The 263,068-nt window shown below is 40.2% G+C and overlaps 9 protein-coding genes and 1 long non-coding RNA gene across 20 annotated transcripts; 8 read left to right on the top strand and 2 right to left on the bottom strand.

Moving 5' to 3' along the window:
• Positions 1-7,361: 7,361 nt before the first annotated feature.
• LOC121910939 (junctional adhesion molecule 3B-like) lies at positions 7,362-39,725 on the top strand. The gene is made up of 9 exons (XM_042432338.1): positions 7,362-7,494; positions 32,384-32,452; positions 32,565-32,678; positions 32,773-32,925; positions 33,545-33,747; positions 35,063-35,162; positions 35,238-35,367; positions 35,457-35,511; positions 36,581-39,725. The coding sequence occupies exons 1-9, from the start codon at positions 7,446-7,448 to the stop codon at positions 36,614-36,616; spliced, it is 909 nt and encodes a 302-aa protein (XP_042288272.1). The 5' UTR covers positions 7,362-7,445; the 3' UTR covers positions 36,617-39,725.
• A 4,554-nt stretch (positions 39,726-44,279) lies between these two features.
• Positions 44,280-50,934, top strand: vps26bl (vacuolar protein sorting 26 homolog B, like). The gene is made up of 6 exons (XM_042432336.1): positions 44,280-44,645; positions 47,031-47,187; positions 47,348-47,512; positions 47,658-47,833; positions 47,918-48,060; positions 49,261-50,934. The coding sequence occupies exons 1-6, from the start codon at positions 44,423-44,425 to the stop codon at positions 49,387-49,389; spliced, it is 993 nt and encodes a 330-aa protein (XP_042288270.1). The 5' UTR covers positions 44,280-44,422; the 3' UTR covers positions 49,390-50,934.
• Positions 50,935-60,212: 9,278 nt separating this feature from the next.
• Positions 60,213-168,002, top strand: arhgap32b (Rho GTPase activating protein 32b). 6 transcript variants are annotated; one of them, XM_042430984.1, is made up of 25 exons: positions 60,213-60,666; positions 91,178-91,298; positions 104,427-104,532; positions 107,812-107,906; positions 108,198-108,282; positions 128,250-128,336; positions 132,125-132,262; positions 133,378-133,470; positions 134,349-134,471; positions 134,876-134,953; positions 137,556-137,637; positions 139,356-139,406; positions 139,803-139,877; positions 151,768-151,917; positions 155,546-155,648; positions 157,529-157,673; positions 158,261-158,343; positions 158,705-158,812; positions 161,219-161,364; positions 161,468-161,669; positions 162,100-162,245; positions 162,370-162,444; positions 162,546-163,379; positions 163,719-164,392; positions 164,994-168,002. In XM_042430984.1, the coding sequence occupies exons 2-25, from the start codon at positions 91,204-91,206 to the stop codon at positions 167,265-167,267; spliced, it is 6,048 nt and encodes a 2,015-aa protein (XP_042286918.1). In that variant the 5' UTR covers positions 60,213-60,666; positions 91,178-91,203; the 3' UTR covers positions 167,268-168,002. The 6 variants fall into 6 exon arrangements, with proteins under 6 accessions (XP_042286918.1, XP_042286917.1, XP_042286919.1 ...); XM_042430983.1 differs by having other exon boundaries at positions 60,213-60,886; XM_042430985.1 differs by lacking the exon at positions 139,356-139,406 and having other exon boundaries at positions 60,213-60,886.
• LOC121910045 lies at positions 158,979-169,408 on the bottom strand. 3 transcript variants are annotated; one of them, XR_006099577.1, is made up of 3 exons: positions 160,363-161,269; positions 160,035-160,162; positions 158,979-159,367 (listed from the first exon to the last, which is right to left on the bottom strand). It is a non-coding gene; the product is annotated as an uncharacterized LOC121910045 (long non-coding RNA). The 3 variants fall into 3 exon arrangements; XR_006099579.1 differs by lacking the exon at positions 158,979-159,367 and adding an exon at positions 168,560-169,408 and having other exon boundaries at positions 159,460-160,162; positions 160,363-160,535; XR_006099578.1 differs by lacking the exon at positions 158,979-159,367 and adding an exon at positions 159,460-159,775.
• Positions 169,409-172,688: 3,280 nt separating this feature from the next.
• On the top strand, positions 172,689-176,398 carry h3f3c (H3 histone, family 3C). Its single transcript, XM_042430990.1, has 4 exons — positions 172,689-172,824; positions 174,241-174,384; positions 174,674-174,827; positions 174,945-176,398. The coding sequence occupies exons 2-4, from the start codon at positions 174,257-174,259 to the stop codon at positions 175,071-175,073; spliced, it is 411 nt and encodes a 136-aa protein (XP_042286924.1). The 5' UTR covers positions 172,689-172,824; positions 174,241-174,256; the 3' UTR covers positions 175,074-176,398.
• A 6,419-nt stretch (positions 176,399-182,817) lies between these two features.
• On the bottom strand, positions 182,818-186,068 carry crx (cone-rod homeobox). The gene is made up of 3 exons (XM_042431407.1): positions 185,595-186,068; positions 184,323-184,474; positions 182,818-184,037 (listed from the first exon to the last, which is right to left on the bottom strand). Exons 1-3 carry the CDS (start codon positions 185,689-185,691, stop codon positions 183,402-183,404), a joined length of 885 nt encoding a protein of 294 aa, XP_042287341.1. The 5' UTR covers positions 185,692-186,068; the 3' UTR covers positions 182,818-183,401.
• A 9,393-nt stretch (positions 186,069-195,461) lies between these two features.
• kptn (kaptin (actin binding protein)) lies at positions 195,462-203,778 on the top strand. The gene is made up of 12 exons (XM_042430143.1): positions 195,462-196,004; positions 197,695-197,777; positions 197,869-197,953; positions 198,040-198,094; positions 198,418-198,496; positions 199,217-199,290; positions 199,727-199,833; positions 201,278-201,382; positions 201,498-201,561; positions 201,671-201,806; positions 202,396-202,569; positions 203,220-203,778. Exons 1-12 carry the CDS (start codon positions 195,803-195,805, stop codon positions 203,382-203,384), a joined length of 1,329 nt encoding a protein of 442 aa, XP_042286077.1. The 5' UTR covers positions 195,462-195,802; the 3' UTR covers positions 203,385-203,778.
• A 588-nt stretch (positions 203,779-204,366) lies between these two features.
• On the top strand, positions 204,367-230,777 carry nova1 (NOVA alternative splicing regulator 1). 2 transcript variants are annotated; one of them, XM_042430952.1, is made up of 4 exons: positions 204,367-205,044; positions 212,862-213,005; positions 222,206-222,372; positions 222,745-230,777. In XM_042430952.1, the coding sequence occupies exons 1-4, from the start codon at positions 204,870-204,872 to the stop codon at positions 223,762-223,764; spliced, it is 1,506 nt and encodes a 501-aa protein (XP_042286886.1). In that variant the 5' UTR covers positions 204,367-204,869; the 3' UTR covers positions 223,765-230,777. The 2 variants fall into 2 exon arrangements, with proteins under 2 accessions (XP_042286886.1, XP_042286887.1); XM_042430953.1 differs by lacking the exon at positions 204,367-205,044 and adding an exon at positions 210,143-210,193.
• A 10,490-nt stretch (positions 230,778-241,267) lies between these two features.
• Positions 241,268-249,551, top strand: capns1a (calpain, small subunit 1 a). The gene is made up of 11 exons (XM_042430954.1): positions 241,268-241,465; positions 242,626-242,682; positions 242,769-242,805; positions 242,910-243,002; positions 243,946-244,003; positions 244,178-244,242; positions 244,873-244,941; positions 245,479-245,557; positions 247,167-247,283; positions 247,420-247,478; positions 247,608-249,551. The coding sequence occupies exons 2-11, from the start codon at positions 242,636-242,638 to the stop codon at positions 247,632-247,634; spliced, it is 651 nt and encodes a 216-aa protein (XP_042286888.1). The 5' UTR covers positions 241,268-241,465; positions 242,626-242,635; the 3' UTR covers positions 247,635-249,551.
• A 744-nt stretch (positions 249,552-250,295) lies between these two features.
• zgc:153990 (uncharacterized protein LOC768125 homolog) lies at positions 250,296-255,253 on the top strand. 3 transcript variants are annotated; one of them, XM_042431116.1, is made up of 6 exons: positions 250,296-250,535; positions 251,062-251,104; positions 251,276-251,492; positions 251,742-252,179; positions 252,515-252,568; positions 252,676-255,253. In XM_042431116.1, exons 2-6 carry the CDS (start codon positions 251,099-251,101, stop codon positions 253,095-253,097), a joined length of 1,137 nt encoding a protein of 378 aa, XP_042287050.1. In that variant the 5' UTR covers positions 250,296-250,535; positions 251,062-251,098; the 3' UTR covers positions 253,098-255,253. The 3 variants fall into 3 exon arrangements, with proteins under 3 accessions (XP_042287050.1, XP_042287049.1, XP_042287051.1); XM_042431115.1 differs by having other exon boundaries at positions 250,301-250,535; positions 252,655-255,251; XM_042431117.1 differs by lacking the exon at positions 251,062-251,104 and having other exon boundaries at positions 250,306-250,535; positions 252,655-255,251.
• Positions 255,254-263,068: the final 7,815 nt, after the last annotated feature.

The following is a 263,068-nucleotide window of genomic DNA, read 5'->3' as shown; positions in this document are numbered from 1 at the left end:
GTGATCACCAAAGTTATTACAATTCACCCTGAACATGAATGTCAATATCATGTACACTCAATTCCATGACAATCCGTCCAGCATTGTTAACTCAAAACCAGCCAAAAAGTTGGGGGATTATGAAGCTTACTTCCTGGTGTTAAGTGGCTAATGGTTTCAGTAGTGATTAGTTTAAAAAAGTAAAGAAAATCAGTTTTCGTAAGCGCAAATGTTAAATATTTTAGAAAAAAATAAGTAAAAAAGTTATTACACTTGACGTAGGATATCTTCGTATCATAATTTGCTCACAGAGTGCATTAACAGAACATATTTGTGTATTTTTGTTGAGAAAATGCAAGAGATGACCGTCAAATACCCTCACTCCTATTTTATTCAATGCGGGGTTAATGTGTTGCTCGTCATCTCTTGCTCCCCCTGTCTGTGTGCGGTAAAAGAGTAAGAAGGAAAAGAAAGATTTGCGAAAACAATGTAGGCTTAGTGCCAGCAGCTTGAGCTTTGAGTGAAGTGGAAAAAGGGGTGGTGTTGTTCTAAGTGCTGGAAGTAAATCTGAGAATTCAATAAGTCTCTAGCCACTTCTATTATTCAAAAGACACAAGGAACACAATGAAAACAAAAGAGGAAATATATTGTGTACGTGCGTGCATGTGGAGATGTGTGTGTGTGTGTGTTGCAGGATTCCACGTCTTCCCATCCACATCAACACCAAAAAGCTTGATGCATTTGGTGCATAATTTAGCTGTGTTGTATCTGTCTACACTCTGTGGGACATTACATCATTGTTCTATGGAAATAACTGAGCTGTAAGAAGTACATGTGCAGTTATGTTACTTGCAGGGTAGATGTCTCATGGTCTCTGTTCCCACGACTCCAGTTCTCCCTCAACTTCTGGCATACTTTGTTTTGTCATAAAACTAGCTCAAAATATGCATGCTTCGAATTCATTTTGTAGATTCTCTAATTTTCTGTGCAGAAAGGAAAATGTTCAAGATTATTTAAGTGATGACTTTGTTTAGTAGCCTACTGCTTTGACCTTTAGAGGTTACAGTATAGTTCAGTTCATATAGTTTTTACTTTTGTTTTTTAGCTACGCTAGCAGCAGTCAGACAGTCAGCCGGCGGCTTTGGTCCAGACTGAAATATCTCAATAACTTTTTGATGGATTGCTATGAAATTTTGTTCAGACATTAATGGTCCCCAGTGAATGACTTTGGTCATCCCTTGACTTTTCCCACATTTAGACAGATTTCCAAATATTTTGTGCAAGCATTCATGGACTATATTCTTAGACTATGTTTAATGACTTTCGTGATCCTCTGACTTTTCCTCTAGCGTGACCATGAGGTTGACATTTGTGGTTTTGAGTGAAATGTCTCAACAACTGTTGGATGTATTGCTATGAAATGAGTTACATACTTCTGTCTCCCTCAGCATGAATTGCAATAGCTTCAGTGATCCCTAAGCCTTCCATATAGCACCATCATCAGCTCATAATTTCAGTTTGTTCAGGGATTTTTTTTTATTATACATTTTTATGTGCATTAAAATTCCACCAGGGTGATTCCATACAATGAAAAACTTGTGCTCTGGCTGCTCTCTGGACAGCATATACAGTATGTGTACAGTACACAATCATTCACACAGAGTGTGTGTCAACAGCATAGTGTCCACAATAAATAGTAAAAAATAAGTAAATGAATAAATAAATAAACAAGAAATAGCAAAAAAGATCATGTTGAAACATGCCCAATACTTTACCAAATCCCTGCAAAATTAATTATATTCCCAATAGCATCAGCTGTGCTTTGCGTTTAGTGCTAATTAGCCAGTGTTAGCATGCTAACAGGAGAAAAATACATTGGCAAACATTGTAAACATTATACCTGCAAAATATTAGCATGTTAGCATGATAACTTTAGCATTTAATTCAAAGCACTGCTGTACCTTAAGTACAGCCTCACAGAGCTAGCATGGCTGTAGACCCTTAGGGTCAAATTATAGTTCTTACAACGTGTTGTCTAACCCCATTGGAAATCAAAAGTGACGGCTGAAGCTTCATATTAGCTTCAGATAAACTTTTAAATACATTTTTGCACAGAAGGAGGACTGTGAATTTTGTCCTCCATCACTTACAGTGTAAGTGCATTATGAAGGGATCTTCTAATGGTCAGTATGAACAGGAGGGATGATTATGGCAAGAACAAACAATTTCAATATTCATTTGGGCTCCTGACTGTTGTTTAAGGACAGACTTTAAAATTTGTGAACCCATCCCTTAAATATACATTTTCAGACTCTCCAGAGAGGGTCATCTTCTTTCTCACCTCCGTACAGGTGACCGATCACAACGTGAAGTGGATGTGTACTGTATGTCAGATAGTCATATTCAGAAAGTTTACAGAAGTGGTCAAACATAGTTCCCCCTAAATGTGATATCAGAAAGGTTTGTGTCCTGAGGCTGTCTGACCATCCAACAAGCAGTTCTGATGGAATATACTGACAGCACTATCTGATGGAGTAATTGTCACACTTGGAATAAAAAATTGTAAAAGTGGGTTTTAAAAACATTGCAAAGATAAAAGTGGCCTGTCAAACTGTAATTATAAAGTTGCTTGAATCCACAAGACTCTTGTGATTCAGCAAGTTGTTATTGAGGAAAAATGTTTTTTCCACACAAAATTCTATACTCAGTGGCAAAATATTAACACAGACTGAGGACAAAACAAGGACATACAATCAGGGTTAAAAAAAAATTGATAATGATCATTTCAGCAGCTGGCACAAAGTGGTCCATTCTATGTTTTCCAGCAGCAGCAATTTGTTTGGTATAAATACAACTTGATAGTCAGCCTGAGCAGTGATAGCCACCATGTCTAGACAAAGATAAGAAGAAAAGAGCACCACCCATATGACATCATGCCTCAGCAGAACATTCAAGAAGACATCACAGTAGCACCCACAAGTTTAGTGTGAGAGTTGCAAAAGTACAAAAACAACATTAGATTAATAGATTTTTTAAGTTTACAAACTATATAATTTACTACTACTAATAAAATACTGTTATTGTCTAGAAGGTTTATACCAGGTCATCTTATTAGAATCTAATTCACTCTCACTTTTTTAGTCTGAAGAGTTCCAAGTCTGTGGAGAAAGAATACTGTAAAGAACACTTCTGTACTTGAAGATATTCATTTCCAGGTCTTGGAATGGCAGGCATATAACATGTATTTTCTGCACTGCTGTTTCTGCACAATCCAATTAATATGTACTGAAGGAGGTGTGGGAAGGAGGTGTGTGAGGGAGAACAGTTTTAAAAGGACAATGCATGGAAAATACATCCAATTATTTAAAAGAAACACTGATACATTGAGTACTTTAGTTTTATACTGTATCAGGTGCTGAATAGTGAAGTCAGCTTTTCTCCTTAAATATTTAAGCTGGCAAATTGTTCATGAGCATAACCTGCAGTACACGTTATCTTCACCTTACTGTCACCTCATTTTGTGAAGCTTACATTTTAATTATTTTTGCTGCATGGTTATCTAATTCCTAGTGCGTGTATAAAACAAGGTCTCCCTACTGAAACAGTTTTAACTATTCCTCATTGAAAGGAAAACATTCTTAGAGGGCTTACTCAGCCCTATAATTACCTGACCTGATGGCAGTGATGCCTGCATCTGGCAGCCGTGATAGCAGCCAGTCTAAATAGCTGCACAAAGTCTCTTGACTTTTAGCGATTGTTCATTTGCACAACAATAACCCGGGGGAGTTCATGATTTGAGCAGTTGGAAAATAGATCTTTTTTATATGCAAGAAAAAAAACATTTACATCTGATTGACCCGCACAATGCAACGTGAATGTATTTTTCCAGCAGCATCTTAAAGACAATGTGCATTTATTATTGCACACTGAGTTGTAATTTGGTCATACTGAAGCTACAGCCATGTTTTGTTCATAGTGCAGGATTAACTTGGCATGACAGCAATAAAAGATAAGGCTAGAATTTCAGGTCCACTGGGATGCCATTAGATATTACCATCTGGCTGCTGGATCCATGGAGGACTGTCATTGTACAAAGAGATACACCAACCATGCAGGGACCACGACCACCAAAGGTCCATCTTCATGCTGAATGGCTGAAATAAGAATTGCAAAATGAGCCTCCATATACAGTATATATTCACATAAATTCAATTTAGATGTTGGTTTTTGTTTCCATGTGTCATTGAAAAACAAATGCACTCTTCTGTGTTTTATTTAATCAGGTAGTTTCATTAGGATTAAAAACTTTGCGTGGTCTTTTAACGGTTGATGAAGGACTCTGCCAAGAAATAAGCATCATGACAAACACCGCAGCTGTGCACACTCAGTGTAATGACGTAAATATTCATGAGCAGAAGCACAATTAAAGTTACATACAGGTAAATGCTCAGTCAAAAGTTATTATGCAAGCAGTCAAAGAGCAGTAGTTTAACAGCACGTCAGCAGGAACAAGAGACAGGCTGAAATAGATTTAAGCTAAAGAAAGAATAATCAGTTTCTCATTGAATATCTGCCTTGAAATCCTGCATAATCACTTTCAACTGACACAAAGAGACTAGCTCTTTCAGTTTTACATCATTCCCCCACAGGCTGTGGGAGCATAGTACATGAAAGCCTTTTGGTCTAATTCAGTTTGCCTCTACAAGACAAAAAGGGAAAAAAAAACACTTCCATGATCACATACACAATTATATTCCACCAGGTTTTCTTGACATACAACAGCACAGATAGTAAAGAGGCAGACCCAGAGGAAAAATGTTCCAGTCTGCAAGTTTACAAGGTGCGATGGGGGTGTCAGTGTCAGTAATAAACCTCAGTTCTGCACGATACACAGTGCCAGTGTCACAGACACTGGGAGGAAGTATTGTATGATTATATAAAACACAGTTTTAATGAAGAACAGATAAACAGCACAAAATTATCTTTTAAATCAACAAGAAAAAACATTGAAATGTTTGTGAAGTTGCCTGATTTCATCTTCAGTGTTTTTAATGTGTTGTTTTTAATAGTTTTAATCACTTCTGACATGTCATAGCAGAAAAAGCACAGGTGTAATTAATAGCATGAGTCATCTGATAGTGTGCATACTGGCTGTACTACATCACAGAGTCATCATTTACATTATTAGTGACACCGGTGCTCCTCCTGCTGTGACAAACAAGTGTGTGCCATAATAAAGGATTATTGTGCGTTAGGATCATAATGATGGCTTATAGGGAATGTACCTATAAATTCATAATAATACTAACCTACAATTAAATTACAGTTCCATATTGTAGGTGGATATGAAGCATGAAGTGTGTGGGATCTTGTATGTAACTGCATAGACGTGTAATCTGAGATGTCTGTGTGATTATACCATATGGTAGACTGTTTATATAATGTATAATAACTAAAAAGTTATTTTGAAGTAACAACACATATTAATTATTGATTAGGGTGGGTTTTTTTTCTTTTGTTCAATTTAAATGCTGTTCCAAGTGACGGGATTAAGCGCTCACATAAATTAATATTAAAAAGTAAAAATAAACTGCATGCTGTGGAACTGGAACAGCCAAGGCTAAACCCTGCTTTATCCTGCCAACTGCTACAATAGCAGAATCATTTTCTGATTGATAGTGTTGCTTTGTACGGCAAAGTTACTTTTCTCCGACCTTTGAAAGTCATTTTATCAAAGTAGGTATATTTCAAGAACTGTGTGACACTATATTCTTTAGCTGTTGTGGTATTTTAGCTTTGCATTCATCAGAAACATAAAGACAAATGCGGCGTCTGATGCATGGTGACATTTCTATGATTTTATGCAACCTTGTAATTGTGAGATGTTTTTAGTGAAAGAAAAGTACACCTTGAGTCCACTCACTGGATTCATCAAGTAATATATTCAGATTAAAATTCAAATGTATTCTTTGTAATCATGCTGTTGTAAATGTTTATACATACTGTTTGCATATATTTGCCTCAGTAAGTTTAGTCTGCTTATGAAACATAAAGATGGACAGATTTCAATTATTTAAAAACCTGGTATAATATAATATTCCAGTGATTTATTTTCAGGATCAATAAGACACTTTCAATATTTTAACACAACAGACTGCAGCATACTGACTTGTAATACAAACCTAGAGAGCAGAGCCTCAAGGCAACAGTGTGGTTAAAATAACTACACCTGACTCATATTAAAATCTTGCTTGAATTACAGAGTTAGATGTCTTATATAATACAGTTCATACGCATGCTAGCATAATTAGGCATAGATCTATATTTAGACATAATTACAGCAATAATGAAGTATGCAGTGAGTATTGCAATCATCTTTTAGAAACACAGTATTGATGCGCACTGACTGATCCTGTCAGACATTCATGGATATTGTGTATTTCTGCACCACACCGGTGCAGGTATATAATCTAATTCTGCTTGTTGTGGACCTGTTTGAAGGGACTTGAATAGTATGTCACAGACATGGTTTGAGCCACATGTATATTTCACGCAGCATCAGCTGTCATCACAGAGTTATAACAAGGCTCAGTGGGAGAAAACTGCTTGATGTAAGCAATGCATGTCACTAGAACTGGAGGCCTAAAAGAGATGACCATATCCGCTATGATGGAAACAGGACTTTACAAGATTGGGGTTGTTCTATCAGTGGCGGTCATGTCAATAAGGTAAGAGAGCACTGGGCTGACATAGCTGTAGTGCCTGTCAAAGGATTCAGAGATATGAGCCCACAGTCCTCAATGGGGCTATGATTTACAGCCGGGGCAAAAATGGTAAATGAATATTTTATTGAAAGCCTGCCATATGCTATTGGTCACAGTAGTAGCAGGCTGCCACGCTCAACTTTTAACATGGAAGTTCAAATCTAACGTGCATCACAAGAGTAGTAATTATAAGCTTGTGTTTTTATTTTATGTGTTAATACCTATAAGCGTTGTCACAATGTGTCTGTCTCACAAGAATGACATTAAACCCAATAGCTATGGTTTTTCACTACAGCCTAAATCTTTTAATAACTGTGATATTGCCTCTTGACGCTTTTCCTTCCTGCCAGTTTAATACGGAAAACTGGAAATGTGGTTAAATATACTTTGTTGTTCATCTCACTTCCATCCCACTGCACATAAAAAGACTGGGGGTTTCCTATCTGAGCTCCCAGCTGCTGCCTACCTACAGTATAAGGCCACAGTAGTAAAAGCCCCCCACATCGTGTCAACTATAAATTCTTGTCTGTGTGAGTGATGCTTTCGGTAGCTATGGAAACCTAATATAATAGACACCCCCTCCCTCTCTCTCTCTCCCAGTCTCTGCCTACGTCTCTCTCCCTCTCTCCATCCACGCCAAAGCTCTTTAGGCTACTTTGCGCATGTACAGCCAGTCAAACCGAACATTGCATCGACTCCAAGATGGCGAAAACACGTCTGGCTTGCCTCCTGACTCTCCTCTCAACTCACTGTAAGTACTAAAATCATTCAAACGGGCAGCTATTTTCACCTTTTTCTGCCCGAGGAACACGACCGTTAAACGTTGTTTACTTCTGCATCTGTTTGGTCGAGATTTTACACCGCCGTGCTGCCTCAGAAGTATGTGAACGCAACTAACGGTAAACTCAAGCCACACTGACAGCGAGCCCAGGCTCTTCGACGTGAAGTAAATATAGTTATCAATTCTGTTAACAAAATGATAAATATAGTCGCCATTTTTGGTATAACTTACTGTCAACATGACTAGCAAATGTGCGGGTCGAGCAGCGGTTTTAAGCAGCTATTGTTTCTCAAATCCATCGCTTAACGTTACTCCCCCTCACTGTTTTAATGGGAATAATGCTGCCGTAAGTAAAATAAACTGTCTCTATGTAGCCTCATATTAGCATAGCGGGGATTTATTTCGGCTCTAGCATCATTAGCGGCACATTTCAGAGTCTGAGGTGAGCCACCACGTTTTTTTTGTGTGTGTGTGTGTCCCTCACTTCTGAAAAAGTTTCAGCCTCTTAAGTTTAGACAGCGACTTTGTGTTTGTGAGTTAAATATGAATAAATGTTTCGTACAAGTTTCCAGCAGTTAACTATTTAGCTTTGGTTAGGAGCCGCGAGAGATGTTGAAACTGGTGATGCGAGATAACGGGTTTTTCCTGCGGCGGAGTGGAGCAGGCTGTCCGCGGGAGGAGCCAGGCCAGCGAGCGTCCTCCTCCTCCTCCTCCTCCTCCTCCTCCTCCCGCCGCCGCCGCCGACGCTGCTGGACCTTTTCAAACAGCACCAGAGCTTACTGGTGAACAGAAACAGCCGTCGAAAAATCAGTTAGTTTCAGCATCAAAGACCCCTTATTCTCAATTTATCAATCCTACAGTTGGAAGCGATAAACACACACCTGTAAGAGCGGAGCAGCTGGTTTCTTCATGCGTTTTGACGCTAGTTTGAGGAAAAATAAAGTTAAATTATTACTTATATGTAATAATAAGAATTAAATATTTACTCTGCCGGTTTTAATGACACAGTATGTGTTATAGAAAAGCAATAAGCCACTTGTTGCAGAGATTTTTGTGGAGAAATTAAGATTGTTTACGCCTCTTTGCTTTTTTCTTCGAGCCAGACAGACTCAGTTTTTCTCAAACCGTTATGTATTATTTCTGAAATCAGGACCGTTCATTTTACATACTGTGAATTTACATTCATTTACATAGATTCGTTTATTTTGAGAAACTATTCATCCAATTAAATGATTGGTGGTTAGCAGGGATTTGCCTTTCATGAAGTCTTATTAAAATAATTTAAAAACTTCTAGATCATAATTAGAGCATGGCAGGTAGTTGCTTTGGCCTAGTTTTTGAATTCAATGAGGTGTTTTATTTCATGCGTAACAAGGGTTTTTTGAGACTTTAAAAAATGTTAGGAATGCATTTACAAACTTTGTATGTTTTTTTTTTCTGTCCGTGCATGAATAACTGTACTCTTCATCATTTCACCATAACAGCTTGGCATGAAATGTGGTACTTGTTTTTCCTCTCATTTCCCCTTGGATGTAGATAAAGCAAGGTGTGAGTGGATAGACGTACAGATCAAAGGGAAGTACAGACAGAAGAACCTCCTGTGATCTTTCACGTGTGTGAATTGGCTCATTCTCTTTGCTTTAATTAGGAATAGCAGTGGAGCTTGTTTGAAATCTGTTGCTGTACTCTCTACACTGTCTCTCTTGACATACCTCGAGGCTGTGAGCTTTTTTTTTTTTTTTTTTTTTTTAAAGCGATACATTTCAAAGTCAGTACTCTTAATGATGTTCCCCTCAGTAAATCTGTGACAGGGCATGGTAGCAGCACAATTGACATTTTCAGAGGGGGGCAGTGAGCTGGCAAAGATTTAAGAATTTCTTTTGTCTTGCCTGGACGGGGCTTAGCCATGTGGCCCGCTGGCTCCCAGCCAGCATCGCCACTGTCTTTCCAAACTGGACAAATCTGGCTAGACTGAAGCTGGCCACAAGCCGTGTTATGAATTACTAATTGCCGCAGATAGGCTCTGGTTACTAATAGGTACCGACTGTAATTAGAATGCTTCTTATATTTTTGGAATAGCTCTGCTCCTAATTTGGTTTTCACAAAGCGAATAAGACATTCAGAGAGTGTATCGTTTGCTTTTGCTTTTCGTCCTGTAGGTCACACTCTGTTGTTATTTTGGTATCTGTGAGATGTGCTTGTTATTTTCAATTCATGACATTCTTTGGGTAGCTATCATCTTAATGGCCACGCAACCCCGGCCATTCCAAGTGAAGGCTAAACCCAGCACGACCGAACATAGCTGCAAATATCAGCCCAGTCATCTGTCAACCAAGCAGAAGACGAGGGCCATTGTTATTTTAAGTGCACATACTCACAGCAGACTTTCCAATCTGATCTAATGGAACGCATTGACATTTTCCACTGTTGGCTTCACCTGAGCCATTTTACTTAAAATATTCCAAAGAAAGTGGTACGCATTATAAGAGGACATCTGCCAGAAACCTCCTGCCAAGAACGCGGCCAAGATATTTGGGAGCTTGGAAGATGCTCAAAGTGGATTAAGACCTAGCAAATATAAACTTTGAGATCACTGCTCTGACTCTTATAGGAAACACCTGTGGACATCTGCTCCTTTCAGACCTCGCGGCTGCATTCTTGAAATTATGTGGATCGACAATGGCAAATTTTTTCACCAGTAACAAAAAGATACAACTGTGAAAACACTCTTCAAATGTTGTTGCAGACTTTTAATCAGCTTTCACACTTGCTCAAGTGTTGAAACTGATTTCTCCTCTTGGACAATTGACATTTTTATGGTTTGTTTTCACTGATGGCTGTCAGCCTAATCAAATTGGAGCCGTGTCTTTATCTGAATGGATAAGATAAGGGAGAAAGCTGTCCACTAGATGGTTATTGAGCCTCCTCTGTGCTCTCCACTGATAAGATAATCAGAGAGCTTTGAACATCCGCTAACTCACACATAACTGGGTGCTCATCGGGTGACGTTACCCAGCGCACTCTTCAAACATTTGTCTGAATTACTTTTCTCATTGTTTGGCATGTGTGGCTTAGCCGTTTGGCATTGGCAGGAGTCGGTACGCCCCCAAGATAAGTGCTGATAGTGGCTCCCCTAGGAGGTGCATGTTGTCAGATGTTTCCCTACCCACCCAAAGCTTGTGAGCAAATGTTTGGAGCACTCTCTGAATGGCATGTACGGTCCCTGTGGGCAAGTCACAAACAGTCTGACATTTTACTGCAGAGACAGTAAATGGCAGAGTAAAAGAGGGAGAGCAGACAAACAGAAAGGAGTCCCGTGATGCCCAGCGTTTGTTTATTACGAGTCAGTAGTTATTCTCTCTAGAAAGCCCTGAGTGAGAGGTGTCGGTGGCATAGCACATTCATCATAGCTGCCATTTTGGTCTCAGCTCAGATGTATCAGCAGAAAGGAATTCACAGGCATGTTTGTGCTTATTGCTTAACACGGTTGTGTAATTAGTTTGACAAAATCACAAAATCATTCCTTGGAAATCACTGCAGTCAGCAGTCATTTGGATATCTGTGCGACAACAGTCCCTCCTCGGGATAAAGTTAAAGCGGCACATGGCCCTTACTGTGGAATGACCCCGAAACAGCTGAGCAGGAGTGGGTGGAGGTGTTTCGAGCAGCATCGCAGGCGTAACCAGAAATATCTGCTGCGTCCCTCCCGAACCTGAGCGTGCGTGTTAGCAAATGCAGCATTCCAAATAGAAAACACATGGAGGCAGAGAGCTCCTCCATCATATGTGCACTGACTAACAATCATAACCACCTGTTTTCCTAAGAGATAAAAGGGTCCCCTGTTGATGAGCTGGCTGAAGTCAGAGCAGAAAGGGGGGAGCTGTGAAGAAAGCTCAGCAGTGTTGCTAGTCAGAGGCATTCAGGAAACAAGTTGGGTGTGACGATACATCTCCTGAGACACAAATCCATTTTAACTTGACACAGACAAGGATTCAGCACCTTGTCCTGCTTTTATCATATTTTTCACTGGCAGTGAGCTACAGCAGATGCTGAGGTTGAAAGGCAAACACTAACGTGCTCACGTTCCAGAAATGGCATCGGCATGTGCATGCTTCAAATGTCAATAAGATTACCATGTGAAAGAACCATCGGTCATAAACTAGACCCAGCCTGCGGGCAGTACATACTGGCCAATAACTCCATGTGAAAATATTATAAAGGCCTCGGTGTGGAAAAGGAATGTCTCTAGTTTTTTTTTGATCAACTAAACAGATTTACAAGCAGAGGTTTGGACAAGAGCAAGATGGAAATGATGGCTTTTAGCAGGCTAAAGTGGTTGTTTGTTTTGACAAGACATTATTATTGGATGTTTAGGCCACTCTAGATCAACAGGATAATCTCCAAGATGCCTCTGTACTGGCTGCCTGAGCTTAGGGCAGCACAAGAGTGGCTTCCTGTATGATGATCTTTATCTGTTGTCACATGGTCCCCGGAGGGAGGAAGCACCACAGCAGTTCTCCTGCTCATGCGTTCACTGGATACTGACGGAGTACATCAATAGGTCAAAAGAGACCAGCATCGATCAAACATCGGGATGCTGTCAGCTTAGTGAAATAATTAGGGTTTCATTAATGACATGGCTGAGGCAATGAACTACATGTGGCTGAGCCGCTGTCGCTCTGAAAGGAAAAAGCTCCAGGCTGTGCTCCTGCTGAGAGTCATAACCAGATAATCGCTCTGGATTCATCTTTTGTTTACCACGCTGTAACAAAAGGGCAATTACTGTCTAAAAATAGCCACAAGGCAGAGTCATCTGACAACCTCAGGTGTTTGATCACAGTTCATTCTAAGCCATTGGGTTCACCAGTAGCTTAGCAATATTTCAATTTATTTTCTGTACTTCACTCCCAGAAAACTTTTTTGAATGATAATAACAACCAGGGCTGCAACCAACGATTATATTCATCATCCATGTATCTGTCCATTACTCTCTCATTTGTCATTTAGTCTATAAAATGTTAGAAAATTGTGAAAGCCCAAGATGACGTTGGTGATTAATTTTCCGTCAATCAACGAATCGATTAATCGACTAATCGTTGCAGCTCTGATAACAACAACAATAGAAACAAAATAACATTCCAGCTCAGCCTGCAGGGATTTGAAAGGACTACTAATGGCAGCAGCCAGACCCAGGTGAGCCCTTATATCAAACTAAAATATTAAAATCAGCTCTAAAGGTAGTCAGGGTCTGGCTAAAAGCCTCGCTGCTGCATTCTGAATGGGTTGGGAACACAAGACAGGCTTTTATGTTTCCTTGACAGAGTTTGTGTAATGAAAAGAAACAAAGCAGGGAGGCTTCAGGATGTCATGGGGTGAAAAAGGACGTTAAAGACACTTCTTGGAAAGAGGAAATACGACTGCACGATCTTTTTGACCTGTTCATCAGAAATGAAATATGGATTAAAATAAAAAAAATCAGGATTCTGGCCTCTCAGGATTATAATAAATGAGATTCAACTCGTCTGATGACACATGGCCAAGATAATAAGAAGATATCAGAGGGAGCTGATAAACACAATGGTGTGTGTGTGTGTGTGTGTGTGTGTTACCTTGGAGACAAGACCTCAGCTCTCCACCTAAAACTCCCAGAGATGTTGAACATAATGTCCTGCCTCTAGTGCATGTTGAGGAAGCTTGTGTTGTGAGTGTGGATATTTTGGAGTTTCCTGGCTTGTATCATTCCTTGGAACATGATGTTTGGGTGGTTTTGGGCATTTTTCACTTTATGTGTTTTTTAAGGCATTAACAGACCAGCTTCAGCGTATTGAGATCTCATCCAAGGAGCCGTATTTGTGATTGATACCAATTCTGCAAATAAAATTGGTGTACCACTAGTTATTATTACCACAAGAGCTCCTACTGTTAATCAGGAGCAGTTGTGCTTGAAGCTCATTTCCTTTTCTTACATCTGCTAGCCTGTAATTACCACACCTCTATCCACAACCTCCAGGCTCATGTCAAGCCCGCAGCATGCTACTGTGGAGGCGGTGTAGGTATAGGGTGTGGATGCACCTCTCAGACATGTAGCTGTTAAAATAAAAAGCAGGTAAACATCTAGTTGTTAATTACATGCTGTGATGTCCATGATGAAAACAAGGATGTTTGACAGCAGGCCATGTTAATGTTTTGGGGTAAATGCAGCCAGTTTAGCAGAGGCACTAAGTGTCAGATAGAGGACTTCATGTGAATTACTGGCATCCTCTGGGAGGCAGTGCAAAATGGGTTCAAAACAGCACAGCATAGAAATGATAGATGAGGCTCGGTCAGTGCAGCAGACTTGGACCTTGATGTCCTCAACTTAAAAATAAATAAAATGAGGAAATTATTTATTACATGCTGGCAAGCCCTGCTGTTTTCAGAGTCTAGCATTGAAAAACAAGTCCTGAAATGCATCTAAAGAACACAGTTTTAATTGAAAAAAGACAAACCTATCATTTTCTTAGTGGTTTGAAATCCATGTTAAAGCATAATCTTAAGACCTCATCTCATAAACGGGTGACTCAGTAGCTCCACACTTGGCAGGACGGTGTGCAGAGATGGGGATTTCAGACAGCTCAGAACAAGATGTGACACAGAAATCTTTGTGCTCATCCAGATGAGTTATTATGATGATTAATAGGCCTGTCACCATAACTGCTTTTGTTGGATGATATACTGTCCCAGAAATAATTGCAATACAATATTGTTGTCATTTTTTGCCACTGATATAATGATAATATAATAGCATAGTAATACACCCTTTCAAAGAGCAATGAACTTTTCATTCTTAAGAATATTCAGACATTGGAATTAGAATGTGAAAAATATATTTCCCCTGAGCTGCAAGGTTAGTGGGGATGTAAAGGAGGAAGTGGCTGGGCTTTCAGTGGGTTCAGGAGGGGGTAGCAGCTCAACCTTGAGCCACTTACTCACAGGGGCGACATGGAGGGAATGGGAATGGGTGCTAGGCTCGTGCTGATTGGCGATCGGATCAGGAGAGGAGGGGGTATCTCAAATAGATCATACACAATAAGTTATGCTGTTTATTCTGGCATCATGTTGGCTAAAATGTTGATGACATTCTTATGTAAACAAACACTCAGGTAAACACACTGGGCAGTATCAAGGTCAACAAAAATAATTAAGGTCATGTCCATCAGTGTTGTGTCGTTCATGAACGATTCGTTCAAAAGAACTGAACTGAATCACTTCCTGAAATGATCCGTTCATTTCTCAGTCAGTTCAGTTAAGCTCTGAGTCAGTAGTGAGGAAACGTGATTCATTCTCACTGAGTGAGTGATCCAAGTGGTTCGTAGGAGGAATGGGGTGTGTTCAAGACAGCAAATGCACAGCTGATTGTGCGTAATACGGTAGGACTTTGTGAAAGCAGCTTTCAGTTTGCAAACAGTATCTTTATCCAACTAAACTCTCAGCTCACTGGCTTATCCCTCACAAACGACTGTTCTTAGTTAACTAGTTAGTGAGCTGAACTGAACCTTCGGCCGTGCTTCAGTTCAGTGAGTGAGACTGCACACTTGGAGCTCTGGTCAAGCACTGAACAATTCAGTGAATGAATATTTTGAAGAAATCTTAATGAACTGTTTCTAATGATTCAGTACACTGACAAGGACTGCTTTGCACTTCACTAATGTCCATATATCGTACGATAAGTTGATAACGTAATCATCGTGACAAGCCTAGTGATTAACTTGTGTGTGTGTGTTAAGAGGTGATGCAGTGGATTTCTTGTTAAAATGTTTCTTGCTGGTCCTGCTGTATTTTATAGTCCAGTGAGACATTCAGTGTTGAGATATAATGAGGGAAAAGCTCAGCATCAGATTATCTCCAGTCATCTCAAAACCAGCTGAGTAAATACAGTGTACCGCTGACTAGAGGCAAAAATAAATCATAAATTAGATTTTGGTTCAAATTAGTTTGCTGCAACTGACTTAGCCTGCTCCAGAGTTTGATACTTGAGTACACTTAACAACACAGGAAGCTTTTCCTATTTGACCTAAAAGATACATTCTAACTAATGAATGACAGTAGACAGATATACACAAAACGTTTTTCATACAAATGACAAAAGCTGTATTGTAGCTATGATCATTAGTGATGGGTATCTAGAAGTGTTACTAAATCGGAACTGGTTCCTGACTGGTCAGCCCCGAAATATCCATAAGCTCCTGGACAAATGGCGCTGCTATCTTTATTTATGTAACGTGAGTTCATTCTAGCCGGCGTAGGTGGTAGTAATGCACCGTAACACTTGTTGCTACCCGCCATAAAATGGAAAAATGAAGGAGACAGCACTGCGCAGGCCGAGGAGACGGCCGCCGACCAGTCTGAGACAGAGGCAGGAGCAAGAGAGCCGCCTGGAGCACACTCTGAGATAACGTTATCTTCTGTCTTCTGCCTTCTGCCGACATTAGACATCACCATATCAACTGCTAAGTAGCAGCACGCATTAGCTCAGAGGGCTAACTCGGCTTATTTACTACATTACGTGAATGTTGTTTTTTTCCATTGACCAATCCATTTGTTGAAGAGTATTTCATTGGTTGACTGAATTTCAGTCAACCAATGTCATATCTTTATTTTTTGCACCAAATTATGAAGAGTAGCATCAATAAGAGTATCAATAAGTATCGGTATCGATAAAATCCCAACGATATTCATCCCTAATGATCATTAGCTAAACTGCTGCAGACAGCCCACCAGTGCCATCAGACGTACAGTGTGCATTCAGCTGACTGGACAGATTGTAACCAGACCATCTGTCCATATGGCGAGAGGGCTATCCCGTCTGGACTACTCAGTGGTAAATATGTTGAGATTGAACTAGAATTGATATCACTGTTAGGCTGTTTTACAGTTTGCCAAAATATAGTTTAGTAGAATATAATCCAAATGGCATTGATCAGAGCGGTATTGATCTCATACACCAGTGGCTGTTTGGTCAAATGGTGAAAAAGTCAGAATGATCATGAAGACCCACTGCTGAATGCTCTTCCTGTGTGTCCACTAAAACTTCATCAACTCTCTGGGAAAAAAAAAACTGTCCTGGGTGAAAGTGTTGCCGGATGGAACAGGAATAAATACTTAAAGAGAGATGAAACAGTTGATATCTAAGAGCATTAATGGAATTTCCTGATTCTGTCAGAAAAGATCACCGGTACCCTGACGGTTCATGCTTTTTAGGCTTTGCTGTGAATCATGCTAGAGCAGAAGATCGGACACAGCATACACAAGGCTGTTGCCACATGTGTGTGAGGGCATACTTTGGGTAAGTAAGTGCCTCAGATATTTGTCAGGATTCCAGACATAGGCGACGAGTTTGTAACATGGTGGCTGGCCCCTGTCTGAGCTCCAATAGAACGGGGCTTTGCGTGTGGGTCTGCTCGGTTTCTGCGCCATAGAAAGCAACAGAGTGAAAGAAGAGGAGAGCAATTTGGGTGGATTTCATTATGACTCAGTAGTTTGTCAGGCGTTTGTCATCATTGTAACAGGTCATTTAAAATGGACTGCTGCCTCAAAGCTGATCACAGACTTAAATATTAAATGAAGACTGTTTTAGTCACAGAATCCTAAAGTAAACTGTTGACACCAGCCAACAGCAGCTCTTAGAGAAGGAATAGTATGTAGAATATCAGCTTTATTGACATGGTCTAAATGATGGAAAACAAGAAAGGGGGATGAAATGAAGTGGAACCGGAGGATGCGTCAGTGGATATTCCACAGCCCATCTGTGTTAAGGGATTTCCTGAATTTTATGCAGTTAAGGTTATAATTAAGCTTAATTGTCAGTTTCTCAACATTAAACCTCATATCCTGTAAGAGAGCGGAGTCATTCCCCCAAAATGAGCATGTTATCTACTGCTATTTCCTTTCACAAGACTACTCCACTTCCCAACATATTTATACAACGCTCATTATCAAAGCTTAAAAGGTAACCTTACAAGAAGCCATGTAGAACTTTGAGATTATTCACAGAGCCATAATAATCACAGGGCATTATTATCAGGGATTTTCCTAGACTTAAAACATTTCCTCGCCGTGTGGAGAGATACCACAACAGATGAAAAGAAGAAAAAAAAACTCAAGCAACAAGATATTTCAACAGAGGATAACAGCTGTATTTTTTCAGCCTTAACAAGAACAAGCACTTACTGGAGCTTCATAGTAATATGAGCACATTCTTTGGTATTTATTTATGAATCTTGCTATTAAAACTATGTATAAAAATGAAAGTAAAAATCAAATCTGGAGAATCAAACAGTCCCTTTTCAACTTGCTCTTACGTACCTTAAAAAGCTGCATGATCTGTGTCTGATTTTTAGTTAAGTATAGAAAATTGTTTTTACATTTAGGAAACAAAGACTGCACCTTGTTCTTCAGGTGCTCGACTTCTTCATTAGTTGCAGTCTGCTGCTTGTCTAGCTCATACCCAAGGCCCCATCTCATAGTTATTCTCTTGAACCCAAGAATACAGAAAGCACAGATGTGTGCTTCCTAAAATATTCAGCATACAAAAGCGAAGAGCCAACAAATAATTTATTGAGAAAATAAAAAAACAACAGCAGAAAACACGAGAACAAAAGCCATTTAGTCAGCAGGGGTAAAGTTTACGGTGTGCGCACAAGGCCTGTGTGCTTTTTGTGGGAGGCGAACAAGAGGGAAAACATACAACAGGCCACCAACCCCTACACCCACCGCACTCCACCCCAAAGTTGAACCCGGAGCTCCCTCGCAGCCGTTCATTCTGGTCCGATCTGGTTTGAGCCAGAACAATGATCTTATGGTTTCATGAGCTTTCCACCACACTTTCAGAAGGAATCTGTATCTCCGCGCTGATGAGTGTCTCTAAAAGGCCTCCGTCCAGCCAGTTCTCAGTGTAATGTATTCCCCTCTTACCACCCAGCCCCCTCCTCCATCCTTCCCTTCCCTTCCCTTCCCTCGCACAGGATCACTCATGCAGAACTGAGCAACTGTACGGTTTTATCTCAGATCATCAACACTCTAGATCATCAGTGTTCACATCTGTGGGCGGCTTCCTTTGGGGCAATTGTTAGCGTGGTAACGCCGTTCAGTGAGAAGCTCAGCTCTGCAGAGAGGGAAGGGCTGCTGTGATGCGCCAAGCTAAAGGTCCAAGTCAGATCTGACTCTAACCGTCATTATGAATGGGACTCGACCACTTATGGCTGCTCCATTTCCTTTCAGTGTTGAGATGGATGCATTTAAGAAGATTGAGCCTGGCGTTTTGCCAATCAGTGGTAGTCTTTGCTTATCAGGGCTGGGCCTGCTGAGCACACTTTCAGAGAATTCAGTGCAGTCTGGAGACTCCTAACTGGGGGGCAACAGACAGACTGTGACAGTGACTGTAGTCTGTAATTGACAGCATATCCTGCTCACTGTGACTAATGCTCACTTGAATTAGTTAACAGGTTATTTTTTTCCTGCACGCATTTCACATCCACACTGCATGTAAAGTAGCAAAATGTGTATCATTTGGGCAGTCATAAATAAGACAGTACACTTCATGAGGTTTGGATTCTTTTACTGAATCAAGTGACAGATGTGTGCAGATTTTTGTATTTGCGTGTGACCACCATTATAATCTGCTCCATAAAACATTTTTGTATTCTATAGGGGAAGATTCAACTGAAACATTTTGTCATTATTGCTGTGTGTGTGTGTGTGTGTGTGGCATTCAACTTTCCCTTGATTGTTTTGTGTAATAAAGCAAATATTGAACAGAGGAGCACATGTTTTCCAAATTCAGCCGTAGAACGCACAACACAACGGAGCAGTTATGTTTGACACAAGCACAGACAGCGCGTGACTGAGGCGGCCAGCTGTCCTCTATTCTTACCACGAAAGCACTTTGGAACTTTGGTCATTGTTTCCCCGGCCCCGAAAAGTTGCACCGTAGCTGCGCGCAGCACACCTTTACTTCCTTTGTGACTGTACGCACGGCAGCATAGTTCACGTCGCAGCCTGGAAACAGAATGGGTGGCATGAAACGGTCAGTCATTTGGCTGCCTGATGCCTTTGTCTGGTATTTCCCACGGAAACCCATCAAGGATTCCTCTCCGAGCAGGTGATAGAAGTGCGGCTCCAGCAGGGGGGTCAGCAGCAGGAGCCTCATATGGTTTCCCCTCCCCAGCTGTTGTTCAAGCAACATTCCCTGTCCCACAGCTCAGCCAGCCTGTGCAAACTATTTGAGTCTAGAGTATGCTTTTATGCACATTTGTTGTCTGAGGGGGGGGGGCTGTCTGTTTTCAAATTCTTGCTTGGAAATTACGTACTTTGATGTCTCAATATTTAGACATGGTAGGCACATACTGTTCATAAACAACTGCCTCTTGAAATAAGTAGCAGTCATGATTTATTCCCAGTTATGTGTGTTGCAAAATAGAAGTTGGAATTCTCCTCTCAGTATGTGGCTCATGACAGCAGCCGTCTCCACCCTCTTAATTAGGAGTTATTTCAGTGATTAGAATAAACACATTTCAACAGACAAGGTTTTTGTTTATGTTGTTTTAATTATATTCATTTTGTGAAGCCATGTAGCTTTAGTAAATATTTGTTTTCTTCATAGTAACTTAAGTGAAGTAAATAAATCATTGCTTGTTGTGTAATGTACATATTCTACAACAAGCAGAACGACAGAGGAGAAAGTTGTGTGTCTGTATAAATGATCCTGCCCTCATACCATTACTTTCTCCATTTAAAGTCTTCTGCAAGTCTTCGGGGGCATTAAGTGACCCCCCGGTCCCCTCAACCACGCCTGCCTGTCAAAGCTTATTTCACCTGTGGCCAGTCATCCCCACACAGTCACACACTTTTGGCGACCTCACATTCTGAACTCCTCTTCATGTACTCCACATTAGTGCTTACTAAGGAACAATGAAACAGTCAGAATTGCTTCCCACAGCATAATACAACACAGGGGCCAGTTGCCACAGTCTGAGAGTGGCTGCTTTAAAGGAAATCTTTGTCAAAGAGTAAATCTTCGCAGCAGTAACGTGTTTGACCCTTGACTCCTCGCTGGACCGTCGCTGACAGACGGTCCTTTCTGTCTGCTGTAGTTGATGTAAAGCAACAATCAAATGCTTCTGTAAAACTTTATATTTGCTTAAACAGTAGGCTTCATCAGCTGGAGACTGTTACTGACCTCCTACGGTTTGTGGAAAACAGTTAACTGAAAGGGCATGTGGACGGTTCTCAGAACAAGTCATGAGTCATCTGTTGAAAAAGCAAAATTCATGCAAAAAAAAAAATCGTTGGAGACATAAGAAAATATTTGAATGCCGGTAAAGCTGGGAAAGAAAGGCTTTCTGAAACATTTGTCTCCATCGGTAACCAGACGTACAGACGTCAATCATGTTTCTCCAGTGTTCAGACTTCCTCTACACAACATGGCTTTTGTTCAAGAGAAAACAAAGACCACTTAATAGGCTGGACTGTGGGAAGCCAGTGTAAGAGTAGACTTTAGAAATACTGGGATTTTTGTCGTGGGCCTGCTGTTGGAGAGCTGATAGCATCTTGATGACTGAGCTGAATGCTGCTGGGAGGCCTTATTATGAAGCCTTTATAAGCTTCCTGCTGCCATCCCTCACACATTACGCTCCCGAGTGCCACAAACACGCAGCTACACAGTTTCAAGATACGAACGCATTCGGCTACACTCTTGTTGTGTGTGTGTGTGTGTGTGTGTGTGTGTGTGTGTTTAATGCGCTATTACATTTGTCTGTCGGTGAGTGTCATTTAATTTCAATGAGACTAGAATACTGATATCTAGAACACTGAACTCCTGTGTATGCTGTAGACATGTGCAGCTTGGAGAAAATGCACAACTCATGAAAACAGAAATAAAAGTCAGCAGAGTTGTATCAAAAAAAAAAGTTGGTGCGTGTGTGTCCCTAAAGGCCGCATCGCAAAAAGCACCCTTTCAGTTCAGCTCTTTTCAGCCCACAGCGGGGCATCCTTGGAGCACGCAGGAAGTGAGGCAGATTAAACCTTTTGGACCTGCTATGTCAACATGTCTCTGCTGTGTGGTGTTGTGTTATTGTTCAGTTGTCAGTTGAGCCTTAGCTCATCGTAGCCAGTTACGCTCACCGTCCACGCACTCAACAATAAGCGCTTATCTCTGCAGGCTGTGGCACAGTGGCTCAGCTGCCCCCCCCCCCCCCACCCCCTCCACCTCCCACCCCCCCCACCACCACCTCTCTGTCAGTGTGCCGGCCAAATAGGGCATTATTAGGTAAAGGAACTGCTGGCTGGTCAAAAAAAAAAAAAAAAAACATGTTAATATCCTAGCATCCAGATTAGCCAGATATCTACAGATGTGAGTGTTTCCAGATCTTTATATGTTATAGAGGAATTATCGGTTAATCCTTTGTGGCGTGCTGATGGAAAGCTTTAGAAAAGGGTGAATATTTCTATGGAGGGTCAGATGTGTGTGTGTGTGTGTGTGTGTGTGTGAGTGTAAGTATACTGAGTGTGGGGGAGGTTTTGGTGTGTGTGTGTGGTTGAAGGGACCGGCAGTAGAATGTTATCCAGGGATTTACCACCATGTATTATTATCTGACCAGTTCATTGTTGACTCACAGGGAGGATATAGGTTAACGCACAGTAGCAATAGTCATTTATAAAAGCCCGCTCTAGTGATCGGTTTAAAATGGCGTCACAGTCAGCGGTCTATTGGAATCATGAAATAATATTACCCATAATCCAATGCCGTAGCCATACAAATGTTTATTTTCATCATGCTTGGAAAAGGCCTGCGTGGAAATTGCATTCCTAATTAGGATTAAGGAAGGGGTCAGGCAGCCTGGACTAGAATGTGAAGCATTCGCAATGAGCGCCGCTGATGCCATCTGTGCGGAGTGCGGTGAGGAGCTAATTCTGGCACCGAGTGTGGCGCGATTTAACACAGATTTTCATGGTAGCAGCTCCAATTCAAGTATGGGATTTGACTTTGACTGCAGCCCAAAAAAACTGTTGCAGTGAGTTGAATTAGCCCCCCCGCCCCAACCCCCTCCTCCCCCCATAACCCACCCCCTCCTCCTCCTCCTGCTAGATCTCCTTTAAGCTGACGCCATGGAGCTCCCCAATTCATGTGGACATCCAACATGTGTGGCATGTCAGATTGTTCGCATAACAGAGATGCTGCGCCAGGGGAGGCCCGCTCACCCTCTTGGCCTTATGCTTCGATCTGTTTTGACAAGGCGTTCTCACTGTCTCCCTCAAGAGGCTGACCTGGGCTCAAAAAAATGAGCAGCCAATTATTTCATCACCAAGCACGGTCAGTGTTTCTCTGGCTGCCTGTGAAAGACAGGGAGAGGTACGGTTGCTTACACTTCTTACCTGGGAGGGATCCCAATTAGCAGTCTGCAAAGGGGGGGGGGCTCGGGCTGGTGCTGACAGCCACTATAAATAGTGTCTGCACATTTGAATGCTAACCTGTTCTCACTCCAGTGAGGAACAGCTCATGATTGTAAGATATTACCTGTGATTGTCCACATCAGCAATACACTGACACAGAGTCACCACATGTAGGTTTGTTATCCCACCTTCAGCACTCGTTTAAGATTTTGAATGCACACCGTCAGTAATTAAGTTCTTATTGAAAGCATCATAAAGTGAGTGTGGGTGTTATAATTTCCAGAGATGTGCACATTCTTACATTTTTATTTGTATGAAGCATAAGGAATATCATGTTTCTAATAATTCATGTGCACACAGCAGGAGGAGGTGGCACAGTGTTTCAGCAGCGAGTGCAATACTGAAATTACACATCTCAAATATAACTCCGGCGTATCATGTTTTCCTCGAGATCTCATTACAGGATTTTCGGTCTATAGATGTAGGTCTACTTATTCACAAAGTACGTGGTCGATGGTTATTATGTCCTCAGTCACAATAGCCGGATGTGACCATTGTTCTGTTTAATTAAGCATTCATTCAGTCCTACAGCCTGAAACTGTGTCACAAAACAAAGGTCTCCATTGGTCCTCATGGCTGCTGAGACCATGTGAAGAGGCAGTGTGATTTCCAAACAACAGTACTATTTTTATACAGCAGCCAGGATCTGATTATCTGAGTGCCAAGATGTTTCACATGACTTCATGAATGAGTAATATTATCATTGACAATCATTCAGTGAACAGCAGTTCTTTCTGAAGGCCTTACTGTCAAGAACAACATTGGCAACATGAGAGGATACAGGACTAAAGAGCAGGAGCCTGGTGTTTAGAAGGTGCACACTCCTTATCTACAGTATTGTATTTGCCACGTTTTTTAGGAAAATGAGATCATTCATTTAAAACGTGCATCAGCAGTAAGACTGTGTGCTCTTTTTGTCAATAATTTTGCAGCATGGGATATAATAAAAAACGGAATCAAAGAATTATGATTATATAACAGCATATAATATAAAATGATTATATAATCTGCAATCATTTCAGTGTCTATTATATAACTTTGATCCATGTGTTTTATGACTGGTATCAATGCTTGTGGCTGTTTGTATAGACAGTAAACAAAACGCACATCAGTGCTGTCAGTACATTTATGTTTCACTATATTTGCTGGCAACTGTTAAAAATCATGCAGTGATGTGTGACTGTGATGAAGGTATTGGTCAGGCTCTCAGGAAATGCCAGGGAAACAATATATATTTTTTGGATTTTATTTTCATATACAAGTCCACTTTGAAGATAGCTGTATTTTCCTGTTGTAATGTCATGATGAATAAAAAGGCCTAAATAGGAAGTAGATCAACTTAACTTACTGAAAAAGGTAAGATCTAAGTCTGTGTGCAGTTGAGTCAGATTCATGAAGCGTGATATGTGAGTATTTTTAGACATGCATATACTCTAAACAGCCATTTAGTGAGTGTTGGATCTGTGAGTGTCCTGATGTGAAGTGATGGCTCTGAGTGACTTGCATCGTGGCGAGTGAAAGGCACTGCGTGTAAGGTGGAAGAGTTAAAAGTTGCTTTTCCTACTCTGTGGTCCAGTCCTGTGAGCTAGTTGTACTTTGCTTGAGGTCAAAGTGAGAGCAGGCCAGATGTAGACGCTAACACTGACACAAAGTGACAGGTTCCCAGGCATTCAGTGACACCATCGGCTCCTCCCCTACTCTCTTACCCCACTCCCCCCCCCCACTCCCCCTCCTCCTCCATCCTCTCATTGGTTCAGGCCTAGTCTTTGACCCTGCTGAGATCAGAGGGCTCACCAGCAGTAAGGCACATGGGTTGCCCTGGCCTCACTGGGCTCACAGATAACGGCCCGCAGCACCTTCATATGTAAATGCAGAATAAATGAATACACAAGGAGCCCTTCTGGGGGAAGCTGAACCGTGTTTGAGTACACCTGGAAAAGATAGGATGCATTTGAATTAAGTCTTGATACCAGGATACAACTTCTAGTCAGACAGAATTAGTTTATGCACCAGAGGTAGAGTGATGCAAAAAAAAAAAATGTCTGGGACATCAAGCTCAGTTCAGGATAAACACACAAACAGGATGTGTGCTGGTTTAATTGTGAGTCTTCTTAGCTTGGTTTAATTTAAATGCAACCTTTGAAATAATAAAAATGAGCTTTTGGTATTATTGGACTTACTACATCCATACTTCCTCCTTGCTCTTCATCTTCATCTCTCTGTGCTTATTAAAGCTGCTTGTATGCTGACCACTTAGCATTCTGAACACAGTGTTAGCTTGACCACTCTCATCTCTGAACATTACACTTCTGTAGGCTTTATGCTACTTGGCCACAGGAAGAGACACAGTGACTCAGTCGATGCATCCAACATGCTGGATGCTACGCTTACAGTGAAGATCATATAAACAGCTAGTCCCAATTCCACTAGCTGTCAGCTCTCTTTCCTGACTTTACTGGAAACTGATCAAACTATGACCCAAATACCGACATGCCGTACTTAGCAAACCAGGAATTCGGTGGACCACTCCACCCCTGTTCAGCATGTGATACATTTATATGTAGGTTTAATATAGCTGCATATCTTACATACACTTGGAAGTTTGCTGCTCCTACAGTGACACGCTGCTCTGGGATCATCCATATGTGAGCTCAAACGTGGTGACATTTGCTTAGCAGCTGAAGCAGCATCTGCATTTTCCAAGACTTTATGTTTTTTGGCGCAATTTTAGTTTTTTTTATCTTGTTTGCCAAACAGAATTGAGAGTTGACCCAGAAGCTCTCTTAGTCATGTAATAAGGTGTGTTTCCATCCACCTCTTTTTTTTTTCATATTTTTAGTGGAACATAACCTTAGTGGAAAATTTGAAAAGATCTCAAAATATCACAAAAAAAAGCTTCTTCACTTGTATGAGTGGGAAAAGTCTATCAATCAAAGATGAGTCACAGATAATAAAACAAGTTTAGGGAATAAATCATCACACACATGACGTAAACTCCACCGAAGAGACAAAAAATAGCAGCAGATGAGAACATCAGATCTGTTTAGAGCGTCATCTTTTTCTACCTTCTTCTTCTGTGGTGGTTTAAGCTTTAATTAGAACCTGTGTGGTCATCTGAAATGTCCACCAGTTTCTACAGAGGTGTGAGCATGGAGAAAGTTGAACACACACTCGGGGATGGGAAGAGCCCGACACTGTTGGATGACCACAGCTGTGACAATACAACCTGGGGTCATTCTCCCTGCCAGCTCAGCCCTAAAACCTCTCTCCCTCGCTGTCATCATGTCAGGAGGTTACTATTTTCATGGAAGAAGACTTCTGAGGTCTGTTTAGTGACTTTCTCCCACAGCTACCAAAAACAGGTGGGGCCTCTGTTTTAGTGCTGGTCACCAGTTGGGGAAGGGAAGGGGAAACAGCAAAGTAAGACAGAAAGAGAATCCGGTTACTATGGAAATATCACCAATATTGCTATGGGAACTAGAGCAGCAGAGCACGCTTTGTCTAGGATCTAGCTGTAATCGTCTCTCAGAAAGAAGCTTATGGTAATATGCGATGCTCTTATGAATTAATTTGTCAGGCTTTGTGTCCCAGCTGACATCATAGACTTTTATCAAATGGAAATTAGCATCTCCTCAAGGGGAAAGCGTGCGAGACATGAGAGCGTTTCAGCAACGCGCCGTTCAACTTCTCGCTTGCTTCCTGTCAGCGTCACAGTCACAGAGCATCATTTAAATATCTATAATTATAGGGCCAGTTCACTAATGATTCACAGTCATATCACTTTGTTTAGAACTTGGCCTTAACGTGATACTCCCCTTGAAGATTGTAGATAGGGACTACTAGATGCTCAGTGAAAACTATACTTATACTGAATTACTGTGTCAAACAACAATTAGCAGTAGTTTTTTGGGGCTTTTCAGTTGTACTCAAGATGACATCATCATGACATAATTCCTTAAATCTCTTATTAATTGTTTAAGAGGTGACAGCACAGCTCAGTGACAGGTTTATTTTTTGCCCCTCTCAACACTTTGGAAATTACTTTTCATCACTGGCTCGGGCGGCCTTTCTCCTCCCTCAGGGCTCATATTGAACTTTTGTACACTGTGACCAGAAACTCAGCAGTCATGTGCGCAGAGCCAAAAAAACCGCAACCCAGTGTGTATGAGAACATAAACATTTACACCTCTCGAAAGATGTTGTGTTTGCTTTTAGCAGAGAAATTCCAACAGAGACTTCTTAAAGGGATGCACCAGTGAAAACCCCACAGGAGACCTGGCAACCTCTTAACACACACAAACACACACACACACACACTCTATCTGCAGTTCTGAAAGGATCCAGTCATAGACCCAGAGCTTTAACTGTGCAAATGATCCAATAATCTACACTCATTAAATAAGCTTGTTAAATAAGCTAGTGAAAGTTTGCAGAATTCAACTATTCAGCTCTTTTTTTTTTTCTAGCTGACTGCCTCTTTAATGCATTTGGAGATATATGAAACTGAACATCTTATGACCTAGAAGTCTTGAGAATATACTTGTAAATAAAACTGTCTTGATATTATGATTCAATCTCAGTAAATAGATATCTTATAAATGAAAGATGAAACATGTTTTATAAATTGAAAACATTTGGAAACATTGGCCTCGTCACTGTCTTGTGAACACTCTTCATTTGATTATTATAAGTCTCATAACTCACTAGAACACAGATTTACATTGCTAATGACCTGTGTGTGTGTGTGTGTGTGTGTGTGTGTGTGTGTGTTTGCTTGGTGTTGACTTCTGTTAGTTTATTTATTCAGAGGTTGCAGAGAGAACAAGCAACACAGAGTGACCATGTGTTTCATTCTTCATCTCGCCGTCGCAGCGTTACTCCGGCTGCGTCGTCGTTCGTGTCCCTTGTTTGCCCGTTTGCTTGTGTTTAAATTGAAACCATGGTGCTGAATAAGTATCAGGAGTATCTAGGCCGTGTCATTCATGTAACATAAGCTATATGCAGTGAATATGTAACATGTATGCTCTCATATCCCAGCACGTGCGTTTGGATGCACATGGTCACTCGTGGAAAGGTGTTGGTGTTCGGTGTGATATCACCGAAGTAGTGCAGACAATTTGAGACACACGCAGTACAATCTGTCATGTTGTCATTTTTATAAAGTATTAAAAAATATATCAGTCGGAGGACACGGCCTTGGAGATGTGAGTGGTTGATATGACAGGGTGTTTTATCGAGATGACCGGTCATTTCTGTTGGACTAGGGGAGAAAATTAATTGTTCAATCTGCACTTATTGAACAGACCGAACTCCTCCGTGTGGAATCAGCTGAATGAAGCAGTTCAGAACAGATAGAATAGTGAATTAAAAGACAATAAAAGAATATGAACAGCTTGGCTCTGTGCGGCTCACACTGCTACTACTCAAATACGTGCTGACTTTAAAAACAGCAACTGGTTGATAGTAGTGAAAGTGGGTGTGTGCGTACTTTGATGTTTGAGCTTTTCAAGGGGGGCGTGGGAATAATCTCCACAGGCATGAGGCATAGGTGCACCGCAGGGAATATCACTGGGTTGCTTAATTGAACCTTTCTATTTATGATACGGGCCTCACCTCTCTGGATTCACCGAGCGGCGGCACGGGAAACAAATGTGGTTTCCCGTGGGGGAACAACAGAAAAAAAAAAAAGGAGGGATTCATTACACAGCGCAGGCATCAAGAAATACCCAGCTCCTCTGTGCCTATTGTATTATTCAGTGATGTAAAAACCTGGGGGGGTTTATGAGGGCATTACACAAAGATTACAGAGAATACCCTGCGCCCATCATGGGGGCAGCAAGGAAGATTAAAAAAAAAAAAAAACAACTTTGATGCAGATTTGCAGATCGCCAGATCTCACACAGCTGTGTCCGACCGAGAAGGAAAAAAAAAACAGAGAGGAAACAGAGAAAAGAAAATCACAGCATATGTAGGTCACTGAGCACCTGCATGGTTAAAAAGCTAATCATCTACATCACACCACTTCCTCCTCACACACACTCGGTCATGTAGCGTTTGGCTGTAGCGTAGTAAGAGTAAGAATTGTCATTTTCACACTGGCAACACATGAAACAACAACAAAAAGATGTAGATGTTTAACTAGTGGAAAACAGTTATTATTGACTGTGTTGATGGTTAAGGGCAAGACCTTAGAGGCTATTCAAGGAGAGACAAGAACGCAGACAGGATGAGTACGGGGAAGGATGTGTCAGACAGACTGGAGGAGAGATGGGAAACACCGCTCTTATAACACACAGTCAGCACTTCCTGAGCTTCCATCAAGCTCTGATACTTTACTGGCCAGTCCAGCTGTTTCTTCTTATTGCCCAGTTGGATAAAGATGTAGCCAGAAGCTGAAAGGCTACCCAGGAGGGGGCCACTTGTTAAATGGATCGCTCAAATATTTAGGATGATGAGGAAGGGGGGGGGGGGGGGTCATCTAAACCCAGCCCAAAGTCACACCTTTTTATATGTATATTTGAAGCAGAAGTTAACATTTGAAAATAAGTTTAATTAGAGTAAATGATAATTATACTCATGTGTTTTTTGGACAGAAAGTGTGTGAACCTGTCATTTATCCTCTGGGTGGTTTGGGTGCATTTCTGCTAAAATATTCACTGTCCAAGTTTGTTTTTTTTCCTGTAATACACAACAATAATGGACATGAATCTTGATTTCAGTCACTGGTCTATTCTTCCTGGATGTATTATGTAGGCAAACTTCAGTCCTCTTGAGTGGTGGTTTCATGTGTTTTCCTGGACAGCTGTTTCCATGGCAGACCTCTCAAGCTTTTTATCTCTACGTCAAGCTCACTTAGGCACCTAATCTGCTCTAATACCCTCCGAATTAAGGAGGAGGACAGGGATGGGGGGTAAACTCCATTAGCTCTTTCAGACCAGACCAAAGACAAAAACCGAATGCTGCATTTAATGGAAAGTTTCGGTACTAAATTAATCACTCGGAATAATTTATCGTCAACTTTGGATTCTATTTCAACGTGGCATATTCTGATATATTTTGGACTCTAGGCATGCTTGGCCTACTTAGATTTGGTATAAAGTTACACAGTGCACGCAGTACATTTGAAACTTAAACCCAGAAGTAAGCGGTGACATGCCTCACATACACAAGCTTTTGTCAGAAACCATGAAAATGGCATATTTCTACAAGTAGCCTAGATAGATGAATTCAGGTTCACTTACAGGATGTTATATTGTTGAAGAGCAGGTATCTTCACCTTCATGTAAACATGGATTCTGTCATATTGCTACCTTTCAGTGGAGAAAAAAAAAATTACCCTTCAGTCAATTTGCATCATAAGACGGCTTAGATTTGTACAAGCTGCAGCACAGAGCGCTCAGAAACACTTGCAAGTTGAAAACCTTTTCTTCTCTGCCGTAGCTTTTAATTCTGCCAGAATTGTATGTGTGTGTGTGAGTGTGTGTGTGTTTTCTGCATATTGCACTGTGGAGAGGTAGCTAAATAGGTGGCAGGCTTTGACTGGATCGGTGATGTTTTGACTGTCACATTTCTGAAAAGAAGTGCAGCTTGTCATCCTTGCTCCTTTGAAATTCCTTGTTAAAAAAAATCAGGAAGAAGATATAGAAAGATGTAAAGCTGAATCAAATATTTATTGAAATGAATGTCAGCAATCAGAACAATTATGAGACACTGTTGTCCTCAGCTGATGTACTGTGGAACTATATTCCCCCACAAGTACCTTCACATATCATACAATACTTGTATTATTCTCCTTGTAGGGAGAAAATCTTTTGCCCCCGTCCGCTCGGAGGTCAGGGGTCAGCTACAGACCCCGGAGCAGGTCAGGGTTCACAGTTCTCTTACAGACTTTACTGCAGGGTAGATGTTTGTGTAGACGGCCCGGTTTATGAGCGAGGCCTGTTTTCTAGCTGACACAGGAATATCCATATAAAGTACAAACATGAGCTTCAAAGTTTGTTTGTTTTTTTTTTTTCCAAGGAGCTTCTTGAGCATAGATCTCTCATTGTTTAATGAAGGTGTGACCTACTTTTGACGTCCGTGCGCCGTTACTACTGCGAGCACCGGCTCAAAACAAGCTGCCGTCTTGTCATGATCTCCAGAAAGACCGTGGGCTAATCAGCTTAGCCTGTCTGCTTTAGCAGGTGACCCTAGACACTGCTGTGTATCCACATGACAGTTGGTGGAGGTCAGGTTATCCCCGTTTGAACAGTTTTCTTTAAATGAGAGGCCCAGTAACACTTCCACCTCTAATTAGTAGCAGGCTACACCTACGTACTGTACTGTGAACCATGATGCTCAGTCCACAAGAATATGCTCCACAATTAGACAACTGAAAATATGTGAAAATATAATAATCCAGGTCATCTTGATGCTATAGGATGCTAATGGCTCACTGAGATGTATCATGACTTGCCTGTATGTGTACGCCAGATAGATGCAGAAGCAGCTTCTTGCTGATGTTCACACATAAATCATGTAATAATTTACCACAACTCAATTTTTAAGATTCAGTCCAGAGATTGCAGAAACGGAGGTTAGGCCTTCCATAGATTTTCAGTGCCAGTACAATCTGCACAAGTGACCCTGCATCCATGAGCCAGACCATCATTTCATGTCTGTGGAAGTGTTCATGAGCGTGTTCTTACTTAACATTCATGTGGAAGTGACTTTGTGTAGATTTGGTTGCGGACTAATGGCTGTCAGGATGATTCAGCAGTGCCTCCTCCTCCCAAGGCCCTATCCCTCCACCACATAACAACACGGATCTTTCCGGGGTGCTTTTGCACCATTAGTCCCACATGGGCAACAGCATCAGGCCCAGAGAGAGAGAGAGAGAGAGAGAGAGAGAGAGAGAAAAAGAGACAGGAGAGAGAGAGAGAGAGAGATAGAGAGAGAAGGGCTCGGCAGGCGGTTGAACTACTGGCATGGTGAGCTTGCCCTGAAAAGGGCACATGCCTCCCTGCGCAATTATCCAGTGTGCATGGAAACAGCTCCCCCACCCTCAACACATATACACACACACAATGGTTTGACCAACACAACTAAAAATGGAAGATGGACGGTAACAGAACAAGGCCAAAGAGCGCCAACATGTTAACATCATCACACTGATGTGGGATTGACATTTAGGTTGACTTGAATCGAGTTTGTGAAATTTTAGATCAGTGAACGGGTTACAAACATCCTCAAGGAGAGTGTTAAAACAAGCACAGCACATCAGTGGACGTCAGCTGGTATTGTGCATATAGCGTGAGATCATCACTGTATCATGAAAATTCATGCTCTGAAGAGTCTCATGTTGCTTTGCCTCTTCTCTCCTGTTTTGCAGGCTACTTCAACGTGTTAGCGGTGGTGCTGAGATCAAACGACCACTCGCCGTGGACTAATGAGTTTGACAGTAAGATCTAATCAACAAATCACCATCACGAAAAAAATGCAGGAACAGTTTTCACATCCATCTTGAATTTTCCTCCTGTCATGTCATCATTTCCTCTTTCTCCATCCTGCAGAAATTGAATTGTCATGTTTGATTGAGTCCATTTCCACAAAAGAGCCCAGAATCGAATGGAAGAAGATAAAAAACGAGGGACCAAGTTATGTGTACTTTGACAAGAGGGTCTCAGGTAAAGTATAAAACGCACAATGTTCCAATTCAGAGTGTGTCACAGTCCTGCACATGAATAAAAGACATTGTTGAACATGTTTTCCTTCCAACAGGTGACTTGGAGAACAGAGCGGTGATCAGGGAACCTGCCACGTTACTGATAACCAACGCCACAAGATCAGATACAGCAAAATATCGCTGTGAGGTCACGGCCGCTAACGACCAGAAGTCCTTTGATGAGATTTTGATTGACCTTGTTGTAAGAGGTAATCTGAATTACCTGTGTTGTTGATTAATCTGTGCGAGTGTGTTTTAGGCCTAGAAAACATGTGGAGTCAAAGATATGAGATAGATTTATGACAATATGATAAAGATTCATCTAAACGCAGGATTAAAAAAAAAAACAAGCTATTATTGTGCCCTTAAAAGAGAGACCTTGCTCAGTGATTCACACTTTGGATGCAGTAAGATGACACCGTGTTGTAGGTCGCACCAACCCTTTGGCATACATTCGAGGATGTGTTGTGACCAGACCTGCCCAGCTGCAAAGGCGTGTTCTAGGCTATAAGAGGAAACCTCTGAAACTGCATCTGCTCTGAATTGCAGTGCTAAAGAAAGAAAGCGCCGCGTGTTTTGGTGGCGTTTTTTGGCACGGCCCAAAAATCATGTACCCGTCCGGTCCTGTCAATGCTGTCAGTCCAGTGAACCATAAGCGGTCAGGGTGACATTGTTTTTTAAAGCATCATAGTCAATCATAGGCTCAGCAGCATCATGAAAGAACGCTGTCAGTTTTTTTATCACTGTGATGCTTACAGATGAAGTGTAAAGCTCCCCCCATTAAGATCCAGCATCATGAATATCATCATATGTTTTGTGTCACTACAGTAAAGCCGGTGGTGCCAAAATGCAGTGTCCCCAAATCAGTGCCTTTTGGGAAGTCAGCCGAGCTGAGCTGTGTGGAGGAAGAGGGCTTCCCCAAGTCTCAGTACCAGTGGTTCAAGGACAAGGAGGAGATTCCCGATGACCCAAAGACCAGCCTCAAGTTCTTCAACTCAACGTACACGCTCAACTCAGAAACAGGAACTCTGGTTAGTATGTGCGGGCGTGTATTTGGACAAGGACACGCATGAGTGGCAAGGGCGGGGCAGCGGGGGGACGGTGGCCTGACGCCCAGGGGTGGGGGCAGATATTTTGGGGAGACAGTTGATGGTGCGAGAGGGCTTGAGCCACGAGGGGAATCTGGTGTCCTCGTTTGCACATTCCTCAATTCTCGCTCGCTTTCCAGCACAGCTCGATCAGCTCGGTGGCTCGCCTCGAACGCTCTCCTGTCAACCTTCATGCCAGCCTCTAAGACGTGACACACAGCAGCGTACTGCAGTGTTTGTCTTCATGTGAAATTCTAGTGCAAGCGTCGCAAGCTCACCAGAACAAACTGTTTAAGTTTACAGTCAGAGCTGTAAACTAATGAGGTTTGGAGAATGTTTTTCTCCAGGAGTTTATCTCGTTTTGACTTATTTTTAGACTGTTCACTCCCCTCTGCTTCTCTCATGTGGGAAAATAATGTCCACCAACTGATGGAGAGAGTGGAATTTGGTGAATTGTATTAATATTTTAGATTACGTTATTTGGGCAGGAGAAGTTCCAGCTTCGTCATTTTTGGGAAACTTGTCAGAAACCCAGACAATGTCTTGTTTATCTTGTTTTTTCTGTAATTTCTGGAACGACAGAGATATACAACACAAAGGCTGTTACCAGGAGGAAAATAACAGGGATTCATTAATCAAACATTACATCTAATGTTGTAATAATCTATCATTCCTATTATTTTATGAATGTTTCTGGTAAAACATAACGTGAGTGCAGAGCAGCAGAATGCACACTGTCTTTATGCCGTTTTTAAAAGCTAATGTAATATAGCACCACAGGCTTCTCTGGTATGTCGCTTAAAGACTGACAGCTCCATAAATAGAGTTAATTTTCATTTACTGTGTAAAGTAAATGTATATATATACTGTATGTACCTCCCTTCTTCACTGTGTGCCAGAGAACTTAATCAGATATCAGCGAGGGTTACGTCCGGCCACTGAGTCGGCTCGTTTGTTCACATTTTTATCAAAAAACAGATAGCAGTAAGTCCAGGTGTGCTCAGTGTTAATATTTAACCTGACGTGGTGGTGATGACATTTAGTCTGTAATCAAGAAGAATGCAAATTTGATATCAATGTCACTCCTTCTCTACTCATAATAACTGTCAGTACAGTTATTTCCCTCAACGTTTACTGCACCTACATCCCACTTTATTACTGTATACCAGCATTTACCATTATCCAGTAAAATACTACTCAAAAAACAACTGTTGACTAAAAAGCCCTGACAGGATCTTTTGTGTTTTCTCCAATGCAGAAGTTCTCCGCAGTCAGAAAAGAAGATGCAGGCGATTACTTCTGCCGAGCAAAGAACGATGCAGGATACTCTGAGTGTTCACCCCAGAAGATGGAAGTCTGTAAGTGTCTCACTGATACATTATTATCCATCATTCTGTCTTTCAAGATCAACTAAATATCATCGTTCTCCACAGATGATATTGATGTTGCGGGGATCATACTGGGAGTGCTGGTGGTGGTGGTAGTGCTTTTATGTATAACAGTGGGGATCTGCTGTGCGTACAAGCGAGGCTACTTCTCCAGCCAAAAACAGACAGGGAACAGGTAAGACATGGACACGTCCTCCCATGCAGATGATCAACAAACACACACCGCATCATCTATAAAACCTTCATGTGCTTTGTGTGTTTCAGTTACAAAGTTCCAGCTAAAGGAGATGGAGTGGACTACGTCAGGACGGAGGACGAGGTTTGTAGTGGAGAGCAGTTATAGATGTGGATGCCAGTAGAATTTGTAAATGATACTATGGAAAAAAAGGAATAAAGTTCATTTAAACTGGTGAAGGACAGTCTGATGTGAGTGATGAGTGTTACACATCAAGGTGGGAAATCAGTCTAAAAACATATAACATACAGTCAGCAGTAATGCAAAATATGTCAATGATGGTTAATGGGCTAAAACGTGTAAAAGCACGTGTTTGCTCCTTTAATGAGCCACACCTGGTCTGCATCTAGCAGACAGCAGATGTGTATAAACGATATGCACAGATAAAAACCATACGTACACCATCTTCCAAGCTGGTATTCATAAAAGAAGAATGTGTGGTGAGAATGTGCACACGTAGACTTCAGACTTTTCTAAAGTGATCTGCAGGTGATGAGATAGAATCTAAATAACGCTGTGTGCTCAAGTTTCTGATTTATCTATTTATATACATTTATAAACTTAATTCTCATGATCAATCACATCATTCCTTTATTTCCGTACGGTAATGTTCTTTTAATTTGATCTTTTATCGTGAGGCACTCAATAACAGCGCTATGAATGAAATCACAGATGATGTCTCTGACGTTTAATGATATGATATCAGTTTAATGATCGCACGCAACGACAACTGTTCTGGCAGTGAACCTCTGGCAGGTTCACTGCCAGAGAACCTCACTGATCTGTTTCAAGTGCTGTACTCCTTTGCCGTTCTTTTCATTGACAGGTCTAAAGACAGAGATATTGATATTCAAACAGCTGGTTAAGGGCGAGTCTGCATCTATTTATATATAACTGTATTTATGGCACATGCACCCAGAGATTTATAAAACAGAAGAGCGAGTTTTACACAGTTTTATGCATCTGGCTCCTGGTGTGGCTCATCACATACTTCAGCAAAATTGTGGATATGATATGAAATGTTAAACTATTACTTATTCCCATTTTGTAGAGCTGAAAATTCTCAAGTAAAAGAGATTTGAAGAGTATTACTATTGAACCACTTCTTCAGTCGGATGAATTCTTAAACGCTGCTCCCGTCTGCTCTCTGCAGGGTGATTTCCGACACAAGTCCTCCTTCGTGATCTGAAAAGGGAGAGGATGACGATGGGCAACGCGCCGAGTAAAAGACATGAGATGTGGGACGGCGCTCCACGCTGTCTGACCACGGAGCCGCCACAGTTCATGCTCTGAACTCTCGGCATGACCGACATCCAACTATTCAAGTTTGCCAAAGGTGACAAGATTTCACAGGACAACAGTATGTAAAACTATTTCACACGTAGGGACTGAAATACATTTGTCAACTTTTATCACCACCAATGAATTATTTTGCTAAATTATGGAGTTCTTACTTTACAGTTATCGCATGGTTTTAAAAAAAAAAAAAAACAAGGAGTCAAGGTGGAGAAAATAAAACCTTTCTTTGTTCTGCCAGGTAGAAAAGGAGGAGTCTCTTCCCTCCAGTCAGTCTATCATGACATGTTTCTACTGCAAACATTTTGCTTCAAACCTTTTGTCATTTGTATAACATTTCTTTTCTACTGTTGAAATTTGTCAGACTATTTTTGATGGAATATATTTTAAAATGCCTATAGATAAAGGTTTACTTTTTTAAATATTTGTAAAATACTAACATGTGTTTTTTTTTTTGTTTTGTTTTTTTTTTTTTTTTATTTGGTTGTGGATAAAAATATGTAACACTTTAACCACTTTGCATCAAGCTGTAAGCATTTACACCTTTGCAATCAGAAGAAAGACAAACATGACTTGTATTAGCATATCAAGATGTGGTTCTTGATCAGCGGTCTTACATATTTAATTTTTCCGCTGGGATCGCCCAGTTTCTGTTGTGAAAGACTTCCATGTTAATGTTTGTAGATAGTCTTAGTAAGAGGCTTTGAAGAGTGCCAGTCAAATGCTGTGAAACACTGTACACAATCAGTGCTGCGTTTTCTTGATTTTAAGTGTCCTTCTATGCTTGCTGTTAATCTTGTATATATTGAATTTACTGTCCAGGATAGAGTTTTGCTGTCATACATACGTTCAGTATTACATTATTATAATAATAATATTACAGGGTTTGTAAGTTAACCTTCCAGACCCAAACAAAACTAGAGGAAAACGTGGTCAGTTGTAAAAGCTAGACATGGTACTATCAAATTCCACTTCTATTCTAATTCTACATAGAAACACATTGGATCAGGTTGTTTTAACTACTGAGTCACCTATATTTAAACAACAATTACTAAAGGTACCAACAACGCCAGTGAAAATTCTCAGACAGTTAGAATGAGGTGGAACTACATTAACTACAACACACAGTCTCTGACATGAGTCCTGCTAGATCTTTGCTGATGTCCAGTCGGTTAACAAATAGTTTTTGCTAACGTCTGCACTAATTAGAGAGTAGACCTCATCTAACATTTCTAATATTTAGTTTTGACTAAATGTTTTTAAAAAAAAAATTTTTTTAAAGGTTTGACTGAAGCTCCTATTGTACTCATTGCTCTCAGCAAAGCCCAAACAGACAGAAAATGACATTCAGTGGGTTACACACAGCTGGGGTCTGGAGGGTTAACAGTTGTACTGATTGTATATAGAGATTTGTTATAGTTTTTTTTTTTTTTTTTTTTTCTTCTGAAGATTATGTAAAGTGGTGAAAAATGTAAAGAATTCCTATATGAGGCGATATGAAACTCTTTCCATTTGTAAGACTGAGAAAAGGTAACTATCACATCATTCATAACACTTCAACAGGAGCTTCTTGACAGCTGCTCGGCTAATTCACGCTGATTCTCCCCTCGTGTCAGTCCTGTTGAGTTATTGAGAAGAGTTGGGTCTAGACCTGCTCTATGTGAAAAGTGCCCTGAGATAACTTCTGGTATGATTTGGAGCTATATAAATAAAATTGAACAGAACAAACAGCTCACTGGTTCACTATTCTCTTATTTTTGTCTCTTTCTCATCATATTTTTGAGCTCCAACAAGTGAACCAGATAAACACAAACATCTAATATGTATTAGTATTCATATAAGTTGCAAGCAGCTGGAGTGAATCTCTTGTTCAGGTGTTATGAATGGTTTATAATCGGCAGGTCTGGTGAAATGTTAACCGAACATCAGTCATTGGTAGAGACGATCTGCCCGGCATTTGCACATAGGAATTTGTCAACACCGCTCAGTCTTTTTCTAGGTTAACATGTTGCATTAAGGAACCGAGAAGAGTATTAAAAACATTTCTAAGCGTTCTATTATCTCAATTTAGTTCACAAATGAATCAAGTTATAAGTACATTGTTATAAATACATTATATGGAAGTCATGCAGCACACAGATGCATACATTTCCCCTTTTCATTTGTACAAATTTCATTCCTCTTAAGTGCCTTCTGCCCTTAAAGTAGACGAGTTTCTCTCTCCCACCTGTACATTTCTACGATATTGTCTGAGGGTTCATGTTTTGCATTCGTTTAACCCACGAGCACGGCGTTTGAGAGGAATGATGTCACCGCAAATTTCCACCTCCCTTTCTTTACATATCTGCAAATTTGTAAATAGCTTCTTCTTTTTTTTTCATAGATTTGAAGGTGTAGACATGTTGAAGTAGTCATAGAAATATATTAGTGCCTAAATATAGTGGGAATTATTTTTGGTAAAGACACATAGCACTATTAGGCAAAAGAAAAGATGTGTACCAAAAGCAGGGGGGTCGCTTATATGAGCTCTGGTTTCAAATGAGTTGACTCTGTGTTCATGGAAGTGTCGTTGCAGCTGAGATGAAGCTGGAATTATTCAGCGTTGTATAAAACATCATGCACAGGTGTCAGCCACACGAGAACAACAAAAAAAAAGGAATTCATGTACGGTAGCTACATGTAGACCTACATTTACCCCACAGGAAGCCCCTGTGTCGAGTAATCTGGTGATGAAGATGACATTTACATCACTGAGAGATGGTTTCCAGAGTGTTTTGTATTAGTGGGGCGAGTTAAACCAAGCTAACTCACTATTGTCTTTCACCTCAAGGATCCAGCACTGTCAATCATTCATTCTCTGAGGACTGGTGCATCATGTAAGAACCTGATTTTCTCAATTAAACTCACATACAGTAGAATGTCCATTTATGGCCTGCTGGGGTTGTTTTTGTTAATTCTAGAACCACTCTATTTGTGATTAATAAAACTCACTTCTAATATTACTGGAGACATTTGTGCTTTTTTTCTCTCCCTTTTTTGCTGATGTATGTGTGAAGTGAGGATTTTGTGCATCTGTGCTGCCAGTTCACAATTTCTCTGCTACTTAAAATCCTCCTCAACTGCTCCGGAGTCTCCCGCTGCTCTCAGAAATCCTATTCGGTATGGAAGTCCGTCAAGTATCCCACCGACAGCATCTTTGTTGATCTAAAGCTGTAATCTATTATTGGGATTTAAGCCATTTCTACTTTCTACACTGAAAACAGCTTTCTTGTTCCTTTCTGGTAGCCGTGCCAACTGGCAGCGAGTTCCTGGATAAAGAGCATTATAATCAATGAGCTCAGCAGGGATAATATATTGTAGTTTACAACAGAGCCAATGGACACTTACTTAATTCACAGAAAAATCAATGGGAGCGTGGGTCACCTATTTTGTTCAACGTGGGATGAAAAGACCCTTTTCTGACTGAGCCTGATGAGTCATCTCAGATTATCATTAAATGAAGGACGTTTTCAAACTTTTAAGACAGTTTTTTAACGGCTGAACATACCACAAAGTTTAGGAGGCTGACTCATTGAAGCTGCACAGTCTTCCTCTGAAAGTTACACAATATTTCTGTCCAAAGTTACAAGGTTTTACTGGTTCATCAGATAAAACAAGAAGTTTCTCTCAGTCCTGATGGACAGTTAGGACAGTTTGTGGTTAGTTGTGTGGTCTTGTACTTCCAGTAAAATACTATCACTCCTGTATCCTCCTACTACCAGACAACAGCTTTATCTGTTCAGTAAATTCCAGAGAACTTTCTTTTTCATATAGTGTAGTGTGTATTGTATTCAGTGTAGGTGTACTCTCAGCATTTAAGAGTTTTTGTGTTATTCTGCACAAGTAAAATAAATGTTTTACTACATAAGAGTGCTGAGGATGCATGATGTATAAAAGTAAATGGAAGTAAATAGGAGCTGTAATAATTAGAATCTAGTCAGCAACAAAAAGGTCATTTAAAAAGGTGCAATTTCAATGTTTTAGGGTTCATAAATTTAGAGAATTTAAGTGTTCAGTATTTTAAAAAACTATAAATAAATTTAGTCGCTAATTTCCAGATCTAAAAATTCAAGACACGTCAAGAAGTCAAACTGGATCAGTGAAATTCAAATGCCAAAATGAAGTGTATGACAGTGTATCATATGATCATTCAGGCTCAGTTGATGAAGCTCAGTAGTCTGATTGACTGACTTTTAGTTTTTATCTTGAATTTTGGTAAATTTAACCAATTAAATTAGAGCCTAAATTACAACCTGATTTTTATGACTTGTTCAGAATTTTTTACATCACAGGTTTACAAAATTAATTTCAGCAACTTTAATGTTTTTGGGTTTTTTTATTGATGGACATTCAAATTTTCTGTTTTAAAGTTTATGGTCACACCTTAATGAAAATATAACAACATACTTTTTTTTTGTGAACAGTGAAAAACATTTTTAAAATCAAGTTTTTGAAATTGCAGCAATTATGATCTACTGGAAATGTCAAAGATGGAAATTCAAAGAGACGGTTTTGTAAGTAAAACATTTCAGTGCTGTACATTCAGAGGACTATTCAACTGTTTCATTATAGTTATGACTGGAAGCAAATACAAATCACTGACCATCACTATGTTCTATCAAGCTTTGATCAACTCTGACTCTGTCACCAAAACTGCTGTTTATTACTCTGAAGATGCTGATTTTTTATATTTCCTGCCAATATTCAGGAGACAGTAACAAAATATCCCTCACATGTTATTGTTGACACCAGTCAGACGACATTACATATAAAACTGTTCATTGAGACACAGTTGGAACTTTTTTAGGGTCTAGCAGGGTTTTGTTTTGAGTGGTGGGAAAACTCTTTTGTTTGATTTAACATAAAAAAAAATAATTTACACCTAACAATATTGTTTGCAGATGGCTCTCCTGTAATACCAACAGTATCTAATTTAATAGACATTACAGATACTTTCCAGTTTTTCTACAGTTCATGATGTAGAGCAGAGAAACTCAAACACAAGCCCAAGTTTAGCCGTCACCAAAGTGAGGAGAAAAACAGATGGGAGAAAATCGTACTTGACAGAAGGATGAAGCCTATTTAGAAAATATCACAGCGTGATGTGATGAACTGACACATTGACAAGATATTTGTCTGTAACCGAGCAGAGCTGCAGCTGCACCTACCGCTCTCAACCATACATAAATAATTGGTTTCAGACATTTCTGGACAGCTAGAAGGGTTCTGCTTGTTAAAACTTTTAAGTCATTTGTCCTAACATGAGAAGGAGTTGTGGCGTCACCACATGACACTCTCAGATTTCTCAGCATGCCGCTGTGGGACAATTTTAGGCTGAAAGTGAGTCAGTGTTCTGAAAGAACAAAATAAAAGCCCCTGGGGAGTCGTTTAATTGTTGTCATGTTTGATCATAAAATTACTCATAAAAGGAGGATCATTATATCTACTTTCATAAGTCACCACAACTAATTACACAGTTAAGATTATCTGTTCCCAGAGGAGCCTTGTAATGATGTAGTCACACCCACCCACCCACCCACACACACACACACACACACACACACACTTATAATAAACTATTACTTCCTTTATACACATAATAGTTCACATGCATACTTGCAGATGATGTCAGTGATATAACTGATATGTGGCTGAAAACTTATTCAACTCACATTTACATATTAGCTTTTTCATTAAAGGTCTGATATTAGTCAGTGCAGTGTTGTACTGTGTGAAATAAACTGTACTTTTTGTCAGTTGAAGCCCTTTTCAAGTTTCAGAAGCTTTTCCGTCCTCTCAAGAATGACAATGCGGGGTTTAAAAAACACAAAAACTTGCAGTGCTTGTAATATGAGTGAGGATTAATTTTAAAATGCTGAATAATGGCACAAAAATATCAGGAGCTTAAATGTAAAAGCCCTCTCATCTGAAGTTGAAGTGAGGAAGGCACTCAGGTTGATCATCTCTTGTTGTGATTAAACTCTGCCCTCTAGAGGCGCAGCGCTGCCATCACACAACTGTGTGTTTCTCTCTCTCACTAGAAAGACTGTGAGCTAAAGTAAATGCAGGGTAAATAATTAATGACTTAAATGTTAGTGTTGGTAAACAGATGCATTTATTTCCATTGTGACCTTTCCACAATAGTTAAATCACCACAATGAACTTAATAGAGCTTAAATGAAGAAAACTGTGCACTCCTGACCTCTTGTGTTTATAACTAGTACAACATGCTGCCAAGTGTTGTCATCATCACTAGTGTATTGAGATTAAAATAAAATATTGGATCTTGAAAATATGATAAAGTCATAATGTTTCTCCACATGTACTGAAGTCATTATACACAGTAACAATGGTTTTCAATTCAAGTGCAGTGTAATGCAGCAGTGGATGTATGAAGTCTTCATCTATCCTAAACTGAACATACACACTCAGAAACAGAAGACCTCCAGGTACATTAATACACTGAAGTCACAAAGTCAGACAATTTAACTTAATTTCTTGAGTTTTCTCTTAAAGTTGATCTAACTTTGAATTTTCACTTTCACTTGTTAGAAATTAGAAATTTCAATTAAAAAATAAATAAATAAATACTGAACTTGATAAAGTGATCTACTTAAACTTGAGTTCATGATTAAAGACAGGTTGGTTTAATATTACAGAATATTAGGATTTTACACCATAGAGAAGTCTGATTCACTAAACATGTAACAAACTCCACAACTACAGAACACAAGTGAAGTGAAGTTATCAGAGAAAAGTTTGGTTCATCTTAATGATTTAATAGATCATAACAACCTATAATCTTTACTTATGTCAAAGAATATTATTTTTACAGTGTATGACATCCTGTCTGGCTCATTGCAGAAGCACACAGAGTCTGTCTTCTGTAAGTCACTTCTGAGTACTTAATGAGCTTGTGCTGTAAGCTGTAGATGATATTTTTGAGGATAAGAATCATCTACTAATCAGACTCTGCCTTCATCTCATTAAAAAAAAAATTTAAATCAATTTTTGCTTTTCATGGGATACTTTCACCTCTTTGGGTTTCTAAAAATCATGTTAATGAAACAATCTGAGAAAGAAAAATGACTCAGTTGAACTGCTCATAACTCCACATTAAGGCCACAGCTTGTAGTGTGGGGGTCACAGGTAGACATTGCCTCATTTGAGTTAAGGGGATACCGGTGCGAAGGTTGTGAACCCCTGCTGAAGTATAAATGTGGATCACATGCAGCCTACAGCACCTGACAGACTTCACTCCGGGCAGCAAAGCCCCAGACACAACCACGGTTGTTCCGCCTGTTGATACTGCGCCGTAAAATCGCAGACATGTAGTAAAAATGTCAGGACATGAAAGTTATAATAAACCACATCGTTGTTTTAGTTTAGCACTGTGAGTATGATGTATATCAAAAGAAAAAAAAAGATAATGAAAAGAAAAAACTCGTTTGATAAATACAGTTTTGCTTCACATGACTGTGCACGCATGCGCAGTCAACCGGTTGTAACTCGAAATATTCAATAATCTGGGAAGCAGTTTGCACGGTTTGCACTGGACATCTCACAGTGAAACCAGGAGAAACTACAGCGTGCTGCTTTAGAGAAGCGGAGGCGCATTTTCCCGCAGGTTCCGGTGACGGAGGTTTACTGACGAGCAGCCATGAGCTTCTTCGGTTTTGGTCAAAGTGCGGACATCGATATAGTTCTGAATGACGCCGAAACGAGAAAGAAAGCTGAGCATAAAAGCGAAGATGGCAGGAAGGACAAATATTTCCTCTTTTACGACGGTGAAACGGTGTCGGGAAAGGTCAACGTTACGCTCAAGTACCCGGGAAAGAGGCTGGAGCACAACGGCATCAAGATCGAGTTTATCGGCCAGATAGGTGAGCAGCTGGCGGGCCTGCGGTTCACTCTCAGCCCGCCGAGAGAAGCAGCCAAAGTCTGGCAGGAGGTGTTGGGAAGCTAGCTACACGGTGGAGTTTATTCAGTTTATATTAATACGTAGCATGTTCAACCACTTAAAGTTCACAGCAGTCCACAACACACCACTGTAATGTCGTAACAAGTGTCAGTTTGAAGTGTCAGGTCTCGTGACAGATATGAGTGCGGAGCTAACACATCAGCTGACACATCAGCCATTGGCTGGATATCTGGTTGACCTTTCACCCTTAATTTTTTTTAAAAAATGTTGCTCTGAAGTAGCAGTTACTGTCATATAACAAGTAGTTAACAGATGGAAGTCCAGGGCTGCAGTTACACATGATTGTAATTAGTTGGAGGTTGAAGATAAAAGTTGCTTTTGTGCTCTCAGCAAACTGAACATTACAAATGATTATGCAGAACATAATCAGCATTTAGAAACATGGAGCCTCAGTGTCCCCCTTGTCCTCACAATACATCCATCATGTCTGCAGATAGAAACTGAATCAACAAGTAAACACATGCATGTACAGTAGTTATTATGGTTATCAGTAATGAAGTGTGTGTAGCAACATATGTCAGCCATCTTTTCTTATCACTCTGTAATTACTGTGTGAAACAATCACTGTGAGGTTTAAGAACACTCCATCATGTTGTAGTTCTTCAGAGGTGGAGAGCCATGTTACTGTACTGCCTACACTGTGAAAGCATTCTGTTAGATTATGGTCCACCACAACTGGTGCCATAAACTGACCTTTGCTGTATCACTATCATAAAGACAAGACTCCACTGGAGAACTGATACACCCTCATTCTGAATCAGTCTGTCAGAATGAGGGTGAATCAGTCTGTTGCAACATCAAGTAGCATAAATACAGCTTGAGGAACCGAAAGACACAAACTAAATATATACCAAAAAAGGTAGGTCCAGTATTAAAACTGTAAAGACGGTATCAGAACCTGCTGTCACTCTCAGTCTGACTGATGGTCTTCACACACAGACTAATGTTAAATAAGAACTCATTCGAAGTTATTAAACTTCCCTGATGCTGCTTATTCGTGTGGCTGAGAGGCTCCAATATTGTTGTAGAGACAATAAACAGTCTGTCTATTTCTATTTATTTTTAACACTAATAGTGTATTTTTATACTACTCTGATTGTACTTTAAGTGCAGTTTGCTGATAATCCTTCTCTACTTTTACTTGAGTAAGATTTTGAATGCAGGACTTTTACAGATTTTTTTGTTGTATACCTACTTGAACTTCAGTAAAGGATCTGAATACTTCTTCTACCACAATAATTCAGGTTGCATCATGTACAATCAGTTAAAAATAAATGTAATAATACATGCTCTGATTTTGTTACAGTGTCATAAGTCTTACAAAGTCACATTGTGTGTTCTTAGAGGACAAGGTCCCCTTTACATGGTGAACTTTCACTTTCAGCAAAAGTTCCATTTGAAATCTGCAACTAATTGCACAAAGGTCACAGTGTGTAAAGCCTAACAGCTGATTAATACAAGATAACTACAGCCACACTGCTTTTGCATCCTTTCAAGGATACATGCTTCTCTATTTCTTTTTTTTCAGGAATGCAGTCTGTCTAGTGAAGGTTAAAGGTGCAGTGTGTAGAATTTAGTGTAACAGACTTGGCAGAAATGGAATATAATATTCATAAGTGTGTTTTTTAATTAAAATAAGAGCTGTGTTTTTGTTACCTTAGAATGAGCAGGTCCTCTTCTGTGGAGGCCGCCATGTTGCACTGCCATGTTTCTACGGTAGCCCAGAACAGACAAATCAAACACTGGCTCTAGAGAGGACATTTTGCATTTTTCACAAGTTTCACAGCCAGCGTAGGCTCTCCTCACTGCTGGATGCCACTAAATATTACACACTGGTCCTTTAAAGACACATTTAGCAGCAACAGAAAGGAATTTCTCTTACTGTGTCCTTGCCAAGCACTAACAGCATAAATGCATTTAAAAAATTGAATTATCATTGCAACCTTCCTTTCCCTATTATTGAGTTAACCTTTCTCTGTCTCTGAATTAGAAGAGGTACTTTGAATTAGGAGGGGCGTAGATGGGTGAAAGGGCAGCCTGAGAGGTGGCTATGTTAAAAAAAAGTAACTGAAATAAATAACATGTTATAATGTTTAGAGCTGTAGTGGATGAATTATGATGTCACTCCATCATAAAACACTGTAAAGACTTGATATAGTCTATGGGTTAGAGTTCTCCTCTGTCTTCAGATCAAATCCTGGCTGGTTGCAGCTGTCAGCATTGAAGGATAGAATGAATAAAAGTGCTCCTCTGCGGCTGTCTGATGCTATTAATGTGTCTTTTCCAGAGCTTTACTATGACAGAGGAAACCACCACGAGTTTGTGTCTCTTGTGAAAGACTTGGCTCGACCAGGGGAGCTCACACAGTCACAGACGTTTGACTTCGAGTTCACGCATGTGGAGAAACCCTACGAGTCTTACACTGGCCAGAATGTCAAGTTACGGTGAGCTGCTACTGTGTGCTCGGTGTGAATTATTACACGATACACTTTTTATTTGATAGTAGTACAGAATTGTTTTGAGCAGTACAGCCTATCAGGGACACTCCCTGGCTGTTTCACAGCTATATGATCTGATGAGCACATTTTCTGCGTTTGCTTCCAGCTACTTCCTGAGGGCCACAGTAAGCCGGAGACTGAATGACATCAACAAAGAGCTGGACATAGTGGTTCACACACTCAGCACCTACCCTGACATCAACTCCTCCATCAAGATGGAAGTGGGGATCGAGGACTGTCTACACATAGAGTTTGAGTACAACAAGTCCAAGTATGATTTTGTTTGTACAATAATCCATTAAAATAACTTCTTCTCTTTAATCTGAACTGTACTTGTTTAAAAATGAACTGCAGGACAAATTTTACTGCCCAAAAGCAGGAGAGAGTGTTTGACAGATGATGCTATTTGCTTGCAGGTATCACCTAAAAGATGTGATAGTAGGAAAGATTTACTTTCTGCTGGTGAGGATTAAAATCAAACACATGGAGATTGACATCATCAAGCGGGAGACGACCGGCACGGGGCCCAACGTCTACCACGAGAATGACACCATGGCGAAGTATGAAATCATGGACGGTGCACCGGTCAGAGGTAATAATAAAGGTCTTACTGTCTGCAGTTGGTAATCAGCTGTGTTTCTGTTGCGACTACATCTGCTTGTGACTTGTTCTACAGGAGAGTCCATCCCCATCAGGCTGTTTCTAGCAGGCTACGAGATGACGCCCACCATGAGGGACATTAACAAGAAGTTCTCGGTGCGGTACTACCTCAACCTGGTCCTCATAGACGAGGAGGAAAGACGCTACTTCAAACAGCAGGTACACACATGCTGCTGTATGGCCTCACATCGGCTCGGAAGCGATCTGTTCGCTAAAACAAGGAGTGTGACTGCTCCAGCTGTTGGTGCTTCATTTCTTAACAGAAAACAGTTGTATAATGTCCTCTGTGAGTCTGAAGGGAGTTTTCAAAAGTTGATTGATATGAAAGCTTATAACAGAAGGCCTGCAACACAAACTGGAGATGTGGGGTTTGAAAGAAGTGGGAGGTCTAAAGAAAGACTATGGATTTGCATTATGGGAAATGAAGGATCCAGCAAGACTAAAAATCAGGATATGTCGGCCTCTGCTTCAGTTATGACTCTTCTTTTCTTCTGGAAGTGCAATACTAATATGCTGAAGTGCCACTTTATTCTGTTGAATAAACTGTTTTCAGTACATTCAACAAGACTATTACAAGAACAAGACCATTTACAAGAATCAGTTTTGTTATGATTTATCAATTCATCAGCCCGAGATGCACATTCATTCTAACTAGAGCTGCAAAGATTAGATGATAAACAAAAAATTAATCATCAACTATTTTGATAATGGATTATTCACTTCAGTCATTTCTCTTACAATGAGATATTAAATGAAATATCTTTGGGTTTTACTGGTGGCTGGTTGAACAAAACAAGACATTTGAAGATGTCACATTGAGTCTTGAGATATTGTGAAGATGATAGTTTTTTACTTTCACTGAATTTTTTGACATTTAGTAGACAAAATTGATTAAAAGATAATGTTATTAAAAACTACATCTCCTCCTTCTGCCTTTATTATAATGAAATAATATAGAATCCATGAATATGCAATATGAATTATTGTTCATTTTAAAAGTTTCACTGCTGGACACAAGATAGAGCTGGACAATATGTACAAAATCAAATATCACAATATTTTTGACCAAATACCTCTATATTGATTTTGCAACAATATTATAGGGAGGACTTTCATGAAATATTTACACAATGAGATTTTTGATAAATAATCATCAGTAATGTGGATATAATGACTAAGTGGATAAAGACAAATCAAAGAACAGCTAGAACAGTCCGGTAAGTTCAGAAAATTACATCACTTCATACTGGACCATGATTGGCTTCAAACAAGTCACAGTCACAGCTCCTAGCAGGGTAGATGCGAGGCACAGTCCTTTAATACCATCATGTATATAATAAGTCTTGTATGATGTTGCAGGAGATCACCCTGTGGAGGAAAGGTGACATAGTGAGGAAGAGTATGTCTCACCAAGCAGTCATCGCCTCCCAGCGCTTCGAGGGCTCCTCCAACCCAGAGAGGACCCAGACCGAGGAAGACGACAGCTAAAGCCCGACACACGCGCTCCACCCTGGTGTTAGTGAGTGTCTGAGCGAAGACAGTGCAGAAATTGTCAGCAAATTCTGAATGTGAATATTATCTGTTTGCATCAAGATAGAATGCGCTGCAGTGTTTTTCAGGATGTGTGTGTGTTTGTGTGTGAGAGACAATGAGAGAGGCTTTGAAATATGACAGTATGTGTGTGTGTGTGTGTGTGTGTGTGTCAAGGGAACAAACAGTCAGACCAGGCTCAGTGTACTTGCAAGTAATTCTGAGTGTTTGTTTTAACCATCTTGAAGTACCAGCCGGGTGGAGTTTACCACATTAAGACTGGTTAGACAGTGTCGGCTAGTTTCTTTGTCACAAAAAAAAAAAAAAATGCACAAAATTGACTTTTAAGTGCTTAACTTCCTTTTTTTTTTGGCATTTGTTATACAGTTTAGTGGGGCAAACTTCACCCATTAGATGCACTTAAATATCATTTGCAAATACTGTTTGACCAATATCTTGAATTCACTTGTGTGTATGAATGTACAGTATGTATTTCTAACATGAACATGATCTTTCCTCCAAACTACTTATTCAGCTGGAAGATTTGCGCTGTGCAGAAACTGTAGTCGTACAGTAGGTTTCTAGAGTGGGTAAACAATAGCTCCTTACAGTACATTTCTCTATGTCTCCTCACAGGAAGGTGACATTTAAAATAACTTTGCCGCCATGCCCTCAGCTCAGAAATGGCTCTTAACATTTGGATTTAATTAAAAAAAAAAAGTTGCCTCTTGATTAAAAAAAAAAAAACAACAACAAGCAGTGTCTCTTACATATTAAACAGAAGAACACCATTTCTTCAGTGAAATGCTCTACATGAAAGGCTGCGTATTTGTATAAGACAATGCTTCGAATATTTTCATACATTCCAAGGCTTTCATCAGAAATAGGCACGCTTATAGAGTATTTATTTTTGAACAGACTGCATTGAACATGTTAGATGCATCAGCTGGTTGTGGTTGGGTGTCAGCCACTGCTGCTAAAACAGACGTGGCACTTATGAGTAGAGCTGAAACCATTCATCTGTTAGTCAGTCGCCAGAAAAATAATCTATTGTCATAATTGATTCATCATTTTATTTTTTTATTTTTTTTTATTTTTTTTTTTTTCCAAGAAAAAATGCTAAATTTTCATCTGGTTTCATCTTTTCAATTCTGAGGATTTGCTTTGTGTTGTGTGAATATGTTGTGTTTGGACTGATGGAAAGACAAAACAAGCTGTTTGACCTTCAGGAAATTGAAGTCATTATTTTTCACTATTGTCTAATATTTTACAGACCAAATGATTAATCGATTAACAGTGAAAATTATCAGCATAATTAATGGATAATGAAAGTAAGTTGTAGTTTCAGCTCTACTTGTGAGCACTGTGAGATGTTTTTGTTCCAGTTGCCAGTCTTTGACAGATGGACGCCCTGCTTTCTTATTTGCACTATTATCTGCTTATTCTGTTCTCAGTGCTGTTCATGAAGTGGACTCATGGCAGGGTTCAGGAGCAGAGTATAAATCAAACTCCACTATCCCCAGGCATCACTTCAAATCCAATATAGACAGTATTACACCTGTGTTTAGTGACTAAGCCGACATAGATGCTTGTGAGTCCTGCTAGTTCATAGTCTGTAGGCGGCTGGGACTCGCTGCCCGGTTGGTTAGTTAGCTTTGTGCCTATGGGTTTATTGCCAAAATGTTTCAGTGCAATACAAGGGAACAATCGCCAGTGCACTGCTACGCCCTTCCTTCCTATCTAGACTGTGCTCATCAGTTAATTTGCTACAGTCGCTTTTATGAAGTAAAAAATGATTTCAATAATGTTTTGGTACTTTTAGGGTAATGTCTAACAAACACTTTTTAAGAGTCATATTGAGACCTTAGTAAAAGTTCAAAAACTGAAGGATCCAAACTCAGTATATTTTCTAATCAAGTATAATCAGGTTGAGTGGATAATTACGTTCCTGTGCCATTGCTTCTTTTTATTTTGTCTCCTGTTCTAAAATATCTTTTTTTTTTCCATGCTGAAAAAGAGCACACTACAAAGTGTGATGCACTGAAACTGAACCCCAGCACTCAGCTTGCTGTCCTCACATCGCCCTAGCCTGCAACTTTATGCTCCACAAGCTTACTCTATCACTGTGTATCATATTCAAATTTTTGACATCTTTATATTACATACAGTGCTGCTTGAAAGTTTGTGAACCCTTTAGAATTTTCTCTATTTCTGCAATAAATATGACCTAAGATGTAATCAGATATTACCACAAGTCTTAAAACTAGATAAAGTGAACCCAATTAAACAAATGAGATGAAAACATTACACTTATTCATTTATTTTTTGAGGAAAATGATCCAATCTTACATATTTGTGGGAGGCAAAAGTATGTGAAGCGTTGCTTTCAGTAACTGGTGTGACCCCCTTTTTACAGCAATAACCAAGCATTTCTGGTAACTGTTTATGAGTTCTGCACATTGGTTTGGAGGAATTTAGGCTCATTCCTCCTGATAGAACAGTCTCAACTCAGGGATGTTGGTGGGCTTCCTGCATGAACTGCCCGCTTCAGGTCCTTCCACAGCATTTCTATAGGATTAAGGACTTTGACTCGGCCATTCCAAAACATTAAATTTCTTCTGCTCTAACCATTCTTTGGTAGAACGACTTGTCGTTTAGTGTCGTTGTTTTACTGCATGACACACTTTCTGTTGAGCTTCAGTTCACAGACAGATACCTTGACATTTTCCTGTAGAATTTGCTGGTACAACTCAGAACTCATAGCTCCATCAATGATTGCAAGCTGTCCTGGTTCAGAGGCAGCAAAGCAGCCCAAACCATGATACTACCACCACCTTGTTTCACAGATAGGATAAGGATAAGGAATACAGTGTTTGCTCATCGCCAAAAATAACGCTTCTCATTCAAGCCAAAAAGTTCAATTTTGGTCTCATCCATTCACAGAATATTGTTCCAATCACCCTCTAGCTTGTCCATGTGGTCTTGAGCGAACCATAGATGGCAGCAATGTTCTGTTTGGAGAGAAGTGGCTTTTTTCCTTGCAACTCTGCCATGCACACCATTGATGTTCAATGTTCTCTTGATGATGGACTCATTAACATCGACTGTAGCCACTGCAAGAGAGACCTTTAGTTTCCTAGACATTACCCTGGGGTCCCCTGTGGCCTCCTGCACTATTACACGCCTGCTCTTGGTGTGATCTTTGTTGTTCGACCACTCCTGGGAAGGGCAACAATGGTGTTGGATGTCTTCAATTTGTACACGATCTGCCTGACAGTCGACTGGTGGAGTCAAAACTCTTCAGAAATGGTCTTGTAACCCTTTCCAGCTTGGTGAGCATCAACAACTCTTCTTCTAAGGTCCTCAGAAATCTCCTTTGTTTGAGCCATGACACACTTCCACAGACCTGTGTTGTGAAGCTCAGAGTTTGACAGTGAAGACCCAGATTTCTCTTCTTTAAATAAGGCATGGCCTCCCAGACTCACACTTGATTGTCATCCCATAGATTGAAACACCCAACTCTAATTTCCCCATCAAATAAAGTGATAATCCTAGAGGTTCACATACTTTTGCCGCGCACAAATATGTAACATTGGATCATTTTCCTCAATAAATAAACAAACAGGTGTGAGGTTTTTGTCTCATTTGTTTGATTGATGTCTCTTTATCTAGTTTTAGAACTTGCATAGAAATCTGATCATGTTTTAGGTCGTATTTATGTAGAAATAGAGAACACTCTAAAGGGTTCACAAACTTTCCAACAGCACTGTACATTTCTTTACAGTTATTTTATAGAATGCTGTTGTTGCGCTAAAGCAACATGTCTATTGTCACCAGACTGCTGTTCAGGTAACTGCTAAAATACAGGAAACACCAGACTAACATGTTGATGATTTGAGCCAACAAGACGCTTTTGTTTAGATTCATGGAGCTTGACTGAAGGAACGCCAGTGTTCCTTCTTCTTCTTCCTTGTAAAAAAAACACTGCCTTGTAAGCTCTACAGTCTCTACTGGAACTTTATTTGCATTAAAATGTATAGAATGTACTCATTCTTTACATTATTTCCCTGCATCACTCCTTTAATTTGGCAGTTACCTCCATTGATACAATAACACTTAAATCTGTCGAAGAAAAAGTACCATTCAAGAAACCCAAAGCAACTTTGGAGTATAATAACAGTAAATGTTTTTTTTTGTTGTTGTTGTTCTTTTATGTGGCTGTGATTTTAATATTTACCAGTACTGGTACAGACAAACAGTAGCTAAACTAACCCAGTGTGTAACGGAGAGTAAAATGAGATTAAAATAGGAAAGAATGATGAAATGTACAGTATAAATGCACAATGTAAATGCAACCTCCTCTTTTTTTTTGTTTATGTTAATGTCATATTTTATCTTCCTGTCTATAAATGTTGATTTTAATCATTTTATATTCATGTTTTACTTTGAATTAAAAGGGAGTAACTGAGAAACACGTCCTCTCTGTTTTCATTGTGTGATGCTGATCTGCACAAAGTGAATTTCAAGCTTTCTGAGGGTCTTTGTTTCAGTCACTGGACTTCAGATTTCACAAGTCAATGCTCTCTAACATGACATGGATGCAATCACATTGTTGTCATATTTTTCACACTGAAATGTCAAGATCATAAATATTTGACTAACATTTTTACTAAACTGAATCAGACTTGTACATGAGCTGTGGCTTCATATGCACTGTTTGATCAGTGCATAAGGTGGAAATGGGAGTTTAGATGCATCATGACTGTTTTAGGTAAAACCCTAGAATAACTCATTGTATTAAGTATATGTCGTCACTAGAGGGCAGGTTTGCATTAAGTTTCTCTACGAACCACGTCTCCTGGGCAGGAAATACTTTGTGTAAATGAAGGTTTAATCTGCATGAATTAAAGGGTAACAGATTATAAGTAAAAAATATATGCTATAGAGATCCTAAAGGAAATACATGAGTGCAAAACAGATTTTTTGGCCTCTGAAATATTACAGAAACTTGTCAGTACAGGGGGGGAAATCTTCTCTGTGGTGTGCAGACAGCTCAAACTTTCAAATAACTGAAAGCAGCTGAACAGATTCCATAGGAGTGATATTGTGGCATGGTATTATGGGATGACTGTGCCCTCTCCATATCTAGAGGGAGTGTCTGCCATGTAAAAAAAAAACAAAAAAAACATTGGTGCTAAAAATAAAAAAGTTCCTGAATGAATACAGAGTGAAGGTTGCATTATCTGGTGGTGACATTGCTTGTGTTTGACAGACAGGGCTGAAAAAAAAATCCATGAGCAATTACAGTAATATGCTGCACCATCTTTGAAATAGATTGAATCCAGCAGTGTGTGAAGCAGTTGAAAATGGCTCTTCTCCCAAATCAAAATTTCTTTGGTCTACATTTTTAGTCCTCACATGGATCATAATATCCAAATGATTATCTCTTTGTAATAATCTTTGCTGTGAAGATTAACACATTTAATGAAAACACATCTTTGAGCTGCCAGAGGAGCAATTAACTTAGATGTGGTATGTCTATTAAAATGAGTGAATAATATGCAGTGTAGCTATTTAACTTGATTATGTAGTGCATGCTTATTGAAATATGACTCATGCCATTATGACATGTGACTGACTCAACCTGTATAAATGTATAAACTGTACAAAGTACACTGTGCTGTATTTGCATTGTCTTTTATGACAATAGATGTTAATGACTGAGTCAAAGTCTGTTAGTGTATGTTTGTATGGAAAATTATGAAATAGATGAACATGCACAAGGTTGCAATGGAAGGAATGAAATTGTGTCCTGACCTTAGTTTTTCATCCTTTTCAAAACTTTATCATTCAGTGCTCAGTTTTATTTCATGCTGCAGGAGTGGAGGGGGGGTTTAAGGATGCCTCTGACTGTAATGCTGTCTAGAGTGGAGCCATGAAGGGCTTTCTTCGGGTACAAAGAGGGCTGCTGAAGGGCACATGGGATGGGAGTCATGTCCTGTGAAGCAGAGATGTGAAACAGTGGAGCTGTGGAACCAACGTCTTCAATTGCCAAAGGAAATGCTGACCAAAAAGATCTTTAACTGGGGCAGAGAAGACAATTATCCTTGGTCAGGAGAAGTGGCTGCAATATTTTTCTGTTTCTGATTTACATTTTAATATCATGAGTCATTTGCAGTGTAATATAAATACAGTCAAAGAAAAACTACTAAAGATTCATAAGGGACAATGGAAGGGGGAGATCTGGAATAAGGCTAAGGCTTAGAAACTATGCTCAAATCAAAGCAGATTACCACACAGAACCATATATAGAATTTAATTTACGGAGAGGGCAGAGGTCCCTGTGTGCTCAGTTAAAAACTGGTACTTTACTGCTGCCAGATAGAAAGGTATTCCTGAAGAGCAGAGTTAATGTATTCTTGTGATCTCGGTGTTGTTGAGGATGAATTTCATTTTGTGTTACACAGTGACACGAGGAATCATCTGCATGAAAAACGTTAGTTGAAGAAATATTTTGTTGTCTTATGGTGATATGATGAGTTGACTCTTTAATGGGGAGGATTTTGTTTTTGTCATAACAGGACATTTCTGTGATTTTGTATTTGTGGAACTGTATATTATGATCTGTCAGGTTGTTGTTGCTGTCTAGTATCTTGTGAGCCCCTGTAAGGCATAATCTGGTACAGGACACTAATAAACAGATCAATGCACATGCAGAGGTTGTTAGTGACTCCAGGTGTTTTGTTGATGAAAGACTGAACTCAGACATGAAAATGCAGAAATCCTTTACTGGTGGCTGGCAGACGTCTCTTCAGGCTGAAAGTTAAGGTTCTTCTCTTTTATCTCTGGGCTGAGTGGGTTTGTCACTGAAGCCTGTAAGCTGGACAGTGGACTAAAACATGTCTGGGAGATGAGGTTTAAATTCCCTCCTCGCTTCCTTACTTTCTCCTATAGTAGCTCCCTGGAATAATGAGAGATTTTACTGATCCTCCATCTTTCTGGGGGAAACTACCTCACCAGCCAGTTTAACTATTTTCTAGCCACATAGAATTACTTTAAGTCCTGCCTACCTAACTGTATTGCACCTGGCAAAATGAGGTTATAATCTTCGAAAGACATATATAAAAATTGACAAATAGCATGCATGTAAAGTTTACATTTCCTGTAGCTGATTATCAGACCTGCACAACAACTAAAACGTGTTTTAGATCGTTCCTCTTAGCAGCAGTGTTTGAGATCAATGATAATTGGGAACATCTTGCATGAACGGCTTGCTTCTGATCACTGGACATTCTCAAATATGGATTTTGATTATTTCATGCGCCTCTGTTGTAGATTAGTTTACGTGGAACAGCCTCTGTTCAGTGGCAAATATTTCTGCTTTTAGAGAGATACAGCTATGTTTCAAACATAAGAGCAGCTTTGGTTTAGTGTTGCCGGCTAGAAGATTACTGGGGACACTGTGGCTACACTATGATAAAGACAAAAGATGTGAGGTTTGTAGTTGAGAGCACTGACACTGTAGAAGAGAGATGTGTGAGTGACACTGTCTGGTGAACTGAAATTGAGGCCGAAAGGTACTCAGATCTGTCTTTGAATCCTCTGAGGGGAAGCACATTGCTCTCAGAACATCACCAGCTTTGTGCAGCATCTGTGTGTACAGATGACAGATAGTCTTGCTGCTGGACCTGTTGAGAGAGTTCTGCCCACATTTCTCATCATCCTCATTTTGCACTTGAGTACATTTGTTAAGCTAAAACAGCTCAAAATCCCCCGACCTCTCAAATCTGTGACTATAACATCACTCACAACATTTCATAACACACTAACATGTAACACAGCTTCTCAAGCTGACTAGGACACATCATACCTATTTCAAAGTCCATACTTTGGTTGCTTGTCAGTTTTGTATTCATTTTTCAATTCCTTTGACTAGTTTTGAAGCACTTCAAGGTCTTGCATCAGCCTACATGTCTTCTACTTGTGTGAACCAGTACGGCCCTTCAGGTCCTCTGGCACGAGTCCTTTAGTTGTTCCAAAGTGCAAGACAAAAACATTTGGTGAGGCAGCTTTTAATTTTTATGCTCTGCTGGAACAGTCTGCCTAAGGATCTGAAAGCAGCTGGAAGTGCTGATATTTTAAACCTGAACTTAAAACCTACCTCCCAGGTCTGGCTTTAGATTAGAATGTTTTATGGCCATTATTTATTTTTATTGTATTCATGTTTCAAAATTCTTTATTCCCTCTTATCTATTGTATTTGTTATCTTATCGTCTATCCATTTTACTCGTTTAACAATCTTGTTTGTCTATTATCACACTTTCATCATTTTTATTTCTTGTTGGCATTGGTCTCAAATTGTTTTATTGCTCATATTTGTTCTGTTTTATTATCAGCTTGTCAGTCACACTAACCAGTAGAAAATGCGCTATACAAATAAAGTTTGATTGATTGATTGAACAATTTGTCTGGGTTACTTGACACTTTTCCTGTGTAGTTTTTATGCCAAAATGATTTGCAAATTTTGACTGACACACAGTGAATTTGTGCTCTATATTATAAAACTATGTTAAACACTTTACTGGCTTGCCATGAGAAAAGACTCTGAGATGCCCTCACTACTGGTTTGTAAAGAAAACCAAGAGTCTCACTTGAAATTCTTGACCTCGGAAGCAGTAATTTGACCCCTGCCTATCCCAGACACTTTAATTAAGTGTTCCCCATTTTGCTGTGCTGCAGATGGAAGCCCTGTTATATTGGTGATCAGCCTTCTATAACAAAGATAGACTCTTTGCTGCACTTTGATTCATTAAAACTCACACTTTTCCTCTCTCTAAGGCTCTCCAGGCGATATAATGTGCCCTTGGGCACCCAGATTTGAAGTCCACAGCTCTTGGCCGTTAAGCCTGAGAAGAGTAGCATTCATACATATGCAACAAGGCCTTTGCATGGCTAGCTCTATGACTACTCATGCTTGATCTGTGCTGTGTGTGCCTGGTTACTGACAATCTTAACACAAATAAAAGCTTCATCTAACTCTCATGTTTTTACTTAGTTAAACACAGAAACTGCTCTGTTTGTTTTTATAGTCTGGGTGATGTATTTAATTTGCATTAAAGATGTTTGTTAGCACCCGCTAAATCAGTGGCCAGTCATTGCATATTAGCCTAGCGTGTTACTGGTAAAATTGCTGCATGTGCACACTTATTGGCCAGTTATATGACTGAGAAAGCTCTTAGTCATCCAACTCTATATTCAGATTAATTGAATTGATTCTTATTAACTGACAAATCAGAGTTTTAGAGTAGACTTCAGCTACAGACTACTGTGTCACAATAATCTATATTTAGGGACAAAAGTACATAATGTTAATTTCATTTCACTTCATTTTTATGGGGGCACAACCTGAACTGGCATCTCTCTCAGCTCTGGTTTTGCAATTTATTTGTATATTTTTCAATCATTAGTAAAAAAGCACCAGCCAGATTTGCTTAGATATTTCATAAACTACAAAACCATTTGTTTTTCTTTGTTTTAGCTGGCCATGACTAAACGGATACCCTGATTATTTTAAAAATTAACTTATTTTTAAAATTAACTTTATCTTGCAGCAGCAGCAGCAGCAGTACAAAAGGGAGAAAAATGCTCCTCAGATAGGCTATCTAAGCAATATTAAATTAAAAAGAATATTTGCATTTCCTGAAGAAAATGTGTGACTGCTGCGTCTGCTGCTGCTGCTCGCTGGCCCAGCTTCTGAAAGAGTCCCAGCAAAAAGTGTTGGTGATTCACACCTGAAGATACCACCCAAAACCAGTGGTAATTGAATGACGCGTTCAAGAGATATGGTGGTGATTTATTAATGGACACAGGGTGGGGCTATTGATGTCATGCTTCAAAATGTCCAGCACATGCACAGGGAGAACTCGTGTACCAAGATTCATTTCGTAAAACACAACGGAATTATAGCAATATCATGTTATATTGTTACTGTAACGCCACCTGTTTGTACAATTGTATCAAATGCGTCACACTTGTGCAGTGTGGTTGTATGTACGACATTTACAAAATTGGTTGCAGTCCCATTTACCATTTGAAGATTTACTACCCATTAAGTGCATCAGGCTGTGCCTTTAAATTTGTGGTAACCAATTATAGACAGGTAAGCAATGTCAAAAAAACGAACTCATAAGTTTTGTTTGGGGTCATCTAAAAATGGGATGTACCAAATTTGGTGAAGATTCAATGAAATATGTGACAAAAGAAGCAACAAATGTGTTTACCACAAAATCCAAAATGGCGGAAAAATTTTAACGGCACAAATGGGCGTGGCCTATATCGGTCGAATCAGCTTCATCCAAAGAATCCATTGTACAAAAATGTTTCCTCAATGCTTCACGGATCATGAATTATTAGCCAAAATTTAAAATGCTTAATAACTGACAACATGGTGGCTCTATTGAGTACGTGCTTTAATATGTTGAGCACATGTCCATGGGGCACCTGTGTACCAGGTATGAGTACTTTAATACATATAGTATTTGGTATATAAATGAATATGCGCTCTCCCATAGACGGCCATTCAAATGAAATATTACAGTAAAATATTCATATCTCAATAGCTGTTACAGATACCAAAAAGAAAATAGCAACCATGACACACATATGCCTCATATGTGAAAATTGGATTGATGTGTCTGTCCGCAAAAATGTGAGTAGATGCATCCAAAAACCGCAAGAACAAAAAGACTAGTAATAAAGAGCGAAGAAGAACACGATTTATCATGCGACTTTAATAGTCTCAACCATTTTAATTCACAGACAGACGCGTCCGTAAACCACCACTTCTTGGCAACTGAAATATGATAGCGAAGTGCTTATTTTCTCGCCCTCTTTTCCCCGTTGTGTGAATCACTCATGTTGAACATTTCCGACAGTCCTTGAATGCAGCACACAGATAGCGCTGCTCCTCTGCTCCGGCAGCCAGTCTCCACTCCGAGGTGTCCTCTCCATTGAGTTGCACACGGAGGAGAACCTCTAGACAAGTTTTAACCTGGAAATAGCGTCCGTGAGTCCGGTGAAAGGCGAATGTAGTCCGGCTTCTGTTTCGAAAGGCAAAGAATAGTTTGGGGGAAGATAGTAGTCTTTATTCCCCTGAACAGCAAAAGCGACTGACTGAACGCTGCCCGCCAGCCTCGCTGTCCCGGGGGAGCCTTTTTGTTTGGGGTTAACCTAACAGTGAGTGCAACCGTTGGCGCGTTTACCTTCAGTTTGGACAGTGATTGAAAAATATTCTCAAATACTTTCTGCCTGACGTGTCTGAGTCTGCTGGGTTAAGCTGTGATGAGGAGGGACTTTAACAGGGGTGAAGCGCCAGACGGAGACAGCGAAAGCTAAGCTCATCTCCCCAACCAACCAACGGTGGTCAGCGACCACAGCCTCGACCACAAAAACACAGGTACACGAGCTTTAACTTAGCACATTTATGTTGCATGCTAGTGACGTGTGCTTTGCCTTATTTTGCATCACTTTGCTAGTTAACGTTATGTAGAGTTGTAGCTGGTGTTTAGTGGCCAGACAGTGAAATCTGCTAATGTTAGACGGCGGGCATGTGTGCATTGTGTGTGTGTGTGTGTGTGTGTGTGTGTGTGTGTGTGTGTGTGAGTGTGTGAGAGAGAGAGTGTGTGTGTGTGTGAGAGAGAAAGAGAGAGAGAGAAGGGGGTATTGGTCAAAGCGACAGTAACGTTTAATCAGCTAGTCATGGCTTGCATGGAGTTGGCTAATCCCCCGGCAGACTGTGTGGTGAGATAATTGTATGCAGAACCTCATTGAAAAATGGGTCAATTTAACGCTGCTTTGCCTTAGTTCTGCGCTCCTCTTCCAGCATACACATAAAAGCAGTATTTCAGTAATGTTTTATCTTTTGTTCTTGTTCGGCTATACACCAACTCCTACCAAACACAATAACTAATACTGAAAGTTTTATATGAATATGTTATTCTGTTCGTGTTGCTTGGGGATCAGATGATGGAGACTGTGTCTAGTCGTGACAGGTTATCAATTATGTATTTTTAGTTATTGACGTTGACCGTCAAACGAGGAAAACACTAAAAGGCTAGATTTTTAAATGGAGTCTGGGTTATGGTGCCCCCCCCCCCCCCCCCCCGTCCCCCGTCCCCCCCTACACACACACATGAGAAGTGCATGTGTGAGGGTCTGAAAGCTGATATGATGAAGTCTACCTAATTCTGTCTCAGTGTGGCTGCAAACCATTCATTCGCCTATGTGTTGTCTTACCTTTTAAAAGTCCCCTAACATAAGCCACTTTCACTGATGAGCCTGTGAGGGCTGCATTGCATCTGTCAGAGGAGGAGTTGGTCTACTTTTTTGGCATTCTCTTTTAAAAGGATTTCATTTGAAATATTGAATCCTAAATTAGGCGTGATCCACGAGAGACTGAAAGCTGAAAGCTACCCACTCCCCGCGTGTGTTATTTGATCCACAGTTCCTATGGTCGTCTCTTCTGATGCCTCTCTCCCTGTATTGGATTACGATTTAATCAGATATGCATGGATGCCTTTAATCCTTATTTAACTATGCAAACCAACTACAAACAGAGAGGGATATGCACATACACATCATTCATACACAGGCTGCCCCATACAGCTACAGCGCTGCTATACCGCTGAGCATCAATCACAGGAACATTTGAGTTGTACGTGCCTTGCTCATTGGCACGTTGAGTGTAGTTTAAAGGAAGTGTTTTCCCTTCCATTTCCCGGTTAGCATAACTAATTAGTTCTCGCAACACACCTCTGAAACATATTACATAGCTGCCTCCACCATGATTTGGAAGGAACGGTTTACAAGTCATGCTTCATTATATGTTTTGCTGCCGGGGTCACGGTTCAGTGTGTTTTCAGCGCAGCGGCAGGACACATATATATGCGCCAGTTGGGGTTTTGTTTGTGTGTGTATTTGTGAAAACAAACACCAGTGTTTTATCTGCAGTTGTACGACTGTGCTAGCATTCCTAGCATGTCGGTTCCTGATGTTATTTTGATCCGAGCCTCTGCTGTAGTTTGTCATTTCTCGTATGAAGAAATAAACCTGGTTGCTGTACTACAGTGCAAAGTAGTGCTGGGATTTATTTATTCTTTCTGAATGAGTACATTTTAAAACGAGTGTTCAGAAGGAGCAGCGTACAGTGGACTTACCTGCTCCTCAGCAGGTAGAAATGAGATTCTTTGTGGTTTTTCTAATGAAATACAATATTTCAGTGCAGAGACCTTTGACCAAAAGGGACATCGATCAGTGAATATTACACCGGTCTGTGTTGACCTCATGGAGATCAGGCCATGTGTAACCGCTCATATAGCCAGTTTCCATGTCAATCATAACTTCATTTCTTTTGTGCTGCGTTTCGTAGACATCAGCAAAGGAGGTAGTTTTAGGTCTGAGACTTGCATTCAGTCAGTTCTTCTTTTGTTGCAGTTTTAGAAAGATGGCTTTTATTTGGAGGTTTAGACCATGACTCATATACAATGGTGCTGTAATTGCTATTATCATAAATATTCTGTTCTTAGCTGACAGGCATTAAAGCCAGATGATTAATTTTCATTGTTTCTTAGATTCTTCTAGCAGAGGAGAAATGTTACAGCTAAATCAATATAACACACACTAGTGACCATAGATTACTCATCTAATGACACACCATGGATGATTTTGTACGAATGTTTGTGACTAAGCGCTGCATTTTTCTATCAAATAAGGCAACATTTATAGTGAAGTCCAAAAGTCTGAGACCGCTAGTCAAGATACTTCTATTTTACTTTTGTTTTGAATGTAATATTATTTTTTTCATTACAAGTGATATCAGCTTAACAGTTTGAAAAGTTTGAAAAATGGACATGAATTTTAGAATATCTTAGTGTTTGATATGTTCCTCTTTTGCTTTAATGACAACATGCTGGCATGGACTCCACAAGTTTGTGCAAAACCTGATGAGCCTTGTTATCCCAGCAGGATTCAACAATGTTCAAAAGAGCTTCTTGTGATGTCACAGACTGATTGGCTTTCTCAGTCTTCAACTTTCCCCCATAAACGTTCAGTTGGGTTGAGGTCAGGTGACTGCGGAGGAAAGTCCATGACAGTCAGGACTCCTTGGTCTTCTTTGGTATTCGAGAAGTTGTTGCAAAGCTTTGAGGTGTGTTTGGAGTCATTATCCTGCTGCAGTATGAATCCTTCTCCACAAAGATGCAAACCAGAGGGTCCAGCATGTCTCTGGAGAATGGAGTGGTACTTCTCTGGGTCAGGGTGTAGTCAGTCCAGTGCAGGTGTCAAACATCAGAGTAGGCAAAACACCCCCAGACTTGAATATCCCCACCACCATGTTAGACTGTGGGTTTGAAACACTGCGGTATCAGTCTCCTTACATACACCCTTCTGTTACTGCCATTAATCTCAAACTTGGATTCATCAGTAAATAGGACTTTTTTTTTTCCAGTTATCCACTGTGAAATTCTGGTATTTCTTAGCCCACCACAAGCGTTTGGCCTTGTTTCCCCTCCTGAGGAGAGGCTTAGAGACTGCTACTCGTCCTCTGAGACCACTACAACACAGCCTTCTTTTGACAGTACTTTTGCTGATTGGAGTCTTGAGTTCTTTATTTAGAACATTCTGTATCTGTGAGTTGCTTTTCTATCTCTCAGGGAGCTAAGCTTTATGTATTGATCTTCTGATGATGATGTGGTCACTTTTGGTCTGGATGATCGTGCTTTGGATACAACTGATTCAGTTTCTGCAAAGCATTTTAGAGTTCCATGCACTGCCCCCTTAGAAAAACTTAAGTGTAGCTATGATTTGATGCTGAGAGAGTCCCTCTTTGCTTAGAGTAACAATTTGATTTCTGACACTTTCACTTAGTTCTGGTGCCATGTTTCCCACCATCACAATGCTGCTTAGTAAGCAATAATCTGCAGAAGAGATACAACTCAAGGAAATCTGACTTTTTGTACAAAGAAGTTAAGTTGGTCAGTGCCAGAAACTAGCTTAAATTTGATTGTTGACCCAGAAATAATGTCTTCTTCATGTAACATTCCATAACTTCTTGTGTTTTTAAATGTTTCTGAATCCTCAAACTTTATGATTATTTCCAGGTTCACATGAAAGTTGAGAAAAACATAAAAGCAGTGAGCCCATTTACCCACACACACACACACACACACGCCTGAATGCTCTCTCTCATTGCATAATAAATATCATATCTTCTCTGGTAACTTTTCTGACACTTCCTGCTTTAAACCTAATATGATATATAAAATTTGACAAGTATAAATATATGAGATTAAACAAATTCTCTCAGCAAGACTGTTCTCATTACCAAAGTAAGGAACTACATGGAAATGAATGAGCAAAAGTGATGTTGCTGTTACAAGTTTGGACAGCCAGCTGCAGCTGAAATAACAACACACTCTGTGGTGCAATAGATAACGCTCAAACGATTTCAGATTTACTGCTGTGGTAACTTCAGGATTAGTCCTATCTTAACAGACAGAGGGTACAAGAAGTTGTAGCTGCTTATGGCTGATGACAATCTTGGAGACTGCAGCACATTTGTCACACAAGTTCAGCTGTTGCATTGGAGTTGGAGCTAAGATTCTGTACCGGTGGAAAAGTAAAACTAACAAATGAGAAAGGAAGAAGCAGAGAGAACAACAATTCAGGTTCTAGTGGTGTGAAAGGCGTAGCGAGAGCAGCAGAGAAGCAGGGCAGTGGAAGTAAAAGGTGCATTAGTAACTGCAGAAAGTGGTGTGAACTTGCTGATGGTCTCTTCCTCCTTGACATTGTGTTTTTATGTTGACTTGGTCAGCTAGTTTTCACTTTTGCAAGCTGTGCCAGCTGCATGGCTGTGTGGATGGTTGATGTCAGTCTTAACTGAAATATTTCAACTGTTGAATGGATAAAGGGTGTCTGGTGCCATGAAATCTGGACATTCCTGGTCCCAAGATGATGAATCGTACTGACACTGGTGACTTTTCCTCTAACGTCATCACAAGGTAGCATAGCATTTTGTTTTTTGTAACATATTTTGACAATAAATTACATGATATTCGGTAAAGACATTCATGTTCCCCTCAGGATTGTAATAATATCTTCTGATCCTTTGACTTTTCCTGCCATCATCAGGTCATTTATAGGTTTATGACCAAATACCTGTTAAACTAATGACATTCTCATCAGCCTCAGCTGTACTTTGTGTTTAATGGGAACTAGCAAATGTTATCATACCAACATGCTAAACTAAGATGGTGAACATGGTAACCATTAACCTGCTAAACAACAGCAGGTTAGCATTGTCATGGTGTTATGGATGTTAGCTTAGCATGTAGCTCAAAGCGCCACTGTGTGTGACTGCAGCCTCACAGAGCTGCTAACATGACTGTAGACTCTTAATCTTGTTCCAAAAGCAATAATGAGCACATAGGGATGCTAACACTGTAAGTGATCATATTTGAAAACACACACATATCCTGCTTGTTGTTTGGATCTAACACCAGTGATCTTGACCTTGATTTTGTTTTGTTTTTTACCAGACAGCTGGCGGCTCTGTATTTAGCTGGTGGCTTTGCTTGTGGCAGTTTGTTTTACGCTATCACGGCACCTGAAGGTTCTGGATGCCAGATTCATGTTGACCTGCTGTTTTACAGCTGTTCCTTCAGGTGTGTCATGAGTTTCTACTTGTGAATTGTTTGTCATCATTTGTATTTTGCAACAGGGGTGCTGCCTGTGCATCATTGAATGATTAGTCATACTTAGTAGTTCAATAACTTGGACTTCCTTGGAGATAATAATTTTCCATCAATATACAATCGTATAACGTTGTTTTGCAACGTTTGAATCCCTTTTTAAAAACACCCTTCTGATAAAGCAAGATCAAAGTTTGATATGTTTTTAGATTAGACATTAATATCATGTATACAGTCATTTACATAAGAGAGGAAATTATAAAATAGCACCAGGTTGTATCCAAACAAATGGTAAAAGAATATTAATAATATTTGGACTTCGGAAGTGCTTCTTCTGACATGACAGTCTGGCTTGAGACAGTCATTTATTCAGTAGCATGTAATTAAATCAAACAAAACTCAAAGCAGCGTGCAGACTGACAGTCCTCTTTCCTCTGTTATGCAACCGACCGCTTTCTTTTGTTTTCTTGTTGTGTACATGAAACCTCCTGCACTCTCAAAGGTCTCCTTGTTTGTCTCCATCCTCGGCGGCCACGCACAAAGCCAGACATGACCTATGACCTCAGCCTTAGATACTGACGCATTGTGCGGGGGCTGAGCATCCATTGTGGTTCGTTTTTTTTTTTCAAATCTTCATTAATTATGCATAATGCATACGCTGCTATCCTCGGGCCTTGTCCCACACATACACAGAGCCACACACTCTCCATTCTCAGTGTGAAAAAGCATCTCCTTCCAAGCTCCGTGCACAGTCACAGGCCTCCGAGGATGCCGTGACATTCCCAAAGGAGATTCCATTCCCCCGTAAACAATCCTGGCATTGACACAGGCGCTGATTAGCGAGTTGCCAGGGTATTCCCACAATGGCACAGTGGAGGATAATGAGATCGGATCGACAATATGGAGCGCTCATTCAGGACTCTGTTGGCAACAAGTTGTGTGTGAAACTACTTGGAAGCTTTAATGGAAGCTGCGTAGCTGAAAGTTTAGCCTGCTGTCTTCTTTTGCTGTCCAAAAAGTGTCGACATTCAACAGATTGTTGTGACAAGGTGTAGAAAGCATCCAGTGAGCACTGGAGGCTGTCAGCTCCGTGTACCTGTGTTCACACATTTGTCTCTTCTGTTTTTTGTCAGCATTGTAAGACCTTTTTTTTTTTTTCCTGGAGTTGTAGGAGTAAGATGGAACTGTGGTGTTTTGCCTCATTTGCCAGCTTTTATGGTGAACAGGATGTGAATTTTATCAATCCTCAAGGGGAAATTGAGTCATTGCAGTAAAGTACAAAGCTGAGGGGAAAAAAAAAGTTCTATAGTATATGAATAAAAAGCAAAAGCTGAAATGCAGTGAAGGACATAAATAAAATATAACAAAGTGAAATATTTAAGATACAGTCACATGTCAGCCCTCCCCTCTGTCTCCAGTGTCTCTCTACCCAGAGCTGACTGATAAAGGCAGGAATGATAAAAAAAAAAAAGTATATAAAAGATGAAGTTTAAAATGTATTTTTCACAATTTGTCAAGATTTAAATCATGATATGATGTGTTTGAAGCTGCTAGTAGATGCATTGTTTTCAATAAATGATGAATGGCAGCAGTCTAATCCATGAAAACAAGCTGTAGCAGTAGCAGTCAGTGAGAGAAGTGGCAACCTAAAAAAAAACTATTCATCCACTCCACTGCACTTACAATACATGCACTCACACTTAATCTGGTTGTCTACTGGATAAATCTTACACAAGTACATATATACAAAGCCATCACAGAGAGCTCCGGTATATTTAGTTCTCTTCTCACAGAATACATTAATATGTGAGAGCACGGGTCAAACGTTCACGTGAGCACACCTATTCTCCAGCTTTTTCTGAGCGACTAAGATAAAGGTGAGCAAAATAGCTCCCGAGTTAAACTTTAAACCCAAAGTGTTCGGTATATTCCTTTACAGGGCAGAGTGGTCACATGTTCAGACTGAGAGGTTCGTCCCGCGTTAGTTGACCAGCCCATCTACGTCTAAGATCTACATCCTGTCCATTAAAGAGATTTTGTAGACAGTTGTCAATGTCATCTATCAGCGTCACAGCGTTTGGCTCGTGTTGTTTTGTTCATTGTGTCGCCTGATTTATTTTTCTGAACTCCTTCCTGAGCCTCAGGACGCTCTAACGCCCGGAGGCTCCAGACACCAAAGGCCCAGTCAGGCAAAACCTCCCCTAAAGCGGACTCGTCTAGTGGGTCACACTTGTGCGTTCACTGTGACCGTTCATTGGACACGCCCCCCCCCCTTCCCCATTCCACTAATTAGGTTGATGGGTGTCATGTTGTCTGGGCGCATTAAGGTCAAATTCACCTTCGTGTCATAACAAGACGCCTGTCAATACCTTATTTGTACAAGCAACTTGCAAGTGATCCTCATGTATTCTTAGTCAGTTTACTGTACTGGGGAGTGTAGTGCACATCTTTTGTCGCAGTAATATTTACTGATTAGAGCTGAGATCAAACTTTATATTTGCTGTGAGGGTTTGATTATATCGACATGTTACAATATAACTTTTAATGTTTAAATATGTATAAAAATGTGTCTTCTCCATCATCATAATCTGAGGGACAATGCTTGGCTCTGTTTTTCCTCTGCTCCGTTTTTTGTTTTGTACAACAGTTGTGAGATCTGATGAGATTCATGATGAGAAGAGTCATGTGAAAGGCATAAATTCTTAACTTTTGGTTGGATTTTTGTTTACCGTCTAGTTCTGAGGGATCATTTAAAAGTGATGTGCTCTCAGTAGGTATCAGGAATGTTTTTCCTGCATCAAAAAAATGTTACCTTCATAACTCTGACCCCCCAGGGTTTTTGATGCTAGTTATTTTCTGTGGTGGCTTATCTTGTTTTTTCAACACAGACTGTTGTGTTCAGCTGCTCTGTTCTTTTCTCCTCTCCCTCAGATTGTCACAAGATGATTGGCTGAAATGTACTTTGCTGCACGTTCATCCTGTGAATGTAAAACCTTCATCACTTGTGTGGCATTCACTGGAACAGGACAGGTTGTTTCAATAGGCTTTTAAGCTATCTAGTTGTATAACTTCAAGTCCTGATACAGTAGTCAGACATATTCTTAAGGTTGACAGAGGACTTAAATCCTCTCTCCACTAAAAATATGTTTCTCTTCTGGTTCCTGCAGTCGGATGATGTTCTCTTTTTGTCATTTCAAGGATTTCAACAAGATAATTCTTTGTGGAAAAACCATATCAGACATTTATTATTGAAAGTATAGTTTCCTTTTAAATATATCTTAAAACATATCTGGAGAGGATTTTAAATATTGTGTCCAGAACATGTTACTACAGCACTACAGCAAATGTATAGAAGTGAATCTCCATTAAGGAGCTGGCAGCAGCTGGCAGTACCGGAGACTACGGTGACAGATGGAGGGACCACGAGCTGTCGGAAGGCTACTCTCAGTATGTCTTGTTGTAAATTGTATTTAAACATCAGTCTATAATGAACATTGCACAATAGTTATTTGTCATCTTCCATTTCTGTTGCTCCACACCACGTCATGTTAACCCTCACCAAACCCTTCTGACATATAAATACAGAAATCAACTGTCAGCAGTCTGCAGAGTAGAGAGCATGCAACCAAGAGTACTTCTACTACTAGTACTACTACTACTACTACTACTAGTATGCTAGTAATCTACTAGTTCACAGTGTGACGGTATTTTGAGCAAATGCACATCCTCCCTACCACTCATTCACTCTCTAAATCTGTCACTTCCCATTCTGTTACATCTGCTGACGCCTTGTTAAGCTCACAGTTCAAACAAGTCTGGCTCCTTACCAACTTTTCAAAACACACAACCTGACAACCTCGTCGTCTTTTCACAGTGATTAGCCAGGTGCCAGCTGGTGTCAAAGTAGACAGGGCTTCAACTTCTCTCTCAAACTCCTTTTTTTTTTTTTTTCATTTTGCACTACTTCAACACCATGATTACCCTCAGGAAGAGACTGTCCTCCCTGTTATCCCCGGTTTGAACAATTTCTCATCCCTCTCCTCTTCGTATGATGGCTGGCTTTTCTCCCCGCCTCCGAGTGTGGCCGTTCTGAAGACGTATTAACACATTTGCCTTTTAAGATGTGATGGAATGTCGTAGGAAGTAGTTCATACTGAAGTGAAACATGCTGAGACCTTTAGTAGCTCTTTGCTCATAACCTCTTTTCAAGTACAGTCAGGGAGTTTTCACTCTGAACACTTTTATTTATATAACTGCGAACAGGCTGGCTAACAAAAATACACTGCGTCAGGTTCACTTCACTCACTGAGCTTGCAATTTCTTCATCCCTAGACAGCGATGGTACTGTGTTTCATGTGCTTGAAATTCCATGTGAGTGATGTTTACAGACTGCACAGCTCCGGTTGAACAGCAGCTGATTCCGTTGTAACAACAGAATGACAGTAGTTGGCAGCAGTCGGAGCGATTCACTTCCTTATCGTGTGGCAGATCGCATTAAACTGTCTGGTCAGTGAAGCACGTTGTGTCTCCCTCCCGTTCTTTTTGTACTCTGTCTTCCCTGTTGAAAGAACCATGAGTGTTATACGACAGGCATTTATTATTTCCTGCTTTATTCAAGACAACGTGTAATAAATAGTCTGATTAGCTTGTCTCTTCTCGGTGCGCCCGCTGAGACTTCCACACCCATTGATTGCGAACGCTTCTTCACCACTCAACAAATAGCTGAACTGCTGTCCCCAGTCTTTGCTTTTTTTTATTCAGAATGTGCGAATAGAAAAGTCTTCCGTGGGTGTTGAATAGCTCAGAATAGGGACATGTAAGTGAAAACCTACTGTCCTGTGCCTTAATTGCCTGCCTGTTGTGGCGCTTTAAATCTCTTGCCAAGAAACAAGTCTGTAAATCTGTAATTTTTCTGATTCAGGTACTATTCAGGACACAGATAACTGTTGTGAATTCCGAGCGCGTCTGAAATGTGCGCGTCCTTGATATTGTATGTACCGAGATACAAAAAGAAAACCTCCGCTTTCTTCTTCTCTGACACCTACAGGGTTTGATAAAAGGATGTTTTTCACTCGCTAAGGAAGTTTGAGATTCAGTCGGTGCAATTTAAGGACAAAAGGACGAGAAAGTTGATGGATATTTACAGTTCACTCGACAGCGGTGAAGAAGAGAGGGAGATGGATTTTATTCACCGTTATAGAGAGACTTTCCAATCAGTAATGACTGATGCAAATGCTTCATCCTGACAGCATTAGTAAGCAGTGCACATACACCATCACCCTGCAAATATTTAAGTTTTTGTAGGTTAACTTTTATGATCTATCTTGTGAATAATAGATTTTTCTCACAAAACTAAAGGCCTTGTTATTGGAACACATTTCTGGATGAGACCAGCCACAGGAGGAGCTTTCATACTCTTTCCTACTTAAAGCTGCATTAAGGGGTTTTAGCCACAAACAGGGCAACAGAGCAACAATATGCCATCAGATTATCAAGGTCTTGTGTGTGTTCTCAAATCAACAAATCAACATCGGCATCCCATTTGCTTCTTGGCTACCAAAGGAATGTAATTCCAACATTTTTTTTAGCCCTGGTTTGGTCTTCCAACTGATTTCAGAAACCACATCTCAGATTTTTCAGCAACTTTAAATAAAGGTCTGGTGTTGTGCTCATTGATGGCTGTTTTCAAGATCGGAGAAGCAGTTGACATAAATCGCTAGCTGCCCCAGCTACATCCAGCATTTCTTTGCTGTTCAAACTCCTCTTAGCTTTACATGTTCACTTGTGTGTCTACAAAGGACAAGTTCTGTATCCAGTGGCAAGAGAAAAATGGACGGAACACAATCCACAGTCCTGCTTCTGTGCAAAAATGTATTTAAAAGTAGCTATGGAAGACATGCACTTTATTTGACTTAACTGAGTTTGCTGAAGCCTCATATCATAACTTGCTATGATTGTGGATGTTGTCCTCCATCTCTTACTTAATGAGTGCATTTGTAGGGGATCTTCTAAAGGCCAGTATGAACAGAATGAAGGATTATAGTGAGCAAAACCTGTTTCAGTGTTCATATGGGCACCTGACAATTGTTTTAAGACAAACTTGAAAAATTGTGAACCTGCCCTTTAACTGATTCCAGCATTCACTACACACAGCTGTTGTCGTCAACTGAAAACGAGGTCGGAGGGACTGATTGGTTCGGGAAAGCAAAACAAAAATGAGTGAACATGATGTCAGGCTGAATGAATGAAGTGAAAGGAACTGGCAATCCAGTCTGATCATCGTTTGTTACCCCCTCCTTGGGAAAATATTTGGGCCCATCTGGTTTTTCAGATGTTTGACCCTCCCCACGTGTTGTTAGTTATTTACATTGGCTTCCTGCCATTTCATGCTGGGTAGTTAGCATACAATACTAATTATCCAGTGTAAGCTAGTGACCTGAATCGGCTGCTCACTATTTTACGTTTGTTGGAGATGGTGAGATCTGTTGGGACTCAGCCATATGGATCCACAAACCAAAACAATGAGCTAGAACTGGCTGTTGGTTCTCATTGGGATCGACTGTACAACCCATCCTTTCACAGTAAAGGGAGTCATTTCAAAGTTGTATCAAAGTTTTAATAAAAAAAAAAAAATGCTTTAGGGAGCTTTAATGACTGAATGTGGCACAAAAAGCCCAGCTTATGTTCCACACTGTTACCCTGAGGTGTAGAGCTGTTAAGTTGTCTACAGTGCCTGGCTCTGATACCCAACACCGTCCCTTGGCAGACAGACTTTGTATTCATCTAATGAAGGTGAATTGAATTAACAAGGTCACTTTCCTGACATCCAGTCTCCAGAGACTGAAGACAGTAGACTTTAGAGAAGGCATCAGATGACACGCATAAGGAGGCAGATGAAAACGCGGTGTCGGAAAAAGAATTGTAAAGGCTGCGTCACATTGATTTTTGTCTCGAGTTTGTCCTGGGACAGCGAAGTACAGACTGTCTGACTCCAGCGGGGCCGGGTGGACATGTGGACATCAATATGGCACCGCAGCCTAATGAACAGATCTGATTTGCTTTTTTTTTTTTTTTTACAATCAGTCAGGACTATAGTTCACTTGCCAGATGAATTAACAGCTGAGAAGTCATCAGAGAGAGTAAGTCATGAGATTACACGCCGCCATTACATTTAATGTTAAATGATATATATCACACATGCAGCACTGTTTCCTTTGCATTTGCCAGCATTTAGAAACTTTAACGCAAGATGCGGCGCACATCTTGAACCGCAGCTACAAGGGAACAACAAAAGGTGTTGTCACTGAAGGATGCTGAGCAGACTGCCTTGTCATGGCCTAATTCCTGTAAAGCTCCAAATTACCTCATGAATATGCACTACTGAAGGAATTAGGGTCAGTGCCTGTCAGTACGGTCAATATCAAGCTGGTTTGGTTAGCGTATGAACAAAACAACAGTAGGAATGTTCAATGTGGAAGGATAACAGTAACCAATAACCAAGATAATCCATGATGTGAGCTACTAAGACATTAAAAACCATTTGAAAGATCACATACGTATTTGCATTGTAACTTCAGAAAGGCACTGTGATACCTGCTGTTTCTACATAACATTAAATCTCACCCTTCTTTGATTTAATGAGGTTAATTTTATAGCCTGTCCTTCTGCCAGCATATTTCACACCGGTCTCTAATTTGAAATTGCTGCTTGTCTAGAATGGAAAGTCACAACTCCCTCAGTCTCCAGCTTTAGCATGCTGCTCTTTTCAATAAGAAGTTTGTAGGAAAATCTTTTTTTTTGTTTGTTTTTGTTGTTCAAACTCTTCTTAGTTTTTTCACATTAATTTTGTGAGTCTGTAAAGGATGAGCTCTGTATCTTTATTAGGACTATTTTTCTCTCTCAAAAGCTCTGAGCTGTAGGTGGTCACGCTCAGCACCTATAAATTATTCATCCAGAAAAAACTTTTAACGGAGCTTGTCCTTCATGCCTACGAAAGAGGGCATTTATTAAAAATAAGTTTTAATTATGCACAGAATCTGACAGATGTTCTAAAACTGTAATTATTCTGGAAAAAAAAACAACACAAAATGTTTTTATGAGTCAGAGTTAAAGTTTCAATTCATCCCTTTTAGTGATAATAATTTTCACATGTAGTAGGTTTAGAAAACATGATTATTGCCCAATGAAAGAATACTGTGAGGAGGACATGGTTTTCATCTTGGCTAGTTTCCAAATAAAAACAAGTTTTCTTATATTTTTATGGTTCAACCTCTATCAGCAGGTATTATAAATGAGATTAGAAACTCCTTAGACTGCCTTGGAAACTCAAGCTTGAACATGTTAGAGCAGCTGGTTTGAATTTATTTTATATATATGTTGTATTTTATATTTGTAATTTCTAGTATCATCCTATTCAATGTGAAAAACACTAGAGACAACATCATTTCAGTATCTCACATCTCTCTTACATGCTGCATCTTGAAGAAGATGAGTGCATACTTTAAAAATATGCACTTGAGAAAATATTAACCTCTGATTATGAATACTTATACTCTCCTCTTAACACATAGTTACATGGCAGCAAATGGCTCATCTTCTTTGTTTGATTTCCACTTTAACTTGGTAGGTGTTGTGAAATATGCCCTGGCTCGATGCTCCAAGCAAATGTATAAATAAACATGTGTGTTACTGAAATGACTGTCTGTGAAGAAGTTTTGGTTTCACATGGAACAGACTCTCTTCTCTCTCTTCTCCAGCTCGTTGAGGATGTAGCATTTCTAGGTTTTCACAAGCAAAGCATTGTGTAGTAGAAAGGCATTGTTTTCACTGGAGAAAACAGCTGCACTCCCCCTAAACAGCTGTGCAAGTGAAATTGGCACGTAACACCTGCCAGGTCTAATACCCACAATTCAACTTTGACCTCAAAGGACGTTGACCTCTGTAGGGCATGTCCAGTGGCATTCTGGCAGACAGGAGGTGACTGCACAGGATAATGGTAACCCAGAACTTTACAACTGTATGCTTCAATCATATTGGGAATTTGTATTGACACATAGACCTCATTTACACTGAACTACTTCATGGGTCTTGGGCAGATTGGATAGCTATCTGAAACCAAAAAAAACCAAGTGTAAAGACATCTGAGAAGTGTTAAAAGACAGACTGAAATCACCAGATGTTGATCAATCGATTAATCAGTTAAGTCATTCTTGCAAACAAAAACACACAATGACTCCAGCTTCTCAAATGTCAGACTTTGTTCTTGGTCTTACATTAAAGTAAACTGAATATCTTTGGGTTTAGACTTTGGATCTTCAAGATCCATACGTAAGCTTTATTCCTCCCAAGCAGAACTGTGTCAGTAAAGGTCAATTTATACTTTACACATCCTCGTGTCTGCAGTGTCTGCCTAGCGTAAGTTTTTAAAATCTGATTTAAAAAAATATGTTTCGCTTTTTCAAAATTAAACATGTAAAACAATAACACAGTAAGAATTACAGAACCACTAGTACAACCAGGGTAGACAAAGACAAAACGTATTAAAATAAAAACACATGTAGATAACGGTAAGTACAACAATTAGAGAGGTATTGGTGGGAATGTTGATGGGGAATTTGACCTATTGTAGCATAATAAAACATAATGACATGATGACATTTAGATTTACACAGAGGCACAGTAAGTCTGGTTGAGAAGTGTTTTTCATATGATTAATAAAAGTCTGCCATATGTTTCAGAACATTTTACTCGTGTTTCTCAACCAACATGCATTTTTTTCTAGTGTTACTCATGTTTTGGCAGTAATCAATATGATTTCTGTAAGGTTAACAGCATTTCCATGATGACTACCCAGCAGGCCAATTTCAGGATCCACTGGGAAATAAATCTCATGGATTTGTGATAAAACATTACATCTGCTAAAAGATTCCCTTTCACTTAAATTAGAAAGTGTGTCCATGCATTTGACTGGTAGTGTATTTTGGGGTAAGACCAGGTGGAATGAAGGGATGTACCTTCCTCTGTACACAGAGTGATGTAAAGCAAGGCAGTACCTTGAATTCAGACTACGTGTTACCCCATCTCTGCACAGGACACTCCATAACTTCTCATCCAGATTTATTCTCAAATCTCTCTCCCATCTTGTCCTAGATAATCTGACTCAGGTTGACAGGACAGAAGAGCTTTATACACTCTAGAAATAGCTTTATAGAATGGTTGATCAGAGTCACAAAGGTGTTCCACCCAGTTTTAAAGCTGACTCTGACAGAGGCTCTCAATTGTTGATAGCGGAGAAAAACCTTATCAGTCAAACTATAATTCTATTTGCTCAAAAGACATAAATGTTCCTTTCTGGTAGCAGTGTTCCAGATGATACCTTTTTATTGGGTCAAATTCTGAAGTTCCTATTCTGGAAAATCTTTGGAAGAAGTCTATTTACCTTAGCAGGTGTCTGAGGGGTCCAAACATTTCCTGGAGTACACCATGTGTGGACTCTATTCATTAATAAATGATTTGATTTTTAGAAGCCATTCTGATTAATTTGGGGTCTTGTTTGTATAAAATATCGATCGGGGTCACCATCTCAATGTCACGCCAGGAGGAGCAGGAAACCTTATTAAACATCTGTACCAGACAGCTGGACTGGGCTTCCCAGTAAAGAGATTTGATCATAGTTTAAGGTTGGTCTCGTCAGGCTGACTCTGGCTGTTGTAAAATGCCAGATAAGCATCTGAGATATTTGTACGATGTTTATTGTTCATGTCATTAGTAAATCCATACAAATGAACTGTCTGAGATTAATGGACTAAAGCATGCACCTGGTGCATACTATGCGTTTTATGGTTTCTGGTGTGAAAGCCTGGTCAGTGATGCACTTTTGCTGACAGAGAGTGGCACCGGCAAGCCATCCTGCCTCATTAATCAGAGCAGGAGGGAAGGTAATGAAGACAAGACATGCAGGGGAGCATCCAATCAGCAAGCAATGGGTTCGTACAAGCATGCCTTCCTGTTGTTGCAAACGCTGTCAAAGATAATTGACAGGGGAGATGGCACACTCGGACAGAGGATTAGTTTCAGGTGGACCCGTCTGCATTTTCCCGCACAGCTTTCCAGCAGATTTATGTCGAAGGATCCCTGATAAATCACTTATTTATTTGTGTTTGTCACAGTGAGTCAGCATGTGGCGCTGGGGGCAGGGTGAAGCCCTGTCCTCCACACAGTGGTGGTGACACGTCTCAGCAAAACACTTCTCGCTCAGGCAGAATCATTCTGTGGCAGGCCTTTGCACAGATGCACTGCAGAGGCCATAAAGAGAGAAAATATGAAGCCCCGGCTTCAATGAAGTTAGCGCTCCTCTCTCACAGTCTTATCTGCTTTGTTTCTGGAGTGCCAAGTTATTATAATGTACAGCTGCTGCCAAGTCAACATTGCAATTAAAATAATAGTTTCCAGTAAAGCCACTGAGTGGATGTAGGATGATAAGTCTGTCTGAATAATTAAAACTGCGGATACAAAAACAGCTCTGGTATTTCTACTATTCCACTCAAATGAGCTTACAACCATGAACAGGCCTCCTGAAGAACTGAGTGACTTGTTAACATGGAGTTACAATTTGTAGGCATGGCTTTGCTGGTGCTGCTCTCCATTTATTTGATGGTTTGCTCCGCAAGATTCATAGAACTGCTTTTGATAAAACTTTCTGCTTGTTCTCAGTGTTTTCACACAGTTTTACACGAATTGTCATGAGTCTAAATTATGCTATTTACTCTGTGTTGTGCTAATTGTTCTGACCCCAGTAAGGCTTCACGTGTCTTCACATGAGCCTGGATTGTTTCCTGTTGAACTTCTGTGACTGGACACCTGATGGTCAAGCTGGGACTGGGGACACATAGTAAATTGGCTCAGGGATGAAATTGCTTGATGTATTTACTATGCATGTACTTGTGTAAAAAAAAAAAACACATTTTAAATGAAAAATCCCTCAAGAGGATTGGCAGGGTGGCTCAGAAGTGGAACAGCACAGAGAAAATCCTCTCAGCTCTGCTGATGGACAAACTGTCCGTTCCAACAGCTTTCAGTCACCATGTGGCAGTATGAAAAATATTACAACGCTGTATATTCTCAGTGTTGATTTAACACTATATGGATGATAAAATCTACATCTACAAATGCTCTGTTTTGGTTTAGAGGAAGTTTTTGCTTACATGCTCATTTAGATGTTAAATTCTCACGTATCCAGAAGTTGCAAGATGACACTGCTCACTGCAGTTTACAGTCAACAGTGTCCTGCTCGTTATTGCACTTGCCTCTAGTGATCAACACAGGCTGTCAGCATATTTTACATGGAGTATTGCTCTTTGGTTTGTCATACCATTTTCATATGTCATCGTGTGCACACACGAAACAAAACCTGACTGCTGTGAATATCCAGATCGTGCAATTAGCTCAGTTCAGATATTTCCAAAGCTTGCGCTGTCCCAACATCTCCAGTAACCAGTCTTGTAGGATCTGTGATAGTTTACAGGCTAACAGGTAATGAGAACATAACAGAAATGGATGTATTTTGTTAACCTTGTTCTCTTGGATTCACAGACCACTGTAATTCAGGCCCTGTTACTATTTATTTTAATAAGAAGGAGATTTTGCTGTTGCCTCAAAAACATGTTTCATTTTTCCACAGCCACTTGCCAAGCTGATCCTTTTTCAAACACACCACTTTGTATCCGCTTCATCGTGTGACTTATGTGCATGTGAAGAATCAAAACAGTGCAAGCAGCCAGACAAAGGAGTTTACGTGGCAAGTTACTTCAGAAGACTGACCCAGCTCCACATTCTCACCTTTTTATTGGATTATCTTCTCTGATGATTCACTAAGCGTGGTCGCCCCGTGGTGTGCTGTTGTGAGTGGGTACCTTATCAGATTTTAGCCTGCTAATTACCAAGTTTTATTACCCTGCTGTACTCAAGAGCTTCTGAATCAGCTTCAAGGTCGTTCACCGCTTGTATGTGTGCCTCTGTATTTTTGCCTTTTGAGTGCATTTGATCCTGTTTACTTACATTTTCTAGAAGGCCGAGTGGCTTTTCATCTTAAAGATTTTCTCTCTCTCCAGTCTTGTATTCTTTCAGGTCAAGATACAGTTTGTAAAAAAGGATAGGATCTGTTTTGAGGCTGTTACTGCATACTTTTATGGGTGTGTTGAGAGATTGCAGATGTCTACTGCACACAAAATAACATTTTAATGAACTCAACCCAAAGCCTTGATTCACAGTAGGGTGCTCTCACGGATCTAACAGTCACTCAAATGAAGCCAGCCTCATTCTTTAAATTATTGATTAATCTGCAGATTGTTTTCTCAATTAATCGTTTGGTCTATAATATGTTAAAAAATAATTAAAAAAAAAAATTTGCTTGTTTTGTCTGACAAACAGTCCAGAACCAAAAGATATTAAATCAACTGTTTTATATGTTAAAGGAAGACAGCAAATTCTCACATTTAAAGGTGCAGTGTGTAGAATTTAGTGGCATCTGACTTGGCAGAAATGGAATATAATATTAATAAGTATGTTTTAATTAGTGTATAATCACCTGAAAATAAGAATCATTGTGGTAATTACCTTAGAATGAGCCCTTTATATCTACATAGGGAGAAGCTCCTCTTCCATGGAGGCCGCCATTTTGCACCGCCATGTTTCTACAGTAGCCCAGAATGGACAAACCAAACACTGGCTCTGGAGAGAGGACCTTTTGCGTTTTTTGCAAGTTTTACGGCCACCGTAGGTTCTCCGACATGTTTGGAAGGGGGTGGGGAGGTTATTCAGCTTGTTGCAATCTGCAACCTCACCACTAGATACAACTTAACCCTACGCACTGCACCTTTAACAAGCTGGAACCAGAGAATGCTCTGCATTTTTGCTTAAAATGTTGCCTAATTATTGAAACGATAAATTCACTACCAAGTTGCAGATTCATTTTCTGTCAGCCGACTTAATCGATTAATCAACTAATCATTGCAGCTCTAATTCAAAGGTTAATCAAATTTCTCCCAGTTTTCCCTGTTGGTGGTTTGATAATCCACAATATGCTTTACAGTGGGCAGGGTGCAAAATTAGCACCAGTCATCAGCCAAATACTGGTAAAATATGCAAGTTGTTGGTAGATTCAATCAGCAGCCAAAAAAACAAAGGTAATTTATTGAGCGGCCGGTAAAATTTGAACATTCACTAGCCATTTGGTAGACCAAAAAAATAATTTAGCACCCTGACAGTGGGCGTTGTGTACGTCATGTAGTCTAATTTAGAGCATGGTTATGTGCCTCAGTTTAATGAATATATTGGTGGATTTAACTAGTCCTCTTTCAAAGCGTTTTTTCTGCTGTCAGAGCCAAATGAATTCAGGCTCTATCTTATACACCAGTACTGAAATGTTCATGCTAGACTTGTTTTTCTCTGTGTTTTGCTGGCAGCCTCTCATGTTCTGCTGCCTGTGAGATTAGCTTTCCTGATGCTAACCCAAATGCAGTCTAGTTTGTCAAATCCTCTGCTTCATCCCCTGAGACCCAACCACATGCCAGTGTATTAAACAGGCTTCTATGACTAACCAGGCTTTCAAACCAAGCGCACAAGCATGGCATTGCACCGAGGAGGGCCATTGTTTTCAAAGCAGAAAGCGGCTATGCTTTTCTACACATCTGCACAAGTGATAGTTGAGATTTTCCACCAGGTTCTTCGCTCTAACTAAATTCAACTTAACCTTGCATGAACTATCCTCTTTGTTGTTTCTGGTGTGAACGTCCGGTAAGAACAAAATAATGAGCGGGAGAAGGACTAAGTCTAGAGGATCAACTTTCAGCTGAGTCAAATGTACCTGTAAGCTTTTTCTGGACTGTAGTTTACCAGTTAGACTTTTGTCAGAATTGAAATTCCCATTTTTTTTTTAACTTTTTAAATATGAGAATAACAGTTATTTTACGTTAACTTATTTCCAGTTGATAAGTATAGAGTTTTATTGTACCAGGAAGTCACATACACATGATATGACGATGTGTATATCATGTGACGATAGAAAAACATCTATCGTTTCATATTATGCTCTATCATTTATTTTGTTGTGTCACAAATCACACTCTTTACGGCAATATTTTTTGTCATTTGGACGAAGGTTTGCGTTCTACTGCGCGGCGTGAATGCAGGCGGGAAATCTGCACGAAGGCAACACAAACAAACACGGTGAGAGTGAACGTGACACAGAACGAGATAATTCCAAACAGGATAACAAGTCCGACCAGCCTTTTTACCTTTTTATATTTTATACATTAATATTTTATAATTTGTCACGTGCTTCATTGAAAATTTGCACAAAGGTTCTAAATAAAAGGAGAATAATAATCAAATATGATATTTATTTGTTGAGTATATCATTCAAAATGGACCTTTCCACATGGTCATTCTGTATAAACTATTTATTAATGCAATTTACTATTATTTATTTTATATTTACCCCCCAAATCAAAACTAATTATTATTTTCATATTGTCGCTGATATCTGTCAGTTAATTTCAGCTTCTTGCTTCCCTTTTTTTTCTCCTTCAAGCACAATTAATGTATATTTGCATTACAAAATATTGTTGACATGGTTGTTTTCAAACTATAATGTTAACATAATGTTTGTACTACCTTGTACAATGTGCTTTGACAATACTGTACTTCAGTATGGTCATGTCAATAATGCCTCTTTGAATTGAATTGAATTGAATTTACAGAAAATGTGCTACATCGTGATATGCATCATTATCTGGATATGAAATGACCTATATCGGGGTATGAGATTTTGGTCATATGGCACAGCCCTACCCCCACACACTGTATATCCCCACACATATTTACATACACATGTGCACACGCAGAAGAGACAAACTAATGCCCAAGCGGGCCTTCCTCCATGTTAAAGTCCTGTGTGTGCAGCCAGACAGAAGCAATATGAAGAGCGTTGGAGAGAGAATGTCATTTGCTATGATGAGTGCTATGTGTGTGATGACTCTGCTGTTGAGGTCTGAGAGGCAGGTGTAGGGAGGTTAATGATTTTGGAGTAGGTATGTCTGATCTGATACTATAGTCTGTTTTTTTTCTGGAAACAGTGAGCACGGTGAAGCAGGGGGAAGAGTAAAGCGGGATGTTTTCTGCTTTTGTAAAGCAACAACAGGAGGTGGAGGTGGAGGAACAGAGTGCTCTGAGTTTACAGGAGACATGGAGTCTTCCCTGATGTCTTTTAAGGATATCGGTGGTGTGTTAGTCCATGATACTTGAAGTTGTAATGCTACTTGTGATAGGTGTGACATCCTGATATGAAAAATGATTGGAGGGTGAATGGAACACGTGATACTTTATTCAAGCTGGTGTCAGAATGTCTTGTGTGTCTCATATGGGAGCGGCCTCTGTCCTCTATGAAGAGACATTATAAAGGTTGTTAATATACACTCTCCACATTTCAATGTCATCTCTCTCACCTCGAGGATTTTTGCTTCACCTCTAAAGGCTTACATTTGTAATGAGCTAGTCAAACATATCATTTATTTCATCCAATCTTCAATTCTCTTCTCTTTTTCTTTCCCAAGTCATTTCAGTAGTTTCTGCTCCAGGTCACACTTCCTCACTTCCTCGTGACTGATGTGTCATGAACAGTAACTGTAAAAAAAAAAAGCTGTAGGTGGAATTGCCCAGTCACACATTTTCATGCTAGATGGAGCATAGCATACTGTGTGTCCAATCACAGAGGTGGACTGACATGTTTTCCTCTAGCTTTCTTATGTTCACTAGTATTTCACTACTTAAGATGTTGTGGTTTGATTCCCAGTCGCTGTATGAGCGGAGGTTCATTTTCTTGCTCAAGGACACTTTGACAGAACAGATGGTTTTCTCAAGGATCCAACCTGTAACCTTTTGAGTTTTGTTGAACAGTCTCTAATCAGCAGGCGACCAGATACTTGCTGTACTGCTGCATCGCACAAAGACAACTGCTTGGATAGAGAGTACAATGGGTAAGACTGCAAGTACATTCATTAGCAAACATCAATCTGAATGCTGCCAACTTTCTATGAAATTCTACCTTTTAAAATGGTTGTATGATAAGTCTACTAACTGTAGCAAACAACATTTCTCCACATTCTGTAGCTTGTATATTGTCGCTCACTGTAGCAGAAGGGTTCAAGGTTGCTGCAAATGTTGAAGAGGCTACAGAGCACAGGATTTGACACAATTAGAGGGATAATGAGCGTTGCTCTAGTCTCATTAAAAAAAAAACAGCGGGTCAGTGTAAATGTCAAGGTCTGAAAGAGGCGTGGTAAAATGAACAGAGTCAGAATAACCACCAAGGATGTTTCCACGCTGCTTAAATAAAATTCAATCCAAAAATGTGTTTCTCCAAGTGATTTAAAAGAAAACATGGAGGAAGGAGCTTGACATTACTCATCCAACATGTAGCTTATAGTAGGGGTTATTTTACAACCCTTTCTCTAGTGTGCTGCCAGCTAATACGTAAGATAATGAAATGTAATCGTCAGATGAGTGTGTGGGAGCATGCTCTTTTTAATTAATACAGGAATTGAATTGAGAATTGATTTTGAAGTTCAGCAAGATTCCAAGAATTAAAATCAAATGATAAGATTTGCAGAGATGTGTGTAAGATCTATTTTATCTTGTCCAATTCTGCAATATGAACTGAATGCAGACGAGGTAAGTTTTATTCTAAAATAGAACTGTGAATAATAATACAGTAATGCAGTTTTAATGTGACTTATTTTTACTTAATTATGTGTAATTGCCTTTAAAACAAGTATTTGTTCCATCTACCACGGATTATGAATACTCAGTTATTGTAGATGAATAAGTGATGATAAATGTATGTCAGTCTACTTCTAAATAATTCTAGTTATTTTAACACAGGTCTGAATTTTCCTTGTTTTAGCCATCATCATCATCATCATCATCATAATTTTCTCACTGCAATAGTGCCAACCTACCCACAGTTTCTGATTATCTGCTTCAACTTGAATCTATAATGCTGCAATATGTTATTTAAAGTAGCGTTAGCTAGAAGGCTAAGGTACTCTGATTACTGCTGACATCGGTAGGAACTGTTGATGTGGAAAAAGTTCACATCTGCTAGTTCAATATGAGATATTATTTGTGGGCTCTGATATCTGTCATCTGACATCATCAAATTGTCATGGGATCAGAAATGTCAGCGTTCAAGGAATTAGCTGTGAGGATAATCACTAATATACTCAGTCATTCTTAGTAGTTCTTAAAGCCCTTTTTTTTTCACATTGCCAGCTATAACATGGAAGCAGCAGAGGAACTAAGGAAGCGTTATACACAGCAAAGCTTTTCACAGCTGTTTAAAACAACTGCAATGTGTTACTGTGATGAAAAGATGAGCATAATCACTGTTTTTGGAGTTGACAGTGTAATGGAGAGAGGTGGACACATGAAGAAGAAACCCTAAATATAATTTTGACACCGTCACAACCGAATGTCAGTGCCTCTCAGAGCACTGTGAGCCACAGAGGGAGTCTGCATGCTGCTCCGGTTGTCGTTCTTTCAGGTGGTAAATTAAGTTTGTAATGGAGAAGCACCGAGGTGATTTGAAGCCCTCTTGATATTTCATCAGGACACGCTTTTACAAATTGCTTCTCTGCTGTCCGTATTAGAAACCATGAAACGTCTACATACTGCTGACATTCAGCCAGGCAGCCACACACACTGGAGAGCAACTCCAAGGAAAGTTGAACGCTGTTGTTGGTGCTCCACCAACTGTCCCACAAGTGCCCAGGTGACGTCATCAGCTACTTTGCATATCAATAGCTTTTAGGTTTGAATAGTCGGTGCTTTCAAATGAGGGAGAGGGGTTACACTGGAGGGGCTGTGGTCATCAGACTTTCTTTGCACGTTTGAGCTTAACATTTAACAACAGGAGACTGATTTCAACAGGAACACTAACACATTGTGGTGTAGGATCTGACATCACCTCTGCAGTGCACCTTTGATAATAATTGAAAAAAGTGAGTTGCTTCAAACAGAGAACCCTTTATATAATGTTTGCCCACAAACCAGACCTGCTGAGCTCCTGTGTAGTGTTTTTGTTACTCCAGCTGTTTGACTCATTGAAAGTTCATTGTCATACGTACGTATAGAAATGCTCTTCTTTATGATTTATCTCCAACCAACTTCCCAACAAAAAGAAATCAAAGTATCTAAATCTGTTTTAAGATCAACTTTTTTTTTTAGTATTTGTCATGTTGAACTGTCAACACTCACTAAGGTGGTCTACCACTACTATTATTGTGAATCACTTGCAGGAGGTGTTCATTTACTATCTGTAGCTTTACGCAACATTAGCTTACTGCAGCAAAAGAATAGAAAACAATCAGGCTCTCACTGCTACAATGTCGTACAAGTAATTGGATGACTGCTGGAATATAGTGATGAATAAGGCAGTATTAAACACTGAAAATTCAGGTCACGCAGGCCGTCACAACTGACTGACTGTAGCGGATGAACTGCTTTGTCTTTGACAAACAAGTAGCACAAATTGCCTAATAGCTGCACGGTTAAGACAACAACTTATTGGTCGGTTGTTTTTCTGCTCTTGCTTCTGAGTAGTTCATCTGAACGGACATAAATGTAGCAGGAAAGTCCCCAAATGATCAAAAGTGATGGTGAAGTTCAACAGTAAAGCACAGCACATTGCAGTTAAAAGAGTCAATTAGTCTGATGAATTGTAAATCATATCTTTGATCATTTTCACTAATAGTGATCATTTGTCCAGTGCCAATAGAAGACCGAACACAGCGAATACCTACGTTTTAGACTCATGGTAATGACGGCAGGAATTAAGAAAGGTCACAAACCCTGGTCACACACCATCTGTTGTTTGGGTCTAGTGACATGCCTCCATCTCAAATTGTTTTTGCTTCAGTCATTAGGGAATTAAACCAAAGATGCCGGAATGACGACTACTCCCCTCTAATACTGAAATGAAAAACATCCCTCGCAGACATTAGGCCTTAGCATGCGTGTCAGTATCCTCTCTTTAAATCTTAGCTGCTGTGTCTTAAACTGGAAGAGGTCATGTAAGTGAACTTTTCCTTCCCAGTATTGATTTCACATAGAAGGACCTGTGTGCATTTACACGGCTCGCACCAGTACTTCACAGGAAGCACAAGATTTATGCCGCTGGGAGAGAAAGTGCAGCAAAAGCAGTGAGAACTGACATGTTTAGTCTTAATCATTTGACAAAACGTTACGTTAGTCTAGTTTTGTCAGTGAAATCTTGGTCTTGTTCTCGTTGTGCATTCTGAGGCTGCAGCTGTCGCCATCTTTGTTGTGTACAGTTAACATGGTTGTCTTTCTCATCTATTGGGAGGTTAGTGGAAAAGGCATTGATTACTGGTTCATACACACTATGTGACTTTGCTGTGCAGTAATACAATAAGCTCAGTACATCCGGTTGTTATTCCTAAACTCTAGTTGTTTGAACAGAGCTGCTCACTCACTGAAGGTGACACCAGCATACAGGATGGCTCTTGATGAAGTTAACGTTAGCTTACATTTTTTAATAAATGTCAACATGCCTGCTTGTGTTCATGGTTTGTTGACGCCTGCTTCTCGACTGTTTTCCAGTGGGATTGTTGCTTTTCTCCTTCTAAGAACTGATAACGTCAGCTTATTACTGATGTTATTGAAATTTCTGATGATGCTTATTAATGCAACAGGTCAAGCAGCAACTTGTGAAGAGTAGACTGTTTCGGGCAGCAGAGGAAGATTTCACAGATGCATGCAGGTGATTGAATTAGATTTTGTATTAGAACAGTAATTATTTTTTTATCCATTCATTAAATTTATATTTTGTTGACAAAAAATGTAATACACTTTCTCATAGTTACTTTTTTATTTGGTTTTAGTCTCGTTTTTGTCTTGAAAAAAAGGTTGTCAATGAATATTTTTCATCATAGTTCTTGTTGATGGAGTTAACACCGCTTGAGTTTGCTAACTGGAGATGCTCATAATGTGTTAGCTGGTTACTTGGCATCATTTCCACTGAAGCACACAAATATTACAGGACACATTGATGTGAAACAGCTACTAAACATGCAATAATCCAACATTCATTTGAAAGAAAACTCTTTGGTCTTCATTAACTCCATAACGGCTGTGTCATTGACCGTGAAGTTGGACAAGTTTAAATCTTCCTGGCTCACACCATGATCTTACATTCTGATTAGAACAACTTTCCTGATGAAAATGAACGATGTTTACTGCGTAGAGACTATTCAGTCTTGATTTTTAATCTCTTCGGTGCCGAGGCTCTGTCCTCTCTCAAGGTCGGCCATCTTACGGGTTTGTGCTGCATCAGGTATTTGTGGGAAGCTCAGCCTGCTTTGGCCTGCCTGCCTGCCTGCCTGGCATACACAAACTCACTTCCTCTTTTGACTAATGCTCACACTTCATTCCCCTCTCCACACAATAACAAAAGAGATGTGTATTTTCACGCCCACAGCATATGCACGCAGGCTCTCCCTCACAAAGACACACTGTTAACGTCAGAAGGCTTGAGCTCATGTCTTTCCTGTGTGACACGGGAGCTATTTACGGGTTATTTAAGAGCAGGAGTTTACAGTAGCCCGGGACATGAGATGAATTTCAACATGTAGCCTGTGTCAGTGTCCACAAGTCACACTGCCTTTATGCTCACGTCACTCTGCTCGCTTGCCCGTAGCGGTCCGTATCACCATGCGCTGCAGCTGTCTGGTCAATACTGCGCCGGTTTAAATAGATGAGATCTCGCACTGAGCACGTTTAGAGCCGCAGAAGTTCTTTCCATCTAGACTCACAAGATGCCTGGATGTTCTAATACCATGGATGATCATAGGTCAAAAACAAGGTGACGCATGAGTTTCTGATTGGTCCATAGAGAAGCTTAATCACTTGTGATTCAGACTGTTGCCTTGTTATTTTTAGAACAAAGATCCGTGAATCACTTCGCGTGAAAAACTTTAAGATGTCAAATGAATTTCAGCATTTAGAGGAATTCCTGGTACAGTAGAAGAACAATTATTTTACAATAGATTCATTGTATTTGCTGCATCTGTCATTAAACGTCTCATATCTACATCTAGTCAATTCAGTTTAATTTTATTTGTATAGCCCAATATCACAAATCACAATTTTTCCTCATGAGGCCTTACAGTCCGTACAGCAATAGAGCAATAGAGCATCCTCCTGTAGTATTCTAGATAGTATGTGTGATGCTTTCTTGGCTAAATTGCAGACCACAGAGAGCCCAGGGGATTATGTATGCCCAGCAAGTCTCCCTCAGATGTAGAAGCAGCTGCTTCACTGTGGCCTGTGAGGATCCTCTCCTCCCACGCTTCCTCCTCCTGTGCCCCCCCCCCCCCCCTTCCCACCTTCCCTCCACATCTCTCTCCTCTCGGCGTCATCCTCCCGGGATTACAGCGCATAGTCATTGACTGCCACGGAAAAACGGGATGTACGGGCTCCGCTCTCCTCCCCTTATTTTATTGGGTCATTCCTGCTGTTGTTCCTCTTCCTGTCGTCTATTTTCGTCGGCTGAAAACGTCACAATTTCATCGGGAGGTTGTCATGTGGTGGGTGGTGTTATCACAGTAATACCTGAGAGGACGTTCTGTGCTGTGATTATGATCCTGTCTGTTAGGAGAGGAGCGCTGTTGATGATTTTTGAGTAACCTTACCCCTTAATCACAGTAAATGTGATTTTTAAACAGCGGCTAGCAACACATGTTCAGTGTGGACAGCAGAGAGCTGATTAACCCCCCCCCCCCCTCCCAACAAAGCATTTTAAAAGTGTCACTTTGGGCTTGAGGAAGTTTTCACTATTTTTTGACACTTGACAGACTAAAAGATGAATCAAATAATCAAGAAAAGACTCTGCAGTTTAATGAGAATAATCATCAGCTGCAGCCCTTCTGCACTTCAGTGATACATGCTGATACAAATGCAGACCAATCTTGAGCAATGTTTTTTGTCTTCATGATAAACTAAGTACATATAATTAGATCTGTGGGAATAATGGCGTACAAGGAAAACACACAAACCTGTAATCATGGTTTTATATTGTCAGTTAGTGCAGACGCACTATTGGTGGAGGTAATGGTGTAACGTGATAATAATGGAGATGTATTTTCAGTAATGTTGTATTTCATTACCTGCTGCCATTCTTACCCAAACAGTAGCTTGAATGTTCACATGATGTGTTGATCTTTGACCTGAGCACGTTTTGCTCTTCAGAGGATGAAAAATAGTTCTGGAAAGGTTCAACAAATTCACAGCACGGAAATGATAAGTGCGACTCTTGAAAGGTTAAGATAATGAAGACATCTAGTTGTCTGAGACACAGATCACTCTTTAACTGTTAGCTTGTCTTTTTCTTCTATCAAAGTGTGTTCTCAATACGTTCTTGGAAACTGACTTTTGGGGGCATAGCGTTGTGATTTTATTGGTGCTCACATCATATCTGACCTACATGGTTTGTTTGTGGGTGGGAAAAAAAAATGAACATGCTTTTAAAGCGGGACCAGTATATCAGTCAGCTGATATTATTGGCTGACATTGGCCTATCACAGACATATATGTTGTCTGATATGTGCTGATATTCTTTTCATTTTTTAAGTTCTATAGGCAGCATTTTATGTATATTTGATCCTTTTTCTTAATTCAAGTTTAAAATATACGTAGAATTGTTTTTCTTGTTTTGTTTTTTTATTTGTAGTTATTTATAATTATTAAATTCAACTGTTTCGGTGCACTGATGTCATTTTATACAATAAAGTTTATAGTTAAACTGTAAAAAGTCATCCCTACGTTACATATCTTTGTCACAAGTGTTTGATAATCACATTTGAGGGATCATTGCAAAAACTGTGTGTTTATGTATATATTCTGTAGAAATAAGATTATCGGCCGATATATCAGTTGGAATTTTTTTACTCCCTAATATTGGTATCAGTATCGGTCGGGCCCTACTTGCTCTCCAAGCCTTTGTAGTGCTGGGACAAGGTTCACTGGCTTACTGCTATAGTATAACTAGAATTTGCTGATGAAAAGCTATTCCGGGAACATACTGTAGTGCTTCTTGGTTGTCAGAGTGTTCTCAAGGCTGTTGTTGTGTTTGCAGAAATCTTACTAAGTTTTATATTGCACAACAAACTTGTGTTCATAAGATTGCATTCCAGATACTGGTGTGGTTCTTGCCTGGGGAATAATCGTGATTGGACAGTTCATTATACTTGAAAGTGAAATTGTGTTTCTTGTTGTGTGAAAGCTGTCAGTGAATGTCTGCACACAACAGTATTATTTATATATATTTATACATGCATACATACATATTTTTAAAGTAGAAATGGATTGGCTGAAAGATTTAGATTTGACCACTGAGGTTCAGAGTTGAAGATAGACCTCAGTCACCGCAGGATACCAGAGCTGCCAATGTTGGTGTTTGACTGTTGATTCACACTGGAATGTGTGTGACAGAAAGTCCATGTGTTAACACTGAAGTGAAATCATGCTTTGCAAAGCTCCATAAGCATGACTTATTTGATCTACAGACTCCACGCACAATTAATGATTTTTTTTTCTCTCTCTCACCCCACCCCTTCCCCTTACCCTGTTCTCTCATCCTGCTCCCATGCCAATCTTCCTGCTCACTTTCCTTTTTTTTCTCCCTTTTTTGCCACATGTCTTTTTCACAGTCTTGTCTCCTCTCATTATTCTGCACATTCCTCTCTCCCTCTGCTTTTCCCCCCGTCATCCTCCCTCTTGCTTCTACATGTGATTTCTTTTATCTCATTCTTCCTTCTCCCTCCTGATCTACCTCTTCACATCCTCCCCCTCCCCTCCCTCCCTCCCACCCTCTCTCTCTCTCTCTCCCTCTCCCTCCCTCCCTCCCTCCCTCTCCGCTTCTCTGGCAGGCTGCTCATTGCAGTGAGTCAGTATCATGGAGGCAGGCAGCGGGGCTGCCGCAGCGGTGGGGAGTGCAGCACTAGGACTGCTGGGAGCCGCAGCTACGTCCAGCCATGACATCTTGGACAGGTAAGAGCACAGGAAAAGGCCAACGCAAACCCCCAGGATCAGACTCCCCCAAACATTTTACATCACAGTGAGGAGGGAAGCAAGAGTGTGTGTGTGTATGTGTGTGTGTGTGTGTAGAGAGGGACCACACCTTAGGTTGTGGTTTTTTGAGCATGCTAGTTTGTTTATAGTCAGAGTAGGGGGCATGGAGTGTGTTAGAGTGTGTGTGTGCGCGTGCGTACTCACACAAAAATCTTATGCTCTCTGTACATGTGTGTCTTCCTCTGTATCATTACACTCACTGTAATGTACTCAAATGCTCAGCCTTTGACAGTTGCAGAATATGGTTTGTGCTTGTAGCCGTGCCAGGTTGTATGAGTGTGCATGTGTGTGCGCGTGCATGTGCTGGAGTGTGTGTTGATGATAGAAGGGGGGTGTTACTTGGCTGCTTCTATGCCTCAAGGAGAAATGACAGCAGGGTATGCGCATGTAGGGGAGGAGGGGGAGGCAACGCTTGACGTGCCTGAGTGCTATAGCTGTGCTGATAGGGTGAGTTTGCACAGTCACCATCCCACCCCCTATTTAACCCCCACCCACACCCCGTCAACCCATAGCAACTAGGCGACAACCATCACTAACCATCACCGCTGGAAACCCCTCATTCAGATTTCCTTTATTGATGGTAGCCAGTCAACTCCCAGCTCCAACCACCACTGCCGAGCGTATCGGCTTTCAGCGAGTTACGTCATCGCTACAGCTGTACACCCACACCCACATGCCCGTGCACTGTCATCATACACACACCCTCAAGCATGTACATTCACAAAAACACATATGGACATCGCTGTCACTGATAAACGTACACACATTAATCTTTGTTGTTAGGGGTTTCTCTGCATGTTTCCCCCGTGCATGGCGAGCTCTCTCACCACCTAGCAGGCACTGTTGGGATATCACTTATCTCCTCTATGTTACACTCTTTGCCAATGAGGTATAACTAATCTCCTACACGTCCTGGGGATCTCCTTTTGACACATAATGTACAATCAGAGATGGAAATGAAGGCTGTTGCAGTGACTCATTGACTCACTTACTATTTCTGTTAGTCACCACGCTGATTCTCACTGGTGAAGATACATTTTCACCAGGCCTCTTCCCATGTCATCCAACCAGGTAGCCAATGGTTTCTCTCCTTACATTATTGCTTAGGAGCATGATGCAGGTTTATTCTCACTGCTGGATTAGTGTGTGTGTGTGTGTGTGTGTGTGTGTGTGTATACACTACATCTGTCCGTTTTTTGCAAATGTGTACCGCTGTCTCTATATTATCTTTTTTTTGGGAAGGGTGGCTTACAGTTAAGGCTGCTCAGCCCCTCCACTTGCCCCTTGCACAACGCCCCTCCAGTCCCGAACTGGGTCTAAATCCTGCACCGGGGTTACCATGGCAGCAGCAGCTTAGCATACATTAGACAGTGGTCCAACATTACTACTGAGAGTGAGTGAGTGAAAAGAAGAGAAACGAGAAAATAAGAAAGACAGGGTGAAGAGATAGATGAAGAGAAGAGGAACCAAGTGGAAAAAGGAAACAAGGTCTTTCTCTTTTCAATGAAAGCATCGTATGATCATTGTTACATACTGTATACATATTAGGATGCGTGTGCTCAGTCTGCTTATTGCAGCAGATTATTTGTTTTATCAGAGACAACAGGGAGGGGCGCTTGGCTGGGGTTAGCGCATTATAAAAGTTGTCCGGTGAATCCTGGTGGACGGGTGGATCAGAGGATCAGCGGCCAGGACTGAGGAGGGTGGATGGGGACACACAGTCCCCGCAGGAGGTGACATAGAGAAAGAGAGTGAAAAAGCTGTAAAATTGTATGCCGTTTGTGATTCCCTAATTCAGTTAGATAGGTGAGCAGACAGCAGAGCAGTGCCCTGTAGAAGGAGGACCATGGCAGCAACTGAGCTCTCATGAATCTGTGACTAAATAGATCATGCAGCTGCTTTAAGGTACGTGCAGGCTGCCTGGAATGTAGCGTTCCATTTACTGGTACAAGCACTTAAGGTTAGTCATTTGTTGTTCTGGTATCTTCCAATTTACTGTATGCTAAGGAACACAATCTGGGGGCATGGAGTTTAAGGGAGGGTCTATTGAAGGATGCTATTGGCTGCATTATGGGAAATGTAGGATTGACCTATACTTGGGTCTTAAAATCAGTTTATCTCTGCCTTTGCTAATTTGATTTTGACCATTCTTCTTTTTAATCTGTGTCTCATGAGTCCCTCAACTTTATGGAAGTGTATTACTAAATCACTTACCAAAGACATGTACAGTTGTGGTCAAAAGTTTACATACTCTTGTAGAGAACATGTTTGTCATGGCAGTCTTGAGTTTCCAATGATTTCTACAACTCTTATTTTTTGTGATGGGATGATTGGAACACATACATCTTTGTCACAAAAAAACATTCATGCATTTTGGTTCCTTTATAGATTTATTATAGGTCTTCTGGAAATATGACAAAATCTGCTTTGTCCAAAATATACATAAATCAACTTGAATGATCAATTTTGGTGATGTAGAAGTTTGTGTCAATAAAATTTGATTTGTGGCATGGCCTTTTAACTTCTTTTGAGTGATTATGATTGACTACAACTGGCGACTTCTCTGAGTCCATTTAAATAGGGCTTGTTTGATACACTCATTAGACTCAGCCACAAATGCTACAATGGGAAATTCTAAGGAGCTCAGCATGGATCTGAAAAAGCGGATTATTGACTTGAACAAGTCAGGAAAGTCACTCGGAGCCATTTCAAAGCAGCTACAGGTCCCAAGATCAATTGTGCAAACAATTGTAAGTATAAAGTGCATGGCACAGTTGTGTCACTGCCACAATCAGGAAGAAAACGCAAGCTATCACCTGCTGCAGAGAGAAAACTGGTCAGTATGGTTAAGAGTCAACAAAGAACCACCAAAAAGCAGATCTGCAATGAATTAGAAGCTGGTGGAACACCGGTGTCAGTGTTCACAGTCAAACGTTTTTTTACATCGCCATAGGCTGAGAGGCTGCAGTGCAAGATGGAAGGCCTTGCTCCTGAAGTGGCACCTTAATGCTTGACTGACGTTTACTGCTGATCACATGGACAAAGAAAAGGCCTTCTAGAAGAAAGTGTCGGATGTGGTCAGATGAAACAAAAATTGAGCTATTTGGCCACAATGTCTGAAGGAGAGAAGGTGGGGCCATTAACACCAAGAACACCATACCTACTGTCAAGCATGGCGGCGGTGGTATGAGGCTGTATTCAAACCAAATCAGGCGTGCGGCGAAAATGCCAGTCCTCCCATTCATTTGAATGGGGGTAGTGCGTTTTGGGTGTGGAAATTTTGGTTGCAGCAGCGCCTCACTAGCCTGTGGCCAGAAAGTTGAGCCAGAGTCAACTTCTGGAGAAATGCAACATGAGAGATCAGACTGATCAGAGTTGCAAAACCCTGCCATGAGGGAGTACAAAGATGTTACTAGGAAGAAGGGAGGACATTTCTCTTTGTTTGATAACATGAAAAGTAAAGTTAGACTTTGCTGTCGGCTTCTCTGACTCATTTCTAAAAAAGAGAAGGGAAAAAGAGAGAGAACTGAGAGCACCAGCGAGAAAGAGAGAGAGCGAGCAGATGTGGTCGAGCGAACTGGGGTGTGAATGAAGAGAGGGAGCGCTGGTAACGTGAAAGCCGGTGAAGCAGATCAATAAAACGTTATTTTCTGATTGTTTCACAGCGATTTACGTTCTAGAGCACAAATAAACACGCCCACACCCCCACACACCTCCGCTCAACTCTGTGGCGGTGTGCTGCCCTGCCTGATTCGGTCTGAATGTGGCCTTATGCTCTGAGGCTGTTTTGCTGCCAGTGGAACTGGTGCTTTACAGAAAGTAAATGGAAAAATGAAGAAGGAGGATTACCTCCAAATTCTTCAGGAAAACCTAAAATAATCAGCTAGAGGGTTGAGTCTTGGACGCAGTTGGGTGTTACAACAGGTCAGTGACCCCAAACACACATCAAAAGTGAAATGAATGGCTAAATCAGGCTAGGGTGAAGGTTTTAGAATGGCCTTCCCAAAGTCCTGACTTAAACCCCATCAAGAACATGTGGACTGTGCTGAAGAAACAAGTCTGTGTCAGAAATCCAACGAATTTAGTTGGAATTGCACCAATTTTGTCAAGAGAAGTGGTCAAAGATTCAACCAGAAGCTTGCCAGAAGCTTGTGGATGGCTGCCAACAGTGTCTAATTGAGGTGAAAATATTAGCATTGCTGTATGTATATTTTTGACCCAGCAGATTGGGTCACATTTTCAGAAGACTCATAATAAATTCATAGAAGAACCAAAAATCATGAATGTTTTTTGTGCAAAGAAGTATGTGCTCATTGCATCACAGAAAAATAAGAGTTGTAGAAATGATTGGAAACTCAAGACTGTCATGACATACATGTTCTCTACAAGTGTATGTAAACTTTTGAATTAACTGTATGTTAGGGTGAATACTGCTGTCAGTGCCCCTGACAAAGGCGCTGGCAAAAGAACTGGAGTTGGTCCCCGGGCGCTGCACTGCGGCTGCCCACTGCTCCTATTGTGTGTGTGTGTGTGTGTATAGGATGGGTCAAATGCAGAGGATCAGCTTCCCTATGAGGATCAATAAAGTACTTCTTCTTCTTCTGGAGAGCCCTTTTAAGCAGAATCTCTGGGTTGATAAGAGTTGACACTAAGGTCTACAGAGAGAGAGAAATGTAATTCAATTTGGGATAATGACATTTGCTGGTGTCTCATTCGACTGTGGAGGTGTATAATCCTTTCTGTAGTACTCCATGGATATTGTAGTTCATTGTCACTTGGTGCTCTACACCTTTTGCTAACACATTGTGGGAAAATTAAAGGTTTCAAAGTCACCGCTTTGAATGTCAAAGCTTTTAAAAGAGGTTAAATACGTAGTGTTTTTTTGTAGCATCACCACTAGTTTTTGTTTCATTTTGTCTTTATTACAGTTACATAAGAATTCATACAGTGTTTTACCCATTCTCAGCAGTCAATAATTTAAATGTGGGACTGGCCTTATCAAAAAGAATGTGTTTTTTTTTTTTTTTTTTTAGACTAAGTCAACACAACAGCCTTGATGTGCAGTCCGAGCAGCAGCTCATTAAGTTTGTGAAACTTGGCATTTCTGAAGCAAGCAACAATATTAACTCAACCTTGTAAGACAAATTGGACATAGAGACAACAAGCATGCAAAACATTTTAAAATAGAACTTATAATGAGAGTATGTCATCTGTACAGGAAATATTTACATGTATCCTGTCCGTCAGTATTCTCCAGCCACATCACATGCAGTATTCAGTACAGTAAGTTAGGTTGCAAAAATGCAGCTCCTCCACATTTTGCTTTTCTATCTGTCAGTCCTACACAATGCTCCTATTCAATGAACGGTTACTAATACAGCTCTCCAGTAACTCCATGCTTGAGCTCTGCTGAGGGGAAAATCACCATTGTACTGTGCGAACATGGAAATGTTGAGTCGTCTCTGTAAATTTGTATCAACAGCCCAGTAATATTTCTGGAGACATCAAGACATATTTCAGTTGAGCATGGCTGGCTGGCTTAAGTAAAACTGGAACATCACAATATGCCAGATCAGACCGCAAGATTTCCTCTTGTAGGACGATAACAATTCATTAAGTTACTGGTGTAAATATCTGGACGGCAGAGCTTAATAGAAACAAGGCTAGATAGACGATTGACTCTGTTTTGTCTGCGATGCCATATGCGGAACAGATAAACTGCCTCAGTGGGACAAGAGCTAAACTGCTGGCCGACTGGAGCGACTTCCAGCCGGTGGACAAGATCCAGAACATGCATAAGGTCAAAATCCCGTGCATTGCCTACTAATAGCTTCCTCGCTGTTTTTTTCTCTCTCTGTTTATTGCAGCTTGTTGCTTTCCAAGGCTTTTTTTCCATCGCTTTGCAAATGAGCCGTGTGATGTTTGATTATTTACTCAGGACAAGATACAACAATCTCATCACATGTATCCTTAGAAACACTGTAATAAGTTATATCTTATTCACAGAAACTGTCTCAAGTGTTCACTCTTTGGTAGGACTGAACGATTTGAGGAGAATATCTAATTGCCATTTTTCTAACCAGTATTATAAATTCAATTTAAATTGTGGTTACTCTCTGTGAATTAAACCACAGGCCTGTATTTGGGGTATATTTAAAGTTAAATAAAATATAATTGTACCTTACATCACATACACGTTTTTCTACATTAATAAAATCAGACAAAATAATGCACATTACTCAATAATATTCAAATATAATGATTCAAAAAGATTTAGAGGTTATATTTAGTGATAACAACCGCATAGTTGGCCAGTTACAGTAAGCTGGTAAGTAAATAAGTCAGATATGACAGTGTTTGAAATATTGCACTGACAAACCCCAAATGCAATACCAACAGCAGCGCACAGAATTAATGTTAATTAGCTACAGTAAATTTAGCAATGACAGTTGTCATTATAGCTAGTCCGTGTCTGCGTGTCCCGCCTCAGACTTTTGGACCTCACTGTAAATCAACTTCACCGCTGTTTCCCGCTGGGAAGTACAGCCTTTCCCTGGCATCGATTGTCTTTAATGACCCCAAAAAACAAGCTTAAATTTCACCCTCAAAAATTCTGCTGTCATAGCTTCAGCCAGAGGCGGTGAGTAGAAACCTGGTCACATTACAGCAGCATCCACCCTAAAATAAGTTTTACTTGTCTTTCTTATGACATTGGATAGCTTGGCCTAGATGTTCGCTAGTGTATCTCCCAAAGCAGGAAAACAAACCTATCATCAGGCAGTGTTTGTTGGAGCTGCTTTTTTAATGATCAAAATGAGAATCACAATTTTTCCATTCAGAATTGAGATCATGGTTATATTCGCAAAATATTTAGAAATAAATTTAGAAAAAAGAACTTGTATACAGCTTGCCTGTAGCTGTATGTAACATGAGCCCCAAAACACTGAGGTCTAGTCCAACTATGAAGGGAGACTTCTTTCACAATGTTTGATTCATTATTAACAAACCATCTTTTTCCAGGCCCCAAACTGCAGTTATTAACAGCCTGCTGCAGTCCGGTGTGCAGCCTCTCAGTGGCTCAGACTGTTCATCATTAAAATCAGGGTCAAGTATGATTCTATAGTTCAGCTCGCTCATGAATCTGTTGTGGCCTCAAAATGATGCATGGTTTGCATTCCTGTCTCGACCTCTCCTTTACGCCTGATATTAGTGTCAAGTTACAGCATGATAAACAGTTATGGGAGGGCATTGATTGTTTAGCAAAGCATTAAACTCTTGTTTTGCAGTGACCACAGCCATATCTTCGGCTGGCAGTAAGTCCTAGTCTTTGTAGTCTTTCCTGGTCTTTTGTGACATTTCAGGTGGTTGTGCTAATTTGTGTTACATTCACAAAGTAACAAAGGTTTTTTTTTAACGGTCGTCACAGTCTTTGAATCCAGCTCCACACAGCCGACTGAACAACTCTTTATGCTACAAGCACTGCATGTTTATCAGAACTGGGGGTAGATAAATGGTTTTGTTCTTCCTCCAGAACTGATTAATTACAAGAACTTTTTATAGGCAGGCTTGCACTTGAAAATTCTGATTCTTTTTCAGACAGCCAATTCAAAGATAGTCATTCAGTACTTTATTCCCTGTGGATAAATTATTGATTACAAAAAACAGTTTGAACTAAACCAAAACAGCAGCTAATTGTTGTAGAGCTGAACATGAGTCTCTACACTCCTCTCAGCCTCTAGTCATTGCTCATTGGATATCTCTTTCATCAGACCAGAGCCATGATATTCTCTGGTGGGTATTATTGGCAGTTCTAAAAGTGGCATGTATCCATGTGTGTTCAGCCCAGTACAGAAAACATGCTATGCTCTTAAGAGTTGCTCTTATAAACATTGATCACAGCCACCCAAACTGGCAGCACTTGTTGCTTTGGTTTGGCTGGGTTTATCTAGTTCTTGCTTCTGAAATGGATCTGGACTGTTTTTTTTATTTTACAGAAAAAAAGCTAGTAATGTGATATATTTCTGTCTTTCACATATGATCATTCTTTTCAGCTGCTATTCAGGGAGTTATATTGGGGTTGTTTCATATGTACAAAGGCCAAAATGTAAAAACAGAACAATTTCTGGTTTTGCATAGTTACCTGCAAGAACTATTTCTTATGAGATATAACATGTGAACTGGTGAGCCATGAGGTGCTGGTAGGCTACTGGCAGCAAAACAGCCCCAGAGCCTGGCTAGCTGTTTCCCCATGCTTCCAGTCTTTATGCTAAGCTAAGCTAAGCTAATCGGCTTCTGACTGTAGCTTTATATTAAGCATACAGACCATAGACTATATATAAAGATGGACATAGCCAGGTGTGATGTCAATCATCATCTCCCACAATGTTGAACTATTCCTTTAAAAATAATAATCTATGAGAAATATCACTGACATCAGTTGTTTTTGTTAATGAAAATTAGCTTGTAATCTGAAACTCAGACAACAGAATCTTGTGAAATGACAACACAATATGATCATACTGTCATGATAGAAGAAGCAGTAATATTGATATAACCTGGCCCTATACTGATTACATAATTAGTCTGACAAATTGACTTAATCCTAAACCCAAAGGTTAGTAGTTACAGTATACAGCAAGTGACAATTTTAGTAGCTTGACATAGTTGAGCTTCATTTGTGTATTTGGCTCTGTTGTGATGAACCTCCACAGCATCACCTGTATGCTTGAGTTTCTAAAAGTGACTCTGCTCCAAAGCATTTTGCAACATAGGTTGTACAATATTGTATGGAGTCTTTAGCGTATATCTAAACCTGTTGGTCCACGTAAGGGAAAAGACCTGCACTAAACTGGCTGCGGCAACGGTGTTGAAATATTAGTGTGAAACCCACATGATTTCTGTTTTAGGTTGAGCATATGTTGAGTCAGGCATTCAGTAGCCAGGCAGGCTGATAGTAGAGAAAATTGTGGCTGAGGAGACATTCATGGCTTTCATTTTCAGAGCCAAATGGAGCTGCTGCTGCCGCCTTTTATGCACAAAAATTGAGAGGGTGTTAGAAATAGTTAAAATTCAAACATTCACACTGTTTAAAATGGAAGGTTTTCTCTCTTGCATCTCTCTGGGTTAGAGAGAGAAACATTTGACTCAGCAGACTAGAAGCTTAGAAAATCTTGAGAGAGAAGTCTTCCTCCTTCCTCAAGTTACTTTCTCCTCTTATCTGGTGTTCTAGAAGGCGAGAGTGCTGCTAAACACAAGGTTAAAGCAAGGTTTTCTGGCTGCGGTGTTATTAAGAGTGTTGGGAGCAGGTGCTGGAAGGAGCAGTTACTTTCTCCTTACATGCCTCCTCACCAAGGAATGCTGGGAATGCTGGGAGTGCACCACACTTGAGAACAGAGAAGGTAAAAACTTGGCAAGTGAAACGCACTGTTGAAGCTTGGCTTTTATCTGCAGTGTCTGAAAGTGTTTCACACTGCGTCAGTAGTGCTCAAGTCGTCCCTGGTGAGTTGTGCTTACAGCAAGTCATTAGGGTCATTGTGGCTGAGAGATGTCAGTCAGTGAGGACAGTTTGGTTGAGGATCAACCGACAAGAATCTACAGTGCTGAGGACGGCCTCTTCCTTACACTACAAGATAAACAACTGATACTGTGGTGTTCTAGTTGTGCCTCACCTCTGTTGCATGCATGGTGGGACATTGTGAGCACATAAAAATGTTATTTGGAAGCACATAGATTATCTTTTGTAGAGAAATCATTATAAAGAATCAAAATCTATTTTTGCATGTGAATATATTATCTTGGTTGTTATTATCCTCATATGTACACATTATAAACCTCTCTGACTGGTTTTACTCATTTACCCTCTTTAAATGTCCTGCTCTTTGTTTTCCCAAACTCTTAGAGCAACTAGGCTGATATATCGGCCAATATTAGCTTATTGCAGACATATTGGTATCGGTCTATATGTTGGCCAATGTGTAACAAGAGCACAGAAATGCCAAACTAGGTTTGAGATCATTTAGAAACAATATCACCATAACATAGTTTGTCCACCAGAGAGCTCTGAAAAATCTCCTGCTTATTATGTATCTAGGCCATAATTCTGTATCAGTCTGTATCAAATTTTTTTTTGTTAATGTTAAAACAAATACTATGAGCTGACATATCATGATAAGATTCTTTTAAACTTCCAAATATTGATACCAGTCTGCTTGCTCTCTCAACATCTCTGCTCTGTGCAGTTTCCTGCATGCTCACTCAACCTGTCAGATCCTCACAATTAGTCATAATTGCAGCCAATTAGTTAATTAGAGTAGACTAATTCTGATTTTTCTTTTTCGTCCCGTCCGATCACTAGGATGCATTAGTTACTAGGGAAGTAAGGAAGCACTGGGAGATTCTGAGATAAACTCTGTTGTCTGTTTCTCTCTTTAGCATTGTCAGGTTAAGCTAACCCATTGTTGCTAACTTTGGAGCTAACCCCCTCCACCTTTCTAGCAGTTTGGAAAACAACAGATGTGACTTTTCTTTGTCATGAGAAGCTGCAGCATTTATTAACTGAAACACTGTAGCCTGTACTGTACATTTACTGCCAGATTGATATGTTAATGCTAACCTTTTCCTCTGCTCCGCTAACATTCACCTATTCCTTAAAAGGAGCTATGCTACCAAGAGTTGCCTAGCCAACGCCACAGAGGTTGACTCACGTTCAGGAACAGCGCTGCACAGAGACGTCTCCAAACGCTATAGATTTCCGAATGAATGGGTGTTTGGCATTATTATTGGCATTAAAAAAATATTTTTTTGGCCTGACAGGGGTTCTCGTTGGCCTGTTGACCTGCCAGGCCTGTACAATTACAGGGGAAACACTGCTGAGAGTGCACAGAGCAGAGATGTTCACAGGTCAAGAGAAACAAGCGCCCAAGAGATTTTTGTTTTCTACAATTATTCAATTATTCTTTTTCTTACTATTCCTATTCTTTGTGTAACTTTAAGCAGAAACAATATGTTTTATGTGCTCAAAATGCCCCATCATAAGCTCAACAGTGAGGATCCTTTGTAAGGTCAAGCAATTAAGAATGGGAAACCAACGCTTAAAGATATTTCTGTTGTGAGTTGCTCATTGCAGAATGGCAGAAGAAGAGAACCACCACCACCAAAGAACCACTTCATGAATCTATAAAATCACCCTGATGTTGAGTCCAAGTGCTAAATATTCATATCATTCCCTAATAAATAAATAAATATAGACAAATGAAACACCTTTTTTTTTAAACTAAATACAGTTGTCCTGCAATAACGACTAGCTTTACCTACACTGAGCACCATGAGTCCTGACTGCAGCCAGTGACATCCACCAATGAGCACAACTACAAACTACAGGGAATGAGGTTTTGATGATGAAAAGGTTTTAAGTAGAGAGACACAATTCAGACTGTCAGAAAAAAAAACCTTGACAGATGTCTCAGTTGGAATATGAATTACTGTTTAGTCCTAGTACATTCTGGTAGTACTTTCTTTGCCCTCGCCTGTTTTCCTCCTGACCTCTTGCTGAGTCATTTCTAATCAAGCTTATGTTAACGACCTTTTTCGCCCCAAAGCTGTGAAGTGTCTGCACCATTTCTAAAGCATTTCAGTGATCTTTTTCACCCTCACACCCTAACAAGGTCCACTGGGAGTCAGGCTGTATCTGTGTGTGTGTGTTCAGTACCTGTTCAGGATTTGGTGAAGTGGGTAAGAAGCAATACAAAAATAGTTCGTCATGGTTCCTGTTTTTCTATACAATTTTTCCATAACGATGTGTTTGCACAGCATGTTATTTTTTAATGGTCCTCTATGGATCAATGTGTTTATTGTTTAAGAATGATTTTTTTTCATTGAGGATTCATTTGGCATTCCTTTTGATTAAAATGTCATTGGTTCAGTATAGATGCCTTTTTGTGATCTTTAATTACATACAACAATAATGGTGTTTCATGTTATGTACATTTTTTACCTCTCCGACCAAGTAAATGTCCTCTTTTGTATAATAAACGGAACTTGAACTTGAACATCGGCATCACAATTAGGATTTTGTTTCATCTTTCTGAGAACTGCTTTTTAAATATTCTCTTCACCGTCTGCATTTTAGAATCTCTGGATATTAAGGCTTACTAAGAATTGTTCTACTGTGGAGAAAGTGTCATAATTGGCAGAATTTGACTGAATGATGATGTAAGTTCAGTGAATATTATTTTAAGGAGGTTTGCAGGGCACAGTGAATTTGTTGTTATTAAACTTTGCTTCCCTGAATCTTGACTCACAGTCCCCGGCCCTTAAGTCCAATTATCTTAATGCAGAGACGTCGTTTCAGCGTTCGCTAGACGCTGTCATCTCGCAGCTGCTACAGATTGTTCCATCCTCCCCAAGACACTCTTTCAGTCTTCTCTCTTATCTATTCCAGTTTATTAGACTCATGAAGATACAGTGTCACTGCTGCATTCAGGATAATGGCTAAAAATCGTCCTTGAGATATTGTCTGTGTGTGTGGCTGAGTGTAGGACGCGTGTACATAGTGTAATGAGAGTGTAATGTAATCCTCCATTGATTGTGTGCCATCACTGTTTCCTGAAGCCCAAGGTGACATCCTCAACTTGCTTGTTTTGTCTGATCAGCAGTCCAGAAAACAAAGATATTTAATTTACAATGATATAAAACACACAGCAGCAACAAATCATCATATTTGCCAAGTTGGAAATAAGGATTTTTTGCTTGAAAAACATGATTTATCGATCATGTCAATTTATCATTGCAGCTTCGTTTCAGAGAGTAAAAGAACATATCCATTCATGATGTGAGAATCAAAAAATTATAAGCAATAAAAATTTGAATTACAAAAAAATATATTAGTTTCCCCTTGTTTTCTGTGTTATGTTTGGTTCTGTATTGGTATTTATAACTTTGAGTTTCAGGTGTTGACTGTCACATAAACTTGAACTTGTATCACATGAAGCTAAATATTCTAATTGAAATGAATTTGTGTGTGTGTGTGTGCGTGTGTGTTGGCTGTAGGGGCCTGAGGCCTGGACGTCACCCAGAGGAGGACGACATTGTGCCCGAACTGGCTCACATTCATCCCAGAGAGAGACCTGACTGGGAGGAGACCATCAGTGCCATGGTGAGACACACACACACACACACACACACGCATTCCTTGTGATGTTTTCTTTTTTGCATAGACACACATTTGCACATGTATGTGACTCACTGCTTTGAATACATCCATCAATGTCCTGCTCTCATCATTCCTGAGCTGTCAGATCCACTGATAACACCACGCTGCACTCAGCAGCTTGTTTGCTACCTGCTGATTTTTTTTATCAGTGTCAGTTTTAAACCCAGCGGATTGATCTGATGTCTTTCTCTCTCCTATCGAAACTGTGTCTCCTCCACTCCTGAAACACTACCACACATTCATGATTAATGCAGATGACTCTTGGCGTCCTGAGGGCACCCTATTCAACTCTTTACATAGATAGTCATCTACCTGCCATCTGTGTCTCTGTCTACACCGTCGTCTGTTTATTTCAGCCCATCCCTCCATGCTAGATTCCATTCACGAGACAGCATCATTCATTATTTCCTTTCCCTCCCGTCTTTGGTTCGGTTCTCGCTTCTTGCATCAACAGCACGTTGAAAATGAGGCCGTCTCCATGGTAACATGCTGAGCCACCCGTGGTCGGCGCGTGGTTGGAGCCCTATCGCAAGCGCTCAGTTCGATCGGGCAACAGAGAGAAAGAGAAACAACAATCTCACCAGGCTAATGAATATTGATCACAGAGGCGGGGCTTTTAATACTGCATGTCTGCTATTCTTTGTTCAATATTTGATACAAGGGGGACTCTGTACTGAAGTGGCATGCATTATGCATGTCTCCGGCGGTTCGAGGAGGTGATGAGAAGTGCTAAGCAACTTAGTGTAAGCTGTCACACCAACGCCCTGTTGCTCTGTGTAGGATAGATGATATGCCACAGGACTGCAGAGCCATGCATAAAAGAACAAAACACTCTCAAATCCCTGCCACATAATAATAAGATGAACAGTCCAATCTTTCTCAATAATTATAGATTTAACATGACACACGGCGGTTACGTCATAGGTTATTGATTTTCATAGAAGCAACTGAGGCAAAAATGTGAAGGCAGTTGCTTGGCTTTCACACTAATTTACAACATTGAACAGTCAGAAAAACAAAACTTGCTTTTGGAATGTGCCTGTTAATGATCATTCACACACACACACACACACACACACACACACACACACACACACACACAAACACAGTATATATGCTCTCTTTCACTGTTAGAAAGTATAAAGAAACTCGTTCAATATTTCATCTAGTTGTGAACCCCTGGCATGTTTTTGGTGAAGTGGCCAAGCAACAATCAAAATGACGTCTGTGTCTAAACAACTGTTGTTCCTCGTCGTCCGGTTGTCGACTGTCTCGGCCGTCCTAAAAAGCAGCGCCTCATCTGCATACCACCTTTACTGTCAGCTTTACCGTCTGGCTGTGGAGTCAAAAAACTGAATGCAGGGAACTTTTTTTTTTTTTTTTTTGCTCTCAGCCAACTTGACTTCATCTCATTTGTACCTCACTTGGCCAGCGGCTCTTCGGTGCAATTTTCTCACAGAGCCTTTCTGCATTATAGATGTTTTCAGTTCCCTTCCTGTAGATGTGTTTTGTATCTCTTAATCTGTTTTCCTTATTCTTCTTTTTCAAGTTCTTTTTGTTTCCTAGGTGGCTTCCAACAACCTGCTGTCAGATTAAGGCCAACATGCAGTCACTGAAATGAAAATTCCACAATGAATACATTCACTGATAAAATCAGCGGACTCCCGAGGCTCTGTGAATGTTTAGTTGACCACAGCTGCATTTTATTTTCACTGTAATTTAAGCTAAATGAAGCAAGTAAGAGGCCTCGCTGAGAAATACTCCAACAACCAGGGCTGATTATTCATGGACCCCTGTGTGAAGTGTGGGTTTGACCACCACTGTAATAAACTGATATATAGCTCTCATCATGATGACCTAACATGAACACTTATTTATTTGAACTTGTGATAACATAAAGCAAGTTTATTTCATGTCAAAGAACTGTTTCTGCAGTGGTTTGAGTTGCTATTCATGCTACTGGAATGTCAGAAATGTCATTGACAGTGTTTTTTTTTTTTTATCAGTCTTGAAGCTTAGACGACTCCATGTGATTAGTGACAGCTTTATGATGTCATGTAGTACACAACTGGAATCTGCAAGGTCACTCCTGACACACTTCTAATGAACTAACAAGATTTGTTCCTTTTATAACACAGTGAAAAAGGCATTTGCCAGTCAATACCAGTAAACACAGAAATATGCTACAACCGAAATTTAATTTTGTTTGAAAACAGTTTCAAACAAAAAGGCCTATCTATGCATTACACACTGCAAATTGAAGTCTATATGTTTAATAACACAACATGCATAATGGGGAGCTTGGAGTAGGGATGCACAGATCACATCCGCTGGATATCAGCCAGGAGTGACGATCCACATCCACATCACCAATCCACCTCGTCAATGTCATTATAAAATTCAGGGTTTCCACTATCAGTTACAGTGATTAGTCGAGGCAGGCTGCCAACTTAGTGCCATTATAATCCCTCGCCTCATGTTACCTTACATAAGACTGATCCCAACGAGTTCCACGCAGCGAGATAGAAAGAGTTTGGAATAAGATTAGATTGGGAATAGTATATTAGGAGAGAAAACAGTAGTGTCAGTGTATCCCTGCTTTGCAAATGCTATGGCTACGCTTTTACTGATGTGCGTCGGATCACGTTTAGAACACGCATCTAGTGTTACAATTTAAAAGAATCCCAATCAAAAACTGTGCCGTGGGTATCTCCCTGTTAACAAAGAACAACAACTAAATATAAATCCAGTGTTATTAGGAGTCATTAACTCCCTGCATGTGTGGTCACTAGTGCACCACAACCTCAGCTAGTCAGGCTTTGAACCGGTTCATCTTAATGAATAGAAAAAGAGCAAAGCAGTCGTAATGGAGATGGAGAGAAGCTGCAAAAACATGAAAAATGGAATCCATTAAGTTACTATTAAGTAAATGATTTTTAATTCCACCAGCAGCTGATGGGTCAGCTCATAAATACGGCTTTCATATAATACAGCAGTAGGATTCAAATCATTTCACCTTCACAGGGTACAAGTCATCCTCCACATCACCAAACACAAAGACCAAGAAGACATTTCATTTTCTCGTCAGCAGTCAGTGATGTTTACAACCAGTGCACTTGAATCTACTTCAAGTTGAAAGGCTTTTTGGCTGTTTGAATGTTGGTGTGAAGCTAACAGTAGCAGAGATGTGTTTGTACGCTGATGTCTGTGTGTCAATTTCAGGCGAGGAGCGCAGAGATCCCCGAGTTGAGGACGGAGCCCCTCATGCGCTCATGCAGCAGCAGCACGGCCAGTATGAAGGTCAAGAATGTCAAGAAGTGAGTAGACACTTTCACAAACACACACACACACCTGCCTCCGCCAGTCCACCTCACCTCTCTCCTTCCCTCTCTTCATCTGTATTTATCATTCTTAACTCGCTGTTTATCGCCTCTGTTTCCTGCTTGAGTTCCTTTCATTCCCTGAGTCTATTTCTGTGTCTTCCTCCTCCCTTTACTCCCTCTGTTTGCACTGCACTCTCCTTCTTACGGTCATACACACACTCAAGGTGCTATCACGAGCAGAGGACGATGTACTAACCAAACTCTCTGTGCGTGTGACGTTTTTAGACTTTGCTTCACCAAGGGCCACTTCCCAAAACTGGCAGAGTGCGCTCACTTCCACTACGAAAACGTGGACTTCGGCACAATTCAGGTAAACAACTTATAGATTTCTCTCTAATTTTTTTTACCACATCATGTCTATTCACATTTATACCAAATGATGATGAATTCAACCTGGGGCTGGAATACTCATCCTCAGAGGAGTGCGTTCTCTTCAAAAGTGCGGTTTTAAAATCACAGGGACATGGATGTCAATCATGGTGTAGACGATGCTTTGAACTTGGCGTCACTTATGTTCTCGCTAGTTATTCCCCAGCGGTTTGGAGTAAGAAACGGGAAAGATGATATTCATAAAGACAGAAGTTTGACTCACATGTCTCTTACAATTGACACCAAGCAGAATTTATGCTGTTTATATCATGAAGATGTTGATGATTCAAATTCGTTTGATATCCTCCATAAAAGCCCCCGTTGGCTACAGCACGACCTGATTCACTCCAGCTTCACACACTTCAGCTCACTCAGGATATTAGTGTAGAATTTATTGTAGTAACTTGTAGGTTTTTACTACCACCGGCCTACCTGCCAATCAAACAAAGAGCTGCTCTGCCTGTCTGACATCAAAATGCATCTCTCAACCTTTTCCCTCACTGACACTCATGGACACTTAGGTGCAATTTTCTCACAGATCTGTTTTGTATCATAGCTTTTCATTTCCTTTTACATAGACATGTTTTGTATCTCTTAATCTTCTTCCTTACCATCAAAATACCTCTCTCAAAACTTTGATAAAAGCAAATTGAATGTCTTAAATATTCTAATCCTCAGTAGAATCGCCACAGCTAAAATGTGTGTCTAGCTCACAGATTTGAAAACAAACTCCGTCAAGGGTTTATTGTATTACAGTCTGTCTGGAGTCTGAGTGTAGATCTAATTAGAGTAGTTTATAGTGGAGTATTTTTGAATCAGTGTAAAATAGAGCAATTAAGGATCCACAGTACTGTTGTTCTTTATCTGCCTTTAACCCAGTGCATGCTGGGAGAGGCACCGACCTCTTTGTGATACTGAACAGGAATACGCAGGTGTAGATAATGAGAGGATGGTGATTTTTGATTGTCAGGACTGTTCATGCTTCTTTAAAACAATATGTTATATATTAATATAGTATATTAATGTTCAAAATGAGGATTTTTCTTGCTGATTTGGCTTCTTGTCATCATACAGACTGTACTTTGCCATTATGTAAAGAAACCAGTAGGGGTCAGCAGTCCACTAAATTTATCACACGTTGGCATCAGGAGGGCAGAACAAGCCGTCTTCCACTTCACCTGCAGTATATTTGTTGATATAACTCAGGTTACACTACAGAACCTGTGTTTATTCATAAAGGAGACTCAGCTAATATTAATTGTCTTTATGCAGTTAATCGATCGGTTCTGCTTTTGTTATCCCAGTCGTGTGTGTGTGTGTGTGAGCATGCGTGTGTGTTGGCTGGTCTCGCCAGCACAGAGCAGCATGACTGTCTCACCCATTGTGGTTTTCAGATAGCTTTCAAGTAGCACTGCCTTTTTGTTTGCTGCTCTATGGTTTTAACATTCATCACGGCTCCCGCTTCTTCTCTTGACTGAAGAGAACCCCGAGCAGTTTGTTTGTCATGGGATTAATTACTCTGTATTTGTTCCCCGTGTCAATCAGTATATTTTCTGTATAATCCTGCCTCAACCAAACATGTTTGCTTGTTTAATGAAGTGGTCACAAACGTATTCTGTTTATTTGGCCCGAACGATTCTGACATGATATAAATACTTAAACATTTTTTAGATGAATGAAAACATCGCTGCTTAATTTAGCATTCGGAGAGCGTTTACTCCAATTAAATGTTGACGTTCATTACTGTGGTTTTTTGACTGTGTCAGCCAAGTTTGCAGTGCTACAAGATGTCATTTTTTTGTGTTTTCTCAACATATTCAGACACTTAATGATGCATACACATATACACATATTCGCTGACGGTTATTGTCTGTATTTGTGCCAAGTGTCATCTGTTATGGCTCTACCAGTTATAGGGAGCTTAGTTTCACCTGGTGAAGTTGAGTTGTTAAAAATCCAGCAGTATTTTTCCACTGAGCTCTGCATTCTACATCAAGCCTTACAGATATTGAAGTGTAGTGTGCTGGACTGAGGCAGGGTTAGGACCTGGGCTCAGGTTGGCATTGAGCCTTCTAGTTGGAACTAAACTGACATATTCTTTCATTTCCATAATAAAAAACCTTGCCAAAGGAGAATTTGAGTCAGGCAAAGTTTTGTTGTGGAAACATTAGGATCTCTTAGTCACAGAGGGCCCGAAGAGGAGTGTGTCTGCATTCAGAGCAGCACTTGCGTGGCAGGTTTTTCTCATGATACTGGTATTTTGGATCATATTTGACTGGTAACCTTCCAGTACTTTCAGCAAAGGGGATTGTTTTTGTTCAGCAATTCAGTCATTTACAATTCAGTCAATTCAGATTCTAGATTTTTGTTACTCTCCAAATGTTGCAAAAATTTCTGAATTGCTGTTGAGTATGAAGTTTGTTCATTGGAATGTAATGTTTTGTGTGTTTTTTTTTTTCTGTTGATTAAGCATTATCTTAGATATTGTACGTACACCCAACAAAGCCAGCATCCTTTCAGATTGGTTTTGTTTGTTTCAGTCAGTTGTGCAACCAAGGTGTTGCTAATAAGTTACTGCAGGCTGTCACATCTCACCTGTACTGAGGTGAGTCTGTCTGGATATCATCCAGGTCGTGCAGTGCGTAACTTGTCAGTTATCAGTTTTATGTTGATTTAACTGGCAACAATGAAACTGGTTGTAAGCTATTTTTTGATTCTAACTGAAACTCCAGTCTGAACATATATTGTAGGCTTACCTGTCGCTGTATACTTATGACAAATAACATACTGTCATCCTGCCAGCTGAGTAGAGTATGCTGCTAAATCTGACAGGAGATCAGCTCCCAATGGGGCCACTCAACTGCAAATGCAGCCGTGCAATTTCATGGTGATTTGAGGTAAAGTGTCTGCAAATGACATGTGTTAAATGTCATACGCACACTCACTGTCAGTGAGTCAGCACAGCCAGTTGCATCACATGCACTTATGTATGTGTTTGTGTGTGTTTTGTACATGATATAAAACAAATAGAATGAATGAAAATGAAATATGATCATTTTCATCAGTGACAATGATATAATGACTATAGCTGACAGGCCTGCAGTTTCCATTCTGCACCACCACATATATACAGACAGGTGACAAATGAAAGGAAAAACCAATATAAAGTGTCTCAGTAAGGTGTTGGGCCACCATGTGCTGCCAGAACAGCTTCAATGTGCCTTGGCATTGATTCTACAGTCTCTGAACTCTACTTGAGGGATGAACACCATTCTTCCAAAAGATATTTCCTCATCTGGTGTTTTGATGATGGTGGTGGAGAGCGCTGTCTAACACATCAGTCCAAAATCTCCCATAGATGTTCAACTAGGTTGACATCTGGTGACTGTGAAGGTCATAGCATATGATTCACATTATTTTCATACTCATCAAACCATTCAGTGACCCCTCATGCCTTGTGGATTGGAGCATTGTCATCCTGGAAGAGACCACTCCCATCAGGATAGAAATGTTTCATCATAGGATAAAGCTGATCGCTCACAACAACTTTGTATTGATTTGCAGTGACTCTTCCCTCTAAGGGGATAAGTGGACCCAAACCAGGCCAGTTAAATGCCCCCCAAAGCATAACAGAGCCCTCAGGCCCCCTCACTGTAGGGGTCAAGCATTCAGACCTGGACCAGTTTTTCCTTTAATTTGTCGCCCATCTGTAGATAGAGCCTCTTGAAGGAATATAACAACTTAATGATAAAGCTGTGCCATCAGACATGATTGTACAATCAAGCCGCCAGCCGAGTGTAAGAATTAAGCTCATCTTTGTGCCTGTGGGAGATGAACTACTCTAACTACTCGTAATTCTAAAATTCTGAAATCTCACATAGCTGTTCAGAAACTGTTTCCTGTGTTGATGGGGGTGATTAGTCCAGCAGCACAGTAGACTTGGCAGAAATATCTGTACCAGGAGTCTCATTTATCAAAGCATGTACTTCTAAATATGTGTGTATGACTTGTCCATACCAACCAGAAAGTTTGTATTTATCAAACATTTATACTCACACCTTTACTTAATGAGCAATGATAAAACTCACCCGTTCTACTTCATCTGTGACATCAACTACAATAAGGCCCTCTATAATTGCACAGATTTATAAATGACTTGACAAATGTTGATTAGTATGCAGAAAACAAGCTTCTTTGAAAGAGTGATGGCTGTAACATGTGTCGGCTCTGTATTTCCTGATGCATTTCCTCTGCTGCTCTCATCGGGGTGAGCTAGCCTTTGCTGTTCTTTTAGTCAAGCTCGCTGCAGGCTGTTTTATGCATCTTGTGTGAGTGGAGTGTCTATCCAATGCTAGAGGTCATTCTACATCAGTAACATGCTGAACAGTGAATAGTCAGTTAAAAAAAAATAGAAATCACAGTATATTATGACTAAAGTGCTTTGGAAAGGCTTTTGTACTAATGAAGATGTTTAGGTAATCGTACTACAGACAGCTGTGGAAGTCTCTACTGATTTTGGCACTGTTGCATATTGAATGTCAAAACTTCTGCATGGGAGCTTTGAAAGCTTTTAAAATTTGATAAAAGTTATTGTTGATTTAGTGGTTTTGATGGGGTCTATCTAACACGTTCAGAGCAGCTTAAATCCGTACAACAAAGCTGGAAACAATCCAGAGGGATTGGATTTAGGTCTCTGCAGATCTGTCTGCCATGCAAGGCTACATATTGTCTCTACTATCTTGTCCCCGAAGATGAGTCATTAGCTTGAAATCTGGAGGAGGTAGAGGCCACTTGAGTGAACTGGATTCACTGTTGTGTCTCTGTGACCTCCATTGGAGGATGAATGCTTTGTGCATTACACATGAGTCCTCCAGAAGTATGCTTTTGAAAAAGTTGGACCGAGCATGAAGGGACACAGATGGTCATCATCAAAGCTTAGGTGCAGTGTGGTACTAAGAGGCCTAACATACACCAGGAAAACACAGTTATACCACCACCAGTCTGAACCACTGACACAACACACAATGGATCCACAGATTCATGCTGTTCATACTTAGTTCTGTCTGTTTCAAATATGTTTTATTAACAAAAAGATAATAAATGACATGACACTGAAATGACACTGATAGCTTGTAGAGTAAAAGAATGTAACATAACAATATAGTGTATAACAAAGATCAAAAACCCTGCCGTCCTGTCCCACCTCCAAACACACACCACACACACAATCACACACTCACATATGTGCACACACATGCACATGCACAAACACTTTTCACAAAACTTTAAAAATGGTAAAAAAAAATGCAGGGACTACAGAAATTAAGAGGCTGCCAGATCGTAATAAACTGCAAGACTGTCCCGTAGCTAGAACCTTGCTCTTTCAAGGTGTATGGTATTGATCAATATGTTAAGCAACTGCTGACATAGCAAAATGTGATGTCACCCATTGGTTGCCCAGAGTTCTGGTCGGCGCAATCTTTTCTGTTTGGAGTCAAGACCTTCCAAATAAGGTGTGTGGGTTGTTGCCTTCCACGCTCTAGAAACACGCCCCACTACCTTGGACCCAAGCTAACGCTAGCTTACTGGGATCACTGAGTGCTGCACACTTGGGCTAGCTATCTACTTTAGCTAAATGCTGCTTTGGCCAGTGAATTGATTTCTCCCCGGGGACTGAAGGAAGCAGAGCTCTTCCATTCGACTAATGCAGGTACCAAGTGCTTGCTTGCCTGTGAGTAAGCCCTAGCAATGTCTTCCAGCATGATGCTAGATGCTGCTCATGCTGGAAGACATTGCTAGATTGGAGCAACAGTATGCTAGATTGGAGCAACGGTATGCTATATTCGAGCAACAGTACGAGAGGAGGAGTAGACCAAAAAAGAAAAAAGACTTGTAACTCACTGTTGTTTGCTGGCTAGATGCCAGCTCGTAGAACTACTGCGGACTGCAATTTTTCTATGTGTTGGTTTACTGCATCATTCTCCATACTGTATAAAAATGCAGGAGGGGAGGCATTTCTGATATTTATGACGGAACCGTTACAGTTCTTGGCAACAACAATAACAAAAAAAAATCAAACAATAAAATAAAACAATAAACCTGTTGACCCAGTCCACATACTTTTTCTATCGAGTTGCAGCCACACAGTTTGTTGTTGAAGGGAAATGGCTGTATGCCTTAACAAACATGTGTGTCTAATAAAGTAGCCACTTTTTTTTAAAAACCTCACTTCACCTCCTTCTCCCTTTTTAACAGTATTTTTTTTTTAGTGCATACTGTATGTCCTCCTGACCTCCACGGCCTCTACCCTACTTGATGTCTCTCTTGAATGGCCTCCAGCTTCCCTCTATTCCACTCTTCTCCCCTCAGCCCTCTCCCAGCCCTGCAGGCCACTGACTGCACGATCCAGTCAGCAGTCAGACACCAGGAAAACAACTTTATTGACTTCAATACTACTATCCCACTGTGCCAGTCAGGCCTGCTCTTCCATATGGTTTATCTGCAACCTAACATTTTGTCCCGCCTTGTCGCACATAGACCACAATGAGGTTCAGGCTCTTACACATTTTACTATTAATGGAGTTCAAAACCACACAAGCCGGTTCTGTCCAGAAACTTAGGTCACAGCTCTCAACTACTGAAAACTCTATGATGATTACCAGCATTTTAAGTTATTTAGAGATTTTTAAAGATGCAATATATTGGCTACATTACCTATTTAATCATAAAGTCATGTCTCAATGCATACTTTAGCAGTGTGCAGCTTTCTTAGTGTATCATTAAACTGACATTCACCATCTATCATGTCCCTGCTGTTTGTTTCTGTTTTCAGGGCTTCCATTGTGGTGCTAAGGTCACAGCCTGATAGGTAGTCCTTCTACACAAAAGCTCTCTCTCCTCATACAGACAGTCAGAGACCAGACATTTCATGGCTGTGTACACGGGAAATATCATGTACCAATGAAAGTGATATGAATCAAAATTTGAGAATTTTACTACCCCATAAACCACATTATGCAAATTTTAAAGATATGGATGTTCACACACACACACACACACACAGACACACACAATGTGTTTGCTTGTGTGTGTGTGTGTGTGTGTGTGTGTGTGAGAGAAAGACAAAGACAAGAGAAGAGTGTGGTGTATCCAGCCTCCGACAATAATCACGGTAATCAATCTGAGTTTAACAGCTGTGAAGGAGTGCCCCCTCTCTCATCTCGACAACAGAGCATGCACTTATAAAGGGTGTGATTTCTGTTTGCGGGTGAATGAGAGCAGTAGCCTGTCTGTATGTGTGCGGTCACGCGTGTGATGAAGACTGACACCCCTCTCAGCCATTCTTTAGGCCAACTCACTGTGTGTACGGCTGATGTGTCTCAGCTGGCTCTACCTTCGGACTCTGACTTGACAGAAGCAGTCTGGAGGGGGAGAACGAAGGGTGCTGCTCATCATTTTGTCCGTGCTCTTACCCATCTATCTATCTATCTACGCATCCATCCATCCATCCATCCATCCATCCCTCCATCGCTTTCCTGTGTCTGCTCCTGCTAGCTGAGCATCATGACACAGTATGCTCCTACTGCCCACTCACCCCCTTCACTCACAAAGGACCAGGAGCGATGCATAGAGATGAATTCCCTCCCCCAGTGGGACCCAATCCATCAACTGCAGCACAACACTGAAGACAGCACTGGCCAGCCCAGCACACACCGAGCCAGGCTGTTCTTTAAAGGCGCAGGGTGGCAAACAACAAGGATCCAGAGAATACTCAAGACAACAATGTGCATTTTTACAGAAGTTAAACCAAAGATCAAACATTAGATTGGTTTTAATTGTATAATTATACATGCTCCAATGTCTGTCTGGACAAAGCGAACTCAGAGCTGTGGCCTGCAAACAGATGATGTCAAATCCTCTGTCACATGTTCACGCAGAGGTCCTCTCACCACTCCTTGTGAGCAGAGGATGATGTAACGGTTAGATTCATTCTGCCCTTGTTAGAGGAAACAAAAGAGCAGACACACACACACATAACCTCTCTGTCTCTCTTTCTCTTTGTCTCTTACGGTTGTTATCGAAGGACAACATTGTGGAAGGGTTGGGTTGAAAATATGATGCCAGTGGTAGAAATCTTGGCAAATTGTAACAAGACTTTTAATACAATTTTCTGTTTTTGTATTGAAAAGTTGTTTTCATTTTCAAAATTGTCAAGGTTGTGCTGTTTGGATTTGGATCCAAACATTGATGAATGAAATCTGGTAGGTTGTGGAGAATGTGATGTTGCATTCTCAGACTGTTTCAATAGTTTGTAGAGACCTGTAGAACTAATGAAAAAGCAAAAAACAGAATAGTTTTATAAGTCATAAATTGTGTAGCAGACATGCCCCCATCCCCTTTTTTCTCTTTTCTTTCTAACTAACAAATAATCTTGCAACCTCTTAGATTTATCTTGGAACTTGGAGTGCACTGTTTTAGCAGTTCATTTCTGCTACTCTTGAAAGACTTGAGCTTTCAAGTGGTAATATTGAAGACTTTCTCTGCTATGTTGCACTGCACTTCCTATTAGTCATTGTGATTAACAACAAGTGCATTGCCTTTGAGTCCAGGTTTATTTTTGCTTACTTTCTATTCATTCATTTTTGTCATCACATGCTTAGTATCCATTTTTTTAGCACAAACTAAGCTATACATCAACAACTTCATCAACCAAATTATAAAGCTGCCAGGAAACCAAATTACAAGAAAAATGACACAGGCGCCTAAAATCACTTACAAATCTTCAGTGTTAATAACTGAAAATATTATAGAGCAGTTCAAAGTTAAACTCTTTTCTCTGCCTTTTTCATTGAACGTATACTGTATGTATGCAGCTGTAAACCACTGCTCATCATTCACAGTTTAAAAAATGTCCAAAAAAATGTTTAGTGGACATAAATGAGATACTGTGTGAAAGCTTTTGTTGCTATGAATAGAACAATATATTCACAGATGAATAGACAGAGGGTTTAATAATGAGAATATTTATTACCTACATTGTCTGTGTTCCATGGCGGTTCTTAGACCTCCAACTAAGCTGCAAATATAAAACAAATCACTTCTTGGAGGATTTTTCCAGGGAAATCCCCATCCAGTACCCACTATTTCAGCATATGTGAAAACTGTATGTATGTTCTAAACATATGGTTGTCTTAAGGCCGTATACAGATGTACATACTCACTCAGAGTGATGTTCATGTTCCCCTTGACTGTTAGTAATTTGTCCACTAAACTGACATCCAGCCAGTCAGCAAGAAACATTACCGTCCCAGACTCCGTTCCACACACTCTCTCTTGTTATGGCATTTGCGGCTAGACTAGACTGATTTATTTTACTTTCCTACTTCACACTTGACAAACCCTCCTGTTTTCTCCTACCTGACCTGGGGGGGGGGGGGGGGCAGGGGGGAAATGCCTGGGACGTGGGAACATTTTAACTGCTGAGCTGGCTGCTGGAGTAACTGCTTCACTCCAGGAGCACTGAAAGCATGTTTGGAACGTCTTACCCCTCTCTGGCCTCATGAAAATGAAACTGGGATAGAGAAGACAAAATTGCTATATCCCCTTCACATCAACATGTTTTCTACATTCCAATCATTCTGTAAAATTAGATGAAGTGTCTTGAAAGGATACAGCTATTTAGCTCCTGCATCACCACCTGTGTTTGTGAATAGTGCTCTTTCTGTGCATTATCTAACACACTGGGGTGTGATTGTAATGGGCCACAGATAACGGCGAGGTGAGATATCAGCAGTGTGCAGAGTGGCCTGAATGAGTAGGATGCACATATTGGAGATATACTCTCCGCACAGAGGTGGAAATCCATTTTTAGCCTCAGTGGGCTCTATCATCTGACGGCTATTCGGCATCAGGTCACTCCCTCTCTTGATTGTATTTCTGTGTGTTTGTGTGTGGACGGATCTTACAGTAAGCAAACGTTTCTCATAACGAGATGTGTTTGGTGAACCTGCTCCAAGTCATGATCTCATCCCCTCACAGCGATCTCTCTCTCTCTGCGTATAGTCCTCAGTCTCATACTAGAGCCGTTTTTATAGCTTTAGTAATGATTTCAGACGTAGCTCCTTCACACTTCTCCTGAAGTACTGCAGCAAAGCCCCGCAGGCAGCCTCGCACTCAAAAAACCCCTCTAGTTCTGCAGTCTGACAAAAATAACGGTGTGAAAATAGTGTCATGAGAGACCAGCCATTATTTTTAATCGCTGCATTACTCTCCTATTTTCTGCAACTTCCACCCCCACAGTTTTGAAAATAACACATTAATGAGAGGCTTCGACTTATGTTGGTCTTAATGAGTGTAATACTGTATAGCAGAGCAGCTGTACATAACCTTGATTACAAGTTCTCATATTCTTGAACTCATGTCATGCTGTCAGAGTCTGGCTAATGAATTGAATTCTCTTTTCCCATAATAGAATATAATTCAAATTAAAAAAACAACAACTGTACATCACATTAGAAATAAAGAACAGTGAATGTGTGCCTTTAGCTTCTACAGGACAAACACACCCACTGATAATTCATTAACAGGATTAGAAGTATCATGGACTTTTGTTTTGTTGTGGCAGATAAACATTGAGTCATCTCATCCACTAACTCTGAAGAATCTGTACAAAGTCCACAAGCTTTCAAGTACTCAGTAGTTCCACTTTAGTTTATAGATAGTAAAGTTGTTAATGCCGCTGTTGTTCTTTGGTGTTGAGTCATGTTGGTCTGATAAGATTCTCATGAAAATGAAATCTAAAGTTTTTATAATTTGTTTATTTAAATGTGCTGCCTTGTGTGAAGCACTGTGTAGCTTGGGTTTTGAAATCATTTACTGACAAATCTTCCATAGTCAGCAGCCTTAAATGAGGACAGAAAGGTCATCAGCCCCTGGTAGTTCTCCTGGTACTTGTGCTGGCACAGACTACTGAGTTCATTTTTATTAGCCACACCAGCAGTGTGTCTCTATGAATGGCTATGTCATTCTGTCAGTCCACTACTTTGGTACAGACAGAAATATATGATGGATGGTTTGGCACAACATTTCATACAGACATTCATGCTTCCAAGATGATGAATCCTAATGATATGAGACATCCATGGACTTGTCCTCTAACACCATCATCAAGTCAAACTTTTACCTGCAAAGCTAAACACATCCCCATCGGCCTCAGCTCTACATTGTGTTTAGGGCTAATTAGCAAATGTTAGCATGCTAAACCAAGATGATGACAATGGTAGATATTAAACCTGCTGAATCTGAATCTGTATTTTCACTATGAGCATGTTAGCATGCTGATGAAAGCACAGCCTCATAGAGCTGCTAGCATGTCAAGTAACTAGTGGGTTAGTAGTAGCTGCCATGCACAGTGTGATCATTTCCAAAGAAAATATTGCAGTCCTCAGATATGGAAGTCAGAAGTCATCCGATTTGGGATTCAAGTTCATCATGGGTCTGATTGTAGGACTTCAGCACTGCAGCACAACCTGAGTGATCTTCAGTCACAAATGTTGGAAATGTCTAACTGATGAATCTTACACAGTAATAAGGGGAAAAAAAACTATGTCTCCTGTCTCCAAAAATAGAAAACACCTAAATTCCATGTAAAGCTAATCTGTGGTGTATAAATGTGTGCGGTGAGGGAAGACACTTTGCTTTGTGTTTTTAGTTTTAGCAGAATATAGCACATCATATTTATACATTATAATCTGCATTGTAAGTTCTGTAGAGAAAAGTAATATATGGAGGATATTTGTTGGGATTTATTTTTCTTTTTGCATCAGTTAGAGCAGAACTTCAGCTGTGGTTACATTTCCTGGACAACATCTGACCTCCCTGCATGTGGTCCAACCTTTCACCAGCAGAGCAGAGCAGAATGATGAACTGGGTCATCATTGGATTATTATTTGATAAACATAAGCAGACTTATAGTGGAGAATGATTAAATGCTCCGGCAGCAGCCAGTTAAACCAGACATCCCAGTGCACTGAGAGGGGCTCTTTGCTTTTCCTGGAAAACTGGAACAATTTTGGCCGAGCGGTGACTGTTAGCAGATTGACACTTTGTTGCTTTTCCCCTGTTAATGTTCAGTAGCAGGTGTTTTGATCACGTAGTCATTTCAGGAATGAAGGTTGCAGCAATGCAAGTAAGTAAATGATGTTTGCAATGTTTCAATCTGAATTTATTTGAAATATGTGGAAGTTTGATCTTGTGTCCTGTTATTGTAATATTTCTTTTCCTGAACACACACACACACACACACATACACACACCACTTGTTTTTCAAGCACCACAGGGAGAGATTTAGTGACTACTGCAGGTTGTATGCAGCTCCTGGCTCCCACATGTCTTCCTCAGCGAGGCGGGTTGTTTGCTTGTATTACCACTCTCCTGTCCAGCCATGGGTCTTTTTAATCCATCTCATATTTGGATGGCACATATGAAGTCATCACAGCTGATGCGACCTACGGTTTTTGTCTTCTTTTTTTTTTTTGTTTGAGCTATTTGGCTGCAACCTGAGAGCAGGCTGTTCAGCAAAGGGAAAGTTCCGGTTATATTTTTGGTGACTCTATTTCTACTTTGCAAGTGTGGTGGACTACAAACTACCACACTCCATGTCTGATTTATTGTGGGGTGGGTTTTTAAATGCAGGGGTTGGTCCCCTAGAGTTTAAGAAGCTTTCTGTTTTTGCAAAGATCAGTCACTGACATAATCAATGCTTTGAGGATGCGTTTAGATAGATCTGTCCTTTGACTCTTTATTTATATCCTACTCACAAGAGCTGCAGATTTCCTCAGTTGAGTTTTCAGTAAAATGCCACTGTGGAAGAGGACAGCAGAGAGAGGACTGCACATGTGGAAGAAAAGAAAACTGCTCTCCTGCAAGTGCACCCCCCCCCCCCCTCCCCTTTTCCTTCTGTTACCTCCTGCCCTCTCTCTCTCTCTTTCTCTCTCTCTGCTCCGCTTCTTTCTGCTGTCTCTCTCTCCCTCCATCCCCGCTCTTTGTCCTGGGAATGTACCAACCAGAGAGGAGGAAGAGGAGGAGAGAAGGGGGGGAGGGGTGAGCCAGCATGTCAGACAGGGGAGAGGAGGAAAAAGGGAGAGAATAGCATGTGGCGGAGGGACAGAGAAAGCAGACGGTGAGGTCGGCAAGAGGAACAAGACTGAAAGAAAATAGCAAAAAAAAAACAACAATTGGGTGTTCCCACCTCCCATTATTTCCTGCTGCTAATTAAATTGGGTGTTAACAAAGTTCTGTTGGGTGCTAGCCATCAGAGAAAGGAAGCCAACAAGAGAAAGAAAGCAAGAGAATCAGGATGGGGCATCACAATGGAGGGATGGGAGAGAGGGCAAAATGGAGGAGATGAAAGCTGTCCAGTTATGGAATCCAACATACCACCACCTCTCATCCTCCAACAGTGCTGCTGCTAATATTACTGCCTCCCTCCCTGTCTGTGACTCCCTCACTGGGAGAGCTTACACTGTATGTGAAGGAAAGTGGAGAGCTGACATTTACGTCCTGCTGAGGGGAAATTTTGTTCTGGACTGGCAAAACGGGACCATGCGAGACGGGATGTACATTCTCAAGAAACACGCTCACACAGATAAATAGAAACTGGGGACAGGTGTTGCAGTGTTAAGGAGGGGCAAACTCTGAGTGCGAAGCTCTACGGCATGAACGGAAGCAAAGTGTAGGAACTAAAACAAGGAACGAGTGAAAACCAAACAGCTGTGAGTATTAAGTGTCTTTCTGTCTTTTTGACTGTGGCATTTTGTTCTTTTCATCTTGTTCTTTGACTTTTCTACTGCTGCTCTGCAGTTATCAAAGCAAAGCTTCCTTGCTGTCCTTGTGTACCTGCAGGACTCACTTAAATTGCTTCTGTCCAATATATGGCTGTTGGATTGAGCTTTTTTTTCTCTGCAGAAAGCTTTTGTTTGACTGTTTAACTTAAACTCTGTCTCTTACTTGCTGTCTTTGGAAAATGAGCGCTATGGATGGGATTTCTCTTGCTTGAGGAATTTAATGACCCTCCTCTTACAATGATGTAAACAAGAAGACAGCTCAGACCACCCATTTATGTGTATTTGTTTTCAATCTGACCATATACAGCTGGAGGACAGGGAGATCAGAAGCCCGGAAAGTTCTGACTTTATAATTATAAACAGTGCTTTGTCTAGTTGTCATGGTGATCTTTCTTGGGGTCTTTATGTCTATTTTTTCATAGTTCCCACACAATGTACAGTTTTAACTTCCATAATGCTAATTCTTTCATATTTAGTGTTACATTCTGTGAAAGACAACATCTGCTCACTTCATTATTTCAATGCTTATGGTTTTTATAAAGATCCAGTTTGCTCAGGACTGGTAAGACTGCAGCCACCTTTACTGTTAGGCTTTGCTGTGGCTGCAGGGACAACGTGTGCTGGTGCAGAGCAGGTTGAAGTGAAATCAAATTAGAATGTGGCGTGTGGCATGCATCGCAAAAAGCATTTCTTCAGGCTGTGACAAGGCCTAGAATGGTTGACAACCTGTCCGTATGCCATGTCTGTTTGGATGCACAGTCGGATCTCATCATAAGTTGTAATTTGGAAAAAAACTACCGCCTAAAAGCAGAAGCACTCGCTGGCTTATACTGCTATTTCCATAAATAGAGAAACTGTTATGTCGAGCAAGCACTGATCTTTGTATTTACGGTCTTATACTCCACTGAAAATGTTTCTGCAATTACCAACTTCAGAATGTAAAAAAAAAAAAAAAAATGTTAGTTCTACAGTCCTGTTATTATGCAGCTGGGAGCCAACCTGCAGTGCGCTTCCCTCGCTCGCTCGCTCGCTTATTCTGAAATGCCATCCATAATTTCTAAGTGCTCTGTCAGCAGATGTACAGTAGACTGTTGAGGACTTGGCACTAATGGTTAGATATGTCTAAGCATTTCATTCTCACAATATGACATGTGTCTTCCTGCAAAATTCATAGAAAGAGCTGTACATGTCGGTACTGTGTTCATCTTCTGAGCGGTAGACTACTGAGATATACAGTTTATCAATTGTAATGACATGGACATTGTCTGCAGAAGGAATGATGAATGTCATGTCACCCTCTGGTGGTAATAATCCTCTATGTGGAATTGTAGCCCCTTTTACATATTGTGTACTATCTTTCCTAGCAGCATTAGTTTGTTTCCCTCTTTATGTTATGAGCTACTGACCTTTTTCAGTCATACATGGTTATCCTGAATATGCTGAAGTGAGGCCAGATGTTGTGTAAAAGTTGCCCCACGCGAGGCCTGATTTCATGTTTTAAAAACGGCATATAAGCTCCTCTGGCTGCCTGTTACCGTCTGTTTAAACCTCAACACAATTTACGAGTTTTCAAACCTTTCACCATTCTGTTCCAATCAACCATTGCCAAAGAATCAGAGAAATAAATGTTTCATCCCAGACTCCCTTGTAGCTTTTCACTTGAAAGTTAACAGGAAAGTGACACTTCTGAGCCTTTTTTTTTTTTTTAGTCCCGGACCCTGGAGTCTTACAGCTTCCATCACAAAGGAAGACTCAGTAATAGCATGGATATTGTTAAATTAGCTGTTTGAAAATATTGATGCTCCTGTCAACACATGACCACGAACATAAAACATTTCCAGACGATTTCTGGATGCAGCTGCACATGTGAAGGCGCTTTTGAGATGGTTTTTCCCACCATCATGCATTATTAAAACACATGCGCACCACTTTAGAGTAGAATAGAATAAAGCTTTAAAGTCCCTGAGGGGCAATTTGGCTTATATACAGCAGTCAGTAATAATAAATACAGAACAGTACAGCAATTAATTAAAAAAACAGCAATAAATACAAGGAAGAACACAGATTAATACCAACGTCACTGTTGTCAGTGTCACTTACCAAACCAAGGGGTGAAAATTCTAAAACTGACTTGATAAAGTATGCATCACCTGTGACAGACACTGGAATGTCTAACCTGAAGAGCAATCTTGGTTTATCAGTTTGATAATGAAATCAGTGCAGATACTCGTACCGCTGGACTCCCCTTCAATGATAGTTGGAACAAGAGAAGTAGACCTCCTGGGAACATCTCTTTGGTCTTAGAAACTTTCAGTTATAGGAAAGTCTGATCACACTAACCACTCTGTTTCACATCACTGACTATCACTGAGTCCAACAGCCAAACTCCTATCTTCAAAAAACTATCTTTATGATTACTCTGACAGTCAACCTTGCAGAAGATGAGAGTTTACTAGACAGAGTACAATTCACTCAAATGCTCTCTATTATATATTAAGATTATTGTTAGAATCTGACAGCAGCCATTGTGCAAGGACATGGATCTGAATGCTATTAAAAACTGAAGGGAAGTTGAAGAAGTGTTATTATTGCAGTAAAATTCCAGAGAATGTAATGTTTTGTAATGTTTGTCTTGGCCTGCATCTCTTACAGCAAAGTTCAACAATCACTCTTGTCTCGTCAGTCACAGTCGGTCGTTGCTTTTCTTCATTTCCTAAAGTATAAGTCCAAACTCATAAACCTGTCCTGCAAAATCGGAGAAAGCCTTTTCTAATATCTGCTTCTACGGCTTTGTTTCGAAGGTTTGTTTTTATAGCTTCTGCAGGAGAATGGCTTTTGGTTGCACAGCGAGTGTAAAACATTACTGTGTTCTCAGGGCGGATACTGAACAACTGAGAGGTAATTAGGTCATTTGCTGTCATACTAGTTTGTCTCTCCGAAAAGAAACGCAGCCACAGAAAAGGACATTGTTGTTCCGTGAAAGCTTTACTTACCGCTGCCCCTCCATTAACAACTGTCTTTAAATCAAGCCTGCTTTAATGGGAACAAAAACGCTTCCATGTGTTTTTCTCTCTTCACTGGCACCATGACATTGCTCAGACAATATCTGTTTAGTGGACTTTTGAAGCATGTAAATACCTTCCGTCTCAGCTGTTGTGCTTGCTATTGTGAAAGAACTGAAATCTGAACAAACAGTTGCAGATTTCACCTAATAAGCTGAACCCAGTAAAATAGAGCAGAAAGCATTACCAATGCAGTTGTGTAAGAGAGGCGACAGAGATGTAACAAACATGTAGAAGCGAGACTGATGCTGAGAAAGCCAACAGCAGGTCCTGCCAGGCAGAGTTTCAATAGCACGCAATATTATGACCATTGTTTCTGATGGAGACTCCCTCCAACCTGCAACTAGACCTGGCTAGCTGATGTGCTACATCACATTTTTATGTGGTCTTCTGGTGTTATAAGCTCAGTAGATGAAACTCTGCCACAGGATGGTCTGTCCATTACACTGACATATGTAATGCTCAAAACTATGCATATACATTATCTTGTCATACATATGAATATGAGAAAGGTCTGTAACTCCCTACAAACTCCTTTTCATTATGGAAACCCATAACCTGGAGCTTCCCATAACGTGAACTTTGAGGAGCCTGTAAGACTTTGGTTCTTGGTTCAGTCTTATGTTTCCACTGTGTTCTACAAACCAGAACATTTTGGATAAACGTCATTGTAATGGCTTCATCGCTTCACATACTGGAGCATAAATTGTCATTTTTATGTGCTGTTAGGTAGGATTTTGTTTCACAGTCACATATACTAGGTGAATAAGGACATATTGTTTTACAACAAACCTCCTTGCAGTTCTTATCCAAACATATTACTTTATTGATCGTGGTGTTTGCCATGTTGCAAATTAGCTGTTGCATTGTTTCCTCCCAAGAATACTTGGAACTTAGATTCACCTCCTGAACAGTGCCCAAATTTAGGTTCAACAACTTACGCCAAAGGTAGGGGGAGAAGAGGGGGAACAAAAACAATGACTACATGTTAAGTTATGGGCCATTAAAAGAGTTGCTGAGATGATACTTTATGCCTGAATCAAAGAGATCATGTCAACAAATTAAAATATGTCAAAATAGTGTCAAAAATGGATCAGTTGCTGCTTGCAAATAATGAAATTTGTACAGTAAGATGGCCTTTGAAATTACAGTCAGCTAAACATTCTAAGTATGATTGCAGTAATTTACATTAGCCTGAAATAGAGCCACATTCTAACCCCTTCAGATGCTGTCTTATAAGACAAAGGGAAAAAACCATGCAGCAGATAAAAAGCATCGATCCATAAGGCGTAACGCAGAGATGACTAGAATCTCCATCCATGACTTGTTAACAAGATATATTTGTCTGTTGAGCAGATGGAAATTCAATACCACCTGGAGCTTAGCGATATTTAGAGATAAGAAATATTTTGCACTACCTGATTTTATGCAAACTGCATTAACATTCGAAATTAGGGAAAAGGGGAGTTTGAAAAATATATACATAAAGAAACAAAAGGTATGTTATATAAGGTAGTTTACAGTTTTCTATCCACCTGTAAGAGGACAAAGAATGGGACTAACTGAGGTCAGCAGGTGTTGGAGATATAAAAGAGAACACATGATCATGCTCGGTGGGTTTGCTCTGTGATAAAACCTTTATGGGAAGATTTACAGAAAAACATGGAAGAAAGTCAGGGGATATGAATCCTGAAGTGCCCTGGGTTAAGTTTACTGTGTGATTTCTCTGATGCACCTGAGTTGAATCAAATAGAGTCGTGTATGTTATGTAAGGGTGATGACTGGTCCTTAGAGAACTGAGGAGTTAAATCATTTAAAAACAACAAAATCAATATTATTGAAAAAGAACCAAAAAGATAGACTTATTAAGGAATATGGAATGAATGTGAGTTACATCTGAAGGGAATACATTTAATCAAATTAATCTTTACAGTTAACTCAGTTATGTTGTGTTGGTATTCGGACTCAAGGATAAAATAATAGATTTGTACAACTGAATTATGTTTTTAAATAATATTAGCAATAAAAGGCAAAAATTGGAACAGTTGCAAATGATTCATCTCTGGAATGTGAGCCATCAGTCAGAATTACTAAAGAGACCACATCCAACTGAGGTCTGTTTGTTAACATGCACAAAATAGTTGGGTTGTAAATATGGAGCTGTCAGAGATGACACCTGCCAGCAGCCTCTCTTAGCACAGCTGTCCATATGACTGTTATGTGTTCTCCGCTAAGCAGATGCTAGCTGTGCCAGTGCACGCAGCTTCATGCTTGTCTCCTCATCTATATTTCATCAAGATGTGGGCGGTCCGTGCTGTCCCACTTGGAACCCATGACTATAATCATCATCATATACATTATCCATTTATTTTCAGAAGCTTCCTTGTTTTTTTCATGTAGAGTAGATCCAGTCTGTGATTAAAAGCTGCCTTTCCACCCTGCTTTGTCTGCATGGGCTTGAAAGTGATTTCAGAAGGAAAACAGAGGTTTTAGAGATGTTTCCTTTGAGTAATAATATCTTGGCCACCTGAAGTAAAGGCGATATCAGGAGTGTAACCTAATATTTCTGATATTGCCTTGAAATCTCCCTGTAAGTAGCTTCAAAGTGAATAAAAGACTTCTTCTACACCATCACACTGACAAAGGCTCATGTTTGTTTTAGATGTTATGCCAGCACTTCATTAAAGCTACAGCATGTTACACTTATGACTGAAACACTCATGGCTGCATCACTAAATTAAATGAAAAAGAAAAAAAGAAAAACAGCGTGCTTGATATGTTTGGCTTGGGATCAAGAGTCGAATTTAAATTGTGCAGTTTTTTGCGTACTGTAGTGCTCTAGTGAGAGTAACTGAGTCATATGAGCCACTGTCAGAGGAAAGCTAAGGGTTATAGTGTTATCTAAGTCACCATTATCTAATTTTATCTCTTTTTTGGAAATGACCTGATGGATAAAGAGATGTTTGTCTAATGCTCCATCCACTCTTTCTTTTTTCTTTCAGTTGACCCTCGGGGATGAACAGTGTGAAGTGACGCGGAACGGCTACGAGTCTAAAGAACTGGTGTACTTAGTTCATATTTACTGCCAGGTAAGACTGCACTTCTCATCTAACAGTACCATCACACAGAAATACAGATACATACCTAAAGTCCCACAAGCAAACATACTATTATATACAATTATATATGTACTCCCACACAGGCTCCACTCCATGTGAAAACATACACACCAGGCTGTGTGTAAAATCCATATTCATGCATTTAGCTGTTCTCTTAACGTGCCCTAAGTGATTTCCATCCCACATATAATGGTTCAGTACAACCTGTTCAGATAGCCAGTGCTCTCTTCTGCTATGAGCAAAGCACCAGCTCAAATTCAGACATTTCTGAAACACTTAACTTATTGTTTCAGAAATCCAAGTTATGTGGGAATTTGGAACTGAATTGAAAAGAGCTGTGGATGAATGCCAGGATGGGTGAGCGATTCAGAAGAATGCTGGATAAAAATGGGATATCTTAAAGCCCTGAGCTTTTACAAAGTACTGTACATGTTTCTGCATATTTTAGGTAGATGTTACCTTGGCTGTATTATTTGGATTGAATTGATTATGTTTTCTATCTATATGTTTCTTTGTCATTATTGACATATCCAATCACTCATTGCAAAGTGCCATTTTGTTATCATTGTGGGCAGAGTTGGTGCAGAGTGTTCCCTTCAGTTGGCACTATTATTTTTCACGGTCGTCTTCCTCTTACAGCTAGTTGTGCATTCCTTGTTTGGTTTCACTGCAGATGTCTTCTCAAAGTAGAAACAGTTGGCTTAGTCATCTTCAAAATTCCCTTATTAGGGAGGGATGTCATAATAAAGTAATAAGCAAATTATTTATGATTACATCACATACAAAGTTTTGCAAGAAATTTGATTAACCCAAAAAATGGGCATAGCTTTGCAGTAGAACACACATGCACACCAGCTGCTCAGAAGCTTTGCTTCAGCCTCTTCCAATGACATTTTTGATTCTGGTTTCATGCGTTTCCCTCTACAGATCATATTCCATTTGCACGACCTTGGCAATGCCACACAAGTATGCAGCTGTGTACTTGGAAATTCCAGCTTCTTACAGCCATCGGAAAACTGCTAAATCTACACCAGTTTTGTTTGAAAAAGGACAAAAAAACTGGCAAAGAGTTTGGCTTGAGTTCTGCACTCAGAGCTTTAAACAGAGAAAGTAGCACAGCACAGTGAGATTGGTTCAGTTCCACAGACCCAGAAAGGGGGGGAGTGACTAGAATCACCGTCTGAAAGTGGGGCAGGAAAGCATAAAGAGTTCCCCGAGCCCACAGAGCCCTCCCAGCGCTGTCTGTCCCAGCCAGCACTTTAAAACACCACTAGAATCTGTGGGCTGAGTAGTGCACTGCAGTCCTAGTCGCACAGGCCCTGGCCTCGGTACAGACGGATGTTTCTAGGCCAAATCAAAGCAAAAGACTTTTTCCACCACTAGATTCTCTCAGTGGGTTTGGAGGTTTGGAGCTTGTCTTACTGGATGAAATAGAAACAACAAATCCATGGAATAACTCTCTTAGATTTTCTCTTTTTTTTAAGTAAAGTTACATTTAATGTGGTGGATTGAGGGCAAAATTCTCTTGGTTGCACTTGCACTGTTGGCATTTAATCACTGCATTTTACTAGGAAGGGCTGAGTAAGCTGTTGCTGTTATTTGTTTTTGAAGACATTTCCAATATCAAAGTATACAAGTCCACTAGAGACTTGATTCCCTTTTTCATTTCTTATTTTTTTGAGACAGTGCCATTGTATTCGAGGTATGAAAAGAGTGTCTGTGGGGACAAAAACATTGTCACAGCAGTTTGGGATGATAATGGTTTTAGTGGACTTGTCTTTATGCTGACACAGAGGCTGGCAGCTCTTTTTTGGAACATTATCCACAAAATGTAACTACTGGTAACACATTTTGGTGTCAGTGTTTGACCTTGAGTTTTAGACCAGACCAGCCAACCTGAGCAGCCTCCTGTGGGTTTTGTAGAGGGGATACAGCAGCTAATGATATGACAGCAGGTAAATTCATGAAGGCAATGTTGAAAGTTGAAAGTAACATATTAATGTACAATTTTTATATCAATAATATAATTGCCGTTATTTGTACAGCACTCTTCCTAACAAAGTTACAATGTGGGGGGAAACTGAAAAAAACAAATGCTAGCGACACCTAAGAAATGGAATCATAAAACACATGGATGATATAATAATGTTAAATGTAGATTAAATCATAAAATTGGAAAAGTGGAGCAGTAAAACCAGAAGAAACATTAAATATTCACAAAGGAAGGATTACATTCATATGTTAGGTAGGTAGACGTTCAGGTGGGAAAAAATAAAAACATGGATAACTTTATGAAAATCAGCAAGAGAAAAAAATGACCTAATTTGAGAGATTTTCAGTTGAAAAACATAATTGGACAATATTCTTCACTTGGTCCTCAAAACAAGGAGCAGCATCAAAAATAACACCAAACTGTCTGCTTGATGTTTTTTTCACAGAGAGCCTGAACTACTGTCAAATTGATTGGTAGACAATTCTGGTCCAATTAGTATGATCTTAGATTTATCATTTTATGAAACCTCTTAGCATTTAATGTCATTAAGGCAGGCAAGAAGACTGGTTATACTTGTTACTGCAATCAGTGGATTGCAGTGGAACATACAGTATAACTGCATTTCCTTCTAATAGCAACTGAAGAGAACTTCATTGCTTTGTTCACATGACTGAGGGGAAGAAGATACATTGAAAACAACAGTGGGCCAAGAAGGGACCCTTGGGGAACACCACAATTAAACAGACTTAGTCTGAGTCTGATGTTACAACAGAGAAGCTTCTGTTAAAGAGATAAAATTGTAATGATTCATTTTTTTTCAGGTATTACACAGATTTAATAACTTCCTGAACCCTTCCTTAAGTAGATGACTGCTCCTTAAAATACTGTAACATTCATCTTCACACCTGAAAGCTTGGAGGAAGAAGAAAAACGTAATATTTTCTCCATTGGTCCATACTAGTATTCAGCTTATGCAGACTCAACATTGATGAGAGAGTTGAGGCAGTGGACTGGGGCTTTTGTATGTTTTATCCCTTTTACTATAAATCCCATTGGTGCAGTGATGTAAAGCTACATTTTACACTACTGCAGATCATTAGATTGATAAAGGACTTTTTCTTACCTTCCAAGCAGCCAGTAGAATTGCTGTTGTGCAGCCTGCTCGAAGGTACTCAAGTGTTAGATGCTCTCACCAGCAACTGAACACACCAACCCAGAAGAGTCCTCAAAACAGATTCAGTTAGTTTATTACCATCTTGTACTGAAGTGAAGGGAAAACAGTTACTGTCTGGGAGGTAGGAAAATGTATTCATCAAGCTGAAATGTTAATCTGTGCTTTAGAAACACTTGGCAGTAATGTTAAGTATACACAATGTAGTGTGGGTAATGGGCCTGCTCCTTAATGATGTCTGCCTCCCCCACAACTAGTACTGTCTATAAACCGTTTGATACACCTGGAGTGTCTTGAAGTGTTGTATGTGCTGTCACTACCAATTTTAAGGTTTTATCATGTGTCCTACATACATGCAGAAGGATATTTTGTATGTGGAATTATTTGGAAAGCATGAAATATTGCCAACATGACATGAGACATGAGGTAACACTTCAACAACAACCTAGCTGGAGTTGAATGTCATGAAGACAGTAATGTGTTAAAGGCTACCGCATGTAGCTCTTTAGTTGACTGAGGTGTTCTCTGCGTCTATTTATGTGTTGCGTTGTTACAGTTTTTACTCATTTTACTCTTTTTGTTGTGGTGCTAAAGGGTCGAAGCTGGATTGTGAAGCGCAGCTATGAGGATTTCCGTGTCCTGGACAAGCACCTGCACCTCTGCATCTACGACCGACGTTTCTCACAGCTGCCTGAGCTGCCTCGATTAGACAGCCTGACTGATCAGTCAGAGGTAAGCACTAGAAACACACATCTACACACATTTGAGACTGGAAATCCCATTTTCTTGTGTCCAGAGTTTAACTTTTTAATCTTGGCCTCAGGAGAAAGGAACATTATGTATGCAAAATCAGTATTTATTTTTAAGATTGGGGAACCTGGCTTTGCTTATGCTTTGTTTGTGTTCTCATTGAGCCATCCAGTGTTTAGTAAGCTCCTAAATTAAATGAATGATGATATTTGCTGCCCATACACTTAAAATACAAGGTAACAAGGTATCAAGTTATCTAGATAAAGCCTATTCCGATTACTGTGCTTTGATATCCGATATGATCTACATGGCTTTTGTCTTGGGAATGAACATTTTGATATTTTGCCAGTCATTCCCTCTTTAGCCCTCTTTTGAAATGTATTCTGAGCCAGATGAAACCTTTAAGGTCAGATTGAGGCTCTACAAGGAATGCAGAGGTATCAAACCAAACTCGCAAAACCAGTTTATCACTGAGGGTTATTGTGTGTGTGGACTCTTTCAGAATAATGAGCTGCCTGCACAACACTATTGTGCCTTCACCAGAAACATTTAAAGGATTAATGGTTCCAACGAAATTTCCCTGGATTTTATGTTCCACTACTTTTAATATATAACCCGAGGCTGACCATTGGGTTACAATAATGAACAGTGAAGAAACTTTGAGTTTAGACAAGAAGATCTCAAACACAAGAGCTGCAACTTGTACTTCCTATACATTCTACTCAATAAGGTTTTAGTGTTAGCATTAGTCCAAGTGTGTAGATGTGGGGCACCAGAAACTATAAAAGTAAATTAGCCTTGTAATATGAAGTTATAGCTGCAGTTGTCATTACAAATGGTTTACTGCCAAGTAAAATTCTTTAGTTCCATGATTAGTTGTATTTTTCACTCTGCAAACACGTAACAAAAGGAGCCCATAACTGCTAATGGTAATTAGTAACATAGATGGAAGGCAGCTTTGGCTGAAATTACAAATTATTGCTGTAATAGTTAAGTTTCATATTCAGTGTGTTGGTAGTGGATGAACATAGTGCTAAATGGTAGTATCTGAAGTAAATGTAATGACTTCAACTTGTCTGTGTTTTCTTCCATGTTAGTCAGTTTCCCAAATGTTGTTGGCTTACCTCTCCCGGCTCTCAGCCATCGCTGACAACAAGATCAACTGTGGGCCTGCCCTCACATGGATGGAGGTAAGGCTGTGCTCTCCTCTGTCTTTAAGGAGTAGTTTTCAGTTGTCTAGCAGGTTCTTAAGTAATTGGATCTTAAGGCTTGTTTGCCAAAAGGTTGAGGTATAACTTCAATTAGTGTTAAATGTGCAAAAGGAAAAACATTGTAATCTTTTTTTCTTGTTAGAAAACTGCAGGGTCCAATACAACATAATATAATAGCCCTGCATTGGTTGCTGCCTGAATTGCTGCAGCGTTGGGGTCAAGCACTGCAAACTTATGTAATATTTAAATATGCAGCAAAGTGAAATTTCTAATTTCTTTACATACCGCACAGCTACATCAACAGATAAGGAACAATAAGACAAAAGTAGGATAAAAGATTCCTTTTTCCTCATGTTTGCTTTTAGTGTGAATGTGAAACACATATTATCTGACCTGGCCTCAGGGCCCTGCTCCTGACTGGGGACTTACAGTGATTTACTTTGTTATAAAAGATTAATACAGGTTTATATGACTGCAAGATTACTATATAGTCTTCCCAGCTATTAATTCACTCTTCAGCAACATACTTGAATACGATGGTAGAGAAGGAGCTGCTGAATTAACTTTTCACAAGGTGAACAAAAAAAGAAAATAAACCCTATGGGCATTCCATTTTGCAAATATATTTGCCAGTTTTGACACACTTTTGACATATGAATGTCAAGTGTAAACATTGCAGTGACACCATTTCATGAACTGAACACAGCACAAAGAGTAATGCAAAGTTGTATAATTGAGAAGTATTTCAGTGATGTGTGTGGAGCTACAGATGGGTATTGTGTGAACAGTGATGACCAGGTATTTATCTGTGGCCAGCAGTATTGTGTGAAAGGCCTGTGTATTTGTTTGTGCACCAGGTTGACAATAAGGGGAATCATCTATTGGTCCATGAAGAGTCGTCCATCAATGTGCCAGCTATCGCTGCTGCCCACGTCATCAAGCGCTACATTGCACAGGCCTCAGACGAGCTGTCCTTTGAGGTGACAACCCTCAACATCAACACTTCGCACACGCACACCCTCTCTCTCTGTCTCTAGATATACAGAGAATTCATTAGAATTCCTTACAGATATTTCCTCATCTCTTGTTGCCTTCTGCATAAAGATTACCTAACACTGAACTTGACAGACAGTGATAAAGAAAAAGAACTGCAGGAGCAATAAAGCTATCTTTTCTGATACAAATGTTTACTGTGAGCAAACTCAGCAGCTGAAAAGGTATGTTTTTAGACAAGTACAAAATCACTCTGCTCTGAAAATTCCTTTGTGTATTATGGTCTTGCAATTGAAAGTGAAAGTCTCGCTTTGTAATGATTTCAATTTTCACTGATGTCTTCTATTGGCAAGAGGTAAAAGAACAATCTTGCCTTTGTTGCTCTCTGCAGGTTGGCGACATTGTGTCAGTGATTGACATGCCCCCTAAAGAAGACACCACATGGTGGAGGGGCAAGCATGGCTTTCAGGTAGGACAGCTCACAAAATACACATACCTGTGTATATACACACACACACACGTTTTCTCTTTCTCTGTCTTTTCCTCTGGCTGTAAACTTTTGATTAGTTTTGCACTTGAGGAATTTCAAGGACAAGGACAGAATGTTGCTGTGTAAAGCAGAGTTAGTTCAAAGACAAAGCAAGATACAAATCCTCTTTTATGTGAAGCTTTTGAGCAGATTACAGGGTGTGTGCCTCCCCCTGTAATGCTGGACTGATTCATATTCCTACATGGTCTTCAGGACAATCCTATAACACACTAAAACTTGTGCTTTTCCGGACTTTTGTCACAATCCCCCTTAATTCTCACAGTTTCAACTCCCGGCATCCAGTAGTCTAAGCATTGTATTTGCTTATTGTTCACCTCTGACTGAAATAAAGTGTAAAAATATGAATTCCAATCATTAATACTACATAATTTGATTTAGTATAAATATTTTCAGAGGGTTTAACAGCCTGTTGTACAGTATATTATAAGAAATAATAATTTGAAATGGAGGAAATGAAGTGTGTCTAGATTATGTTTGTGTGTATAGGCTCCACCCAAACAAATACATACAGAACACTGTGGGCCAGATTTTCTAAGGCTTTTCTGGCGCAGATGTGACACATTCTGCCCCAAACACATGCACTGTATCAAACAAACACAGCAGGCATGAGTCGCAGTTTGCATATCAGATTTGTGCACGAGAGCACCAGACAGTGCTCCTTATTGCATATGCATTTGAAGGAAGATTGTGCAAATAAGAGGAGGAGTATATTGCAATAATAACATGTTAGATTACAAAGATTGATCATGTATTTACTAATGTCACATAATGTGCGGCTGCAGGAAAATTCTCTCACTCTGAAAAGCAGGTGTAAATGTAGCGCAGATGAGATTTACATGAGCCGGAAGGTGAATTTAATATAGGCCTCTATACTTATCATTAGAACTGGAGCGATAATTATTAATGAACACAGTGTCTGATTACTGTAAAAGTAAATAGTGGATGGTGTGTTATGGTTTCTGTTTGAATTGGACAACTGCAACATGAATATTATGTCACTCCATCTCCTTTATGATTCATGCCTCCTACTGCTTTAATAATAAGATATATAGCTTATAATGTCCTATTTATATGAGTGATATTTTGTGTGTTGCAGTAACATTCTCAGGTGGATTTGAACTGCAGCTGAAGTAAATGTTTTGAATTCAGGATCACTACATTATAATCTCTCCTCAAAGGTCTGTTATCCCAGACAAATCCCACTACTGAACTGCACCTGCTGAGCTCTCCTTCATTTACTGAATTTATCTGGAGGTCAGAACCAGGTTCAGTCCAGGAGCTGACTGCATAATGAGCTGCTGTCTTAGTAAACCAGGGGCTTAATACATGTAGATTCACTTAGTAAATGTGATAATGCAAAGCAGCTATGTAAAAGCATGAGTGTCTACATTGTGGGCAAATAATATCAGTGTGAAGCACATTCTAAACTGTTTCCTGTATAAATAAAGTGGTCATTATTATTAATATTTCCTACCATTGTAACAACATACCATTTTCATACAACCTCTACAGAGATCCCTTTAGTTATAATCAGAATCTTTCCACACTGCTCTCTCTCTCCTCTCTTGTGTGTTTTGGCTGCCTTCAAGAAGAAGTCCTGACATTCAGGCTCACTGGCAGGATGGCAGCCAGCAGGCAGATACCAATCAGTCCACTTATATTTCAGATCAGTAGCTGGACTCTGCTGGCCTCCTCTGGATTACAGAACTTCTACAGAGCCCATTGATTGCATGCAAGCTGGAAACCTGACTGTTATATATATATCACATCTAGACTTTATAGCTTCACACCAAAGGCAGACCGCAGCTCACACAGGGCAGGTGTTGGAGAATGAACTGATGAGCAGCAAATGCAAAGAGTGCAGTGACACACACACCTGCAGTACCACCAGTCTCCATTAGGGGGTAGTCAGTCAGCCAGTCAGTCAGAGGTGGTGTATGTTTGTGCCGCTTGCCACTGAGCTACATCTGGCACTCTTACACTCTACAATTTAGACCTAAAGTTAAAGTCTTTAAAAGAAGAACACAGCTGCAGCAACGTGTTATTCACAAGAAGCTGCTTATTGACCTGTATGTGTAATGTACAGTGAAAATGTAAAAGGGAAATCCTAATCAAAGGGACAGAATTAAGAAAGAAATGAAAGCAAGGAAACAAAAATATGTTTTAAAATTATTCTTAAAAATATCAGGAAATCTGACATGTCCAGGCAAACTCTTCCATAGTCTAAGTGTCACAGCTTAGCAGGACCTGCCCCACAGCCTGTTTTAAACTCATTTTAGAGAAGGAGCTAAACATGCACACTCTACATGCCAATGCTGTGGTCATTGATCAGTCGACGTCCAAACCACGTCCAAAATGGTTTGCTTCGTGACCGGTCTTCTGACACCAAAATCACATGACTGATGTGACATCCACACCTCAGTATAGATTCTATGTTGCCTCTTTCTCAGTCTTCATTTTATTATCTAAATCTGATTGTTCTTCCTCCCACCTCCCTCTATCACTCCTATGCTCTATGCAGGTTGGCTTCTTTCCCAGCGAGTGTGTGGAGCTCATAAATGATAAAGTGCCGCAGTCCATGACCAACTCGGTGCCAAAACCAGGTACTCCTCCCCCTCCTACCCTCCTCCTCTTAAACCATTCAGAGGAAATGTGTTGGAAGGAAGTTATCACTGATGGAAGTTAATGTCTCACTGATATGGCTGAATTTTCAGGAAGTGGTTAGGTCTGTGATAGAGGAAGTGGCTTGAGGTGTGTGTGGGTGTGTGTCACACCTTGCCCACAAATGATATTGCTGGTCTGACAGACTTGTTGCATCAAGGAAGTGATTTTGTATCGATTTTGGTCTAACATACTTACACCCTGTTTGATCATTTTGAATGAGTGAAATGCTTTTTCTTAAATCCAAACCCTCAACTCATTTGAAACATTTGGTAATAAGCCTAATCTGAAAATGAAATTATTATACAGTGCCCTGTAGAGGTCCCCGTCTGTTTTAATAGAAGTGAATTATAACACATAATCATCAGTATTATTCAATTTATGAGTACGTTAGAGTGAAAGGAAACCCATAATTCTGACACAACATCCCCTTAAATAGCAAGCTAATCATGTTATATTGACTCAGCACTATGCAAATAACTGTGCTAATCTATTGCTGTCCAGAGCAAACAGATAAGCTCTTTAGCACGCTCCTGACAGCGTCGAACACAAATGTATAAGTATAAACCCTCTTAGCAACATTTAACAACATTTGGCAGCTGCGATACTGAGCTGAACTTGAACTTCACCCTCACCTCATCACACACTGAATTACACACCGCAGCTGCCAACGAAAATAGCAGCTCACGTCATGTTGTTTTGACCGAGCCCTTTTGATCAAACCTCAGTGTGTTGTACGAATCCACGTCACATCTTCCATATCCAAAGACTGATTCATCCAATATGACTCAATGTCACAGCCATCCGGCTGGCTTTGGGGTGGGCGAGCACAGCCGGATCCTAACCATCAAAAAGCCTCCGGGACTAAGGGGGTCTGCATTAAGTAATGACACAGCGGAAAAAAAAAACACACCAACCCCACAAGATCAACAATTACAGGCAATGGGATATCATTATAGTCACAGGGGTTTCGGGTGCCTTTTGGATGCCTGTGTTATCTGATGTGCCAGTCTAGTTTGGAACTCAAGTTTTTGAGCCTTTCAGACTGTGTGACTGATTAGAAATGCATCTTGCAGTGTTGAGTTAACTGTTGCAGTGCACGCACAACACACTCTACAGTCCAAGGCTTGACTTAATCTGCCTGCACACTCCCCTGCTTTGGAGCAATGTTTCAATGCTTGTTTTTGTTTGTTTGTTTTTTTGCATGTGTCCTTATTTGTTAACCACACATTTGTTTCATTACAGAGTATCCACAGGTCAAGTATATACTTTAAATATCCCATATACAGAAAATTCTCTGGAATTGCCCATTTTTGCATAGAATTGTTATTGATTAGTGATGTTCTTCAGCTAAGTTCAATCAGATATATGTTGATGATATAACTTTGAAATCAATCCTGGCTCATACATAGTAATAACTCAAATCTAACATTGGGTTCTCTAAAAGCAGCAGATGCCCTGTTGTCAGTAATATTAACTTGGCCTAAATGATCAGTGGCACAACAAATAACTTAAGTGTTCCTGTGTCCAAACTGCATTGCTTGTTCTCCACTGCCTCAATGCATCTTTAATGCTGTTGTTGTCTCACTGCACAGGGATGTTCAGTAGTATTAGCATGTGTCTTGATTTGTTGCATTTGACTGTGACTCCTCTGCCTCAGCCTCCCCCTGCTCTGGCCTGCAGCCTGCTTCTTGGAGTCTCTTCCCCCCCTGTGCGTGTTGGTATACACACTTCATCCACCCCCGCCCACTCACCCCTCCCTCACTCACTCACTCACTCACTCACACACATGTTTGCACATTTTAAGACCGGGATGATTGTAGTTAAAGTTAAATTTTACTTCTCTGGTTAAGAAGACTTGTTTTACTGATGTATGCAACATTTCTTTGAGTATTCGTTACCAGACATTTTTTCTATACTGTCTCACTATTGCTTTAACATCAAAGTATCATTTCTGTGCAAAGCTTCTGACCTAAAAGTCCCAAAGTACACAGTTGCTCTGTTCTCTAACGTGAAGTGCTTCTCTCCCTCTGCTGCTTCTCTCATGTCTCCATCATCCATCCATCCATCTGTCTGTTGGTCCATCTGTCCATCGGGCTGCATGCAGACTTGGAGATGGAGAGTGTAATACAGGACAATGCATGGGTGGCCGACCCGCTAAACCACTACAGCCTAAGTTCAGGTAGACAAAAACCCTTCAGTGTGCTGCCCTATCCAAAAACTAACTCCACACCCCCCAGTGATGTGTTTGCACTGTGTGACTCTGATAAGACTAGTATGTATACATGTCAGTAGCTTAAAATTGGGATAATAGCTTGAGTTGTATCATCAGTCTTCACCCAGGGGAATCTTGTGTACTTTCTGGTATTGCACAACAAGAGGAGGACCTTTCCCAACCTAATAAACTGTCCTGTTTGTGACCTTAAACACACTTATCTCCATTATCTCTACACTTAGTGGATCAATAAGCTCTTAGTCACATCTGGTTGTGCAGTAATAGTAGTGTATGTTAACACAGTAATGTGGAAAGGGTTCATTTTCCTGTGTGTGTGTGTGTGTGTGTGTGTGTGTTTGAATTTTCTGTCACTTAAATTGCTATAAATATGCTATAAGAAAAGGTCTGTGTGGTTCAAGTATATGCTAATATTTCCCTTTAGGTTTGTCACATAAACTACATTGTTTAGGTGACAAACCTAATTGTTGTTGTTATCATAATGTTGTATTTTCATATGTTTGCATATGTTTCAGGTTTGTCAGAATAAATGTTCCTGAGTTCATTTTGAATGAGATTCACCTGTAAAAGAATACTGTATTTAAAAGAGTTTTTCTTATTAGATGTAACACCAACCCCGCTTTTCAAAGAGTGCTCTCAAAAGAGAACAATCTTATCCCTGCAGCCCCCTGTTCTTTTTCTGTTTTGGCCCCTCAAGGTGCATGCAAATGTCTTCAGGGGTGAGCCAGGTTACTACAGCATTTCTCAAAGCTGCTGAATGTACCCTATGCCTGGATGAGGGCCAGCTGTGTTTGTGTGTGTCTGTTTGGTTGAAGCTGAAAGGCCACGGCAGGGGTGCCGTGGTGCTAGGTCTCGACCGGCCTTGATTTATTTAATCCTTTTACAATGAGGGGGCCTGTAAACCCATCCATTGAGCGTTAAGCTTTGTTCTGCAACAGTAAGAATCTCTGTCTCCCTCTCCATGGCGACTGAAAGAGCACATTCCTGCAGGGAGCCACACAGCATCGGAAAAATACGTTCGCTCTGCCTAGATCCACTCTGCTCACCACTAACCTTTGCTGTTTCCCAGTAAAACGATGGAAATTGTTAACATGCTGCACTGCTCTAGTTAAAAAGAAAGCCAAAGAGGACAGGAGTTAGTCCTCTGGCCCATGTGTTCATCTGTTGTGTTGCAGTGGAAGCTGTTAACAGAGTCTAGTCTCTTCACAGTTAAAGCAGACTCTTTTATTGACATCAATATGAAAATAAAGAGTTGGGAGCTTTGGATTAATAATGACAGTCAGTCTTCTTTTCCTCCCCAGACAGCCCAATAGACCTACCAGTTACTGACCCAGATGTGGAGCCCCCTCTCTCCCCTCCTTAGTGCAGGCCTTCGTCATGTCTGGGGACCAGTGATTTGGGCAGCTGTGAGCATATATGAGCCAGGACAGCTGCTTATGTGAGGGAGAGAGGAAGGGAAATGGGGAGAGAATGTGTGAGACAGAGTAAGATTTGTCCTCCTGTTCCCGAGGATCTCAGATCATTTCCTGGTGCTCCAGCTCTGGGCTGTGAAATCACGCAAGCTCCCTTGTGTAATGTGTTGCTCCAAAGCTTCAACAAGAGACTGTTGTTGTAGAGCGTACTTTGTTTGGGGGAGGCTGCTCTCAAGCTATGTTGTAAACTGAGTGAGTGTGTAAAGGCACAATCATTTTTTACACCTTTTCTTCCCGCAGTGGACCCACCGCCAAACGTTTGCTAATGAACATCTGTAATTGCATCACGAAGAGCTATATTGCATCATTATTGTGATGCATTGCTTCATTACTAAAACAAATGCTCACATCCAACTGTATTGTCGCAAAGCTTCAAAGCTTACAGGCATTTAAGCAGCAGGTAGGAATTCAAATTTTACAGCCATGTTTATGTTTTAGAATGCATAGCGTTCTGCTTCTGTGCATTGAAGTTGGCATTCAGCTGCAAAACACACTTCCTCATTCTTCCCACATCCCAGGAGTGAGATAGATTATGCAAATCCATACAAAATAGCAGCTGTATGATAATTAAGTCTAACACAAGGCTCTCATACTGTAACATGATATATGGCATCAGGGCAGGAGCTCTACTTCCTGTATATGTGACTGGTACTTTGTGGACATTTGTCCCAAAGGTCAACTCCACCTGCTGCTTTACTGCCTCTACCATGTGAGTGACAATCCATGGGGACATTTATTTCCACAGTGCATTATGTGTTGTACAATGCCTCCAGAACATAACTGCAAACATTCAATGCTGTTTATAAATTGGACAAATGAATTAGAGGAGAGAAAACTCAAACTGATAGTATGTTGTTTATTCAGCCTCCTATTAGAGCTCTTCCTCACAGTCAGTTCAGGGTGAAAAAGTCAACAGGTTTCATTGTAGTTTCAGAAGTTATCATTTCCCCACATACAGTATGATCAGTGCTGACTTGTCCGAGTTGAACTTAGTTTGACTTTCTCTGTTATTTTCTGACATGCCTAGAGTTAGTGCTAGGTGATATTAGATGAAACAGTTCATTTCAAAGAGCACAACATTACATATAGAAGGAAGATGAACAGTGGTGGAATATGTATTCAGATCTAATACTAAAAGGTTCTCTGTAGGGTTTTCTTGTAAACAACAACAAGTTCTGTGTACGTTGTCTGTTAGTCACCATAACTTATTGGGTGTATCCTTGAAGTCTAACTTAGTCTAAGTATTTAAAATCCTGCATTGCTTACATCCATGTTTACTGGTTTGCAGTGCCCCCATTGCTGGTACATTCCAGCCTCCTGTAGATCATTGAAAAAAATGTTCAACTATTGGCAGGACTGTGCATCACGTTACCCAGTGCTACTAGAGGTCAGAAACTCGGCCGAGTACTTTAGAGTAAGTACAAATAAAACAAAAATCCTATTTAATTAAAAGTAGTATTAGTGGTAAAATGTACTGAAAGTATTGAAAGGTACTGGTCCTGAAGAAAAATGGCCCTTGTAACTATATATATATTCTGAGTAAATGCTGATATTCAACATCCAAAACACATGGATCAGACTGTAAACACTAATGCGATGAACGTGTAAGTATAATTTCACTGGAGCTACTTTGAACTATTTTATGTACAGTTAGGTGGTTTAGTCCAGTGGTTCCCAACCTGGTCTGGCCCCCTCAAAGGTTTACAAAATAAATCTGGGGGGTCATAAGATGAATAATTGGTTAGGAAATAAAGGGAGAAAAAGGTTTTTTTTGGGTGGGGTGCGGGGGGACTTTGGACTCAATCTTTGCTTTTTTTCTGAAATATTGGGTAATTATACCTCTTTGGGCCTCAGACTGTTATTTAAGTGAAAACATCTGAGAAGTTTAAAGGGGAAAACTTTGGTTGAACTGCTAAATGTGATATGGGGCCCCAACCATACTGCTTTAAAACAGGTCACACGCCAAAAAACCTGCCAATGCATTGTTTTTATAAGCTCTTTTTTATGTAAAATCTTCTTCTGAATAATAATTATAACTGCCAAATAAGTGTAGCAGAATTAAAGAATACAATACAGAAGTATAAAGTAGCATAAAATGGACATACTCAGTGTAAGTACCTTCACATTGTACTTAAGTACAGCACTTGAGTAAATGTACTTAGATACAGTCCACCACCAAAGATAGAACATTTCAGAACCCACATAAATACAGAATTATCTTTGGAAGGAGGCAAAAAGGCATGGAGGGAAATTTAGGATCAGCTCAAACTAATGTTTGTCTATGTGTAACTTGTTAAACACAGCTGAAATCACATGAAGAGGAAGAGTCTGACTGCAGTCTTGTGATTCTGGACCAACAACAAATTAGTTTGACTTTATTTTGACTCAACATGTCTTCTTAGGGACTAAGCTAGTTAAAGAATTAATAAGATAATGCCTCCAGGGGGCCACATGGCCCCTCAGAGGGGAGAGCTGATTTCAAGTCAAGGTAAGGCCAACTTGTATGACGTTTAAGCTGGACTGAATCATTCTGTCAGTCAGCGAGTGTCAGCTTGGGGTCGGTCGGTCAGTAGAGAAAAATTTGAGTGTGAGAGTCCGTCTTCCCTGCTGTCACGAGACCAGTTGGAGCCTGACAAGAGTTTTTCAGATGTGTTTGATTTGGTCAGTTCAGAGGACATTGAAACTGTGAACCTGACAGCAGCCAATGAGACAGTAGGTCAAAGGGGAAGTAAATAAGAATGAACTACTTCTACTCTCATTGTAACCGTCTCAACATAGCTTCTCAACTCAGCCTAATCCAGTCTCTTGGGTTTTTAATAATTTATTTAAACCTTGTATAGTAGGCATAACATTACACAATCTGTTCAAATAAGTATGTAATTACAAATTAAGCAATTATTAATGTAATATAATGTTGGAGGATTCTGACAGTGAGCAGTGGGGTTGCTTGTTAGGACCATGTGTGTGTGCAGTTTGAAAGCATTTTCCACTGAGTTAAACCACCAGCTTGCCTCCTGGCTGCTTCCCGTGCTACCTTCAAATGCTGTCAGAAATATTGGAATGAAGCACATGAGTAAGCCAGCAACGTCGACATGACTGTGAGGCAGGTATTTCAGGGAAGAGAACATGAACTCAACTGAAAGCCACTAGAGAACACATTCTTAATGCACATCGTATCCTCTTGTAAAACTGCAACACAAGAGTAGCTCCAAGCTGTTTCATCTTTTATCTGTTTTGTTACATGACCCCATTTTCTCATTTCTGGATAGAAGCACTGAAATGCAGAAAGGCTGTACAGAATTTATCTAATTGACCTTGTATATGGGGGCTTAAGGAACTCCACATGGTCTGTCTAGGTGCAGACATGGCATTAAGTACTTTAGTTTTAATCTGTTAACCTCGTGTTGTTGTTTAGGGCCGCACCACTTCGTCATATTGACTTCAGTTGCAATAGCGTTTACAACCTTGTTAGATAAGGAATAACAAGCGGTAATTCCATTATTTCCGGGAGCACTTGAAAGCAGCGCGAGTCGGGTTGTAAACCAATACGTTAAAGCGGAGATGTGTGTGTGTGTGTGTGTGTATTTGTGGATTTGTGTGTGTGGGTGTGTGTTTGTGTGTGTGTGTGTGTGTGTGTGTGTGTGTGTGTATAGATAGTAGCTGACAGAGCAAAGAGGAAGGTCTGCGGCGCTCCTCTGCCCGTTGTGTCTAAACTTTAAACTTTTACTGTCTTTCTCTCTTCGGTTATATACTTTAGCCGCTCCAACTTACTTTCAGATTAGGTTTCGTCGCTATTTTAACGGTTTCACGGTTAACGAAAGAAAAGTGGAAAGTTGTACTTCGGACTTTTTTTGAAATCCTGTCATAAAGCCTCGTTATGGAGCGAAGGTAAGAGAATTCATTTGAATTGTTTCGAGTTTAAATTCAGTATCTTCATATGAATATCCACTTCAGTCAAAACAGTAAAACTGTACACCGGCTATTACCGCAGTGTTACATGTATCGCGTTTATGGGGAGTAAACAATGTGAATGGACTGCACTTTGAATGATGGAGGTCTTAAGGAAATATGGAAAATATCGCTCCTTCCCCTCATGACTCCTCATTTTCCAGCTTCTCTCTTCTTACACGTAACTTAATATTGTGAAATGTGAATAATATTTCCCACTAATGTCAATATCATAAGCTATTAAACAAAGATACAAAACGAAATCTTAGGAAAGTTTTGACATGCTGAAGTTTTGGAATAATAAATATATAGTTTTCCATTACTGAAATGTTAACTTTTCATATTTGCCCAATGTATTTTATAATTTATTATTAAATGACTTTAGAGAAGTTGCACCTATTTGCTGTCCAGTGGATAGAAACTGTTTATGGTAATGATGCTGATTTTTTTCTTTTCTTTCAGTAGCCTAACAATGAAAAATAAGTCTGATATCTCTGCTGTGCTGTACTGTTACACCATGTGGCATAATTATTGGGTGAGACCACACAGGGCTCAGCTGGCATCGCCCCTCTGTCCTCTCAACCCTCCCAAAAAGTTGTGTTCAGTGGTGCATTGAAAGATGGAACAATAAGGCCTTTTGCTCCCGCTATCATTGCACACTTAGGCTCTTATGTCCAAACAGAGGTCACTGTCACTCATGACTGGCTTTTAATAGGCAGACACTGCTCTGTTGTTTACACAGACTAAACGGCCATCCAGAAACACCAACAGGATTTGGGTGGGATGTGTTCATGGGTGTAAACACAGTGTCTCCCAGTGATGTGCTCTGTTTTTTTTAGTTTGTAATGCAAATGTTATCTCTAGTGGTAGTCACCTCTTTATGGACAAATGTCCTTTTTTCAATGACAGCAATCAGGAAGTGATACATATGATAGTGTTAAATGGCTGTTTGTCATACAAAGTTGTGGCAAAAGTAATACATTGAAAAAAGTATTGATAAATTGGCCGACAGCAAATATGGAAACTTGAACATTCTCAGACTTACAAACATCACTAATATGACTGTCAAACTCCTCTATATTTCTGCATTTATATGAAGATTGGTGGAGACTCTGTATAAAACTTGGAACATATAGCTGAAAAACAAGACTTTTGAAAGTCCCAATGCTGTAGAAAGGCTTTTAACTAGTTTAGAAAATCTTCTGGTGCATACACAAATTACATTCCAGCCTCAACCCTTGATCTCACAGCATGTAGATTTCTGACATAGAGGATATAATTATGTCTAAACCGTTCTCATTATGATTTTTTTGTTTGAATTTCCCGCTCCGCAGCCTACGTGGGCGTGCGTGGCTGGAGTCGAGGGGGTGCTGGCTGAAGTGAAAAGGCTGAGCTGAGCTGTGATGAGAGCATTGTGAAGCCCCAAGGAGCTGCAGTCACGCCTACTGGTGCTTGTGTATTCAGGGGAAACTGACACGCACAGTAGTTGTATCAAATATCTCAGGCCGGAGTCCGCTGATTGGCTCTATGGTGTCACTGCTCTACTTTAGGAAGCAATGGCAGCGTTGTGTTGCTATGAAGTTGGAATTTTCCTCCAATCTGTGTCCTTTTGAAAAGCTCCTCGCTAATTGAAAGGAATGAGGCGGTGGGTTTTGGGTCGGAGCGGGGGAAAGAGAGCATGATGTTTGCCATTACGTCTGTAATTGTTCCTGCTGTAATGCTCGGCCTTTTTTCTCCTCACCCCCAGCTCGTCATATCCCAGCCCTCCTTGGGGAAAAGCCTCACCAGTCACACAGCCTGCAACTGAAACCTGTCAGTATTTGTCAGGCAATAACCACCCTTCACTGTGTTTAGCTTTGGATTTTATCTGCTATGTATGCAAATGCAAGGCATGAGCTGATGGCTCTCATTTCCCTAACTGTGAGCATCTGGGGCCCCTATCCCCTCCCAGAGTGTCACATGTCAAAAATTTGCCATCAGAGTTGATGATTTTGCAAACGTTCAGAAATATTTAACACAAACCATTTAATCTCAGCTGTTAAAGGAGAACTCAACCAATTTTACTGGTGAAGCTCATTTTACTGGTTAGGGTTAGCCTTTGAAAACAGTTGTACAAAGTGTTGCAGCTCTAACCCTGGTGATGTCATAACGATGTCATTAGGATTATCTCAATATGGTCTTGGTGATCATAAATTTTAGAGCTGCAATGAGTAGTTGATTATTTGATTAGTCGCCAACTATAAAATTAACCGCCAACCATTTTGATAATTGATTAATCATTCTGAGTCATTTTTTTAAGAACAAAATGTCCAAATTCTCTGATTCCAGCTTCTCAAATGTGAATATTTCCCTGGTTTCTTTAGTCTTCTCTGACAGTAAACTGAATATCTTTGGGTTGTTGACTGTTATGGACAAAATATGACATTTGAAGATGTTACCTCAAACAACTAATCGAAATAATTGTTAGTTGCAGCCCTATTAATTTCATAGCAGAAAACTTATGTTACAAACTGGTGATGTGGTATTTGATTGCGAGGCAGGAAGGGACCAATGAAAGACGCTATCCACTTGCATTATGGGAAATGTAGTGTTTTTGGAGGTTGACCCATACTAGGGACTAAAAGTCATGATATCTAGTTCTCCGCTGCTTCGATGTAAACCATTTTCTGTTTAAATGTGTCTTTTGTAAGACTTCCAACTTTGTGGAAGTACAATACTAAATCACCGGAGTACCCTCTAAAGAAACCCCTTAGCTATAAATCATGTAATTAATGTGTCAGAAAGCAATTTTTAAGGTACTATCAGTCTTACTATTCTTAAATGAAATGCCTTTTACCCTGATGGATTTCAGCAGTGAGCATGTCAGAGGCAGTTTCAATGCTGAGCATGCTTGCTGGCCCTTAGGCTGTCATCTGCCCTGACAGTAAGCAGATGGGAGTCTCTGTCCGTCCTCTGGAGAGTCACGCTTGCCATTGCACTCCTCTTCATCACGTCTTACAGTCAGTCTGGCTTCCTAAATAAAAGCAACGTGTCAGTATAAGCCAACACAGTTGCACAGTCAGCCCCCCCCCCCCCCCCCCACCCCACATGATACTGAAGGACCTTTTTGATGCCTCAACAGTGAGTAAACAAAGCTGCCTCAGCGGTTTTGTGTGCGGGTACAGCAGCACAGAAAGAATTTCTCCCCGAGGGGTGAATTGTAGCTCCGCTTCTCTCTGAAATGGAACGATGGGTCTTGTTTGTGGATGCTGGCTCAGAGGCCGGCTGTTGATTCCGAATTGATTGAGCTGCTTCATAAAAATGGCACACAGTGGAGACTTGGGATTCAGAATTTCACCCAGACATTATTTACAAGGAAGAGGGAGTTCATTGTAAGAAGGTCTTAGGAAGGATTAGAGACACTAGTGGGCGTTGTGAACTAGGGCTGCAACTACTGATTATTTTTTATTACCAATTGATCTGCTGATTTATTTTCTCCAGTGATTGTTTGGTCTATAAAATGTGAGAAAATAGTGACAAATGTCTTACACAGTTTCCTGAAGCCCATGGTGACATCTCAAATTGCTTGTTTTGGCCTACCAACAGTTCAGAACCTTAAGAAATTCAGTTAAATATCACATAAGCTGCAAATACTCACAATCCAGATGCTGGGACTAGGAAATAAAAGTCATTTTTCTTGAAAATTACTTAAACAATCTATTATCAAAATGATTCATGATTATGTTTTGTCATATTGACTAATCAATTCATCGACTAATTGCTACAGCTCTATTTTGAAGATTGGCCAAAAGAACAACTTTAGTTAACACTAATTGATAGAATAGATTAGATGATCATCTACAAAGAAACAGATCTATCACACAGAGCAGTTAGTGGATAGATGTGTAGACATGCAATGAATAAATACCAAATGTGAACCTCATTTCAGGAAAATTGCCTGCAAGCAGTTTTTTGGTAACAATCACAAAAAAACAATGAACAACAAACTTGTTCTGCATTTCCTTGACATACTGTGTGTTTGATTTAAACTGCAAATGTGAATGCAAAGTAACAAGTGGCACTGAACATACAGTAGTTGTTAGTATTTCTGAAACACTTCTTCATGCACTGTCACCGTGTGCCTATATCTTTGTTCTGCCAACACAATGAGAAACTGTTAAATTAATTCAGCTACAAAGTTACTTTCCATTCCCATGAGCTCATTAGTTTTGCTCCGGTCTTGATGTTTGCATTCTAAATGTGCTCTATGGACTGTCAATTAAGTGTTCTGCATGCAATTTACCGCCATAGTGTATATTTAGCATGCAAGACAGCCAGCCTCTCATTAGTTTTTACCTAATGGTCTCTGGGCTAGAGGGCCAAGTCTCTGTTTGGTGCTACGTTTTTTTAAAATAATATTCATAACAGCACGTGTGTATATGGTTCATGATGTTATAACTCTTATGTGTTATATTTTCATCATATTATCATCACTTCGGACAAATCATTGCTAAAGGAGCTGCAAGTAAAGACACTGCCTTCTCACTTTTATTGTAAACTTGTTATCTTCCAAACACAATGCAGCCTTTGTTTTCTTTAACTCAGCTTGTTTTGTTTCTGGAGATAGTCTGTGGCCTACTTTCTCTTGTATTGCAATCGAAGCGGAGCTCAGCTTGGCACAGCAAACAGCATCTCCCCAGAGATTACTTATTTATTTGATTGAATCCTAAATTCTTTACTCTTTAAATTGCAGTCTGTGCGTTTGTTTTGGTCTGAAGTCTGGAACAGTTCAAATAATATGATGTCAAGTCTGCGAAACACATGAGAGAAGTGGAAGGGGTTGCGATTGTGACTGTGTTTATAATCAGTTAAAAGAATGTGCCCTAGAATATAGATTAAAAAAACTGATGCAACACAGCAGTTTTTCCACTTTACCAGAGCACCTCAGACAGGAGATGCTGGTGTGATGATCACTCTGTTCAAAGATTTAGTGAAGTTCCAGATGCTGTGAGGCTGAAAGAGGACAGTGGTCATAGATTGGATAGGTAATGGATGTTTTTAATACTGTCCTCTATAGTAAACCTTCAGCAAGTGTTCCTTGGTTGTCGTTTGTTGCCTGAGCAAGACCGTCTGCGCTGGCAGTTTCATTGTTTCAGATTTCAGGAGTGCGGACCACGTGGCCATCGAGTGCTCCAGATTCTTTTATTGGTTTTCCGGATTGTGAAAGGATACTTGTGCTGTTAAAGACAGCAGAGTGAAGGAATAAAAGGGGGAGTTGTTGGTCAAAGTCAGTGTGAAGGGCAGGAGGATATAAGTTCACTGAAGTGTCCACACAGGATCAAAGGTACTAGAAAAAGAGAGAGAGATCCGAGATGAGAATGTCTTTACTGAAGCAGTTGCAGGAGCTGTGGGCATACCACAGACAGCTGCAAGAGAGCACAGAGGCAAAAAGATAAGAGTCCACCTGGAAAACATCCTGTAAATATTAGGATTAGTAGTATCCTCTTCTTCACAGAGAGAGCTTTGTAGAATATACCTTAATATTGAACTTGGTACAGGTTTAACATAATGGAATGATTTGTTTTGAACTCTGTGATTAATCTGTTTAATTTCCTTAGAGCAGTACAATTTCTATATGTACAGCACCAGTTCAAAGTTTGACTCACCTTCCCATTCTCTTGCATGAGACAGTGTGTCCAAACTTTTGACTGGTGCTATATATCTGTCCTGACATTTGATTGATTGACAGGAAGACGTCAGTGCACCTACTGTCATTGTCTGAAAAAATGAGATTGAGACTGTTCAGCGTATATTATAGCCCGTGTCTGTTAAGCCAAGACTGTTAGACAGCTGAACTGAAAGCTCAGTTAAAGGAGAATGTGTGTGATTTTTCAGTGAAGATTTTTTTTTTTTTTTTTTTGAACAAATGTTTGGAGTCGAGGCCAGCGTCATTGTTCACCCCTCCAAAAAATGCAGACATTTTGATTCACTTGATAGCCTTTCCACATCACTCTAAAGAGAAAACAACTGGTGTGTAGTTTAAGAGGCTTACGACCCTTTCCCAGACATAGTATCTGATTAATGCGGTTTGGGTTTTTTAAGTAGGTCTGCTCCTTTTTTTTTGTCTTGTTTTGAAGGGGAGCAGAGGATACTGGTATTGGATGTGGAGGATTCCTTTGTAGTTGCCTGGGAGGTGGTATTTAAGAACGAAGCTTTCACTTCAAGGAAACTACACATGCATAAAGGAAGGGTTTGCATTAGAATGAAGCCGAAACGCACAAAGGGACAACCTTGAGCAGCTTGTATGGGGTTTCATTCTAGTGCACGGACAGACCTTGTGTGAAAGCTGAGCCTGTGTCAAACCCACACTTACTGTAGAGTGTTCAACAGTTGTGTAAGGGATCTAAGATGTGTCCCTCTTTCCTTCCTTCGTTCCTCAGTTTCTAAGAAGCACGGGAAGCTGATCACCTTCTTGCGCTCCTTCATGAAGTCCAGGCCCACCAAGCAGAAGCTGAAGCAGAGGGGCATCCTGCGGGAGAGGGTGTTCGGCTGCGACCTGGGAGAACACCTCCTCAACTCAGGACATGATGGTGAGAAACAGTCACATGCAAACACACAGTGAGCGTTTAGAGTTTGCCAGCCTAGTGTGGGTAATTACCAAGCGGCAACCTCCGGGGCTGAAAAATGAAGCCAACGCAGAAGTGCCAAAACTGCCGTTCCTTGAATAGCCACATAGGCTGGCTCCAAAAGTGAACCAATCCCCATAGACCCCCATCTTAAAATGCCCAACTTTACAGCGGAAAGAAACGTGTTGCAGTCTGGTACAAAAAATGTTTTTGGTCTCTACAGCTAATTTCCCCTTTCATGACAACTATACAGTGGGTGAATTTTTATATAACTCACCACTTTAAATTTTATTAAGGCTTAAAGTTAAGCCTTAAGTCGCTACCACAGCATCAACGTTGGTAAGGTAATGTAACCCAAGATTCACAGAGTATAGACGCAGCTGTAGCGTCGCTATTTCAGTGTGTTTTCAGGTCATAAAAGTTAATTGTATCGTTTTGGTTGCCTAAAAACATTTTGTTTTAATGGTTTTAAGCCTGTTTTTCACTAGCATAAATTAGCATTAGCATTATTACAGTTAACCATAGACTGTAAATGCACCATGCTAACCAAGCTAGCAGCTAGTGTTAGGGTCAGCGCCACCCTGTCGTCCAAATATGGTCAAAATGCAAACTCTAGGTATCAGAACGGGAGACCACAAACCAATGGGTGACATCACGGTGGCTACATCCATTATTTTTTACAGTCTATGGTAATTACCTATGACCCTGTTTTTTAAAAAAAAAAAAAAAAAAAAAAAAAAACTGGATCCATTTCTACTTTTTTTCTCAGTGTCATACATTCTGAATGGCAGAGAAAACCAGGCCTTTATTAGCAACAGACTTTTATGAGACAGACATATGAGACAGAGTTAAAACTTCCTCCATGTTTATCTGTTGTCTTATAAACTCAGTGTGTCCATTTCCAGCATTATTTCCATCACTACAACAACAAAGTCATGTCTCCTCCTATTTGCTTTCTTGCTGAGTTAGATGTGAAAGTCAACACCACTCATTTAATGTGAAGTTAATATGAAGCTTAGCTTAGAATAGATGAAGAAGATTAGAAGCAGGGGGAAACAGCTAGTGTGGCACTGGCAACAACAACATGTACACCACATACTGTATATAAACACTACCTCTGCTTTCTGGTCGTCATTAAGATATTTGCCGAGGTAAAGTCCATACCTACATTCATCTGCTGCAGGCTCATTGATTGTCTGAGCTACCAGCAGCATGGTGTTTGGCAGGTAAGCTAATGTGATGGTCTCAATGACAGAGTGGGAGGATAATGGTGTCCTGATTACCATGAAACATCAAGTCGAACCAGCATAATGATGTTACTCTTCTGTTGAGCCTTGATCAATAACTTAATTTCAGTTCACGTTGACACCAACTTGAAAACCCGTTTATTCACGTTAATGGATCATATGTCGTGTCTGGACATGAATGGTTCTCATCTTGCCAGCACATTAGCTCACACTGCGTCCATTAAACAAGACGTTCTGCATTGCAGTCACACATTCATGGGTGAAGGAGTCAATCCTTGACCTCTGTAAATCCTGTCATACATTGACATGGAGAGATAAGCCATTCTGTCACACTTTACTAGGTCAAACGATCGAGGTTTTCTGACTGCTTCAGAGACTTGTAAGAAATGAAATATAACTATGATCTCATGGAGCAAGAGAAACATTTAAGATCCCCTCCAGAGATGTTTTAAAATATATAAAAAATACTCTGCTTGGAATAATCATTTGTTTTTGATATGGTTTTCCTACAATAGAAAGTTCAGTTAACCAGTTAAAAATTCTTAAAATGACATCACCTTCTCCTTCATTGAAAAATCCAGAATCGATGAATATGCAAATATTGTAAATTCCAAAAGTTAAACTGCTGGACACAAGATGTCTCCTACTTCACTGTAAAGTCCATTCTCAGTTAATGTGCACTGGAGGCTTCAAGTTTCCACATCACACTTGTGTAAGTTGAATATTGGATTGGCTTCCAAGCTAGATGATCATTTGTATTTTATGAGCATTGAGACTCTCTCTATGCCAAAAGGTTTTCATCTCTTGCTGCACTTGAAGCGTCTACAATCGATATTTTTTATAATAAAAATGTATGAGCTGACAGTGTGTAATGTGTTGGGCGTGGCTCATAGTGATGAACCTACAGAGAATTATCAGCGACTCTGCAGCTCCCCTCAGCTCTTCAGAGCTATACAGAGTTCAGCTCATAGTTCAGCTGTCCGGCTGCAACTTTACTGTTTTGGTTCATTCTCAGCACTACTCATGGTGTTGTTTTCAGAGAAAAAGCTGTAAAAAGCCACTGTACACTACCTGCTCAGCACCAAACAGCGAACAGACACAGTTAGCTGTAGACTAGCTGGTGAACATAGTGGAACATTTAGCAGCTAAAGAGCCAGATATTTCCCTCAGGTGGGTAGAGAGCAAAACAAGAGCTAAAAGAGAGTGAATATTGGACTTACATTCATCAGGTGGACAGAAACGCAACTCCAAATGAATTATAATGGTTGAGTTCAACATATCAACTTTAAAGATGATGATATTGTGTTCATTGCTTGTTTCCGCTGCCCCCAAGTGGCCAGAAAATCAGTTATTTGAGGGTTTAAGTCACTTAAAGCTTTGCCGTTTAAAGAATCAAAACCATCAGAGAAATCAGTTGAAAGCAGTTGCTCTGAATGCTGATGTTTTGACTAGAATTTAGCTTTCAATGTTGAGTTTTCTCAACATTCACACATATATTATTGTGTATCTTTGTGATAAGAAGTGTGGTAAGAAATTCTTCCCACGTGAAGAATTGGAGAGGATTTATCCACCCTCACAGAGTTCTCCTCTGCTGGAGAATGCCAACTAGTTTCCTCAAATCTCGCCTTGTTTTCTCTTTCGCTATGTGTGGAATTCGTCTCAACAGCTGCTTCGGCGAGTGTCCCACTCTCTGTCATCCTCTGAATGATGTGTGAGCTGTGGGAGGCCTGGGAACCTCCTTATACGCATACACACAGTCCTTATCTCCCATATACACACACACACACAGATAAATAACATGTCTGCATGATTCATGGTCTGGCCAAGGAGAATGAAGAAGCTCTGTGTTTTTCTGAGGTTTTTCTTTTTTCGTCTGTCTGTCTCTAACACACAATCACTGGTGTTGTGCTTTGAAGCTGGGCGTATGTGATTGGCTGCCATGCTCACAGACAACATGTTATTTCACTATGTGCTTCATCCAGAAAACTACGCAGACTCATGTCAAGAAAAGGTTAAAGGCCATAAAATATGTGAAAAACTCTTGAGGATATATTGGTTGCCACTTCACAAGCAACTTGAGCATGTCATGTCGAGGTTCAGATGTTTTTTACCCTCAGCTCGAGAGGCACAAGAAAGAAAGTTCTCCTCGCTCAATATTCCCTCTGAGCCTGCGGCCTCTTGTCCAAAAAGGCCTTGAGCTCTAGCTTGGCCGCACACTACACACACTTCAAAAAGAAAAGCCGTCCTGCTCTCGACCTTGCAGTGCTCAGCGAAGACTGGACAAATATTGACTGAAAGAGATGTGTTATGTGATGACACACAGTTTTTTTTTTTTCTGTTCGCAGTTCCCCAGGTCCTCAAGAGCTGCACCGAGTTCATCGAGAAGCACGGTGTGGTGGACGGCATCTACCGCCTCTCTGGAATCGCCTCAAATATCCAGAAATTGCGGTAGGAGACTCACACTGACCACTGATTACAGCTGGCACAGGATGTGATTGAAGTGTTTATCAAAACCTCCACTCCGTGTGTGCTGCTTCCACTGCAATGCCCTTTGCTACAGCTCACAAATCTCCTCCATATGTTATCAGCCTTTAGATGATAAAAACATATGAATTCCATCTAGGATTATATCATCTGTTAAAGAAAATATGTTATGATATACAGCGTAACAGTTGTTTCTCATCAACAGTCTTTACTATCTACTAGGATAGGATGTCATACTAGGATAAGAACTTTGGTGATCAGAGCTTTTATAGCGGTCGAGGCTCGTAAAAAGGCAACATACAGTATGTGTTGTGGAGTTACTGTTTATGTTCTGCTATGCTGTGAGGTATATGAGGGTAATGCAGTGTTTACATGTAAATATATAGGATAGGAATGTCCCTGTTTATGTGTAGAGGACCACATGCAAGGTTGTACTTTCCGCTGGGAATAAAGGAGACATGTCCTTCTCTAAAAAGTGTCCTCTGACTGTCCAACCACCACTCTAGGTCGTCGTTTTTACACAGCAATATTAAGCTTCATGAGCAGCACCAAGTGCACATTGGACTTTTTTTGCCCAGGGTTTTGCCTCAGGCTGCCCTTACTTTCTGATTGGTGGAGCCTGTTGGGGCTGTATGCAGCCACATGAAGGATCTAGGATCAGCTCAAAACAGAAATGGGAATAATTGTGTAGATGTGTAGGCACACTCGGATATACCAATAATTTTCTCTTCCAAAACACCACTGAGGTTTGTCTTGACTTTTTTTGTGACTTGTATCCATCCATTAAAGGTAGAGTCAGTCATTCTGGAGAGAGATGATTGATATGTGAACTAAACAAATACACCCCTCCCTTCAAGCTTCAAGCTCTGCCCCCCAAATTCATGGACGTGCATGGCTAAGGCGATGACCAAAAGAGAAATATGACAGAATCCAGAGCAATGTGCCAGCTGTAGAGTCACTTCTGTTCCTCTGACACACTATCACAAGTGGAAAAAATATCATCTCATGTGAGCCGAAACAGTCCATCCACACTCCCCGCCTCTCTGCAGCTTCCTCACAGTCCACAGAAGCAGTTGACTGTCAGCTGCAGCTCCTGGAAAGCTGAGACGACAGCAGCCAGACAAACTGCCTTCACCAGGCCGACTGACAGCAGAAATATACTCAGCCAAAATAGTTTGCATGTCGGCTCCATGGGAAGAAATCAACAGTGTTTGTATTTATTGATTCAACGATACATTAATAAGTTGAAGCATATACAGCAGCATGTTTATGTGATTTAAACAGCTGCCTGCTCAGATTATGCTTCACTAAACATAACATAATCAGCCTCAGAGCATAAAGAAATGCGAGGATCTCTCTCTTATTCGGTGTGGATTGATACATTTAATAAAATGGAAATATATCTGTTGTGTGAGAAAACACTTTCTATGTGAATTGGCCACAGCCTCTCTATCTCCAGTTCACCAGCCTTCCCCGCCATTCAACGGGTGCTGGAGATGAGAGACTGTCATGTCCTCAACCAGACAGCTGCTCTGATGACTGTCCTGTCTCTGTCCTGTGCACGAGCACAAACACCCCCTGTTGCTGATTGGATGGGGTAGTGTTGTGCGGCTCGCTTCGAGTCACTGTGTTCACTGTTTATGAACACTCTATTTTCTTTCAGTGCACACACAGAACAGACAGCTAGCTGACTGTGAGGAGATATTCACTGCATTTGACAAAAAGAGCATTGGATTAGAATCACTGACTTTACCTTTAAACCACAGCAGTCATTCACTGATGTATTATCCTTCAGAGTAAGTTCATTTGTTGACTCCATCTTTGCCCTCTCTGTCTTTCATCAGGCATGAGTTTGACTCTGAGCAGATCCCCGACCTGACCAAAGATGTTTACATCCAGGACATCCACTGTGTTGGCTCGCTGTGCAAGCTCTACTTCAGAGAGCTGCCCAACCCCCTGCTCACCTACCAGCTCTACGAGAAATTCTCTGTAAGCAAAGCCTCACTCGGATTTCTTACACACCGATTTCTTACACTACAACTCTGCTCGCTATCAAAGCACGTGATTTTTTTGGTTTCAGTGCTTAGCAGTGCCCCAAAGACATTCCTTAATCCCAAAGGACACTGATTGACTGTGACTGACAGTGTTCATTTTCAAATGTGTGCCTGATTTCTATAAATCCTCAGATTTATCTATAGGAATTCTTCAAATTCATCTTATAGTTATGATTCACAGACACCCCTAAAATAATAGCATTGTACTTGACACACCCTGTTATTACAAATACAGCAAACCGCTCTCTGTGTGACTTGGAATAAAAACTCTCTCCAAGCACAACAGAGCCGTCCCTGAAGATGAAGTAAATGTTTGCTGGTTGTTATGGCAGCTGGGGAGAGGAGGCGGGGGGGCAGGGGGGGGGGGTTTGTGGCTGCAGACTGATGTCCCCTCCGTGCTCCATGTAGCAGTGTGGACCTGGCATGACAAGTGAATGAGCTTAATGCTGATACACTGATACATTCCACTATCTATCTCCCTCTCCCTATCTCACCATCTCTCCCTCTGTTTTCACTCTGAAGGAGGCTGTATCAGCAGCGACAGATGAAGAACGACTCATCAAAATTCATGATGTCATCCAGCAGCTTCCTCCACCGCATTACAGGTCAGCGTAGAGGCACACTGTCCCCCTTTGGCAGGCCGAGGAACTGCCGCATTACAGATGTGCATTCACATCAATTGTGTGTGTGTGTGGGTGTTAAAATCAAGGGTTTTTCTAATGCCACACTGTTATTGAATGGAAGTATTTAACAGGTCCCAGCTGACGTTTGTTTTGGTGATGATGAATTGACTTTCCCATCCTCTGTGAAAGCATACAAATGCAAATTTCTAAGTGACATCCCACAGGGATTTGACCACATAGTGAAATATTGATGCTCTGAAGAAGTAGCTCTATCATTGCCATTAGTCTGCACATGACTTGTGAAGGCCAATTAAATCTGAATAAATGAATATTTGATTCACAGGACCCTGGAGTTTCTCATGAGACATCTCTCCCACCTGGCAGCATTCAGCTACATCACCAACATGCACAGCAAGAACCTGGCCATCGTCTGGGCCCCCAACCTGCTGAGGTCAGACGCTGTCCTCTTGTGTAAAATAGTTTTTTCATTGTGGTGACAGCTTGATTGGCTGTAGATTTCAATTCCAGTGGTTTTGCACAGTCAGTCTAGTAAATGTATGTGATGTGCTTATAATTACATTACCAACAGTCGTTTCCCAATTCAAATGGCGATGTCATTTCAATGGATCTGTCCTACTTTCTGAGTTCATTTTAGTACGCTATCAAAATCAACTTTTACAGACTGGAAACTTGCTCAACATAGTTAATGTGTCATAATGAAACACGAGTCTGCATTGGTTTTCAGTAAAGTTTCTTCATTTTAGAGTTAGTGTTCAAACAGCAGAGTGATCTGTGAATCCTTCCTGCTGGTGTATTCAGGTGCTGAAGTGAAGCTCTGATGACAGATGGTGCTTTTCATTTAGCTAACGTGTCTGCTCGCTTCCCTCACTGGTGTCGAGGAAGAGACTCGAGGACGGAGGACTTTAATTCATCAAAGGGGACGTCCTCACTCACTCCAGCATCATTTTGAGGAGACGACAGCTACTCTTGACACAAGTCACCTCAACTGTCAAATATGTAGAATTCAGGTCTTAATATGTAGAAATTATTCATACAGTTTAAAGTTTACATTTAAAATGCATGTGCTCTAAACCGTTACTTAATTTCTACATATTGATAGCTGGAAGGAAAACACCTGATAACTGCTGCAGTGTTTTATCATTTGATTATAAATCTATAGCAGCAGCTGGTTGTCACAGAATAAGACACAAATAGACAATTTAAACCTGTTAATTACTGAAAGAACAGCTGACGTGAGGGAGCAATAAAAACAGCTGTAGCCTGCAGAATATGTTTGAATAAAATGTTGCTTATTTAGTTTGTGAAAGTCTGACGTGCTTCTCAGGCTCAGGATGATTTTACAGGAGACACACAGCTGCACAGCGTCATATTTTCCTGAAGGAGCTGAGAAGTACTGAAATGGAAAAGAAGAAGGGAGAGGCCTTTTGGCTTATGAAGAAAATAATAATAGTTACAACAGTGTTTTTTGTGATTGATTCCTTATTCAGTCATTTTTATTTTATGAATAGGCTATGATCAGATGCTGTTGGTGCTTTGATTCCTGTTCCACAAGTAGTTTTCCTGATCTGCTGTGTTACAACAGCAGCCCGACTGTTTACTGTCCCGTTAGATCAGCTGACCAATCAATAAACATTTGATCAGAGGAGAGTTACCGTCTGGTAAAACACTTCTGCAGAGGATACATCTCTGGTTCCTCCCTCTAAGCTCCTCCAGGAGCCTCCTCTCTCCTCGCTCCTGGTCTCTTCCAGGTGCATTTAAGGGATTGGAAGATGCTCCATGACTGTGGAGGGGGAACAATTTCCGGGTCACAGAAGGAGAAAGGATGCAAGAAAACCTAAGTTAGCATAATGAAAATCACCCAGAGTTTCTCCATTCAGCTGCCACATAGCAAAGCATTCATAAGCTATGATGTTTGGAGACTCAACAGGATATAAATATGAATAATTATCAGACATGAATGTGATCTATTATTTTGCTTACCTCATTCCTCTAACGGAGCTGCTACGGATGAACTGACATGATGAAGCTGTGCATCCCTCTCAGCTTGAATGTTTTCGTCAGAAATGTGGTTTGCTTCACAGAGAAGAGTGTCCAATCACAACTACTTGTAGGCGGGACATCTGTCCTGCACACAGCAGGAATGTATATCTCCACTGTGAAAATTAGTCCCAGGATAAAAGATGGTTTTACAAGCTAAATCATAATTACTATTTATAAATGTGGATATGTGTTTTCGTGGCTGAATTGGGTGTATCACTTGAACATTTCATTTTGAATATTTAGAAAATGCTGCCAATCATTATAAAAGCTGAAATGTGGCTGCATGTTGGGGGAAACGACTGGCACTAATAGAAACCACTGGTATGGTCCTTTAACTTCCCTGTTATTTGCTTGATTTTGTATAATAAAGTACATCTCAAGATAATTGTAGTGATATTCACAGTTTGATGTATATGTAGTAGAGTTTCAGTGGGGGTGTTTTTATACTATATACATTAAGGATTTGTCAGACTTGAGTCAGCTGTGATAATGGGCTGTGTGCAGCAGAAAGCACCGTGTCTCTTCCTTTAAATGAGTCACTCTGCTTGAATGGAGGGATTAAAGCAGCTGTTTGTGGGAGGATGCTGATCAACACAAAACGCTGGAAATGGATCTCAAAATCATTTAGCACAAACTGTGTAACTGTAAATCTAACCACTTATACATAATCAGTTGGACTCTTCACAGAATATATTGGTTTCAATACCTTGACATTGTACACTTTTTGAACTGGAGCCTGTTATTAAATCAGACTTATTCTTCCCTCTCTGCTGTTGTTTGTCCATTGTTGTCTCAGGTCAAAACAGATTGAATCTGCATGCTTCAGCGGCACAGCAGCCTTCATGGAAGTCCGAATCCAGTCAGTGGTGGTGGAGTTCATTCTTAATCATGTGGATGTTCTCTTCAGCACTAAACTCAGCTCACTAATACGAGAGGGAGCAGGTATGCACAGTCATCACATAGATAAGACCCCTGCACACACTGTCATTCCACTACCCACTGCTGCTTTTCCTTCACCAGTAATCACTGTATTCCACATCACCAGGTCACAACTCATTGTCACGGCCCAAGTCCCTGCTGGTTTCATCACCCTCCACTAAACTCCTGAGTCTAGAGGAGGCCCAGGCCAGGACTCAGGCTCAGATCAACTCTCCAGTTACTGAAGACAGCAAGTACATCGAGGTGGGCGAAGGTCCTGCTGCCCTGCAGGGCAAGTTCCACACGGTCATCGAGTTTCCCACTGAAAGGTTTGTTAACTCATTTTCCATTTAACATTTTTCGTTTATCATCTATTTGGTTTAATTTGAGGGAGTGTCTTCATAAGACTAAAACATAGAAAATGGAGACACAAACATTTATTTTACAGTGCAGATCATAGGTTTGTTGCAATAAATATACATTTTATTTTTGGTTCGACTTGAATGATAATGGTGGAGTGTGTCTCCCTCTGCTGGTTGCTGTTAGGACTGAAGGCAGAGTCAGTTCCTCCTGCACCAGGTTGCTAATATCTCACAGGCAGATATCTGAAAAATGAGGATGATCTGATCTTACACATGTAGAGTTTTACAAAGCAATTCAAACAGATTCATGTAACTGACTGTTTTTCTGTTTGTCTCTAAGGATCTGTCATTGAGATTTCCATGTAAATTAGTAAACTAAATGTTGCCTGCCTCACAGGAAGAGGCCTCCTATTAAATCCAAGAAGTCTCCTGTGGGTAGTTGGCGTTCCTTCTTCAACCTGGGCAAGTCTTCCTCCATGTCCAAGCGCAAGCTGCACCGTAACCCCAGTGAGCCCAATGAACTAAAGGCCATGGCTCTTGCTGGTGAGTCCTTCCTCCCCAGCTGGAGGGAAAACTGTTCCTTTTTCAGTCACTGCAAAATTTTGTAACGAGAAAAAGTTATTTGACCAAAGTCAAAGTCTGAATGTTGATACCTGTTGTGTTTCAGGAGGCAGAGGGGATACAGCAACATTAAGATCCGCAAAGAGTGAAGAGTCATTGAGTTCCCTGCACAATGTTGAAGGTATCAGCATATTACAAATGCTCTTTTTACTGCATAGCCTACTCTCATACAAAGGGCCTTTGAAAAGAAATTGTTTCTGATTATATTCTTTTCCTCTTCAGGAGAGTCCAAAGTGTATCGTCCTCGGCGGCCGCGCTCCAGCAGCGATGCCCTGTCGGCCTCCTTTAACGGCGAGCTGCTGGACAGTCGGCAGCACTGCAACTCCTATGACAACCTGGATGCCACAGAGGACAGCGACGGGGATGACGGGCCCATCTGTGTACCTGCTCTCATCTCACCTCCCCGCTCAGCAGGTGAAGATGTGGACCTCAGCCCGCCAGACATTGGCATGGCCTCCTTGGACTTTGACCCAATGTCTTTCCAGTGCAGCCTCCCCGACACCTCCTATGCCTTCCCCCTAGATGACTCACCAGCTGGGGCTGAGGGCTCCACGTTAAAGAGGAGCCCTGGCAGCGTCTGTGGCAAGACCAATGGCTCTGACTTCATCTCTGCCTCCTTCCTGGGCAACTTGACCTCCTCCTTGTTGTCCACAGACTTCAGCCCGGCTGTCAGAGAGAGGATGGAAAGCAAGAGACTGACCACCTCCTATTCTTACACTGATAAACCCACACAGGCTGTGTCACCTATTAAATGTGGAAAGGCCACTAGTTTGACACCATTTGCCACTTCAGAGATTTTCTCTACAGAGATGCCTGACAGGAATACAGCTGGACAGGCTGTCCCTCCACAGCCATTATCTCCTCCATCAGGACCCAAGGACTCTCCTCCCCTGATGGGCAGCGTGCTGCTAAGGGCAGCCGAGCCGTCGCTAAGTGAGGCTTTCCAAATGGAGCTGCACACTAAGCTGGCAGCCTCTGACAGCGTGGACAGTCGAGAACTGAAGGGAGAGGACAGTACACAGCAGGCACCAGCAGCCTGCAGCCAAGAGCACCAAGGTAGGGAGCAGAGAATGACCTTTTTAAAGTGTAGTTTTTGTTTCTGACTGTTTTGTTTAAGCTGCGTAGGTTGAAAAGGTTACTTGTTTTACATGCAAAAGACTTCTATTATAATTCATGCATGACAAATTATTGAAATGCCTTTTTTCTAGGTTTAGTTTCCCAGCTTTGCATGGATTTCATCTTAAATAAATCTTTTCATATGATGTCTGAGCATCACGTTTAACTTTTCCCCTCTTTCCCACTCTTCAAGCACCTTAAACCTGCCTGCCTGCCGTCATTTCTCTCGCTTCTTCATTCTTCAACTATAGATCCCTTGTGTTTTTGTGTCCCTGCTAGGAGTTGTAGCTCCGGACTCTTCAAAGGACCTCACCCCTCGTTCCCTCAGCTCTTCAGCTGCCACTTCTGCCCCTCCTCCTCCCCCTCCTAAAAACGCTGCCCGCATGTTGGCCCTGGCCCTCGCTGAGTCTGCCCAGCAGGTCTCCATACAGTCTAATTCTCGGTCCTCTGAGCCCCCGACACCAGTGTCCCCTCTGCAGCCACAGGAGGCCTTTGATTTCCAGGACATGCCAGGACTACCACTGATCCCACAGTTCCAGACTTCCTCCGACGAGGGAGCTGGACGAGGAAGTTCCCCGCCACCAAACTTCACTGCTCCAACCGACACCACAGCTTCATCTTATCCCTCCACTTCCAGTCCTCCAATCAAACAGCAGCAGCTAGAGTTAACCAGCACGATTACCAAGCCGTCAGACAGTGCCAAGTCCTCTACAACTCCAACTGGAACTCAGCCAGAAACAGTTTCCACCCCACCAGGCACTCCACTTCACAAGTGCACCCCCCTCTCCAGTTCAAACAGCCTGGTTTCTCCAACCAGGAAGAGTCCAGACAGGCAGCAGCCTGTTACAGGACAGGTTCCACTCCATACCAGCTCAACCAGTAGCACTCCAGCCACCACCCCCAGTGGCAGCTGCAAAGACTCTGGAGTCTTACCACCACAGTCTGTTCCTGAGGTGAGTGTCATATCAGTTTCATATGAATTTTGGCACTTATCAATTACTCAGGGTCATTATATTCAGTTATTGTATTGCAGTAAACATGATCCAATGTTATCAATAATTCATATAAAGCATAACATGAGTGACACAAGCAAAATTGCTTTTTTGCCAACTATGAAGAAACACAGTTTTGCTAAAATTTGTGCAGCACACAATTATGTAACCAGGGATAAGCTCCTTAGAAGTTTGATGGAGAAAAATCAGCCAAATGTTTCACCTGTAATAGTCCTGCACTGTTCAATACAGTCAGAAAGTCAATATTAATTACACTAAGGACTGTCATCACATGTCAAAAGAGATGCCCAAGTGAGACAGTGTTCCATATTTGGACCTGTTTTTCCCTGTGATGAAACTGACCCACAAGAGCTTAAAACTCGGTGCCTGAACCAGGAAAGAAAGATCATGTAATTTAACAGGTAAACATGCTCAGTAACGAGACTGGTGGCACTGAAGAGCACCTAGTTGAGTTGTGTGTGTGTGTGCATGTGTGGGGTCTCACTGCAGCAACACTCAACATTCCTCAGTAAATAAGGGTGTTTATTTGTGTTTTTCTCAGGTCAAACCAGAGGAGACCGCACCGCCCCCAGTCTTCCCAAAACCATCAGAGCAGCAGCCTCCAACAGCTCAAAAGCCCAAAAAGCAGGCCGCGTCACTGCCCCAGCATCAAACACAAACACAGCAGACTCAGCAGAGCCAGGCTCAGATACAGCCTCATCTTCCAGCACAGCCTCAACCTCAGATACAGCCTCATCCGCAGTCACAGCCTCACACGCAATCTCAGACACAAATCCAACCCCAACCTCATCCGCCCTCAAAGGCCAGTGCAAGAGTGGCACCCACCTCTGCTGAGCCCGTTGAGAAGCCTTGGGAGGCCATAAAGCCGGTTCAGCCCTGCACAGAGTCTGCAAAATATCATGACTCCTACGGTACCCTCCCTCCAACCCCTCCTGTCCGCACCATTGAGAGCAAACTAGCCACAGCAGCACTCAGCCAAAGTGAAGCTTCCTACCACATCCTGGCTGAGGGCCCTGCGCCTGGCCATATGGAGGATGCCCTGCCTCACCATCCTCTTTCCCCCCGTAAATCCTCCACGCACCAGCCAGCCTACCTGTACCATGCTAAAGGAGAACCGGTCTTAATCGAACCTACAGGAGCTGCATACTACCACCAAAGGCCTGTTCCCCTGGGCCCACAGTCCATGCCACACCACTACCGACCTGACAGTGTCCCCCCACACCTCTCCTATGTGTCCAAGTCTGAGCCTCAGATACCTTACAGTGCCCGGGTAGACAACAGATACAGCACTTTAGGCCCCAGGTCCTACCACCACTCTATAAAGTCCAGAGGAAACCCCCGCAGTGTGTACGTATCTCCAGGGCCGGGGCATCAGGGTTATAGCCATGACAGAACCCACGGCTATCCCACCATCCGCAGAGTGCACTCACTCCATGTTCCTTCCACTATCCGCTCAGTGCCCATCCAAAGGACAGAAGTTCCTCCAGACGATGAAATGTTCTTTTACCACCGACCTGTGTTTCAGTGCAAAGCCTACCAGCAACCCCCGCAGCAGTCCTCACAAGCCGACTACCATGTCACTCAGCTGCAGCCTTACTTTGAGAATGGACGGGTGCAGTATCGCTACAGTCCCTACTCTGGTTCTAGCCCTTTGGAGGCGCCTTACTATGACATTGACCCTTACGGCACAGTCCGAGTCCGACACATCCACTCCTACGGCAGAGGAGATCAGGGAGCCGTTGCTGGCCGCCCGGGTGGAAAGGCGACTGGGTACCACTACCTCGCTCGCCATGTTCTCCCACCTGGGAAGGAGCACAGCTTTGTGAGCAGGGACATGCCCCCCAGTCATGGGACCAAGGAAGCTGCTGCTTACCTCGCCTGGGACCCCGAGGAGTCAGAAAGACTCCGCATGCACTCCATCCGCAGGGAGAGCAGGGCCAGACAGAAGATTAAAGGCCCCGTCCTGTCTCAGTATGACAACGTAGGCCTGTTCGCACCAGCAGATATATCAGGCTATGAAACCCTGCATTTGCGCAGTAAATCTGACCCAGGTAAAGCTGTGCTGGTTGCAGCCGAGAGCAAAGACGGGCGCTACCTCCCCAGACACATGGTGTCAGACCCTGACGTCCTCATGTACATGGAGACTGACAAGCATGTCCAGGGCAGTCCAATGGGTGACAAGTCGGACGGGCTTGCCAAGCAAAGCAGTTCCAAGAAATGCCAATCCTCTCACTCCCTTCCTGCTACCCTGAGCCACAGTCTCTCCCACCAGCAGGAGAGCGGCCGACACGAGGCCAAGCATGAGACTGGAGAAGAAAAACTCTGTGGAGACAGCAGCAGGTCCAAACACTGGCAGCATGAGCACCCCAACAAGAGGAACTTCCAACCACGTTTCGAGTGCCCTGATCCTGACCATCACCAGAGTAAAGGTAAAACATCAAGCAGCTACCACAGTACAGACGACCAGTCATCAGCTCCCAGGGAACAACTCGCCCGCCCCAAACCAGAGCGTTCACACAGCGTCCGGGAGCAGCAGCATTACAGCCAGAGCAAACCTGAACTGGACAGAGACTACTCATATCAGAAACACAGCACTAAAACAGTGCAGTCCCACTACGACAACTTGGACGATTACCACCCAGTACCTCAGCCTCAGGCCCCTGTTCAAAAACGTGGAGGCTCCAGCTCCTATCCTGCCCCAGGATTCACAGTGAGCCACAACAACAGAGCATACTCCACAGCACTGGGCCAGGGAGCCTTTATCCAGACTGACCTGGCCATCCAGAGGCCAGAGACAGAGATACGTACAGAATGAACCATTTAAGGGGGGAAATGTGTTTAAATTATCTTTAGCTGTGTAGAAGAAAGACTCGTAACGAGCTCCGGTTGAGCAGCCTCTGCAGGACAGTGGACTGTCGTATCACCAATATTTTTGCTCCTCTGTATTTTTAATGAATTGTAAAGAAAATTGTAAGACTTTTTACAGAAAGTCCTGAATGTACCTGAAATTATTGTCCAAGCAGTCATATTGCTGTGATTGATTTGAGACAGTAGCCAGTCATAAATGTATATGATATGAAAGACGTAAGGTACTTTTAACAGGAACTACAAAAATGTAAAATATATATACTATATATATATATATGAATAGAATCACTAGTAAAAAGGGATTTTTAGTTGTATTTTGTTTTTTTTTTAGGTGTGGCGCTGGGTATGAGCATCAACTGGGATTAAGGTTTGCATTTTAGAAATGCATGCACTCTCTATCTCTTACAGAACAGTTCTGTGTACTTCACTGTTCATTACGTTCTTTCTGGATGTTACAGCACAAGTTATGGAAGGAGGATGTATGTGGGTCATCACGCCCTCCCTCTGCTAATATGTACACAAGAAGGCGATACAGTTTGTCCATGTTTGTCTTGAAGAATCTGACTGAGCGTGAGGTTTGATAAGGAGCTGCAATGGGTTACTTTCAGTTAAAGGTGCAGTGTGTACAATTTAGTGGCATCTAGTGGAACTGACTTGGCAGAAATGGAATATAATATTCATAAGTATATTTTCATTAGTGTATAATCACCTGAAAATAAGAATCGTTGTGTTTTCGTTACCTTAGAATGAGCCCTTTATATCTACATAGGAAGCAGGTCCTCTTCCAAGGAGGCCGCCATGTTGCACCGCCATGTTTCTACAGTAGCCCAGAACAGACAAACCAAACACTGGCTTTAGAGAGGGCCTTTGGCAAGTTGTGCAGCCACTGTAGGTTCTCCTACACGCTTGGAAGGGGAGAGGGGTAATCCGTTTGTTGCAATCGGCAACCTCACTGCTAGATGCCAGTAAATCCTACACACTGGTCCTTTAATATAGTGGTTATCAATGTCTTATTTTTCTCTGTGACTGTGCCATTTTATGTAACTTTGCTATAAACAGATTTCAATGACTTCTAATGGAATGTTTTGGTACTTCATTGGAAGAGGGACCAAGCAACTTGGCGCAGTTCTTGCACATACGAGATAAAGAGGGGAAGATGGATGAATGCCTGTTGTACCTTTAGATGTGTAAGAGATTATTTTTATTTTCCCTTTTTTTCATCACATTCACAGTACTCACGTGAACTGGACTAACTGAATAAAGCTGGAAACGGTGTCTTCTCAAACAACGTGGTGAAGAACATGTTGCTGCTACCTTATGGAGACAAAAAAGCAATTTGGTGAAAAGCCTTAAATTTTGTTCCTACCAATCATATTTTCTTTAATGTCATTGTCAAGTTAACTTCTTTGTCATAATGCACAGACATTTTAATATTTAGATTTAAGATCACTTTTGATGATTCTGGATAGTTTTGGGTCGACAGGTGACCTACTGGGGTTATTTAGTTTTGTATCGCCTCACCAGTTCTGAATTTAAAACGAAGAGGAGTGACATGTTCTTAAAAGATAACTGGGGCCATTAATTTTTAGGCTGGTTAATCGATGTATAGTACATTCATCTGGTATTATACTTCATGCTCTTTCGGTTCACCATAATGGATTACAATATGTTTCAAATATGTCTAAATCCAGGTTGTACTCTGTAACTGTTTGACGTCTATATCGCTTGCAGGTTTTGCTCCTCTTGCCTCTTCCTTTTCAGATAGGGCATTGAAGCAAGGCACTGTGAACTTGAATGTGAAAACACTCTTGTCTCAAACTAGAGGTACCTAAAGTTAGATATGGAATAAATAAAACTGTTCAGGAATAGCTATAACACCTCTGCTTGGTTCAGTCTGACATTTCCTTGAGGAAGGACAAAATCCAAAACTGACAAGAAAATCTCCTGTAGGCGACAGGAAGACACATTATTAGTAATTGTCATTAAAGGATAGGGTCACAATGTTTCAAATGTATCTTAAAACAACAGTGAAAGACGTTTTCCTCGCTGTAATCATTCCTCTTGTTCATACTGGCTATTAAAAGATCCCCTTCAAATGTGCTTTCAATGTAAGTGATAGGGGCCAAAAATACCAAATATACCAAATTTCACAGCAATCCATCCAATAGTTGGACATTTCACTAGAAAAACAATGTGGACTTCATGGTGGCATGAGGAATGGCCAGTTTTTTTATAGTAAAAAGTGTGCTGACACATCTTTCTGTGAGCCAAAAAGGGTTTATAGATTAAATCCAGAGCTGCTGGCCTTTTTTGTGAGTATGAGAGTAATGGTAGGCAGTATGTAATTAATCTTGAGAGAGAAATGACTGCTAATTGTTAATTGTGGTAAAATCATTATTACAAACTTGGTCAATGTAACTGACAAAGATCGAGGTATTACAGGGAGTTTTCTCACTCCACATCTGCAAGCTCAGAGGTTATTACAGTGGAGAGACTGAACACCAGTTAGACCTAAAGGTAGAGTGACTATCTGAACAGGGTGACTGTTTCAGCAAACATCTACCCTGCTGAAGAAGAAGTACTCCGAATCCTTACCTGCATCAGGGCTGTTGTTCTGCAGCTGACTCTGACCTCCCTGCAAGGAAAGTGAGAAGAATATTTATCTATAGGGATCAATAAGTTGTTTATTACATTCAATCTAAATGCATTATGGTGGTAAAAGACAATAAATGATTCATGAGGAACCTTTTTGATTAACATCCTGCTGTGCTAAAGGTTGCTCTGAGGTGAGAGACGGAAGAGCTGTTTATATTTAATGTATATCAGTCCCCATATAAAAATCTGACATTCAGTGTCTAAGAACCAAGATAAATAAAAACATGCAACAAATACATTGTAATGGTACATGCCCAAGACTCTTCAGCTCTTGAGTCAAAGAGCTAAATCTTCTCAAGCACCTATTGAAAACATCTCCACTCAAGCACAAACCACTGGGGTAAGCATGCTTAAAGGATTCACAGTTTTTCAAGTCTGTCTTAAAACAACAGTCAGGAGCCCAAATGAACATTGAAACAGGTTTTTCTTGCTGTAATCATTCCTCCTGTTCACACTGACCATTAGAAGATCCCTTCATAATACACTTACAATGTAAGTGATGGGGGACAAAATCCACAGTCCTGCTTCTGTGCAAAGATGTATTTAAAATTTTATCTGAAGCTAATATGAAGCTTCAAAATGAGTCAAATCAAGTAGATATCTTTCAACGTTACAGTCTTTTTAGTGCCAAAGTCTCTCTTTTTGTTACTATACTTCCACCACAGCTCAACAGGGACACACTGTCTGAGGAAACACAAAGAGGGAATTTAATGCTAAAAAGACTGTAAATGTGTCAGATATCCACTTGATATGACTAACTCAGACTGATGAAGCCTCATATAAGCTTCACATCAACTTTTATTGTGTGGACACACTGTGGATTTTGGCCTCCATCACTTACATTGAACATTTGAATGGGGATCTTTAAATAGTCAGTATGAACAGGAGGAATGATTACAGTGAGGAAAACCTCTTTGACTGTTCATATGGACACCTGATTGTTGTTTTAAGAAAAACTGTCCTTTAAGGCACCATTATATATAACGTCTGCCTTTTATTTTCATTGACTAGATTTGTCAAGACTTTAAAACTGAAGTTTTTGTTGTCTGGAGAATCTAAGCAGAGTTTTCAATAGTAACTAAATTACACCTGATTACACCTGTCATCCTACAGTTAGAATCACTGCTCTGGTGCTGTGAGGTGATGATGGGAGTGCTGACACTTGACCAAAAAGCACCTTCTTCATGTATTTTCAGAAAGAGAGGCTAAATGAGGACTTTTTGAATTAGATCACTAGAGGGCACTACAAAAGATTAGAAAAATGGTTTGACTGCTCTAAAGTCAAGCATCCATCAAAACATGAAGGTTGGTTATGAATCAAAGTAGATTTTCAGTCAGCATGGAGTTTGGCATAACCTTCATGTCAGAATGACTGATTACAGCATGTGTGCTGTGTGTGTCATGCCTCGCAGCTAAATATGTCCTCCTGTTTCATACCACAGCCAATAAAACGATCAGGGAGATAAAATCATGTCCATTTGACTCATGTCAGAACTTGTGATGTTGAATGTTACAGTACATATGACTCCAGTTACAGAAATAACTTTTTTTTTTTTTTACTATTATTCATTTGATCCCCTGTTCTAATCCAGACCAAGGTAAGAAAATGGATCAATGAAGATCAATGAAAGACTGAACACTATACAGTATTTTCAAACAACAGACTGGGATCCATAGATATTAAAATAGATATTAGTACATACATATTAATGTCTGCTGCTGTTATGGATTTTAAAAAATACATATATTAAAAGTATGATATGAATATACAAGTGAATAAATAAATAAAATACTGTAAATAAAGCAATTAAAAATGGCGTAAGTAGTTGAGTTCAATCTAATGATATTAATACCTTGGGCACATGTTTACATTTTATTAACAACACAATGCAGAAAAAACTAAGCATGTAAATAGGCCACAATATAATTCAAAATAATTGCTCCAAAGGAAGGTAAAGCAGATCCACTATACTATTTTATGTATAATTTATTGAAAACTGTCTTATATCAAAAATAGGAGTTTGTGATGGATCCTTGGATTTTCTCACTTAGTGTAAACACACACACACATATTTTGGGAGGATGTATATAACTGTGTCCTTTAAAGATGAAGGTTTCCCCATTTACATTTATTTCTTGAAACAAGTTTTTAATAATAAATAAATAAATAGTATGGATACAATACTCACTTGCCGGGTCTCATCAATTTGATTGTTTTTCTGGGTAAATCGCTTGTTCACATATGTAAGTGAACTGATTTTGTTCATTATAAAGTCTCAAATTTATGCTGAATTTGAACAGAAAAACTAAAAAACTTATATTTACATATCAAAAGATCTAATGTTTTAATTGTCTCTTATAGGCTATATATAATGTAAGACATTGATATTCCTATTTTTCCTTATTCGTGGTCATTTTCTCACTCTGATATATATTCATACCCTGTACCTGAAATTTTTACATTCATCGTTGTTTTCTTGTTCTGTAAATTATTTTTGTATTGCTTAATAAAACGTGTGGAGGAAAAACAATTAACCAAATTATCAAAAAAAGCAACAGTAAAGCCTTACACAAAATAGTAACATATTTAGTAGATATTAAAGATTTTTATTATTATGTGTTTTTGTTTTGTTTTGTTTACAGTGAATTCACAAAACAACAACGTTTGACAGAAAAAGTTACAATGTTTACAGATGTTGGCAGTTGCATTCTGGGAGGCAGATGATTGACACGGCCGCCATTTTGCCCTCTCTGCTTCCATTGTGTGAGAGATAGTAAATATCTGACACTGCCAGACAACCACAACACACTTGTATCCGTGCGAAGAAAAGGCATTAAATTCACCCTTGGTAAGTAATTTTTTTCCGGACTTTTTTAACTATAGAATACTATTCACCGTTTGGTGAAGAAAATGAGTCGGATAAAGTAGTTTTTAAGCTGAAATAGAGCGTTATTTCGACGCTGTAGAAGAGGAGAGAAAGCAGAGAGAAGAGGAACGGCTCCGTACTTCCACTGCCGAAATATCTGCTCCACTTTTCATCTGCGGTTTCTACGTCGCTGCTTCGCTTTAATACACCATCGCTTCCTTCGCATGTGAAGCTTTTTTTGGTAGCCACACTTGTCTGCTACCTTCTGCTGGTAGTCTTGTGTGAACACGTTGTATATTTTTGTGGAAAATAGTCAAAGTTTACGTCCCGCTCGCTGGCTGTGTGTCGTTAGTTTCATTTACGTCTGCGGCCATAATCTTGCGGTATGAGGCGGCGGTTAAGGCTGCTGTCCCGCCTTAAAACCCTGCAGAATGAAACGCCATTGGTCCGTGGGTCTCAGGATGACGACCTGCCTCGCCGTGTGATTGGTGCGGCCGGGAGCTCCACAGTGGCTGGATTGGCTCGACACGATGTGTTTTGTGCAGCTGCTGAGCCGGAGGAAAAGTTTTCCCAGGCGACCAAATACAACTGAACATGAAAGACTTTGAGCCAGATGGAGGGAAACAGAACAATTATAATGTTGAGCGAATAAAAACTTAAAATGTATATGCTTTTAATATCACGCGTCACCAAAACGTGTACGTGAAACCGACTTAAGGCAGTAAAAGATGATTGGATAAGTCATAGATATAACTGAATACATCAATATACTGTTAGTTAAATTATTAAAATGGAGTGTAGAAAGGCTTTAAAATCTGAATAACTGGTCAAGTGAGTGTACCTATGAGGAAAATTGGAAACGTTTCTTGGACAGTGGTGAATAGATAAATGATTAGATGTGTGCTAAGAACTAAAAACTGGAAAAAAAATAAGGGGGTTAAAAATGAAAAAAGCTCATGAAAGATAAATAGAAAAGCAAAATTAATAAAGTTTTATTTTTCAACTTTCAATTGAAGGTTAAGTTAAAAGTATAAAGCCCTTGTCTGGTCATCTTTTACGGCCTTTTATTGGTTTTCAGGGCTCTATACATATCAGCATTGTCATTTAGCCGTAATATTTACACAAGATTATTATTAAAGCGTTCTAAATTTTGACTAATAGGTCACCGTCAACGTAGAAGGAGAACTTGTGCACAATGCTAACATTGAGCAGTAAACACCACGATGCTTTGAGTAGAAATTTATGAATGAAGTATATAGCAATAAAACTGATAATAGCGCATGTACACAGTGTATAAAACAGCAACTCTAAAACATGTTGAAGCCAGAGAGAACTAGTTTGAACTGCATTAATGTAGTATAAACAACACAATGAATGCTTCTGTTTTTTCCATTTCAGGTGATACTTTGTTGTAATGGCTCGTACCAAGCAGACTGCTCGTAAGTCCACTGGAGGAAAGGCTCCTCGTAAGCAGCTGGCCACCAAGGCTGCCCGCAAGAGCGCCCCCTCCACTGGTGGCGTCAAGAAGCCCCATCGTTACAGGTAACACCTTGATTTCCTTTAACACAGCCATTTGACTCATTTTGATTCAGTCCAATACTTCAATTTAAAATGAACAATATTCACTTTTTTATGCAAGTTAGTGGTTTTTATTTCATGTTATTTGTGAGACGCATTTTGATTATTAGATTAGATTTATTAGATTTACTGTATATCCTCATTTTGTGAGGACGGGGCCATTTAGTCAGTCATGTAGAGTAGCATGTACACAAATACCAGTTTACTCCTGTTGAAATGGTGTATTGATATAGAGTTTGGTTGTGTGTTTCAGGCCCGGTACCGTGGCTTTGAGAGAGATCCGTCGGTACCAGAAGTCCACTGAGCTGCTGATCCGCAAGCTGCCCTTCCAGCGCCTGGTGAGGGAGATCGCTCAGGACTTCAAGACTGACCTGCGTTTCCAGAGCGCTGCCATCGGTGCCCTGCAGGTATGTGTGCACAAGATATATTAGTAAAGATTCATTTGTAGGACATCCAAACTCTAAAGCTGACACGATTCTCCTATTAATATCTTTGCCCCCCCTCCCTTGCCCTCCCTCCTGCAGGAGGCCAGTGAGGCGTACCTGGTGGGTCTGTTCGAGGACACTAACCTGTGTGCCATCCATGCCAAGCGTGTCACCATCATGCCCAAAGACATCCAGCTGGCACGCCGCATCCGTGGAGAGCGTGCTTAAACTGCCTCCCCAATGTTTCACCTCTGTCCTGTTTTTCTTTACCTGTCCCTGCTCCTGTGTTTTACCCCTCCCACCCTCCTCCACCCATCTCCCTCACCCTCCCTCCCCAGCCTGCCCAGCTTCTCAGTAGACTTTAGAGTAATCCTGATTATGAAGAGATAGAAATATGTTGAAGTCTGGTCTCTCATAGTTTTTTTTTTTTTTGTCTTCACCAAATGTTTTAGGGTACCTTTTTCGTGCATGTAAAAGGTTTTGCAGATCAGACACACATGTGCACACGTACTCAAACATGCACAACTGGGTTTGGTGGCGCCTCTAAACGTGAAGCCCACCCGTGAGCTCGCCTGGACTCTTCCAGGGTTGGAGGCCAGCGGGTATGGTTGGTGTGGCAAACGGAGCTGAAGCAGAGGGAGCAGCAGCCCAGGGGCTAGTCTGCTTAAGGGGAGCTGCAACTTCCACAGCAGGGTGCTATTAAAACTAGTCCTGAGGCCTCTGCCCCGTCTGAACACCCTCCTCCCCTCCCGCCCAGTCCGTCCCTCTACACCCCAACTCCCCTCTCGCTCTGCAGCTGTGGCCAGACGGCTCGCTCTACCTTTTCAAACCACCTCCTTCACCTCCGTGATGTGCACTGGGAGGGGATGATGGTCTGTTGGTCTGTTTGTGTGCATGTGTGAGCTCTGATCTGTCAAACCAGTTGTGCTCAACAAACAAGAATCTCTTGGTTTCTTAAGAATATTGATTATCGTTGTGGATATGGTGTCTATTTTTTTTACACTTAATATTCATCGATGAGCATCTCTTCCCTTTACCACTTCCAAAATCATCAAAGTAAGAGAAAAAAAGCAATTGATATTGTTAACATGGTTGTCAGTAGTTGTTTTTTTACAGTGATCTGATTTTCTATAGAAAATCAGGAAGGGCTTCTGTGTTTTCAACTTCTATTCTAATGGCAGCCACATGGGGGCGATGGTTTACCGTCTCCTCTTCTATTCAATTGTTCACTGTAGATCAGTCATCTCACATTAAGCTTCTGTCTTTTTCCCTGTCTTCATCTGCACAGACAGGCAGTTGACTGTCACAACAGTACAAGTTGACATAGTGAAAGTTCCACTCTGCATGTTAAGGGTCTGTGTGTCTCCTGCACTCTGTAGATCTGAACATATAATCTGTCCCTTTCTCAAAATTTGTGATACACAATATAACCTCATATTTGTTTTCTTTTATATTTTTCTTATTCCTCGAGATTTTCAGACGTATAAATAAGCTGATCTTTGTATTTTCCAAATTTCTCATATTATGGTGGTAATAAATAGGTGTTAAAACAAGCTGATGCTAGTTGGTTTGATTTATTTACTTTACAATGTTTCACTGAGGTGCTGATATGCTGCAATGCTAACAAAGAAACAAAGGAATAGGAATATGAGTAACTGCACTTTACTGCAGTGTGTGTGAGTATGAGTGTAGAAGAACCAAACTGCCACATGGGGGAAACCTAAGGCCTTCAACCACAGACACAACATACGCTAGACATCTGTTTTCTGTGTAGTGAATCACTGGAAACTATTGTTGAGTATGACAGTAACTTGGTACATTTCCAAGCAGGATTTACAGTGTGTTTGTCTCATTCTGCTCAGATGTTTGTGCTGATATAAACCTGTCTCTACAAGTAGATCACATACTACCATGATACTAGTTCCTTTTAACCATAGAACTCTGATTAAACACTAAAATGAGATCTTTGGTGGGATATGAGAATGTAGTTACATGTACCTAACACAACCAGAGCACACATCTAATAGATCATTGACAGTTTTAAGTTTTAATTTTACAATTAATAATCATTTGGCTCACATCCAGAGGCTCAGAATGATCTGGAACTGGGAAAATAATGAAACCTTCTTACTACCAATGTAATTTGACATACATTATTTCCTGGATGTCTACCAGTGTGTACTATGCATAATGTCACCAAGACCGAGTTTGCCAAATTTTATTTATATATATATATATATATATATATATATATATATATATATATATATATATATATAAATATATCAAAAACAGACGACATATCACATGATTTACACGTTTCCTATGTATTTTCCTAGTATACAGAAATATATAAAGTACCACAAAGCTTATAATGTGATACAGGAACAGATCAGTGCTGAATACAAGAAAGACTGAACACTAAAAACATTCACAGATCTAAAAGTGTAGGTTCACATCAGAAAGTATTAATGCTTGTATCAAATACATGACTTACACATTCTTATCTATGTGCACAGCATACAAAATAGAATCTACAAAGTTGACATGTTAACACTAGGGATGCAACGGATCACAAAACTCATGATTCGGATCGTATCACGGATTTGAGTGACGGATCGGATCATTTTTAGGATCAGCAACAAAAAAAAAGATGGAGACAAATAAAACGCTGTTTTCCATTTATTCTGTAACACACTTACATCAAGGAACAGCAAGGAACTTTTGCCCATGGTCTTAAATGAAAACAACACGTAAGATGTCCAATGTTTAAATAAAATCTTAAATTATCTAAAATATTAAATGCTCAATTATTGTCAAATTAAATTGCAATATGAAGCATGATACCTTCCTCTTTTAAACACGGTAGTGAATGAAACAGCCTATGTCCACATCATCAAAACTTGATAACTTAGAAACATGAACACACTTCTTGTCCTGCAGTTTGTTGAAGGAGCCACGAAACTAACATTTAGCGGGGAAAAGTGCACAGCTAACGTCAATTAGCAGCTACGTAGCTAATTAGCTGCTCAGCTGCAGCACATTAAACGGCAGTGAAACGTACCTGCAAATGTCATTTCGGAACCATTAGATGCTGGTTTGATCGTTGCTCTTCAAAATCCCTATTAGCGACACGCTGTCTGTCCATGGCTTGTACTTACAGCAGTTTGTTTTTCTTTGTCTTAAATGAGACATTAAATTTTGCAATTAATCCGCAGTTCACATGCGTGTCGAACCGTGGGTGTAGACTCAGTTTATAAACGAACTGAAGAAATTGTCACAACAAGTAACCAGACCTCCTGCACACTCATTCACTAATCACACAACATCAACAGGTGACTGAACAGCCACTCAATTAAAAACTGGATCAATTCCAAATGAATGAGTCCAGACAGCTCACTGTAACTTCAACAAGCAAACTACCCACAACACATTATATGATCTCTGCTGCATTCTTGTTAAGGAGATAAATTCACACAACAGCCACAGAGACATTTAACTAGCAGAGATGAAATTAGCGACCAAAGAGACAGAGAGAGAGAAGCTGTATCTGACTTACGTTATCTGACGTCTTCTTCTTTCTTTCATGGACATGAAGTATCCATGTCATAACGTCCATTTGTGGCTGTTGGTCATCTTGTTTGTTAGTTAACAGAACTTTAGGACTGCTGCTTAACCAGTCTGATATCATTAGCAACAACGACAAACAAGCTAACTCTCCTGGTTGTTTCTCCGGTTGCTTCTCTCTCCAGCCTCCCCGGCAGCGTCCTGCAGCTGATGCACCACACAGTCCAAATCCATTCTCCCGTTAGCTTAACAACAATCCTTAACAGTCCTTCCATGGATGTATAAAGAGTCCTTCAGGCTGCTACAACAAGCTAACTGTCGCATTGGCCAACACAAGGAGCTAACTACTGCTCGCTATCTACTGCTGCTACTCTGCCTTACAGTGGAGAGAATTGAAGATGAAATCTGGAAACTATCATTGGACCAACGCAATGTCAATATTGCATTCTGGTTGTTGATTGGTTAGGGAGGATGTCCTCCCTTGAAGCGTCATTTTACGTGTCTTGGCCAATCATAGATTAGCATGAAAAAAATGAAGTAAGTTAAATCGATGTAAGAGATCCCGCCCTGCGGAGGACAGCAGGAGCCCGTCCTCCTCTATGCGCCACTCCCCCCCACTCTCCCCGACTGCCCCCCCACCACCACTTCACACACAGACTGCCCTTTCTCCTCCTGCCCTGCAGGTGTCGCTGTTGAAGCAGTTTAAACAGGATTTCAATAATGGATTTTTCCAAAGAGGAGAGAGAAAATATTTTATAAATAATACTTAGATTTGGTAATGGTTTGTTTCAACCAAATATTCTTTTTTATATTTTGATCTCCCTCTTGCCTCTCAAAAAACAGAGGAGGAGCAATCTCCTCTGCCTCTATGGACCAGCCTCCACTGATATATATATATATATATATAAATATATATATATATAAATATATATACATGTGTGTGTGTGTGTGTGTGTGTGTGTGTGTGTGTGTGTGTGTGTGTGTGTGTGTGTGTGTGTGTATCATGTTATTCTTGCCTCTTGGGCTATTCTCAAAGCCCAGTTTGTTCACACACTTGTGCTTAAAGGTCCTCTCCTCCTCTGTAACTCTCTCTTGTGTCTCTCTTTCTCTGTTTGTGTCTGGTTGAAGGATTTGCAGAAATTAGGGAACATGTGTTGTATGTCAATGTATGTGCTCACTTGTGTTCTCTGTCAACGTTCATCTATTGTATTGTTTATCACCAGTTTAAAAAAAAAAGAAGAAGAAATTAGGGAATATGTAGAGGAGACCAGCAAGATGAGAGAACAGCATTTGTTGTGTAAAAGAATATATATATATTGAAATCTCTGAACTTCTTGAATAGATTTGATATAAATGTGTTTTATAGTTTTTATTGATATTTGACAACTTCTGGGACGGAGGAGATGACTTGTTTAGAAAGATAAAAATAAAACACTGTGACCATCAGTTTATTCTAATCTTAAACTGAATGCATGAAGCTGCTCCAAACACAAACACAAAGGGAAGAGTCAGTTAACACGCAGTAGTGGATGCATTTTACCAGCTCAGACTACATACACTGACCAGTTAGTTAAAATGATTTAAAAAAGACACATATTAGAATAATTATTGGAGTTATAGGGTTTTTTCCCTGAATATCAAACAATAAACTGTTTTATATGCTATTTATATAACATACTATCACAAAAAATCACTGTAAAAAGTTTTGTTAATGACAGCAAAAAATCTAATTTATTGAAGGTTGAGTTAGCACTGTTATGTGCTGCTAAAAGATCAGAAAAAAGTTAGAAATACATGCAGAGAAGAAGAGCGAGGAGTTGATTTCACAGGCACTAACACTCTAAAACAACAGATTTAAAGGCTTCATGTTGCAGTATGCAGTCAGTCAATGTTTTTGTGATTGCAGTAGTGCTGTATATGAGCTGGGAATATCTCCTTTGAAATAAATTCTATGGAAAAATCAGGAAATGGAAGGATGAAAACTGTGGAGGTTGTGTGGACACTGGAGGAGCAGATTCCCAACTGACATAATGGATCTCAGTATCAACAATAAAGAGAAAGTCAACAGGTTCACATTCCAAGACATTTTGCCCACTATTGCTACTCTACCTACAGTGACACTAACAGTTTACTGATAAATAGACCAGTGATCAGGAGCTGCTTCATGGTTCTTATTGTTCCTACAATTGAATGTTTGATCTTCACTCTGCATAATGATGTGCAGAGTTAGTTTTCACATTCATCTGCTGAGAGGGGAAAGTTTCCCTGTGCTCATTTAAAATCTGATTTTAAGGGAGGGTCTTACGAGCATGATTTGTCACATCACAAATAGTTTGGAGTCAATCCTGGTCCAATATTCAATTTACACACGTGTGATGTGGAAACTTGAAGCCTCCAGTGCACAAACACTGAAAATGTACTTTACAGTGTTGTAGGCGACATCTTTTGTCCAGCAGGAGAACTTCTTAAATTAAATACATTTGCATATTCATAGATTCTGGAATTTTTAATGAGGGAGAAGAAGTAGATGTACTTTACATGTCTGGAGGGGATCTTTAATTTGCTAAATGTTTTGCACACTGGTGAATCTTCCAAATTAACTCTCCCTTAACTGTATGATCAAAATGTCAGTGAATATTTCATTGAAGTTATTTATTACTTCGTGATGCTAATTTTCATTTGGGCAAATAGGACAAATGTAAAACTGTTCTTCTCTGCTGCAGCCACTCGATGTGATTTAGGCTGGTTGATTTAAAAAAAATATGCTGGAAACAAGCCTGTGTTTTTGACATGTAGAAATTAATTTCAGTCTCTTTTTTTGGACTTTTTGAATACATTTCTTTCCAGATATGAGGCCTTCTCAGACTGTGTGCCGTGCTTTTTTTCCCCCTCTGGCATTCACCTTCCTCAAGGTCTGCTCTGTCCCGTCCCTCCCCCATCACATCTGCTCCTCCCTGGGATTACAGCACAAATGTCTGTCTGAAACTCTCAGTGCTGAAGGGGGAAGATTACAAGTGCACTGCACCCTCCAAGAGAGGCTAACCAATCAGGGTGTGCAGACATAGGGATTAACCAATCACACCACGGAGAGGGAGGGCAGAGGGATTAAGCCGAGCACAGAGTGGGATTAGGTCAGCGCTGAGTGCAGAGAATGCTTTGAAATGTCTCTCGCTACCCGTTCACTTCTGTCAGTGCAGTAGAGCTCTATTTATCATCAAAATATTGTGACACTTTACATGGTTGAGGACAAGGATCATATATGATTTACAGCAACAAAAAATAGAATTTGTTTTTATTATTTATATCAACATTACACCAGAAATCTTTTAAGAGTGATACTTTAAAGAGCCTTTTATATTCATTTAGTCACCTGTACAATTTTAATCTTCTTCCTAAACAACAATAAAGGTTACATATACTGATAATTTTATGCTAACTTTTCTATAATGACAAAAATCTACAATTTGTTTTAACTTTAAATTATTTTTTCGATGAAATCAATGAGAAGGTCATCAGATAAGTAGAACTATAGCGTTGGAAAGGCAGCGTTTGCTAAGTAAGTCCTCTCTGACTGTCCTTCTTCCTTCAATACAAACTGCACACACTTGTGTAAAATATTTTCACATATTTAATATCAGTTAAGTTTGCGTGGCAGTAATCAGGTCATGTTGGGATTACCAAATTGTCAGAGGAGTTGGGGGGAGTGGTGGCGGTGGGGTCCAGGAGGGGTTGAAAGAAGGGGAACCACTGAGATGGCAGAGAGATATGTGAGAATTAATGAAAGCAGCTATAGTAAAAAACAAAGACATTGTTGAGATGTTTTGGAGTGTGTATTGTTTTTTGGGGGATGCACAGGTCAACCAGGACACAAGTAAACTGAGGCAGAAGGCAGCAACCTGAAGAGAGAAGACAGGTAGAGGTAGAGCAAAAGAGATACTGCAGAGTTGGAGAGACAGATTGAGGATAGACAGACAAAGATAGAAAAAGATGGAGGGAAAAAAGCAAGGAGAGAGCCAGGAAAGGAAGCGGGGGAAGAGGCCAAGATGGGTGAGACACAGAGTGAGACAGAGGGGGATAGGGCAATAATCCTAACTAATTCACTTAGGGCATTGCTGAAGGGAGGCTAAGAGGATTGGGACACTCCCAGAATCAGATAAGCTAAAATAACCAAGATGGACCAGTGAGAGCCATGCAGGCCATATGACAAACATGACGGGTCCAGACCTGACCAGAACATGGCCACTCTACATCCACACTGTGTTCATACTGACCTCCAACTGTGGATCAGTTTATACTGAAACTGAATCAGAATCAACTCCCTAATAAGCTGTAAACGTGAACTGAAACACAAACTATAATTCATTTCAAAGCACAGAATCCCAATGATTATCAGTGCACAAACATGTAAAGAATAGATCACTTTAATATGTCACACAACTAAAACAGAAGATCTAAGTTTTCCATCAAAACAGATCGGGATGATAACACTAAAGGCTAACACTGAATAATACGGAACACAAATGCTCAAAAGTATCTAGATGCAACCAAAGTACATATTTAAAATAAGAATAAATAACTCGAAAAATAATTCAACCCTGAAGGAGGAAGTGATCTAAAGGACTTCTGAGCTCCTTCCTGTCAAAGCAGCTCTCCTTTCACTCTATGACAACGCAACATGGAAATAAAATGAGCTAGTATATAGTCAGACAGTCATGTTCAAAGGAGAGATGGCTCAGTGTGTCTCCATACGAAGGACTCCAGTCTTTCCCTACAGACTTTTTAAAGGCTTTTGTTCTCTTATTTAACGTAGCATGAAGAAGACAACAGATATGATTTGCAGTCAGGCAGCATCAATAACAGTTATGGGTCCCCTCATCTCCAAAGTCATTCAAATGAAATGCATTTCTACAGAGGTGGCCTTGATAAAATAAAAACAAAATCTGCTTCATACTATCTCACATGGGACTCATCAACGCACATGAACACTTTTTAGAGGACCTGGAACTTCCAGGAGTTTTGGTCCTTGTGGTCCAGGCAGTCCATTGTGGTGAAGCCCAGTTTCCAGGCCTGCTGGTCCTTGTAGTCCAGGCAGTCAACCGAAGTGAAGCCCAGGGAGGAGGCAGTGCTGTAGCCCTGTGAAGACAGTGAGGCCGGGGACTGGCTTAGGGAGCCCCCCATTGAGGGCACAGTGATGGGGCTGAGAGCGCCCCCGGTGCCCGACAGCTGCGAGTGCATGGGGGACAGGTAGGCGCTGCAGTCCAGGCCAGTGAAGTAGGAGGTGGTGCTGGCGTAGCCTTGGGTGTAGGCTGACGGCTGGCCATAGCTCATAGGGTAAGGTGAGGGCCGCTGCATGCAGGGGGCTGAGGAGGCCAGGGGGTCAGGGAGAGGCGAGATGGCCGGGCTCCAGATGGACACGGCAGTGTTTCCAGTGCTGGAGCTTGGGGCCAGACTGGGGCCTGACTGGGCAGAGGAGGGGCTGTAAGAGCCAGATGGGTTTGGAACAGGATCAGGGGCGCTGGGTTCCTGTGCTGGAGAGGCCTTCTTCTTGGGAGGGCGGGGCTTGGACTGGCCACTGCTCTGCTGCTGCTGCTGACGGCACTTGGCACGGCGGTTTTTAAACCAAACCTGAAGACACAAATTAAACAGTTCAATGTTTAGCACTGAAAACAGCCAGCAGACATGGAAATATGTGTCTTGTGTTGTAAATAGGCGAGAAGTGTGACAAAATTATTATAAATATGTAATAAATAAATACATAGGAGATAGGATATATGGTGTTGAAGAGGTTAGTTGCCTTTAAAGTGTTTAAGATGCTAAACTTTAAGTGTCAGTATCTAGTCTGACTCTAAGTAACCCACTAACACTGAACAGACTGTCCTCTGTCTTGGCTGCAGCCTACATCTCCATTACCTGCACACGTGACTCAGGCAGGTTGATCTTGAGGGCCACCTCCTCCCTCATGAAGATGTCTGGGTAGCGGGTCTTGGAGAAGAGTGCCTCCAGGATGTCCAGCTGTGTCCGGGTGAAGGTGGTGCGCTCTCTACGCTGCTTCCGGGGAGTGGCTGCAAACCACACAGACACAGTGAGGGGATTATTATACTTGCAGCAATATACAGAGGTCATGAATTATTTGTACAAGTCACAGTGAATGAGAAGGGTGTACATCTTATTTTAAAGGGAACATGACATCATCATGGTTTGTTGTGTTACAGCTATGTAAATGGACGGCATTTATATAATGCCTTTCTAGTCCTCTGACTGTAGCAGATCTGTGTGAGGATGACAAGAACTACAAATGTTGATGGGAACCTCTCAGCACAGGATTGTGATACTGGTCATGATACTGACTTTTTTATAGACTGCTGCATGTGACCAATGAGGAGACAGTATTATTTGTTTTTTATATTAAAGCATATATACATATAAGCATATATATCAATCAATGGTTCCAGTTTTCTCAGAGAAGGAGAAAACACTTATTCGTATAATTTAGTTTGTAAAGTCAAAGTCATATCTATCTGCCCTCCATGGCAAACAGCCCATTCAGAACGAGTATAGTGAGGAATCATTAGATGTAGTCGCAGGAATTTGCCATTTAGTGTCTCAACCTCTGCAGACCCTCAGTCTGTCTATATTTACTTGTGAAAATTTGAGAATGCTTGAAGGAAAAAGTGAGAAACATTTTTTTAAAAATCCATGTAAAATCTTATTCGATTCCCGACTAACACTGAACTCAGGAGTGAGCACAGATTATCTGTGTTTCCATTTCAAATAGCTTGAATGTATCTGCTTATTAACAAAAGTATCTGTGCTGATACAATATATCCACGACAGCAGAGTGATATAGAAATTAAAAGATGAACTTTTCATCGCAGCATCCCTCATACCGAAAGTTATCCTGAAACCTGTTTTTATCCTGTTTTTATGTTGCTCAAATCAGTGTAGTAATCTTATATAATACATTTTATCATCTCATCATTTTTATCCAACAGTTTTCAACAATTCACGAGCTCTTGTGAAACAAATTATTTAACCTTTCTTTAATTTATTATCGTTTGGTTTCAGCGTTATTTTTACGCATCGTTTAGGTGGAATTTACACTCTAAATGACTAGAACAGCAGGAGACAAATGCGTAAAAGTATAAAAAAGTTAAAAATAAAAATATCACAGTTTATACTTACAAGGATAAGCGACGGTCGTGTGTAGCACATCCATTCCGGGGCCAGGCAAATTTAACCCGTTCATGGTGTAATGGGGTTGCTTTATGTAGGACATCATCCTTACAGCAGGCTTTTAAGTCCTGTCGCTGACTTGTCTGTCGAACACGCAACACAACAGCCGAGGACCCCTCAGAGCTCAGCTGAGGCAACAAGTCGGTGCGTCGAATCCAACCCGCTGCGCAGAGAAGCGGGACGCGTCGGAGATCACCAGAAACAAGTCAAAGTGACTTTTTTTTTTACCTGCAGTTTTAGCTTTTACTGTCTGTCAGCTTAGCAGCAGAGAACACTGCAGCGCACCGATCATCCGAAGTGCTTCTCCAAAGTCGGAGTTCACACAGTTAAGTCATCACACAGGTGAAGTGGCTACTAGATGCCTTTGCGCCTTGGTGAGGTCGCTCCACTGAGTTTCTTTACCGGCACACGCTGCTAATTAGAGGGAGCAAGTGGCTCCAGCAAACCCCTCCCACCACACACACGCACGCACACACGCGCGCGCGCGCGCACACACACACACACACACACACACACACACACACACACACACACACACACACACACACTCACACACACACACACACAGCAACAGGCTACATAATTAGACAAACTGTACTTACTCAAAGTTTATTCTTAGTCAAGTTGTAAATTATTTCTTTGAATTTTCGTCTCTGATATGAAGAAGCCTTAATAATTTAGATTCAATACCAGCATAAAGAGAAACATTAAAAATAATGTTTATCAAATATTGTATACTATCCAGATTACATAATGTTTTGAATTTGTATGAATAAGTGTTGTTTAAATATTTGAGTGCAGAAAATAAAAAGAACCATAAGAATTCCAATTACAGAAACTGTAATGTTTATGGAAATGTCCTTTTAGTTCTCATTTTGTCCTGATTCCAACTCTTTGAGCCTTCTGCCCTTTTCCCCATTCCTGATCAATTGACCTGCTGCACATCTAATGTTCATACATCCACACATAATAGTCAGATGACATTTATCTCCAAAACAGCTGCATACACACATGTTGCATTCACACACAAACACACACATGCACACACGCAAACACCCAGATGCACAAAACCGACAAAGCTCATTTGATTTATCATAATATGCTTTATCTGAAAAGTAAGTATCTTATCTCCAGATAAAGGGAGGAAAGACAGAGCAATCCATTCAGTGGTGGAGCAGAAAGGAGGCTGGAGGGAACTATTGCCACACAAGGCGGGAAATGGACGGGTCGGTGTGTAGACTGAGCAAAAACAAAGACAAGAAAAGAGAATGTGGCGACAGGCAGGATCTATAAGGTGGAAGGAGAGACAGCATGGACGGAGGATTCAGAGCAGGGAGACAGCTGCTGCGCAGAATGGAAACCTCTGACTGGACTCAGTTTTACAGAGAAATGGAGGATGAAAAAACACAGTCCTACTTTTATTTTCCTGGACTTACCGTGTTAGGAAAAGATTGCTCAGGAATGAGTTTGAGATGTGTGCATGTATTGTAACTCTGTGCATACATTGCTGTGCACATTATAGCTTTACATTATGGTTTGACAGCCTTTAACAAAACTTTTGCCATTGCTATTTTAATTGTGACTGCTTTTGATCAATGCTAAATACATTTTGTAAAATTTTTGGCTATTGTTTTTTTAGTACTTACTTTAGTACTTATTTTTATGTACTTTCATGTTATTAGGACAATTATTTCAGTATTATTCAGATGAGACACTGTAATCATTGGTCAAAATGTGAATTTTGAGGTGGGATTTTTAAAAATCAAGTACCATCTTCTTTGTGTCTTATTTTTATCTGAGGGAAAAAAGCTCATAAACAAACAAACACTGTCCAGTTGATGTTGATGATGGCGATGCAATCTTCATCCAATAGTGGAACAGCTCGTCCCGCAGCTGCAGCAGCAAATAGGGAAGTAGGGAAGAGGACTGAGCTGGTTTAATCCCTGCCCTACTGTCCTTCCCCCCTAAAGCTGGACTCATATAGACACATTCAGAATGATGCAAGCAAGGTTTTTTATTTTAAGACTGAACAGAGCAGTTTGTGCTCAACGTACTGTAGGCCGGCTGATGCTTGAAACCTCAGAAACACAGGAAATAAGAAAGAGAACAGGTGGAAGGAGGGGGAGGAGGTGGAAAGAGGGGAGGAGGCACAAAGAGGGAGGAGAGGGGTAGTGAGAGGGATGGAGGGATGGAGGAGAAGCAGGTGAAGGGGCAGAGGGTGGGGGAGGCTCCGGTTCTCGTCCCCACTGACACACTGCTGCAGTTAATCCAGATTAGAGTGTCTAAAACAGGTCGGCTAAATCTGCAGGCCAGCCAGCAATACAGAGGCTGCTGTCAGCCCCAATCACTCACCCTGCAAACACATGCACACACACGCACACACACACACACACACACACACACACACACACACACACACACACACACACACACACACACACACACACACTGCAATAATCTCCTCTGTGCAAACCAGGTGCCACCAGCAGCTCAGCACAGACTGCCACCAACCCCACCAGCCCCCACTTCCAGTCCAGTTAGGACTCCACACTGACAGACTGGATAGACACACACTCAAACACACCAAGCACCACATTCAATGTTTTGTAATTCTATGCTTTCAATATCACTGTAATGCCCTTCTCTGGTTTCTGAGGCAGCCCACAAGGGAGACAGACAGCTAATAGCTATGACACAGGTCTACACTGAGATTCAGACCCATGACGTGGTGAGTTTGTCTGCACCTTCAGCCTGCTGAGTCACCATAAAGCCCAATATGACCTGCAGATTTAACATGTCCTGTGTCAATGAATCTGACCCTCTGAGGGAGGAAGGTGCAGCTGAACACCTGTGAATGATGGTTCATGTCTATCTATTATATATCTATATCTAATATTACTCACATGGCCATTGAGAGGGTTTGCTGTAATTGTTCCTGCGGTTTCAGTACAAGGAAAAAAACCTGAAGTTTGGGGGAAGAACTGATACTCTGCAGAACATATAAAGTGATTATGATATAATGTATTACACAGCTTAAAATCTCTTGAAACTCCAATGAAGGAACATATAAAATAAAAATACTGTATGTATGGATTACGTTCCCAAAATAACAACATGGATACTCACCAATGATTGGGTACAGAAAATGTAGTTTGGGATCACAGAAAAGGGGAACAAATCTTGGAATAAGAGACCTGTCAATCATTTATGGAGTAAAGCAACATATCCATAGAGGACATAACATGTTAATAGTTATAGTCTTGTTTTCCTCCACTATACCTACATTTTCATAAATAAAGTACGTATTTTATTGGTAGCTGATTCATACAATAAAATTACACTGTAAATCATGTTCAGTAATTGATTGAACTTTCTTCTGCTGTCATGCTATATCAATTAACTATATCAATTAACAACATTATACGTGAAAACCAAAATAAAGATTGCTTTTGTTGCATTTGTGAATTCTAGGCTGGATTATTGCAATTTCTTATCATCAGGCTGCCATAAAAAATCTCTAAAAACTCTCCAGCTGGTCCAGAATGCTGCTGCATGTGTACTGACAAAAATCCAGAGTAGAATTTAGAATCCTTCCCCTCACCTACAAAGCCCTTAATGGTCAGACATCATTATATCTTAAAGAGCTCATAGTACCCTATTACCCCACTAGAACACTGAGCTCCCAGAATGCAGGCTTACTTGTGGTTCCTACAGTCTCCAAAAGTAGAATGGGAGGCAGAGCCTTCAGCTATCAGGCTCCTCTCCTGTAGAACCACCTTCCAGTTTCTGTCCGGGGGGCAAACACCCTCTCTACATTTAAGAGTAGGCTTAAAACTTTCCTTTTTGATAAAGCTTATAGTTAGGGCCAGCCAGGCTTGCCTTGGACCAGCCCCTAGTTATGTTGCTATAGGCCTAGACTGCCGGGGGACTTTCTATGATACACTAAGCTCCTCTCTTCTCCTCCTCCTCTCCATCTGTACACATTCATGCACCATTAATGCATGTTACTAACTTGGCTTCTTCCCCAGAGTTTTTGTGCTTTCTTGTCTCACAGGTTTCTATGGATTGTGGTCATGGACCACCTGGTTATGCATTGTGAGCTTCCGTGGATCTTGGTTGCAGACCGCCTGCTGCCATGGTCCTGCATGATGCCCATGCCTGGTATTATTATTATTAGTCATATTTATATTATTATTGTTGTTATTGTTGTTGGTGTGCTTCTTTGTGTCTCTCTCCCCCCTCAAGGTAGATGGCTGGCCAGCTAAAGCCTGGTTCTGCTCAAGGTTTCTTCCCCTTAAAGGGGAGTTTTTCCTTGCCGCTTTTGCAAAGTGCTTGCTCATGGGGGAATGTTGGGTCTCTGCAAAATAAAGAGTATGGTCTAGACCTGCTCTATGTGATAAGTGCCTTGAGATAACTTCTGTTGTGATTTGGTGCTATATAAATAAAATTGACTTGACTTGACTTGGCTTTAGATCACAACCTGCCAAATAGAGCCAAATTATTCCCAATTTATAGTGTCACTTTTTGTAGTAACGGTGCACCAGAACAGTATGTACATTCGTGTAGGTACAAAGGAACAAGATGTAAAGTTGGGGAATAAGGAGGACAACAGTCTGGGAACTTAAAATGTTCTCAGTATGACCTGGTGAGCAACAATCTGGTGTTTCACTAATTTTAAAACTAGTCTTCCTTACTTGGAGGTAAAATGCTTTATAATTTTATTACTCCATTCTATATTTTGTATATTTTATAATGTACGCCTTGTACAATATAAAATATACAAAATTGTCACTAGAAAACAGAACAATAAAGCCTCTTTCTCCTTGAAGATCATGTATAACATCTTCAACCTAACCAAAAATCAGGTTTAAAGAATGTGTCTATACTATTTCTTTTATATTGTTAAACAAGTATTTGAGATGTATATTAATTATGTATTTGGAAAATACACTATTTTACCCTCTGATGATACTTTATTGTGTTGTTATTGTAGTATAACTTGTAACATAACAGTGTCTGTACAGTGTATCACTTTAAGTGAAGAATTAATTCAGATTTTCTTTAGTATTATGTGATTTCAGTGATCATGCTGGGAAATCACAAGATAGAAAAAAAAAGTTTTGTTAGTTATTATGATAAGGCTAACATAGAGATGCATGTTAAAAACATGTAAACTGGCCTGTTAATATTGTCTTACATGAAAATATGTGTGATTTTTCACTTGTCAAGCTCCCAGTTGGCAACATTATAAGCCATCATGATGTCCAATACCACTGCTATGCAGATGATACACAACTGTATATCTCTGTTTCACCAGACAATCCTAGTTCTTTGAATGCTGTTATTAGCTGTCATCAAAATTTAGATGTGTAAAAAGTTTTTAAAAGTGAATGAGCAGAAACCCAAGATTCTACTTGTAGAAAGCAAAAAGAAAGAAGCTTCAGTCAGTGTTTTGCTGCCTGTCCAAGCAGATTACAGAAAGACGTAAATTATATATATGATTTTTGATTTTAAATGTTGTTTCTCATTTTAAAAAGTTCACAAAAACATTTTTTTTCAATGTTTTTCATCTTTTCAATAATTCTGAAATGCTGATACATGCTTCAATTACAAGTTGCTTAGACTACTGCAACTCTCTTTTTTCCCGGTCACTTTACCTCACTGCCCGTGACACTGTATTGGCTACTTGTACACTTTAGAATTGATTTTAAAGTCCTTGTATCTGTTTATATAGTCTTACATAATCTTGCAGCTTTTATACATCAGCGACAGCTTTTCACTGTATGTTGCAACTTGAACTCTCAGATCATCCACTGCCTTTATTTGAGATATTTCTAATGTTCCCCACAGGGAATATAGTGAAGCTACTTTGTTTTTATGCCACTAAACTGTTCATGAGCCTCGTTCTGGATCTCAGAACAGCTAACTTGCTCTTGATACATATCTTTTTCATACTTTATTTGAGGTAACACTACCTTGTCAGCTCTAAGTTTATATTTTTGCTATTTTTTTTATCGGTTTTATTGTTATTGTTTTCAAGGTTTTATAGTATTGTTGTCAAACAGTTGCTTTTTGTCATGGTTTATTTTAATTTTTCTTTCCTGCTTAATGTTGTTTTTAATCCTCTTTTGTGATGCACTTTCGGCTGCATGAAAGACATGAAAGACACTCTACAAATACACATATTAATATTATTATTATTATTATTATCAGTAAAGGGAACATGTCACTAAAGTGGATTCCTTATAAAACTACAGCCACAATAAATTTGAATTATGCAAGGTATGTTCATGTTTTGTGTGTGTGTGTGTGTGTGTGTGTGTGTGTGTAATGAGTCAGGAGTTGCAGTGTGAGGTGAGGTGTGTCAGTGTAGAGGATGAGTGATTACAGTGGACAGTAATCCTGCAGATGGATTAGCAGGTGGTATTAGGAGAAGTGGGGGTGTAGCACACTGCCACCTCTGAACTGTCACAATATGGAGCAGCAGCTCGCACGGCCTCACCTCCGTCTGCTTCACCCCAGCAACACACACCTGACATTGTAGCACACACTATGGAACAGTGACAACAAAGAATGATTGCTGGGTGGGTTATGGAGCCTGTAGTGTTCATATTGACACAAAGCTGCTGCTGCTGCTGCTGCTGCTGCTGCTGCTGAGGGAGAAAATCACGTGTATCTCTGGAGAGGTTGCAGCGTTGTGTTTTTTCTTGATTATGGTCACGGTTTTTTGAGTTACTTGGTTTTAAAAAAAGTTCCTACTGCTGAAGTGAAGGCATATTAGCAGGTCAAAAGTTGTTCACCTGCTTGCACTGATATATACTTGTGCCACTGTTTAAAACAAAACTGGCATCCTACAGTGATGTCAGTTATCTAGCAGACCTGTCTCTATTGTGAACTATGACTTTGTAATGTATTACAGAAGTTAGGTCAGGCCTGGATTCAAGGGTATGGTTGGGATGTTGCTGAATCTTCCCTTTATTGAAACTGAATTTGAAGATGTTTGTTTTGATGATGACATAAGACAGGAATTACACATCTTATGCAACAATCTTTTCTGTCCCTAAATAACCTCTTAAAATTATGCATCTGTTCCATCAATAAAAGTATAATGTATGGAAGGATTTCAGACATCAAATGACCATAATATAGGAAAACCATCCCATAATAAGTATGTTATGTGTTATAAGCAAATGTAGAAAATCTGGAATTGAAATATACAGTTAAACAGCTTGGTCAAGGTCTGGACCATTTTAAGAATTGACCACCATGGGAATAAATGTCCACACAACTTCCTAATGCTGTATTCTAATTGTATTAACAACTTATTAACATATACTGATCACAAAATAGAAGCAGCACCAATTGATGATAGTTTTTGAGCTTTGTCTGTTTCTTGCTCACCTTATCTTAAAGTGTGATATCAAGACGGTATCAGGTGTGGTATCAAAACAGCTCTTTTATTTGCTGTTGTGGATCCTACATAGATGCAGCTCGCAGCCTCTGGATCTTCCAGGTTTTATGTTTTCTGGGTATAAAGTAAGTTGTAATCTCTTCAGAGGTCTGTTAGTATGTTATCAGGCAGGTGATACAAAGCTGCAACACATTTAAGATACTGTTGCAAATGTGCTCTCAGAGCAACCATATATTGGCAGCCTTTTTTTGTTTTGTTTTCTTTGTACTGGTAAAGTTCAAAGTAGAAACCAACAAAAATTTTAATTATTTCAACAAGTCTGATAGGAGGCACTGTTTTAAACGTCTTGTTTTAGAGAGCTAGGTCTGGCTATTGAGTGACAGCACCATCCTAAAGGTTAATTGGGTATCTCAACTAGTTAATTCCAAGAAAGTTTAGTGACTACAGATCAGGCGGAAACAAAACTTGGTTTTGTTTATCAGTGCCCTGTTTACACCCCAGTTTCACACAGTTCATAAGTGTTTCTCCATGGCAGTTAATTGTGTACGTTACAGCACAATCTCATTCTTCCAGTGAATTCACAATAAATTGTTATGTCAGAGTCCTGCGAGGACACAACCTGGGCTGTGTTTTTCAGACTCACTGCAGCAGAGGAAGGAAAAGCACTGGCTGGTAAGGCAGGTATTAGGTCAAGTTTAGGCTGAGCCATCATAACGCTCATCCCAAGCTGGGCAATAGACTATCTGGGAATGGAAGTTTCACCCAAAATTCTATGACACTATTTTGCTCATTTACTTATTTAAAACGTGGTGAGAGCAAGCCTAACGGATGTGGAGATATTCAAGTCAAATATATTTTTTTACTTCTATGCCACTTTAAAAAAGTGAGGATTGGCTGCATTCTTGAAGAGGTTTGGGCTACACATCTCAGGACACCACACAATTACCAGTTCACAAGGAAAAATAAAAATAGATATATTTTTGGAGGACAAGACATGTAAGTTTGCTTTAAATCAGTATAAATCCAACAGCCTTGCACTTGAGATGTTGTTTAGTCTCTCTACCTCCATATCCTGACCTGCAGGAGGGCAACATACAGCTTTCCTCTACAGAGTCAGTTAATTCAATAACTTGATGAGTGAATTTTCACTGACATCTGGTGGACAAACTTCGTTAACTCTCTGAATTTGTCCGACAGGGTTGTGAGTCTTCAAATGTTGCTGAATGGTCAGCCAGAATGAAAACATTATTTTTTTCAAATCCTGTTCCTTAGAGCGTAGCTATTGTATGGTGGGTTTTTAATGGATCCTACATGCATAATGATGTGTTTTTATTCATTTAAATACATGACTTTGTAGAATTATCATGTTTGATGCTTGTGTCTGAAATTTTTATTGTGTAATTAATTTTCATCACATAATGTTCTTTATTTGGGTAAAGGTAGATTGGGTCATGAATGTGTAAAGAATGCATAAAAATGGGAGAATAAGATAAGATAAGATAAGAAACAATAAGATAAGATAAGACTTTACTGATCTCCAGAGGTGAAATTTTCATGTTACAGCAGTGCAGGAAACAAAGTAACAGATAAGAACTAAGAGTAACAAACACAACAAAATAAAAAAGTCAAGTAAATGGAATTAAAACTATATACATTATAAACATTATACTGCAATAGTTAGGTTACATGACCTGAGTTGTGGGTTGTAAAAATAGAAAGGTTGTGCAAAATATGTGCAGAAGTAATGGTTTTGGTAGATGTAGCTATAAATATATATGTATACATTATGTAGGTGAAGTAATGAATGCAAAATAAATATACAGTAGTGTATAGTATAGAATAAAAGATTAGGGATAGGCATGGCCATAATATAAGAGGAGATTATTATTAACAGAATCACCTCACCTGTAGTTTAAGATTCATGTTATCTCACTTTTGACAAGGTAGGATGTATAATGTTAACTAAAATATCATATGAAGTGTTGTGGTTTGGGCTTTAACAGACTGTACCGGTAGATGGCAGTATTATGCACGTGATGCGCCAAAGCTGTCAATAATTTACAACATGAAGCAGAAAAGTCACATGCTGCCTTCAGGGGCTCAGGTTGGTGCGTATTATGCTGTGAAGACTCCAATATCATTTAATGTCATGAATTGACATTGTTATGAGCTTTAAAATAATTCACTCTGTAAGAAGATGGATGGATGTCGTTTAAAATTAATTAGCACAGAGCTACTTTTCAGCGACACAGTGAGTATATCCACCGTGCAAATGACACTTTTATTGTTTATCCAAAACTTAAACAACATAAGAAAATAAAAATGGAAACAACTTGTGGAAGAAATAAGAGATATATTTTTAATTTGAATACACCTTTTTTGTCATTAAAAGCTTAATTTTCCACTTCGCCTGATCGTTTGTGTACAATGATTTTAATATATCCGATAAACTTGAACGCAGCTCCTCTCAAACCGGATATTTTGCTTCTGTGGATAATTTGGTGAGGCTACAATCAGCCAGAAAAATACATCGCAGATGAGAAATGAATGTCTTCAAAATACAATAATCGTTATTACTGAGTCAGTCGTCGGATGGAGTTCTGGAAGAGAGAAGCTAACTTACTAATGAACATATGAAATACATATGTTCATAGAACATATGTATTTCATATGTTCATAGTAGCCGTGGACTGTCTCAGTTCTCAACATTTTTGATAAATTAGTGAGTTAAGTATTGTCCTGCAGGATGCTCAGAGAGTCGTATCCCTTCGTGGAGGACAGCTTCAGCCGCTTCCCGTCGCAGAGCAACATTTACGGGCTGTGTCAGGCCGGGGAGCAGGAGCTGCTGGCCGCCACCCTTAAAGGGAAGGTGGTTAGCTTCAGATACCAGGAGCTGCAGCACAAAATCCGACCTGTGGCCAAGGAGGTCCAGTTCACCTACATACCAGGTACCAGGAGCATCTAGTGAAAATACAGTGAACACCTGGAGTTAATGTTCTCTGTACATCCACTGTGGAGAGATACAGACACATATGCATCGTCTTTTTAGAAATATTATAGTGAGTTTCATTTTATTGTGATGTATTTATAATTGTTTCGTTACTTAGAATAAAATGGGACATAAATCAGTTGCTGTAGTACATAGTGCAGTACATAGTACAATGATGTATTTTATATGCTAATATCTACTAACTGTTCAAACCTTGTGCAGCGGAGGAGCAAGAACATAAATCAACACAAGTACAGAGATAGAAAGTATTTACTCCAGTACTGTACCTTCACTTCACTTTAGTATTTTCATGTAATACCGCTACACTACAGAGGGGCATACTGAACATATACTATGTACTTGACAGCTGTTAGTTATTTTGCTGCTTAACATGGTGAGCTTATAAAAATGTTGCATGTTTATAGATTAAACCATCAGATTATATAAAATACCTAAAATGAGCTCCACCTTCACACATCATCAGTAAGTACTGTATACTACACACCATCCAGTACTTTTACCTTTGATACTTTAAGTGCATTTTGCCAGTAATATTTGTATAATTATACTAAAGTGACATTTTAAATGCTGGACTTTTACTTGTAATGGAGTATTTTTGCTCTGAATACTTCCTCCACCACTGCACATGTACATGGAATACATATGAATTATAAGTACAAATAAACACAAGAACTATAAATATTTAAAGAAAAGAAGCAAAACCCACAAGTACATAAGATAATAGTAATAGTTATTATGAATTATTTTGGAAACAAAATCAAATACAAGTTATAAAGAGTTTGAGTTAAAGTATTGGCTATATACCTGTAGTAGACCACACTAGAAGTACTACAGTAGTAGAAGTAATATAATTAAACGAAACAAGACTAACCACACAGCCTTCTTTGGTTTCTTGCATTCAGTGTCAAGAGCCTGACATTTTCCACAATCTAAATGTAAGGAGTTCATCCTGTAGAGAGCCAGCTCATATCATCTATATAACCTGTAACCCAACATGAAAATCACTCAGACATCCATCAGAGCCTGTTGTCATGTGACTCTGCTTTCACCACAGTGGGGCTCCTTCCTCTGTTGCAGGAAGCACAAATAATCTAATGCATGTTTGGAGGTCTTTTTCCAGATGTGCTGTAACAGTATCATTTTCTTTCTTAAACTCCTGTCCTGCTCTGTAAACAGTAAAATAAAAATACTCCACATGATGAAAAATGAATAACAAGCTCTCCAACTCACAAGACACCAGTTTTTGGATTTCCTCCTCATAAATTACATTTTAGACATGACTTGCACTTTATAGCTCACATGGAATAGAGATTCTAATATAGATTATACAGAACGAGCACTGTAGCTGCTCCAGTTAAGTAAATAATAATGATAATACACTATTACACCAAGTTTATTTTTATCTTTATCCACTGTTATTTTATCAGAAATTATCAGTTTTTTAAGGTTGTTGAGTTTGAATGTGTTTTCTGCTTCAAATAATCTTATTAAATCAACAAGTTTTGGCCTAATCAGTGTTTAAAGTATTAAGTATGCTAATCAGAGTTTTACTTTTAGTAATAATTTTTTCGTAATTCAGAGTAATATAGCCCTGAAACATGTGATTTGATCCTGTCTTCTTTATCTAGTTGATGCAGAGATTGTATCAATTGATGCCTTCAACAAGTCTCCACCCAAAAGAGGCCTGGTGGTGGGCATCACGTTCATAAAGGTATGATCATATGAAGTTCAGGAGTCACTTTACTGTAATGACTGTAAATACTTTCTACAGTGACAGAAGCATTTCTTCTGATCTCCTGCAGGACTCTGGTGACAAAGCTACTCCGTTCCTGAATATCTACTGTGACTATGAGCCCGGCTCAGAGTTCAACCTGGAGTCTATTGCTCGTGAGTGAGACGTGGTGTCCAGATGTGTGCTGTGCTCACTCTGGCAGATGTTTCACATGCTGATGTTAGTGTGTCTCTCCGAACAGAAAGTTGCCTGAATCTGGAGTTGCAGTTCACACCCTTCCAGCTTTACCATACAGAGTAAGTTTGCTGCTGTGGAGCTGTGATACACTGTAAACCAATCAACAACATATGCTAAATGCTCAAGTCAAGCTCAGACTGATAGACTTTCCTTCACCTCTATGTTATTACTATTAACCATTATTTTCAATTTAACTGGTCAATAACACACTGGTTGACTGTGGGCAGTCACTCCACTGAACTTGTTGATCAGATTCTATGTGAGTGTGTTTTATAGCAGTCATGTTGTCTGTCAGCAGCTGCAGTACAGACAGTATCTGACAGACTACATGACAGAGTGTATCTACATGGTAAATGTCAGCAGCCTTTGCTTTCTCTGTTAGAGTGCAGTGTGACGATGGAGGCAGTGAGACGGTGTTTCTGCTCAGTGGTCACGACCAGAGGATCCACCTGTACAAGGAGGTCAGACTAGACACTGGACCAACCTGAGGGTGCAGGGTGGAGTGTGTGTGTGTGTCTATGTGTGTGTGTGTGTGTGTGTGTTATTATGTCCTTTAATTCAATTCATTTATCTCTGGTTTATTAATTAATTTGCTTTTTTACAATTAATTCTATTCTATTTGTCCCATCTATTTCTGTGGAGATATGAAATGGAAACAAACATTGAAAATTCATTATTAATCCTACTTTTGTATCAGTTTTATTACTTTTTGACAAGCAGCGCATTTGTATTGTCTTCTGTTTGTGTGTGTAAAAGAATTTCAAACAAACTTTAAAAAGTAAAAAACACAAGAATCCTGTGATCAAACATTCTCACATCAAGGTCCATTTAGTAGCCGTTCTGTTGCTTTCAATCATATCACATGATCTTCATCAGCATGGAGTTTGTAAAGTTGTTCTGGAAAAGTAAATGTTCCATTTTTTTCCCCGAGCGCTTTCAGGACTCCTCGTTTCAAAGTTTATTCTTGATCTTAGAAACAGCAGCCGACAACAAGATTCATCGTTCTGACAAACAGGAGGCTCATGGACTAAAAAGCACGAAAGCTACAGGAAGAGTTTTTTCATAGGAAGAGAGATAAAAACAAGATGGTGATGAGTTTGCATATCTGTAGGAGACATCCACTTTGATTCATCATGCAAACATCAGAGCATCATTCAGCCTGACTCTCCTGTCTCCAACAGAACGCCTCCCTCCACCAGTTTGAAGAGCAGCCAGTGGAAAGACTCTTCCCTGAACTACAGCAGCTGCCCAGCAAGTTAGTCTGTGCACCTTTACCTCTGTTAGCTCTGTAACTTCTATTTCTGTATGTTATTCTGTATTTTATATGATCGTCTCCCGTTACATGATGAATCATATTATGTCTTTTTAGACATTGACCAGATCATTAATTCATAACAAAACACCAATTTATCAGGTTATAATGAGAAAAGTGAAATAATGAGTGAAGTTTCTTGACATAAGAAGATTAAATATGTTGTCATAACAAGAAATGTTTCTTGTTAAAACGTAATACGAACAATATTTTGTCAAAAAGTGAAAGGTTGTTAAAGCAAGAAAAAAAATCTCATTATACCAAAGAGCAGATGTTTCTTTGTCATGATGTCAGCAATAATCTGTCATGTGTCAGTAATCAAATATGTCAATCAACATATTAAATGAATGTATGTTGTGTTTCTCCTCCCTCCATGCAGCGTGTTGTGGTTGGATGTGTTGAGTATACCTGGCGGCCGGCGACTGTCTGCGTTTGGCTGTCAGAACGGCTTCGTTGGACTGGCTCTGGTCAACCAGACTGGACCAGGTGAGGCAAACCAGAAACAGAATAATAACAGCTCTGTGAGATTCGGAGAAAAAGATCTCAGAATACAGTCAAGACCCTCCTTCCTTCATCCAGGGCTGCTGTACATACACACCTGCCTGTTTGGCCAGACCTCCATGTTAAAATACACTGTTTATGAGGTGTTGAAAGTCCACTATACACTCTACTCGGGCTGAAGGTGAACAGAGCTATGTTGGGAATTATATAAGGTCACCAGACTCCATATACTTAAAAGGATGATAAAGGGGTAATTTGTCTCACCCCAACAGATGCGACAAAGCTAACAGGCGAGATGCGAGATGTCAGTCAATCACAGCCTGTATACATCTACAGGGCTGCTCTGGCATTCATGTCATATCACTCAGACTGAAATTACAAGCAGCCGAGTCAGAAAAATGTTCATGTCAGGCTCTTAGTTGTAATTCTGAGCCAGCGATCATGGCAGACAGCTACGATATCTCACACTTGGTGAGAAGAACTAAAGAAATGTCCACAAACCTCCAGCAAAGTGGCTGTTTTTAAATATATATCCAATAGTAACACCAACATAATTGATTCAGCTAATTAAAAATGAGCTATACACAGTTTGTTTGACTTTGTTTGGTTGTTTTTACTTGTTAATGAACAGCTATGAATATACAGCACAGCAAAAATAGCTCATTTAGCCTATTTAAATGGTGCGACTACAAGGCCAGCAGTGGGGGTAACCATTTGGGAATAATGTGTGAACATCCCCAAGTCGGAATAATTTCCTGTTCTTCCCATTCTGCCAACATTGTGTGAATGCAGCATGTGTCTGATCACTAGACTTGCCATAGCAGGAAAAACACAGGTGTTATTAATAACAATAACGATGTCTGTTGTATTCAAGTGTCCCAGTAAGTCGTGACAGTGAGCCAGCAAACACAATACCAGAACCCTGAAGCTGAAGCAGCTACATGGAATCCAGCCATTATTAACTGAGGTCTCGTCAGCCAAAATAATTCAAATCAGCTGTGTGGGTATACCATGGCTGTGCATGATCTTTAGACATTCCTAATTGCAATACATAATGTAGATGTATGGTTAGGGTTAATGTGTATCACTGAAACACATTCAGTTTATGAAGATCAACATTAAGCCTCATCTGTGAACTCATCAACAACTGGGGATTTATTAAGAATACAATATTGCATCTGTGCTGTATGCCTTTTTGTTCTGTTCACTATGCATTTTTCATTACAAAGTTGAGAAATAAATGATCTTATTTTGTCAATTTGAGCATGAAAACAGGACCTGAATTGTTTTCTGATGGGATCTTTCAAGATACATCTTTTATATAATTTGTGCTATTTTGAAATGATGTACATATATATAAATGATGATGATATGTAAATGATATAGGACTATCTCTAGGTGTGTTTAAAGCATTGTGTGTTTTTATCAGTGGTTTTGCAGAGCTGGCGGGTCCAGTTCGACAGTCCAATCTCTGTAGTACTGCTGTTTCCTCTGAGCTGCCAAACTGAGCCCAACCAGCCCGGCGGACAGAAAAGTATGTTATTGGTTTGTTGTAGTTTGTTGTAGTCAGTATAACTTATGTCTGGCCATTATTGTGGAACAGTTTGGTAAAATCAAGTATGTTTGGTTGATTCTTGGTCTTTTTTCAGGAATGCAAATGGAAGGATACAACCTTCTGGTAACCAGCACCATAGAGATGGCGGTTGTCTATAGGTCAGTATCAGACAGATTTATAAAGAGTCACTTGGTTTTGTGTGGTTTCTCTCGTAGAAAATGTCTCTAAGCTGAGGTCAGAACAGTGTTATATTTGTGTGTGTGTCAGAGATGTCCAGGACCGCGGTTTGTCTCACTCCATGTGCCTCTCAGAGAGTGACCAGTGGGACGCAGTGCTCTGCGCTCTGGTCATTGACCTGGATTTTGATGGGCAGAAGGAAGTGCTGTTGGGAACATATGGACAGGTCAGCATGTCTTTACTAATGGACTTCATTAATAGTACTTTACAGAATAAGGCTTCAGATATCCTGTATTTTATGTTTAGTCCCATTAAAAGTCCTAAAATCCTGTTTTCTCAAACATATTCTTACTTTGAGTATTAGGGTGCTACATGAACACTTGATTTCCTGCCAAAGTTCAAACAGTTTGGCTTTATATAAGAAATATTCTGTATTTTATATTTGTCTGTGCTCTTCTCACTGATTTAAAGTGGGTGGCACTCAGTTGGAAAAAAGTGATGTCACATATTTCAGTTCACCAATCAGGGTTTATTTTGTAGGGGACTATGTTTAGCTACGGATTTGATGCTAGTGAATATTAACACCAGCAGGATGGTGTACTGTGTCTGAGACTGGCTCAAAATAAACTGCAGGGCCCATTGATGTGTTTTAATAGTTTTTGGACAACAGTTCATTGGTTGTTTTGCTCTTTTCAACATTGTCAACAATAAAAAGAATATAGTAATATCTCCAGACGAATCCATAAAGTAAAATGGCATATGCTGTAGGTCCGGATCTCAACGATAACAGTGTTATCTACCTTTCTGCCATGCAGGAACTTCTTTGTTACAAATTCCAGGCGACAGGAAGTGGACGAGATGGCCACTTTCAGCTGCTGTGGAGGCGGAGCTTCAAGAGTCCTTTGCTGTCCATCATCTACTTAGACTTGACAGGGGACGGTTTGAGGGAGCTGGCTGTCCTCACACTGAAGGGACTGCATATCTTACAGGTATGTAGCAGAAAAGTGTGCTACAGAGATCCATGATGCTAATAGCTTCTCAGGGTCAGTGTATCCGTATTGATGCTACCATTGTTCTTGAACTACCTTGAACTGAGAAATTAAAGTATTTCCCCTGGAGAAGTGACTTGCTGACCTCTACTGGCCACCAGTAGAAATTGCAGCAAAATTGCACAGATTTTAAAAGCCACTCATCTCTTATCTCCACTCTTCTCTTGATCTTCACTGGCCTGTAACTGACAAAAACAATCACATCCCATTTGCAAAAGCCACTTAGATAGCAACTAAAACAATCTAGTAAATGACTAAATACATCAATAATATGCTTTTAGAATGTTCTTGTTGCACCATTTTCCATCACTCACCCAGTTGAAATTGGCCAACAATCCCAACAAACCTACACATTTATTATTACCACAATCTGCTATTGAACAAACAACTTTTCAGCTTTGTCACTCTCACGCATCCAAAAGCAGCTCATCACACACTCCACCAGACATCTGCTGTACCATCTCTGAAGCAATGCTCGCTGCTGATATTTCTTCAACACAAATGAATCCAACTGACTCCCTCAAATCTGTTTCACATACTGTATATCTCATTCGACGTCATGTTATTTTACTCCCTATCTGTCTTTTCAGCATAGCCTCACCTGCACTGCTCATTTGGTCCTGGAGCGGCTTGCCCAGAGGGTGTCAGCGCTGACAGCCGGCTCTGAGCTGGAGTCAGCTGAAGCTCAAGACACTGAGGAGAAGGATGCTCCTGCAAAGAAAGAGGAGTGCACAGTTCACACACCATCAAATTAAGAAGTGTTCACCTGTGAGTCCCAGTGGTTCAGACTGAAGCGTTTGCCTTATTTAAGGTGCCATGTGAAGGATTTTCTGAGGGTTGCGTTTTCCTGATCAGTTAAATTTAGTTGTGATGACAGACTCTAGTTAGAAGATCAAAGTTCACATTCACCATTCAAAAAAGTAACACTGCTTTGTGGTTTCATACTTAAGATACTGTAAAAAAAACTGATGAAGAGTTCAAATTAAACCAAGCAAATGCAGTGACACACATTGGCTTCCTCAGACTAATCCCATATCTGTGAAGAGTAAGTTCTTTGGAATTATGTAATTAAGTTGTCGACTATGAGATGATGTGCTGTAGATATTGTACAGCAATTTGCAGATAATAAATGACACATTTGGGTCTATACTTTGTGGTTCGTGGGTATTTATCTCCTGTGTTGTTACTGTGTTTTTTTTCTTCCTTTCTACAATTACTTTGAATATTAAATTCCAAAATGTTACTTCTAACAGGTCAACACAAATGCATTGTATTTCATCAGTCTGAGAGACTATAGAGTTATCTGTCCCAGGATAGAAACACCAGGGAATTCCAGAAACAAGTGGGACTACACCGAAAACAAGTGAACAGGTAAACATTAATAGTTTATTTCTAAAAAATAAAAATAAAAATTTTTTAAGACTGCATATGAGAGCAGATAGACATTAATTGCAGTTCGTAGTGTTACATTATGATACAGGTCCTTAAGGTGTTCTATTTTGGAGCTCAGAAAAAGATCAATGAAATCAAAAACTAGAAAAACAAAATAGCAAAAAATAAATAAAACCAATAGCAATGGTTTTATGTGGATAGTGAGATGACAGAGAAGAGCAGTGGCTTCAGTCCAAAATGCAGTTACCTCACATCAGATGGATCTTTGCTGTATTGGCCTCGTCTTTTGGCCGGTCAGTGGCACTGTAGTCCTCTCTGCAGCTCTCAAACTATATTTCCCCTCTCTTGCACTACAAAGGCAACAATAACAACAGCTGCACTTATCACACTGAGGACTTCACAGAGAAACATGGCGTGAAGACGACTTAAGAAAGATATTTTCCGGCGCTTTGCTTCTGCGAAGCTGTTGCACTTGTTTTCATGGCTGATCGGCTGTCAGCAGACTGTTTGACTGCTGCTTTATTTTAAGGCGCGGGGTTGTTTTGCGCGTCAACAATAAGGAGCATGCTGTTGGAGCGACGGTGAGCGCGTTTAAATGAGCGCATTTCACTCAATGGGATTTTTATATTTAGCTCTGTGAGAGACGCGCTGGACGAGCAGCAGGGCAGCGGAAAGAGGAGACCCCGAATCCCGGTGCTGTCTGACATTTTGATCCCTTTGAGACCGTTTCGAGCCCCCAAAACTTGTCTTTCACATCGAGGTGCGCGTTATCGGGCTATGTGGTGGTGAGGGCGCTGTGTGTGAGAGGGGGAATAGCGCAAATTTATCTAAAGCACCGGGGGTAAAAGATGATGATGGCCGGTGGTGTCGGAGCAGCCGTGGACCATAACGGGATATACTCAAATCCTAACCTCCACAGCCTGCAGCAGCCCCATATGGAGGCTGATAACCCGGACTCCCGCAAACGACCGCTGGAAACTCCGGCTGAGGAGGCCGGCTGTACCAAGCGCACCAACACTGGAGGTAAGAGGGATGCATGACAAGAAGCAGCTTATCCACCGTGTCTCTTCCACATGAAGTCATATATGTTGTAGTAGAAGCCTCTGCATGCACCTTTAGAAGTGTAACAGTAAAGCACATGCCTTCAGTATCACCCTACTGCATGCAGAAGAAACCACATGCAGCATAAAAGCTGATATGAGCTGTACATTACGCTATAACATGCAGCACCTGTGCACTTGGCACTTTGAAACACGGACTGTGTTTCATATGGCTGGTACTTCATAAGCTGCATATCTCAGCAGGGAGAGCACGCAGCCTGACTGAGAAAGTGGCCTCCTTAGCTTTGAATTTGAACCCAATAACCTCTCTGCTTCACATCTGGGGGATTGAAATCTTTCATTCAGTGAGTGATGAGTGTTAGTGTGTCGAGGCTTTAATAAGGAGAAAAACAGAAGTATTCACACTGCCCATAACAGTCTGTTTCTCAGTGTTGTTGTGGCTGCAGACTCAGGCAGGGATTCCCTGATGCTGTCTTGTGCAGACGCCAAAGATAAATCTGCTTTTTTTTTTTTTTTTTACCTGGGCAACACTTTGTGAGGAGGCCTTTGTTAGAGAGATATGAATTATGGTTCATTTGGAGTAAAAACTGTTAAAATAGGACGACAGAAGTACTATAATAGTCTCTTATAATACTAACATCCTGTGAATCAGTAGTGAAGTCAAACATGTTGTTGTGAGGCACCTGTGAATCCTGGATCTTAAAATTTGGGAACTACTGACCTATAATCCTTGGTACAGTACAGGTAGTTTCTCATTGTCTCACACTGAATCCATTAGTTTTATACTGTAATACCTTAATGGCTTAATAACCATGAATGCAAGGTGCAGAGCGACTGTTCAACCTAAAAGGGAGTTACTCTGATGCTGGACAGTTCAGTGTTTATTTGTGAACATGAAATGTACAAGAAATAACTGAGCTGTTTTGTTCACTTTAGATGGATGATGGATGTTTTAGTGTCAATAGTCTGGGAGACCTTAGTGGGATATTCTCTCTGGTTCAGAGCTGTGTGCACTGGAAAGAAATGAAGCTGATTCATAGTTGCCAAATGAGAACCGTCAGGAGTTAAGTTTGTGTTTTTAAAGTACAAATGTTGAGGTGTGCCAAGCAGGAAAACCAACAGGTGAAAGTCATTTCATCATCCATGATCATTTTTATTTATGTAAAGTGTCTTTGAATACCCTGAAAAGTGCTCTATAAATAAAATTTATTATCATTATTATTATTATTATTAAAATCATACAATCCAGTACTGTAGTAGGATCCACACTCATCACCATTTGTAGCCCAGATTCCTATCAATCTCTCAAGTTATTTATAGGTTGCGGGGTGAGCCAAACCTCAGCATCTGTTTAGTATTTATGTTAGACCCATGATGTATGCCATTCCAGCTTGTCTGAACTGTTAGCACACTGTATGACGATACAATTACTATTTTGAAATACTAGAATGTTAATTAAAAACATGTAAATGCTCAACAGGCAGAGCTGGGTGGTGTAGCTGCTGTAAAATTAGGACCTCACTTGGGAAAAAGTGGTTGGTTTCATCTATGCCTGTATAAAAATATGAACTTGCGCAGTTAAATTAAAGTATAATAACATTTTTGATATAATAAGCACGTCACAGAAAACCAGGGAGTGGTTAGAATAGTGAGACTACTTGGTGGGGGGGGGGGGGGGGTAAAGACAACAGAAACACTGCAGCACCGTTTTAGCAAATTGATCCTGATTTCTTTTCCTGGAGCAGAAATGGTGGTAAAGAATCAACAAGGAGTTGTGTGCACGCTTGCTTTATTACTCATCAGTAAGATGTCGGAGCGCAGCAGTGAGGATGACGGCTGATTCAGTGTGCCAGCTACTGTACATCTTATTTCAGCTTTTGATTGTTACGGTCTGCAGCTCACAGGGACCACTTATTCAAGAACTTAATGTTAATTAGACGTCCATGGAGAATAGGCAGTTTCTTCACCATATGTTACTGAAACGTGCTTTGTCTGTCTTTGTGTCCCCAGAATTATATCCTATTTCCAACAGCATGAGTGTGTCTTTGCTGCACCTCACTGCACCTCCAGAAATGTAATTTCAGCAGGCACATAAGGACCCTTGTGCAACCAGACAGTATTTTAGAGCAGATTCAGCCTCCATATGTCCTCCATTAGCACCCCTAAAACCACTAGAACAGGAAGGTCACATGGTGTTCTCGCTTCAAAGAGAGTTTTCGCCATTCAGTTGCAGCACAGAGACTTGACCATGATCATCCCGTTCAATTTCCAGGTGACATGAATGGCCGGATGGTGTGAAATTGCATATGGAAAATCTTCATAAATACAAAAAATACATAATTCACACACAGACAGCTACCACTTTTGACTGCTGTCATTTCTATGATGGTATTACAAACAATTTTACCTGTCATGACTCCATGTTCTTTTAAGCCATATCTGTATCACAGCCACATCATACTTTTAGAACCTGGAGATGCACAATTAACCGTGTGCTGATGAAAAAGCGATATTTGAAAACAGTAATGTCTTACAGTGAAGAAGCTGCCTTTTTTCTCTGAGGCAAAGGTGTTCAAGATGGCTTCCTGTAGTATGGAGTATGCAATATGATTTTTAGCACCACAGCCACTTATAATGAGCTTTTTAAAATAAAGGTTAAGATTATATTAATTGAACTAGTTTGAAGGGCCTTTAAGATGAGGTTTATTGTTGATTTTACATAGATGCTCCTCATTTGTAATGTGAAATTTAGTTTGTGCTTAATCATTTACTGCTAAAATTAAAGAAGCTGCCGTCTTACATCCCTAAATCTGAGTGAAGTAATAGCAATACATACGAAAAAGCCCATGGTAACTGGGACTTGCCACTGTTGTTTATGCAGTTGCTAAAATGAATATTTCTCAAATGTACAATTAATGTAATAAACAGTATATCTTCACCTGAGCAGTTGAGCCAAACAGCATCTATACTCGGTCACTAAAGGTCTTATATTGCTCTCCAAAATCAATATAAATGTATTTATCCTGAAAGAAATAACATTTCTATGGTTCAGTTTAGCTTAGCATTTTCTCAAAAGTGTTAGCATATACAGCAGCTTCATGAGAGGTGATTTTCAGAATGAGATGGCCAATCTGTGATGCTAATTTGACGAAAAAGTGCAGATATTTGAGGATGATTTGGACCACAGACCACTCCCTGTATGCATGTTCACATGAAATGCACATTTAGACCATTTGTAATGACTCCCACACAAAACAGATGTTTCATAAGTATCTACTCACCCTGTGCTTTATGTAATGTGTTTTAAAATCACCTCCCGTTTCATATGATCTGCATGCATTATGTGTTACACTGTAAACCCACAGCCTGTCTGGCAATAGTGGTAGACAGCCTGATAATCCTCAGCCACCCCTGTAATCACCAACCCCTTGACTATGTCTGATATTGATCACGTTATTCCTACCGAACTGATCATTAACATGACTGGCAGTTGCAACAAAGAGAAGAAAGCCTGTGCTCTTTCAAAGCTGAGCCCCTCGTTGTGCATTAGGAGCTGTGGACACTGAATGAGGGAAATCACTCTTCTTTTATCAGCATTGCCCTTCTCTCCTCAAAATGAACATCTTTCATTCATTTCTCTTTCTAATTACCCATACTCTGAGCCCATGTTGCTGGCAAGTATGTGCCTTCCAAAAGGTTGTGTGGCTGAGGGATTAGGTATGATCTCGTAATGTTGCTAATGGAAAGGTTGGCACAGGAATGTGAGCTGTGTTTTTTTTTTTTTTTTTTTTAATTTTTGGTGGGAAGGACACAGGTGCCCTTGCAGAGCGATGTGACGTGAGCGGACTGTGAATTTGCCAGGTGGCAGTGAAAGAGAGAATGAGAGAGAGCGATAGGAATGAAGACAGAGCAAAGCGGAGAAAAAAGGAGAGATAGATAGACCATGAGAGGGAGTGGAGTCTACAGGGAGGCTGTGTATATATACTAGAGCATCTCTCAGTGAATGAGACTGGTAGAATTTTCTGGAATGCATTCGCTCCAAAACCAAATGGGCCACGATGTTAAGGTTTGATTTGTGGATGAAACTAATCAGCAGCTAGGAAAAAAAAAGGAATTTCTTTTTTTACAGGTTCCCTGGAAAGCACTATTAAATGAAGCTGGACCCCCGTGTTCTCACACAGACACTTACACACATGCACATTGCAGTCTTTGCACACATACACTCACTTAAGATACCTCTCGGTGTAAGATTTATAGGCGTAGTGATTGGCTTCATCACCCCCCTCCACCATTCTGCGGCACTGCCATTTGCAATAGTTGATGAGCCCCTCCGCCCTCTCAAACATGGCCGTCTAAGGGATTGGGGGTGGGGGAAAGGAGGAAAGGAGGGTGGGTGGCGTAAGGCACGCTGTCTCTGATCACTCCTCCTCCACCTCCTTCATCATCTGCTTATGTTATCCATACACCTCTTCAGCCCCTGTTGAAGGTCACTTTACATGCTTCCCCATTCACCGCTGAAGCCCGCTCCCCTCAACCACTTCACCTTTGTCACTTTCCACTAAAAAAAGTGAGTGAATGGACTGCCATACTTTATAGTGCTGCGTCAAAAGAGGCGGAGTAGGGGAGAAAATTCAATTTTTTGGGACCGGCATCGGGGGGTGGGGACATGACGTGCTGGAGGGAGGAGGCTACTGATTGGCCGAGTGAGGTGTCAGTCCTGCGTGCTGCTGCAGACGGACAGGCCACTCGATGAATATGGATGAGAGCAGTGAAAAGGGTGATGCGGCAGGGAAGACCCCCCCCTTCAAACCGATGCAGGCTTGAACAATGCGTGCCGTCTTTCACTGAAAACACTGAGAGCCTGCATTAGCATTTTCTCAGACAATTGAGGCTCTGGCCAGCTGCAGGCATGGCTCGGATGCTGCGGTGAAATCTCTTTTTCTGCACCCACTGATGAATTAGACCTCGGTGAAAAAGGTCGACTGGCCGCATTCCTCAACACTACCATTGCACCTATGCCTAGGCTAATGTTAAGATACCCATTAGAGATTGTGCCCCGGCATTGATGGCGATCTGACAGAGGACTTGAGAACCAGCAGATCTCAGAATGGGTAAGCCTCAAAACTCTTTTTGTCTGACTTGTTGAATTTATCCATCATGCTAGACTACATGTTATTTCATACACCTTAGACTCATTTGTCCATTATTGCTCATTTTTGTTCCATCGTCCTTGCTGCCTGTCAGCAGCAGGTTAGTCCATTGAAATGCAGAATGGGTACTGGGGTAGTGAGAAGGAGGGAGGACGGTCACAAGGCATTTCCTCCTGACCCACCCCCCTTGAGTGACTTAACTAAACACATTTGGCTCAGTGTCCGTGTCTCTCCTCCAAGCGATCCTTCCAGTATTGGAAGCAGGGGTTTGAACTAACACCCCACTGGCTCAGCTTCCCAATGTGCCCCACTGCTCCCGTTCCCTGGCGGATTGCAGCAACAGATTGCCATGTTTACTCTACCACATGACGCCATTAAAACCTGTTACTGTGATCTCAGACACTAGGACGGAATTAATTATTGACTAATGACAGCAAACGTGGCTGTGAGGGCGATGGAGGGAATCTTAGTGGCTTCCTACCCTGCTGGGTTTCCTCTGGTTGAGGATGAGCAGAAAGTTACGCAGTGGGTTTGGGCTTGTCTGTCAACAACAGGTCTTTGGATGTTTGGATTCTGCAATCAGTATCATTCAAATAAAATTCTCTGTGTGGCCACGGTATCAGATATGTTGTGATAGTAGTGAGGGCTCAGAAGCTTTACGGCGACTGTGTCAATCATGCATGATCTTTATTTTTTCACCAAGGTCATTTTATTGTTATTCGTTGTGAGAAAAGCGGAGAGCTGACTGCAATATAGCATGAAAACCCAAAATCACACAATGGCCAGAGATGAATAGAGATGGTTGTGTGATGTCTGTGTAATGGTTTATCTCCTATTTCTTTTTTTAGGATGTTCTCAGAAAAATAACATACTGACCAGTACCTGACATATTTACTAGCTTTCAGTGGTGGTGTAAAATGTCATTTCATGTCTGTGCGTTCACGTGAATGCAGGTATAATGTGTTCTAGGTTTTGGAATTGTCTCTACAGCCATTGTTAATTCATCCAAATCAAAAGTGAAATTCCATTAACAGTCATGTCATTGTCTGCATATTTGTCAGGGCCATTGGTTATGGGTGATGTGCACGAAAACAAGCCTGTGTCTGAATGGAACATGAGGGGCATATTAATGCAATAAGGAGAAGGGCTAACATGTAGGCTGTGAAATTCCTTAATGTCACAGTGCCATGTTCATTCACATCTGACTCTAATGAGTGCATTACTGAGGCAACAGGTTGGTCTCCGTGCAGGGTGGTCCACCTCCATCCATCCGTCTTTCCTCCCCAGCATGCCAGTCAAGCCCCTACATTCGATACCCTCCATGAGACATAGGATGCAGTGACATGGTGTCAGACCCCATGGCTTCAGCTTCTGCAATCGAAAATGAGAATCTGTATCATAGTACACTTAAAAACCTATTAGAAATCTCGTCAAACAAAGATGGACAGTGCCTTTTTACATCTCTGCCCGCTCGAGTGACGTCACCCTTGAGGCAGCTGAAAAGGATCGAACATGACGTCATTGCATCGAAATCAGCATGCAGTGGAGATTATTTGTATCAGAGCTTTAGTATAGTAAATACGCACCTGTACCAAGTGTTTACCATGACGTCATGGATATAATATTTGGAATTCATTGGGGAATCACAGCCGCTCCACATCTATAAATATAATATTTTTGATGCATTGTTGGCTCGTTCAGGCTCTTTAATTATATTCCAAGCTCAATATGTGGCTGATTGCTTTTTACTAGATTAGCGCACTCAGTGTGATCAGGGTTTTCTTGGACAGACACTTTTCCCACCTTGGTGCTGATTAATTCTTAATTACCATTGTAGGAAAGGAACTTTCCCAACTAAAAAGAGAAATATGTTGGGCTGCAAATTCTTTAAACTGACGTGCTGTCAATCACTGACTGCTACAAGCCACTGTAAGCCACAGAAGCCCCCTCCAAAATGGAGGAGCTTTAGACCATCTTGGCAGTATATCCTTTGAACAAATCTGTGGGATTGGTTCCCATATGCTCTTCACACGTCTGTTCATTACTAAGGATCACTCTGTATTGGCATTCATAGACTGCATGGATAATGACTTCATGTGTTTGCATTTAGTCCTCTGTGTGTAACTTTCTTTCTCAGAAAATACGGGACAGGTTTTGCATTCAGATCGAACTGTTAATTGTACATTCCTTTTATTCATGTGCAAGGGATGATTAGTAACGCTGGACCCGGCTTTGTATTTAGTCAAAGGTTGCTAAAACTCCTTGAAAACAGTTAAAATTAGACCTCTGCAAACTGGAAAGGAGGTCATCATTTACTCTACAAGAAATCTGGGACAGGACACAGAACATGTCACCAATCTCTGATAAAATGTGAATGCACTGAAAGCTACAAAGAAATCCCACTCAAAAAGCAAAATCTCCTTCTATATACCCTCCCTTCACCAGAGGAATACAGACACAAAATTATGTTACTGCCTTTCCCACATGTATGTCAATGCTACATATTCCCATTGCGAATTTTTGCTTGTTCAGGGTATTGGGGGTTGGGCACCAGTATGGTGTATATGATGATGTGCAGAGCTACTTTACGAGATGTAACCCTTTCCCACTTTGTGTGTCTCTCCCCCAGAGGAGGGTGAGTACTTCCTGAAGGTGCTGATCCCCAGCTATGCAGCCGGCTCTATAATTGGCAAGGGCGGCCAGACCATCGTACAACTGCAGAAAGAGACGGGTGCCACTATTAAGCTGTCCAAATCCAAAGACTTTTACCCAGGTAAGAATAAACACTTAATAATTAAAATCGATGAGCATAAAGGCGAATATATGAGAGGAGTTGTCTGGCTCATCACCCATCTGGAAGAGCGATGCTTCGCTGCAAGAGAACATTTGATATTTCCTCTCCATTTGGCTTCCCATCAATAATTGCAGTCCATTTTAATCACACACCAATCATAAACAGTTTGAACTTGATTATTCTATGTCCTTGAGGGACTAAACATGTATGTAGATGGTACAGTCGTCACATGCAGCTTTCAAGTCTGCGGGTACTTTCAATTAAGATGTACGGCTAGCAGGTTATACTCTTCATTGCAGGTTTTTTTCATATCAGTGCATTACAAGATCTCACAAAAACAAGTGCAAATTCGGTGATGCAGAGGGCATGTAGCGTATTCCGAGAGCATTAATTGTTCTGGACAATCTCACTCTGAAATGGCAACAGGAGAAGGATGCTCATGCAGCTCAGTGACCCCTATTTCATAGAGGTCAAAGCTGAACCGTCTTATCCTCCGAACACAAACGCCTGAGTTGTAGAGGAGTGTGGGTGTTTGTCCTTCATGCCTCAGAGGAGGCTTCAACCTGCTGAAAAATAACAGGTGCTGACTGTCTCGCTGCTTATTAGGTCCAGATGTTTTCTGTGATAACTGATGCAAGCAAATAATCCCCATGTAGAAGTACAGTATACTTTTTACAGTACATATATTTTGAACATGTATACATATACCTGTTTAGATAGGATATGTATAGTACTGATGACCAATGAAATATGAGTAGTACAAAAGATGCATGTGAGAAATACTACAGATGTTTTTAAATTATAGGGTTCACAGTGAGTTCTCTGATCTAATATAAAGGAGCAATGATGGAAGATGATTGTTCTCCAGAATTAAACCTGTCTGTGATCAATTTTAGCTAAAAAAGAGTCTTTTGATTATTTTAATGTAGAGCGAAAATTATAACAGTACGTACAGGAAGAATGTACAACGTGGTTCAAATTTGAGCTGTGCTTTTAGGAGTTACACGTGATATATTGGACTGACTGTACCGTGGCAAAGAATTATGGAGCACTGGGGGAGAGGAAAAGAAGGATGTGTGAGCAAATATTTTTCCTGTACTTTTTCTTCCACCATGTTTCTATTAGCCATGATGAAAGGACGCATGTTCATAGGGCAGGGCTCGAAATTCCCCATTCAGGGCGCCAACTGTGTTTAAGCGAATGAATTATGGTTACTTCATTGGCATAGAAACAAATGAAAGGAGTTATATGTATCCTTATTTCTCTCTTTGGATTGTGGATGTGTTCATAGGCCACCACCTGCTCTGCCCATCCCCCTACTCATTATCGTGATGAGTGAGGAGTTCAGGGAGAGAGTGCTGGCAAGGATTTGATTGGGTGGTTGTTCTGGCCCACACAAGTAAAACGAAACGACTGCTACTGTACACTGCACAATAGTTGAGAGTGCCACTCTCTGAGAAGTCAGTGGAGGCTGAAGCTTTAAAAAACTCAATTGTCCCAGTTGTTTTAAGTATGGACCACTTGGTGAAGTTTGTAACACCACTGTAATAGAAAATTCCGTCCTGAATTTTAGAGGCAGGACAAACTTATCAGCTACATCTATTTTACCTTCATTCAGTGTTGAATCAGCTGCCATTTGGGCTAATATAGTATGCTAATGCTATTACACTCAGTTCACACCCTCATCTCTCATCCTGCGACAGCCTGAGCACACTCCAACAACAGCACAATCGCACACACAAGAGAAATCAAGGGACAACAACCGGTGCAGCCATTTTCTTCTGCAATCCTCTCTGTGATGGCTCAGTCTGAGACTCCCACCCACCTCACGTCTCCCATCCGTCAGTGTAAGACATGCAACCATGAATTCAAAAAGGTCTTGATGGGAACTGTACAACTGGGCCCTGCTGTGGCGGACTGAGATGAATGAGCGGAGATAGTGAAGGGTGTGGATGATGCATGATTGTATGTGAGCGAGGGGACAGGGGGGCAGGCCCAGAAATAGCCTGTTTCAATCTCTCTCTGTGGACATGACCCCTCTCCCAGCTGTACTCAAGCTGCTCTAACACAAGCCAAGTTTCCTCTTTCCTCCTCCCCACTCACTGTTTCTCTCAGATTTGGTTCCTGGTAGTTGGGAAAGTTCAGGCCAGATAAGATGACATCATACTTCTCTTAAAATTTTGCTTGCCTCTTAACACATGGGCGCTGGCTTTTTTTTTTGTTTTATTATTTGGTTTGAACTCATCTGAACTTTTGCATGACTGAATTACTCGAGCCCCCATAAATGCAGCACGCCATGCATTCACCCACTCACACTGTGCATTCAGCACATACACACACCTCCTCACTCCTACTTACACACATCCGCATATTTAAGCAGCTGCAAAGAGAGCTGTGGGAGTTCACGATTTGAGCATAAACTTAGAAACAAAACTTCAAACCCTTTGCTTTGTGCAGCTGGCCTCTGGCCAAGTACATGTATTGAGTTACTTTGTACTGCATGAACAGATTGGTTGTTGTGATGTCATAGAAACACGGGGTGTATGTTTTCCATTACTTATCATCAAAATATCAATGACAATATGTGACCTCATCCTGGAAAACATCCCTATTCCATAGAGAATAAGGTGAGGTATTTGCTTCAAAAAGAAGCAGGCAAAGAAACCGTGATAAAAGCTGACTTTGTTCATTTTCAACCATATCTGTATAGGCAGTAAATACTAATGCTCCCTATAGTTCAGTACTGCTGTCTAGGATGACGTCATGGGCGGGGATTTCAAACTAATGGAATCTACAGCCTTTACTTTACCTCAGATTTATGTCTGTGCCTCCAGAGGCAGAGAATAGCCGTCCAACTTCCACCAGGAAGAGTTGTTACAGTATTCAGAATGATACTCATGTTTTAAGGTGCTCATGTTGTGTTGGAGATGTTGTGTTGTGATCCGCAAGCGCTATATGTGTTGCTGCTGCAATTTTTGTGATCGGAAAAGGTCAGTTGTTTAAAGGAACACTCCACCAATTTTACGCATGGAGGTCAGTTTACTCGTCACGAGGAATACTACTCAGCCTGTGAAAACAGTTGAACATGAAGTCATTATTTTGGGTTTAGAGACTGCAAATTTATAACAGAAGCTTATGTTACAAACTGGGGATGTGGAGTTTAAAAGATGAGGGCATTTCCCAGTCAGGGAAGGTCTAATGAAAAGTGTTATTGGGTTGTATTGAGGGAAATGTAAGATGCAGTGTTTTTAGATCTTGAACCATTCGAGGGACTAAAGGTCAGAATATCTCAGCATCTGCAGCTTCCATTATGACCTTTTTTAACCTGTGTCTTGCAAGTCCCCAACTTTAGGAAAATGCGATAATAACTTTAAACAATGAACATTACCCTAGACTAGCTCTGCTTACTAGTTACCATTAGCATCTATGATAGCCACTTTTAGCGTCCATAACTTTGGAAATGATAGCCTACATTATAAATTTCTAGCTATATGCAAAGATAGTGATTTATTTCCTTAATGTTCCAGCTCCTTATTTTAGCTTTAGGAATTTAAGAAGGTGAACATCTTAACACTACCTGCTAGTGTCCAGCCTGGGACAATTAGATGTTTATCAGGAGTCCTGATGTAAGGATGAACTATTTTGTGTTTCTCCTGCTTGCAAATGAAACAGTCATATGCTGAGTCACTATGTTGCCAGATATATTTTTATACTTCTTTGCTGGTTTCAGTTGAGTATTGACTAGTACAGTTCAAATTGAATAAAAATTTGCATGGTCACGTAGCTTGCTGTTTACAATCAAAGTGCCTGATTTGCTTTCAATTATCGCAAGCTGAGTTGCAATTCCTTACTACATACAAATGCTACCAGATATATGCTATCACTAATGTTGACAGTGCACTATTTGGGCAGTGAGTTAACAAGAAATGGATGTGCTTCACAGGAAATTATACAACATGTGCACCACTTTGCATCAATAACTGTGACTTTGGAAATTTATTTAAGTCTGCAAATGTTGTCATTTGTCACAGCTGGCATTAGTATACAGTATGGAGCTAAACCTGCTGAAATTATTGCACACTGCACATTCACTGTTCGCCAACATATCCTCACATGCAATTGGTTAACAGTGACACATGTCCAGTTGTGTTTAGTTCACATCAGCTTGTTTTAATCATGTCTGCTTCTCATCACAAGTCTCAAGCCTTCCTGCCATTTTATTTATTTTATTTGTATTTATGATGTGTATTTCTTATACATACTTAATAGTCAGTTCCAGTGGTTCAATATGTGTTAAAGGATACATCTATATTTTTCTTATTGTCAACAAATCATATCAAAAGACCAAAACCAACAATAAATTGATCTTATGATCGAATCTATGTAACCAAAGTCTAATATATCTTAGTCCTCTGTGCCATAGAGCTCCATTTCTGTAAACAAAACAAAACAAAAAAACACAACTCATCAGGAAGCCACACTGCAGCACCGGGTGACATCTCTCTTTATTACCATGAATACGCAGTGTATTTTGAGTTGGTCCATCCTGTTGCCATAAATACTCACTAGAGCACCAAATCTGTATTAATCCACCGCTGAAAATAGCCCCCCAACAAATGCAATATTTCCTACTGTTCAAGTAATGTTTGCTAGACACTACAGTGCCCAGCTGTTTTGGGAAATGACTGAGCCTTTTTTTTAACAATGAAATAATATATTTGTGACCCATTTTTTAAAGAATAACGTCTTCAGTAGGAACAATTGGGCTTAGGGCTGAGAGCTACAGACAGGCTGGGGAAGTCAGAAAGTATTGAGTGATGGGATAATGCACAGCTGCCTTATCCTTCAAGGGCCTTAAAATTACAGTGGTAGACCAAAGGTTATGTGTAACACCAAACAACTGCAGTCTTTAAACTCTGATCAAAGTCTTATCCTAGAAGACTTCACTTTGTGCCAGTGTTGCTTCTAATAGTAAAATCCCTGGTGTATTTTAATGCGACACAGACATCAGATCCCACATCACTGCAGTTCTAAACAATGCTGTCTAGTACTCCAAAAGGTCGCTTTGAATCTTTTTTTTTTGCCTACATTTACAAGTTACAAGGCATTACTTGTCTGTCTTGCAGCTTATTAGGACCAGGTACATGCACTGAAGCAATCCAGTCTGTAATTTAATGGCTTATTTTCTGTTTTAAATGGCAGGAAAAGTCTCTGATCAGCTTGGTGTGTTTACTATCATAACTTCTGGTCAGGGTGTGATATAAAGTAAATGTTCCAAGAGACTGTTTCTGATTTACTTGATATAAATGGCACACTACAAATGATCCCTACATTCAAAATACTTGTTTACTTCTAAGAGAAACATGTCAACAACTCAACATGATTTCCAACAGCAACATTCAAGCTCAGTTTGTAGTGTGTGAATACTTACTTCATAAATCTGTGTATGTGATGACAGTAAATTTATGTGTGATACTTAATACGTGGTATGCTAACAGTGAATAAATCAGACAATGGATTTGATTTGGACAGCCTAAAGCAGAGGTAGTTGCTTCAGCAGAGGTAAAGCTCAAGACAGCAATCTTGAAACTTTCTTACTTCTGAATCAAGATAGAAAACCTGAGAGTCACTGGTCTTTTGGGCGAAGCTGAAGGCTGAGATGTATTCTCTCAGGGGTACTGACACAATTCTCTCCCCTCCTGCCAACAAGAGGAGTTAACTCTTGCTGCAACTCAAAGCCTATAGAATTTCAATTTGTCACCTTTAAAGAGAGACAGAAGGCAAAAAAAAATCAGGAAGTGAAAAGGGAGGAAAATCTAAATGAAGCATTCAGATAGTTTCATGTCGTCTTTATGGCATCTCATCTGTGATAACATTTGTAGTCACTAGTGCAGTACCTCTTCAAAATGTGCCTGTTCGGAGCGGGCCTATTGCTTGGCCTCCGGTATTGCTGCTTCCATGCACAGAAAAATTAATCTAGTTGATGTGAGGTGTGAATGAGTATATACACTAGCAATGTGAAAGAAACTAACATTCTATTATACACAGATGTTAAGCACTGTAATAGTGAATCTTTTCTCATTTCAAGTATAATGAAGACTGTATTTAAAAATTAAATACATAACAGAGCTTTTGAAAAAATGTGCATCCTAAAATAAAGTGGATCAATCATATTGGGCTCTTAGATCATTTATTTTCTGTGGCTTCAGTTAGGATCATTTGATTGGGTATATTTGATCAAAAGATTTGTGTTTAAATGAGACATACTGGTTTTGAACTGCCCATGGCAAAGTACCCTAAGAGTCTGTCCATTCTTTTTGATTCAAAGATCTGTTGTTGCTACTTTTCTCTTTTTAGAGCACGCCATGTGAAAAAACTTCTCTGACTTGCTGTACAGCTCTGATCGCCAGCTGTGTTCATGCTTCTGGTTTTATTATTATGGACTACAAAAAAATCAGAAACATAAATTTTTTTTGGTGAAAGCAACCCACACAGGGACTTGAAGGTTTAATGAACACTCACACTCAACATTTTCAGTAGTTTTTTCGTTATTTGACTATTGCGTATGTCGTTTAGCCATTTCCAGTTAGGCCCTATGCAATTTCCAAAACATCAAATTTTATCCTGAGTAAAAATATTCACTCACACCAATCCAAATTCATTTCCAAAGTCAGAGAAATGCTCCACTCCAGCAGCAGACACTTCAACACACCGCTCTTTCTTCTTCTTCTTCTTCTCTACTTCTGGACAGCATAGTCTGCGCTCAGACACAGAGCTGAGCGGCTTGCTGTTTACTAGTTTATTCACAGTTTATTAATATTAAACATGTTGCTTGTCCAAACGTGTTATCGCTGTCTACTTTTCTGTTTTTGTAGCACACCATGTGAAACTTGGTGTATAGCTCTGATCTCCAGCTGTGAGCATGACATACAGTCGCAGAGCACTGAAGCCCCGCCCCGCTGCTGCAGAGCTGAGCGGCTCGCTGATCGCTTGTTCATACAAAGTTTATTAATATTAAACATGTCGCATGTCCAAATTGCACCAAATTCAACACCGCACAACCTTGGGTCCCCACACCCACAAATTGTGAAGTAGATCGAATGAACGGTTGTTGAGAAAAGCAAAGAACAGACAGACACACAATCAGACAGAGACTCCTTCCTTTATAGTTAGATACACCATTGTGTCTGCCTCAGGATAAACTAGTATACTGACCAGGCAGCAGCACAGTCACTCTTTGAAGAACTTTCTAGGTGCAGGGATCTTTAACTAGAGGTTACTGTACCAAGTGAAGTAGAGGGACTCCCCAGTGTTGAATGTCGGAAAAAGTGAAGAAAAAGCAATGATTACTCGAGCAGCATGTCTTCTAAGGATGTGTTGCATCACTCAACATGGCCTAGTTTATAATTTTTTGCATCTGGGAAGGGCAAGCAAAGAGGTTGCTCAGTCTAAATAAATTCCAACAAGTCAGACTAAGGTGAAATCACTGCATGCCATATCATGATATTACGATATCCAAATCTAAGACAATATCTAGTCTCATATCAGGGTATTGATATAATATTCGTATATTGACCAGCCCTACTCTGGTGTAATTAGCTTTTACATACAAATTTGTTGCAACTTGCTCGTATTTGATATTTTGTGCATGTTGTTTGTATCCTGGCTGCATATGCAAGAGCATTTCATACACAGGAATTAATATCCTTTTACCATTTTCTCCAGCAGAGTCGGTTTTAATAGGAACAGCAGGAAATAACACCCATTGTTTAATCAACAACATACCCTTTTAAGAATGTCCACCTTATCCAGTGACTAGAAAGCTACATGCATTTGATTAATGATTAATATAACGAATTGTGTCTTTTATCATTTTCAATTGTTAGTAATAATGTTCTATGACAATTGTGTGTGTCCACATAAAAAACCTAAACAGGTCAAGTGCCTGTACAGGCGTCTTCAGTCTGTCACTTTGTCACTTCAAGAATGACAGGCAGGTGCAGCACAGTAACACCAAGTGGCACCAACTGTGCCTCTATGTGCTCCGAAACTCTTAAGAGGTTTAATCCATAGCCTGTTTATCTGACTTTCTGTGGGATTTGTATTATGATTTGTTTCGGTCACTTGCAGTGAAAAGTGCATGGTGATAGTAGAAACAGGAACCTGTATTTCCAACAGCTTAATTTGAGGTTCTAAGTTCTGTCCTTTCCTCCATTTTGCACAGTTAGGGTCCCCTACTGCTTTTTTTCTTAGATGCTTGAACTGACCTGTTGGCTATTCAAATAAATTATTATACTTGTCTTTGGCATGAAGCTAATCATGTCTAACTTGACTAATTTCCCTAAAAACAGCTGATCCTTTCCTGAGTGCTGATAGAGGACAGATGCAGATGCATTTAACACCCAATGTTGTCATTTGAGATGCAAATTATTGGAGTACTGGTGGAAATGCCAAGGATGAAGTAGAGCAGGGCCGCTCAGACACAAGATGACCTTATCAACTGGTCTTTCCCACTCTATCAATGGGCAAAATGTCTTTTCTCTCGTTAAATTACTTGCAGTATTCAAATTTATGCCGTCTATTAAGTCATCAAAGAAAATCACGAGTCATTTTATGTTCACTTCAACCAAAGAGTAGTAAAATTTAAAAAGAGAGCAAGGCAGGAAGGTTGATACAAAAGGGAGAGTGTTTTAAAAATCGTGCATAAAGGACTCGCTGTTGCATCACCTGTTTCCACGGCTCGGCCCCTTTACCATGGCAACGGAATGCCGGTTGGGTCGTCAATGTGGGTGTAGAAAGAAGCCTAGAGGAGGAACAAGTGTGTGTTTAGTCTATAAGAGCTGCAAGGCAAGGAAGGCTCAGTATTACAGCACTGAAAGAGTTACATCACTGAAGAGGAATCCTTCTCCCCCCCTGTGGCTCGCTAACCAAGCGCGCTTCTTTCTTTCAGCTGTTTCTCTGTTGATTGTGTAAATGGAGGAAGCAAGGAATAGCTTAGTAATTGGGTCTCTTTGTGAAATGTCAAGACACATTTTTCATTGACAAGACATCTTAATATAAATGTAGATTTTTGTCCAGCCTTGAGCAAATCCCTCAAATCTGCTCGCCAAGTATGCACTCAGAGCACATTAGACCAACTGATCACTTCTGTTTGTCCTCTACCTCCTTTTTCAACACAGGAACAACAGAACGTGTCTGTTTGATACAGGGTACAGTCGAAGCCCTCAATGGTGTCCACAACTTCATTGCGGAGAAAGTCCGTGAGATGCCCCAGAGCGCCCAGAAACCAGAACCAGTCAGCATACTGCAGCCACAGACCACTGTCAACCCCGACCGCGTCAAACAGGTGAGATACTGTACAGTCAATAGGGTCATGAGGGTGTGTGGTCACTATGTGGTAGGAACAATTCACTTCCAGGACACCTTGTTTATTAGTCGCCAGCCTTACTTGTTCTCTGGGCCACGACCCACAGTCTGGTAGGGTCAGGAAAATGTGAGGGTATGTGGTTATTTTTACCTACAGTCTTTCATAGCGAGACAGAGCCGTGTGGCAGCTGCAGCCTAAACCCCTGGGATTAACAAATCGCTGAGTAAAGCGGGGGCTGGTATAGTACTCTGACTCAGTGAGAGATATCCCTCTTTCTGTTTACCATTTATGCTGTTAAATCTTTCTCGTGTTACCTTTTATTGCTACTTCAATCTTTCTATTTCTCTACAGGCTAAATTGATCGTGCCCAATAGCACGGCTGGGCTGATCATTGGCAAGGGAGGAGCCACAGTGAAAGCAGTGATGGAGCAGTCAGGAGCTTGGGTGCAGCTCTCCCAGAAGCCAGAGGGCATCAACCTGCAGGAGCGAGTGGTAACCATCAGTGGCGAGCCTGAGCAGAACCGCAAGGCTGTGGAAATCATAGTACAGAAGATCCAGGAGGACCCTCAGAGCAGCAGCTGCCTCAACATCAGCTATTCCAACGTCTCGGGCCCGGTGGCCAACTCCAACCCCACTGGCTCCCCCTATGCTAACACGGCCGAGGTGCTCCCCAACGCAGCCGCAGCAGCTGCCACTGCCTCCAGCCTCCTGGGCCAGGCCGGCTTGACAGGAATGGGCGCCTTCCCTGCCGCTATGTCCAGCTTCTCTGGCAATGATCTGCTTGCCATCACCTCAGCCCTCAACACGCTGGCCAGCTACGGCTACAACACTAACACCCTGGGCCTGGGCCTCAACCCTGCAGCTGCTTCTGGGGTCCTTGCCGCAGTAGCAGCTAGTGCTAACCCGGCTGCAGCTGCTGCGGCTAACCTCCTAGCCTCCTATGCTAGCGATGCCTCCAGCAGTGCTGGCCACCCTGCTACAGGCCTCGGTGGGTTCTCCCTGGGTTCACTAGCAGCTGCTACAGGGGCTTCCAATGGTTACCTAAATGCTTCATCCCCACTGATGGCCTCCTCCCTATTGGCAACAGAGAAGCTTGCGGATGGAGCCAAGGACGTGGTTGAGATTGCTGTGCCCGAGAATCTGGTTGGTGCCATTTTGGGGAAAGGAGGGAAAACGCTGGTAGAGTACCAGGAGCTAACAGGAGCCCGCATCCAGATCTCCAAAAAGGGAGAATTCATTCCTGGTACTCGGAACCGTAAAGTTACCATAACAGGGTCGCCAGCCGCTACGCAAGCAGCGCAGTATCTGATCAGCCAGCGGATCACTTACGAGCAGGGCGTGCGTGCTACCAACCCACAAAAGGTGGGCTAAAAGGAAAAAGAAGAGGAAAGAAGGAAAGGATGAAGACAGAGATAGAAGGGAATTGAGAGGGTCATGATGAATAGAAAAAAGAAACGTCCAAATATCTGTTCAATATTTCAGTATCAAATGAGAGAATCACAAAGGAGGAGGTGGGGGAGACAACCAAGATAAGTGTGTGTGATATGTGAATGTGTTTTTAGGACTGACGTCCTGATGTTTTTTAAAAGTTTGTGTCGAGTCCTTTTGACGATGGTGATCAGAGTAAGCTGAACTGGTCCACTGCCAAGCTGCAGATTCAAGGGTGAGGCCGCAGGGTTTCACCCTCCTCCAACACCTCATAGCTGTTTAATTTTCCTTTTTTTTGTTTTGGTTTTGTTGGTTTTTAATTTCAGTTGCAAACCTCAGCTCCCGGTGAGTTGAGAGTGTCAGATGAAGTTCCAGCCAGCTAACAGAGCTGTTTCTCAAACCTTGCTCTTTGTATACAATGCAGAAGGCATTGTTAACAGGGGAGAAGTTTTATGACAAGCACCTGAGGTCATTTCATTTTATGGGGAAGCAATCTGAGTATAATTTCTTTAAAGAAATCATATCTATGTTGACATATGTTGAATTCTGGCTCATATCATAATTGAAGTTTCTAAATTTGGGTATTTTATATTTTCATCCATTATTTATTGACATGGTCTCATTCAAACACAAATAGATTATTTAAACCTGTGAATGCAGGTTGATCTGAATGTAAAAACAATATTAGCCTATTGCTATTTTTTATTTACAGGGATCAAATGTTGTGTTGCAGTGAAAGAAATGTATAACTCAAACCCAGTCTGAACTTCACAGTTGCTGTCTGCGAGTATAGTTCAGGGGTTAAATAATCAATGTGAGAGGATAGAGGAGACACACAGGAATGTATAAATATATTTTACATGAACACACATAGAAAATGCTCCCACAAACGCACAAACACTGAAACATATTTGCATATTCAGTCATAGCTACAAACACACAAAAATATGTTGTAACCCTTTCTTGGTGCTATAGGATTAGATTTATATCTCCTTTACCATGAAATCAGAATCTCTGGCGACTATTCTCTTTACTTGATTTAAAAAAAGCTGATGTGTCGTCCAGCCATTAGTAGCCCATTGGATCTGACCCAGCCTCTCACATAATGAAAAAGGATTGATTTCAGCATTTTGTGATGAATAGCAATCCAGTCTTAAGATTTCAATTCCATCCTCGCTCCTAACGCAGGTCTTTTTTTTCTAAAAATTGGCCATACTCCAGATTTTACCTGACAATATTCTTGCCTTAGTCATTTGTAACTCCCAAGAATTAACTTAAAGCTCAGACTACCTTCTGCCTGAAGCAGTGTCTAACCAGTTCAGTTCGCAAAGGGAACAAAGCACTACAACAGCATTTTGATAAGAAAAGGCTGTATGAACCAATATCTGTGAACAAAGAAACTATTGCCTTTACATTAAGGGTACCAAATAGTCAAGAGACATACACTAATGAAAGGGAAGAAGAGTGACACTTGAAAAGAAGGTTCGGCTTCAGGTTTTCTGTGAGCCATCCTTCTCAATTTGCATGATGACAAAAAAAAAAAAAAAAAGCATTCTGCAGTTCATTCAGGCAGCCTTTTATCGTTCCCAAAACACAGTGCTCACTAACTTCAGGTGGAGCACGTAATAAAACATCACAAAAATGTTTTGGCATCGTTGTCTTTTATGGGCAATTGTTGGTCTAATGCAGGGAGGCTAATTGTCTAGAGCATTTCCAAGCACTCGAAGATTACCTTAGCTTCCTTCTGTGCTGCTATCCATGGTGTTCATCATGAGTACACTGGGTCTCTGAAGACTGCACTGTGAGACATTAAGAACACAATGTAAAGCGTGTCTGTCCCTGCCGGGGGGTGTGAGTATATTTTAATGTGCACATCTATGTCACATACACAAAACCTACCAATACTGACAGAAGGGATATCTCCACAAGAGCATTTATACGCCAGTGTCTGATGTTTCTGTCTGTTTACTAGTACAACGCACTGCACTTAAATTAGCAGACGTTTTCTGATCAGCAAACCACAAATTACACCTACTACATTTTCCAGCAATGTATTCTCCAGTCCTGTTCCCCCCCTCTCTAAAGACATCTTTCAATTGTCCCCATCAACCCAAGCTCTATGATCAGCTCCCTGAAAACACGGCTGTGAGGGTTGGTGCTGAGAAGTGTCCAAGAAAATCCATTTTTTTTGGAAAATTTAAGAAATAGCCTTTCCTCTTCTCATTTTCATAATTCATGCTTGAAAGTAACTGGATTCGAATTAACTCTTTGTGTCTGAACATTATGCGTGGCAATTGCAACAGTGAGCCTTTCTTCCTAACTGAAATCTTTCCTTTCACTATAAGTCTGGAAGGCTTCACAGTCATCCATAACTACGATCTGGCCACTAGTGAAATCATAGCGTAATATAATTTAACTGCCCAAGATTTTAGCATATAATAAGATACAAGCACAAAACAAGGGGATGTTTATCAATGCAACTGGACTGCTTGACTGCAGGGAGCTCTCCTTCGAAGCTCTGATCAATACATTGTGCCAAATACTATTTCTCTCTGCCCCTCATTAACTTTCCTCTTTCTCTCAACATTTTATTCCCCCTGCATGTTGGCGTTTCCTCACTGTTCTTAGATTCCTCCTGTGTCCTAATCCCTGTCCGTGCTTCCTCCTACACTGTGCTCTCTCCCCCTCTTTCTCCTTCCTCCTGTCTTGTCTTCTCATGGGCGGTGTGTTGGGTGTGCTGCTGGTGGGAGTTATGCACTATAGGTCATGAGGGTATGAAAATATTTTCCCAGGCCGTAGAGTTCACAAGGCTAAAATGCACAGAAAACACCTGCCTCCAAAACTGTGACACCCACAAGACCAACCAGCAACGTTAGCTCAAAGTATCAAATTCCCTCTATAAGAAGAACAAGTAGGATTTAGAAAGGTTTAGACCGCGAACTATGGCCTTTTAAAGGAAGATAATAGGTTTTTTTTTTCCAAAAGAAGGCAAATCTTGGTTGAATAAATATTCATATGTTGGTTGAACAAACTGAGCTCAAGTTTCAGCCTCTAAACAAAGCATAGTAAGGACAGAATGCATAAGATAGCGAAAGTAAGATGGGAACTTGTTTGTGACCTCAAGCCGAAACAATGACATCCTTTATGCATATCCTCTTATCTGAAAATGACTAGAATTCATTTCTGTGGAATACAATATGTCATGTCATATGATCTATATGTACTTTATTGTAGCTATTCTAGTTTGTAGTCCAAATGCAGTCCAGCGTTGTCGATACAATGTGAACTATGTTATATTTGTGTGGATGATGAGAGTGCCAACTAAGCCTGATTAAGATTAGCTTCGCGATTTGTTTGTGCATTATGATGACTCATCATCAACCGGTGGTGTCCATATTTCTGTCATTGATGATTTAGTTTGACAGTAAGAAAATGTAAAGAATATTGGAAGCAATATAGTAGCATGTTGTCCTGTTTTGTGTTTTATGTCTGTTGTATGAACCTTTGAAATTACTAAGATTTTGAATGAATAGGTTTACATGTACTTTTTGTAAGTTATGAAAATGCTGCTATTTGATAAGTAAACTATACAAAATATTTTAGTTGAAAAGATGTCTGGTCTGTTGATTAGAAACATGCTCTTAAAGGCTGGAGCATAAAACGAGGTGTATAGAATACTATACAGTATTGGTAAGATAGTAAAAGTAATAATAGACTCCATAGTACAACCTGTGCCAAACTAGACCTCCGCAGCTTCTGAAATTGTAGATGTGCGATCAAATGTTAGATATCAATAACTTGTTTAGAAGTGCTGATCAAGTGCCAATCAAACACTGTCTTTTAAGTTAAGAAAAGATAATCAAATACATTACTTAAGAAAACAAAGGACAAAGAACTTTTTGTGCATTGTTTTATCCCATAGGTACATAGAGTAAGAGTTAAAGATTGTGATTTTTATGGATCCATGTTGTTTTACACTCCATGCATCCCTTGTGTGTTTGTTTGACCTGTGGCTTAAGTACTGCTGTTTTCTCACAAATGTCTCTATAGGCCAGCATGGACTAAGCATAACATGTTATAAGCATTCATAACATAGCCATTAACAATCAAAAATGTGTTTGTGGAGTTAGGTGTTATCTTTTTGCACGTCTTCTATTGCATGGTATCAAAGTAAATTATGGAGGAAAAAAAAGTTACAAAAATTTGCGAGGTGTCTCGCAACATTCAAAGACATAACACTGCATGCAGTCAAATGTAAAGCACTTAAGTTTACTCGCCTCATGTTAAAAAAGTTGTTTTTTATGTTGTGAGTTGGGAGGGAGCTCATTATTGTCATGTTGGCCCAAAAAAAAAAAAAGACACATAGACATGCGCACACACACACACATGCACACACACACATATATACATACACATACACACATGCACTCATACACACACACAGGCATCTCAGATCAAATTGTCATCAGTCAAATTCATCTCTCTCGACATCATCAGAGAAGATATTTTTAGGTACAGTGAGGAGTATTAAAAATGTGAAACAAGCAAACGTGAAAATGTTATTCAGTGCATTGGCTCCTTGTGTTTTGCTTTTTTAGGATATCAGACATGCATTTCTTTTACAAACAGGTTGAACCTCATGTAACCTGTCCCATAATGTTTTTAGAATTTTTTTATGTCACAGCCTGAAAGCCCAGATCTAATCTATGAATGTACCCATTTACTCTTTTTATTTTTTTTTAATTTCTGTTGAATGTTATCGGTCTTTAATGTAAATTCAGGGCAGGAATGTCAAATACATGTAGAGTTAATATCTGTGTCAATAACAGATTACAGCTATAGTCAGGTAGGCCTCACATGGCCATAGTCATGAACCAGATATGTTTTAACACAACTTCCGATTCGCTGTCAACATTATCTTGTTTGTTTGGTGTTGCATAAATGCACTTTACTGATCAGTGGGTCATACTGGGTGTGAAATGAAATGCTTTCAACAGTTTTTATTTTATTTTTTGCCTTTTTTTTGCTGTTGCTCTGATGTTACTTTTATTCATTTATTCCCTGATCTTGTTGGGTCTCATGAATGATGGAAAGGGCTGGAGTCTCAGACAAAATAGAAAAGTAGCACCTGTTTCCTCACTTGAAGGCTTCTCCTTCACATTCCCTTCAGCAGAGGTTTGTGTCAATCACTGAGTGCTTTGTTTTTAACTAACATGTGAAACACCAGGAAGGATCCGTACACTTTTGTCCTTTTGCATCCTCTTTTGCTTTAAAGTACAAATTAGAAAATCGTTTTCATATCTCCAGCAAATTGGAACTGAAGCACTGGGGGCTGACGTTACTAAGGGATGCAAGCTCAAGGTCTTGCTGTTATAACGGTCAGATCTGAGAGGCATAATCGGCACCAGCAAAATGAAGATTGCCTCTGCCACCTCAACATGATGAAAATCACAAAGGAAACCTATTAGACTTTGAATGGTAAAGGCCTAGTTACATGAATGATATTTCTGTCTCATTCTTTTGTGCTGCAAAACCCTGTCATTGCATTTACTGCTTCACATCTGAATGCCAAACAAATTACGGTATCATTCCAAAAGTTGTTATGTTTTGTATTTATTTTCACTCCAAATATGTTCTGGACGTTCATCCACCCCCACGGAGCCCTTTCACAAGAAGGCTAGGACTGGTTTTAAACGCTACAAACTGGCTAAGGCTGCTTGCTCCTCTCTTAAAACCTCTTCTACCTGAGTCTCACTCTCTCTCAGCCTACATGATATCACGATTTGTGTTTCATCACACTGAGCACCTGCTACTGTGTCCGCCCTTTAAACAGATTAAGGTATTTCTGAGCCCTTTCGTCTGAGAAAATACAGGATTCTTGCCAACCAGACATGAGGCCATTTTTGTCTTTGACCCTCTGAACCTCCCATGAACTTAGTTGACTTCTCCATCCCCAAGAACTCATGTATGTGTTGGATATTTTACACCACCTTTTACTGTCAAACTCTGCGAGACTGTTGTTTTTTTGTTTTGTTTTCTGATTATCTGGACTATTCTGCAGGGTTAAACGCTTGCTTAAGTGTAAACTGAAGAAAGCATGCCAGTACCTTGCAAACATTTTCACGTCATTGTAAAATTTTCTTTCGGGGTTCAGTTTTTACTTCGGTTAACCTCTGTTCGCTCCATCTCAGAAAAAAATGGACTGACAGCATACGATCCAATATTCCAACCTAAGCAAAGTGATGTTTTGTTGATTGGGTACATTTCTCTTTGATATTAGTGATGACGGTTCTGTCTTTCGTTTGTGACGAGGAGAATCTGTGAAAGTCCACAGTGTTAACTACCTAAAGGGCTTTCTAGGACAGCATTTATATGTCTTTTAAGATGAAAAAGTCCTCTGAATATATTCAGAAATTCGAGGAAAATGCCTTCTTGTGCCATTTTAGAAAAAGTGTGAAAGATTTTTATGGCAAATATTTGTCAGCAAGAGTGCCAAATAATTCCATACTGAGCCAAAAGGCTGCCAGCCTACATAACTAAATGTTGAGATCACTGGAATGGTTACGTCCCATTTCCACTCCCCTTGAAAAACATCACCCTAATTGTATGACGTTTGAGCTCATGTACCATTATTGTTATGCTGCCAGTCTGTTTTCTGCTTTTGTCAGAGAAACATCTCAGAAGCAGTATATTTTCTAAATGATACACTGTTGATAAAAAGACAACAGCTACTATGGTGAGGGAATGAGAGGATTTTAAAAGTGTCATTGTTTTTATTATTAGTTTATTTGAACATTATTCATTAATAGATTTAACGGTAATGACTATTTAATGTAACTGTAGTACTGTGTTTGTAAAAGAAATTCAGTGAGTTGTGTTTTATGACTCGTGGACTACCAGTGAAGTCAGCATTTCAGTGTTAATAATTGAATTGTTTTTTAAAGATTATTTTTGCGACGGCAACAAAGAGTCATTATAAATGTTCATTTTAACATCACTTGTCTTCTGTTCCTTTTTGTTCTGCACCTCGTAACTCTATCCTGTCTCACTTGAGTGAAAGGTCGAGTGTTTATATAATTGCAACCAACACGTACTATGAATAGATTGATTTCTGGGGTGCTGAGTCTGAGCACATATCAAATGTGAACAATGGGTATGTTTACAAGGACACAATGCCCATATAATGAGGAATCAGATTAAGGTGCAACAATTATGTGGTGAAAAGCAGCATAAATTTCACACCTGGTTTACATGGATTCATTTGATAGTTGGACTTGTTTACTGGGGACGGGGTATTAGATAATGGATACCACATTTAGTCCCTCATTATGTTGTTTTTCAGTTTTAAAAGCTTGTTTTGTTGACTCTGAGAGGCAGTGACTTTGGTCGGCGCCCATCTACGTTTTGTTTCATTTGGTTAAGCATGCAAGGGATAAAAGCAAATGTTTGTCTTCTCTATGATCACATTTTGAACACATGGCAAAGTAAATTGAAAGATTATGGCATTTTACAAGCCAAGGCCAAGTGGCTATTTTTACACTAAAATGTCCTGCACACCCACACAGATTTGATAAACAAGTGGAGATATATGCTAGAAATTACCTGACTAAACTACTAATGTACTAATAAAACTGATAAAGCGTAGTTGTTACGCCCTATCAGGAGAGTGAAGGAGATGCCAATCAGTCTCTCTACACCCACACAGAGGTCTAATCAGGTAATTTAAGTGAAAACACCCGTGTGTGTGTGTATATATATATATATATATATCATAGGAGGGCTGATATTAAGCTATTTTGAATTTAGGTAGAAGAGAAGATATCCAGCATTTCCCCCTTTTTGGGTGGAGAAGCCTCTGATTGATTCAGACCATCACAGGACTTTCAAACTCCCACAGAGGCCCTGCTGGGTAATTAAATTCTTTTTGTGTTGAGAATAGTTTTGCATTTTTTTCAAGTTAATTTTAAAACAATACTAGCATGCCCATACATTGAAAGAGTCGTTGGTCGGTCGCTGCAATTTTTCTACTGGCCATAGAGAGATCCCTCCTTAACGTGATTCTAATGTAAGTGACGGGAGGCAAAACCTCCAGCTCTTGTTCTGTGTAAAAGTGAATTCCAAAGTTAATCAGAAGCTAATATGAAGCTTCAGCAGTCAGTTGAACAAATCACATGGCTATCTCTCAAAGTTACTGTCTTTTTGTGTGATATTCCCTCTTTGTATTTTCACATAAAGCATTTCCTTGCTGAGCTGCAGTGGAGGGATAGGGGGAACCTATCCTTTAAAGGCCACATATTTCAGGATGACACACTACACTATTCAAAGCACAGCAACTCTTAAACTGATTAGATCTTTATATTGTTTAATCAAGATGAACAGATTTAATTTAATTGGAGGAGTTTCTGTATAGTTGTGGTCAGAGAGGAACCTCCATAATGTCAGAGGTGAATAATGTGACTGACTATCAATTGAATGTGAATGAGATGATCACGGCATGTCTCTAAATGTACCCAATGAAAAGCACTATTAAATCATACTACATTCAGTATCATCGGATATAAACTCTATATGAGCTCCGAGCACTGTCCCAATCACTTCTCACATATAGTAGGAGCACAGTTAAGTTGGTGGATATAAATCAAAGTTCTGCAACAGACTACCATGACTTTGACGTCCATGACCATCCAGCACACAGTCATTCCACACTGACCTTGTTCATTATCCGGCAAATGCACCCCTAATCTTCTGAGCTCAGCCAAACAAGAAAGGAAGGTGACATCACACGTGTACAAGGCTGTAGCTATGAGGTGTGTTGTTTTATTGACCTGAGATGCAGTTTACATACCTAAACTGCAAGATATTATTTCAATATTTCACTTTTTACACTTAGTATGTTTAAATTTGGCCCATTTAATACTGAATTGAGGGATTCAGTATATCCCCACAAGAATGTTATTCCTGGCAGTGTTGCAGTGTGAAGGGGGCTTGTAGAAGACAGCCTAGACCATCAGTGCATGTAGGCAACTGATATAATTAAACAGATGAAACAATAGATTAAAAAAATGTTCCTCTGCAGATGTTTTGTTAAAACTACAGTGCTTGGACTCGTGATCTCAGTATTTCAAATAAATTTGGGATACCACCCTCTCTATATACAATGTGAGCAGTCAGTCATGTGTGAGTGTCCACTTCAGATAAGAGCATGGCTGTTTTCTCTCTTTTCTCCAACTGCTCTGGGTTTCAAGAGCTCAGAGATAAAAGTTCATTGCTTATTTGATTTAGATACCTTTGGAAAATCATTTGAATTCCTTCATGGATTTTTATGGAATTCATGGAAAGGGACACAACAACAGATGGGCTTGCCTCATGCAAAGCTTACATGTAGCTTGCATAACAATTATCAGAATGACTAACTTGCAAATATGGCCCGACAATTAGGCATATAACTGCATGAGTAAGGCATTGGAAATAGAAACCACCCTAAGGTCACTGGTATTTGGGGAATTACATGTTGCCAATTTAAATGTATGAACTCCTCTGTCTAATCCCTACAGTTTATCCCTTCTAATGCCATGCCATTACAGAAGTATTTGAGATGCTTAAAATATCTGTCATGTAGTTCAGTGTATATGAAAAACAACAGCATTTTTAGTCTTCAGTCATTATCATATATTAAAATATTATCTTTCAGTGTCTGCTTCAATCATACTATCCAATCTGTTTTTTTGTTACACATTTCCAAACATTGTAAAGGTAAGAAAATCATTTCATATTTTCACCACTATGCAGCAAGGAAGTGAAATCATAATTCCAAATTTTCTGCACATCTCAACCCATCCGATGTCTCATTTCTACCCTGAATAGAGGTGTAAAACCCTGCAGCAACATACATTTAAGCCACATTTGATTCCTGCTGTGAGAGAAGGTAGCAATGGGCTTGAATGATAAAATTGCGTTGTCAAGGTAACAGGTTGTTCTGAAGACTGCAAATATGTCGTACTGGGGATGCTCCTATACAACATTTCAACTTGCAGCCTCTGTAGCGCTGAACTACTTAAGCTCTGCATTTCATTCCCTCAAAGTCAAGCAGGTAACTGCAGACGTAATATGGTTTGCATTCATAATTCAGAGATATTTAATAACCAATCTATCTTCATCAAAATTATTGAAATTATTCACTGCAAATCTCATTTGCAAAACCAAATCATAGCTGTTGGAAACCTTGAGGTGGCACAGTGATTTCTTTCAAATGATGAATGAGGAAAAAGGTGGAGACTGCTAGAGAATAGAGATACACTGAGGCACCCTTTTACATGGCTCCTGATGTAACCATGGATACCTCTATTTCATGGATGGAGTAATTTTAGCTGGAGTTGGATCTGAAGGATAGATATCACTGTTTCTGCACTGCACATCATATATTATCAGATCTTAAATATCAGATTACGCTCCGGATATATTGAAATACATGTATTCAGTCTCACAGTTCATTTAATGTTTTTAATATGCAGTATATTCCCTGTGATGTTAATTAGACATTCCTGGGTGCACTGCGCAGTGAGCCGCTGACATATGGGGTGTTTTGTTTGCAGGAACAATAGTGCATTCACATATGTGAGGCAGGTGTCAAAGATGCAACGGCTGACCATATATATCATTTAGTAACCAAGTAAACAACAGTTGTGAAAGTCAAGCCTATAGTTTAGATTACATGCCAGGAAGTGACAAACATTCAATTTGAGGAAAATTGCAGAGTTGAGGTCAGTCAGAAAAACAAAATCATAATCATGATTACTGTCATAGCAGTTACTTTCCTGAGGAATACTTTCATATTCTTTATCATTCCACATGAGGATTTGAAGGGTGGAAACTAGAGAGATGTTTTGGAATTGAACATTATTACCAGTAGCAGCAGTCATGCATCAATACATCATTCAAGGACGTGCTATCTTTTATGAATCCCATTTCTGTGTGTGGTGAGAGTGTGGGGTAGTACTACTGAGACTTAGCAGTTGAGGAGAGAGCAGGCGAAGTGTCTGCACTGTCAAGGCAACCACGGTAGTGCTGGCCACGAGGGATTAAGAGGAGATGTAGCTAAGATAAAAACAGAGCTGCAGTGAGACGAACTCCACCAGTTTTTAGAAGTCAAGAAACAAGAGACTCGATTGTCAAAGTGTCTGAGAGTCTGAACACTTGCTCGGAAAAATACACATATTTTTTGCCCATTGTTGTCATGACTGTATGGAAAATCAATGAAAACAGACAGTGATGAATAATAATAATGATAATAATAATTATTATAATCTTTATTTATAGAGCGCTCTACAAAACTCATGTTACGAATGGTACCAGGATAATTTCTTTAACAATAAAACACAACTATCTAAGTATCAGATAGTGTCAGTATGTCAGGATAGTTTGAATTTATATGTTAAGAAAAAAAAAAAAGACTTATCCACCAGAAACCTTGTCATGCTTTAAAATGGCAATCTTGGACTCCAGCCTCCATATAACTAGCCTATGTGTTTGTCAAAAAGTACAGACACCAAGAGCTTTTCATGCCTGATTGAAATGTAGTAGTGCAGACAGGGCAGTCACGGAGAGTGCTTATATTCAGCCAATTCTAAGCAGATCTATTAAGTAAATGACTGGCACTCAGAGTGTGTGCATGGTGAATGCAGAGGATACAGCAGTTTGCCTCAGTGTAACTCAGGTTTGTCAAATACTCTCTGACTCCACCTGCTGGATTTATTTAGGACTTACATGCACATACTGGCGTAAAAAATCAGCATGTTCACATATTCTTAAAAGGCTGTATTGTAGAGGAAGTATGGTGAACTTCAGCTTTTAAACCCAGCTTCAGTCCCATGTTGAGCCTGTTGAACCTGATGGGGTCCTGTTCTGTGCCCGACCCTCTAAAGCAGATGACTAAAGGTGACATTTGATGTTTATGCCAATATACAAATGATTCATATTCAACCATTGTCACGCCAATTGCCCCTCTCCAAGGATTTGAGTCTTTCCTCCAGGAATTACAGTAACAATGTTGAAAAAGCAGGATCTGATCTGAATTCAGTCTACAGTCTTTCTCTTGATAGGATAGCTTGCTAGGGTTGGTTTCTGACAAACTGACCAACTACATTCACAGATTAATCTCTTTCATTTTCACATTCAGTAGAATGGATGAATTGTGACATTTGACTCGGCAGTTATGTCTGTGAATACTTCAGGCTCTTTTCCATCTGTGGAAACAAAAGCAGTTTTCCTTCTTCTACATAATCCTGATCACAGAACAAAAATTTCCCTGACAGTTTGGCACAATCCATCCTAAGTATAGGGTAATCACCGCTTATATTATCCAATTATCAGAGAATAGGATTTTGTCAAAATAAATGAAAACACAATTTTCTCTCCCTCCTCATTAAGCTGTGTTTAATTATTCAGTGCGGTGCTATCATTTTTAAACATGCCCCAAGTCCATTGGCAAATCTTCAGAAGGATTGTTAGGACCTTTAAACAGCGTTCCAGTTCCTCTATGAAACTGTTTGACTGCCATAAAAATATACTTCTCCAAAGAAATCTTTCATTTAAAGATAGCAAAGTAAAATGGGGTGATTTGGGGCAGGAAAAAAACTGCAAGTGGAGCATCAGCTGTCAAATGCAGTGGTTCTCAAATTAGGGTTTATGGACCAACCTAGGACCTTAAAGGAGCTCCATGTGGGTCTCCTGTAAAATGAAGATAAGTAATACTTTTATACTGCAGCTAGTAAAGGATAGGGGAATGAAAAAATGACTGACCTTCCTGATCAGAAGGCTCACACTCTGCGCTTAACCTGCAGTGAGACAGATGATACAGCTCAGATTAGAGTGTCTGAGACAGAACCGTAAACACACAGAAACAATATGATATAATTCACAATCAATATAATGCCAATATATGGTTTATATTCCAGTTTCCTTTTCTTAACCAGATGCCTTCTATAGTTATAGCTCAGATATGTTTAATCTTATCTTATAACTGACCATAGCCAACTGGCCAATCAGCTCTGTGTCCAAACTGACATAAAACAACTGCCCTGTTAAGCTCATATACTGCAGACCATTCAGTTACATTCACGCTGAACACACAGTGCTGTAGGCTATATGAAAAACACTTGAACTTGAACACTTGACACTATGAATGACTGAATGATTTTCATATATATGAACATATGATTGTATAGGGAGCAGCATGGCCAGTCAGCAACAATCAGACAAACGAACAAAGACCAATGTTAGGTGAAAATGAGTTTCTCATTACAGTAAGCAACTATATCTTTACGTATTTTACCTATATCTATATCTATATTTATTTTGTTAATGTTGGAATTAGGTATTTGGCTCCCTTAACACTGTTATCCATTTCACTATGGCACAGTTTAGTAATAATCATTCAATGTGTTTCCATTACCATTACAAAAAGGACTAAAGGGTGATACTTTACAAATATTACAGCAACACTATTAATCTTAGGAATACTGCATATGATTGTGATACTATAAGAGATAATGACACATAAATCATTGAGCAGAACAGACATAAATCAAGCCCTTACTGAGATCATAAATTTTAGTCAGGTACAGTGGACTGGTAAGTGTTTATTACTGGCACAGTCAGCTGCATGTTATTTGGGTAGAAAAAGCATTTCTTCTCCTTATGTGCTATGACATGACTTCAAAATAAATGTATATATCTGTGTGGGGGTCAATGTTGAAATTGACTCGCAGAGGCGAAACTATTTAAAGATATATGTTCAGAGGGCTTGCAGTTCACATGGAGTTCAGACACAGCAGACCCATGAAGTACCCTTTGCTCATTGGACAGTATGTATACGAGCCTGGCCAGGCTCCAGAAAGTTCACTGGATATGTCTGGCTGTATAGGAGGTTATGTGTGTAAATGGATATGTTTTATATATTTTGTGCCATTTGCATTCAGTGTTTTAAAATGTGTAACTTTACTTGCTTGGCTAGATGGCAAAATATGACTTAACAGATTGATAGTGGTCGGTTCATTTAACTGCTGTTTCTCATATTTAGAACATATTGGTTTCATTGTAACTGTGCATTATTGCAGGATTATTGTTTACTTCCTAGAGTGAGTATCTGGAATAGTTGAGTAATTTATAAGTCAATACTTTCCTACAAGTAAATATAATCTTACTAAGTTATCTGTTGGTTGTCCACTTAATTCTCTTATGAGACTAATTATATCAGTATTGATACCCTGTGGACAAAGTTTTATAGGACTTTAACTGATTGTGAATTGTGTGTTATGTTAATATAGTCCATTATTGTGATACATCTGTAATTCTCTACTTCTAGAAACCACAGACATTCACCAAGTCTGAACTTGTAGGTCTACAGTACTGTAGGCTTAAGAAACCTGTGTAGGTGTCTTCCAGTGTATTCTGACAGATACACCACAGTGATTACAAACTCCACAACTTTTACAGTGTTAACTCTTCTGCTATACCCTTCCCTGTGTTTAAACTTGAGTTAAATGTAAAACAGGACAAGTCAAGCTACGGAAACTTTATCATCTATTTATCTATTATCTTTATCATCATCATTTATGACCATCCAGAACAAATTAGACCAGGTCCAGATCAAAAACCACTACAGAGCTGTCAAATCTGGACTAGATTAACAAGGAGACCCCAGAGACTCATTAAAACACCATTTCAGATTTGACAAGTCTAAGTATAGTCTAAGTAAACTGCTGTTTGTTGTTGCTAGTCATGTATCTATTGTTGTTGTTGTTGCTGTTGTTGCTCTACTCCTCTGTGAATATTTGATCTGGACCTAGTCTAATGTGGTCTGGATGGAGAAATATCAGTGAAATCACCCTTTTTTCTGTTTTCACAAATAGAGTAAATGTTTCACAAATCTGAAACTGTGTTTTAATGAGTCTCTGGAGTCTCCTTTTTAATCTAGTCCAGACATGACAAGTCTAAGTATAGTGGGTTTTGATCTGGATGGGGAAAAAAGGCAGTGAGATCACCCTTTTCTCTGTTTTCATGAGCAAAATAAAGGTTTCACAAATCTGAAAGTGGGTTTAAACAGCATTAATGCTTTTGCTACGATGTCTAACACTTTTTCACAAGTGTAACTGGTGAAAATGGAGAATCAGCTGTTAAATATCATTATTTATGTTTCCCTGAACTTTTCCTTTAAAGATGCAGTGTGTAGAAATTTAGCTGCATCTAGCAGAACAGACTTGGCAGAAATGGAATACAATATTCATAAGTATGTTTCAATTAGTGTGTTTTCATTGTGTTTTCGTTATCTTAGAATGAGCCCTTCATCTCTACACAGGGAGCAGGTCCTCTTCCACAGGAGCGGCCATGTTGCGCCACTGTGTTTCTACAGTAGCCCAGAACAGACAAACCAAACACTGGCTCTAGAGAGGGCCTTTCACGGGTTTCATGGCCACCGTAGGTTCTCCTACATGCTTGGAAGGGGAGTGGAAGGGGAGGGGTATTCAGTTGGCTACAATCAGCCTTGCAGCCTATTTTCCCCAGTGGTCACTCATGGTATTCCAGCAAAGAATTCCTCTGTGGCCCAAAGAGTATTTTCCCTATAGACAACCATTGTAAAAGAGACATCTGTAAAACTGCTGACACCTCGAACAAGGTCAATTATGACTCTCTATTATGATTTTTTTATCCATGAAGGTTTTATATTTGTAAAACTTTCCTCGAGCTGAGAAAAGCGATCTAAAAATCTGTGACGTCATCACAATGTAAAGTCTATAGGCCTAGCGTAACTCGTGGGCAGGGCCAGCAGTGGAAACACTACTGCGCATATTCAGTGGGCTGCACAATGTGGAAGCAAACCTGGAAGCTAGAAACTTTTTTTGGTGTATGTGCCAGCTGAGCAATTCCTATAGGACTGATTGGGCACCATTTTTAATCCAGTATCCAGCTCTTATAATACATCCATGGTTGCAATCTACAACCTCACTGCTAGATACCACTAAATCTTACACACTGGTTCTTTAACACCAAATGAGAAGCTAATTTCAGCATTGTGACAATAAATAAGGCATTTCAAGACTTTCAGTCTCTATCAGTGTTTGTCAAAGTCTCAACATCTCAGAAAATCAACAACATACTTACTAATTTTGCTCGGAAAAACAGACACCATCACTTACAAAAAGAAATATGTTCAGGGTCCAAAAAAAAGGTGGATATGAATTTTTAAATTTCATTTATCTAAAGTAGAATGGATTAAGGAATATCTTAAGACCCCAAATTATATTTGGTATTTTATTCCAAACAATGTTTTTAGAAATTTGGGTGGTCTTTATTTTCTACTTACTTGTGATTTTAACATTACCAAATTGCCTATAAAATTATCTAAATTTTATCAACAGGCCATCCTAGCTCGGAATTATGTTATATGCATACATTTTCCCCACACAAAACCATCATATGGAACAATGGAGACATTACTGTTGAAAAAAAAATCTATCATTAAGCAAAATTGGGTTGATAAAGATACTATTTATGTAAGTGATCTCTTTGATGCCAACGGTCTATTGTTAAGTTATGAGTGATTCCTTCTTGTTAAATCCTTTCCTGTAACAAGAAGAGAATTTAATTATGCAATGAAAACGATTTCTAATGGTCTATTACATCTAATAAAAAGTCATCTTCAGTTTCAAGAAGCACTGAGGATAGAAACCCTTTTGATGATAAATGGTTCTGACATTATGAATGCACAATAAACACATATGTAAGTCATTCTATGAAAGAAGGAAAATTACTCCTGGAGGAAAGGCTTTTTGGGACAAAAAGGTAGGTACTGAAGTACACACACAATAGACCTATACACCCAACAAATCTATATTTCTCCAAATTCTTAGAATTTTTGCAACGATGAACCAGGATCTTTAACGCATTTATTTTACCATTGTCTATATTCAGTTACTTCTTGGGCTCGAATGGAAGATTATATATTATGTAAAAGTAATCATAAACCATAAATTTGAGTGTAAAAATGTCATTACATTTTTTGAACATGATAAATATAACATTGAATTCACTGTTCACTTATTGATTCTATATGGTAAATTTCACATACATAAGTGTGAATTTAAAGAATATTTTAAACTTATAAACACTAAAAAAAAGTAAAGTGTCAAATTGTATGGTGAATTCTTTAAAGTAGAATAGCATATGTTTTTTAAATCTAATTTTATATTAATGAAGTTCATTTATCCCAATTCTTTTTGAATTATTATTAGTATTTATTTAAACTCCTATTCTTGTTTTTTGTGTACCATTATGTTGAGCACGTCTGCACTATTTGTATATCTGTGTGTTTTATCAATAAAGATTGAAAAAAAGGACATTAGCCTACATTCTCATTCTGCGCAAGTCCAAAACAAACATCTGCACTAGATTGACATTAATGATTAGCAGGCATCTCCTATGCTGCACTGACAGATGCAGAGACAGAAACAGTCTCCGCCTCCCTCCTCCTCCCTCCTCCTCTCTGCAGCGTTAGTTGGGGCGTGTTGACGGAGCCTCTTGCCAGCTGAGTTTACAGTGAAACTCCCTCAACCGCTGCCAACAACTTTAAGAGTGCTGTTGCCTTACGGTAAATATATGTGTCGAGTTTTAGATGACTTAAGTGTCATTTTAAGCTACTTTAAACAAACAGTAGAGAGTTAGGTCGTTATTAATCACGTTAATTAACTAGGGTTTTGCTGAATTTGACAGTTAACGTCGTGTGTTCATGTAGCTTGCTTAACGTTAGCTTAGCTAGCTAGCTAGCTGCTGTACAGGCTATCGTTAGTAGCTAAAATCTTGTTACACTGAGATGTTGCACGGTGAGATTGGGTCAACAAAATGGTGAGCTTACCCTGCCATAATGCCAATCTTCGAGTTTAACATTAATATACTGCAGCTAACTTATTTGTTTTTTGTTGGATTAGAGCAAGTTACCCAATCTTAACAGTTACTGTACAAGTCTGACATTTTACTTGCTAGCAGGCGTAAAGTTAGAGGTGTCATTGTAAACGTGTGGTGCAATAAGACAGCGTCTTGATTTTGGTCTTATTTTTTGGCACTCTGGGTGCGGCATCGAATATTTTCTATACAGGAAACATCTTAAGAGGGGCCAGTGGGTGTGCCACTGATTAGACTTTGTAACGTTATTGAAAGAAAACACAGGACATGCCATTGCTTGATGGATAACAAGCCCAACCAGTGCTGCTTTCGCTTAGCTCATGAAACACTGAACCGGTTAACAAAGCACAAACGTGATAAGACCGAATAGTAAACGATGTGTAAAATAGGACATGTTTGTAATGGTTGACAGCATTGCATTTATTGTTTATTTTTAGTTTGCCCTCTACTCCTGCTTTCTGATTCTTACTGTTAGTAGGTCCATTTATTATATTTTCACAAGAACCTGAATTCTGGTTTTGTTAGGGATTTCTTAGACCTACACCATACCATTGAAACCAAACACATCTCCTTTGAGAGGACAAACGACAGCACTTTGGAATTAAGACTTATTACGTAATTAAGTTAATTACTGTTGCCAGTTTTGTTACTGAAATCATTTTCCAGCTCATTATGCATTACTTCAAGTGATCACTCCCGCCATAATTGCAAATCATTTTATTCCACTTACTCTATAGATAAAACCATGGTGCTAGGTCTTTAATCAACAAATGTTTTCAATAATCTGGACTGAGGTGGTGTTTGTGGTGCATATCTTTTGCCTAATTATGTTGCGTTTTACATTCACAGTTGACAGAAGATGTTTTTTGCCAAAAAATTCATTGGTGGCATCATTGATGTTGTCAGGTGAGAATCAGCATAATGTACCTGTCCCAGCCAAAAAAAGGTGGTTTGTGTTTTAACTTTCTTCATCTCTGATCCCGTCTTTGTAGCAACATCGACCCAGCCCAGTTTGTGCCTTCTGATCCTGTAAGTGACAGACATTATTTTATTAACTTTATCTGTTTGTCACTGTACTCCTAACTCAGTGTTTGACAGTGTTTCTAATGTTTGCTGGTGACTCCGTCCTGCAGCCTCCACCACGCAGGCCACTTGCATATGCAGAGCAGCATGAGAGCGATGAGGAGAAACAGTTCCGCAGAGTCTTCCAGCAACTAGCCGGAGAAGTGAGTGTACCTTTCTGTCTCTTCTCTTTTCATTTCTGGTGTTTTTTTTGCAGAAAGCATACTATTCCATTTCATATAAACAAGAAGACCTACATTTGTTTTAACTGTTTGAAGTTATTAAGATTTCAGTCCTGGTTGGTTTGGTTACACCCGTGGTTTAATACTAGAGCAAACACTTAAGTTTGTAGCTACTCCTACTCCAACCAAACAAACTTGCATTGGCTTAATGAAGAAGTCAGTCAGAAATAATTATAACTGTGATCTAATTTCATGCGGCACAGAGCGTGAGTAATTTTCCACGCAACAGCAGGGCTCAGTAAAGTTGGTTATGGAGGAGTCGGAGGGATGTTGCTGCATCTCTTCATGTAACAGCTCGTTGTGGCTGCTGCTTCTTGTTTCATTACTGTCTTGCAAAAATCAAAAATGCTCCGGCAAAATCTCTTATTTTTTTAGACGTATTTTTTTGCAGTGACAAACACATTACATTTTCTGCAGCACTGTGGTTCACTGTGGTTTTCCAGTTGAACACTCTTAATGTGTAGCAGCAACAGGCGGAAGTTCCGTTTGCTTTGAACTTAACACAGCTCTGATACAGTGTAAAAAGAGTGCACAGTAAACAGTGTTATCATTGAAATAACATTGTGCTTGATTACTTGCCATGCATCTTTTTCCTGTAATCCCTCATCGTAAGGTAGGAAATTCAAATCCAGTGTGGGAACGGCGGACTCCACCACTACCAATATGAATTACTACATAGAAAGATAACTGCAGAATCTACATACAGTGAAGGGCTATTGCAGAAAAAATTCCAAGCATAACTTTGGGTTTGATTTAATGTATTGCAACTTTAAAGAGTGTTTCTCCACCATCCATTTTGTTCCACCATACAATTGTGTTTCTGCAGGCTTTTTGATGTTTGCACTTTTGAATATTTGTCGTTTAGGACATGGAAGTGAGCCCAACTGAGTTGATGAACATCCTAAACAGAATCGTTACGAAGCGTAAGACATGTTTTTGTGTGTCATATTTAGAGTTCATTTCTTGCAGTAAACATTTATTGTCTTGTCTTTTTTACTCAGTCTGCTCTGATTCAGTCCTTCACAGTATTTCCACATTTTTATTTATATTAAAAAGAGATACACTACATGGTGAATGTTTTTTCTCTTATATTTTAGATGGAGACCTGAAGACAGATGGTTTCAGCATTGAGTCTTGCAGGAGCATGGTGGCAGTCATGGATGTATCCTTTCTATCATTACTAGGCTTTATGTGTTGTGTAAGCCAAGTGATAGCATGAAGCTGACAGTGACAGCACAGTAAAAATACACAGAACAGAACAAATACATCAACTGTTGGCTATAAAAAGGGACATGTTGGTTTAGCAGACTCCATCACACCCACAGTTTATGAAGACTGCCATGATTTGGTCATCAGAACAGATTTTCCCAGTCAGGCCAAGTCTGCGCTCAGTTTGGCCTGTAGCGTTTATGACCTTGAAATATGTGAGGATTTAACACTGAGCAGATATCAGTTTCCTCAGGCATGCTGCTTCAAAAGTACAGGGGCCCTGATCACAAAAGTATGTAAACACAGGGTTCATAGCTCTGAAATGTAAGCTGGAAGTGAGATGTGTTTTTGATATTTAAGCTAAATGAAAGTTATGTTATTCTTGTCATTTGTAGTGTAAACCACAGCTGCAGAGTTGTGAACAAGTCAGACAAAAACTTTACATGCTTTCCCTACTGTGACCTCTGCACTGCACGTATGAGGAAGCTACATAAAAATTCACCTTAGGCAAATATAGTGAGTAGTAGTAATGCAAATGTAAAGCTGCAGCGAAAGAAGACTGTTGTCCTTAATGCTGTTTCAGAGTGACAGCACTGGAAAACTGGGATTCCATGAATTCAAACACCTCTGGAACAATATAAAAAAATGGCAGGCAAGTACAGCGGGCCCATTTTATTTGTCCTACACATCTGTTTCTGTGTTGCACTGGTACATTCCTGTGGGCAGAGTTAATTATCTCCAGTAACAGTGAACACAGAAAACTACTGTAGATTTAGCAAAATGACATCTATTTATCAAGATTATGAAGGACTATGATTTGAATGTACAGTGTACCAAACTCCTCCTTATTTTGAATAACTACCATGTTTTACATCAGATTAATCTGACCACTGTTTACTGTAGGACACGTTATTTAAATTGGCTTCACACTGGAACAGATCATTTCATCTCCTGTCAAATGAACTCTGTCAATGAGGTGACACATGTATTTGGTGCTAGTTGATTAAGCTTTACAGTAGAAGAAAAACACACCTTCATTATTATTATTATAATCTTATTGTAACATGAATAAAAAAAATATAATTTTATATTTAGTCTATTTAGGTTGTTGGAAAGAAACTCTTTTTTTCTTTGAGTCTTTATATGTTGTCAATCAGCTTACCAGGAATTTTTTTTTTTTATTGTTTAGGGAGTGTACAAGTCCTATGACGCAGATGGTTCTGGTGTCATAGGTGCAGATGAGCTACCCACCGCTTTCAGAGCTGCTGGTGAGTCGCCCCCCCACCCCCCCCATATTGTTGCTTAAATGTTTGCTCAGCTACTGAAAAAATGAAAGCGAAACAAAACTTGATTAATACCAGTAATAACTGCCACAGATAAAGCAATAGCCATAGATGCAGGAAGATCTTGCAAAAGGACCTTTGATTAACTATCAGTAGTCATGTGGCTGTGTTTTTAAGATAGATAGTATTGGATGTTGATAGTTCTATGGTAAGCCAGACACCTACATGTAATTATGATAATCTCTCCATTATTATGCCAAATGTATAACTTGTGAGGTTATGTTTATCATTGTCATTGATAGATATAGGCAGCCAGTCAAATGTAGTATAATTATAAGTAAATAATAGTTTAAATAAAAATTCGATAGGGATACTCGCAAATGGTTCCAGAATTACTTGTGTGACAGATGTCAGCGTGTGAGAATGAGGGAGCCCAGTCTGGATTCTCGCCTGTTACTAAGGGTGTGCCTCAGGGATCCATTCTGGGCCCTGTCCTGTTCACCATTTATATTGATGAAATTGTGTCTTCCCTACATGGCTGCCAAACCCATCTGTATGGATGATACTATTTTACACTGTATCGCTGATTCTGTTCAATTAGCCATCGAGAAAACACAACTTTCCTTTCATGCACTGCAACATTCCTTCATTAATCTCAGACTGATACTTAACACAAATAAAAACAAAATTTATGATTTTTTTCAAGATCTAAAAACTCAGACTAGAGTAATCTGCATGTCTCTACTATCAATGGTTCAAACACCGAAAGGGTTACAGAATACAAATACCTTGGCATTTGGCTCGACAACAAATTTGTCAAGCCAGATACCAATTCGTTGGGGATGTAATTTCCAGAAATGCTGCTGGTTCCACACTTAGGCCTTTAGACTCAATTTACCACTCAGCCCTGAGATTTATTACTCGTGATGGCTACAATACTCACCACTGTATCCTCTGTGATAAGGTCGGCTGGCCTTATCTGACTGAGTGACGCAATAATCACTGGTATCTGTGTATGTATAAAGTCCTGACCGGAAAATAACCATCATACATCACATCTCTGTTGCACTGGAACTCTGGTCCACTTCTAAACCGCTCCAGTGACTGTCTGGCTCTTCAGGTACCTTGTGTCTGGACTGAACTTGGAAAGACTACTTTTAGTGTTGGTGCAGCAAACTCATGGAACCTCTTGCAATTTTAACCTAAAACTGAATACTCTCATACCTCTTGGACACTTCAGGAATATAATTAATAACCATTCACTGCCTGTCTTTAACTGGTTTTGTTGACCATGTATGTTCCTTTGTTGTTTGTTTGTTTGTTTTTGTTTTTCCATTTGTAATCTCGGCATCATTGTAAATAAGGGTCGCCCTCAGTGGTTTTCCGAGAATCTTAAATAAAGGTTGAAATGAAATGTTTCTGAACTCTGTAAAAAGCCTAATCTTTGAGCTGCGGTGTAATGGGTTAATGATTTGAATATCACACCAGTTATTTGAATATATTTGTGTTAAGCAGCCTGTCTGCATGGACTCTTTGTGTAAATTCTGTTTAATCATAAAATCACAGTGGCTTCATTTGTTTACCTCCTCCTCAGGCTTCCCTCTCAATGACCAGCTGTTCCAGATGATCATTCGCAGATACAGCGATGAAAATGGGAACATGGATTTCGACAACTATATCGGCTGCCTTGTGAGGCTGGATGCCATGTGCCGTAAGTTTCAAAGAGCATAAACTAAATTGATTTTGTGGTTAGTCGCACAGCTTTATCTGCGTGATAAGAATGATTGTCTTGAAATCTAATCTCATAAATTGAAGGTGTAGTAGGCTTAATATCTTCTCTGATTCAGGTGCCTTCAAAACCTTGGATAAGGATAACAACGGGACTATCAAAGTCAATATTAAGGAGGTAAACTCATGTCATTTTAAATATCAGTGGGTTTTCACTGGAATTCAAACTTTTAAAAGCATTAGATTCAGTTGATAGGAACAGTTCACTGTTTTCATGATGTCGTCTTCTCTGCTCTTGTCTTTTCAGTGGCTTCAGTTGACCATGTACTCCTGAGTCCGGACGATGCCTCTCATGCTTGTTTTATGGAACCACTTTGTTCGTTTACACAATACAAAATATTTTCTCGACCTTCCCTACAACTTATCGTGTTACTCAGCAAATCTGTTGTGTGTGCAGGTTTATTTTGAATGTTAATGCAATGTCTGGTGTCACCGTTACATATTACTTGTAAGACTGTATTATAACTTGGAAAAAGCACAAACCTGCACTCACAATGGTACCCATAGTTGAGGGTAAAAAATAAATGGCACTGAATGCTCTGGACAACTATTTAGCCAACATGATAGTACAGAATGTTGAATTGTTATCATTTTGTCAGCTTTTTTGGCATCGGCTCTTGATCGACTTCATGCCCACAAATCCAAATGGCATGAGAAGAGGCGGGCCAACACCAATATGCTTTACACCGTGACATTTGTGAAAAACCTAATGTGAAAGCAGGAAGCTGTTTGTTTGTATTTGGGGCCAGTTTCACAAAGATACAGTATGTTGGACTGGTTAGACTATTTTAATGCCAAAATGCTGAAAGGTTGGAAAGTTTCACAAAAATAAAGACTGACATTTTAAAGCCTAATAGTGACCCACCTTAACCTCAGGCTATCTCAGAACAATCAATTATTGTCACAGCTGACAAAAACTGGAAAACCTACTTTTAGTTGGAGTCAACAGCATGAAGCTGTAGCCTGGTCGGCTATGTTTTTTATCATTTGAATTGCCACTCACACAGTTGTGACACCTATTTTGCCAAAGTTGAGCTGTGTGGGCATGTACAGTATAGCTGCTTGATTGACATCTCCATCTCTATGCTGTTTTGTTTCACATATCAGGGCAACATCATTTATATTCGTACATATTTGCAAATTCTCAGAAAAGCTCCATCTAAGTTCAACCTGAGCAGAGGTCTAACCAGCTTTCAGAGTAACTGAGGTCACCTGCAAGGATGTACATGGCCTTTAGGAGAGTCCAATTTAAAGGCTCAGCATAACTGCAGGTGTTTTCGGGATTTATGGCTGAACAGATTTCTGCTCAAGTTAGTTAGAGCTATTCTGAGAATTACATTAGGTCACCTAAGAATGTATGTTGTCCCAACCCAACAGGTTTAACACAACAGGAGTGCTGGGGGATGGTAATCATGCCCTCACAGCCCTGAGGAGAGGTCTAACTGATAAAGCTATACATATATCTGAGGTCTCACCATCTTTTAGACCTCAGTTATATTTGGTGTCTTTGTGAAATTGTCCCCAAGTCCACTGACCAGACAGTTCACCATTTTTGGTTAAACCTTCAAGAAAATTTAGGCAGGTGTTATGATAGATTATATAGATTATGGTTCATTTGCACCACAGTCTATTGCAAGCAAATCATTGTTTACTGACCTGTACACTCCATTATCTTGCATCAGAGTTCCGCTGTTTATGTTTATGCCTAGAAATCTGGAATCCTAATGTCTACAGCCACTAGAAAATATCTAAAATGCCTAAAAATCCCAAACTTTGTTTCAAGTTACCTAATATCAATGGTTGTTTGTTAATATAAATATCCACTATATTCCAGCCCTATATTTCTTCTGTTATAGTAATGTACATTAACACAGTAAGAGACAATGTTTTGTTTGAGCACGCTGATACTGTGCCGTTTAATACTGGTAGTGCAACTTAGCCATAGCAGCTTACTGGTTACTTCTACTTATCACTGTGTACTTATTGAAAATTTCTGCACCAGATAACGCGAGGACAATGTGTGAATTCATAATATATAACAGATGTGTATGCCACTAATGCATGCAGCCACTAGTAAAGATGCCATTATTAGAGGTTTTTAACAATGTTCTAGCCACAGTCATTCAACTGCTTGGCAAAAATAAATACTTGTGCTGTTTTTGGAATAAAAAGGGTATGATAAATGATAAAATGTCTTATTTTTTGACGCACTGCTGACAATAAGTTCGCTGGCTACGTTGAGTCGTTACTCAGTGACTAATGAATTCATAGTTTGGCTGGACTGGGCTCTGCTTCTGCACCATTCAGATCAAGCATTTTGTCAGAATTGGCAAAAGTCATTTGAAATGGAACAATGCCAATTTTCAGCCACTTAATAGTGAAGTTGTGTTTAAGGGAGTTATGATTGCCAAGATGCTTCAACTGATTATATTTATAATGTGAATTCTTACCTCCTGCATATTATACTTCATTGAAGCCACTAAATCACAACCTCGAGAATAAAAGTAGATAATAGTGGGAATTTAACATTTTAAATCCTCTATTTGACTTCAAGGTGTTAATATAGAGGAAGAGTGTATCCTTGAAAGGCTTTTAAATTCATTGACATTGATAAAAAAAAAACCCAGATATGGTGTCATATCTGCAAAAGCTTAGTGAATATCAGTGTGTGTGTAGTGTTGTGTGTAATGTGTCTGTGTGTGTAATTTGTATATCTCTCTCTCTCGCTCTGTGTGTGTGTGTGTGTGTGTGTGTGTGTGTAATGTGTATCTCTCTCTGTCTCTCTCTCTCTCACTGTGTGTGTGTGTGTGTGTATGTGTATGTGTGTGTGTTTTGTTTAATCAAGCCGGCTCGTGATACCAGAAGTGAAGCATGCTCTTTCAAAATTAAAGCACATTGTTACAGCAGATAAAATAAACAGAAACCACTGAAACGTGATTAGTGAAATCACCACATTAATAGTGGTTATTGCTATAAATTACGCGTGAAACTAAAACTAAAGGTCACTTACTGTTGCCATACCAGAATCATTGTGTTGGTCAACGCTTTAGCCAATAACCGGACATGTTTAGTGCAGCATTAGCTTCATGCTGGCTAGCTTGACAGTAGCTATCCTGCCGATAAGGAAGTTTATCTACACGTTTCTGGACCAAATCCCAACTTCTTTGACTTGGTGGTATGTTCACCATCTCATGAGCTATTCTGGGCATTATTTTATACCCCGAGAAGTGAGGTTACGTGAACTAAGTGGTTCATTAGCCTTTTCTGACTCTAACCTAGCGTTAGCTATCGTTGTCTTGCTGTAAAGAGAGCTAACGCTAACCTAATGTGTACTGTTGTGTAATATAACACTAAAGCCAGCCAACCGTGTGTATGTTTACCTGTGTGAGGGAAACAGAATAGCTCTAGTTTGTTAAATTCATTAGCGCAACCTACGTAAATGTGTTATTAAATGTGTAAGTACGAGTGGGCTTTAGATTTAGCCAGCTAACCAGGCTATCGCGTGTGTAAAGTGACTGTAGCATCGCCCATTGTTCATTCACTGTTTCATAGCTAACACTGACAGTGTTAGCGTCACACTAAACCTGCACTATTTCCCTGTTTAAATATGCGAGAACACTTAGACCTGTGCATATAGTTATGATGCAGTTGAAATGTTGATAATGTGCACTTGTTACCTATTTACTTGATCAACTAACTAGACTGCACACACGACCAACGCTCAGCTGCTGAGCCTGAATGAGTGTATGTATCAATATTAATTACTTTAGCTTTCATTAAGTCAACTATTTGTGTGTATTGTTCTCAGTCTCAGTCTCTAACATCAATTGCAGTCAAGTCTATGAAACAATACACTGGTGACACATGAGCAGTTTTACCATTAACACTTGCTCTTTGAACTTTGTTGTTAATCAGATTTCTGACACAACACCTCCTGACAGCTGGAGAAGTCAAAACACAGCAGAGACTACAAAGCAGCTGGAGACCTATTGCACTGTGTGGAGGATGTCTTCACCAATATACTACAACCAAGACAGTGTTACACGCTTCAAAAAAAGAAAAGCTCGTTTCTCTTTCAGTGAAGTTCACATACTGTTGGATGAAGTGAGGAAACATCGTATGGTTGTTGTGGGTATGTGTCTTCAGGTACTTATCCCATTCAGAATGCTTTAATTCACTTTCTAATTGCAGAGATTGTGCTTTGAGGTTTTATTTCTGGTTTCCCAAAAAGTGATTGATCAACAACAAAATGGTTTAGGCAAACATTGGTATACTAGAGATTATAGTACATTTGGGAATAGTTATAATGTTGCACCATCAGTCTAGCACCATCACTGTCACAATGGCATTTGACATTTTTCATTTTGTTTTTCTCCCAAAGGCAAATTCAACCGTGGTGTTCCAACAGATATGAAGAAGCGCACATGGGCAGAGATTACGGCACGTGTAAATGAGATCGGGGAATGCCAACGCGAGGTCATTGAAGTCATCAAGAAATGGTCTGACCTAAAATGTGACACTAAGCGGAAAGTGGCTGCCATGCGGTCAGGGACAGTGCCCAACAGGGGCCTCAACTCACGTCTTTCCAGAGACCTTAATCAGACAGAGAAAATAGTGCTCCAGATTCTGGAGATGGACGAGGAAGACCAGAGCACGGGTGACTTTGGCCCCCTGGGAGATGACGACGATGTGCCAGAGGAGGAAGAGGAAATGGAAGAGGAGGATATGATGGGAATGCAGAATTCTCCCAACGGTGGGTTGGACATGACGTCTATGCCCCCGCCAAACTCCTACGCTGCAAGTGGACTTCCACAGTCAGGTAACAAAGAGGATCAGTCTCTTTCTAACTACAGTGGCTCTTGTCATGAGTGCTTAAAGGAATAATTCAACCAAAAATGGACATTTTGTCAGTATAGTATCTCATTTCGGTCTCAACATCAGTGAAGTTGATGTCTTTTGGTATGTTATTTTGAATGACTCCATGTCACCTTCCTCTTAAAGTATTGTCTTTTGTGCTCACAAGATTTAAATGTATGCCCAGTGGGTGAGTCATTTTATAGTTTTAGATGAACTTATCATTTTAATAGCTCAATTAAGAAGTTCATTCAGAGAAATGCATAAAATTGTTTTACTTAAGTTCTTTGATTGTTGCAGGAGACTCGTCACAACTGTCCTTCGATGTGCATTATGAAATACCGACCACAGAAGGTGAGTTGTCAAGATTTGGATACAAATGAAGAAAGACATGTTATAGCAATAAGAAAACACGGATGTACTTTTTTCTTTGACTCAAGATGCTGATGCTGCGTTTGCAGACTCAGATGATGACCAAAGGGAGGACGTGCCGCCTTCTACTCAGGCAGCAAAACCGACAGTGGATCACCAAGGAAACAACGGCATCCAGAAGCAAGGACAACCTCAGACGTCCTCTGGACCTTCAACCTCAACGGCCACACTTCCAATGCCAGGTCAGCCTTCACAAAACATGAGGGAAAACATGCTACATAACGCATCGCTGAGCCTTCAGGAGCAGCACGCCACCAACATCCTGCTGGAGACGGTTTCACGATCCCTGGAGCTTCTGTCTGAGTCGGTGCAGCAGCTGGCAGAGACTCAGCAGGAGTTTGTACGCGAGTCGTTGCAGCTCCAACGGGAGACGGTGCAGGTTCTAAGAGACTTCACAGGTGGGGCCATCGCGCTAATGCATGACAAACTAAATGGACGGCCAACATTATAGCGACAAGGTGTCAAACAGAGATGTTGTTAAGTTGTATCACTGACTTCATACATGGGCTTCAGGCGCAGGAACCTTTAAGTTCCTTTGGACTCCACCGCTGGTTACTGTACTTTTTGATAGTACTCAACAGATTTTCTGTGGTTATATTTTAAAACTGTATTCGTAGAGACATTGTATTGATGGAATTGCTGTCTGTGTGGTCAAATGAAAAAGGACTGAGAAAATAACTAATGTTAGCCATAAAGAAAGAACATGTGGAGGGGTTCTTCTTTTTTTTTTTTTTTTTTTTTTTTTTTTGCTACTGAAAGTGAGACTCCTACCACTTCCGCTGTAAAGCATTTTTATCAAGCATACACCACATATAAAGCCTTTACATTCTTTTAATGTTGAAAGAATGAGTCTTTCATTTTGGAAAGTCAGTCAAATCCATTTGTGTGTCTAAGTTGTAGCGTTCCCTTGCATCAGTGTCTGGAGATTATCACATGTACTGTAATGGTGAGTGGATTTCTGCACCTGACCATTATATGGTCTATATGTCTGAAAGCTAAACAAGGTGTGTTAGATACTTTGAAAATACCTGTAACTGAATAATTTGTGATTGTCTGATTTTGTTTTTTACATTATAAACATGAACACTTAAATATGACAATTTCAATAATTTCTTTTAAAAATGAAATAAACCCCTCGTATTAAGCAGAAGAAGTGTACAAATTGTTCTATTGGACATAATTCAGAATTTCAATTATCAGAAAGTGTAAATCAGGAACTGAACCTTTCTGTCTGGGGCTTTATTTGTTTATAGCCTATGTCTAAGTTTGTTTCCAAAAGAACTGCTGAGGCCTCATTTATAAGTGCTACAGTAAAATGTGAGCTAACCTGCATAATCATCCTCTACTGAGGTCCAAGAGGCAGACTTTCTGCCAGTTTTGCAGCTTTGCAGAAATTGCAGTAGGGGGCTCTCTGCGCAGTCTGTTTGAGAGGCCAGACTGCTGATGAGAAGCTGATACACAATATGCTGCAATTCCTAGAGCTTTAAGACTGCTAAAATATATGCAAAGAAACTCTGGGATTGCTCTCTTCCTTTCAGTTTTCCACAATATCAGTTCAGACAAGACAGACATTTGAGTATATAAATGGTCAAGCATTTATTTTTACAGGCCTTAGAGGCAGCCTGAGGAATGCTTCCTGCTTTAACTTGTGCAAAGAACTTACCTAAGAACACACCTACATAGGATGTTTAGCATGTTTTTGTTTTTTTTAAATCTTTATTTTAATTTAACTTATTAAATAATTAGCTTGGTAGAAGAGCAAACCCTGTTAAATGGCACTTTGTACACTAACCTGAAGGCTAATAATGACACTGATGACATGTTTAAATGAACATTTGATAAAGCAGAAGACAAAAAGGTAAAAATCTAAGATGAACTCCAAAAGTTCTGACAGTCAATGACAATGTCAATTTGAAAAAGTATTGAAATTGGAGCAGTTTTTGTGTAGTTTGTGTAATTATTGACCCAACACAACATTGGCAGCTTTACAGCTAAAACTACTGTTTATATTTTATGAACTTTCTTTTTTTGAGAGCTGCTTTTTGTTTACTACTCTCCTATAAAGCTGAAAATGGTGAAACTCCTGGCCAACTGTTGCTGTTTGCACAGTCCCTCCAGTCTAAGCCTCTGGAGCTTGTGTCTTGGTGTCCTCCCTCACTCGTCTCCTTCTTGCACCCCTCAGTTTTTGAGGATGACCTGCTCGAGGCAGATTTACAGCTGTGCCATACTTTTTTTTTTTTCCCCCATTTTCGTAATGACTGATTTAACTATAATCCAAGGGATGTTCAGTGACTTGCAAATTCATCCCCTGACTTGTGCTCTCTAATCACCTTTTCACTGAATTGCAACAAACAATTTTGCAATCATACTGACTCACCAAAAGCCTGACCCTCCAGATACAGATAAAAACAATTGAATCCCCTCGACTCCACACAGATGTTAAAAGCACTGTAAGTGTTGTGTAACATATTTCCTTGTAAATTATATTATACAAGATGTTGCAAGCATTTGCGAGGCTGCTCCAGAAACTGCTGATACTTGATGCCTTGACTGAGAAGGACTTTGAGTGAATTTGCAACAAGGTGCATTTAGCAGCACATCGGAGCTGATAGTGATGTCTCACTATTAAATCCCAACAATTCAACTGAGGACCATTGTTTTGTTTGGCATATTTTGCACTCCCCGTGGAAAAACAAGCCATGTCATCATCCTTACATCACATCATTAATGTTATTAATTCCACATGTGCTTTTCCTGCTTTGACAAGTCAAAATGTCTGCTGTGAAAAGAGTCTATGTGGTTGAATGCATTTAACAGGGGAATTTACTCCAAATGCTTGTAATTTTTTTTTTACTAGTGGTATTAGAACTTCTTAAAAAAAGAAAGATCTTGCATTCACAGTTCAAGATTGGTGGAATAATCAAAGATCAGAGCAAAGATACTCAGCTGCAGACAATGTAAGTAAAAACAACTACAAATTCATGCATCATGAAATGACAGTCAAGACAGACAGTGTATTCATTTATTGCTGTGAATTTTTTTCCGTTATTGTGAAAGATGTTGCAGAAAATGCAATGAAAGAAATATGCAGAAGGTGAATTAGATTCATTACTTTGCTGTGACTCTGCTCAGTACTCTCATCTGGGCTGTTAAGAAATTAATACAACTAATACTAATAGTAATAATTCAGTTACTTGCTGACGACAAAAATAACTAATGTTTCTGTCTTCTCATTGTTAAATGTTGTCCGCCTTTGCTGAATGTCACTCATCTGTCTCATTTATAGATAGAGTGTCCATCGTTTACCATGAATGTGCAGATAAAGATTTTAAGATGGGGGTTGCCTGATCTATAGAAATCCGTTCTTGTTTGAATACTCATGAAAAACACTGATGCAAGCACACACACACACACACACACACACTCAAACACACACACACATACATGCGTGCGTGCACAGAAAGAGGGAGAGTTAAGTCAAATTGCATTGTTCCCCTGCAGCCCCTTCTGCCTCAGTTGGTTAAACAGCTGCTGGGGCTGGCCTGGCGTGCCGCAGTGGGGTGGGGTGGGGGGGGGGGGGGGGAGGGCGGGATGCAGCAGGAGTTCAACAGTCTGCTGTGGCTTCCTCCATAGCTGGAAGGCAGGGGGCAGCATTAGTGTCTGGCTTGGGGGCTGGGGTCTGAATAGGCAGCTGTATTCACATTGTGAGCTGGTCTTTTACCTTTAGTTCTTTACGGAGCCCTTAAACCTGAGACTTAATCCTTTCTGAAAGGGCATTATTCACTTTGAGTGCTTTTTAACTGTATTCCACTCGATTCTAACTCTCCTCTCCTCTCTTTAGGATGAAATATGACTTTGTCTATTTTACTTAAAAATGGAGTATTTACACTAAACTTGCACATGAATAAATTCAACTGTTAAATGCCTTTGTAGGCTGCATTTCTCTGTACTATTTGTTGCATTATGTGGTTGAGTCTAATGCTACAAATAGTGATAATAATGACCAAACACTATAGCAGATGAAAAAAAAGTTTTTTCCAAAAAGGCCACTAAGCCAACATATCTTTCTCTAAACCCAGAGACATTTCTCACATTAGAAGAGAGTTGGTCGACATCTGGCAGAAAGACTCATGGATTTAGAAGGGCACAATGTAAAGGGGAAAAAAATCTATCCATCGATCTGTCCCTCTGCAAGTCTATATGTAAGTTTCCTCCCCCTTTCTATAGCCCCAGTTGACCCCTGTGGCCTTTCCTTTTCTTCAGTTTTCACCCCCACCTGTTCTCATTCCCTCGTTCCTCCCAACTCCCTCTTTCATCTCCCATCTGCCACTGAAGCTGCTGCTGGACAGTCTGGGCCGGGGAGGAAAGGTGGGACTGAAGGAAGGCAGATCTGTCTCTCAGCTTGGATTAAATAATGATCATGCCTCCTTTTGTGCCCCAACAAAAGAGTAATTATACATCTGCTGCGAAGCCAAACAGTTTTATCTGCCTCATCATATCTGTTGTTTTGGGAAGGATTTGTGTGATGTGGTCAGTGACTCATAGAGACTGATTTGTTCATTCCATATGTTAAGGCAACATTCAGAATGTGTCTTACAAAAACAACAACACACAGCCACAGCAGAGAAACGGTCTATTGACTCAAAAGTTTGTGTGATCCTAGGACAACTATAGTACAATTTTTACTAAATCTTTGAAGATGCATAAAGAAATTCCAGATGACACATCAAAATACAGTATGTAACATACATACTGTATTTTGTTGCTGCCTGTACTCAAGCTCTGTGCAACAAGAAAAAAAAATCAGGTTCTGTTATATGATAAGGAAATTCTACAATACTAGAAACAGGATAATTAAGCCAAGCACAGGACAGGTTTACCACAGGGGATGATCATGGTTTCAACAGAAGAGAGAACACTTGACAGCAACAGAGGATCGAGAAACACCTGAACCAAACCACATTATCAACTATCCAACACCCTATGTTATCAAATTATAGATGTTGTTATGGACAATGTTTTGTTTTGGGTTTTTTTACATTACTTTAATTTGGCAGACGCTTTGGTCCAAAGCAACTTACAGTAAGTGGGTTCAAACTCAAGAGGAAGTAAAGCCAGATGTCACCAAGAATTGGAAGCGCAACAATTTGTGTTAGAGAACTACATCGCAAGGGCTTTTTTTAAAGAAGTGAGATGTGACAATCTGAAAAGATGAGTTTTAGTCTGTGGTGAAAAATGAGCAGTGCAGTACTCTGCTTTCCTAAATTAATCAGGGGGCCTTGACTGAGACGAGCAACCACTCTGGCTAACGCAGTGCCTTGCCGGATGGTGTTGCGTTGCAGCAAAAATTGAACCAGGTTCTATTTTTTTGCTGGATGACCCTGTGTTGTTTTGCTGTGTCAACCCACTGCTCCCATTCAAATGAATTAGAGGGCTGCGATTTTCACACAAGGCTCAGTCAGTCTGAACATGGCTTACTGCTATGATGTTTGGCGGGTTACATCCAAGTTTCTTGCTGTCCGAATTGACACCACCACAGCACTGTCAGTGGTGATGGACAGGTCTCAGCACAGCCATCTTTTTCCCTGAAGGGACACAAACTCAGTCTCACACAGGTTGAGCTCAAGGTGGCATCCATTCCAAGATGTCTGTCACACAAGCTGTGATGCGTGTCTCCACCTGAGTGTTAGAAGGAGGGAAATGGAAGAACAGTTGGGTGTCATCAGCATTGCAGTGGTAGTAGAAGCCACCTGAGTGTATGACAGAACTGTGTAGAGGGAGAAGAAGAGGGAGCCCTGGACTGAGCCTTGTGGAACTCCTGTTACCAGGTTGTGTCGTTCAGACACTGAGCAACCCGTCAGGAATTATGACTCTTGTCCATCAAAAGTAAAGAAGGAAGTGGAGTGACATTGTTATAGAGTCAAAGAGTCTGCAGAGGGAGGAGGCAGGGATGGATGGATGGGTCAAGAAAACACTGGACCTGAACACTGGTGACCTCTACTACTTTCCTGTTTCCTACAACAATCAATGTGGGTTTCTTTGAACAGCAACCACGGTCATTTTCTAACCATAACCAAGTGGTTGTTATTGTAGCCTTGATAAAGTCCACTAACCTTAACCGAGTGCTAATTTAAACCCAAACCATGATATTTCACTAAACATAAACAAGTTATTTTTGTGGCTAGCCAAACCGTAACCAATAGTGATTTGTGATGGTTTTGGAAGGCACTGACAAATGATATGATATGTTCCTGTCGATGGAGGCGTTAGATCAGAAAACAGTTATTTGTGTTGTTTGGGAGGGCATGGACAGCCTTGTTGGTTCTGGAGTGATTAATTAATTAATTTGATGTAAAATACTGGAATACATAGAATACATCTGTGTAAAACATATTAATCAACTGGTTTTGATTTTGTTGTTCTGTGGAATAGTGGAATAGGAGTTGAATAGGAGTTGATAGTTGATGGATGGTACATGCTGGCTGATTGTTATGGACATAATGATTATAAATAATGATGAAATATGTAGACAAAATGAATGATTATGAAGGAAATGTGTTCATATTAAACTAATGTAATGTTTAATGTTGCCATTTTGAAATCCCATCTTAAACCCATATTTTTTGCATAACTGCATGAATGCTTTTATTTCTTCTGTCAGTTATTTAGCTATTTATTGCCATTTTAATTATCAAAATGTAAGTTTTATTTTTGTAGAGTACAGTAAATGTTTATGTATTGTGAAAGTAAGGAAAATGGGAAACTTCAGAGTCTGGAGGAAAGTTGAAGTAAAAGTAGAGTTTGTCATAGGAACAGATACCTGAAAAAACGAGAAGTAATTGTCCTAAAAAAAGTTGAAAACACTGATTTCACAACCTGAGACAAGGGGCAGCAAAGAAAAGTACAGTATTTCTGTCTGTATTACTGTTAGCCAGCTCTCCTGCAGTAGTCTGGAGGAGAGCTGAAGGAAAAGTAGATTTCCTAAAGTAGGCACAGATGGCCCGAGGAAACAAGAAGTAAATTACCTAAAACGGTTAAAAACACTAATTTCACAACCTGTGATGCAGGACAGTAAGGAAATAAGTTACAGTACTTCTGTCTATATTATTGTTAGTCAGCAATTTGCCTAACAATGCACCTCCAGACACTTCATGCTCCCTTTGACTCAACCCATAAATTTGCTCAATGGGGAGGCGGCAGAGCTGTGTGCATTTTTTGGTACCCACAGTGCTCCAGCATCCAGCATCTTAATGAGATCAACTAATCAACCAAATGACATGCATAAATATGAGGCTGTATGTACACACACATGCACACACAACATCACACCCACCAGACACCCATTCCACACCTCCTATTGTCCCCCAGTCAGACAGCAGGCTGGGGCTGCAGAAGTGGCCAAACAGGCTGACTTCCCCCCTGAGGGCCTGCATGGGTCAGATTTGCAGCAGCTCCCCCTCTCTTTCTCCATGTGTCCTTTGGGAGAAGGATCTCCAAGCTGCTGTTAGTGAGCTGTAGATGAGGCAGATGCTGGCCACTCTGACTAATGGGAGGTCTGCGGGGGGATGACATGACTCCTCTTTGGTTCCCATGCCCCGTGGCACGCTCATGTCACACTCTTGCAAGTAATACAGATGACAGGGTGCACTGTCCATCTGCTCTGCTGACACAAAGACACACGCAGCCTCCTCCGCAGAGAGGTGCAGCAGGTACTGTGGATAGACACAGTGCATACATTTAGAATGAGTGTTTCTGTCTCTCCCAAAGGACAAGATGATGTATGGCCATGTGTGTGACACGAGGGTGTTGTAATGTAAGAGATATGAAAAAATGTACAGGAACATATGCTACACACACACTCACACACTTCATAGTTACAAGTGTCAAATTGTCAAACATAATACTGTACACATACTTTCATATGCAAACACAGGCAAACATTGACTGGAGGAGAGAGTCACTGTGTCTTTTCTGTTTGCTGAAGAGTAGCAGGAAGGTGTCTTTAGTCTTTTTATCAACCCAGATGTATATCATTACAATTCTTCCCTTGTGAGATGATTGTTTAAAATATATATATATGTGTATATATATATATATTTCTTATTATTTCAAATCCAGGAAGGGGGCTAAAATATCACGATACTCAAGACGAAGAGCAGACACTGAGCCTATACCTGGCTCACTCATTCAGTGACTATAATATCCATTTATTTGGCAGCTCTTTACTCACATTAGAGGATTACTTTCTGACCATTTTTTTATATGTTCCATAAATTTTATTTTGAGATATTGGGGGAGAGTGTTTATATATATATATATATATATATATATATATTTTTTTTTTTTTTTTTTTTTTTTTTCTTTTTAAGTCAAGGGAGGGTCAAGAGAAAATATTAATAGCAAGATGGAGGGCTTGCTTTAAAAAAACATCAAGTTAAATGCAAGATTTGACCCCCTCCTTATCACAATTTTTTTTACACTGCTTTTGTTAATATTGTTTGGATCAGTTACTTAATCACTGAAATAAGTCAAAACAGAGTGATTTGTTGAAGAAATTCCAACTTTGACTGTATGAGAAAGTAGATATAGCTTACTGATACTAAACCAAACTCATGACTGAGTCAGTTTTATAGAGCACATGAGAAAAGTTGACCTTAAATAAAATAAAATAATTAAAATATGATAAAATGAAAAACACCTCCTCATACATGTGTACTGAAAAGATTTTTCAAATGTTAAGGGGACATGTGTTTACTGCGAGTTGTATTGTCTATAAGAAAATGTTTGACTAAAACAGTGGATTACAAAACTGTAATATTATTCTACATTCTGCAGTAAATGTAGGGAATTTGAAATTGTCCTAATTTTATCAGGCCCCCCTCCCCCTATGGCATTCCATGGAAGTCCTTGGCCCCATTTTTAAGGCGACTGTTCTAGACAGGATTTGACATAAGTGTGTGTGAAAGACCACCAGAACTTCAACTACAGGCTGCTCATACTGCTGACAGACACTTCGGGCATCTTTATACTTTGCTTTATTGTTTATGTTGCAGGGAAGCGTGCCAGGATATACAGGGGCCACTTCAGGCACGCGTCCTTTTTTTTCATTATAATATCAATAGGTCCCCCACCCCCACCCTCCCTCTATCACCATCACACACACACACACACACACACACACACACACACACACACAACCAAAAGCACATGCTTGTGCAGTGTGAGATTAATAAACAACTCTGGTTTTACTTTTATGATGAATGCCATAGCTTAGAAATTTCATCCGGTTGCCATCTTGAAATCTTTAGCTTCATGTCAATTTGTTCAAATGTTTGTCCTAATGAATGTTTTCATCTACATTCAGATACATCTAACTTCCATCGCAATGATTATTTGTATTAATGTACAGTGTCATACCCATGTGACAAAATCAATAACCAGCGATGTGTTGGGATATAAAGTGGTTAAACTTACCTCTGAAGCGGTCAGCATAAGGAAAATAACCAAATACAAATCAACGGAGTCAGTAAATGATTTATTATTTTTAGGGCCCTTAAACCCCCCCCATGTTGTAAACCACATCCCTGCCAGCGACAGGTGCTGGAACCGACAGGCGACCAGAGTTCCTTCTAATCAATAAGGGGTTAGCGGTGTGTGTGTGTGTGTGTGTGTGTGTGTGTGTGTGTGTGTGTGTGAGTGTGTAAGTGTGTGTGTAAGTGTGTAAGTGTGTAAGTGTGTGTGTGTGCTGGGAGGGACGCTTTGGGGAGACAATAGCCGGGTTTGGAGCCACACGGTCGACCGTGCCGTTGATTACCATACAGCTGTTCGCATGAGGTCTAGACAAAGGCAACATGATAGTCCAAACTCTGCAGGACCCCCCTACCCACACGGGCACACACTCTTCTTACCGCCCCCCCCCACCCCCCCGCACCCTTCTTCAGCCTTCAGAGCACAGCAGAAGAGGCCTGAATAGCCGCTAGACGCACAATGCGGTCTTATCCGGGACCTGCCCACTCTTTGTCACCTCACACGCGTCAGAGTAATTATAATGTTGGATGTAAAGAAAGAAAGGCTATGTGCTATTCTTCCCCGCTTCCTTCTGATCTTTGTTTAGGAAAGCTCCAGAAAGAATAAAACCTTTCTAAACAATGATCTACAGGCCCGAAAACGATGTTAAAGTTAATTGCTGAGGTGATGTTTGATGAAATGCAGGAGGCATTAGTTAGTTGATGTCTTGGCACGCTCATTGTTTGAAAAAAACTCTGAAAGTCTAAATAATTGTACTTTCATGTACTTTCATTTTTAATTTTATAGTCAGTTTTGGAGGGAAGCTCATTCCTACCACACTGCTGTTCATAAAAAAAGAATTGTTCAATTTGACTCCTCTAAAACTTGAATAGTTTGTTATTAAAGTTCTATCAA

This window comes from Thunnus maccoyii, chromosome 13 (assembly GCF_910596095.1).
Source record: "Thunnus maccoyii chromosome 13, fThuMac1.1, whole genome shotgun sequence".
Taxonomy (NCBI): domain Eukaryota; kingdom Metazoa; phylum Chordata; class Actinopteri; order Scombriformes; family Scombridae; genus Thunnus; species Thunnus maccoyii.
The sequence above is the reverse complement of the archived record's forward strand: the minus strand, read 5'-3'. Positions and strand labels throughout refer to the sequence as shown.

Excerpts from the sequence above, each read along its gene's own strand:
- vps26bl (XM_042432336.1), top strand. The coding sequence starts at position 44,423 with ATGAGCTTCTTCGGTTTTGGTCAAAGTGCGGACATCGATATAGTTCTG. Across the intron at positions 47,834-47,917 it reads GGACGGTGCACCGGTCAGAG|GAGAGTCCATCCCCATCAGG; the intron begins GTAATAATAAAG and ends CTTGTTCTACAG. Across the intron at positions 48,061-49,260 it reads GACGCTACTTCAAACAGCAG|GAGATCACCCTGTGGAGGAA; the intron begins GTACACACATGC and ends ATGATGTTGCAG.
- LOC121910939 (XM_042432338.1), top strand. The coding sequence starts at position 7,446 with ATGGCGAAAACACGTCTGGCTTGCCTCCTGACTCTCCTCTCAACTCAC. Across the intron at positions 7,495-32,383 it reads GACTCTCCTCTCAACTCACT|GCTACTTCAACGTGTTAGCG; the intron begins GTAAGTACTAAA and ends CCTGTTTTGCAG. Across the intron at positions 35,368-35,456 it reads CAAAAACAGACAGGGAACAG|TTACAAAGTTCCAGCTAAAG; the intron begins GTAAGACATGGA and ends TGTGTGTTTCAG.
- arhgap32b (XM_042430984.1), top strand. The coding sequence starts at position 91,204 with ATGGAGGCAGGCAGCGGGGCTGCCGCAGCGGTGGGGAGTGCAGCACTA. Across the intron at positions 108,283-128,249 it reads TGGACTTCGGCACAATTCAG|TTGACCCTCGGGGATGAACA; the intron begins GTAAACAACTTA and ends TTTTTCTTTCAG. Across the intron at positions 157,674-158,260 it reads AGCTCTACGAGAAATTCTCT|GAGGCTGTATCAGCAGCGAC; the intron begins GTAAGCAAAGCC and ends TTCACTCTGAAG.
- kptn (XM_042430143.1), top strand. The coding sequence starts at position 195,803 with ATGCTCAGAGAGTCGTATCCCTTCGTGGAGGACAGCTTCAGCCGCTTC. Across the intron at positions 197,954-198,039 it reads CAACCTGGAGTCTATTGCTC|AAAGTTGCCTGAATCTGGAG; the intron begins GTGAGTGAGACG and ends CTCTCCGAACAG. Across the intron at positions 202,570-203,219 it reads AGGGACTGCATATCTTACAG|CATAGCCTCACCTGCACTGC; the intron begins GTATGTAGCAGA and ends CTGTCTTTTCAG.
- crx (XM_042431407.1), bottom strand. The coding sequence starts at position 185,691 with ATGATGTCCTACATAAAGCAACCCCATTACACCATGAACGGGTTAAAT. Across the intron at positions 184,475-185,594 it reads CACGACCGTCGCTTATCCTT|CCACTCCCCGGAAGCAGCGT; the intron begins GTAAGTATAAAC and ends TGTGGTTTGCAG. Across the intron at positions 184,038-184,322 it reads TGCCTGAGTCACGTGTGCAG|GTTTGGTTTAAAAACCGCCG; the intron begins GTAATGGAGATG and ends TTGTGTCTTCAG.
- capns1a (XM_042430954.1), top strand. The coding sequence starts at position 242,636 with ATGTTTTTTGCCAAAAAATTCATTGGTGGCATCATTGATGTTGTCAG. Across the intron at positions 242,683-242,768 it reads GGCATCATTGATGTTGTCAG|CAACATCGACCCAGCCCAGT; the intron begins GTGAGAATCAGC and ends CCGTCTTTGTAG. Across the intron at positions 244,004-244,177 it reads AAACAGAATCGTTACGAAGC|ATGGAGACCTGAAGACAGAT; the intron begins GTAAGACATGTT and ends CTTATATTTTAG.
- h3f3c (XM_042430990.1), top strand. The coding sequence starts at position 174,257 with ATGGCTCGTACCAAGCAGACTGCTCGTAAGTCCACTGGAGGAAAGGCT. Across the intron at positions 174,385-174,673 it reads AAGAAGCCCCATCGTTACAG|GCCCGGTACCGTGGCTTTGA; the intron begins GTAACACCTTGA and ends TGTGTGTTTCAG. Across the intron at positions 174,828-174,944 it reads CTGCCATCGGTGCCCTGCAG|GAGGCCAGTGAGGCGTACCT; the intron begins GTATGTGTGCAC and ends TCCCTCCTGCAG.
- zgc:153990 (XM_042431115.1), top strand. Across the intron at positions 251,493-251,741 it reads ACATCGTATGGTTGTTGTGG|GCAAATTCAACCGTGGTGTT; the intron begins GTATGTGTCTTC and ends TTTCTCCCAAAG. Across the intron at positions 252,180-252,514 it reads AAGTGGACTTCCACAGTCAG|GAGACTCGTCACAACTGTCC; the intron begins GTAACAAAGAGG and ends TGATTGTTGCAG.
- nova1 (XM_042430952.1), top strand. The coding sequence starts at position 204,870 with ATGATGATGGCCGGTGGTGTCGGAGCAGCCGTGGACCATAACGGGATA. Across the intron at positions 205,045-212,861 it reads CAAGCGCACCAACACTGGAG|AGGAGGGTGAGTACTTCCTG; the intron begins GTAAGAGGGATG and ends TCTCTCCCCCAG. Across the intron at positions 213,006-222,205 it reads ATCCAAAGACTTTTACCCAG|GAACAACAGAACGTGTCTGT; the intron begins GTAAGAATAAAC and ends TTTTCAACACAG.